General features: G+C 32.1%; 6 protein-coding genes and 4 long non-coding RNA genes across 14 annotated transcripts; 2 read left to right on the top strand and 8 right to left on the bottom strand.

The window, feature by feature from the left end:
- Window positions 1-8,847: 8,847 nt before the first annotated feature.
- On the bottom strand, window positions 8,848-58,883 carry LOC139526909 (acidic phospholipase A2 2-like). Its single transcript, XM_071322061.1, has 3 exons — window positions 58,696-58,883; window positions 57,590-57,702; window positions 8,848-9,152 (listed from the first exon to the last, which is right to left on the bottom strand). The coding sequence occupies exons 1-3, from the start codon at window positions 58,812-58,814 to the stop codon at window positions 9,055-9,057; spliced, it is 330 nt and encodes a 109-aa protein (XP_071178162.1). The 5' UTR covers window positions 58,815-58,883; the 3' UTR covers window positions 8,848-9,054.
- On the bottom strand, window positions 16,032-26,368 carry LOC139525939 (low-density lipoprotein receptor-related protein 8-like). The gene is made up of 5 exons (XM_071321140.1): window positions 26,257-26,368; window positions 23,384-23,558; window positions 18,669-18,884; window positions 17,511-17,629; window positions 16,032-17,124 (listed from the first exon to the last, which is right to left on the bottom strand). Exons 1-5 carry the CDS (start codon window positions 26,315-26,317, stop codon window positions 16,799-16,801), a joined length of 897 nt encoding a protein of 298 aa, XP_071177241.1. The 5' UTR covers window positions 26,318-26,368; the 3' UTR covers window positions 16,032-16,798.
- On the bottom strand, window positions 30,991-33,186 carry LOC139525938 (uncharacterized). The gene is made up of 3 exons (XR_011665054.1): window positions 32,605-33,186; window positions 31,701-31,754; window positions 30,991-31,244 (listed from the first exon to the last, which is right to left on the bottom strand). It is a non-coding gene; the product is annotated as an uncharacterized lncRNA (long non-coding RNA).
- A 4,290-nt stretch (window positions 58,884-63,173) lies between the features above and the next one.
- On the bottom strand, window positions 63,174-102,699 carry LOC139526907 (very low-density lipoprotein receptor-like). Of its 2 annotated transcripts, XM_071322058.1 has the most exons (6): window positions 79,237-79,394; window positions 77,040-77,146; window positions 72,575-72,746; window positions 69,025-69,240; window positions 67,436-67,554; window positions 63,176-66,990 (listed from the first exon to the last, which is right to left on the bottom strand). In XM_071322058.1, the coding sequence occupies exons 2-6, from the start codon at window positions 77,101-77,103 to the stop codon at window positions 66,656-66,658; spliced, it is 906 nt and encodes a 301-aa protein (XP_071178159.1). In that variant the 5' UTR covers window positions 77,104-77,146; window positions 79,237-79,394; the 3' UTR covers window positions 63,176-66,655. The 2 variants fall into 2 exon arrangements, with proteins under 2 accessions (XP_071178161.1, XP_071178159.1); XM_071322060.1 differs by lacking the exons at window positions 67,436-67,554; window positions 69,025-69,240; window positions 72,575-72,746; window positions 77,040-77,146; window positions 79,237-79,394 and adding exons at window positions 101,785-101,897; window positions 102,488-102,699 and having other exon boundaries at window positions 63,174-65,329; window positions 66,730-66,990.
- On the bottom strand, window positions 89,631-97,224 carry LOC139526908 (uncharacterized). 2 transcript variants are annotated; one of them, XR_011665219.1, is made up of 5 exons: window positions 96,487-97,224; window positions 94,784-94,919; window positions 92,447-92,845; window positions 91,342-91,422; window positions 89,631-89,948 (listed from the first exon to the last, which is right to left on the bottom strand). It is a non-coding gene; the product is annotated as an uncharacterized lncRNA (long non-coding RNA). The 2 variants fall into 2 exon arrangements; XR_011665218.1 differs by lacking the exon at window positions 96,487-97,224 and adding an exon at window positions 95,585-95,706.
- A 1,341-nt stretch (window positions 102,700-104,040) lies between the features above and the next one.
- On the bottom strand, window positions 104,041-129,301 carry LOC139526905 (uncharacterized). The gene is made up of 13 exons (XM_071322056.1): window positions 129,166-129,301; window positions 127,559-127,623; window positions 126,382-126,574; window positions 123,860-124,165; window positions 122,407-122,467; window positions 113,748-113,818; window positions 113,190-113,252; window positions 112,121-112,156; window positions 111,076-111,312; window positions 109,119-109,736; window positions 107,918-108,036; window positions 105,729-106,940; window positions 104,041-105,143 (listed from the first exon to the last, which is right to left on the bottom strand). The coding sequence occupies exons 1-13, from the start codon at window positions 129,185-129,187 to the stop codon at window positions 104,352-104,354; spliced, it is 3,795 nt and encodes a 1,264-aa protein (XP_071178157.1). The 5' UTR covers window positions 129,188-129,301; the 3' UTR covers window positions 104,041-104,351.
- Window positions 129,302-151,242: 21,941 nt separating this feature from the next.
- LOC139525937 (uncharacterized) lies at window positions 151,243-152,378 on the bottom strand. The gene is made up of 3 exons (XR_011665053.1): window positions 152,273-152,378; window positions 151,686-151,764; window positions 151,243-151,430 (listed from the first exon to the last, which is right to left on the bottom strand). It is a non-coding gene; the product is annotated as an uncharacterized lncRNA (long non-coding RNA).
- A 15,017-nt stretch (window positions 152,379-167,395) lies between these two features.
- On the bottom strand, window positions 167,396-175,950 carry LOC139526906 (phospholipase A2 'basic'-like). Its single transcript, XM_071322057.1, has 5 exons — window positions 175,726-175,950; window positions 175,056-175,119; window positions 169,398-169,551; window positions 168,605-168,717; window positions 167,396-168,303 (listed from the first exon to the last, which is right to left on the bottom strand). Exons 1-5 carry the CDS (start codon window positions 175,726-175,728, stop codon window positions 168,170-168,172), a joined length of 468 nt encoding a protein of 155 aa, XP_071178158.1. The 5' UTR covers window positions 175,729-175,950; the 3' UTR covers window positions 167,396-168,169.
- A 4,641-nt stretch (window positions 175,951-180,591) lies between these two features.
- On the top strand, window positions 180,592-187,172 carry LOC139526904 (uncharacterized). The gene is made up of 5 exons (XR_011665217.1): window positions 180,592-180,695; window positions 181,264-181,292; window positions 183,990-184,006; window positions 185,732-185,833; window positions 187,161-187,172. It is a non-coding gene; the product is annotated as an uncharacterized lncRNA (long non-coding RNA).
- Window positions 187,173-199,081: 11,909 nt separating this feature from the next.
- On the top strand, window positions 199,082-230,404 carry LOC139526903 (kielin/chordin-like protein). Of its 3 annotated transcripts, XM_071322053.1 has the most exons (21): window positions 199,083-199,195; window positions 199,828-199,848; window positions 201,182-201,274; window positions 201,907-201,927; window positions 207,347-207,439; window positions 208,364-208,384; window positions 209,720-209,812; window positions 210,741-210,761; window positions 212,225-212,323; window positions 213,506-213,538; window positions 214,073-214,165; window positions 216,725-216,742; window positions 218,214-218,306; window positions 219,697-219,789; window positions 220,776-220,802; window positions 221,478-221,576; window positions 223,751-223,783; window positions 224,779-224,877; window positions 227,778-227,810; window positions 228,542-228,624; window positions 230,286-230,404. In XM_071322053.1, the coding sequence occupies exons 1-21, from the start codon at window positions 199,153-199,155 to the stop codon at window positions 230,289-230,291; spliced, it is 1,215 nt and encodes a 404-aa protein (XP_071178154.1). In that variant the 5' UTR covers window positions 199,083-199,152; the 3' UTR covers window positions 230,292-230,404. The 3 variants fall into 3 exon arrangements, with proteins under 3 accessions (XP_071178156.1, XP_071178154.1, XP_071178155.1); XM_071322054.1 differs by lacking the exon at window positions 210,741-210,761; XM_071322055.1 differs by lacking the exons at window positions 207,347-207,439; window positions 208,364-208,384; window positions 209,720-209,812; window positions 210,741-210,761 and having other exon boundaries at window positions 199,082-199,195.
- The last annotated feature ends 3,313 nt before the right edge of the window (window positions 230,405-233,717 follow it).

Genomic DNA, 233,717 nt, shown 5'->3' with positions numbered 1-233,717 from the left:
AAATGTCTATTCACCGAGTCAAATGATATACCGAATGGACTGCTAGTAGTGACAATACTTTCTGACATCACTGTTTGATTAGTGGGATAAGAAAACCTGCAATTGCAGACACCATCACGTCAAAAAGGTCGTTAATAAACTATAACCCTAATTTTTGGTTGGGTTCGTCTTGCTTTAGTTTATATGGTGTGTCATGTGTTCTATTGTTTTACTGTTTGTCTTCATTCATTTTTCGCCAGGCGTTGTCAGTTTATTTTCGTTCATGGGTTTGACTGTCCCTCTGGTATCTTTCGTTCCTCTTCTATATAATAATTACAGCAGTTGTATTTCATGATCATATCAAATTTTAATTACTATACAGACTCATAAAGCTTCTGTTTGTGTTCTAGGAATATTCGTCTTAGACTCTTTTCAGTTGTTGATTTTGATTTATAAAAAAAATCTATTTGGGTGAATTTACCCCTGATACGAGAGCAAAAACACACATTTTTAACGAAAATTTGTTCAATTGATTTCAGCGGTATTACATCTTAAAATTGAATTCATAAAAAAATCGGTCTATACTCGCACTGATTTTTAAGGATTAAAATCCAAACTAGTGCTAATCTCGAGGATCCATACAATTTAAGCCCAATTTTAAATTCCCATTACGATAATACAACCTATAACGGTATGTATTCTTTTAAAAGGATGATGTTCAAATAATGCCTGAATGCACACTGGACGTAATGTCTCTTGTTTCTCTGTCTTAAATGATGTCAGAAACCTAAAACTTATCAAAAAAGCCCTTTTAACAAAGTTATGCATTTAAGAGCTTTAAAAATACCTGAACTGTTGAACAAAGCGCTTACGGAGAGTAAATTCTGCTGCAATATTCGGATTTATATAAAGGGTATCATCGGAGTTTAGTAGTTAAAAATCATACAATCAGTAAACGATTAATTCAACAGTTCTAAAATGATTTGTTTGTTCGCCCTTGATGCAATTCAAAAAAGTTTTTATTAGAGAAGGTGAAAATAGCCGACACCAGTAATGACATTTACGTCTGAATTGTCACCTTTATCCGCACAGTTCTTAAACGACTGAATAACAAATGATTAAGTTATATAAACATGTTAAATTCGAGCAAGTTTTAAGGCATCTCTATATGGAACATTCAGCGCTATATTCAAAAAAATTAGTTGCACTCAATACATCTAATCAGTATATGTTCAACCTGTTTGTTAGTTGTTATTAACCTGTAAAGATCAACAACATACTGAATTGTCGGAAAACTACGAAACAGTATTAAATTGCAATCGAATTGTCTGGATGAAACTGAATTTCCCGCTCTAGATAAGTTTAAGAACTTACTGAAAGACTAAACATGACTTGATATACAATTGATTATGTCTTTTAAATAATGTGAAAATCAAAATTTGTATTTGGCATATCAATTTACAAAATTTTACATTTCTATCGTAAAAACATTGATAAGTAGTAACGTGTAATACACTTACCTTACTATATCCCCGGTATCATATCTTGGAACATACATATATCTTTCCTTAATATCGTAAGCCAATGAATGCACTTGTTCATTTTGTGATGTTAGTTTCTGCACCACTCCTGTATCCAAATCTATTTCTTTCAAATAGTTATAAGTAGAAAACACCAGCTTTTGTTTGTCAATGCCTGCAATGTACATGACATATTTTATTTAATAAGACTAAATTTTAGAAAAATAAGTTGACCTTTATGTTATATGAATTCAATGAAGATATATAAAAAAATATAAAAGAAAGTTCTAAAAAAAAATACAATTCAATGAAAAACAAACACCATTACTTATGAACTAAACTGGATGAAAGTCACCCAAGTTGAAATATCACTACAAACACACATTGAGATTAAGTTACATGAACCACAACACAATTGGGTCTTATCGTCGGTGTTTTAGACAGGTAGGTAGTGACTGTTCCCATAATGACTACAACATAGTTACTAATTTTAACATATAATCGAATTCTCATCATAGAGTTGCAGATTGATGAATGGCTAATGTAAAAAAAAGAGTAAACTATTTTTGTTTACTGAACTCAGAGGAAAATGCTAAATAACGTCTTAAAATGCTGAATAAATAGATTTATGATACCTGAGAAAAAAATATAAATGGGTTGTGCATTTGTGATTTATCTATGAAATACAAATAAGATGTTTGCTCTAATCAAAAACTAAATATTATTTTTGTTAAATCCGCGCAGAACGTCTGTATTAAAATTTGTATGTTTAGACCACTCATGTATAATTGTTATTGGAATATGTAAGGTAACAATCTTGAAATAGATACTTACCAGAACTACCAGCTATTATTATGGTGAGCATGCAAAACATACTCAGATGTAGTTTCATATTGAAAGCATGGAATTTACTGCAGAGTACAATTCACGCCTCTCTATAATATGTATAATGTAAAAATAAAGTCATATGACCTATTTAGTAGTTATCTTTACCATATTGCAATATTTTTCCTTATTTGTAAAATTAGTTGGCATTAAATCTGTTTACAATTTCGATAGACTCCAGACAACTGTGGGCTTCTCATTATACAAACAAAAACATATATATTGCCCTCTAAATGTTTATTTTTAATATTGTTACTTTTTTTGTCATTTGCATCATTACCTAAGTTCTTCATGTTATAAACTTTTTTTTATTAATGCTCCAATGAACAACCTATTAACACATGATTAACTTGTATTATAAGACGTGTTAGAAAAGTCATCAGGATTTCTTATCTTGAAGATAAATATGAATATTAATTCACTACAAAAGGAACATAAGCACCGATACCATAAACAAAGTTTAATATGTGTTCTTAAGGTTAAAGTAACGTAAATTGGCTAAAAAACAAACTTCACACGACAAACAAGTTCTTTGAATATCTTTGTTTTTTTTTCTTTTCGCCTTTTCTCACAACATTTAAATTATTGATGAAGCAATAACCATCCGACGACCCCAAATATGTGCAAATCGTAAAAAACATAAACATTCATATTGATAACATATCATTCGTTATCAAAATGATGTAACAGTCTCCGGGAAAAGTTTGCAATTCCGCTGAGTGCAAAAGTTGTCACTTTAATTTTTGGAGTTAAGTCAAAATGAAGTTGATAACTTGGTTGGTATTAGTTCCCTGATATTTGTCCTAATTTTTTTTTGGACCTAGCACCACTGTTGAAAAAGTTATGCCCCTTTTTCAACAATTTCCTCAGAGGAAAAGTAGTTTTCCTCAAAGGAAATGAAATTTCCCTAAAGGAAAAAGATTTTTCCTCAAGGGAAATTGTTTTTTTTACTCAAGGGAAAAAGATTTCCCTTAAGGAATTTGCTGCATAAATACTTCCTTTGAGGAAATTCTATTTCCTTAGAGGAAATGTTTTTCCTTTGAGGAAATTTGCGGCTTCAAATTTTCCTTTGAGGAAATTCTATTTCCTTAGAGGAAATTGTGCGGCTTCAAATTTTCCTTTGAGGAAATACTTTTTCCTGTGAGGAAATTTGTAGCTTCAAATTTTCCTTGGAGGAAATACTTTTTCCTGTGAGGAAATTGATGACAAACACTTTTCCTTAAGGGAAAATTTAAGACAACACATTTCCTCTAAGGAAATCATTGTTCTTCAAAAATTAAGGTCACAACTTTTGCACTCAGTGAAATTGCAAACTTGTCCCGGAGACTGTTATGTGTACGTATTGTCGGAATATCGATTTTCCAAAGGGCAAAATGTATATATACATATATGTTGTAACACCTTCAACATACAGTTAAGGCCATTATAAACACATTTTACAAATTTATATAAAAAACGAGTTTTTCTTTTAAAGCATTCAGACGATATTCATATATATACATATATTGGTCGATTTTTATATTGAATTTACCTTGATAAACCGAGCTGATCCTGTATCAATAAAACAAAAAAAAAAATCAAAAAGTATGTTCCATAACGATGAGCCATATTCAACAAATTAGTTATTTTACAAAACTTATAGTACTCACAAGCTTGTTATGAGAAATGTGTCTGCTATCAAAAATAAATTTAAGACAACTAATCTTCCGGCTTCTTTCCAAAAGTATTTATCTAATCTTAAAGTGTACCTCCGGGTGTATGTTTAAAATCTGCAGAAATCTGCAGATAAAAATATTGAAGGAGACAACACATCTATGTAACAATTTATACAAGGAAAATATTTACATGAACGTTTAATATGAAACAAAAATCAATTTTACTGATATTAAAACAAAGCAGGTATATATTATTTATTTTCGAGTAACAGTTATTTACGTGCAGTTAGTTAATATTGATTGAGCTCCATACTTCCTTTTTATGATTAAAGCAACGAAAATATGTACATAATCTGTTGAATCATAAGACGGAAAAATTTAAATTTCACAGAAGGCACTGGTATCAACATGTAATTATGCTCATAGGAACTTTTTAGTAAACACTGTGTAGACGTTTTCATCTTATTGCATTTATTTGAATAACTTCAAATGGTGTTATATAAAAATAAGAAGTGGAAAATGATTGCAAATAAGACATTTCTCCACAAAAGACCAAATTACACACATATTAACAACCATAAGTCACCGTACGGCCTTCAACTAACCACTAGCACAAACAACAACTTATAAAAAAACCATGCCTCTAAGTCTACTATATAAATCAGTTCAATACCATGGATTAAGTGAAAATACCTGATTTACAATTAGAGATCTATCTATCGAGCCTCGTCTGGCTTAATTACCACATTTTAATCCCTGTATCTATGATGAGTTTATTCACACATATTTTATTGTTCATGTAGGTACATATGTGTGAAGAATAAAGCAACACCATGAAAATGAAAACTGAACACCATGAAAAAAGTTGTTTGTTAATTTATAAAATATATGTATAATATTTAAAGAGTACATGAATATGTAAATTGTGTTCAGTATTTGTAGTAACAAAAGTTATGAAAAAGGCATAGGTTACCTAAGCCGTATTTGGCACAACTTTTTGGAATTTTGGATCCTCAATGCTCTTCAACTTTGTACTTATTTGGCTTTATAAAAATTTTGATATGAGTGTCACTGATGAGTCTTATGTAAACGCGCGTCTGGCGTACTAAATTATAATCCTGGTACCTTTGATAACTTTTTACATCACTGGGTCGATGCCACTGCTGGTGGACGTTTCGTCCCCGAGGGTATCACCAGCCCAGTAGTCAACACTTCGGTGTTACAAAACTTTGAATTTTTCAAAAAACTAAGGATGTTCTTATCCCAGGCATAGATTACCTTAGCCGTATTTGGCACAACTTTTTGGAATTTTGGATCCTCAATGCTCTTCAACTTTGTACTTATTTGGTTTTATAAAAATTTTGATATGAGCGTCACTGATGAGTCTTATGTAGACGAAACGCGTGTCTGGCGTACTAAATTATAATCTTGGCACCTTTGATAACTTTTTATGGTTAGTATGTCTAACTAGATATAGGAAGGTGTGGTATGAGTGCCAATGAGACAACTCTCCGTTCAAATAACATTTTATAAAAGTAAACCACTATAGGTCAATGTACGGCCTTCAACACGGAGCCTTGGTTCATACCGAACAACAAGCTATAAAGGGCCCCCAAATTACTAGTGTAAAACCATTCAAACGGGAAAACCAGTATATATTGATAAATCTTACTATATTTGTTGATTAAATGTTTGTTTATTTATGGATGATTTTAGTTCATTTACACTTCATGTTTGTAACTGATTGATCTTTTAAGGCACTTATCTTAATCTATAGTTCATCATTTTTACTGCAAGACAGTATAAAATGTATACAATGTATAAGAATTAATCACGTTATAATTTTATTCAAAGATTCAATCGCCATTGTATGCCTAAAACACATCATACTACAATTATTTCACCGAAATCAATCACTATTATACTTTAATTAAAGATCTAATTGTCATCATATGTGTTAAGGTTGTTTGCTCCTCTTAATGTTTACTTTTTGTAATCTGATATTCGAATCTTCTGGATTTGACCATGTAGTTCTATTAAAATAGTTATCAAAGACACCAGGCCGATTATAATTTAGTACCTCAGACGTGCGTTTCGTCGACATAAGACATAAGACGTATCAGTGACGCTGAGATCAAAATAGTTGTAAAGCCAAACAAGTACAAAGTTGAAGAGCATTGAGGAGCCACAATTCCAAAGTGTTGTGCCAAATACGGCTAAGGTTATCTACTCCTGGAATAAGAAAATCCTTAGTTTTTCGAGAAATTCAAAGTTTTATAACAGGAAAATTTTAAACCCAAACTTTTAAAAGTTTGTTAAATAAAAGTTTGATAAATATTCAAAGTTTGATCAAAGAACATGTTTTTTAGTGATTGAAATGATGAAATAACTGTTATTTCATGATGATTTTCAAAATGTTAAAATGGTCATCGTTTTGCACCAGAACAATCAAAGGTGTTGCAATATTTTCTTTTTAATTAAATAGAAATGTTTATAATATATTGATCAACTATTAAGTGATTACAAAATAGTGCCATATGCTTTTTTATTGTTTGTGTTTTATATTGAAAAACAATATCACTTGAAAAAATGTATTGCTTCCAAAACAGTTCATAAGAATGCATAAAAAAAACCCAGCAAAAACAACATAGATTTATAAACACTGAAGAGCTTTAAGACAGAAAGGTAAATCGCTTGAAAACAACTTTGCTATAGGAATTTGGAACCTTATAAAAGTCCAAATGATACCCAGTTATTTATAACTGTTCCATCCTAATAATAAAGGATAACCCACAAGAAATAGTAACCTACAAATGACCCCAATCATAACACAATGTAAAAAAATCAAATTAGAAAACAGCCAGATTCATAATAAAATAAGTAATAAACAAACAAATGAATATAGAAAGTCTTACAATAACAACACTTTAGGGACACCTACAGTAAATTCATTGATCAAGTGAACATGTTTCGGTTCCTAAGGCATGAATATGACGATAACACTGAATAGCAGGCACTAGACAGAAGATCTAAGAGAATGAGAAGTTATCAACAGCTAGCTAAGTGAAAGCCAATCTTCAAACTAGATAGCTTATACTTTTATAATTTGCCAGATAATTATATGTTCTTATGCGATACATTTTTTTCATTTCAAAGTCAGTAATTAAAAATATTTTTAATTCATGTTCAATAAATCTTAAATCTTACACAATCAATTAGAATTGATTTTAAGAAAATTCTTAATCATATTGAAAAAAAACCAATTACTACCTCCAAAGTTGGACATCTTATCGTGAAATGAGTCATTCTCCACACCTAGTTCACACAAAGAGACGAATGTTGTACTTTCTGCATCATGGTATCACTCCTCTTGAACGAGCAAATTAGATTATTCTTTTTCAGCTCACCTGACCTGAAAGGTCAAGTGAGCTTTTCTCATCACTTGGCGTACGTCGTCCGTCGTCCGTCGTCCGTCGTCTGTCGTCCTTCGTCCGTCGTCTGTAAACGTTTACAAAAATCTTCTCCTCTGAAACTACTGGGCCAAATGTAACCAAACATGGCAAAAATCATTATTAGGGTATCTAGTTTAAAAATTGTGTCCGGTGACCCGGCCAACCAACCAAGACTCGTATAGCTCAAAACCAAAGCATTTAGAGCAAATCTGACATGGGGTTAAATTGTTTATCAGGTCAAAATCTATCTGCCCTGAAATTTTTAGATGAAATTGGTAATTTTAAGGAAATTTTGCTGTTTTTGGTTATTATCTTGAATAGTTTACACCTTATCGCTAATCCCGGCTGACCCGGCCGCATGAACTTTTGACGGAAAGTCCATAATTACATAGCAAAACCATAGATAAAACAAATCAACAACGAATGAGGGATGTCACTTATGAGGATAGTATTTGTGAAAGAAAAAACGTAAATACACTAAACCATTCATCAACTGTTATTTGCAAATTGTTTTTACAAATGAACCGTGCATGGAAAACGTAAAAAGAAACCTTCAAAAATAGAAATCCCAAAGCAAGTGCTCTAATGTAAGACTATGAAGAAATGTGGTTTGATTGACAATGAGACAACATTTTCCACCATAGATCAAATGACATAGAAGTATTTAACCATATACCACTATAGTCTATTTTGAAAAACCCATACTGTAAAATAATAAACCAATAAACTGATTTATATTAAAAAACAATTGTACGAAAAACAAAAATGGTATACAACAACAATAGTTATCAAAGGTACCAGGATTTTAATTTAATACACAAGATGCGCTTTTTGTCTTCATAAAAGAGGGACGAAAGATACCAGAGGGACAGTCAAACTCATAAATCGAAAATAAACTGATAACGCCATGGCTTAAAATGAAAAAATACAAACAGACAAACAATAGTACACATGATACAACATCGAAAACCAAAGAATAAGCAACACGAACCCTAACAACAACTCGGGGTGATCTCAGGTGCTCCGAAAAGGGTCGGCAGATTCTGCTCAACATGTGGCACCCGTCCTGTTGTTTATGTTATAAATCCGGTAAATAGGCTAATTCGGTAGATCACATTCATGAAAGGGAAGGGGATTGTAGGTACGACACAAGACTCATCAGTGACGCTCAGTTCAAAAACGTTATGAAGCCAAACGAGTACAAAGTTGAGGAACACCTTCTGAAGTCCAAATATTATGTAGGTCGTTGTATAAAATAATATAACCGTGCAATTTTATAAAAGCAAATGCTAATATTTTGTGTTTTCTAACGACAGAATGACTTTAAGGGAATTTCCATCAATTCAACAATGGAAATTACATCTGACAGATTTCAATTTATTCATGAACAATTATCTGTACATATGAATATTGTATTTCCAGTTCACTTTTTTAAATATTTAAAGCAGAGCATGACAACTATCTAGAAAAGAATTACAACATTCTTTTGCAGTGATTATATGAGAAAGCATTATGTGAGTTAAATCAGATTCATATTTATCAATATTTGTTGAAGTTTCGAAGTCAGGGTAAAAAATTCCTTGGGAAACCTGCACTTCTCAAACATTCCAAGAATTCCTTGTCGCAGTTGCAGTTTTTATAATCGCAAGATCCAGGACTATCTGGAAATGAAAAGAAAAACTCATTTAATACCAATACTGGTTGACAATTATGTAACAAGAAAAATGTGTATGTGTGCAAAAATGTAAGAATACAAACTAAACTGTACGCTAAGATTTTTCCTCATCCCCGGATCCCGATTTAATGAATAAATATGCTAGAGAATACAATATAAGGGTCATTACTGTGGTATTATCAGAACAAGGTATGCGTTAGACATGCAGAGACAATTGTTTAAAGGGCCATTACTCTACAATCACTCTTATTATACTATACATCTGCATAATGATTTAGTTCTGTTACTTCTAGCACCGTTGAACTTTTCAATAAAATACGATATACAACGTAGAAGGAGTTACGATGACATGATCGGTGAAAATAAGTTTAAACATTTCTATGGTGACCAGGAATTCTTTCAAATATTCACAAAATTAGTAATTCTGAAAGTTTCTTCCAAAAAATAATGTTTGCAATTCATGATAATTTATTCTACAAAGTTTAGAGTGCTTAAGATAAAGGATAAATTGTATTTTACAGCATACTTAACTATATTACTTTAACCAAAACAGGAGGACTAATCTACATGCTAGCAATTTTGCCATCAGCCATTAATTTCTATGCATAATTTATATTCATCGTACAGCTAGTGTCATCTTTTAAATTTAATTCATGATACAGATACATACATTTTTTGTGTTTACGTAGTATTTCAGTAAAAAGTCTCCGGGTGCGGGAATTTCTCGCTACATTGAAGACCTGTTGGTGACCTTCTGCTGTTGTTTTTTATTTGGTCGGGTTGTTGTCTCTTTGACACATTCCCCATTTCCGTTCTCAATTTTATTATTGACAACGCTGTGTTTTCAATATGTTATGTAAACGTTGTGTTTTGAAGGTAACTTGTGTAAACGTTTTTGATAAAAGAACATTTACGGGGTTGAATGAGTCCATTCGCTTGTTTAATGTATTGATAAGTTTTCTCCCTTTCATTGGGATATACAGGATGGATGATAATTAACAAAAGTCCAAGATATGGACAATAAACAAATAGAGAAAAAAGGAACCAAAAAAATGGTAAGAGAATATCAGGGTGCTAAAAAATAAAGAATACATGGAGATAGGAATAGGCAACATAATTAAAGAACAACATATAAAACCGCAATCTCAGAGACTATTTTTCATTTCATAACAAATTTAAACCAACAAATTAAATTTTCGTTGAAAATTGTCTAATCGATGTAAGATGGGGATAAGCATAAAGACCACTTATTGTTTTTTTCATAGCTTTCTGTAAATTCACAGTTTTCCTCTTTATCATAATTGAGGTCATCATGGAGTGTTGCATTTGGAATTTATTTACGGATTCACATTTGTGTATTTTTTTTCCTTTTTACCCTCACGAGTCTTATATCAAATACCGAAATTGACAAAAGTGTTCGGGTAAGGTTGAACCGCAAAATCTTATATTGTAGTGGCGTGCAACAGGAACAAAAATGATCTTATTATTTAAAATTGATATGTAGATCTAAAGTCATAATTAGTACGCTAAATATATTCATAATACATTAGCGTTATAGAATAGACTTTTTTTTATATTACCGACGTTTTTCTCCAGAGTATATTTCTATTTCTATTACTATAACTGCTCGACAGGTAACCTTCTGTGTGGTATGAAATTCTGGTTCTCGGTAAGAAAGTGCAGTTAAAAGAAGTAAAATAAAGCGTATAATCGGTTCAATTGGGAGAAAAGCATATGTTTTATGTTTTCTATGCACAACAAAATAATCGGAAAAAGGGTTAATTTTCTTCTACTTTGCACAGGTTGCTCATTTAATTATAGTTCTTTAGATTGCTCTTACTCGCCTTAAGATGTTCTGACATCTGTAAAATAAGAGCAGCTCACCTATCAATGTCGTCCTGAGGCGTTCCGCCTCCGCCTACTCCACACCAACATCCATAGTCTCGAAGATAATTCCCAAACGTATAACCCATTTCAAACAAATGGCTGATCTGACTGTACATATTCAAGAATGATCTTTTGGTCCTATCAGCACGTCCTTCAAATCAATTAGGAATATGATTGAAATAAACTAAATTAATTTTGTAAAATTTATTGTAAAATTCCAACAATGTTAGCCAAGACAGAGGGGATTTGATTTCTATGCACATACATTTTATAACTCCAGTTTCTTGAATACCATTTGAACCTTTTCTATATAATAGTCCATTGTGGTAATATCTTTTTAGGATGGCTCGGTATTTATACATACCACCATTGTTTTATTGTGCTATATTCATTTTCTTGTAGTCTTTTTTCGTATGTGCTGGTTTTTAGAGTGTCTTTATACCATTTAGTTGATCTTGGTGACATAGGTGTTAATTTTACAGTGATTTTAAGATAATAGAATAATGTTGACATTTTTACCTTCTATGTCTGTTCTTTTTGTTCACAAAATGTTTTCAATATTATGAAATTCTATGCAGCTGTCATACAAAGGAAAGGTTGGCTAGCTAAAAAACAAACAGTTTTTATCCATCTTTTAGACAAAATGAAATTCCTGTAACAAGTCAGGAATATGACAGTTGTCACTTGTTTTCCATTCGTTTGATGTGTTTAAGCTTTTGATTTTGACATTTGCCAAACTATTTTCCGTTTTGAATTTTCCTTGGATTTCGGTATTTTTGTTATTTTACTTCGCAAGGTATGATCTAACCAAAATAACCTTAAAACTTCTAAATCTTTTAACCAAATGGGTTGAAATATAACAGTCAACACAGTCTTATAAACATTTACAACTGGAAATAAAAAAAAATGTACAATTAAAATCGTGCTTTCATCACAAGCAATAATAAGTGAACTGTGATTTTCCGTAGCAAGAATGGACACCAAATTCAATGGCAATATGATTGCATTTTGCAATCTCATTAAAATAAATAATTACAATTAAAAGAACATACCCGCAGAGGTAGTCAGGACTAGAATGCATAGTAAAGCTATGAAAACGAACTCTCTCAGAACATTCTGAAAAAGTACAAGACACATTTCAAAATTAAATCTTGTTCAAAATTCTAACAATGTTCTATTCACTTAGTTTTATTTTATTGGCAAGCAACATGACAACGAATCTACGTATAGACGAATGCACAAGGTTCATAAAGTCACAATTAAGATTGTTTACACATGCTAAATTGTTCGATGTAAGTGCTGATGAAATAGTTCATCTGGACATAATTTGTAGTACATTTTATTGATAATAGAAGTAGTACAGGTTCTTATGTCGGGAAAAGTCATGTTTATTGACGTGTAAACTGGAAAGTACGCTATTTTTTTTTGTTTCTATGCAATCAAAAGCATTTGAGACATAAAAAAAAAGAAGAAAGAAAAAAAAAGTGAAATATTTGATGAACTAAATAATTTGTTGTTTGTCTACCGTCTTTATTGAAATCTTTCATGCATGTTCTTTATGACATAATTGCATTAAATCATGTTCAAATAACTAAATGTTCTTCAAACTGAATGTGAACTGCAATCGCAAGGGAAAGGGGACATTTAAACTGTATAAATAATACCTGTCCCTGATGAGAATTGTCTCATAACACATATTCTTCATTGTATTTGATGATTATAATAATAAATTGAAATGAATGATCAATCAAATTCACAATGTCATTCTGATATTACTTACTAAATGTACTTACCATTGTTTTGATAACTGAAGACAGCTGCGTTTAAATTATGTATGAAATCAACACTATCATCGCTACCTGCTTCCGAAATATTTTCTCTTTTTTTCCGACACTTATTTAACATATTGTATTCCCGGTTGTGTATCCGTTCATGCACAAGTGATTTGTAGTTTTTTTGTCTTAGATCAAGAACATCTTAAATAACTGTTTTCGTCCTTTTGACATTTTATAACAAACAGAAGTAAAAAGTGATATGATTTCACCACTCATCATTCACGAGCATAATCATTTGTATATACGAGGGTCTGAATGTTAGTGAACTTATACAACATTTGAAATTAAGTAATTGTTGGCTTTTACTATTAGCCATTATGTCTTTTCAGTGTTTGCCAATGGTATGTGTTCTTCTTGGAAGACATTTCTAGCTGCCTTAGTAAACTATAATGCTTGGATAATATATATTCATTCGAATATAGAATGTGATTAATATTCAAAACTATCTGAACACATAGGACAGTTGTAATATTTATATAAACTGTTATTATATTAGCACCTGCAAATGTTTTTTCTTCTACGGCGTGTTCTAATCAAACCTATACTGTTCTCATATAAAATCATAACAATTGCAGTGGTTCGTTTTACTTTGTGTAGGTGTGCGTATCAAACTTGAAAAACAGGCGATCTTTTTTATGATTGAATCAAGATTGACACAGATATTTGTCACGACTATCGGAATACAATTCAGACAAAATATAAAAAAGAAGATGGTATGATTGCCAATGAGACAACTATCCACAAAAGACCAAAATGACACAGACATTAACAACTATAGGTCACCGTACGGTCTTCAACAATGAGCAAAGCCCATACCGCATAGTCAGCTATAATAGGCCCGATAAGACAATGTAAAACAATTCAAACGAGAAAACTAACGGCCTTATTTATGTAAACAATTACAATTTGATGGAAAGCACAATTAATTATCAGTTCAGTCACTGCACCATAATCTAGTGGAAAGGGCCTGAAATATGGTCACAAATTAACTAAAATATGCACACTGTCAATGCAACTTTCTAAAAAGTTTCGTTGTTTATTTTTAGTGTTTTTCGTCAGAATACGTTTGGATGGAAAATTTAAACTAATTCAAAATCAATCGAGAGTAGCAAAGGGGCAAGGTCTCACAATAGAAATCAAAATGATCAAAACTGATAGTAATGCAACTTCATCCAAACTATTTTTCACAAGTTCATCGTATGAAATTAGCTTAAGGATGTATTCTTCTGACTTTTCAGTCTCGTTTAGTCTCGTTGAAATCTCGTTCTTGAATTATTTCCAAAATATGTGATAGAAGTGGAAAATATCAATGAATTTTAGAAATATTATAAGCAAACATAAATCTGTGAAAAAATTGTGTATTTACAATGAATGGATTTTGCGGAATCCAGTTTTCAAATTTTACGACCAATCAAGTCAGTATTTTTAGCCAAAATTTTGAGAAAATGGGTGAGGGATACAAAAAATGATTTTACAAGAATCATGTACATCCCATATCATTTTGGTCTTTTCAAATTTCTTAGATATGTCTTTTGTCATTCATTTATAACAAAAAAGTTGAAATAATATGCATTTTGTTCTTAAAACTGAGAAAAATCACAAAAATGCAAAATTGACAGCATGGTAAATTTTACACAAAAAAGCGTCAAAATATGATAAAACTTTCTTATATTAACACCTACCTATAGTTTTTGTAAGTAAAATTTATTCAGATTGGTCCACTTCATCTTTATAGAAAGTATGAGAAAAAGTTTAATTGTGGAACTGTGATTTTTTTCATGATAATAGCCCAAAAATAGGTAAAAATCGATGAAAAATGTGAAAATCATCAAAATTGGGCATTTTCAAAGGGCCGTAGCAAAAAAAGAAGTGCACCACTATATGATTTTTTCTTCACCAATTATTTTGTTACAGTCTTATAAACCCAAAAATCAGGTTAAGAAAAAAAGTTTAATTCTAGAAATTTTTGACTCCTCAGAGGTGTACATCCTTAAACAGAAACCTTATCATCCAAATTATGAATAAATTGTTGGACCTCAATATAGTCGTAAAACTGTATTGTATAATTGTAATACAACTTAACATATTATCACCATTGACATATCACAAGCAGATCCTATGAAACTAACTTTAGCAAAAACGTGAATTTTGAAAATTGCTTTTAATTCTCAAAGTCAATGGACCATGTACTAGGAGGCAGGGCATATCAGAATAGTATTCTTTCTTATATGTACTGATAGTAATGCAAAATTATATTGAATATCGATAACCTATCACAATTAGTTCTTATCAAACTAATTTAAGCAGAAAACAGAACAATAGTTGACGCTGTCCTGGTGTCCTGCGACTTTCGTTACAGGCGAGAAAAAAAAAACATTTGAAAGAAAAACTGGAAATACTTATACACGTATAACATTAAGTTAACCATCTTTCAAATGTCTCAAACTAACGAACACAATCAATCAGACAATCAAGGGAATCGACAAAAAATGTTTACATTGAAATAATAAACTTACCCGGATCTTTGTGAAGCTGTAATACTAGTTGTATTAGAACACACCTAGAATTAAGAACTGCAGCAACAATATACACTTTAAAATCATAAATGAATAACAAGTAATAGATAACTAATTCCTTTTATTTCGTTTTAAAAAAAAAATAACGTAGTTGTCTCACTGGACATATTATGGTTATTTTTATCCCTAATTTAACCAATTTGCAGATGTTTTTTTTTAAATTATCATTCAATATACACAAATACCTTAAAGTTAAATGAAGAAATTGCTTCTTATCGTTTTTTTCAATATACATTCCATTAACAGAAAATGCGCACTTATTTAACCAAATTATCAACGACACAATAAATATAAAAACTAAACTATATATATATACTAGTTGTATATGTTCCATTTATTATGAAAAAGCCACATTTGTAAGCTCAGACTTAATGTGTTCTTTAAACGATTTGTTTTATTTTGTATTACCAGAAATTGTGTTCATATGTTTCGAGTAATAATGCAAACTGAATGTGTCAGATATTTTATTCACGTTCCCTATACACTGGCTTCTTTTATTTTCCATATATCTTAAGAAAATATTAACTACTTTTCGTCACAGCTTTTCCCTGCAAGTATACACATATATTTGTCTTACAACAAAATATAAATTAAATCGGTGTTTTTTAAGTTATCTTGATTTTTATCACTTAATAAAAATATGTGTTGATTAACAAATAAAGAACATTATTTAACATATATCCACGTATAATTAAGACATTACGTATCAATGGTTCCATAATACATTAATTTAATGTAAATAACGTTATCACTAAACAGTTAAAATTGCAATAATATATAAAGATATCTTTAATTTACTTAATATATTCATTAAACATTTAAAAATAAATCACTGGTTTGATGACACATAGTCAATGCATTGAATTAACCTATTTTAACCAAAGGAAGACAAAAGCTCAGATTTTTTCACAATTATTATATTCAGTAAAAGAATGCTATCACATAGTGCAACAATATAAACATATATAACTGCAATAAGCAAAGCATCGTGTCAGACACAGATATTAAGCGACAGCTAAATATATCTTGAAATACCTAGCAAAACATGTATAATGCTTATAATATCATAATATTTCACATTATACGGAATTGAACGTTGATGTAAGATGGCTTGCTTCTATTTCTATTTCACTACTATGATTAGATAATATGAGAACATGCATATCAATTAAAAGTCACAATATAACAAAATGTTTCCTTTAATATAGTTATTGTCTTACTTTAAAGCTACTGCTAATTCGTTTTATAATTTGTAAATTATATCAAATGAAAATAGAATAGCTGCGTATGCCACTTGTTTTCATAAACACTTAATTTGAATATATCATTTTTTTTTAAATTATGCAAACACGGTAGTGTAAAATAAATATTATTTCATAATATTTTTTTATATTTGGATTCTTACCGTCTTGTTTGTATAACAAAATACCATAAATTGCTTGTGTGTCTGTGTGAACAACAGTTGGGGTTTGTCCTAAAGATTTGTTTATCTTCATAACTTGGTTGCTGTTTGTGTAGAAGATAAAATCTTCATTAACCTCAATGTCCCAATTATACGTCTTTGTGCTAATTATCGTTCTTATATCGGACCCATTATACCTAGCAAACTGTAAATCACCCGTATGATATTCCATCCAATGAAGACGCTCAGCATTAACGTCTGAAATCACAATAATTATCAGATAAAAAGCGCTGGTTCAAGAAGCGCATGTCTTGAGTAAATGATATTCGCCATTCTCTGCACATCTACATATAATATTGTTGAATTTAAATAATATTACAAAGTGGTATAATTACCAATGCGATATATATTTACTAAATGTTGTTGTTTGGTGGTGTACTAATGCTATAACATGTGTCTTGAATATGCAATTCAAATATCTATAATACGATTTAAAACATTATGACTATAGTGCGTAGTTGGTTGACTCTGCGGTAACATTTGATAATATTGTATTCTTGGGTTCACTTCAATTTATTCTAACGCGATCATAAATACAAACATGTGTACTGAAAGGTTAATCGTATTTTATCACATTTACATACCTACTCCCATACCATACACATATGTTGGGAGGTTCTTAATTATTACTCTTTTGTCCGTTCCATCAAAGTTAACTCTGAATATTTCGCTAGGAGATTTTTGTTGGCCATAGTAAATCCATCTAATAGTTCACAAAAAGCATTATTGATTTGAAAAATATAAAAACAAAACATGTTGTTTTTATCTCCGTTAAAATATGCACATTTGCCCTTATTTATATACTGAAACGTGTGTGCGTATTAATAAATGTTCAATTGATTTTCAATGTTAATTTTTTGAAAAGTGATTTTGCTTTGCCCCAATCCTATGATGTGTATATTTTTGTAACTTGTTATTTATGCCCATGTCTGAAGTCTCGTTGTATTTTTCAATGAACGTTAACTGTATATAACTTTCAGATTTTTAGGTAAAATACAAAAATGACTAATTTACTTTACACAATGTAATGCATTTCTCTGACGGTTTATGGTATGTGAACACTTGATTTGTAAGAGGTTGTATGTTATGATTTAATTGTGAAACATGATTTATACATTAGAAATAATAAGCCCATTGTAATTCGACAGTTGTCGGTTGTACATGTCTGTCACATTTGTGTTTCGTTAATTATAGTATTATACATTAAGCCGTCATGAGTTTTTCTCCTTTAAATTTTATCACATATTTCATGTCTACGCCTTTTATTTCGTGACCTATACTTTTCTATATCGTTATCATTATAAATATGATGGATGATTATATCATTGGAAACGATACTACGTTTATATTGGTTCACACTAGTAAAATATGTGTTTCAACAATGATTAGACTTGACGAATATTTTTTTACTTAAATCACAAAAACAAATGTGTTAAATTGATGTGTTATTTTTTACAATTCAAAATATGTGTTTCCCGTTTGCATCAGACTTTTTCAGATATGTTTTACAGGATTGGATGTTAGTGATATCGACGTCGATATCAGATTTATTGTGAACATGATCTTTTTTTATCTCTTATATATAATGACATTTTCTTAACATCAGTTTTCTATTTACGAGATTATTATAATTATTTGTTTTCAAATTATGATAGTATTTTGTAATTATACAATTTTACAATAATGCAATAAAAATATTAAAAAACTCCCATTTTTTTTTTAAATCTTCCAATATTACAAACCTGTTGTGTATGTCTAGTGTAAGTGCTGTAGGTTGAGTTTCATTCAAAATAACTGTAACATTGGATCCGTCCGGATTGCATCTCATTATGCTTCCAGGAGAATAAATTTCAGTCCAGTATAAATGACTGTTCACCGAGTCAAATGATATACCGAATGGACTGCTAGTAGAGACAATAGTTTCTAACATCACCGTGTGATTAGTGGGATAAGAAAACCTGAAATTGCAAAATACCAACACTTCAAAAAGTTCGTTAATAAGTTATTTACATATTACGGCAGTGTTATTTCATAATCATATGAAATTTGAATTATTTTGCAGACTCATAGAGCTTCTGTTTGTGTTCTTAGAATAACAAAAACAAATGTTTAACCACATTCCTCGTCTTCGACAATTTTCAATTGTAGATATTTATTTAAAAAAACATTCTATCTGGGTGATTTTACCCCTGAAATGAGAGCAAGGAACACATTTCGAACGAAAATTGGTTTTATTGATTTACATCTAAATACCTGCACATACAATTGTCACAGCAATATTGGTATAATGAATTGTGTAAAGATCGTTCATAGCAGTGCAGATGTTTTGATGTGAACATTTTATTTGGTCAACTTGATGTGTACCTTGAAACTTAAAGAGTATATGTAACGCACCTTATCCCACAGACACTTTTTTTCCATATATGTAGACTAATCTATCATATGATTATTATTTTCACAACGTAAGTGTTAGTAGCTTGTTCAATTTATAACTATATATAAAAAAGAAGATGTGGTATGATTGATAATGAGACAACTCTCCACAAGAGAACAAATGACACAGAAATTAGCAACTAAAGGTAAGCGTACGGTCTTTGACAATGAGCAAAGCCGATACTGCATAGTCAGTTATAAAAGGTACCGACATAACAAAGTAAAACAATTCAAACGAGAAAACTAACGACCTAGTTTATGTACATTTTTTTTTAACAAAACACAAATATGTAACACATAAACAAACGACTACCACTCAATTACGGCTTTTGACTTAGGGCAAGAACATACATACAGAATGTTGCGGAGTTAAATATTTTAGCGAGATCCCAACCGTCCACTTACCTGGGACAGTAGTATAACATACAATATAAGAACGCACTATAAAAATCAGTTGAAAAAGGCTCTATGCACCAGATAGATACAAATACAAATACTACAAATACAAGGGGGCGTGACCGTGTACCCATACATCCCAACAACAAAAGACACTTAGTACTGATCTGACAGTTCTCGCAGTTACTGATCGATAAGTTTACCGTGATCGTGTCTAAATTTCCGGACACGGTAACATAGAAGACCAAAGTGTATTAGAGGTTATTGGATTATGTAGATGGATCACTAATAGAAAAAAAAAATGAAAATTAATGGGAAAAAATCAAATGAATAAATAAATGAGTGTTAATAAAAAAAAAATGAATAGATAATAGAACAATTGATAGATAGACAAAATAAGAAATATACAAATAAAAATAAATAAGTAATAAAATAAATGAATACATTAAAATCGCTACTAAAAGTTGATATCGACCTTACATGTAGATTACAAATTATCTCCTTTGGGTCCTCGAATAATAAACTATTCAAAAAGTATATATGCATACAAATATCAAATAGTTTAATAACATTTTAGTTTGGTGTTTTTTCAAGATAAGATTTAAACATCTGTATTCAAAAACATCACATATGTTTACACATCATGTTTTCATTTAGTAAATTAATTCTTGACTTCAGATCCAGAATATCAAAAATTTGTCTTTATTATTTTACTTAGGCAATTATTGAAACCAATCTATTCTCGCAGATACTTTATTTCGCTTTTAGTCTTTTCTTGTGTATTTCGAGTCAATTTTATGTCGCAATTTTAAATTTGCTTGAGTAAAAACAAATTCAGGTTTTACAGATTCGCAACAATCTATATTTTCCCTATTTTCTACTATTGTTTTCTGTTTGGTATTAGATTAATATAAATATCCATTTTGGTTTACTTCGTTTGATCAATTAATTTGGCAATCTTCAATGGCAGTCAGCAGGGTGTAAGAACATCAGTTGCTCGACCTGTTAGTCAAATGCGTTTTGTTAAAATATATACTTCATTTTTTGGTCTTTTGGAAAATGTTTTGTGCTGTATTTAGACACCCCTGCAACGAATTTTGTGTTGCATGCACACGTATCAAAATTACGTTTTCTATCCAACGCAATCATTGATTTCAATTTAGACTTGTTTATATTTTTTTCGTTGGGCTTGTTCCCTCTGGTTTATATAATACTAATTATCAAAGGTACAAGGATTATAATTTAGTACACCAGACTCGCGTTTCGTCTACATAAGACTAATCGGTAACGCTTACATCATAATATTTATACAGCCAAACAAGTACAGAGTTGAACAGCATTGAGGATCCAAAATTCCAAAAAGTTGTGCCAAATACGGCTAAGGTAATCGATGCCTGGGATAAGAAAATCCTTAGTTTTTCGAAAAATTAAAAATTTTGTAAACATGAAATTTATAAAAATGACCACATTATTGATATTCATGTCAACACCGAAATGTTTACTACTGGGCTGGTGATACCTTTGGGGACGAAACGTCCACCAGCAGTGGCATCGATTATATAATCCGTTCATTCTATTACGACTCTTTAAATTTCATGAGTCTATCCTACATTGAGGTAAATTATTTAGCCTTTAAAATACTGTTTCGATCCCCAACATCACTGAAGAGACATTAATTGTCGAAATCCGGATATGGTGTAAACAAATTGTTTATCACCTCAAGTTTGTGGTTTACCATCTTTGCCGCAAGTTTATCATATTTATTGTTTTCTGTTTGGTATTAAATTAATATAAAGATCCATTTTGTTACTTCTTAGATCAATTTATTTGACAAACGTCAATGGCAGTATGCAGGGTTTGAAAACATCAGTTGTTCAACCTGTAAGTCAAATGCGTTTTGATAAAATATACTTAATCGCTTTTTTGTCTTTTGGAAAATGTTGTTTGTGTTGTATTAAGACCCCTCAACAATATGTTGTTTGTGCTATATTTAGACCCCTCAACAATATTCGTTCTGAGAAGATTAATGTACATCAATCTGATCGTTAGGTTTTTCGTTTGAACTGTTTTACATTTTCCATATCAGGGTATTGTAAAGCTGACTATGTGATATGGGTTTTACACATTTAAGAAGGCCAATAGTTGTAATTTGTCATTCGGTCTCTAGAAGAGAGTTGTATAATTGGCGATCATATCATATCTTCATATTTTACATATATGTTAGAAGCCAATTTATAGCAAACGTGACACATCCACTCTTTGTAGTATTTCTATTTGTATCTATATGATGAATTCAACCTTTTCAACTTATTTTTACAGTTCGTTCTTATGTTGAACTATTACGCCACTGTCCCTGGTTAAGGTGAGGTTTGGATTTCGCCTACATGTTAAACTCCGCAACATTTTGTATGTGTGTGCCTGTCCCAAGTCAGGAGCCTGTAAATCTGTGGTTATCGTTTGTTTATGTGTCACATATTTGTTTTTCGTTCATTTCTTGTACAAAAATTAGGCCGTTAGTTTTCTGGTTTGAATTGTTTTACATTTGTGATTTCGGGGCCTTTTATATGCGGTATGGGCTCATTGTTAAGTGCCGGACGGTGACCTATAGTTGTTTATTTCTGTGTCATTTGGTATGTTGTGTACAACTGGCGGTCATATCACATTTTCTTTTTTATATTGAACTTCGTAACCCATATATTATGCTCCATTCGCACTAGATCACGATCGCACCACGCTCGCCGCGACCTAAAGGTATAAACTACTTAGTCATCATTACGCTTCTACAACGAGCCTGCTACGATTATACCACGCTCTTTTCAGGCTTTACCACGACTTTACTACGATTATCACGATCTTACTACGCCTATCACGTTATCACTACGATCATACAACGATTTATCTGATTATAACACGATATTACCACGTTCAAACTGCGATCTAGTTCGCATCAATAACATTAACATCATGTTCCATTTAAATACTGTTCCATTACTTCCAATTGTCTTTCATACGTAGAATTATCGAAAACAACACGGGAATGCCACCAACATGTACTAAAACTCATGGGCGTGGTGGCAGGGGTAGAGGTGAAGTCATAGGGGTCTCTCATACGAATCATGATTCAGTGGAGATATAGGATTAACACATCCAACTGAATCGCACTTATTGCTGATCCATCAAGATCAAATGACGACATGTTATTTAACAATAGTGGGAACAAAACAGACCGTTAAGAATGGATGAGCTGTTGCAATATGGAGACATGAGGTCCAATTTACATACAAACTAACAAAACCTGGAGAGCTGTTATATAGCTTATATGACAATGATAATGAACATGGTTAGAACTCGAAACAGTGGTAGTATGAACGTAGTCAGGTCGTAAGAAGAGCATGATGAAGACGGCAGGATCGTGCTAGAATCGTACTATGGTCTTGAACAGCGTAGCATAAATGTGGTATAGTCGTAGTAAAACCGTTGTTGAGTTGCGGCGAGACTTCCCCTCCACATTAATATCGCCGTTAAGATCAACTGATATTCGAATTGATTGTCTGAATGGATCTGACAAGTGTAAAAACTAACTGAAAAACCAAAGATAAAATATATAGGTTACATGTAATAACATTACCTTACTATATCCCCGTTATGGAATCTCGTAATGTACACATATCTTTCCTTCTTATCGTAAGCCATTGAATAAACCTGATCAATTTTTGTGATGAGTGTTAGCACCACTCCTGTATCCAAATCTATTTCTTTCAAGTAAGTGCGAGTAGAAAACACCAGCTTTTGTGTTTTAATACCTACAATGTACATAACACATTTCATTAGATACGAAGTTTTTGAAATAATAGTTGACATTTATGTTATATATGAATCCAACGCAGATTTATAAAAAAGTGCATAAAAAAAAGTGCATAAAAAAATCCAATTCATAAGCTAAAATGGAGTTAAAAGAACTACAACACAAGCTGGATATTATCTTCGGTGCAAGGGAGAGCGTGAGGTAGGTATTGATTGCTCCAATAATATGGTTAGCTATAACAATGTAACACATACACAAACGACACCCACTGAGTTACCGGCTCCTTACTTGGGACAGGCACATGTATACAGAATGTTGCGGGGTTAAACATTTAAGCGGAATCCCAACCATATCCATAAGATGGGACAGTGGTGTAACAGTACAATATAAGAATGAACTATAAAAATCAGTTGAAAAAAGCTTAACTCATCAGATGTATAAACATACAATTACTACATATACAAGTGAACGTGGGCGGGTACTTGTACATCCAAACAAAAAAAAAGATACTAAGTACAGATATGAGAGTACTCGCTTGAATATATGTCCTTCCGATATTCCATTACTGTAAAATAGATCCCACTACGATAGCGTCTATTACATTTTTTGTTGTTGTGGTTATTTTTATCAATAATACATCACACGGATTGGACAACATGGACAAAACAGAAGTGGAAAATCTATTGTATCGACAAAGTATCAGACAAGGCAAGAGTCAAATGTGACAATAATCAAAATAAAAAAATCCGGTAGAAAATTGGCTCAAAGCTAATTTTAAATGATAATAATTTCAGGTATCAAATTGATGAAACAAAATGTAGTTTATATTATCTTTTCGAAGATCTTTCCGCCTTTGGGGAAAACAAATAACAAACACATTCAAAATTTACAGACCCATCTTTCCATTGATTACGTTTTCTTTAACTGGGCTTACTAGAATACCACTAACAAGTTTAACAATTTTAATACAAGTAAACACTCCTCTAAATTTCTAAATTAAAGTATTAATTTTAGGAGTTAATTTAATGTACGGTTGGGCAGAATGATTCTCTATATCAGATCATTCGTATATGAGGTTAGCAGCCGGTTCGATATTCAATTTCCAACCGGCTGCTAGCAGTCGGTTTGCTATTAAAATTTAGTTGAAAATCATACAAAATTCTAATATTTGATAGCATTCAAAGCGTGAGTTTCAATTTTAAATGGAGTGAAAAGATATGTAGGAAATCGTTTAATGTCCCCTTTAAGCTGTCGCAAACTATCGTTGCCCTCGAATATAAACCCTTATATGTAAGTTGCATATTTGTCTTTATGTCATATATATTTCTGTTAAAATAAAACGACATCAAAGATGGAATTGTATATATAATATATAATACAAAAACAAAATCCGATCACTCCAGAAACATTTAAATAGTTATCAAAAGTACCAGGATTATAATTTAGTACGCCAGACGCGCGTTTCGTCTACATAAGACTCATCAGTGACGCTCAATTCGAAATATTTATAAAGCCAAACATGTGACTAAAAGGAATCTGAGTAGACTTCCTGTCTTCTATGTTTACGAAGGGCACCAACGTGCCAATTAGATATTCACAAAATATAACGAAAATCTTTAAGTCACGTTTGTATCTACATAGTAACTAGCTAGCTATCTCCTTAATATTAGACATATTGAGAGATCAAGCGTCTCTCACCAACGCCCTGTGCCCTTTGTCCTGAAATTTGACAATTTTTGGCTGAACCGGAAGTATAATCTGACTTAAAATTTCGTCCAATGACGGGACAATATCCGGATACCTTTTTTCTCGTTTTTCTCCCAAAATAACTCAATCTGAATGATCATATGAATGGATGACAAATGCGACTATGCACTGTATCTATAGGACACAGAGGCGTGTTGATTAATGTATTATGGAAAGAAGAGACGCGACACACAAAATGAGGTCTTCTCGTTTAATAGTATAGATAATTACAGTGTTGATGTCGTTTTTCTGATAAAAAAAATCTATATTACATTAAGACAAATATGCAACTTATATAAGCACTGATAAGTGTTTATATATTCGAGGACAATGAGAGTTTAAGACAACTTGAAGGTGACATAAAACGATTTCCTACGTATCGTGTCACTCCTTTCAACTATAAAAATCATGCTTTTAATGTTATCAAATATTGTATTTGTTTTATGATTGTCAACTAAATTTGAAGATAAAACCGATTGATAGCAGCCGGTTGGATATTGAATATCGAATCTCGAATAACGAACCGGCGGTTAACTTCACATCCATGGAATATGCTTATTCCTTCGATTTTAAAACTAGAAAGTTTACTTTTGAAATGTCAAATATATCAGTTAGGTCCAATTTCACGGAGGAACTATACCAATAAGTAGACATTTACATGTCAGTGGGTCATAAGTGTTTATTTACTTTTAGGATGTCTTAAGTAACCATGTACTGGTCGCTTTATAATATGAATGATCCAATGAGGTTACCGTCTAGATACAATTCTCTATAGCTGAGAAACAATATTAATATGTAATGCACTTGTGATTGTCCTTTGAAAAACTACCATGAAGTTTTTAAACCCAAGCTATTGTCTGTATCTAAATTTGTATCTTAATAATCACGTGTACAAAGTGTGTATTGGTAATTGAAAAATGGAAGGTAAAAGTTTTGAAATAGAAACTTACCATACACACGAGCAATTATAATGAGGAACTGCATGCATAACAAAGAATTTAGTAACTTCATATTGTCAACAAGGAATTGACTGCAGAGACAATAGACACCAATCTATAATGTAAAAATAAAGTAAGGTTTTCTTTAATATATTGTATTCGGTAAATATTTCCTTATTTGTAAACATGTATTGACATTTTATATATTCACAATTTGTATACCTGAGACAAATACGCATTTCATTATGAAAAAAACACCTATATATTTCCTTCTAGATGTCTTTTCAAAATTGTGTGTATGTGACTTTTTCTCATATGAGTCATCAAATTAATTTTAAAGCTCCTTCAAATTCCTTTATACAACATTTACTAACTGTTATACACAAAAATGTTTCATAATTTTTTTATTCATCTTCTTAAGCACACGGATAAAATGTATGTCAATGTAATAGAGGAGAATAGCTATGAATAAAATAAATAAAAAAAATATTTACCAAAATTGCGAAATAAAATGTACGCTTTTTGTTATCTTTGTTGAAAGATGTACGGCTGATATGGAAAAACTAGATAAACCAAAATCCCTAATATTGCTGATATGAACAAAAACAAGTTAAACCGGAATCAAACATGACAAACTTTCACTCGGACTTGGATGAAGAGGCATCATTTAAGCACTGATACAACATCTTCTAATGTCGACATATTAATACACACAAGACATACAAAACGTATTGTCAAAGGATAATATTTGACAATGGAAGAGTATTTAGACGAGGCAACAGTGTTAGGAAAATATCAAGTCAGTAAGGAAAGTCGAAGATATTTTTAATCACAATCTGATAGTTCATAGGTTATTTTAATACTGCAGATAGGTACCGATATCCTTGCGCACAGCACGAAAATTGGCAATAACAATGCAAGATTATTGGTTGGTATTATGGTTTGTTTCTTTACTTCTAAATTCTTGGCTAGTAACTTTGTGTTTATGAAAACACTTGTAAATATAAATGTTGACATTATATCAGTGATAATGTATAATGCGCACTATAGTAATGAATACAACATTAACATTTAAGTAGCAGTATAGTCCAGATAAGAATCATGCAAAGGGTGATACATCCATAGTGAAGGATATTCATCTGCTATAGTTTAATTGATTCAACTTGAGGCAAAATTAATATAAATGGCAATTTGCACACAAAAAATCAAGCTGTTGCTATGGAAACGGCTGTTCCTAGCAACAAGATGTTAAATGGCCTTAAAAACCCTAAATTTGTATGTTTTTTCTAATTGGAAAAAGTGCAATACTGATAAACTGTATAAAAAGTATATACCAGATCTTTCAATCTATAATGTTCAACTTAAATAGGAAACATTTGAAAAGATGGATGCAAGAAGGGAAACTTGGTTACCATGACAACCAAATTAACAAATGTTTTCAAGTTGGAAAATTGTCAAAACTTTGAAATTTTCAAACTCTATTATCTCCCTAGACCCTGATGATAGAATTGATTTGTTTGATCATACTATTTCAGTTGACTAAAACATATCAAAAATAAAAATATGTAGCCTAGTACAGAATTTTCATAAAAATATTGATCATGTCGTCACGTTTTTTACAATATTTATGCACTTTTTTCTCAATAATTATATAAATAAGCTTTCTGTAGATAACCTTATTTACTTTTTATTGCTAGTTTAATGGGAATAATGCTTTAAAACCGTTTTAAAAGATAGTCTGTTGAATTTTGAAGCAAAAGCATAGATAATTTTTGTGAATATGGACTTTTTAAGGTACATTTTTACGATCCGGTTTTTTGAGAAGTTGTTTCACAAAAAAAATTCGTTTTTGAGGTTTATGACTCATAACTAAGTAGAATGTTACAAATGTATGTGGCTACACTTATTTAAAACGACCATTTCTTAATAGATGAATTGAAAAAAAAGCATGTCTTTACCACTTAAGAATCAATTGCCTTGGGGGTTTAAGGGGGGGGGGGGGGTCGGACTTCCAGGAAATAACTTAACTTCATCAGTACTTGGACGTGTCAGAAGCATCATTGCTTTTAAGTGGCAGGTTAACTTATGCTTGCTATATTATCTAGGTTTAACCCAACGTTTTCTTTGAATGATGTCTGTATCATGTAAAAAAACCTGGGGCAGATCCTAAATTTTCACCCCCCAAAAAGGGTGGGGGGTCTAATTCAGAAAGCGGAATATATGTTGTATACCGGTAAGCGGAACAAAATAACACATTTTTTTAAAAGATTTAATGAAAAACTATACAAAGTGACGCCCCAGAACTGCACTCTGAAGTAGCTATATTATAGCAAAGTCAATGTCAGACTTTCTTTGAGATATTATTGTGTCTGGGAGACATAATTGATGCCCCACAGATGCAAAGTGTTATTCTAAAATAACTATAAAATTTAACCGCTTATACACAGGCACTTGTCTCAGAATATTTTTTTCTCCTATATACCTTAATATAACACATAATATGATATATATTAAGGTATACAAAATCTGAGACAAGTGCCTGTGCGCTTATACCCTAAAAAATGACAAAAGTTAAACTCCCGCTGGTATCTCCCAAAAGAATAAAAATCAAAACCCTGACCACATGCATAACTTCAATATATGTACAAACAGATAGAAAAGTGAAAACTTCATAGAATTCAAACTGTAGGAGGAGTTAAGCTGAATAACTATATACTCATAAAGGGACGGACATGGGTATAACAATATGCCCCCCGCAACGCACAGATACGGGGCATAAACATATTTATTTTCCATGGTATAAGCCATCTACGCAACACAGGACGATTATCTATGATTGTTAGTTTTTAGAACATCCAGTGGCAAACATTTCATGCGTGTTTCTGACTATTAATGTTAATGAAATATGAATGATAAAAGAACAACACTTATTTTTTTTTAACTGCATTATGTACAAGTTGAAAGACTCCACATGAGGAAAAGTACCTAGACCAAAGGATTTTCTGACTCCTAACGAACATTATTTAGTACTAGTATTTGTTTCTACTCCAAAATGTCGCGTGCTCGACAAAAAGGTGAAAAAAAGGTACCAATTTTCAAATATTCTGTCTTGTCCAAGCTTGAGATGAAAGTAAGTAAGTAGCTGACAAATCTCAAAATTGTACACCTTCTAATACCTTTGGTCTCTAGAGGTGAGGTTTCTCATACCACATCTTCTTTTTTACATAACATATATTTCATCTCATAACAGTTAAGATGCTGACCAAATATACAATTATGTTAAGTAGCGATGAACTTATTATTAGAGTAATCATGGTCAGAAGGAAGACCAACAGAATACGGATTTACAAACGTATGGACAAGGTGTATGCAATAAAGCTTCAACGTTTAGAGCACCTTGCCAATTAATGATTTTTTAAAAATGCACAAAACCCGAGGCGAATTTTGATGTTAAGACAGAAGCTTATTCATGCCGTTTGGGTCAGATTACAATGTAGCTAAATATTTGACACAGAAAGCTGAAAAACCTTTACTTATTGTTAGATCTAGAACTTCAAAACAATGTCGATACCTATATTTTGGCATTGCACGAGCTTGTGTTTTTCCCTGACTGTTTAAGACGTCTGTACACTAGATTCATCGCATTTTGAATGTGTACAGTAAGTGTACTGACTGATATCTAAGTCTTTCACACATATTTTGTTTGTACTTATTGTTATTGGTTGTATTCAAGCTGTTAGCATGTGCTAGTAATCTCAGATATGTACTTTAAATACCGATTGACAATAGATATATTTATATATTTCAAACTGTACACACTGTACCAGTGACCAGACTTTGACCTTTGACTTTCAGTACCAAACAAATCTCTATTTTGTTGGTGATGAGTAGGCAGACTTGTTGATATTCAAAAGACAGAAATGACATGATTTTTGGAAAATCAATTTTTCGACTTTAGATTTATATGACCATATCATTATTTGTTTGGTTTCATTATGTTCCTAAAATTTGAAAGTGCTATAGATCAAATTGAGTGAAATATTCTGACTTAAATAAAGATATTTCAGTTTTTTGCCTTGACATAAGAGGTCGGATAATTGTATGGTATTTAAAATAATTGTGACATATTTGTGTTGTTGAGTTGCTGTCTCCCTAGTGTATACCTCAGTTGTAAGGATTATCTCTTTTTCTTTTCTTCATATTTTCTTCATGTTCTTGATACCTTGTAAAACTGATGAGTTATCAGTATTAAGGTGGTTGAGAATAAAATTGTAAAAAAGGGAGCCACATTGTTTTGTATTAAACCAAATACATGCACCACTAATATATTCAAACCATTGCCTTTCTCAATTGGTATGGTTGTTTCATAATAGATGTGTTTGTGTTATTTGTTTTCTTTCACTGACTTATACATTACAACCCACATCTCCTTTCTTTCATATAGACTTGAAATAACAGCAAATGCTAAATGGTGACCATAGACCCCTTGGTCGGTTATTTTGAGGTAAGGGACATACAAATACATTAGCTATAGCTAACAGCTGGTTTTATAATTGACTTTTCTAAAAACCCATTGCAGTATACTTGTACAAAAAATTATTCAAAACAAGAGGAAATGAAAATATGTCTTCTCAAAAGATTTATTATTCATTTATAAAGTTATATTTTGATATATTTTCAAAGCAATGTGAGCAAAAATCTTTATACGTTTCACATTATATATATATATATATTATATAGATATATATATATTATATTCAAATATCAGACAAGTAAACTTTCTGGTCCATATTTTTTTTTATAATATTTGCTTCTTTCTTTGTATCTATAAGAATTTATTCTTTTAATTCTTGTTCTTGTTCTGTGAAGCTTTGTTCAATCAATCCCTCAATGTTCTGTATACTGTAACGTGTACATCATTTGTAGATAAAGACAAAAAAGAACTTTCTCACACAAATCACTTCTTCCTCTCACATGAACCACCATTGTGTGTGTGAAACCTGAAATAAAAGACAGAATTTCCTTATATAAAAGAATAAAGTCAGTACATAATGTAAATATGTAACTCCCCTTTAAAATATATGAAAGTACTCGTGAATGGGAAAACAAATATAGCTTGTTCAAATGTAAAGAGGAGTAGATCACAAACCTTGGTATCTCCAAATTTGATGTTTAGGTTGAAAAAATCAAGTGATGCTTGAAATCCAAGGGTGGATGTACAATATGTACAATATTTTGCATTACAAAATTCCTAACATGCTTTTAAGTTCATTGCAAACATGTACAATGTATAAACCAGTTATTTTTTTTTAAATATCAAGATAAATGTATATGATGCTTTAATGAAACAATTTCACTGTATACATTGTAGGTACATATACACATGAATTGCTGAATAATTGACCATCAGTTTTATAATTCATTTATTATTTATTAATTAAAAAAATATCACTTACCTCATTCAGTACTAGTTTTCTTGGTAGACTGTGGGTAACACTGGTTAGAAATACCTAAAACATAAGACATACAATGTTGAACATAATTTACATGTACATCATGATCAGTACATTTACATGTATAACATAGACAAATGATAGAAGATACAAGTTTTCATTTTGTTAAACAATGTTAAAAGATCAGGATGATCTTCAATCATTAAATACAATAATTTGAAAATATAACATTTATTACATGTACATAACAATTAGAATTTATAACATACATGACATATCACATTTGATACATTACATGTCATATATGTTGTTGTCAGAAGAGATAACCCAAATATGCAAAACTTCAAGAAAATTATTTAAAACTTTGACTGTCTTTTAGATGATTATACATGTAATGTACATATACAAATTTATGATACATGTAACTGATATATTTTTCGTAACTAAATTATTTGATCAATTGTTAATTGGTACAAAATGTAGCTTATCCATGCTGTAGATAAACAGGTAGTTCATTACAAAGTCAGGCTAGATCCTTGTAAATCATATAGATGTACAAATAATTTTAGTCACATTTTGCCAATTTGTTTTAGTTCACTAAAAATGTATGTAACAAATAGTTACATCATTATTATTAGACATGACATTTTACTGGACTCTAGAGGGGGATAGGACCTTTATCGGGACTCCGGGATCGGGTGTTTTTAAGCTCGTAATTTTTTTCTTCTCGAATTTCGGGACCTCGGGAATTCGTATTTTTCAAGTCCGGGATTTTGGGGGTCAGGACTCTTCCTACATACCCCCTCCTCACTCTAATATCATTTGAATTCATTATCTCAATATAAATCTATTCTCCATGAAAAAAAGAATATTTAAATTGAATTAAGTTAGTATTACTATTACTTACTATTACGTATACTCCATGTCATGATGATCTAGGGATCTTTCTGTTTTGGTGACTGGTTACTCCTGTTATTGCTCTCCCTTTTCACAGTTGATAGAGGGTGCATACACTGTTTTATCTGATTTATTCCGATAAACAGGGCACACAGTCAAAAGAAAAGTGAAAAGCCACACATGGCCTAACGAAACACACAAAAATGTCCTTAGAAGTTATCAAGTTATGTCATGCTTCATTGTTTGATCATGCAGTCCTGGATATTGACAATGATATTTCTATGTCATGTTGGTACTTCTATACAATGTATGAGTTGCAGGCTTATTGTCTGACTAGCTTGTCTTCGTTGGGATGTATTTGATTATGATACAGTCCTGATAAATTGAACACTACAACAACAGGAATTCTCGAGCTTCTTCACTGGTATCGGACTTGGTAGCATGGTAGACACATGACATGCCATTGGCACTGGAAAAGTTGTGAAAGGACTTGCCTTTGTCTAAAAAAGTTCTAAAATATTTCCCCATCATGCACAGTATCTTTGTAAAGGAGAAATGGATTCCCGTTACAGTTAAAACGGAATAAAACTGTGTAATATCAAATGAAACACAGCAGATGCAAAATCTTTGCAAACAGGAAATGAGTAATTGTAAACATTGCAGTTCAGGGGTGAATTAAGAAAATATAGTCTTTATACTATTTATTCCTTTTTATTAAATATGAACCACTCTGTATTTTCATAAACAGATAGAAAATGGTACAGGTATGTTTAATTCTATTAAAATATCGACTTTGGATGTTTTTCAGTCACATGGCAACTGTTGTTAAGTAAGAGAAAGTAATGTTCCTTAAAAGGAGTTATCTACCTTAGACCATTTTGAATAAAAAAGAAATCAAATTTACTCAAAATCAGGACTAGGCTACATATTTTATTTTTTGATATTTTTGAAAGAAAAATATTCTCTTTAGTTTGCATATAACCATTTTCCCTTAAACATCCGGTCTTAGGAGAAAATAGTGAAATTCTTATACTGCAATAAGTGGGGAAAGTTCATATTTTCCCAATATTCAATAAAGCACCAAGAAAAATATACTGTGTTCAATGGTTTAATATTACAAATTTAGTTCTTACTTCACAAGATCTTTCAAAACAAAAAGTATGGTGGATTTCTGTGATACAGTGTGTATCACTATTTCATCATTTTGCATGATTCTTAGCCAGACTGCTACTTAAAAGACAAAATACATATGCACTGACATTCGAACGAATAGAATCTTTAATAAGTGACATTACGGAATCATTGTGCGTTTTTGAAAGCAGATAACCATTCCGTAAAGTTATTAAAATGATAGGGTTTTTGAAAAATTGCAAAGAACAAAATTTTTAGAAAATAGTTTTCTATTCATCTTTAAAGGTGACACCACAAAGTACATTTTGTGATTTGCTAATTAATTGAAAAAAACTATTATCCACACACCATTCACATGTCCAAAATGTATTTTTAATGACTGATGACGATTACATTTAAACATTTATTGATAGGATATATAAAAAACAATGGTTTAAAAGAATATTTGGATGTGAAAGGTTGGATTAACAACAAATAACCAAAATACGTAAATTCATTCATAAAATATTTCAACCATTTTAGTAAACGACTCAAACCACTTACAGAGGAAAAAAAAGGAGAAAAGAAAACAAAACTGTTGATTGTTCCAGATAAATCTGAATATGATAGTTTAATGAACACAAAACACAAAAGTAAACAACTGAATATTGCTGTATACACATAATTTAAGTAAAAGTAGTTCAGTTTATTTGTTCTTACCTTATTAGTTTGCCAGAGTTTCAGTTTACGTCAACTTATTGTTTTGTCTTGTTTGTTTGTGATATTTCGTCAATAATTTTATTTCGTTTATATATTTGATGGAAATAAGATTATTTTTATATTTTTATAGTTTGCCATAGCAACGAGTCTTTTGGATAATAACTGTAAATTCGGTTGTTTAGATGTATCAAATTTATATATATTGTGCTATAGCAACGTGACTGCTTAATATTTAACAGACATCAATATTTTGTTACAAGAGGGGTAACGTGCTTTTAACCAGATAAACGAATGGCGAAACACAATCATACCTATACTGGAACGACCATATCATGTAGTGTAAAAAGTAAAATCACAAAAAAAAAAACTAAACTCCAAGGCAAATTACATATAAAAGTCTCTACTAAAATTGCAAAGTTAAAAGTTCGATTACATCAAAGGAATGAATAACAATTGTCATATTCCTAACTTGGTACATGCATTTTCGTATTTTATTTGTTCTTACCCTATCAGTATGCCAAAATTTAATGTTACGTTAAATTGTTTCCCTAGGTATCTATGAACAGAATTCAAATGAGGATGTGTATGCGAAAGTTGACATTGAACTTTGTGAAAATGCGTATACTAAGTTAAAATTAAAGAACACTTGTGGGAGGCTCGAAATGAATAAACAAAATCCTTGTTTGTCATTGATGATAGTTTGTCAAGTATTATTAAAAAAATATTAATGGAAGTTAAATACTTATAGTTTAGTGAGGTGACGAGTCTCTAGAAGATAATTTGATGTTTATATATAATTAGAAATTGCAACTTTCTGGCTTCTCGTAGTACATATAGAATAAGCTATACGGACAGTTTAAAAATAACTAAATTGTAGTAATCGTTATAGCTATGTAGCTACCATAAATTTACTGAATTCAAGCTGTCGCAATGAACATTGTGCTAGTCTGGAATGTTGGATGTTTTTGATAACCTTTTAATGCTTAAATTATGAGTAAGATCACATATTAGTAGCATGGATCCAGGATACTGTTATAAGGTATATCTACATAAACTCATCATAGATGAATACCAGGATGTTAATTTTGTATTTACGCACGTTTCTTCTACAAAAGACTTATCAGCGACGCTCGATTCAAATTAAGTTAAAAAGGCCAATAATTTTTCTTTCACTTCGACAAAACAATAATTTAAATGGTTGCTCCCTTATACAACGTTGGGACTGATCATCGCTTGGAAAAGTATATGCATTTATCATATACGTAGCTGCATGAGGGGCCCTAAATCAACCACTGTTTTTTAAATAGCAAATAAAAGGAAAAGGGATTTTTTTTGTATTAAAGAATATATGATTGATCCGTATTTTTTGCTTGTGCATTTTTAAGTTATAGTACCACAATCAACTTTGAGCAAAGTAAAAGAAGACAGTTACGTCCAATCAGAATGGAGGGGGTAAAGAGAGTGCCACGCTGTCAGCACAAGATGATTTTTCCTATTTTTGGCCATATACCAATGTTGCTCTCGAAAAAACAGTACAATTAAAAACGCTGAATTTTTTGTAAAGAATTCATCGAAAGAACACTGAAAACTGAATATTTGAAAGTCAAGTAAATAAAAGAACCGAAAGAATTGAAGAGGTTTTTGGCCAGAGTGAAGTTAAACATATCAGAATCCAGCTATAAGGGCTATTTTGCTCAAAAGTGTTAAATCCTAAGTTTCTTTGTAATTTGTATGTAAACCGTTTATTTTATGTTAATAATTTTTGGTTGCCAGTGACAAATATTTCATGAATGTTCAGGAACAAATTAGCAATAAGTACAGCAGGGAGGGATTGTGCTGGTTATTCATATGATGAAGAAATAATCTTTCAATTAGTTCAATTGAGGTCTGGAGCTGGCAGATGTCAGTAGCTGCTAGCTTTGTATATAGTAGTCCTTTGTTAATTTATTATCATAGTTATTTTAATTAGTCTCTTTTGTTTCCTTTTCAGACATAGGACTTGGATTTCTTATAAAGTGCGTTTTACTATGCGTATTGCTGTGTGTTTGTTTATTTTACATCGGCTAGAGGTATGGGGAGGGTTGTGATTTCACGAAACATGTTTAACTCCGCCGCATTAGTGCACCTGACCTAATTTAGGAGACTCTGAACTTTTTAGTCTTGTATGATTTTGATTTTAGTTCATTGTTATATTTCGAAGATACTAGATGTAGGAAATTATGATATGAGTGCCAATGAAACAACTCTCCATCCAAATAACAATTTATAAAGGTAAACCGTCAATGTACGGCCTTCAACACGGAGCCGTGGCTCACACCGAACAACTACTGCGAGTTGATCAGTTGTCACTGTTACTTCTAAATGGTGGGCATTGGGCACACCAAATAGCTTTGAACTGTTTATCTACAACGTATTTTTTTTGATAGCTGCACAACCTAATAATTTCAGGATACTGTTATCCCATGTTTGTCTAATATGTTTTACAAAAAAACGACATCTTCTTTTAATTATTTATTTTGTAATTAAAAATGATTTGATATATTTCATGCTATTTATTCCTAAGTAAGAATGATTATAAATAGAGCCGTATTTACAGGTACCCCTCTTATCGCCCGTTTTTATTTTTGATATTTTAATCAAAAGTTAAAAACTGAAACGTTCAAAAAGTGGAATAATCAAAATTGCACGTTAGGGTTAGTATTTTCAAAGTTTGATTAAATTTCTAAACTATCAAATTTGAAAACGATATTTAGATTTTTAACATTTAAATTATTTGGTTTAAAATAAAAAATTTCAAAACTTTTACACAATTTGGAATTTTGATATTTTAAAACTTTGATCAAAATTCCAAAACTCTAAAATTTCTAAACTTTTTAAAACTTTGAATTGATAAGTGTTACAAAGACCATGTTACATTCAAGTGCACAAGTAAGGGAAAATTTACCCTTGTGGCAATCACATATAAGAATAGTAAAATGATAACAACTTCGTATCAACGGACAATTTCCCTTGCGAAAAAAAAGACTATCTAATAAAATCAGTAACTTAAATTTGACAGACTTGACAATAAGCGAGGTACTATTGCGAGTTAAAATCATCAACCGGTCTATATTTACGTAAACAACAGAACTGAATTAATATATTAGTCCGAAATAGTCTTACTATATACAATGGGTGATTGCATGGTACATTTAAAATACAATAGTATGTATTTCCTATATTGAAACTAGGTATCAGTAATATATATACGAAAATTAAATATTTATTAAAAGCGGAAATGTTTTCAGATATTTCCTTTAATTTGCTTTTAATTTAATTGAACTATCGTTTTCAAGTATTTGAGTAGAACAAAATAAACTTTACTTTCGTTCTTTTTGCAAAAAGTGCATTAACATTATCTGTGTTATTGAACATTTGTTGAATCGAATGGTTTTTGTTTATATTTGCATTAATCGAACACCAGATACACACAGATTCGTTAACCTGCTGGTTCAATAAAGTCATAAAATCTTGACATTTTCTGCTTTTTGTTAGTATGAACTGGAGAGTTAATCAGTATGCTTATAAAAAAGAAGTTATGGTATGATTGCCAACTCTCCACACGAGACCAAAATGATAAAATATAAACTTTGAAATCATAACGGTTTTCTAAATATAGAGCGGACACAATTTGTAACGGACGGACAGACGAACGGAAAGATGATAGATGAACAAACTGATCGTTATAGAGCGTCCTTCATTCGGCGGAGTCATAATACACTCATTTGCGTACACTTAAGGAAAACCGAAAAATTGATGAAGTTGTTTATATATATATTTTGATAGTGAAGGTTAAATTGGTCAGTTTGATACCAGGTCAAACATAATACACACAATTCAATATAAACATTGTTATATACGCGATGGTTATTTTAAGTCAATTGCACTTGTTTTGTTCTTACCTTTTATGCAAGTTAACGTTTCACTGTACTCCAAATTGTTGTCATATCGATCAGTTATTACCAGCACCTGTACGAAATTCAATTGAGAATATGTTTTTAAATATTGACTGTCGACTTTGCGCATGTGCGTATTTGGATTAAATAGAAGAAATTTGTGTAAGACTATGAACACAATATCCTAAGTTATTGTTTTAAATATCTTCCGTTTTTCATTAAAAATCAGTTCAAATATATGTTTACATGATATACTGATGATTTTAATTGTAATCGTACAATTGCATTAATTTATTTCATGCAAACTCTGGTGTATAGTTGTTTTATATACAATTATACAATATCTTCTTTATTTTAATCTATAACATTCATCATTAAAAAAAAAATGATTAGAACAAAACTAATATAGGGCTTTTCAAATAAAGCAAACTATTGTTAGTTAAAGCCTCACACATCTGATTTTATATATTTTCTGATTCTGTCTGTGTATGGTAAATAAAACAGTGTTTGAATATGTCGATAAAAATTCACACAAAACAAGGAAGAATTAGGAAGTATTATCATGTAAGTATTGTTTATTATATACCTCTTTTGTATTTGACGGAAAATAAGTTTTAGATAACAATAGATAAAAAAAAAAACCATTCCACTACCATTGTGTTTGACACTTGAACAGGTATGTGTTAAGTTGACCTACATAACTTTTACAAATATTTAAAATCTTTTGTTAATTATTTTTCAACCTAAAAACCATTGTTAGATATATAATTAGAAACCTATTGTTCAGAGAACAATTGAATGTCTTTCCATATGGTAGATTGCAGTATTGAATAATCATGATTTATAGACGATTTCATTATTCCTATCAGCTAAATGGTGTTGTTGACTTTTCTTAACCCGTTTTTGCATAAGCCGTTATTTGACATTACATATCGTGTAAGAGGTCATACACATATGATTAATATAAAGTTGCGTGCATCCAGTTTTATAATTAATGTGTCACATGAGACACACTATGAATCAATTCAAAGTCTTAGTAATTGCCCATTGTTGAAACAGTCCTTTACACTTATTCTCAAAACACTGTTAACAAAGATATACGTTATGCCTCAAAGTCAAAAACTGAAACTAAACCACGAAACAGATATTCCGTGTCAAGCCATATAGTACTGAAGGTGTCGCGACGAAAACTAGTTCTGTGAAGAAAAAAATGAAACGTTGGATGAATTGTCTAAAATTGGTTTCACACTGCCTACAAATCTCACTGTAAATATTGTTAAAACTCTGTATACAGAAAACATTGGTAACAAAAACAGTGATGCTCGAATAGATACTTAAAATGAAGTGGATAGTTTTCCATCTGATACGCAAACTGCTTCAACAGAGACACATAACCGTAAAAACATTAACAATACTTCTTCTGCTACAAAAAATGTTAACACTCATATTATGGTGTCTGCTTGTAACTCTTATCCGAATGCGTGATTGACCCTCAGAAATCCGTCGTTACCCTAATACCTGAGAATGTGCATGATGCTAACAAACCGTATAATCTACAAAAAATGTAACCTTTCTGTAATACAGGACAGTCGAACTAAACCAAACATTACACATTAACTATGACACAGGAGTTCGTTCTGATGATTTTCTTGATGTAGACAAATTTTCTACAGCGTTACAGAAACAAATTAGACACGATAATGACATGAAATCAGCGTCTATCTTAATTACTAGATTCAAGAGTCCCAAATCACATACCATTTTGGTAGACGGTATGGAAATTAGTGGTGGGAATAAGCAAGACTCACTCTTAAAGCAACAACTTACAATCCAGGATAGCAAAAAGGAGTTTTTTCAAAGTTTATTGACTTCAGGATAGAAACAGTTAGTGTAATAATTTTCTTTGTCTGTCTTCAATGCAGATAAATAACTGTTTTCGAAAATAAAATAAGGATCACTAGTAACCCGAATTTAACTTGATCGGACAAAAACGTGTTAACGCTATTTAAATGAGATTGATCGTTATTTGATAAAGATTGACAAAAATTAAAAATTATATTTAATTCATTTCAATTCATATCAATTCATTTTAACGCCAGTCAAATAGATTTCTCTGCAGTCGATCAATTGAAATCAAGTTAGTGGTTAGTTGCGTCAAACTAATAGGCCACGCCCCTGTTAAGCTATTTAAAACATGCATTAATTCGTTTTAAACATGGATGAGACCCGGGCTTTTTACAGGTAAATCACTCAAGCAAAACGACCTCGATGTCTCTATCGTTTGGGCAGAATCAATTTGCGCCTATTGCAGTTTTTTGTTTCAAACTTTAAATGCGTACAGTCTTAGTAAAGTCGCATGTTTCACAATTTAATCAAGCGAATGAATAATAGGGCGCCCGAATAATACACGTGACATGTTCATATATAAGGAATTAAAATAAAAACATTAAAATATATATGCACACGCGGTTTAAAAATGCAAAACTTGTGAATCTGTTGAAAATAAAATAGTTAGATATATAACATGATTTTGATTTGCTCAAATGCACTAGATCTTTATCGCATATATACATGCGTTTCAAAAATTGCCAAGTTCTATGAAAACTCGTGGCATGTAAGTTACGTGTGGTCCTTTGCAACTATTTACAAAACTTTATGTATTCCTGTATATTTACCGTTTCTCTTTTTTCTGTTTTACTATAATAATTCTTTATTCCGTAAGAAAATACACAGCTCATAGGATCAAATACATACACAAATTATACAGTTTACTATATTGTACTCGTATGTAAATGTAGACACGGAAAACTACACAGAAATTATTTATTGTGTACATAATTTAAATCGATGTATTTCATATTTTCGGTATTGACTGTAAAAAGTGCTTGAGTGCAGTATGAGTGAAATACAGAATTAACTCTACCTTTTTTATATTTCTTTATTTGAGAGGTAAGCTGCTGGCCAAGTTTCACTTATTCTGTCGCAAATCATTTACTTCAATAACCAATCAATTGTATTCTGAAAGAAGTTGATTTGTTCTCTGTACGAATACATGAAATATTTCTCACTGAACGTTATGTTTGCAATCGATGATCAAATACAAATCTACAGTATTTATATGAAAGAGACTTAATAATATATTTTTTTATTATTATTCTACATATATTTGAAGGATCGAAATAATCAGTTCTACAAATGGATGTTATTTAAAGACTTGAAATTTTACAATTATCAAGTGCATCCATGAAATTTTTATCGACGCACCAACCTTTTCCCTTTCATCGTGCATAGCTCATTTTCCGATTCACTTAAGGTTTCTAACGATCTTCTTATTCTAAAATTAAAATCCTACACAAATTGCAAAAAAATTTATTCTCCGGCTAGACAGCGTAAAAGATAAATATTGCTTTGTTTGTGTATACACAATGTTTTGAAGGCCGATATCCAGTTTGGCTAAAAAAGAATAAATTTGCGCCACAAGTTAATTACGCGAATTCTTTTTTTTTTATCACTTTATCATAAAAACTGCAACATTCATTTGCGCCAATAAAACACTCATTTAATTGTGCAAATATTATAGACTTGTTTTCAAATGTTTCTTCTTAGAGCACTGAGGAGGTCCTTTTCGGTATTTACATGTAGGTTCAGAATTCGCAAACTGAAAGGGCCTCCTTAGTGCACTTAGACTGACAAAAAAGTGCACTAGGGACCTGGTGGAAAGATAGAATTGACACAAAAAACATGGCATACGGAAGGAGAAGTACATAATTTCGAATTTTAGTAATTATAAAGTTATTTAACAGTTGAAGTAAGTATTATAATGTTACATGTACGTGTAAATATGTTAATAGTTTGGGCAATAGTTTCGAGGTAAATATGACACAATTTATAAAATTGAGAATGGAAATGGGGAATGTGTCAAGTTCCATTTATTGGCGCAATTAATATTATAAAACAGAAGAGATGAGCGCTATTCAAAAGTTTACAATATGACAAATTACACCTAACCGTTTTCACAAATCAGTATTTTTTTCGCCCGGGGATATACACCTGCCAGTAATCTACCTTCAGTAACTTTACAATACCCAGCCGTGTCATTTCCGTATATTGTACATGTAGATATCACGTGTTATACATGTATATACACCAGAAATACCCATTCAAGTGATTTTTAATTTCAGAAGAGCTCCATATCGGGTACATCATGTACATAAACATAAAATTACAATAATATGAAGAAAAAAAAATGTTGTTTTAGTAAATGCACCTAGGTATGTATTTGTACACTTATGTTAATTCGTTATTTCATGTATCTTGTTTTTGCTTCAATTACTTTTTTGTATCTTATTGACTTATTCGTAAATCGAAAAAAACGCACAAATCTGAAATGAATCGTAAGCATGGCATTGAACATGTTGAATGATTTCTCTAACTCAAAACTAGTTATACATGTACATGTAGATGCCTCTGAAATTATATTTTTCTCGTTGGGTTGCTTGTCCACGCTATATTCTTATGTTCGGTATTTGTGAAATCCGCTCATCTATCAATTTTACAAGAAATATAATACTTGTAAGTCATGAACATTGAAGTTTAACTTGCTATCATTTTTTCGTATACGCACAAACATAAAATAAAATGAAACACCTTAAGCTGGGGTCACACATTCACGATTTTTACTACCGTCCTCGACAAGACCATTCCCGATTAAAATTTATCAAAAGTCTGATCAAGATCCTGTGAATCGTGGATGGAAATTCAAACTTAAATCAAAATTTGTAAAAAAAAATATTTTGATCGCGACAACAATCAGATAGTGTTCAGGAAGCGACGATATTCAACCGTTTCTAAGCGAATTAGTACCGACAATCCCGTTCTGAATCCGCTTCTAACCCGATTTGTATTTTTCGCCAGGTAAAACTCTCGGCATATTCGGGATGATCAGGTACTGACGGAACGTAATCCTATCACGGTCCGCTCTATCGCAGTGTAAACGGCTTTGTCTGGTCTCAGTAGTATTGTATTCTGTAATTATCGGGACTCTGACGTGGGTATCATTGATTAATTTCGTATTAATAACGGGACTGTTTCGGAACGGTTTCGGCAAAAAACGGTTCGCAATCGACAAGATCTGGATGCAATCTGGACTCAATCGGCAGAAAAACAAATATGAAAAATTACTCCAGATCATTCCCGTTCCACAAGACACCGTCCAGAATACACAAGACATTGTTCGGAATTCGATCCGATACAGCAGAATCTGTCACGACATAGCCACGATTGTAATCCGACAAGACAAAATCGGCTGAGTTGTCCCGAATGTTACGGGACGCACCTAACTGTCGGGGTGCTTTGCAACTATTCGGACCCTTCCCGACCCGTAAGAATCTGTTACGAACTAACACGACTGTGTTCAGACAATGATAGGACATTCCAGATAATTGAGGATACTAATCCGTATTCACTTTTCGTGTCGTATTGCTGTCTGATCTCAAACGGGAGCAATAATCGGCAATGTGTGAACCCCGCATTAAAGCGGTTTAAATTATGCAGTGCATTTTGAAAATATAGTTTTAAAAAACCGGTTATTTTTGTTTCATACTTTTTCTATCCCTTTTCTTAAAAATTAGGACACGTGTCACTGGTTAATATAGAATACAATTAACGGTACGAATTTTCTTGTACCAGATGCGCATTTCGAAAATACATGTCTCTTCAGTGATTAGAATTTGAGCTGTTTTATAAGTATATATGATGGTGCCTCGTTTTAAGGGATTGAAATTCTTTAAAATAAATTTATCTATTCATCCATAATTATTTCTTTGTTAAAATACACTATAATTTCACTTTTTTTTAAATGACAACTTGTAATTACCGGAAGATTTGCAGATATTGACCCCCGTGCGTTTGGATTAGCATTAAAATGTTCCTGTATTTTTATAAGAAATACGTTATAACACAATTTGGACTTGTACACGTATATATATGCATCTATAAGTCCAAGCATGTGCATACAATAATGCATGTATGTATACGATGAGTTTCTCGCTAGTACATTGAAGACCCGTAAATTTATAGGCCGTCCTCTTTTGTCTGCTCTATAGTCGGGTTTTTGTCTCTTTTACACATTCCCCATTTCCATTCTTAATTTTGTAATATACGACGGTATATTGGGGAGCGTCTAAACACCACCTAGGCCGCTTTGGTGCACTAAGCTCAAGAAAGTGCACTAAGCCTATGATGGGATGGTGCTATGAATGTAAAAAAGATACCATCGGACGCTGTTTTTCATGAAGATAATGTATCTGATTTTTTAGTCATTAGAAATTGTAGTTAAGCCGTAATTTTGATTTTTTCTGTCATCAAAGGTTTTGTCCGACGACACGTGCCAGTAATTAACCAGGTAATAAAAACACTGATCCATGCAGAAATAAAGAAACATAACAAATACAAGGCTTCCACCTTTTTGTTTGCCATGTTATATAATTGTTTGTTTTTGTAGGATTTAAAACAAAACTTTGTATTTCTTTCTTTTTTGTGTGTATTTTTTTATAGGTTAATTATTTTGACTTTATGATACTTTTTTGGGGGTTTTTAGTCAAACTTCATTGTAATTCGAAGTTGATGATTTTTGTAAAACGATTGTTTTATGTGGTGTTTGTTTCGTTGTATTTGTAAAATTGTATGAAAGATTGGTTTGTCCTATAATAGAATACGGAGCAGGTATATGGGGTCAAAAAACATATTCCTGTATTAACTCTATACATTATAGGGCTTGTAGATTTTATTTCTCGGAGTACGAAAATATGCACCAAATGCTGCAGTTACGAGAGACTTAGGAATACCACCTATTTTTGATATAAACAGTGGAAAAGTATTATTCGTTTGTGGTGTAGATTGACTAACATGAGCTCAAATCGGTTAAATGCAAAAGTTCACAAGTGGGCTGATAGTGTGAGTATTAAGCATAAGTGTGTTAAAAACTGGATTTTCTTAGAAAAAAAACCTTCTAGCTAAATTCAAGTCATTTATCATGTCCTGAAAATATGGACACTAACTTTGTAATTTTTTTATGTCAAAATTGTTCCTGTAACAAATACCATGTACATGTACATATATGAGGCTATGAAAGTAAATAAATGGGGTTTACAGAAATAAAGATGATAATGGGATAAGCACTTTTAATTACAGAATAAAGAGATGAAAATATAAAGAATAGATTAAATAATTCATGGTTGCTTAACGACCAGTTACAAATATTACATTCTACCCCTCCATGTTTTTGTCCATCTGATGAGTTAAGCCTATTTAAACTGATTCTTATAGTTCGTTTTAATGTTGTACATGTACTTTTATACTACTGACCGAGACTAGGGAGAGGATAGGGAGCCCGCTAACATGTTTAACCCCACCACATCATTTATGTATGTGCCTGTCCCAAGTCATGAGCCTGCAATTCAGTAGTTGTCGTTTGTTTATGTGTTACATATTTATTTTTCGTTCATTTTTTTTTGTTATATAAATAAGGCGGTTAGTTTTCTTGTTTGAATTGTTTTACATTGTCATATCGGGGCCTTTTATAGCTGACCATGCGGATTTGGCATTGCTCATTGTTGAAGGCCGTACGGTGACCTATATTTGTTAATGTCTCTGTCATTTTGGTCTCTTGTGGACTGTTGTCTAATTGGAAATCATACCACACCACATCTTCTTTTTCGTATTCCTGTGCTTTTAAAATGCCCATTATAGACATACAAATGTATCATGCTACATTAAGCTTAACATTTTAATTTAACAATTTATATATTTATTCAATAACGACAATGTTGCTGCAATAGGTGCCAAAAACATCAACAATATTTTATTGAAAAGAAACGGCATTTTATTTCACTTGTTCTTAAAGAAAAAGATGTTTAATTTCATTTAGTATACGGACACTGTAAATTTTCAATTTAAATGAGTAAAAATGTGTTTATATTTATATATTGTGTCTTATACGTCTCTCATTTATCTTTTAAAGATTGATGCATACAACACAAATGTTTAAATGTTTTGTTCAGTTCTGTGATTCTCATTTTATGTTTGTATGTGGTGAGACTTTGAAATAATAATTATAATGATAAAATATTGAATCTAAAAATATTCAGAAACTATACACTTTTCTTAAATTTATACTTGAGTCAGAAAATTAAAACCAGCAGTGTCAAAAATATTTTTTTAAGCTGACAAATATTTTACACTCAGCGGCATTCAATATCATTGACATACTATATAGCACTTATCGCATTATACATGTACATATATTTTGGAAATCTTATCAGTAATCTCTCTATTGAAGATGTTGAAATCTATGTATTATAATTATACGCTTATTAGGCAAATTCATATTCTACAAAGATATTTTCAATCATTTTAGTTTTGATAAATACCATTACAAATAACATATTTGTCTCAGTCTCCTGTGTGAGGATATTCGATTGATATAAAACAATAAACAATTTAAGGTCGTCAGGTAAACGTGGATTACGGATTAAGATGTTAGATGTCAAACTTGAATTAACAAACTGAGGTGAATTTAACCCGAATATGTAGTTTCTCTTCAACAGTGTTTTAATTCCAAGTTCCTTATTTTCATTTAAACTAAATCAATTATATAGAATGATAGAAAGATTCGGAACTAAAGATAGTCACAATTAAAAATATGTATTTTGAAAAAAAGACAAAAACCGCCAGATCATATCTGATTTAAATCCAGGGTCCGTTTATGCATCTTCTGACATCAGACTCAGACTTCTCTTGAACTGAATCTTAATGTGCGTTTTGTTATGCATTCACGTTTCTACATTGGCTAGAGGTATAAGGGGGGGGGGGGGGGTGGGGGTGAGATCTCATAAACATGTTTAACCCCGCCGCATTTTTGCGCCAGTCACAAGTCAGGAGCCTCTGGCCTTTGTTAGTCTTGTATTATTTTAATTTTGGTTTCTTGTGTACAATTTGGAAATTAGTATGGCGTTTATTATCACGTATATATTTGTTTAGGGCCAGCTGAAGGACGCCTCTGGGTGCGGGAATTTCTCGCTACATTGAAGACCTGTTGGTGACCTTCTACTCAATGTTGGTTTTTTTCTTTGGTCGGGTTGTTATCTCTTTGACACATTCCCCATGTCCATTCTCTATATTACAATGGTACGTAAATTCAGATTTTATCCGAAAAGACGGATTTTTCTACATGTTCTACAAAAAATTTGTACAACTATTGAATATTGTAAATGTTTAATGCATAAATGTCCATATCTAGATCGAACTTGCTTTGCTGGTCGAAAGTACGAATATAGAAAAATCACAGATTTATATTACAACTAAAAGGTCCTAGAACAGTTGCAGAAATCATCAGAATATGTTTATTGTTAGTTATTTGTACATGTATAACTATAATGCGAACCCGAAGTTGTGAAATAGCAACTAAGCGTGAATTCTTTGGAAAAGCGACGGTTCTATGAAAACCTATTGTCAATTTCAAGTTCTGTTTCGACATCATTATAAAATATGTCACTGGACGTTAAAATTTAATCCTTTATTTCGTCTTCGTCTTCGTCAAATAGTGCTGTTGGTTTCTGCCGAAAAAAATCTTTCAAAAAGTTGTAACCTTTGTAACTTTTTCAGATAATTTGACCACATGACAAGAAATTATTCAATAAACATTGGTCACGCACGATAGATTCTGATGTAAGACACGTACCGTTACAATACCCAGTTTACACGCATCAGCGCACACAGGTTTGTCGAATAGGCCAGTTGATTGGAGGAAAGTTACCAAAAACCACGCCTACCTTTAACTATTATCCAATCAAACGCCTTTGACATAAACATAAATAATGCATGGGTAATATTACAGAGATTTTGAAAAAAGTTGAGACTCTAAATTCTAACTTAAAAGTATAGATGAATGCTCGTAATGCATTTTCGCAATTAATATTAAATTTTAAACATACTTTCACCTATCTAGTGAGGAAAAAATACAAATTTAAAACAATTGCAAATTACAACTATTTTAAATTATAATGCACAGCAAGGACGTATATTAGTTATCCGTCCGACTGCACTGTTTGTGATAAATGGGTGTCAAAATGTATTAAACAAAAACCTAAAAACCAGTTTCAAGAAGAATTCTTTGCTTTTATTGCAGAATCGCATAAAACATAATGTTGTCGTATTTTCAAAAAGAATCATCAATTTGAAAACTACTTTTCCTTTTTACCTTTCTAAATTCATATATTACCATGATTACGCAGATATAGATGTGGTAGTTGCCGATTGAGTCTAGAAGGTGTCAGGATTTACACAGAGAAGAGAGAATATGCCGTCTCTGTGACTCAAACAACATTGATGACGAGTACCATTACATTATGAATTGTAAAACATTTATAGAAAAAGAAGGAAATGTTTAAGGAACTACTGTTAGTCAAACTCTTATATCTTTAAAGCTGTTCAACAGTTAAACTCATCAAATATTGTAATATTAGAAAAACTATGTAAAAGTTATAAATGTGAAAGTCAGTCCTCCACGTTTATTTAATTGTATCGTTTACACATGCATGTAATAATTTTACCTTATAGTTATGTTTATGTATGTTATTGATAACTAGCAATTGAAGTTTTATGAGAAATAAAGTATTCGTATTCCTTTAAACCATAAATTACAGTACACGAAGACAGCCTACGGGTAAAGTACAAGTGAATATATCACAAAGATCATCCGTACGCGTCCCTGTAAATGCAAAACTCTGGATTTTCTATGATAATTACCCGAGAGGTTATAAAAGATCTAGAAAAGACTTCAAAAGGTGTTTGCCAAAAATGAATTGAAATAAAAGATTTTTGTGTAGACGAGTTACAACATTGCATAAGCATGATTAGAAAATTTGAACAAAAAATGTAAGTGCACATCTTTCTAGTGGCGAAAAACACGCATATCGAGTTACGTAGACGAAAAAGAATAAGTACATTCATAATGATTATGATGTAAATTCACGAAATTATAAGGTTATAATTAGAAAACAATCTAAAACACGATTCGTCATTCCCCATGTTTATAGATTAAAACAGAATTATAATTTTAATTCTTAAATTAAATTCTGAAATTCAAAAGGAATGTTTCTGATACTTGACAGTTCAGCGAACACTATTACATGAAATGCACGATGATATTGACCGAAAACAAAGGTGAAAGATTCAAATTGTAAAATCAGCCGCTGAACGGTAGAATTTCTATCAATCATTCACCGATAAAAAAAAAGACTATGATAGAAATACTTTTAATTTATTGAAATGCCTCTTAAATTTTTCCAGTCATTGGTTACTAGTGATTGTCAATCCATATCGATATTTCATAGCACTTTTACAAATTCTGAAAAAAATAAAATAAAAATATAATATTCCCATGGGAAAATATATCTTCCCATGAGAAGAAATTTGTCCCGCACAGTGTTTAACTCCCAAAAAAGGGAGTCTAACCAGCAAAGAAATGCTTTATCATCTGTAGATTGATTTTTATATATGAAACGATGTGTATTGATTTTACTTGGTTCAATGTTCAGTGGCAAGTATTTTATATATGCGCAGGTCCTGAGACAGAAAATCCAATTACTCATTCACTTATGGTCTTCAAAAATAACGATTGCGGGATGACGGACAGGAAGACTTCAAACGTAACAGTGTGAACTAGCTGTCAGAAACTTAAGTACTCTCAGATCCTTTCTTGCTATTGTCGTTTTGTTCTTCTGGTAAACAAGTGATTCTTTCATTGTTGAAGACTTTCTAGCGACTATAAAGATGAACAGGAATAAAACGCTGACCGTTGATAATTTGTATTTTTGTTAAGCTCTGACTTTGTGTTCGATAAGGTCCCGTGGACTTTTACTCCATATTCCTTTATTTTCTATAAATGCGTCTGTCTTGACAGTAAGTTGACACGACTTAATACAAGTTAAACCCTTAAATGTAAGACACCAGATGAAAATACTCAAAAAGGAGAGCCAGTTTGGTATTCTGTAAGGTTAGAGTTCAATTCTTCATGAAGAAACGACTATATGTTTTCTGTATTCAGCATAGAATCATATCTTCTAAACTATATTTTTTCGCACAATGTCTGGATATTGGTGGACATGCATCATTGCGAAACCAGACATTTACAATTGAAAATTAATACTTATACTATAGCCATTTAGTAGGAAAGTAAATGCACAAAAGACAAGTAAATCAGAAACATGCATGGATCACGCAAAATTATGCAAGGGCGACACCGGAGTAATGGGAGTTTGCTTCTTGCAAGACATTCGCCGTGAAAACAATTTGATATGAAGACAAGCCTTTGTTTCAACTTTGTTTTAAAATTTCAAACATGAGGCTGTTACGGCCCAGGTCAATGTTCTTAAGCAACACATATTTTCCTTTCATTTTGCTGTTAGCTTTTTGATATAAATTTTTACATATTATAGACTATTATGATTCTTTTTTTTTTCAATTTCAGTTAAACACTATATCTGATTTGCTTTTAAATAAATTTTTACATGTTTAAATGTCTTTTTCTTTTTCTTCATCTTTTTGAAACCCTGGTTTTGTATTACCACTGACCAGTTCAGTAAAGAAACAGCTGACTCATGTTTGCATAAATGTGTTTTTAACCAATCTAACATGCTATTATTTCCTTATTTTTTATTCCGTGTCTATAGATAGTCTTCATCGGGGAGGCAAGATTTATTTTGTCTGTTGGTTGCTTGGCTAGCGTAAGCTAATCGATTTACCTCACATTTTGAAGTTTGATGGAGATTGTTTTTAAATAAATGCCGTACCTTTGTACTTTGGTTTCCTGTCGGATTTTTCTCAATTTTAAATTGGAAAGTTTTAACATTAGTTTTGCATAATTATTATTTTTGACTTGCAAATGAACGATTAATAAATCTATTCCCATGTGTGCTAGCGAAATGTCTTTAGTGTAATCTCGGAGTGCAATTTTTATTTCAACTTTTACGTTTGCATCAGGACGACCTAAAACACAAAAACTTTCTTTTTTTTAAGAATGACATTCGTTACTTCAAACAAAGATCGCTTTTATCTTCTTTATTTTTTGCAGTAAAAGACCGGTTTCTTTAAAAAAAATCTTTCATACAATCGACTGAACAAAGTATAAGCTTCGGGAAGGTCAAGGATTATAACATATTTTTCGTAATTCTGAAAAATTCAATGGTCGAATTGAAGCTTAATACCTACAAAAAAATCTCAATGAGCGAGAAGACTTTCATTTTAGTAATCTCTGGTGTATTTATGATGGCTTGGTTTGAAGCGAGAACAGACGAACTATGCTTACTAGTGCTGCATAAAAAAACATGAGGATATGGTTTGTCCTTTATTACAAATTTGACTCCAATAAGGATAATTTTTGTCTCATAGAAAAATCGGTATTTTTTACCGATAATTTATTTTTCGATTTTTATCGGATAAAATAGTTATTTTGAAAAATACAAACCGGATAATTATTTATTAAAGTTTCGTATGCATCATAAATCAAGCTCCGGCAACTTTTGACTTGTTCTAATATAAATAGTAATGATTTTCATCGGAGAAAAAGATAGATATTTTTGTCGTGATTGGAAGAATCGTAAAAGTGTTATTTTTCTAAATTCTGTTTGTTTAATCGGACATCGTAGAGTTTTACTTTGATTTCTTTTTGCCGAACTGGACTTCATATTGTGTATTGATTTGAAACATGAACGCGGACCTCGATGAGAACACCTGGATTGAAAGTTTGCAAACGTTCCGACCAATGAAATTCATTTTAATATGTAACGAGAGCACCTAGATGGAATATTTTATCTATACTACAATCAGTTTTAACTTAGAAATTTTCGCTCAAATATATAGGAAATAAAATTATATGAAAGCAACAATGCAGAATGTTTCTTTTCCATTTTTTGTTTTTTTTAACAATGTTTATGTTCATTTAAATTTGGTAAGTAGACTTATATTAAATGCCCAAAACGTAAAGGTATGTTTTCTTTTAAAACATTAAAAAACGTAAGAGTATGCCGACAAATAGCCTGTCAAGGTCGTTAAACTTAAACCAACTTACCCATCTTTATCGCAGACTAAAATTTATCTCATATATACAGAATACATGTTCATTTATTACAAGTACGTCAGGGTGCATGATAGCACAATAATCTTTTTACAGAATCGTAAGAACAATATTTTTGTTTGATATTTGTTTCTCTTCCACAATTAACGCCCGATTTGGCAAGTGACCGGTATTACAATTTAACACAGTTTTAAAAGTTCAGTGGGCTGCTACTTCATTAAGAATTTTGAGCATGCCTTTCTGTTTATCATATTCAACGTCAACATTATCTTCGTCAATTTTATTATTCAACAATATCTTGTTTTTCATTACAAGCTTTTCCAAATATCAATATACAGCAAGAGAATGACTATATGTTGCTTCCCGGAAATATAAGACACATCAATTTAAATTATGTACACAATAAATAATTTCTGTGTAGTTTTCCGTGTCTAAATTTGATTTACGAGTACAATATAGTAAACAGAAAAAAAGAGAAACGGTTAATATACAGGAATACATAAAGTTTCGTTACTATATAGTTGCAAAGGATCACACGTTACTTACGATAGATACATCGAGGTCGTTTTGCTTGAGTGATTTACCTGTAAAAAGCCCGGGTCTCATCCATGTTTAAAACGAATTAATGCATGTTTGAAATAGCTTAACAGGGGCGTGGTCTATTAGTTTGACGCAACTAACCACTAAATTGATTTCAATTGATCGACTGCAGAGAAATCTATTTGACTGGCGTTAAAATGAATTGATATGAATTGAAATGAATTAAATATAATTTTTAATTTTTGTCAAGCTTTATCAAATAACGATCAATCTCATTTAAATAGCGTTAACACGTTTTTGTCCGATCAAGTTAAATTCGGGTTACTAGTGGATTTTCTTACCCCAGGAGTAGATTACCTTAGCCATATTTGGCAAAACTTTTAGGAATTTTTGATCCTCAATGCTCGTCAACTTTGTATTTATTTGGCTTTTTAACTATTTTGATCTGAACGTCACTGATGAGTCTTATGTAGACGAAACGCGCGTCTGGCGTATAAAATTTTAATCCTGGTACTTTTGATAACTATTCAAACCTAATAACTTGAAACTGCAATTATTAGATATGTTCCCGACCATATGAGTATTTGAACCATACGCGTCTGCTCATGACCATATGGGTATATACTCATATGGTCCGCCATACGCGTATGGTCGGGGTAATTAACATTCTGTTTCAGCTTACCTTTAATATTTGGGGATAAAAAGCAATGTTTTTGCTTTTGAAGAAAATATGACAGATACAAAGAACATTCAAATGGAATTTTAAAGATCCTCATTAATATATATTTAAGAGCAAAATTGTCATTGTAGAAAGCTTTTAGGCAAATTATAACAGGTGAGCGATTCAGGCTCTTGAGAGCATCTTGTTTCATTTCAAAGTCAGTAATTAAAAAACTTTCAGTTTATGTTTTATTAATCTTAAAGCTTACACAATCAATCAGAATTTACTTAAAAGAAAAATATAGATTATGAATAAAAAAAAAACATTTTATTCAAATTGATTTCATATTTGACAAAAAATAACAAACTTTAATGTCACTTTTACAAATTAACCAGGCATTGGATATATAGGCAGAACACAAGAAAAACACTTTCTGCATCTATGAGCTCATTCTGACCATAGGGTCGTGTGAGTGATTGTCTAAACATTAGACATTTTTATTATCTGCAAATAAACTTGACAAAAATCTTCATATTTGAATGTACTGTCAACATTTGTTCAATTAGAAAATAAAATAAAATATAAGTATGCCAAAATGAGACCACTCTCCGTCAGAGACCAGATGATGTAGTAGAACGATTTGCGAATCATTTTTAATTCAGATTTTTAAAAAAATTTTAAAAATAGTATACAAAAATGAGACGACTCTCAATCAGAGACCGAATGATGTAAAAGTATTACATGTTCATCGAGTTGATTCCATTATTTTAGGCATATGCATTTAATAATATCGAGTAGTCCAGTGGACATAAACATACAACCATGGCACATTACATGTAAAAATAACATCCTAAACATGCATAACACATTCTCTTTAAGCATGCTTTGTTTCAAAGATCGTGTACATCACATAAAGATATACATACAGTAATACATTAATAGAAAGTCAATCGAAAACAATGTTTCACTTATATTTACCCTTCTCCCTGTGTATGACATATTTGCCACTGGAATTTCAGAAACCAACAATCAAATAATCAATGAAATGAATTTGCCAACAAATGAAATGTAATAATTTATTCAAAGTTTGTCTCTTTTTCACCAAAACGATATATATAAATGCATGTGGGACGTGAAAAATAAAAGAAGCCCATTGTGCCCCATTATACTAGCATTCACAATCATAATTTCCTATTATATTTTTGTGTACTGCCTCCAATTTTGGACATCTAATCGTGAAGAAGAGTCATTCTCTACACCCAGTGTACATAATGATACTAGTCTTGTACTTTCTGTATCATGGTTTTACTCCTCATGAACCAGTAATTCAGTTTATTCTTTTTTGTATGTATATTCTTAGAGTTTGCTTACATTGGTTTTCAAAATAATTGACAAAACTTGCATTTTCTACCCCTATGTGCGAATTGTAGCAATGTCAACCATCATGTTTGTCAGTAGGGGTCATTGGACACATTTTTAAAACTAAATACCCTACTGAAGATTCAGACTAAGTTTTGAAAAAGCATTAATCAGTAGTTTAAGAGTAAAAGATGTTTGTAAAAGTTAATGATAAAGGTTGGCAGAGGACGGACGCCAAATGATGAGGGATGGCCCTTTTAATGATAGTATTTGTGAAAAACGTCTATACACCAAACCATTCATCAACTGTTATTTGTGCATTCTATTTACAAAGGAACAATGCATGAAAAACGTAACAAAATCTTAAAAAATAGGACTCTCAAAGCAAGCGATCTTATTTAAGACTAGTGAGAAAATTTGTCTGATTGACAATGAGACAAAATTTTCCACCAGAGACCAAATGACATAGAAGTATTTAACTATATACCACTATAAACTTTCATCAATTTGAAAAACCCATACTGTAAAATAATAAACCAATAAACTGATACATATTAAAAATCAAATGTACGAAACACAAATATGATATACAATAATAGTTATCAAAGGTACCAGGATTTTAATTTAATTTAACAGACGTCTTCATAATACTCACCAGTGACGCTCAAAATAGATATGAAGCCAAACAAGTACAAAGTTGAAGAACACCTTCTGAAGTTCAAATATTATGGAGGTTGTTGTATAAAATAATAATAAAACTCATCATAGATACCAGGACTAAATTTTATATATACGACAGACGCGCGTTTCGTCTACAAAAGACTCATCAGTGACGCTCGAATCCAAAAAAGTTAAAAAGGCTAAATAAAGTTCGAAGTTTAAGAGCGTTGAGGACAAATATTCCTAAAAGTTTTGTCAAATACAGGTAAGGTAATCTATGTCTGAGGTAGAAAAGCCTTAGTATTTCAAAAAATTCAAAATTTTGTAAACAGGTAATTTATAGATATAACACTATCAATGATGATTAATGTCAGCACAAACAGTGCTGACTACCGTGCGATTTTATAAAAGCAAATGCTAATATTTTGTGTTTTCTACTGACAGAATGACTTCATGGGAATTTCCATAAATTCAACAATGGAAATTACGTCTGACAGATTTCAATTAATTCATGATTAATTATCCGTACATATGCATATTGCATTTCCAGTTTACTTTTTTTTTAAACATTTGAAGCAGAGCATGACAACTATCTAGAAAAAGCAACAACATTCATTTGCAATGATTATATGAGAAAACATTCTGTGAAATAAATCAGATTGTTCATATTTATCAACATTTGTTGAAGTTTAGAAGTCCAAGTAAAAAGGTTCGTGGGAAACTTGCACTTCTCAAATATTCCAAGAATTCCTTGTCGCAGTTATATTTTTTATAATCGTAAGATCCGGGACTATCTTGAAATGAAAAGAAAAAATATTTGATACCAATGCTGGTTGACAATTATGTAACAAGTAAAATGTGTATGTGTGCAAAAATGTAAGAATACAAACTAAACTGTTCGCTAAGATTGTTCCTTATCCCTGGATCCCGAATTGATTACTAAATATGCTAGAGACAACAATATAAGGATCAATATTGTGGTGTTATCAGAACAAGATACGCGTTAGACAGAGATAATTGTTTAAGGGGTCATTACTCTAAAATCACTCCTATCATACTATGCACAGACTGCTATACATCTGAATAATGATTTCGTTCTGTTACTTCTATTACCGTTGAACTTCTCATTTTCAACAAAATACGATATACAACGTAAAAGGAGTTGCGATGACATGATCGGTGAAAATAAGATTAAACAATTCTATGGTGACCAGGAATTCTTTCAAAACTTCATAAAACTAGTAATTATGAAAGTTTCTTCCAAAAAATGATGTTTGCAATTCATAATGATTTATTCTGCAAAGTTTAGAGTGCTTTAGATAAAGGATCAGTTGTATTTTACAGCATACTTAACTATATAACCAACACAAGAGGACTAATCTACATGCTAGCAATTTTGCCAATAGCCATTTATAATTTCTATGCATAATTAATATGCATTGTACAACTAGTGTCATCTTTTAAATTTAATTCATGATACAGATACATACATTTTTTATATTTACGTAGTATTTCAGTAAAAAGTCTTATTCAGTGGTTGTCGTTTGTTTATGTGTTTCATATTTGTTTTTCGTTCAATTTTTTATATAAATAAGTTCGTTTGTTTTCTCGTTTGAATTGTTTTTCATTGACTTATCGGGGCCGTTTATAGCTGACTATTCTGTATGGGCTTTGCTCATTGTTGAAGGCCGTATGGTGATCTATAGTTGTTAATGTCGGTGTCATTTTGGTCTCTTGTAAACAGTTGTCTCATTGGCAATCATACCACATCTTCTTTTTTATATTATTGACAACGATGTGTTTTCAATATGTTATTTAAACGTTGTATATTAAAAAATATAAAATTAAGGTTGTTTTTGAGACTACATGTACTTACTTGTACATTTGATTGACACACTGGTCCACTCGTAGCTGTAATCGTCTAGATGAATACCACTACACCCATCCCTACTATTCTGATCATAACATCTATCATGTACCATACAACATCTATAAAGTATTCATTTATTTTATTATTTTTGTGTTTTGAAGGTAACTTGTGTAAAACTTTTTGATAAAAGAATATTTACGGGGTTGAATGAGGCCATTCGCCTGTTCAATGTTATGATATTTTTTCTCCATGTAATTGGGATTTACAGGATAGATGATAATTAACAAAAGTCCAAGATATGGACAATAAACAAATAGAGAAAAAAGGAACCAAAAAATGGTAAGAGAATATCAGGGTGCTAAAAAATAAAGAATACATGGAGATAGGAATAGGCAACATAATTAAAAAACAGCACATAAAACCGCAATCTCATAGACTATTTATTCATTTCATAACACATTTAAACCAACAAATTTTCGTTGAAAGTTGTCTAATCGATGTAAGATAGGGATAAGCATAAAGACCATTTATTGTTTTTTTCATAGCTTTCTGAGTCTAAAATCTGTAAATCCACAGTTTTCCTCTTTATTATAATTGAGGTCATCATGAAGTGATGCATTTGGAATTTATTTACGGATTCACATTTATGTATTTTTTTTCCTTTTTACCCTCACGAGTCTTATATCAAGTACCGGCACTGACAAAAGTGTTTGGGTAAAGTTGAACCGCAAAATCTTATATTGTAGTGAGGTGCAACAGGAACAAAAATGATCTTATAATTTAAAATTGATATGTAGATCTAAAGTCATAATTAGTACGCTAAATATATTCATAATACATTAGCGTCATAGAATAGACCTAAACAGGTAACCTTCTGTGTGATATGACATTCTGGTACTCGGTAAGAAAGTGCAGTTAAAAGAAGTAAAAGAAAGCGTATAATTGGTTCAATTTGGAGAAAAGCATATGTTTCATGTTTTCTATGCACAACAAAAAGGAAAAAGGGTTAATTTTCTCCTACTTTGCAAAGGTTGCTCATTTAATTATACTTCTTTGGATTGCTCTTACTCGCCTAAAGATGTTCTGACATCTGTAAAATAAGAGCAGCTCACCTATCAATGTTGTCTTGAGGTGTACCGCTTCCGCCAACTCCACACCAACATCCATAGTCTCGAAGATAATTCCCAAACGTATAACCCATTTCAAACAAATGACTGATCTGACTGTACATATTCAAGAATGATCTTTTGGTCCTAGCAGCACGTCCTTCAAATGAATTAGGAATATGATTGAAATAAACTACATTAATTTTGTAAAATTTATTGTGAAATTCCGATAATGTTAGCCAAGACAGAGGTGATTTGATTTCTATGCACATACATTTTGTAATTCGAGTTTCTTGAATACCATTTGAACCTTTACTATATAATAGTCCATTGTGGTAATATCATTTTAGCATGGCTCGGTATTTATACATCCCACCATTGTTTTACTGTGCTATATTCATTTTCTTGTAGTCTTTTTTTCGTATGTGCTGGTTTTTAAAGTGTCTATATACCACTTAGTTGATCTTTGGTGACATAGGTATTAGTTTTAAAGTGATTTTAAGATAATAGCATAATGTTGACATTTTTACTTTCTATGTCTGTTTGTTTTATTCACAAAATGTTTTCAATATTATGAAATTCTATGCAGCTGTCATCAGGGATGGGGGAATTGAAAATGTAATGGTAATTAAGTGTAATGCATTACAATTTTCCATTACAATGACAAAAGCATGTAATGCTCATTTACTTTTGAATTGCATTTTAATTACATGTACTTTTATGGTGTTTATGATAAGGATTTATGTTAAATAATATAAATTGTAAAATTATATTTATTTTTCAAATAGTGATATCACATACTCTCTGTAATTTATTCTAAAGTTCTTATATTACTTATTTGACCAACAGAATTTTTTTCTGAATAGTCTTATGATTTGAAAAAGTACATATGTTTTTAAGAAAGATATTTAACTAAATAGATTGAAAAGTAATAAATCACCATGTTAAACAAAAGCAAAAAAATGTGTGGAAAATCTTTATGAGAGTTCATTTAGAATTCAAATTTACTGCACACAATCATTTTGTCAAATTAGTATACACAAATGGATTATACAGCTGTAAAAACAAACAGCAATTAATCAGATTAAAATGTCCAGGAGCAATGCCACTATTACTTGTATTTTATCTAATTAGCAAAATATTGCTTAGATATAGACATTATACATTGTTTGTACTAAAAATTATTTTCAATGTTGTGACAAGCATACCTTTTAATAATTATTATGTGATTTTTTTATTTATTTATATTTTTTTTATTCATGCTATGTTTTATTTAAATAACTTCATTTCGGAGATGTCAAAATACCCCTTAATGTATTGGCAAGTTAATGGGAAATAATTTCCTCTTCTATCAACACATCTACTGATTATGGAAGTATAATACATCCATGTTCTAATCAAGCGATATATGCCACATTAGCTCCTATAGAACAGGAACAAAAATGATCTTATAATTTAAAATTGATATGTAGATCTAAAGTCATAATTAGTACGCTAAATATATTCATAATACATTAGCGTCATAGAATAGACCTAAACAGGTAACCTTCTGTGTGATATGACATTCTGGTACTCGGTAAGAAAGTGCAGTTAAAAGAAGTAAAAGAAAGCGTATAATTGGTTCAATTTGGAGAAAAGCATATGTTTCATGTTTTCTATGCACAACAAAAAGGAAAAAGGGTTAATTTTCTCCTACTTTGCAAAGGTTGCTCATTTAATTATACTTCTTTGGATTGCTCTTACTCGCCTAAAGATGTTCTGACATCTGTAAAATAAGAGCAGCTCACCTATCAATGTTGTCTTGAGGTGTACCGCTTCCGCCAACTCCACACCAACATCCATAGTCTCGAAGATAATTCCCAAACGTATAACCCATTTCAAACAAATGACTGATCTGACTGTACATATTCAAGAATGATCTTTTGGTCCTAGCAGCACGTCCTTCAAATGAATTAGGAATATGATTGAAATAAACTACATTAATTTTGTAAAATTTATTGTGAAATTCCGATAATGTTAGCCAAGACAGAGGTGATTTGATTTCTATGCACATACATTTTGTAATTCGAGTTTCTTGAATACCATTTGAACCTTTACTATATAATAGTCCATTGTGGTAATATCATTTTAGCATGGCTCGGTATTTATACATCCCACCATTGTTTTACTGTGCTATATTCATTTTCTTGTAGTATTTTGTTCGTATGTGCTGGTTTTTAGAGTGTCTATATACCACTTAGTTGATCTTTGGTGACATAGGTATTAGTTTTAAAGTGATTTTAAGATAATAGCATAATGTTGACATTTTTACTTTCTATGTCTGTTTGTTTTGTTCACAAAATGTTTTCAATATTATGAAATTCTATGCAGCTGTCATCAGGAATGGGGTAATTGAAAATGTAATGGTAATTAAGTGTAATGCATTACAATTTTCCATTACAATGACAAAAGCATGTAATGCTCATTTACTTTTGAATTGCATTTTAATTACATGTACTTTTATGGTGTTTATGATAAGGATTTATGTTTAATAATATAAATTGTAAAATTATATTTATTTTTCAAATAGTGATATCACATACTCTCTGTAATTTATTCTAAAGTTCTTATATTACTTATTTGACCAACAGAATTTTTTTCTGAATAGTCTTATGATTTGAAAAAGTACATATGTTTTTAAGAAAGATATTTAACTAAATAGATTGAAAAGTAATAAATCACCATGTTAAACAAAAGCAAAAAAATGTGTGGAAAATCTTTATGAGAGTTCATTTAGAATTCAAATTTACTGCACACAATCATTTTGTCAAATTAGTATACACAAAAGGATTATACAGCTGTAAAAACAAACAGCAATTAATCAGATTAAAATGTCCAGGAGCAATGCCACTATTACTTGTATTTTATCTAATTAGCAAAATATTGCTTAGATATAGACATTATACATTGTTTGTACTAAAAATTATTTTCAATGTTGTGACAAGCATACCTTTTAATAATTATTATGTGATTTTTTTTATTTATTTATATTTTTTTTATTCATGCTATGTTTTATTTAAATAACTTCATTTCGGAGATGTCAAAATACCCCTTAATGTATTGGCAAGTTAATGGGAAATAATTTCCTCTTCTATCAACACATCTACTGATTATGGAAGTATAATACATCCATGTTCTAATCAAGCGATATATGCCACATTAGCTCCTATAGAAATACTTTTGAGAATGGCTGTCAAAGTGTACAGACCGGAGAGATGTAGACTAAATGACTAAACATTAAAATTACTCATGATTATAAAATGCAACGCTTAAACTATGATTACATGAATATTTTACACATACATTATACATACATGTATAATATTGGTTAACAAATATTATGATGAAATGTAATGTGTAATTTAATTAATTACTTTAGTAAAGTAATTGTAATTTAATTAATTACATTTCAAAAACTGTGTAATGTGTAATTAGTGTAATTGACCATTTTTGCAATGTAATGTGTAATTTAATTAATTACATTCCAATGTAATTGACCCCAAGTCTGGCTGTCATACAAGCAAGAGGTTTGCTAGCTAAAATAACCAGGTTGTATCCACCTTTTTCGACAAAATGCAATGCCTGTAACAAGTCAGGAATATAACAGTTGTCACTTGTTTTCCATTCGTTAGATGTGTTAGAGCTTTTGATTTTGACATTTGACAAAAAACTTTCCGTTTTAAATTTTCCTTATATTTCGGATTTCGGATTTTTTGTTATTTTACTTCGCAATGTATGATCTAACCAAAATAACCATAAAACTCATAAATCTTTTAACCAAATGGGTTCAAATATAACAGTCCAAATAGTCTTATAAGCCAACCTTGCGTGAGAGTATTATCATGCAAACTGGAATGTATAATTAAAATCGTGCTTTCATTACAAGCAATAATAAGTGAACTGTGATTTTTAATAGCAAGAATGGACACCAAATTCAAACATAATAGGATTGCATTTTGCAATCTCATTCAAATAAATAATTACAATTAAAAGAACATACCCGCAGATGTAGTCAGTACTAAAATGCATAGTAAAGCTATGGAAATGGACCCTCTACGAACATTCTGAAAAAAGTACAAGACACATTTTAAAGTTAAATCTTGTTCAAAATTCTAACAATGTTCTATTTACTTAGTTTTATTTTATTGGCGAGCAACATGACAATCAAACTTCTAATAGACGAATAAACAAGGTTCATAAAGTCATAATTAAGATTGTTTACACATGCTTAACAGTTCGATGTAAGTGCTGATGAAATATATCATCTAGACATAATTTATAGTACATTTTATTTGAAATAAAAATAGTAAAGGTTATGTTGTCTGTGTAAATCTTGTTAATTGACCTGCGAACTAAAAAATTACTTTTTATGGCTTTTGACCAGTCAAAAGCATTTGAGATTAAAAAAATAAAAATAAATATGAAATAGTTAGTTTGTCCAACGTCTATATGGAAATCTATTCACATTCCATTTGAAAACAATTGAATAAATCATGTTCAAATAACCATATGTTCTGCAAACTTAATTTGAACTGCAATTACAAAGAAAAGAGGTACATGTTGTTTATCGGAAAACATTTTAGTCTTGAGACTTCCACCTTTATATAGCACCCCTTCAAAAAATAATCTGAATTTGAAGGTGCCATTTCGACTAGACATAGCTGCGTATTTTTACAGCCTGCACAACTAAACAGAACTTTTGTCAGCGTATATACTACTACTAAAAGTGAGTCTATAATACCAATCTTCTTTACTCCAATCAACCCTTATAAAACTGATTGATGTTCTGTTTTATGGTTAATAACCTAAGAAAAAACTTGCATCCAATTGTCTAACTTTGCAGTATAGCTCACTATATTGCTACACAGAAAACACAAACTTTACTGGTGACGCCGGTTCTATCGTTAGAAAATTATATAATTAAAACATATGTCCATTTATTCTAAAGCTTAGCCGATAGAATGTTGACCTTTCGGTGTATATAAGTATATGTCCACGTGATTCAATCTGAACAATATATTTGTAATAGTCATATAACTGTTTAATTTAATTTTATGATATAATTCTCATTTAAACAGAATAAATGATACATGTCCTTGGTTGAGAATTGTCTCACAAAACATCTTCTTACTTATATATGATGAGTGAAATAATGAATTGAAATGAAGCATCAATCAAATTCACACTTACGTTGTAATACTATTTATGACATGTACTTACCATTATGATCCTGTGCTTACTTATTATGTTTAGATTTAACACCTCATTCGCTACTTATGCAAAGTATTCAGGACAGTCCTGTTTTCCAAATATTTTATCTTTTTTCCGCAACAAATTTTAACATGTTATATAACCGGTTGTGTATCCGTTCAGGCACAAGTGGTTTGTAGTTTTTGTCTGAGATCAAGAACATCTTTAAATATTGTTTTTGTACCTGATGACATTTTATAACTTACAGAAAAATAATGTGATTTTTTTTAACCACTCTTCCCAATCTTAACCTTGAATTTAGTCTATACAGGGTCTGAATTGTGTTGTGGATTCATATAAAAGGTCTTCAATTTGTTTTCTTCACTCTATTCTCTATTATTATCAATTATCAGTCGTAAAAGTAAGAAGATGTTGTTAGATTGTCTATATAGACCACTCTTCACTAGAGACCAATTGACGTTAGCAACTATAGGTCAGCCGGGTTCCATTGTCAAAAGAAACAACAAATGTGGTTAGTGGTATATTTAGGAGTTTTCGTCTTCAAAAACCCATACGTTTGAGTTTGTAATTATATTTTCATATCTGTACGTCGGAGAAGTAAGGTATTGGTGGTTGATGAGGTTTGTACCACAAATGGTTTAGCTCAGTCAATTGTTAAAATAGAAACATGTCCAATATTACTACACGAACATTTCTGTTTACACAGAAATTTTGTGTTCCTCAATTTGAGAAGCATTATGGATATTGACCCATATAGCATGTATTGAACATGCGAGTGATCCGTAAAGTATAACGTTAACAACATATGAAATAAGGCAATGGTTTGCTTATACTATTCCTTTATTGGATATATTTATCTGCAATAGTAAACATGCAATAGTAAACATTCATTACTTTAATGTTATACACACAAAAGTCATTCAAATGTAGAATACCAGTAAATCTCTTAACTATCTGAAAGCATTCACAAGTTGCAATATTCATATATTACTGTTACTATATTAGACTGTCACCAGTAGTATAACATGGAATTAAAGTCACATTATCAGAACAAAAGATATAACTTAACACCTGCACCGGTCAACAAGTGTTTCTGTCATTGTTTTACAGAGGGTACTAGTCAAACAGGTACCTGTTTTAAATACAATTCAGGGGATTCGTTTTACGTTGTAAGTATGTGCCAAATTGAATCAACAAGGTATCTTTTTTTTTTATTTGAGCACTTACTGATAAATTTTCGCATATTTATCAACCCGATCTGTAAATCTAGGAAATCGAGAATAAACTCTTTAATTGATATAATAACTAGACTGCATTAACTTACCTGTTTTTTTAGAGCTTGTATATAATACAGCACTATTTGATTTTGTACCGAAACCATATTTTACACCTGAAAATATTGAATGGATAGTCCTTTAATCACGGCATTGTCTTATTGAACATAAGTATATGCTTTATTTTGAGTAAATTATTTGACCAACTTCCAATTCATTTCTTTAATATCATTCAAAATAGTTGATACAAATATATACAACAAGCATCAAATGAAGATATTGCTCCTCATAGTTTCGTTCATATAAAAAAATAATTTTAAGGATGCATACTTGTAATACAGTAATACAACTCCTCACGAAAAAGGCTTAATGCGAGATATTTATTTGAGAAATATATAAAAAAATTAAACCTAAATATATATTTCAATAAGAATGAAAATAGCGAGCCTTGTCAAATAAAACAATATAGATATTCTATCTTCTATTACATAGACATTGTATTGCATATGTTTAGAGTAATAATGCCAGCTATATTTGTTGGATATATTGTCCTATTCGCGTCCCCTTAACACTGCCTTCTTTTATTTTGCACATTAGGAAAGGAACTATTTACTGCTTTTCGTCACAGCTTTTCCCTGCAAGTATACACACATCTTTGTTATATAACAAAATATTACATAAATCGGCTGTTCTTTTGAGCTATCTTGATTTTTAATCATTAAATAAAAAGACGTGTTGATTTAAAATTAAGTACATTATTTAACATATTTTCGCGTATAAATAAACCATTGCATATCAATGATTTCATAATACATTATTGTTAATAACATTGTATTTAGACAGTCAAAATTGCAAGAGCATAAAAGAAATTTTAAGTTTGCTTATATTCAATTGAACATTATAAAATATATCTAAGGTTTGATGTCAAATACTTAGTTATTTAAATGAACATTTTTCCTTCAGCTGAAGAAAAGAAAGAATGTGCAAGATTATTATATTCAGTTACAGGTAAAACTATCACATAGTGCTCCGATACAAACATATATCTCTGCAATTATCAAAGCAAAGTGTTAGACAATTAATCATCCAGGAAGCGAGAATTAGTTATACACTTAATATATAATATGTACAATGAATATAACTTCATAATAATTCACATTTTAAGTAATTAAACGTTTACATATATAAGATTGCATGCTACTACATTTGTCTATATCTATAGCAGTAATCTTATTATATAGTTTAATAATATGCACATCAATAACAGAATAAAAAGTCACTATATAAAAAATGTCCGTTTCCTATAGTATTGTTATTGTCTTACTTTTACTTAAAGCGAAGACTGATTCGTTACATAATATGTAAATTGTATCAAATTAAATTCCAACAGTTGATTATGACACTTATTTTTCTAAACACTTGATTTAAATATATCAGTTCACTTATAAAATTATGGTAACACTGTAGTGTAAAATAAATTGTATTTCATAGTATTTTTTTAAACTCGTATTCTTACCGTTTTGCTTGTATAACAAAATACCATTAATTATGTCTGTGTCTGTGTAAACAACAGTTGGGTTGTGTTGTAAAGATTTGCTTATCTTCATAATTTTGTTGCTGCTTGTGTAGAATATGAAATCACCATCAGTAGCAATGTCCCAGTTCTTACTCTTTGCATTTGTGCTAACTATCGTTCTAACATCAGACCCATTGAAACAAGCAGATTGTAAATCACCCGTCTGAAATTCCATCCAATAAAGACGCTTAACGTTAACGTCTGAAATATTTATAATTTTTAAAATAGCAAACGCTCAACAAGAAACACATATCTTTCGTAAATGATAATCGCCTTTCTCTGCATAACTGAATATGTATTATATTGGATTTAATAAAAAAAAATTAACAAAGTGGTATGATTTTCAATGAGACATCTATCCGCCAGAAACCAAATGATGTGGTTGATATACTGCTGAGATAACAAGTGTATTTATTAAATATATAATTCAAAATACCTATGATGCCAGTTAACACACCTAGTGCATTTGGATTTCCTTATTAGCACATATATGACTATTGTGCGCAGTTGATTGTGTAGTAACTTTTACTCTTTTTGATATTCTTTTTTTTCTTGCTTTCACCTCCTTCCATATATAAACACGACCACACACACATACATGTATGGTAAAATGTTAATAAGATTTTGTTTTTTATAGTTTACATACCTACTCCTAAACCATATACTTTTGCTGGCAGGTCCTTTATTATGACAGTTATGCCCATTCCATCAAAGTTACTTCTGAATATTTGGCTAGGTAATATTTGTTGGCCATAGTAAATCCATCTGACAGTTTAAAAATAAAAACTATTCATTTCACAAATATAAAAAATCATGTATTTTATGTCACATTAATTATCAATTCCCTTAAATATATACATGTTCCCTTTCATGGATGTGACCTATCGAATTATACTATTTACCGGATTTATAAACACATAAGCAACACGACGGGTGCCATATGTAGAGCAGGATCTGCTTACCCTTCCGGAGCACCGGAGACCACCCCTAGTTTATGGAGGGGTTCGTGTTGTTTATTCTGAAGTTTTCTGTGTTGTTTCATGTGTACAATTGTTTTGTCTGTTTGTCTTTTTCATTTTTAGCCATGGCGTTGTCAGTTTATTTTCGATTTATGAGTTTGACTGTCCCTTTGGTGTCTTTCGTCCCTCTTTTGCCCTCTATTATATACCGACACACCAAATTATATACATCTTAATATGTATCACAGTCATTGTCAATTTTAATCTTTTGAATGGTTATTTTCATTTGTCACTCTTTATAAGATGTGTTTATTTTACAACGAGTTTGTTTTGCCCATGTATGTAGCCTCGTTGTAGAATTTATGTATAACTGTTAAATTATAAAATAAAGTATGCACAAAATAATGAAAAGTTTGCTTTACACAATGTCATGCTTTTTTTCAGACTGTTTATGGGTGTTAAAAAATAAATCCGTTGAAGGTGAACTTGATTAAAAACTTCGATATTAATGATGGCTTGTTTCGAAGCTGAGTCATTTTTACATAAGTGATTAATTTTGATGTGAGATCGTTGTCCCAAAAATCCATTCGTGATGCGGCTCCTCGTGCATTTCGTGGTACAAACAGATCCTGTACTTCAGTGGTTTTTGTTGGTTCCTGTTCGTCTTATTTGTGTTTAGTAAATTGTACTAGTTTACATCAAACCGTTAGCTTTTCTACTTTAAAATGTTTCACATATTTCAAACCAGGACCAGCCATTGCATGACATATGATTTTGTATAAATTTATCATTATAAAGTTGTCTCATTGGAATTGGCACTCATACCATATCGTCCTATATCTATTTATCTCTCAATTCTGATATTGGTTAAGCGTAGTTAAAGATTTGCTACGATAGTGTTAATAAATAACTATTCTAGGACTTGAATAATATTTTTAAAGAAAGTACTTTCATCCAAAACAAACATACTCAACTGTTTCGCGATGTGTCATGTTCTTCATATCAACATAAATGGTATCAGTTTGCATCTGACCTTTTTCGGATTTGTTTAACAGGGGATTATGGATATCGACGTCGATGTTGTAGATAGTATCTCGAATACTGATATTTTAGCTGACATCAGCTTTCTTTATAAATGATCATAAACAATTTGTTGCAAATATTACGATAATATTGATCATTAGTAGTAGTAATTTTATCCAATACTATTTTTACAATAAGGCAATTTACATATCCGAAACTTCCATAAATATGTGAAACTAAATATAAAAGAAACCTGTTATGCATGTCTAGGGCAATCGCAGCAGGTTGAGTTTCATTCAAAATAACTCTTAAATCAGTTCCATCTGTATTGCATCTCATTACACTTCCAGGATAATACAGTTCCGTCCAGTATAGATGATTGTTCACTGAGTCAAATGATATTCCAACCGGATATGATGCAGAGACAATACTTTCAAACACCACCGTGAAGTCGTTAGGATAAGGAAACCTGAAATTGCCAACATCAACACATTCAACACAAAACCACCTGTTTAACTTGTTTTGTGTCATTCTGTACAATTCAAATGATAGATATATGTGTCTCCAAGATCATGTTGTTCATTATTACTAGTATATGTTTAGCAAAACGATCTGTATAATAAGTAAAATATCGAGCTTCAAGGACAATTCTGAATTAATGGCAAAATCAAAAGCTCAAACGCATCAAACGAACTGAAAACAACTGACTAAGTACAGACATTTTCCTTATGTAGACAATGATAGATTTCCGACGAAATAGTTAGATAATCTGGCTCTTATTACTGCAACCATTGGATCCAAACGTGGCTGAGTTCCAGTTGTTACCGTTGCGACTATGCTGTTGTTATTATCAGACTGGAGGTGTTTCAATTGATTAAATAGGCACATTCACCATATGCTTGTTTTCTGACGTCTGTAAACATATGAAGTATAGTCCCCTGTTGCGCATCAGATTCAAGTCTTAATTGATGGGAAATTTACATTTTTGTTGCCAGCGATTGATTTCCATTCTTCTTTTAAAGTGGGAGATAATAGTTCGTCCCAATTAACTTCACTTTCGATATAATTTGGATAACAAGTTTTGATGTCATGTAACTGGTGATATTAATCCAAACGGATCAATTATTCTTAAAGACTGGTTCAACACTTCGTTTTGTTAATGGAATGTCATACTATTCTTTCAAAGTAAGTTGATTAAAAATAATTTTATCGAACTTTGTGTTCTAGCGGATTCCGAGTAAAAACTATCTGATCCTCGTTTCCTGTCTTTTCCTGCTTTGCAATATTGCGTAAAATGTCATTGCCAGAATATGATAATCTCAAACAAAAAGCGGCATCGTATTAAAGTGTGCGAAATGCAGAATTACACCTGAGGAGAGTTTTCTCACCAGAACAGATCGCTGGATGTGTTAAACGGGTTTTATATAAAGAGTTTCATAAATGTAGCACTCAAAATAAAAGGCCAACAGGTTGCACCAAAAAGTACTACTTTGAACCTGTAAATTATCAATGAACTTTTCGGATTGTTTAGATTCTGTAACTAAAATAATTTAGCTACATCTCTGTCATTTATATACAGTTATATGTGTAAGAATGCTTTTGCTTTATCAGTTGTTACTGCATACTTGTCCATTCTAAAGCGTGTCAAAATTGTTCTTTCATCATTGGCGGATAATTTGCCAAACAATCGTTGATGATAGCGCTGTTAGAATTTGCTTTACAACGACAGCTATATGCTATTCGTATAGGCGTGGTCGTGAAATCCTGCTAAACAGCGTGATGCGGAATTCAATGAATATAATTTTATAAAAATTGCCTAATCCCTTACCTTTTCTATGATACCTCTCCATTCTTGGTCAGATATACCGGTATATATCCCCATACATTCTGAACAATTCTTTGTCTATTGAAATACGACGTTCTACATTTTGTGTTCTCCTTTTGACGAGCTCTTTTTTTTGATTGGCAACTCCGGTCAGTTTTCCATCCATGGTAGTTTAAACACATATTTCCCAGTCTTGATTGTCATAAACGATTAATCAAGGTTTCAATGATATGCATCAAACGCGAATATATTTCATTTCCGTCAATTCATAAATACTTCAGTCACCAAATTGTCTTTTGTTAGAAAGTTTTCTGTTTATGATATATCAAGACATTCATCATTGAAGTGATTCTATCATTGTTCATGACTGGTACTGAAATCGACAACAAATATCCGAGTTTAGAACTTACAGCAGTTGGTCCATTTCCATGTATAACTTTATCTTCCAATTCATTCTAATGAAGTCTGCCCCAATTAAAAGAGAAAGCTCGAAAGACTCTGCGTCTGGCTCTGACTTTGAAGTGATGATGCTATGGTGGGTACTATAAATATTTTCATAAGGATGATAATGGCCCCACCTAGTTGCGGATCGCCCTATACCGTTCAATCTATTCGTACGCGCGTCCGTCCGCCCGTCGTATCGTCTGTTTGTCCATCCACTTGTCTGTCATACGTTCGACCATCCGTTCGTAACAAATTGTATTCGTCTATATGTTGAGAACCGTTTAAATTTCATACCTTATACTTGACAGGTATATTAATCAACACCATATAGGCTGTGTCATAATGTTTCATAACTACTCAGGGTCAAGTTCAAGGATAAAAACTTTGGTTTGAGTCGACAACCCATGTCCAATGATACAGAACATGTCCTCTCTATATCGTAAGAACCGTTACGATTTCAAAGTGTATACTTGACATTAAAACTAACGTACGCTAGAGGGGTGTGGCATAATGTACAACATCCTAGTCCAAACATAACACTTTAGCTCCAAAACATAGAAACAAATCACTACCAGCGAAAAACGAGACTATGTCATAACTTAGAAAAGTGCTTCATATAAGGTTATACATCATGCCCATACCAATGTTTTACCACACGTTACTTACAGCCGGGCCCACACTGATGGCTCCCATCTCAATGAAGCCTTGTTTCTCCTTCTTAGCTTTCAACCGTGGATATGTCTAGATTGTGAATACTGTTAGTTTTATTTCCAAAGGAAACTATATTCAAATGTTTTTACCCCTCTTTCTGTACATTTAGTTTAGTAGCTAAGTCTGCAGTAATAAAGGACCGTTGGACACCCTCGTCGAAAAGTATGTTTGCCTCCGCTGTATTATTCACTGACATTACCTGAGCTACTGCTTTTTTCACCAAAACGGTTAAAGTTTTTTTACTTGATGTACAACATTGAAGTTTCTGTTTTGTCTTCAATAACCGATTGAGATGTAGTTGCATTTTATTTGTTGTGGGGATGTTTACGATGGCAAATAATTCTGTCGTTCTTATTATGCCTGTGATCTGAGCAATAATCTAGTACTACACTCTTTTTTCAGATTTTTTTATAAAAGGACCAGTCTCTTAAGAAAGTAAAACTGTACCTCACAAACCAGGTACATTTAAAAGGGAAAACACAAAAGAATAAGTTTAAAAAGACTGACAGACCTGGTGCATAATCCTTTGAAAACCTTAATAGGGTGAAATAGTGATTCACACTGAAAACCGGAGTATTTGATATACGAACAATAACCACTTTGAACTGAAATTTCCATCGGTTGAGTTATTAAATGGTGATCACGTTATGCGTGGAAGATCGATTGAATGGCAAAAGACTCATACAAAAGAGGGACGCATGTGTTTACGCGAACAATGTGTATGCATTTGTTGTTTCAATTTTAACAGTTGGTAACTATTTTCTACAAATTATACAATTCTATTGTTAACGCATCAATAAGAAGTTATATGTAATAAAATTACCTTACTATATCCCCAATATGATATCGTGGAACATACATATATCTTTCCTTATGATTGTAAGCCATTGAATAGATATATCCACTTTGACTTTTAAGTGTTCGTACCATCCCTGTATCCAAATCTATCTCTTTCAAATTGTTTAAAGTGGAAAACAACAGCTTTTCTTCAATACCTACAATGCGTATGGTGTATATAGTTTAATAAGACCTAATATTAGAAATGATAATGATAAAGGGGCTGACTTCATGCAGGAACTTCTTAGGAAGAAAGATAAGAGGTTAGCAATATCCGTTAACTCTACTTTCCGCTATAAAGATGATGTTCTTTCACTAAATAATTCAAACTTTGGTGACTATGTGGAACGCATCTATCCCATCGAACTAGAGATAAAGGATATTGCAGATACAGTTAAGTCTGCCTCATATCTTGACTTACATCTAGAAATTGACAATGAGGGTCGGTTGAAAACAAAACTTTACGACAAAAGAGATGATTTCAGCTTTCCAATTGTGAACTTTCCATTTCTAAGTAGCAACATTCAAGCAGCACCTGCATACGGGGTATATATCTCCCAATTGATACGATATTCCCGTGCTTGCATTTCCTATCATGATTTTCTTGATAGACGGTTGCTGCTCACAAGGAAGTTATTAAACCAAGAGTTCCAAACGGTGAAGATGAAATCATCCCTTCGTAAATTTTACGGACGCCATCACGAGTTTGTTGACCGTTATGGAAAAACCGTTTCACAAATGACATCGGATATGTTTCTTACGTCGAAACTACAATCCCCTTCCCTTTCATGAACGTGACCTACCGAATTAGACTACTTACCGGATTTGTTATCACATAAGCAACACGACGGATGCCACATGTGGTGCAGGATCTGCGTACCCTTCCGGAGCACCTGAGATCACCCCTAGTTTTTGGTGGGGTTCGTGTTGTTTATTCTTTAGTTTTCTATGTTGTGTAATGTGTACTATTGTTTGTCTGTTTGTTTTTTTCATTTTTAGCAATGGCGTTGTGAGTTTGTTTTAGATTTATGAGTTTGACTGTCCCTTTCGTATCTTTCGTCCCTCGAAAAAAACCCACAGAAGCAACTATGATAAAAGTTATCTCCAATACACCTAATCGCTATTTATGCCAATCCGAATTAATTTAAAATAAGACAACTTTTTCAAACCAGTTGAAGCTATCTTTGGCATTGTTAAAACAATATTTTGAACATGAAACTTTCATAACGACATGTTTCTCTAATTCTTGTGGAATTTTCACATTTCTTGATCGGTGTGAGAAAATAATTTTTTCTCACTAGTGAAAAATTTGTTCTCGGCAATTGATTGGTCGAAATTTAACAATAACATTGCGATTTCTTGATTTCTTCTTAAATTTCCAATTATGACGTCATGAAAAAACGAGATAATTCCTGATGACGTCCCATATAAACAATACAATTTTCCGCAAATATTGGAAAAGTGAAGGAGAAAAATCATTAGAGGAACAGATTTCACCACTATAATTCGTGTGTTAAGATGATTTTCTCCACTCTCTACAGTTAAATTTAAATTATTTAAAAAGTTAGGCAAGCCTCTTGCTTTGATATAATATTTGTACTGACTCGAGTGGAGAAATATCTTAACACACTTGTTGCGGTGGTGAAATCTATATTTCAACCAGCGTTAACACATTAAACAATGGCTTTTTTCATGATTGTTCACTTTGTAAATCTGTTCCTACCTTAGTTCATTGCTTATGACCATTGTTCTTACGATATTCGACCCAAAGAAGAAGTTTTCTGAACGACTGTTATTTTTGTTTACTGGAATGGACTAAAACGCAATAAAGTGTATGCGAATATATGCAAATAAGATACAAACATTAACAAATAAAATGCTTCTGGGCAAACAAAGTAGAAACAATACAATCCTATTGAGTATCTATCGCTAACTCTTCCTAAGTTTTAATTATTTGAAAACAAAAATCAAAATCCCATAGGGTTTTATAGTATACCCCACCTTTGTTTTAATCAAAAAGTACCCCTTTATAAATCTTATTGCACAAACCCAATCCTGATTGTACCACAATACTTGTTAGTCGAACATATTGTGGAGCCCTAAGTTAATCTGGGTAGAAATTTTGATGCAGAAAATTTCAAATTTAAAAACGACAGAAAAGAAAGAGGAAGAACAATACTGAAAATTGAGCAAAACCAATAAGTCTTCAAACTTTGTTTTGGACACTAAAATAAGCCCACAGATTTTTTCGAGGCTCTGTGTTACTGATCATTATATGATACTTTTTATAGTCAACTAGTTGATAATAGTGAGTAAATATTTACCCTTTCCCATTCACTCCGATACTGCTTACCGGTGAAGCACATTTTAAGATAATTTTGAGACATTTAGACTTGTTTCATCACCATTTGCTGACGTACAGATGTGGCTAAGGGCTTAAATTAATCCTTTGATAGCCAGCAATGAGATGCTATGTGCATCAAACTTTTATCATGATCAGTTTATAGTCCAGTTACTTCTAGCTGATGTGTAATTTTTCTTCGAATTTTAAAGTATATTTTCATAAAAAAGTGCAGAGAAAACCGTTCTTTTAAGGGAATCACGATTTTTTTTCAATAACTGTGCAGTGGTTTTTGAAGAATAGTATTAAAATAAAAGTTCTAACTTGTACACTACTTAAAAACGTAATTTTAAGTGTACCAACTTGAAATGCACTAAAAGTTCGAAGTCATTTCTTGAAGATTTTATGGTAGAAGAGACAAAAACCACTTAAATACAATGTACAAGGACATTTTTGGTAAAGTTGAAAAAAAATGTAAAACATGGTTTCGTAAGTGTTGGGGTATGATATAGTTGAACACACTTTTGTTTAAATAAAGGAACATGTATATGTCAATAGAAAAATGACATACTAAGGAAGGGATTCCTCCTATATTTGCGTAAAAAGCATGCGTCTGATCAAGTTAGTATTGGTAATTCGACGAATTTTCCATTGTACACACAAAACTTAGGTTACTGATTGATTGAAAGCGAACTAGACAAAACAACTAGTGTTCTAGTTTGAAATCTGACGAAAAGAGCGTCTAAAAGCAGTTATTTTGAATATTACGGACATCTATATTTCAAGACCTATCGCAAGTTATTACTATTTTCATACCCATATATAATAACTTGTCTGTCTTTAACATTAAACTCATCATAGATACCAGGATTACAATTTTATATTAACGCCAGACGCGCGTTTCATTTACAAAAGACTCATCAGTGACGCTCGAATAAAAAAAATGTTGAAAAGGCCAAATAGAGTACGAAGTTGAAGAGCATTGATATTTAACAGACTCGAGGCATTGTTTTTCCAACAAAACCTTACCCTATTAACGCAACAATATGTCTCTGCACGACTTTTTTGTCCAATGATTTCGTATTTTTCACTTTTTCGCTGATAGTCATATGAGTAATGGAAATATACCATGTAATTTGAAAAGGACGAATTATCTTCAAATTTGATTTTCTGAAATACTTGACCAATTATCTTACATTTTAACCCAATGATGCATGTGCATAACCATTGATGCGAATGCAGTATTAATTTGAACTTTGATAGAGTCTTTTCGATAAGTATCTACAAATTGTTGTATACAAGGGTACCACCAAACCAGTGATCAATGTCTTTTGCTAATTTGAAATATCAGGCGTGTATGCCTACATTTTTTGTAAGCCTCTTTTTAATAACATACTCTTAAACTGCATTGTACCGCTTATCAGAAATGTTTTCTTTACTGTTTTGCTAGTGCACACATTATTATTTCCCCTTGCGAACACTTTTCTATCCTGAGAATTATCCTCAGCGTTACACAAACTAGTTAATATTTTTTCTCGATTCATAAATCAGAATGTTACTTTTGCTTATAATTAAAAATCATTTGTTATAATCCCTATATCATTTGATGTTTTGTGGTTGATCTCGACACCTTATGTCCAATGTTTTAAGCAAAATATGTAATGCTAGCCCAACATATGATCTAAAACATACTATAAACTCATCGTTATGTTAGACGTTAGACAATCTAGAATATCTATTCCAAGAAAAACAAAAACAAAAATGTAGCTTATCGATTGTGAAAAAAGTAGTTGGTCGATTTAGAGAAATGTTTCATTTTTATGAATACGACATGCCAAAGTATAACAATGATGATGTGAGCATGCCTCAGACGTTTGCTAGTATCTCAGATGATTATTTTATTTAAGCGTATCTCAAAAACACCACAAACTACAACATAATCGAATCTACATTCCTTTTTTTTATTATAAAAAACAGTGATAGCATTGAACAATGAGAGATCTTCAGATTTATCAAAGTGGTGAAATTAGGATATTATGATCCTGATGCTAAAGGTGTTGGTGATAATAATTTAGTTATGGTTGGTTAATCTCTTGAAATATATACTTACCATAAACATCAGCAATTATGAAAAGAAATATTTTCATGTACGAAATCGTTTGATGTAGCTGCATGTTGTCAACATATAATTGACTGAATAGACCAACGCACGCCACCCTATACAGTAAAAATAAAAAGTCATGACCTTCTTCAATCGTTGTCGTTCATCATATAGTTATATTTTTCTTAATTTGTAAAAATGAGTTGGCATTAAATGTATTGACAATTTGTATGACAGGAAACAATCCCTGATACAAAATATAGGACTGTTATACAAAATAGAAATTAAGTACACGACAACAATTTTTTGTCACGAAATATTGACTGTTTATATAAGGGATAACAATCATAACATGTAAAGAAAAAAATGTATGTACAATGACATTGAAACGAATGCAATCTTTCAATATCAACGTTTTACAGAGCAGTTAATCATTTAGAATAAAAAAGTAATGAAAACAATGCTGTTGTTTCATAAGTGCATAGAGTAACAATGAGCGAATTTATTTTTATTTCCTTTCAAAAAGTCACACCTTTAAGGTATTTTGTGATTTAAAGAATAATTCATGGAAGCCACACATTTGTTGAAAATTTACACATGGCCTGGGCAGTGTAATATTCAAATTTTTTCCTCAACATTAGATCACTAAATGCCTTGATGGTATGACTTTTTGAAAGGAAATAATAACAATTTCGCTCATTGTTGCTCTTTGCACTTATGAAACAACGGCATCATTTTCATGCCTTCCATGAATTAATTACATTCTAATAGGACACATACGGGCATTTAAGTAGGGCTCTTCATTTTTACACCATGTAAGATAAAGCTACAACATTCTGATAAATATGTAGCTTGCATAAATTTTTTCGCAAATAGCAGCTAAAAAATTGTTATTAGTTCTTCGAATTTTCAAACCAAAATTTTGCCATTTTTAATTTACATGTTTTTTATCGTAAGCTACCGTCAAATCCAAAGTTGACATTTTGTTACCAAGTAGCCGCCATGTTGACATGCTTAAATCAGTAAATATGCGAATAATCCAATAAAATATTAAGCAAAACAACTTACCTTAAAAATGCATTTGCATGTAGTATTATACAAATTTCGAAAGTTCACGTAACGGAAACATCTTCAGCTTTAGCATTTCATTTGTATGGTGTCATGTTTTGAAGGATTCAAATACGCCAAAAGCATTAATGGATTTCAATGGAAATATATTTTATTTAGATTTTGTAGATTTTGCCGAGCATTCATACATTAATTCTTGTTGTTATGCATCCGAATACGAATAAAAATTATGTACCTTTTTTTAATTGTAATTTTTGCATGTGGATGTACGTGGGAGGTATATTGTAACAACCATAATTATGTATTAAGTCTGCGCAAAGTATATTAATGTAAATATATCGAGAATTTTATAACGGTGTTGTTTAAACGGAAAAAGAATCACTTCATATAAGAATTTCTGATATACGTGAAATGCAGAAACTATCATCCATACATCGTGCACATTTTAACACTAAATCATTTGAAGATTTAAATGACTTTTAATGTTTACATTAAACATTCAATAAATAATATAGCAAGATACAGTGGATTTAAATAATATCATAGGTATTTGAAAGGATTGATTGACAATAGGTACAAAATTTAAATGTAAATACATTCATAAAATATTTTGTTCATTTTAGTAAACAACTCATAGGGAGAAAACGGGATTAAATGATAATCTTGTTTATACATGTTGATTGTAAATGTCAAATTCATTTGTTATGTTCAAGGGCAACACATACAAGATAGTTTAATAGACACAAATCAGTCAAAGTATTGCTATATATATTCTTTTTGATGAACCGTAGGAGATGCGGGGAAAGCGCTAACAGAAACACTGTTCCATTTATAATGTAATGTTTTGTGATTATTTTTTTTACTATATTTTCTGTAATAAGGACTTTTTATTTATCAATATGATTGTTACAAGAATTCTAATAGTGTATTTCTAACTCTAAAATATTTTACAAATTAACATGCACTTTATTGTATATATGACCTTGTATGCTTTTAAAGTGTCCCATAAATCAACTGTTTTGCATGTTAAAGATATTACCAAAAATTATTTTTAAATATGTACTGTATCAATTACTGTGTGACAGTAAAATTAGATATATGTACTATATCATACATGTGATAAGTTGGTTGATCTTACCTATATAGCCAGGCAATGTTATACTTGAAACTATAGTCCTTTCGGTCAATGTTTACAAGCACCTGATGTACGGAATTCAATTTAGGATATGCATTTCAAAGTTAATTTTGGACTTTGCGCATGTGCGTTTTTGGTTGAAATATACACTTGAAATTATAATCCGTTATATCATATTACTTAAAAGTGTTTGAACGTTTCACTGAAAACATTAGTATTTAAATACGCAGATACTTGCAAGAGCTTTTAAAGGAAGTCAATACAATTGGTCTATGTAAAACCAGTTAGTTCACAGCATTTAAAAGACATTTTGTTTCTTGGATCAAAACTCGTTACACTTAGTTTTTGTTCGTTCAAAGTCACTGACAGTCTTTTAATATATTATCGAGTACGTATTTGATGTAGAATGGAAACACCCATGAATATAAAATATCATTTTCGAAATTATCACTGTTAATAGCTTACTTAACGTAACGACATATGAATGTAAAATGGACATATATTCAACGTCTGATTTTAACCAAACTACCAACACTACATAGATTCCTGATTTATATTTGACTAAATCTATCTAATTAGATATCAAATGTATAAGGCTTATAATATAATACGCCAGACGCGCGTTTCGTCTACATCAGACTTATCAGGGACGCCCAAACAACACAGTCTTGAATGTTACCTTCTACATACACAAACGACTTATTTAGCTTTTGTAACAGCATTACTTTGACGAGTTGACATTTTATCCGTGCTGCTTTTTATCCAAGCCTTTCTTTTTACTGAATCTTATGTTAACTGAAATACCACAACTGTTCACCTAAAATAGAATGTTTATATTTTTTTCGATGGCTATTATGTCGGTAACATTTTAGATAAGGAACATACTACTAATATAGGACACCTCTCTGAAAGTACAATCCAGACATATGGTGAAGACTCAAATATACCTTTATTATTTTTAGAAATGGCTTCCTTTTTTAGTAAGGATTTGAATAAACACAAATATATACAAGAAGTAATTGTAACAGGATGCTGTTACGACGTCTCCCAAACAAAGCTCCCAAAAATCCCCATTCATACGGTCCAATGTTCATTTGACTTGACTTTTTTGTCCCATACAAGAATATATATGGCTTACGAGTAGGGATCTCCACCGTTTACAAGTTTGCAAACCGAAGGGGGTGGTGGTGACCCCCCAGAGACTTTACCTACATTTCATTTGATTTGTTTTATTGTCCCCTACGAGAATATATATGGTTTAGGGGTGGGGATGTTGACCGTTTACAAGTTTTCAAACAAGAGGGGGTGGGTTGACCCCCTCGGGACTTCCCTTTTATTTCATTTCATTTGCTTTATTGTCCCCTACAAGAATATATATGGTTTAGGGGTGGGGATCTGGACCGTTCACAAGATAATAGTACATTCTCAAATTGAACGGGGTGGGGCTGACCCCCAGGAACTTCCATTTAACTTCCCAGGGACTCCTCCTATATTGCATGTGATTTGTTTTATTGTCCTATAATCATTTCTGAAGACTGCATGTATCTATCACTTACAATTTTCAAGTTATATTCATTTGAAAATTTTAGAAAATAAAATCCCATAGGGTTCTATAGTAAACCCCTCCCTCCTTTCTTCCCCCAAAATACCCCTTAATAGACCCCAATGCACAAACGAAAGATTGATTGCTCACCTAGACATATAAGTCTACCATTTTATGAAATCCTAAGTCAATCTGACAAATGGTTTTGGAAAAATGCTGCGAACAAGTTCATTTTTTAAATTGGCGGAAGAGGAAGAAGAGGAAGAAGAAGAATAATGATAAAAATAGTAAGAACTGAGCAAAAACAATAAGTCTCCAAACTTTGTTTGGGAGACTTAATAACGATGTCTTTGGGAGTGGTACTTGATATGTTTTGATCGGCTACAACAAAGTCGTGAGCGTTACTTTAAACATACACACAAGACTTATTTAGCTTGTGTAACATCATCATTTTGATGGGTTTACAATTTATCTGTGCTGTGCTTTTTTTTATGATTTCACCCCTTAGAATCAAATTAAAAAAACGTGACACAGAAGTGAATTTGATGTGACACAATGTGGAGAAGGATATGTTTACCCTTCCGGAGCACTTGAGATTACCCCCATGTTTTGGTGGGGTTCGTGTTGCTTAATATTTAGTTTAATATGTTGTGTCTTATGAACTATTATTTGTCTGTTTTTCTTTTTATTTTTAGCCACGGCGTTGTCAGTTCATTTTCGATCTATGAGTTTGACTGTCCCTTTGGTATCTTGTGTTCCTCTTTTTTCATTTTTTTTATATTGCAAATTGGTAAACAGATGTTCAAGTCTGGTAAATTGATTAGAAAGAGAAAATTCATAGTTTTAAAAAAAGAGGGCATGGTTAACTTTTCATCTCCATAAATAAAATAAAAAACGGTTGGAGTGTACATTGTATATGGAAATATGACAATATAAAAAACAGAATGAGACGATAGTAATGGTATCAAAAAATATACGACCGCTACAACCTGTCGCAAGTGAGTTTGGAAACCGATAAATCGAATAAAGCGACTGAATCATTGTGATAAACGCAAAACGTATCTTGAGTCGATACTAGTAGCTTTTCTCCTCGTGTAAGGAGCACCCACCTTGACATTTGACAGCTAATATAATTTTAATGTATTGAATTGATTTAAAGAGTATAATTTTATAGAAAACAAGCACGGTTGTATATATTTGCTTACATCCACTTCATTTTTTGGTAGATAGTTGTATCATTGGCAATCACACCTCATCTCCTTATTTTCATATTTTATAAATGATTAAGATGCGTTAGTAAGAAAGTATCGTTAATGATATGTGAACGTGCTTTTATATTTCCCGGATGATTTAGGTAGATTCCGATAATAGTTATCAAAGGTACCAGGATTATAATGTAGTACGCCAGACGCGCGTTTCGTCTACTATAAAACTGGACTTGACTAAGCAATTATCTTTGTTTATATACTATTTTCCTTGTGTAATTGAATAGGTGTGTGTTAAATTGATTTAAAAACAAAAACAATAATCAAATATTTCAAATGTTTCTTATGTGTGTACACTTAACAAGACTAAGTAATTGCAAAATATGAAAGACAAATGTGTTTTTTGTTAATCACCTGAATCTAAATTGCTTTCAAATACTTAGATATGGTCATAGTTTTAAACAACTTTAATTAACAAAACAAACTAAGAATTTGTAATTTTTAATTTTCAATCATACCACATCTACTTTCTTTAAAACTTAACAAAGACAAACAAAAAATGTAAATCAGATAAAAGGCCAGACATACAACAATCTATTAATAAACGAGACAAATTCTAATTAACATTCAGACGTAGAAAAACCATCGGCAATGTTTAAATTTGAACAGAAATACAAAATTTTGAACCCTGAATTGAACGATCAAATAAAAGTGTTATATCACCAAGAAGGTCATGTAAATAAACATGATAGATACTTAAAAATTACAATGATCTTTTAGAGTACATACAATCTAACTCTCTTTCATCTTGTAATAGTATTAAAACATTTGACCTTTCTACACTTTACACAAGTATTCCACATTCAAAACTAAAAGACAAGTTGAAAGAGTTGGTATTGCTTTGTTTTATACAAAAGAATAGCCAACGCAGATACAAGTATCTTGTCTTAGGAAGGGATAAATCCTACTTTGTAAAGGAGCACTCTGATTCAGACAATAAAATCTCTGAAACTGACATTATCAAGATTCTTGATTGACAACATATTTGTTACGTTCGGAGGACGTGTTTTTCAACTGACTATCGGCATTCCAGTGGGAACGAATTGTATCCTCTTCTTTTCGACTTGTTTCTTTATTATTATGAGGCTGACTTCGTATATAAACTTCGTAGGAAGAAATATAAGAAGTTAGCAATATACTTTAACTCTACTTTCCGCTATATAATTCAAAATTTGGTGACTATGTTCAACGCATATATCCCTTTTTTTACAACAAATAAAGTTAAGTCGGCCTCATATCTTGACTTACATCTAGAAATTGACAATGAGGGTCGGTTGAAAAAAAAACTTTACGACACAAGAGATGATTTCAGCTTTCCAATTGTGAACTCTCCATTTCTAAGTAGCAACAATCAGTAGCACTTGCATACGGTGTATATATCTGTCAATTGATACGATATTCCCATGCTTGCGTTTCCTATCATTATTTTCTTGAATGAGGGTTGTTGCTCACAACACAACAAAAGTCTAAAAGTCTGAAAAGACCAATTTTTGTCATGATTTATATTCATTTTTACTTGACATATTCTCGACATTCTGAATCTGGTCTTACAATTTCTTGACAAATTCTTGAAATTTGAATACTGTCTTGACATTTCTTGACATATTCTCGACATTCTTATTTTTTCTCAGTATGGCTTGACATATTCTGAACATTTTGATTTGTGTCTTAAATTAACTTGACAGTTCTGAGTTTTACATGTACAAATTATGACCAATATTCATTATTTAACTTTAATCTTTATTTCATTCTTATATAATATACTGTTGTTTCAAGTTACACTTCTTACAAAAAAAAAGTGGGCATGTAAAATAGTTGAAAATTTGGGTATCTAAATACTTTTACAAATGCAACTATGGCTATGAAATCTAATGTATAAAATAATTTAAATGTGGGTGTGTTGATATAAAACAATTTAAATGTGGGTTTTTAAAAAAATACAAATTTTGATTCCTAAATCTTTCAAAAAATTAAATGATTAAAACCAATCATACTTATATCATTCTACATTCATAATATGATACGGTGAATAATTATTGTACAAATTATGATGATAAATCCTTCATTTAACAGTAATGTCATCTGTTGGAATATATATAAAGTATTCACATGGACAGAATGTTCTCCATAAAATTAAGGTATTCTACACCCCAGAGTACACGCAACTGTCAAATAGAATTTTAGCTACACAAACCCCCCAAAAAAAAAAATTGTGGGGTCCAAAAGAGACACATGGTCACATTTTAAAACTGCGTACACGACATCTATTTTAGTAAAGCAAATTTGACTGGCATTTTTTTTGAATGTCAAACATCTAAATGCTGTTTGTCAGTTACTTCGACTTATATGCAAGGTGAAAACAATTAATTAAACGTTAAATAAGAATAAATGAAAATTAAACTACATGGGGGATTATTCAAATTTTTCCAACTTAGTTGCACCAAAAGGGTATCTTACTATACCAAATTAATCCTTGATTCTTCAAAGTTTAGTTTAGCCTTAATAAAAAGGATTATATAACAGCAAAAGAATGTCATAAACAGTGCAGAATAAGTCTGTACACATTTCAGGCGAAATTTTGCTGTTGAGATAGTGTCAAGACATATTTAAGACTGTCAAGAATGTGTCGAGACATATTCAGACATTATTTAGAATGTCAAGAACGTGTCAAGACATATTCAGACATTATTAAGAATGTCAAAAATATGTCAAGACAGATCGAGACAAATTTAAGCCGGTCAAGAATTTGTCGAGACTAATCAAGACTCTTATCAGATGATAAAGGAAGTGTCGAGAAATTTTAAGGCAATGTTCATACTGCTAAGACACTTGTCAAGAAAACTCAAGAACTTTAGTAGACAAATTCATACTATTTCAAGGATGTTTAGACGTATTCAGACAAATTAGGGATGTCGAGTAAAAATTAATGCATATTCAGACAAAAACTGGTCTTTTCAGACTTTTTGGCTTTTATAGTGCAAGGAATAATAAATCAAGAGTTCCAAAATGGTGAAGTTGAAATCATCACTTCGAATTAGACTATTTACCGGATTTGTTCTCACATAATCAACACGACGTGTGCCACTTGTGAAGCAGGATCTGCTTACCCTTCCGGAGCACCTGAGATCACGCCTAGATTTTGGTGGGGCTTGTGTTGTTTATTCTTTAGTTTTCTATTTTGTGTCATCTGTACTTTTGTTTGTCTGTTTGTCTTTTTCATGGCGTTGTCAGTTCTTTTTAGATTTATTAGTTGGACCGTCCCTCTTTTAAGTTTTAGGCATTTGACTTATTTGTAGGTCTTACTTTTCTGAACATTTTTGTCATTTACAATCTTTCTCTTTGATAATTATATTAAAAACAATACATAACCCAACACGGTAAAATATCAGAAAAAAAACAACAAAAATAAGTTTTTGTTATTGCCCTGACGATTACTTGACAAGATCTAAACCTGTTTAACACTTTCATCTACATGCATGTCAGTTTGTGTTCCCTCAAGAAACATTCAATTCAAGTTTCAGTTTTGAGATATTTGACCTAGTAGTTTCAGAGAAGACGATTTAAAAACAAAAGGAATCAGACTTGTACAAAAAATGTAAAAACAAGTTTAAAGGACAATAAGTTGAAGTGAAAAACTTATCAAGAGATCAATTGACTATAGTGATATGGGTCCGTGTATATCTGCGTCCATTCGTTTTTCATTTTGAAATATCATAAACGAAAAACAAAAAACGAAAGTGTTTTCATTTTTTGTTTTTGATTTTTTAAAAACCGAAATGAAAAATAAAAGTCTTTTCGTTTTTAAAGAAAATTAAAAACGAAAAATGAAAACACTTTCGTTTTTTTGTTTTTAATATTTCAAAACGAAAAACGATTGGACGCAGATATACACGGACCTGATATGTTTATTTTATTGTAGATCTCACCAAGCTGAACATTTCTTGTCATTCATACTTTCTCTCTATTTTTATGAGAAAAGCTCTGAAAGCAGTTGTTTTTAGATATCAGAAAAAACAAACATTTTTTGTCTCCTTTGTTTATTTTTTTAAGACTTGGTGGCCATGTTTGTTGATCGATCAAAACAACGCATATAGTTTAAAAACAAGTAACTTTACAAAATAATCATCAATGTTTTGAAGTATTAGGCCCAGTAGTTTAAGAGGAAACTATTTTTATATATAAGCAAACACGGTGAACAAATTGAATAAAATTGTTTAAACATATTAAAAACTCCTTAAGGGGTCATTTGACTTTTTTGGTCGCATACAACTGTTATGAAGATATTACGTAGCTGAAAAGTTTTGTTGTTTAAGGTCCTTCTGATCAGGTGCGCAAAAAGGAAAGACAAATCGAAAAACAAAATACTCACTTACAGCAGTTTCACCATGAAATGACAAGTAAACGACCCATACTGGGGTTGAAGTCATACAACTTTGCTCAGTGCTCGGAGCACAACATTCATGCTCGAAACATGAAATCTAACATTTTGATTGGTTGATTTTGGAGTATGTGTACAAAAACTGACTCTAAAGTTTTATGACTTCAAGGCCTGATGATCACAACAGATGACAAAGTAAGTTCCATGTTGTGAAGAAAGAGATGGACATGTATAGGACTATGTTGTAAGTTCTCTGGAACCGGATACATTGTTGTATCCCTAGCCGGCTTGTTTTTGGGTCCATGTTGCTCAGTTTTTATATTTCTGTGATGTGCTCTCTATACAATTGTTTGTCTGTTAATTTTTGATCAGCCATGTTTTGTTCAATTTATAACTTATACCTGAATGCTCCTTGGAGTATGTAGTTTAGAAATTGTATCCCACGATTTGATCAACCAACTTACATGGTCAGCATGGTTAAACATAGAACAAAGGGGTCAAATATATTTTATGGGTCTTTTTTCTCAAAAACCAAAGCATTTAGAGCATATCTGAGACGGCACAAAGTATTGTTTAAAAAAACAATATTATTTAGTTCGTTGTATAAAAACAGACAACTGTTTTGTTGCAATTTAAAATAAATCAATCATAAATATTTAATCTTATTTTACGACAAAAGGACTTTGAGGGAAGTAACATAAATTCAACAATTAGATTTTTTATTTTTTTAAGACTTGAAATACATTTATTGAAAATCACCTGAATATAATTTACCTTGCGTAACCCAGAGAAGTATACACAAGGGGCCCTGTGTTAACAATGATCCATGGTCTAGGGATTTAGAATTACGTTTAACACATTTCATTTTATTTATTATTAATCAACCGTACATAAGATATTGAATATACATTTTTTTTAAACATTTGAAACATAGCAGGACAATTATTTCAGAAATCATTATTCTTCAGTGATCATATGAATAAAAAGCATTCTGTGTGTTCAATCAGATTGTTCACTTTTATTAACATTTGTTAAAGTTTCGAAGTACAGGTTAAAAGGTCCACGGGAAACTTGCACTTTTCAAACATTTTAAGAATTCACAGTTGCAGTTTTTATTATCGCAAGATTCAGAACGATGTGCAAATAAATGAGAAAATAACATTTAATAAAACCGCTAGTTCTGAATTATATAGCAAGTAAATTGTGTTTCCGTAAGCAAAAAATGGAAGGCATACAAACTAAACTGGTCACTTAGTTAGCCCTTTATCCCCGAATCCTAGATTGACAATTGAGTATGCTAGAGACTACACTATTAGGAATCACCAATGATGTATTTCTATGAGTGAGACAGAGCCAACTTTTTTTACAGTTCAATTAACAAAATCGCTCGAAACAAAAAAAACAAAACAATAAAGGGGGAATAGCAATGAGAAGGTCAGTGCTGGACATGCCCAAGATATATATGTTGAAAGGGCCATGCTTACTGTACACACACTATTAATCATGTACACATGCATATGAACTGTAACATCTAACAATGTTGAACTTCGAATTTTTAGCTTCGATTCATAAACTATGACAAATAACATAAAAGGAGTTGGGATGGTATGGTCGGAGCAGATATGTAGAAAAGGGAATCGTTAAAAATTTCACAAAGTTAGTAATTATGTAAATTTCTGTAAATATAGATGTTTGCAAATGATGATAATGTATTCTAAGTTTGAAGTGAAAAGATAAAAGATAAACTCTTATTAAGCAAAATCGTTGTTTCAGGAGGTAAACGCAAAAAACAGCTTGAACAAGCGCAGTATGATTAATCTACATGCTAGCTATTTCGCTTATAACCGTTAATTGATACATGTAACCATATATTCCTTTTATAGCTGGCATCATTCTTTAAATGTAATTCATGCATGATGCAGAAACTATACCGAACGACTTTAGAAACACAACACTCATTTTGTTGATTCTCTTACAACTACTTTTCAAGCTTATCATACTTCTTTCTCTGTACAACAAATCAAAATCTGACTTATCTGTGGTTATTGAACATACCGAATTTTTTTAAGTCGCACGAATTTCTTAAAGCAAAATTTTGGACCCATGAAAGATTGTTTCATTTGTTTTGCTTTGTGAAACAGTTCTTTCAATCCTTTGCCTCACTTTAATCAGTTAAAAAATGTTGCATCTCCATATTGCCAAGACTGAGAAATAAAAAAACTGAATTAGCCCTTAAGAATACTGCAAACATGAAAACATAAACGGGCTGCAACCATACTGTATGACTTCAGAAACTCTTCTTACTGTCCTTTCGACAACGATACAAGTAGACAAGATTTGTTGCTGGCAATCAATGAACAGATCAACGTGTAGTGACAATGAAACGTCAACAGAATTTGATAACGCAACGTCATTTGCCAGAAATGTTTACGGCCATAACGTCAACTGCTAATCATATTGCCGAGTGCCATTGCGTACAGATTCATACCATAAATGTTTCCCATCAACTGATTTGCCAAAGAATCGACTGAAGAAAAACCTTTGAAGCTCTCAAGTTCCAACCGCATAATTGCCAAAACCAATTAATGGGTTGAACAAATACAAAATCAGAAGGTGTAAAATAGAACCCAAAACATGTCAGACAGAATTTGTTGACCTTTCTGACAATCATTTTGGCGTTTTAACAGGCAGTAATTGCTTTTGACGGTGACACATTCATTCTAAAATAACACAAAAATAATCTAGTGTTGCGTTTCTAAAGTCGGTCAGTATACTGTAATTAATAAACGGACTACTGGCGCTGAACAACAGACAATACAAATTGTAGAAAGAATATAGAATATTTATTACTAATAATACAACAAGTATATGTACAGAATATGTATGTGTGGATATTTGATAGGCCGCAGATAAAATGTTTTACCAGTTCCAGGGAGACAAACAAACCGAGAGCCAAAGGATTGAAAAGAGCATATCGGTGACCCTATGATCACATAAGTGTCAAAACATCTCTCCTACGTGCAAGAGTGGACTGGACGGAGAACCCCCTCTGTTTACACAGACTTCTGAAAACAACAGTCTCTCCAATTTTTTAAATGCAAACAACCTGAATTACGTGTACTGCGGAGATGACACCCCCTTCTGATACCCTCCACTAAAGAGCGGGTAGGCTAGAGATATGTACCAGAGGGGAACATTCCAAGTCCGTTTATTGTCTCCCTGAACCGCCCTCTAAAGGATCTGCGACATCCCAGATTTTGTATAACCAAAATATAATCTTTAAATTTAAAGTTAGATTCATAAACAAAAATTTAAGTCTAATTTGAACTACGCTAAAGTAATAAGTCAATTTTAAACTGATAATGTCTAATCAACGCAGACAAATTTAAAGTCAATCATGCACTGCTAATTTCTTATCAGCATTCAAAGGAATAAAAATGTCTTTTTATTAATTGATCTACACTTTTCTCCATATCTTCTCAGTAAACAAAGTCCATCGAGACATCAGCATCTGTTACACAGCGTGAAGCTGAAAAATACAACAAACTGGCACATCAGTATCGTTCAAATAAATGCATTCACTATAATAAGATATAACAGATAAGTAGTAATTAAAATATTTAAAATAGATTTATTGGGAGGCGTGGGTGGGATTTTTTGTTATAACAAAATGTTTTTATGAAGCTAAACAGATGCTATGTGAGAAAGTTATAACAGAAAGAGGCGCTCAAAAATGTAAGACAGTGTAAGTGGACACTTATGATTTATAATACAAACACATAATTCAAAAACAACATACCTAGTTGCCTCATTAAATTCAATTATCTGATAAACAATAATTGCTATTAATAAACGGACTACCGGCGCTGAAAAACAGACAATATAAATTGTAGAAAGAATATAGAATATTTATTACTAATAATACAACAAGTATATGTACAGAATATGTATGTATGGATATTTGATAGGCCGCAGATAAAATGTTTAACCAGTTCCAGGGAGACAAACAAACCGATAGCCAAAGGATTAAAAAGAGCATATCGGTGACCCTATGATAACATAAGTGTCAAAACATCCCTCTTCCGTGCAAGAGTGGACTGGACGGAGAACCCCCTCTGTTTACACAGACCTCTGAAAACAACAGTCTCTCCGATTTTTTAAATGCAAACAACCTGAATTATGTGTACTGCGGGGATGACACCTCCCTTCGATTACCAGAAGTGGAGGGGATTCCTCTTGATGACAAGAGTAAACCCTATGAATTTATTTGATACCCTCCACTAAAGAGCCGGTATGGTAGATATATGTGCCAGAGGGGGACAGTTCCAAGTCCGTTTATTGTCTCCCTGAACCGCCAAATGAATGGGGGTCTTATAAATACCCATTCACCGCCAAACATTGTCTGCGCTCATTTATCTGGTGGGAAAACCTTAGCAACACCGAGTACGAAAGTTTCAATGGCAGCCTGAATGTTATTTAGAAAAATGTCAATACCGACTTGTGATAGGTGGCAGCCGTCATGTCGAAATAAATTGTGTTCAGAGGCTTTGATAGCTAGATACCTCGAAATATATTGGCCTTCGGTCTTTATAAACGATCTCACGGCACAATTGACTCTTTTTCTAGAAATTTTTACTAACTTTGGCCTTAATGTTCAATGTCAATAGGGCAGGGCCTTGGTAAAATGTCTGACCATATTATTCTGATGTCTGGTGCAAAAACCTTTATTCTTAAAATTGAACGTTTGATGTTCTCTATTAGCTCTTTTGATTTCATAAATACTAGATCATTTGCACCTAGGTGTATGAATAAATAATTAATTTCACAATCAAAAGATGAATCAAGATCTTTCCATTTCATTCCTGATTTAGTTATCCATTTAACTTGTACTCGTAGCCTATCTAAATTAAGGTTTTACTCACCAGATCGGCTACCAGCTGTTATGCCACCCCAATGGGGAATAGAAGATCCCATTATCCAAATAGTTGACTGCAGCTCATGACCTACAAACTGAAAACTATTTAAGAAGTTTGCTATAATGTTGCTTACTTCTGTTCTATATGTACATATAAAGAAATTGAAAATTTGAAAATATTTTCACCAAGGAATCCTGATGTAACCTCAAATGCACCTGACGACCACCTTCCCCATTTTTTAATAGCTTCGTCATTAATACCACGTTTGATCGCCTCTTTGGCGGCTCCAATTCTAAATGAAATTGAGAATGGAAATGGGGAATGTGCCAAAGAGACAACAACCCGACCATAGAAAAAAACAACAGCAGAAGGTCACCAACAGGTCTTCAATGTAGCGAGAAATTCCCGCACCCGGAGGCGTCCTTCCGCTGGCCCCTAAACAAATATATACTAGTTCAGTGATTATGAACGCCATACTAATTTTCAAATTGTACACAAGAAACTAAAATTAAAATAATACAAGACTAACAAAGGCCAGAGGATCCTGACTTGGGACAGGCGCAAAAATGCGGCAGGGTTAAACATGTTTGTGAGATCTCAACCCTCCCCTATACCTCTAGCCAATGTAGAAAAGTAAACGCATAACAATACGTTTTCAAAAGGTTAGGGTTTGGAATGTTACAAAAATTAACCGACTTTCTTAGCATAGCTGACAGTTGATAACGTGTTAGCGGTGTCCGTCAAAATGCATAAATAAATGATTACAGCCTGAAACCGCAGGACGTGCAACTAAATATTTCTTCAAGGTTAACACAGGGCAAATGCTTGCGTTATCTCTGTGTTTAGTGATCACAACGAACGTTGAATAACCTCTCTGATCCGTTTTACTATTCTTAATGTTAATTTTTTATTGACAATCTGACACGACCACATCCGACAATTGCAGTGCCTCGGTAATAGAATCAGATTTATTTTTTGTCGTAAATTTACTTAGACGTAACATAGCGAAAAATGCCAAAATAAATGAAGATTTAAATAATAAAGATTTATAAGTAGATGAACAAATACTAAGAAGAGCGTCTGTAATCTGTCGTAATAATGGTATTGTTACCTGTGCCCTATTGTCTCTCTGTGGGTGATTTCTGTGTAAACCTTCAAGCATTTTTGATACCACAAAATTCGTAGAAGTATCCTCTAAATTACGTTCCTTGTGACAAAAAGAAATGCCACTTATATATAATCGAACTGTAGTTGGAAAACAATGCTTCAATGATAAATAAGCGATGAATTGTACTAACTGTTCAACAGGAATGGCCATACTTTATCCAGTGTATATAGAAGTTGGAATGGATCAAGAACAGATCTCGCTCTTGAATAGCTTTTCCATGTATTTCCGGCTAACGAATCGGAAAAAAGTCTAGCTGATTCCTCTGTTATAGAATCCATACTTGGTTCGGAATTGGAGTTGGTGTCAGAGATGCATTGGTGCTAGGTTCTGGAATCGGGACCACTGGCAACGAGAAAAAGCATCAGCTATAGTATTGACTTTTCCTGGGAACGTGATCTGCTTTAATCAATATGTTATGATGTAATGTTTTAAGAACTAAACGTCAGACTAAAATCATGACATCCGATGATTTTGATGATTTCTTATTAATAATGTGCACTGATTCCTCGTTGTCAATATGAAACAACAACTTTTTATTTCTAAGTTCAGACCCCCACAAAATGATCGCTACCATGACTGGAAATAGTTCTAAAAATGTAGTGTTAGACAATAAACCGCGCTTATGCCACGTTCTCGGCCATAACTCTTGAGCCCATCTACCCTTAAAATATGTAAAATTCGAGCGAATCGTTAGAGGTCCATAATCTATCTGGCATAATAGTAAGACCGTTAAAATTATTCAAAAATGATTTTCACATCAAAAGATCAGCTTTTATGTTCGAAGTTATTTTTATTCTATAATGTGGTTTATTTAGACCAATTGTTGAATCAATCAATCTTCTGCAAAAAGCTCTCCAAGGCGCGACAACACGACATGCAAAGTTTAGTGAACCCAAAAGGGATTGCATTTCTCTTAGCGTGACCTTCTTGCATTTTAAACAAAGGAAATTTTTTGAAGCAATTCGCAATTCGTCAAGCTTATCTAAAGGTAAGCGGAGAGTCATGTCTGAAGTGTCAATTTCTACACCCAAGAATGTAAGCCGAGTCGTGGGAGAGATTTTTTTCTCTTCCGCTAAAGGAATTCCCAGATCATTGCAAATAGCCTTGCACGTATGAAGCAGGTCAGCACATTGACTGGTTCAACCCCTTCCCAAAAATAGAATGTCGTCATGATAGTGTACAATGGCGCCCTCAGATTTTCTTACAGAAACCGCCCAGTGTAGAAATGACGCAAACTTGTCAAAAAAAGCACAGCTAATTGAGGCCCCAAAAGGGAGGGTTTTATCAAAATAAAATTCCTGATTAATTTTGAAACCAACAAGATCAAAATCAATTTGCGAGATAGGGAGTAATCTAAATACTGAGCGGACATCGGACTTGCTGGCTAATGTCATATTTCCGTATAATTTTATAACATCGACAGCGTTACAAAATTTGAGAAGACAACTGAACATTTCTTTGGATCAATAAAATCATTGACGGATGAATTTTCGGGATACGATAAGTGGTGAATAACTCTAAACTGACCGTTGTTTCCCTTTGGAACTAATCTTAATGGCGAGATTGGTGAAGTAGGAATAGGCCTAAACTTAAAGAGACCAGCAACACACCCTGCGTCTAATTCTTTCTTAATTTTTTGAAGAAGTATATATGGTCTCTCAATAGCACTTTTTAAGTTTTTGGAATCTGTAATTAAACGAGGTCCTGAGTAATGTAAAGAAAAACCAAATTTGAAACCGGACAATAAATACGAGGCCATTTCTAAAAGGGGATAATCATGTATTAAATATATTTCTTAATTTTCAGCCTTAACTGGGGAAAAACCAAGTGAAAATGTGTCTCTCTATTTTGCCATTTTAATGTCTCTTACAAAAGTAATTATAAGCTGGGTGTAGACCTCTGCATGCTGAGCATCCATGTTTGAATCTGCAGGGGTTAAAATTACACCGCTTCACTTTTGTGTTGAATGCGTTGCATGTTCTAGGTGGCTGAGCATTTTGATGGCCTGATGACTGACGAAAGGAATGAACAGACCCACTTTGAGAACTGAAACCTACTTTACTTTCATTACTTTGACCTTGATCTCTCATAGCTTTTGTTATATAAAATGACCATAAGTCTTGGTTTATGACAGCCCAATATGACTGAGGTCTTTGTGCTTTGCGGAGTCTGAATTGCTCATCTAGTGTTGCGTTTCTAAAGTCGGTCAGTATATTGTAATTAACTTAGTATTTCAGTGATTTGTCTATTGAAAAAAATATGTTTGTTGAATATACATACAAAATGAAGAAAGGTTGTTTTACTGGTTTAGCGGATTGACAAACCGGTCCGTTCGTAGCTGTAATCGTCCAGGTGAATGCCACTACATCTAGTCATACTGTTCTGATCGTAACACCTATCATGTGCCATACAACAACTACAAAGTATTGATATTATTTGTTAAGTGTGTAATGGGTAAATTTTGTGACTTACTAAATAGTTACACAGAAAACACAAACAAATAAGGTAAAGTACAAATGATTCAAAAGGGTATTCGTGTTTGCTGCACTAGTGACGCCCGATCTATCCTTAAGAAATACAAATCTTCATTACGAGTTTCAGTTATCCTAGAAATATGAGGATAGAAATTTGTCATTATTCTATATATGTATCTGTGATTCTGTGTGAAAATATATTTACCACATTCATTTTATAGTTAGAATAATGGGAATTGCGACCATTTATTGAAACAAGCCTTCATTCAACCTCATGCCATTCTGAAAATACTTACTACATGAACTTACAATTTTTTTGAAAACTCGAGACAGCTGGGTTTAGATATTATGTTTGAAATTCACACGGTAAATGTTATTTATACGAAATAAACAGGACAGTTCTGCCTCCGAAATGGTTAACTTTTTGGAATTTTGGGTCCTCAATGCTCTTCAACTTTGTCTTTTTGTCTTTTTTAACTATTTTGGTATGAGCGTCACTGATGAGTCTTGTGTAGACGAAACGCGCGTCTGGCATATAAAATTATATTCGTGGTACTTTTGATAACTATTATCCTTTTTACAAAACACAATTAGCATATTATATTACCGTTTGTGTAGCCGATCAGGCACAAGTGGTCTATAGTTTTTGCCTGAGATCAAGAACATCTCAAATAATTGTATTCGTCCTTGTTGACACTTTATAACTATTTAAAACAAAAATGTGATTCATCATTATATAAATAACACATAGCTGAGAGGGTGATAGAGCAGATTGGTACCCCGAGAAAACATTGTCAACCGCGGCGAAGCCAAGGTTGACAATGCTTTTTCAAGGGGTACCAATCTGCTCTATCACCCTCTCAGCTATGTGTTATTTAATTTATTATACTGAACGTCCTACCATTTTTGTCTTTTACAGATTAATTTTATTTCAAAAGGATTTTCTATGACGTCACGTACATAACAACGTTACGAGTGTTAGAAATAAACAACAAGATGGTTTATTTTTTTTCATTTTGACAGTTAAATAATAAAATTTGATCCAGAACGTAAAACTTAAGCATTGACTTTGTATTCATCTACTTGATGTAAATTCAATCCATTGTCCTTTAAATTGTCGATTTTTGATTGGTTTAGACGAGAGGGTAACATTCAAAAAAATTGTCACCCTCTCAGCTATGTGATAGAGTAAAATGACACCCTCGTATTAGCCAATCAAAATATGGCATTTTAACGTGAAGTATAATAATACTTATTACTAGAAGCTTAACAATTGTTGACGTCGTTGCCGTTGCCAAAAAAGCAATCCCTATGTCTAGCTTTCCGTGAATTTCGTCAGAGGCGAGACAATGATAAAACATAAAACATTAAAAAAAAACGGGACATATTTATGTATTTTGAACATACACCTACTTTTGGAGTACCCAAACTTACGAACACAATCTGAAATTTAAGGAATTCGACAAAACATGCCTCATTGATATCACATCGTATTATGACTTAACTAACCTGATTCTTTTATAGCTGTAATACGAGTTGTATTGAAACATATTTTGGAATGCGAACAGCAACAATAGTATACACTAGAAAATAAAAAAATGAATACACATTTAAAAATAAAAAATCCTTTTATTGCCTTTTTAGTCCTTAAATAACGTTATTGTCTAATGGACATAAGTTTATGGTTTAATTCAATTTATATTATTAATTTACATTTCGTATGTTATTTTCCTTTCAATATGTTATATGCACAAATTCAAAAAATTAAATGATGATCTCGCTTCTTATCGTTTTCTCCTTATAAATACCAACAACTAAAAGTGTGTACACATGTAATACAAACTCCCCACGAGACGGACCCAATGTACGAAATTAATATTTAAATTAAAATCAAAATAAAATAGTGACCATTTTCAAATTAGATAATATGAACACTTTGTTTTTATTTTGTATGATCAGAAATGGAGTTTCTAAGGTTAAGAATAATTAAACAATGTAATTGTGTTGGATATTTTGTCTAATTTACGTCAACTACACGCCATTTTCTTATTTTTCTTCCATGGAGATGAAGAAAAAAATGTACTCATTTACGCCACATCTTTTCCCTGGAAGTATACACAAATATTTATCAACATATAATGTTAATCCGTTATTCTCTAGATAACTTGATGTTGTCATTTAAAAAAAAAATGCATGTTGATCAATAAATAAGGTACGTTTTAAACATATTTTCACGTTTAAATAGTTCATTGCTTATCAATTGTTTCAACATAATTTTGTCCACAAACAGTAAAATATGCAAGAACATAAAAAAAAAAAAAATATTTGCTTAATATATTCATTAAACATTTTACAATAAATCACAGGTTTGATGACGTAAAGTCAATGCATTGCATTTAAAAAATATTTCAACCAATTGAAGAAAAACTCATTTGTTCACAATTATCATATTCAGTTAATAGTAAAGCTATCACATTCTTCTCCAATATAAACATATATCACTGCAATAAGCAAGGCATGATGCCAGACATACGAACAGCTAGCAAGCGGCAGCTAATAATACCTTGAAATACATAGTTTAATGCGTTTACTATTATGATAATATCCATTATAAGTAATTATACGTTAAAATATGATTTCTGGCTACTACATGAATGAATGATTGAATGAATGAATGAATGAATACATAGTTTATCAGAGTGCAACCTGAATATATACAATACAATTTACATTGAGTATTGACATAGTGATTCAGCCAGCCAAATAGGCTTATGATGCACTATATCTACTTCACTAATCTGATTACATAAAATGAGAACATGAATATCAATTTAAAGACACAATATAAAAAATATATGACCGTTTCCTTTAATATAACGTGACGGTACCCAAATTGCACCTTTTTGACAGTTTTTTCACCTACGTTTATTTTTATGAAGACAAAAAATGTCCATTCTGTGTTTATTTTGTAGCCGTATCGTTCTTTGTTATATATGTACACCAATTTGATTTTAATCCATATTGAGTCATAGTAAAACGGGTTTGAATCGATCTCTAAACTATCCATGATTCCGTAATGAAGAGTACTCAAATTTCATCCATGCTTAAATTCACATCATTAAAAATCAAATAAAAGATGCTTTGTTTTATTTTTTCAAAATATTTGGAACAATTTGACGACAGAACAAGGTCACAATTCATTTTTTTTATAAATGGATGTTTGTGACAAATTGTTTTTGTTCATTTTTAAAGATGACTTTCTGAATGTCGCATGGCGGCGTTTTCGTACTTTTTTTTATTTCCAGTGAAAGCTTTATCAGTTGGTATAAATTGTAATCATTTGTGTATCTTTGAATATATTTACCTATGTTGTAAGACGTGTGTATTGTCAAATAATTCAAATACAAAAAGTTTAGTCTCAAAGAAAACTTTTAAGAACTTCTCAGTTATTTATGTTTAATCGGTGCAATTTGGGTACCATCCCGATAGTTATTGTCTTAGTTAAAGGCTACTGCTAATTCGTTTTGTTATTTGTTAATTGTATCAAATGAAAATATAATTGCTTATTATGACACTTGATTTTAATTTATCACTGTAGTGTAAAATACATTTTATTTTTCATCTTATATTTGATAATCGTAGTCTTACCGTCCTCCTTGTATAACAGAAAACCGTCAATTTGTTCTTTGTCTGTGTAAACAACTGTTGGGTTTTGTTGTAAAGATTTGTTTATTTTTATAATTTTGCTGTTGTTTGTGTAGAAGATAAAATCTCCATCAATATTAATGTCGAAGTTCTGATTCTTTGCATTTGTGCTAACTATCGTTATGTCATCAGATCCATTTAACCAAGCAGATCGTAAATCACCCGTCTGATATTCCATCCAATACAGTGAAATGCAGTGAAGTTTAGCACTTGATAGTGCATTGATAACATTCTGGCGTGTCATAAACAAACAACTTGTAACGTCTCATTTCATTGGCCGAAAGATTCAAATACAAAAACAATGTAGTCAGTGTGCACGTGAATTGACACAGGTGACCGACAATGGAATGTACTATGTTACTACGAACGTAAAAATGAGGATTTGTTTAATTTACAAACCTTTAGTCAAAAGAATTAAATAAATCTTTTGTTAACTTCAAATAGTGGGGTCGAAATATTATACTGATATTTTGTATTCAGTAAATATTCTAAGTTCTTTATGCATGCAGCAACTCAATTATCGTGTACCGCATAATGGGAAATATAAGGATAAAATAAAATGCATGTGCCGCTTTTATACAAATGAATATATGAACCACTTTTAATTTCTTTCATACTGACGATAGGTTATAATCCTAACAATGTCGTAGTCACTTATGCTGTGGATTCATTTATTTTCGTGGTAACCAATTTTCGTGGATTTTTGAAAAGTTTAACTTACATGTTCGTGGATATTTAGATTCGTGGTTTTGCTTAAGTCTGCATACAAGCCTATTTGAAATTTGTGATTCGTTGAAGATTTATTTTCGTGGTTCTTCTGTGCCAACGAAATCAAGGAAAATTGGTATCCCACGAATAATAATGAATCCACAGTAATAAGTATCTCATAATACTGATCCATTACAATAATTAATGATGGGTTGCACTGACATTCCTCTTTTATTATTTTCATGCTATAAAACATACACACAGTAGCTAAGCGTACCATAAACGGAGGAAATTGTCCCCCAAAATGGAAACAAAATAACTTTAATCGTATCATTTGTGCACCTGAATGAACTCAGTGAAGGCATGTTGTTGTAATAAATTGAAAAGTTACATCGGCGAAGATTATTCAGTTCGTTTGCATGTGTTGAACAAAATAATAATTTAATACTTGTGAGAAATGTCGTAGTTTAAAAGGAACAATTCTCGTTTGAATTATTTTACATTGTCATTTCGGGGCCTTTTATGACTGACTTTGCGGTATGGGCTTTGCTCATTATTGAAAGCCGTACGGTGATCTATTATAGTTGTTAATTTCTGTGTTATTTTGTTCTTTTGTGGAGAGTTGTCTCATTGGCAATCATACCACATCTTCTTTTATATATGTATTTATAGTATACAAGGTATTATCCCGCAGTTAAGATGTGTCCACTTTTTAAGAAAACATCTGTAAAAAACGGACACCCACCGCAAAGAAGGGGTCAGAAGGGCAATCATACCACATCTTCTTTTTTAAATATAAATGTACTGTTTTCGATTTTAAATGGATGAACATTTATTTTTTAATTTTATACTGTAAGAATAGAGCTGCATACCATTGTTGAACTATTCGCTAAAGTACATGTAGTATGTATTCGTATTTAAAATGAAATACAAAACGAAACATGTATGATAAACTGATAAACAAAATATCAAGAAATTAAGGATGACTAAATGCATGTACAAGAAGAAACTCACCTTTTTATCAAAACATTTTATGAATAAACACTTTTTTTAAAAAACTGATTGTTTCTATTTACATGTACATATTTACAATTATTATATACAATTTACGTTCGTTTTTCAACCGAGAATAGCAAAACCTCATGAAGTATATCGTTGGAGTTTATAAACTACATTTAATTCCCCTGTGCCATGGTTTGCCATCTGCGTTTTTTTTTTTAACAAAGCATGGTTGGTTACATATTATGAATTTACTTACAATTTCGGAATTTTTTTCTCAAGTAAACGGAATCAGTATCCTATGTCGAATACCTAAAACTTGTCAAAGAATGCTAATTCATCGAGTCCATTGAGTGAAAGAAAAGGCAGGATGAGCAACTTGTGGGGGTGGGGGGGGGAATATGTGGATTGAGTTTTTTTTTAGTTTTTCATTGAACTTTTGATGTCGTCCCTTGATCCAGAGGACAAATTTGAATTAAATATTTCGATGTGAAAACTGTTAAGATTTTAAAGTTTAAAATTTTACTATCAATTGCAGAAAATTATAAAACCAATGAATTTCACATGCACATTTATAAAAGCTAGAATTGTGATTGCTTAATCAAGAACACAATCATGTACGCAAATACGACGATGGAAGCTTTAAACGACCTTGACCAGCTACGTGAATATTGATCAGTCCAGTCAACGTTATAGTACGTGACTGTGTTCTATTTTCGCAGGTGTGAGGTCGAAGGTTTGAATTGACCAATGAAAACGATCGTTCCTTAAAGAGTTTATCTAATAAAGTTTGTTTGACTGATTACGTCGCAATACCTTTCGCTAAGCTTTACCGCATATGAGTATAAATACGCTCAAAATCTATGTCTAAAAATGTTATAATAATTAAATAACAAACTTTAATTCAAGTGATACATGTCTTGATTCTCTGCATATCTGCATGAATACGTTTATTGTTGAAATAAAGGAATAATTATAACAAATTATCATGATTGCAAATGAGACGTCTATCCGACAAAGACCAACTGATGAGGACGATGTAATGATGTTATTACATGTTTATTTATTGAATATATTATTGATACCAGTTGAGGTTCGTGTTGTTTATTCTTTAGTTTTCTATGTTGTGTCGTGTGTACTATTGTTTTTCTGTTTGTCTTTTTCATTTTTAGCCATGGCGTTGTCAGTTTGTTTTAGATTTATGAGTTTGACTGTCCCTTTGGTATCTTTCGTCCCTCTTTTGAAACATCAGGACTGTAGTGCACAGTTGACTGTGTGGTAATATTTGATATAAATGTATAATTGCGATCAACTCATTCCATAAAAAACACGATCTATTATATACAACGTACATGTGTAGTAAAACGTTAATCTTTTTTTTTTACATTTACATACCTATACCATACACATATGACGGGAGGTTCTCAATTATTACTCTTTTGTCCATTCCATCAAAGTTTGTTCTGAATATTTTGCTAGGTAGACTTTGTTGACCATAGTAAAGCCATCTAATAGTACAAACAAAAAATGTCAAATAGGAAAAATCCAATATTTTGTGTGACATTGATATTTAAGTCCGTATAAAATATACACATTTACTTTCATGTATATACTGAAACTCTAATATGCATCTTAATATTTATGATCTAATCATTGTCAATTCGGTGGGAATTTTTTTGTCCCAATCTCATTGGCAATCATATTGCATCTCCTTTGTATTGGTGTGCACTAGTTAAAGTGTTGTTTTCAATGTATTTGTACAAAATTCACCAACAACACAATATGCTTAACTGATGTGTTATTTTTTACATTTCAGAATATTTCTTCCCTGTTCGCATGTGACTCTTTCATATCTGTTTGACAGAGTTTTGGATATCAACGTCGATGTCGGATTCAATTATTATGTTTATCATTGTTTATTGCATATCTCGTACACTGGTATTTTATTTAACATCAATTTCCTGTTCACATGATTGTTATAAATAGTTGTTTTCAAATGGTAAAAGTAATTTGACATGCAATTTTTAAACTACGTCTATAGTCTGTCTTTTACAATAAGGCATTGGAAATATCTAAAATAAAAATCAATACAACACACCTATTTTTCTTGTCTAGTGTAAGTGAAGTAGGTCTATCACCAATCAAAAGAAATGTTACATTAGATCCATCCATATTGCATCTCTGTATCCTTCCAGAAGACAATTCCGTCCAGTATAAATGATTGTTCACCGAGTCAAATGCTATACCAAACGGATAGCTTGTAGAGACAACATTTTCGAACATTACTGTGTGATTAATTGGATAAGAAAACCTAAAATTGCAAATACCAACACTTTGAAAAGGTAATTGATAACCTATATAATGATTACCGCAGGTTTTTTTTCATAATTCTCTCAAATTTGAATTATTTGTCAGACTCATACAGCTTCTGTTTGTGTTCTTGGAATATTGAAAAAAAAAATTAACGGCATTCCTCGTATTTGACTCTTATTATCTAAAGATGTTGATTTTAATAAAATATATTTCATCTGGGTGATTTACCCCTGCAATAAAGATAACGAACACATTTGTTCAATTGATTACAGCGGTATAACAGCTTAACACCTGCACCCACAATTGGCGCAGCAATGCCATCAATAGTGAAAAATTTTGTTCATAAAAGTGCAGATAAATAAATAAATGAATAAATAAATGAATAAATAAATAAATAATAAATAAATAAATAAAGACATAAATAAATAAATAAAAATAAATAAATAAATGTATAAATAAATAATTAATTTTTTTTGATTCGAGCATCATAGATGAGTATGTTTAAGATGAAACGCGCATGTTGCCCTCATAATACTAATCCTAATAATACTAATCCTGGTATCTATGAAAAGCTTATTGGTAGATGTAACAATTTCAATGATTTTTTTGATATCTGTGTTTCATATATTAACAAATAAGTATTTGCAACAATATATAAAAACACAACGTATACCTAACTCGGCATCGTATATGATTCTTCTAACACAGTCACAACAATTTAAGACATAAAGTTCCACTTTCTTTAGAAGTATTTATTTTGCTTACACTACTTAACTCATTAGAAATGATGACATAGAATAACAAAGCCAATGGTAGTGTTAAAGCAGAAATTTGGGATATTTTGAACCTTAACAAATCAGAAGTTTGTAATATTTTGTACTCAAAACAATCAGAAGCTTGTGATATTTTGAACCTTAAAAAAAGACATTCACCGTTTGCTTCAGCAATTATCGTATATTACCGATTTGTCATTCCAAAATCAACTAGATTGAAAAAATACTGAAGTTCGAATTCAGTCTGATGCATTTATGTAGAATCTCATCGTGCATTTTCTTTATGTATGTTTGCTTTGTTTTCGTGATCAATTGATAAACAAATATACGACAAATTAAAACCATGAACGACATTAATGAATGATTCCTTAAAAGATGGAAGATAAAATAAAAAAAACTGTAAAAACACCAAAAGCTAGACTGATAAATGGCCGAAGTAAAATCTAGAAAACATATTTTAGAAAAAGAAGAAATGCCGCGAGAATTTTAACATTATAACCATGATAACAGCAAGAAACAATCAAAGTAACGAGGGCATGTTATTAGTCAAATAAAGTTAAATACATTGAATATTAAGTAAATTTATTTAATTCTTGCCAGGTGTTTATTTCGAAAATGATTTCCCTTGTTGCTTGGTGCTCCAACTGTATGCCAATTATCTGAGATAAAAATTGCCTGGAGGAATAAAACCTTTGTTCGTCAATATCGTATTTAATTCATCACTAGAAAATTTCAGGAATATAAAAAATCATGTCATGAATGAATCCTTTACTGCATAGCTGACTATCCCTTTCGGAAAAACATTCCACCTGCAATGAGTTTTATTGTGTGCTAGTAAATCAAATAACACTTTATAAATGCCAAAATAGTTGTTCCTCATTCTCTCCTTTCATAAATTAAAATCTTATTCTCCATTCCAATAACAATTGATTTTGAATTTATATCAAAACAAATAAAAGGGGACCAAGATGATTTTGGTAAGTCTGCTATAATCTCCTGGCTCTCTGAACCATCAGATGTAATTCTGTGAACGTTTTTCGAATGACTGCATGCAAGAAGTACATAATCGTTGTCATCTACTGTAACTCCTCTGGGGTGAATCGCATTCTTTGTCGAGAAGGAAAATAATACATTGGCCTTAGTGTCTATACAATACAGCTTATTGTAATCAGTGCAGTAAATGTTACCTTCTCTACTGCTACAACAATCATCAGAAGTAAATCCAGGCAGTTCAATACTTTCTAGGACAAGCCCATCCATATTTACAACTTTCAATGATTGTTTGGTAAAAACATAGAACTGATTCAGAATAAATGCTATGCCTGTGCACCATGTACCAATTTTAATCTCCCCGGTAGCCTCTTTTCTATTCAAATCTATTATAACTACTTTTTCATCCGTTGGTATTGTAACAGCAACAGTGTTGTTATCCATAACAGCTAGACTATATGGATTTCCTGATAATTTCATTGTCAGTTGTCGTTCACCAGTCATTGTATAGGTAACGAGTTGATCACATTCACCATCGGAACATATGAGAAGGCCATCATTATTAATCACCATGTCATATAACCTGACTTCATCTGTATCAATGGTTTTCTGTAACTCATACTTGAGACCTTCGTGCGAAGTAATATTTTCAATTGTTTCCAATGTTTCTGTAGGTTGCTATAAAATTACAAACATGATAAATTCAATACTAAAAATGTGTATGCAAAAAAAGCTAACTTTATACATGTTTTCCAAATTAACATTTGGTTTCTTGAAATGAAAGTAAAACTATTTTGAACATTTTGATAAACCAAAAAAATACAAATCAGTATTTGTTCAATGAACATATTTGCCAATTTCGAAATTGTTTAAATGCATCCGACTTAATTGATACCAACTATATAAGACAATTTAATAGCAAAACATTATATAACTACAATCGGCTTGGTTTTTTCTCTTAAGAAAATAGAAATTTTAAACTGTATTTTTACCAAGTGAACACAATTATACCAGCTTAATTGAAGTTCTGCTAATGAGCCTTACACACGCAAGCCACGGTCCTTTATAGGTAATTTTATATGTTTTAAATTAGTAATCGTTCGTTGATAACCAAACGGAATTTTGTATCAACCGGATAAATTGAAATGTAGGTAACATATAATGCATTTAATGAGGATTTTACAAACATAAAAGTCACGACATAATGACCTTTAAAATTAAATGTGAACTTAAAACGTTAGTATTTGTCAGATGCATACTTACAATTATTTGTCCTGCAAACCAAGTGGAAGATAAAGTTTGTGAAAAATGGAATTCATTATGTTCTTCGCAGTAGAACTTGTCACTGGTTGTGTTGATTAAATCAGATAAATCCAATCTCCCTTGCTGATTTTCATAGTTTCCCTCAGCACATTTGAATTTCACCGTATATGCTAATGTTAACTTATATCTATGTTGCATACTGTGGACTGTTGATTCAATTTCATTGAAAATATTTCTACAAACAGTTCCCATATTGTCCTCTAAATCCCAGATTTGAAGCGCTATAGTGTTTCTGGAAAAACAAACAACTAATTTCTGCTCTTTTTTGGTTTTGTTAATGTAAAAGATTCCGATTCCATGGTAAAAGGCCATTCTATTTTTTCTATCTTTGCATACTTCATATTTTCGAATGTAATCGAAAAACACGTGGTTGAAGAAGGCGAGTGGCAGAAATACAAATTCTAAAATAAGCCATGGCGATGATTTAGAATTAGTATTGTTTAATTTAAAATATGTCTTTATATCTTCAATTGTTGAATTGTTAGTGACCATTGACGGTATATAATATGACATTCCCTCTTCACTGTTTTCCTGCATTTCCGGTTTAATTATTATGTCAAATTTTTCCATCACTTTCAGAATATGGTCACCGAATGTTTTAAATTGCAATTTAGGGACTCTTTCAAATAGTTCAAACATTAATTCTCGACTTATTTTTCCACTTTCTTGCAAAATGTTCCAGTCAAATACGTTTTCAATGTGTTTTTCAATTTTATCTGACACCACACATCTGAACGCATCCACAAGCCATTTAGGATTTAAAATGATATACTCAGGTATATCTTTAAAGTAAATGACATTGCCAATTTCATTCTGCTCATTTAAAAACTTAATTAGATCTTCTTTGTTTGTAAGTGAACATTTCGAGGCTAGTTTACAAATATCTACGAGTTTTATAATGTTGAAATCTTTTCTTAGGATTTCAAGTTTTTCCTCCAGTCTAATCCATACCAGAGGAGTACTTCTTCCCCATACAGACGACTTTTTGGCGGTATTAAATATTTTTTGACGAAGATCGTCGATTACACTATCAGGCGATTGTATGTTAGAAATATAATGAAATGTTTCTAGATGCATCCCTTTGTCTTGATCCTTAAGAAGATCCATTACACATCTTTGCCATTCTTGTATCCTGTTTTCTAGATTTTTCTTCTGCAATTTAGAAATCAAAACATTAGGAATCTATAATTTGTGATAATTGCATGTGCATATAATTGCATATGACATGCACAGAAAACACAAGAATCAAAATGATACATGCATGTAATGGCTTTAGTACAAATATAAAAGTCATATTTCATTGCATATTATTTGGGATAGCAGTCATCAGATTTTTTAGAGCAAGTATATATAAGAATAATCCAAATCAAAAATCGAATTCAAAAAGTTAAAACGAATAAAGGAATATCTGAAAGATTTGCAATTTGAAGTACCTTTACAAATATTATAAGCTCAGATTTTTAAAATTATTCAAGGTACATTTAAATTTTGAAACTTACTATTTCATGAATGGACAATGCACGTGACTAGTCGGTTTTTTAACGATATTCAACTTTAAAATGTGGTCAACTGTGAATCCATTGCGATTTGAATTAAACATGACAATCTACGGTATCCCTTCCTCTTGCTTAAAGCCTTTTTAACCATAATTATTTTCAGTAATTGTTTAGAAATGGCTCTCGCCATCTCCAGTTTTGACTTCGGATGAAAATCATAATAGAATATATTTTAGCAATTAAGGTGTCAAATGAAATGTGAAGGACTTGTGATCCTTGTAGAACACATGGTGACTGATAATTTTGAATAATACAAAAATGTATGATTGAATTCTAAAATTGAGGCCAGATATTGCCTGTTTCTCAGATATGAAGTACCTGGTTTGGTGTAAACAAGCGTTTGGTACCCAGTACATAATTTAGTATCCTGACCATAAATCATGGATGCATTCCAAAATAAAGTGATAAAGGGTAAATAATTGTTTGATATCTAATTCAAACTGGTCTGAATGTTTGATCTATATAGATTAAAAGCTTTTATTCATTTTGTTTATGATATTTAGTCTACAAAATGAGGGTTTGCTTTAATATAAATTTTTTTAAATATAGAATATATAAAATATGACTTTGTACATTTATCTTATCAGTTCCAGTACCAATAACAATGATTCGTGGCTCAAAGGTCGACTGCCGTTGTTTTGTTGTTCCTTTTGTATAACAGTGAATACTATCGAACCAGAAATCAATATATCCTGTAAATATAACATAACATTAAAGATCGCTTTAACAAAATAATAGCAGTCGGGTGTTCTTTTTTGTTAAGATCCAACTATAAAAAAGAAGATGTGGTATGATTGCCAATGAGACAACTATCCACAAAAGACCAAAATGACACAAACATATGCCCATTTTTAAAAAGGTCGGTCGTTCGGATGTTGTGTTTAACACCCTACACAGCAACTTAATATTCTTAGTTCTTTCGAAAATCATTTTTGCAATGGCGTTGTCAGTTTGTCTTCGACATTTGAATTTGCATCTTCCGCCTCTTTTTCACACTAAACAGATAAAAATGCTGTATTTGATTTGTACTTTCAATTGGTTTCCTGACAACAATATTTTAAACTGAGTGCCAATAGAAACACAGCACAGAAATTCCTAACTACCTTTAGATCCTTTTTAAATACAAAAAAATAATGTTCTTACAACGTTTTCCTCAATTATTTTGTTAAATTATATTTGAATAGCTTTTAATCGTCATGATCGTAATCGACTTTTTTCATTTTTAGAAACTTGCAATAAATTCCACAGAATAAAAATAAATTAATAACACATTTGCTTCTAAATTTGATCACACTGGAGCAAGTGTAAAGAAAACGTATGACTTTCTTTGAGAACCTTTTCAGTAGGGTTCATTATGTTGAAAATTTACCACCTTAAGTGTACATTGGAATGTTTTTTGTAAAAAGTGTGAAATTTAATTATTTCAATTTCGAAAAATCGAAAATCTTTGAAAATTGATTTAATTGTTCTGTGGGCATATTTTTATATTTCCTTAAAACCTGAGAATGATTAGTCAACTTTCAAAGATCTGTCAGTTTGACAAACAGATTTTGTTTCTATCAGCACTCAGTATATTCCAAGATCAAAGGTCTAATACCAAGATTAATGATACATTTTAGTGTATATGATCACGCTGAAAACTCATTATGTAATAGAAATATTTAAATATCTTTATCAACTGGCCCGTGAATAACAGTTTTAATTGTTACGATAAAATTTACACGAATCTAGGAGTGTTATGGAAATATACAATCTAGTAACATCGAGAGTATACCTCCAATGCTATCAAATCCTCTTTGCGACATAGAAGTACCAGCACCTGTATTCACATCTTTCGATATGTCCGCAACTAATAGAAAAATACAGTTGCTTGTTATGAATGCTTGATGAGTCGCGTAAAATTCCTTCTGACCAGCAAAGTCCCATATTCCACAGTCTGCATATTCATTTTTCGATAATTTGCAATTGGCTACAGATTCTAACATGTATAAATCGTTAAGCAAACGCGGGTCTTCAAGTACTGACTTACGACCAGTCTCAGTTTCGTCTTTATGCGAACCAAAATGTTCATCATTATGTGCATATGTTCTCTGTAAATTAACAGGTTGCCGTTCTTCACTGCCTGTCTCCATTGTATATAAATCATCATCATTCGAACCTAGTGTATCATCAAGTTGTGGAACAATCGTCTTGTCACTAACATCATGTTTTTTAAGTTGAGTATTGGATTCATTAATTTGTCGTTCATTAGCTGGAGATTGATTTTCCTGTATGTTGCAACAATCAACATTGTTGCTACCTGCACTGGTGAGATTATTTTCATCATTATTTTTATTTTGCTCGGTCAGAGCCCGTTTAACTCTTTCGGCTATTTTTTTGTTGTATTCGATAGCTGATAAAATAAGACAAAACAAGTTGTTAAACAAAAAAAAAAACAAAAACAAAAAAGAGAGAAAAAAAAGACTTAATATTGACAGTATATCAACAATATATATTTGGTAATATGTAATATATATATAATCTTTATATATATATGAAATGTAGTGACTTACTTTTATATTTGTTTCGTATGACAACGCCCAGTTGGGGCGACACTTACGGATAATTTCAGTTGTCTGTTCATTGAGCTATGCACAATCTATTAATTTTGTTATTTTTAGTGAGTGCTTGCTTTTTTCAGTGAGAGCTTGCATTTTATATATTCCGGTGAACTTTAGATGAAGGATTTTACCGAAACTAGAAGATCTACTTCATATTTTGATCTGTTCTTCAATTGTGACGCAGATGGACGAGTTTTAACTACATGTTTTAGAATTTATGACAAAAGTGATGATTTCAACTCTCAAATTTCTTAGAAGTAGCATATCATCTTTACAATCGTATTGTGTTTATATATCTAAGTTGATACTTACATGGTTAACAAGGTAGGTGCCACATGTGGAGCAGGATCTGCTCACCCTTCCGAAGCACCTGAGATCACCCCCGGTTGTTGGTCGGGTTCGTGTTGCTCAGTCTTTAGTTTTCAATATTTTGTTTTGTAAACTGTTGTTTGTCTTTTGGTCTTTTGTTTTTTAGCCATAGCGTTGTCAGTTTTTTCGGCTTTGTTATCTTTGTCTCTCATTTAACGCTGATGCATGTTCATACGTACTAAACGGAATCAAATTAAACGATGCATTTCAACAATTATGTTGTAAAATTCTTCTAAATCTAAATTTTACAGACTCTGAGGTATTTTTGTGTTTTAAACCTGATGTTTGACGTCGAAGGTACTATTTGAGCCTAACACACATAACACCACATGGGCGGATCCAGTATTTTTCAAGGAGAGGGCGTAATTCCAGAAAAAAAATAATATAAATTGCCGATCCGAAAATATATTGGGACGATTCTTTGCCTAAGAATGATAAAAGGGGGTTCAACGCCCTTGAATTTGGTACTGCTTCAGACCTTAACTAGGTTTGCATTTGATTCAGAACTTAAAACAAGATTTAAAACGATCTTTTTGAAGAAAAATGTTATTATTATGTTGTTATAGAAGAAATCACATATAAATTAATTCCGGAATTTAAAATGTTAGTTTAACAGGGGGTTTGAGCAATTTAAGTTGGTCGTTATGAAATAAAATCAGTTTATTATAGTAATACATTTTTTTCATTTTTTTTGGTTTTGATTATTGTTTCATTTTCTTTCTTAATTTCATTTCTGCTAATAAATATCCTGCAGGAACATACGTTTGTAAATCCATTTCCCATCTCGTATCCTAATTTTACATTTTGCAACGTCTATATTAATGCCGTCTGTACTTTCCACGCCTTGAATGCTTTCCTTCAGCAGTCGACGCATTAGACATGTTTTACCAACACCATTCTCTCCTATAATTACCAGTCTAATGTGTGGATAGATTTCTTCTCCCTTGTTTATACTTTCAAGCAGTGTCCGTGTTTCTTCTGAATTCAGAGTCTTTATATCTGTGGAACGTTAGTGTAACAATCCTAATTATCAAACCTTTCAAACATTTCATTATGTTTATATATTATAATTAGTCGAGGAAGGTTATGGCTTACTAATGAAACATTGTGAAAGTCATATAAGAAAACTGCATCTTTTTATTTCAAGGGATAGCGGATCTCGGTTATCAATGGTTATAATCGCGCAAACACCGTTCCAATTACTTGTCATCTGTTCATGTGTATTTGAAGATCAAGAACCTTATCATATAAATTTCTGTTTCCCAATCAGAACTCTCATTTTCGCAGATTCATCGGCTTTTTAGTTTGACTCATCGGCGTGTGTGTATGATAAATAAAAATTGACACCCCATAACAATCGTTTGTGTGATCATTTGAAAACGAAACCGCCATTGAACATAGATGAGTAAATGGTTTCAATACGTAATATAATTTTTGTTCAGGTAAATTTTGCTGTGAAAAATTATTTTAATGATATATGGGTGATTAAACAATATTATAATGTTTATTATGTCTAAGCGTCTTTTAAAAAATGCATATCAGACACCAATACAAAAACAAGGTAACATAAAACATTATTGTAAACGTATGGTAAATATCCATGTCTCAAAAACCGGTAAGTTCATTGACTCTCTTGATTGTATACAAATGTTATAAATATTTATATCCTTTAATATGGTCATATTAATTCTAACACAATTTGATATGAGAAAACATGTGAAAGTCTCTATAAAAAACAAAGCAAATTAATGGGCAACATGGTACGGCAGTAATTATTTATGTTTATAAAACAGATTAATTAAATTACCTTGGCATATAAGAAATAGAACAACTACAAATATCGCTGAAAGAAAGAAAAAAACATAATTAAAAACATGTCATTTAAACCTGATTTAGAACCAGACCTACGGTTCTATAAAGTCCTTTACATATCTTGCTAGAATAATTACAATTTTGTATACAGGAAAATGGAAAAGAAAACATGTTTCGAAGAAGAAGAAAAACAGTTTGATTCTAACATAGAAATTCTCCATTACTCAAACATTATTAGTTACATAGTGTGCTAGTGACCAAATACGGTATATATGGGGTCAGTAAATTCCTTATGGGGTGAGAGCGAAGCTCGAATCTCCATATGGAATTTACTGACCCCATATATACCGTATTACGTCACTAGCACACTATGTAACGAATTTATCTTACCAACTTTCTTAATGCGTGAAATTAAGACTAGTGATTCTCAAAATGAGCAAGTCTTCAATACTGTTAGCACTAAGAACATACTTCCATTGATCCTACAAAAACAGATGCCAACAATAACGACTTGTAAGGTTTAAATGTGTTTTATGAATTTATTTCAATCTTAATCATCAATTTCTTCGTCTGTTGGAACTTTTAGTACCGTTTTGTTTTTTATAAAGGGACATAACACCATTACTAACCGTGTATGAAAGAAGCCCCCCCCCCCCTTTTCTTACCTAATAAGGAATATAAAGGGACGTAACTCCACTACTAGCCGTGTATGAGATTAGCCCGATCTCCCTACTAACCTAATATCAAATATACACGGTTCGCACGCGGACGCTTTTTACCAATCATATTCCTGGAAATGTATAGGAGGTAAGATAATGATTGTTATTGTTTGTCATATCATGGTGACTACATTGATAGTTCCCAACATGTTCGATATTTAATTATATTAAACTGCATCCGAAGGTCGTCGAGGAAATAAAAGTTACCTAGTTGGAAGTCAGATGAAGTGGTAACTGTTGTACAGGTCCATTAAAAGTTAAGAATCATTCTTACACTATGACAGGAGATATCAGCCCCGCTAACAATCAAAATATTATAATAAGTTGGTTGTGTTAAATACTGACCCAGCATTAAACATAAAATGCTTGTAACAAATATACCAGGTGTTCTTCTAAAATTAGCTGCATCTGAAATTACATTTTAAATGCATAACAAAGACAATAAAGTTTAGAACAAACAAATTCAATGATATATTAGCGCCACATATTCATATTGATTTCATGCATTTTTAACAAAGTTGTCTGTTCTAAAATTAAAAGTTCAACTCTTGAATTAATCTTGAAACCTCACTATTCTGCAACTATTTCAAATATTTATTATAGTATCTTAAAAAGAGGTGTAGACAAAACAAAATGAAATGGTCATACTGAAATCAATAGAAAAAAAAGAAAAAAAGAAGAGTTTTGAGTTTTTGATTTTGCCGTTTGATAAGGGACTTTCCGATTTGAATGTTCATTGGAGTTCTGTATTTTTGTTGTTTTACTTTTTATTAATTTTTCAATTTAAATGTCAAATATGATTAACGAGATACTGCATTTTTGGTAGATTGTATCAATGATGTTTTTAATTTTATTTCTGAATCAGTGGCCTTGTCTAATGTTATAAAAGTATAAAATACATACGTGGTTGTGTTTTGTCTATAAACCCTGGTACTTTTGATGTAGATGGTATATGTTCATACTCTTTGTCTGATCTGATAAAATATTTTAACTTTATTGTCATTTGTATAAATGTATTTGTCTATAACAAAAACCAGTGCAACGAAAGTCAAACATTCCTCAATTGGATACAAAGCCCTTATTAAAACTGAAACTTATAAATAACAAGACAAAATAACAACAGTACAAGTTAATAAATTTGATTCCAGTGTCCGAATCTTTCTAAAACAGTGAACATATTTATTTGGAACTCTGGATCCAGAGCATACATTTGCAATCTGAAATATAGTTAGGTTTCAATACCCTAACTGTACTGCCGCTATATGCATTGACGGCAAAATATTTTATTTTTGAAATAAACACGTCTTCTGATTGGCTGAAAGTTTTTTTTTTTTTTGGTCAATCAGCTCATATCATGTTCATAGACATAATTTTGTGACCGGGTTTTTAATATGATTTCTCCTTAAAAATGAAATTTAGATTTAGATTATAAGGACAGATTATAATATTTTTCTGTATATTCGAAATAACCTTTAAGTTAATTATTTGGATGTTTTTTTCAACATAGATAGAAAATTGTTTACAGTCATTCCTTTCATGTATATTATACAAATGAATAATCTTACACTAAAAATGATAAGAAGTATACTTTATTTTCTGTGTTATGAAACAGTTCATATCAACACGTATATATCTTAGAGTAGAAGGAAAAGTGATGAAAACTATTATGAAAATTTTTCAGAATCTTTGTGTTGCCCATTATAATAATAAAAAAGAAGATGTGGTATGATTGCCAATGAGACAACTCTCCACAAGAGACCAAATGATACAGATATTAACAACTAAAGGTCACCGTACGGCCTTCAACAATGAGCAAAGCCCATACCGCATAGTCAGCTATAAAAGGCCCCGAAATGACAAATGTAAATCATTTCAAACGAGAAAATTAACGGTTTAATTTATGTACAAAACAATGAACGAAAAACAAATATGTAACACAGCAACAAATGACAACCACTGAATTACAGGCTCCTGATTTGGGACAGGCACATACAGAATGTGGCGGGGTTAACTTAAACATGTTAGCGGGCGCCAACACTTCCCTAACCCGTGGCAGTGGTGTAACAGTACAACATAAGAACAAACTATAAAAATCAGTTGAAAAAGGCTTAACTCATCAGATGGACAGTCAGCAACAACAACAGGGTATTTTTTCAAGAGGCTCTAAGTATGAATGTGCTAATAAACAGTTTCTTTTGAACTTCAACTTCAAGTTTTTTTTTTCCGTGTATTGTATATATAGTACGGTGACGGAATAGTAAAAAGGCGATTATTAACAGAGTTTAATTTCACTTTAGGGTATACGGCTAAAAATTGTTATACAGCTAGAGAAATGATTTTACTTTAATTTTAGACTGGTCGTCAAAAAGTCGTACAGTGCAGTTTTTTTTTTTTAATTTGTCGTTTTGTTAGCAAAAATGACATGAAATGGTGACTCTACGAGGCATGAAATTTCGGCATTTTTTTTTTTTTAAATCGTTGCTAAATATATGTATTCCGTATAGGATTTGAAAAGCACATATACTATGTTATTCATTAAGCAATAAAAGTAACATTATAAGTTTTTTGTTAAATAAATATGAAGATACAAAGTTCTAAAACTTTGGACATTTTGTCGCTTCACCGGATTTCAATACTTTGCAAGAACGCACGTATCTTTAAATTATGAACTAATTTATACAACGTGAAAATTCAGCAAATACTCTTTTCAGTGACATAATTTTTTATCATAACAAATTTCACAAAAAGATGTAAAATAGCATTCAAAATATTCACTATTAAAATACAATCTTACTTAATTTTCCGGAAAGTCGTGTCAGGTACGGATGATCTGATATTATAAACCTTATTGATTTTGAACTTCGAGCGCACCATATGTTCGATTACTATATAGCAATTATCACTTGATATTACTTGTATTTGGTCAAAGTTTTTGGTTTCTTAGATATTTTTGTTTGTTGTTTGTTCAATTTTGAGGTTGTGTTGATCGATTAGGTTTAATTTGTTTAAGAGGAATATAAATTATTTAGTTGGAAGTAATTTTTAGAAATTGAGGTCTGGCCTAACCCCAAAAGATGGCACAACAGGGAAGTCCGTTGAAACTTGGCCCAAGTACTGCAAAGCGGCTGAAACCAAGTTTAATATTAGAAAAATGTGTAATTTGCCAGAAAAGCAGTAATGAAACAGTAGTTTTATTTACACATAACAGTAAATCGCGGTTTTTTGCTGCAGCTGGTAAGCGTAAAGATGATATTTACTTAAAATTGATTAGTGAATATGATTCATTCGGTGATATACCGAATGACAGTTTGCAAATGGTTTATCATAAAAGTTGCTACAAGTCTTATACAAGTGAACACAACATTGCGGTGTTTTCGAAGAGACAAGATGATGAAGTAGCGGAATGTTAAGTCCAGTCCAGTCCAGTCAAGTCCAGTCACGAGTATCTTAACTCGATCTATGTCTTCTCCTACCAATTGGAGTGCTTGTATATTTTGTAATAAGAAAAGCTACAAGCAAGACAAAAAACTTTTGAAAATTGAATCGGATGAAAGGGTTAGTCGTATAACAAACGCTGCAAGCCATAACGGTGATTTAAACTTGCTACATAAAATTAGTCAAGACAATTTTAAAGAACAAGCGTTTTACCATAACCAGTGCATAACAAAATATCTAACGTATTTAAAAAAAGATATTGAGGTCGTTGGTAACTCAACTTCAGAATGTGAATCCATAAATGCAGCTGCTTTTTCCAAATAAATCTCTAGCATAAATAATGATTTATTAAGGAATAAAAAGGCATTTCTATTATCCTCTTTAATTGAGAAGTTTGTTTCATACCTACCAGAAAATATGCCTACAAGCTTTACAACAAGGAAACTGCAGCGATATTTGGAAAACCATTACGGTGATTCTGTTGTCATTCAATCACAACAAGGTCAGGGTAAGTCCAACATGATAATGAGTAGCAATATAACACTAGGGGATGCGATCAAGGCAGCCAGTAATTTGAAAACTGAGTTAAAATGGTCAAATGAAAAACAAACGAGACGTATGTATAGCGAACAAACGGATGACCAACTCCTTTATTCAGTAGCGAGTATAATTTGGAGAGACATTGAAAAAGTAAGAATTTTTAAAGAACACTACCCAAATTCAACAGAGGTATCATTCGAAAGTTCTTTACAGTCAATGCCCGTTTCTTTGGTCAAACTACTTAGTTGGATTACGGACGAAAAGGCCTTTAGCACTTGTACTGTTCCTTCTAATATCAAAACAGAAAGTGTGAGGAAATGTTTGGCTTTAACGGAATGTATTGTTGCAACTAGCCGCAGTATCATTACACCTTTTCATCTTGGTCTTGCAATTCAAGTTTACCACGAGTTTGGGTCGAAGCGCCTTATTGAAATTCTGAACGCGCATGGGTTTTGCGTTACATATACTGAATTGCGGAGGTACCTTACCAGTGTTGCAAACCATGAGATAAGTCGTATTAGTGGCGATCGATACATCCCAGGAGGTATTCGTCCCATTTCAGAAGGATTCAAGAGGGTTCTGATAATATTGACATAAACGCCGAGACAATAGATGGAAAAAACACCTTCCATTCTCTAGCTAGGGCTGTATTTCAAATTAATTCAACTGGTGTTCATAACTATGGTTCAGAACGAATCAAGCGAGGAATAGAGAGATCTTTGGCTATAGATGATACAACAGCATCATTGACCGATGCCATTCCTTACCTTAAACCAAAATGTAGATCAGAACCTCCACGACGATCGGATGCTTTCGATAAACTTCAATTATGTGATTATAATAAGAGTAATGATGTTGATCAGATATGGGTTTTCTCCAGACTTTTGTCAAGGGATGTTATAGAGTTCCCAATGGAAATAAAAGTGAATGAACAAAAGATTCCTTTTTGGACAGGGTACAATTGTCTTTTGTCTAAAAAGGGCGCCGATGTTACAGTTGTAGCATATCCTCCAATTATAGATTCTAAACCGAATGATATGGCCACAGTGTATACTGCCATGAAGAAATGTCTTGACATGTCTAATGATGCTGGACAGGATTACACTATTCAAACATTTGACCAGCAACTCTATGCAATCGCACAACAGGTCAAATGGTCGAAGCCTGACATTTTTAATCGCCATATTCTCAGGCTTGGTGGTTTCCACAGTTTGTCGTGTTTCTTAGCCTCTATCGGGAAACTTTGGGCCGATGACGGTCTTCGCGATTTGTTGGTAGATTCTGGTGTGTATGCTGGAAATACAGCCGAACTTATGTTGAATGGTAAAGAGTTTAACAGGGCTGTCAGAGGGTTCACGCTTGTGTTTGAAGCCCTACAAGTTCTTTTTATCTCCGCATTTATACACTGATGTAGGACCTTTGATTACTTCGATAAGATACCATCTGCGTTCTGGAATGTGTTGTTAGAGTTCCATAAAAGTATATGTGATCAAACGGACCAAGACTCAGACATTAACACTAGACTGGAAAAGTTGTTTGAAGATCACGTACAGCCTCTTTTTGGTCTGTTCAAAGACTGGGGTCACAATGCATCACCTACTTTCAAATATTGGGACATGTTCCTCGTTGCCGTTCAAATTATGTTGTCAAATGTACGAGCAGAACGAGAAGGTAATTGGTCGGCACATTTGATGTCTTCATCCAAAATGCTGCCCTATTTTTACATTACCAACCGTACAAATTACTCTAGATGGATGCCTGTATATATTCTTGATATGATCGAACTACCAGCAGAGATCGAATCAGCATTTGAACTAGGGGAGTTTTCTATCAGACAAAAGCAAGGCACATTCAATGGTATTGGGAGTGATATGGGCACTGAAAAAACATCATAAAAGATTCAAAGGGTTCCGGTGGTATCGTTGGAATTACAAATCAGAAATCTGCTCTTATAAGGTGGACTCTGACTCGTCATTTATTAGCGTCCTTTGGTAATGAAATGAATGAAAGAGCAGGTATTACATGCAAAAGTGACAATTCGCATGAGGAAACCAAACAAACAGCTTTGAAGCGAGACGAAGAGCAAGTACAAGCAATAATTACTCATTTGAACCAAACCATGACTGACCCCTTTGATATAGATGCCCACCCTCCTTGTCTCATTAATATCTCTACAGGCATGCATGCTACTAGAGAAGTTCAGGATTCTTTGCTTTCTGCAGTAGATGAAGGAGAAAATATGTGAAGAAAATGAAGAGTGCGCTTTCTTTAGACCAATCCGGAAGCTTCTATAGTCCTAATACCAAGTCCAAATTGAATACATTTGAACATATGAACGTTAAGACAACCCTTAAGTGTAAATCTGGCGAAATTATAATCCAGAAATTGTTGTTAGACGTGCTCTGGTTTTGGCTAACAGCAGAGATGATGTTACTATTGAACGTATTCTCTCACTTCCACTTGGGCCTATCCCGGTTTCTTTGTTCCATGAAGATGGAACAATGAGAAAATCGTGTAAATCAGATCTAGTAAAACAGTTTGAAAATGAAGTCTCGCCGGTTCTTTCTTTGCCAGATTGTGATCCTTCGTTGACAACTTACATTAGAGACGGTATGGCTATAGTTCAGTGCATGGATGCAAAGAAACATAAAACCTTTGGAGATCTTGCTCTTACCTATTGCAATTATTTAGCAAGTTGTTTTATAAAAGCACACACAGTAGCCAATGTTTTTGATCGGTATGATGTAAAACATTCCATTAAGTCAGCTGAAAGAGAGCGTCGTACCAAAGTCACTGCTCATGCGAAGGTGTTTCAAGTAATTGAAGGTAGAAATGTCCCCGACTGAAAGAAATTTCTTTCTGTTAAAGAAAATAAGCAGGCTCTCATTAAATTTTTTGGTGACTTCCTGGTCAAGTTCATTAAAAGCAATCCTCTAATAGTGCTCCCTGGACATACTTATTATATGGCAGGTTCCTTTGCAGATCCTGAAATTGCTAAAGTTATTTCTGACCAGGAAGTCGTTGAATGTCCTGAATTGTTCAGTACTCAGGAAAAGACAGACACCCGCATGATCCTTCAGGCTTTACATGCAGAAAAAAGATTGAAAGAGATGGGAACGAAAGGCAAGATCGTTATCAAAACATCTGATACAGACGTCAATGTTCTCTGTATTAATTTTTCAAGCAGATGACCAACAAGAGTGAATTTTGGATCCAAATGGGAAATGTTGGTACTTTAAAAGATAATAGAAGGTTTTTGCCAATTCACCAACTGTGTTCTTCACTCCCTGAAATCATTTGTAGAGTTCTTCCTGCCGTACATGCTCTCTCTGGGTGTGACACTACATCTTCCTTATTTGGAATTGGTAAAAAGTCAGTGTATAAAGTGTTGAAAGATGCAGTACTGGATTTCAGTGATCTGTGCAATTTAGGAGATTCCGACACAGAGACTGCAATATCATGCTCTAGACGGTTTGTGGCAAGACTTTACGACCAAAAGCAGAACTATGCATCCCGCCATCAGGACATTAATAAACTTCGAGTTAAGCTTGCTACAAGCAAGGATTCAAGTCTGGTCAGATTGCCACCCTCTGAAGCAGCGCTTCGACAGCATATCCTTCGTGCCTCATTTCAGACCAAAATTTGGCATGCTTCTTGTCTTGCAAAACCACCCCTGCCTTCACTATTGGAATACGGATGGAAATCATTCAAAGATTCATTGCACCCTGTCTACTTTGAAGGAAACATGTCAGCAGATTTTCTTCATGACCTCGTGTGTTCGTGTAAGGGAAAATCACAATGTAAAAAGTCGTGTGTTTGTGTCGACCAAAACCTTGCATGTACCGACTTATATTCCTGCCAAGGATCAGAATCATGCAAGAACGTTTATACACATGCCCTAACAGAAGAGGTTTGAGAATAAATTTTATTTGCCAGTAAGGCTTTTGGTGCGATTTGCAAATTGAATGTGCATTTTTGATATTGTATCACTTAGACCTTTATTAAAATCTAAAGATTTCACACAGTTAAATGCAGTTCTAGTAATCCAAAATACTTTTTACAATTATGTATATGTTCTGCGCTGACTTGTGTTCCTTGTAATGCATGGCATAACATATAAAAAGTTTTTTTAAAGTCACATATCAGTCTGTGTTTATAGAGTTTGTTGACAATTTGGAGTGTACCAACCGTATCCTAAGTGTACAAAACTGAATTGTTTAACTTATATTGGGTAATAAAAGATATTTATCTTAAAGCAGGCATGTTTTTTCGTATTTTATATTCATTTATTATAGTTTTGATGCTTGTAATAATGATTGTTTCGAAAAAATACTTCTTTTTAAGTTAAAAATCATCCCCCTTTTTTTTAAAAGTGTTTCACTTTATCGAAACAGTTTATTTTAGGATGATTTTTTTATTTTTTGGGTGCAAAATTGAATGAAAAAAACAGAACCTATGCGGTTTTGCTAAAAAAATATGCGATAAGGTATTTTAGTTGTTATCTAATATCCATTGCAATTATGTATGGAACATGGTGGTTGACCTTTGATCTCGATTTCTGAAAAACTGCACCATATTTAGTTTTGACGACCAAATTAATTTTAAAGTACATATATTTTCGATTCGAATGATATATGATACAGCCGTATACCATTTTTGACGATTAAAATTTTAAAATGTTCACTCTGGTCACCGTACTAATAGACCTTATCTTTTGGCATCTTTGTTTTGAATATTTAATACAAAATTTCGCACAGGGGTGACTACGTGGAGATAATTTTTCTAAGAATTTCAATATGCAATTTTTGTCCTCGTTCGCGGCACACCTTCTAGTTGTGGGAAGTAATCATGAAAAGTTTAATTATCCAATGGAGAGAGAATTTAAGTTAGGGAGAGGAAACGATGTTTATGCATATGTACATTTTAGTCAGTTAAACTACGTTTTTTATAATTATGACTCATTACACAGTTTACTTTCTTTTACGAAAAACATTCAATTAGGTTGATTAGGTAAATCATCTTAAACCCATGGAATATTGACTCTAACAGTCTCATTCGAAATCATACCACATATCTTTATTATAAATATGTTGCATCACAACACTCTTTTTAGGTTTTAAACTAAGCAAGCAGACAACGTCACAGACTCACACACGGACGGACAAACGGTCAGGGAACACAGTTATCGTCCTTTGATTTTCTTCCCTAGTGTGGGCTGTGTGTTACTTGTCAGTTTTTTTGTACACCCCTTCCAAATTTATTTCTTCATGTTGTATGCCTCAAATAGCAAGTAGGGGATGAAATTACACTGTAGAAAAATTTGGGATATGAATTTTAAAGTAAAGTAGTGATTTGGTCAAGGTGAAAAAGATTAAACATAAAATTGTCCTTATTTTGAGTTAGAGCCGATTACGTTTTCTATAATTTTGATATAATTTGTCCCAAAAGTAGTGCAACACACTGTAAACATATTATTGAGAAAGAACAGGTGGGATTTTTTTTTATTTTCAATTATTGTCTAAAAGAAATGCACTACGACATAACTGTGTTGTCGGACCAAACTCGTGCAATTATAAAAAGAACGTACCCTTCAACGATTGAACACTGTTGTGTTATTACTGAAGATATATTTGATAAGCACTGATAATCTGGAAAAAAAATCTTATGTAACATTTATAAAACAGTCATGCAATCCTTTTGTGTTTTTAAGGCTACACATAAGGAAATTTTAAATCCTTTCTGGTAATCCTATATTTGAATATTTTAATAGAAACAATTATGAAAAATACATATCTAAGAGAACATCTGAAAGTTCGCAATGACAGTCATTTATACAACATTTGATTAATGTCTATTGTTTTTCCGTCATAATCGCCGCTTCAGTGTAATGAGTTTTATCAATAATTTCGCTTTTGCATTTTGCATTTGACGTTGTCAAACACTATAACCTCGTTTGGAGACCACGGATGCTTTTTTTTTTTTTTATAGGTCAGCATATCTGGATACATTGTTGAAAGTTGAGGTCCAATGGAAAGGTCAGCGGTGGTGAAACGGAGTCTTTGTTGGCATATGTCGGGTAATTACAAAGTTAAGTAAATAAACAAAAAATACTTCGCTCTCCGCTCATCTTTTTTTTTTATCTGATAACTCCGTAGATTTTTTTGTCTGGCCTAAACTACTCTTGTTTGTCTAGAGTACTATTTTATTAATAGGACGTATAGCAGACAATTCAGTTATCTTTGACAAACTTACACAAAAAACAAAAACGATCACCACGTGTTACACGTGTTGACATACTAACCGTTATTGCGCAATTTAATCACACCCTACAAACTTAATTTTAGACGATGTAAGCAAAGTAAATATAGTGCTGATAAAGCTGCTTAATGTTTGATACTTCATGGATAAATGGGACAAAAAAATATGCTAATGATATATACATACACCTGTCTTCTGAAATGAAACAACGTGCTTGTTCACAATGTAGCATTTCATACGAATGAGTGCCATCCTAACCGGACACATTATTCTTTAAAAGTTTATTCCATGCACTCTCACCTTAATACCGCATTGCTTTCATAAAGCACTAGAGTAAAACATGAAAACAATATTTTTGTTGACACATCATTGTCAATATAATGGAATTTGATGCGACTGTCATACAAGTGAGAGGTTTAGCTAGCTATAAAACAAGGTTTAATCCACCATTGTCTACATAAGAAAATGCCTGTACCAAGTCAGGAATATGATAGTTGTTATCTATTCGTTTGACGTGTTTGAGCTTTTGATTTTGCCATTTGAGTATGGACTTTCCGTTTGAATTTTCCTCGAAGTTCAATATTTTTGTGATTTTACTTTTTATAAGTTCTAAGCATCTGATGCACTTTTCTTTATTAAACTTTATCAGGAACGCTTAAATACGAATATTTGAAAGCGAAGTATGTATAGATACCGAAACAGTTGTAGAGTTCTTTGACCAAAAAGGAATAACATACCTTTTATTGTAAATATCTTTAGTTAACACTGTAATTACATTATACCTTGTGATAATCCAATCGTTGAACTGTTACATATTTTTCTGTAACAGGAACAATCCTCTACAGAAGGCACACAGAAACATTGGTTCTTGGGAGGTGTTGTGAAGGTGTATCCCTTCGCATGATCACATCTACATGTCAGATCTTCCACCGGGTTTTTGTCGGTGTGTATAATTTGTCCTTCTCCAAAGCAAGTAGACTTTTGAAATAAACACTCGCCACTTACATTTGTGAAATATTTGATCGGTTGATATCGGTCTGTATCGCAATAAGCCGCATCAAACTGACCACGAATAACAATCTTCTTTCCTAAAAATATGTAATAAGACCTTATTTTGCATATTTCGCTTCTTGTATTATTGAATTTCTGTCTGTCTACGATCAAAGCGTATGTCAACTCATATATGATGTGTGCATGCCTACGATGATAGCGTAGCTCAACTCATTCCGTTATATGTAACATATACTTATTTCATAATAATACTAAGTTTTGGAACACCAATTTTACATTGCCAAACATAATATTGTGATTACCGCAGATCTGAATCATATGATATTTTTATAGTCGATTCGCTCACTACATTTTGAACGAATAATGGAAGTTAAAAATATAATGTGTTTTGTGTGCATTATCTTAATTAAAAAAACGAGAGATATGGAATAAACAAATGACAAAACAAACAAAAAAGACATCTTGAGAAAAACAAAAAGTCAACAAGAGTGCACACGCTGAAATGTCTCGTCTACTAAACTGACCATTGATTTTATGTTGATAGTCCAAAATATAAAGTTTTACTACAAGTATCACATTAACATTTATGATCCAAGAAAATGAGTTCAAAGTCAGATACACCAAACTTGAAATACATGTACACCTTTAATACAATCATTTCATACACCGAATATAGATGACCTATTACTTATAGTATAAAAGAAACAGACCAAACCATAGAAATTATATATTGACCAATGCATCATGAAAATGAGGTCAGGGTCAGATGAACCCTGCCAGACAGTGATAAATGTACACCTTAAAATCATTCCATGCATCAAATATAGTTGACCTATTGCTTATAGTATCTAAGAAACAAAGTTAACCAGGAAAACTGAACATTGACCAATGAACCATGAAAATGATACCTGCCAGGCAGACTTATACACTTTACAATCATTCCATGCACCAAATATAGTTCACCTATTACTTAAAGTTTTAGTCCAAAACACCAGATCAAAACACAAAAACTTAACATTGAGCAATGAACCATACAAATGAGGTCAAGGTCAAATAAAACCTACCAGACTGACATGTACATCGTAAAATATTTCCATACACCAAATATAGTTGACCTATTGCATACAGTATTAAAAAAAAACCAGACCAAAACACAAAAACTTTATTTTTGCCACTGAACCATGAACATGAGGTCAATGTCATATGAAACCTGCCAGTGGACATATACGCCTTACAATCATTACATACATGAAACATACTAGACCTATTGCTTATAGTATCTGAGATATGTACTTGACCACGAAAACTTAACCTTGTTCACTGATCCATGAAATGAGGTCGAGGTCAAATAAAAACTATCCGACAGGCATGAGGACCTTGCAAGGTACGCGCATACTAAATATAGTTATCCTATTATTCATAATAAGAGAGAAATAAACATTAAAAAAATCTCATCTTTTTTTTCAAGTCGTCACTGAACCACGAAAATGAGGCCAAGTACAATGGACAGACTGAAACTTCATATCATAAGGCTTCTATATACAAAGTGTGAATAATCCAGGTCTTCTACCTGAAATATTAAGCTTTTTAGAAGTTTGTTAATGCGGCCGCCGCCGCCGGACCATTATCCCTATGTCGAGTTTTCTGCGACAGAAGTTGCAGTCTTGACAAAAATGGTTTCTACACTGTATTATAAACGATGTTCCAAATTGTCTCAAATGAAGTGTATTTTACATTCAAAATACACCTGCTATCAACACACAATGTCTAGGACAAAAAAACTTACAAGGCCTAAACAAAGGAACATTGTACACACTTACGAAGTTTCTGATTTTAATGGGCACTTTCCTTTCGCCTAATATTCATTTTACAATTTCTTGTAACTTTTTTTTTCAAATCACGTTTTTACAACGTTAAATTCATGTCTTCATCATGTTAAATAGTGTTTTAAACTTAGTTTCTACTTTAAATTTACTTCTAAAAAACTTCTGTATGACACATACACACAACAGAAGAGACAGAAAAAGAAAACCAGCTTCAAGTTGGTTATTTCTCATCACTCATTACTTTTACTATACATCATGCAGTTTTTTAAATGAGTGAAATAAGATCAAATTTATACATCTACATGTGATTTTATTATACCACCGAAGCAAGCATTGTGTCCTGTTACATGTACAAATATATTAATGCATTCGTAGGAACTTTGAGAGATTAATTATGTTTTCAACGACTTTATTTAAAGTTAAATTTATTTGCCGGAACAATTTCATTCTCAATAGTAAGACCTTACCAGGGGATTCTACATCAACCTTTGTGCAGTTTTCGGACACTCCTTTCATCAATCTGTTTCCAAGGTAACGCTTTTTCGCTGCATCATCTAGACAATAATATTTGGACGAATCTGGACACAACGACGTAGCTCTGATTCTCCACTGGGGAGCTTCTGGGCATTTCAATTCATACCCAAAGCATTCTCTTGTCATCTGAATAAATAGGTAAGAGGAGATGATGAGCTTTGGAGAGCTTTAAAACATTCCATTTCGTCATTGTACCTGTATACGGCGATCTTTAACATTGCTGTCAAGTCCCTGTCAATAGTTGTCTAGGTGTTTTATGTAAGAAATTAATCTTACATTGTTGATTCATGTCCAGTGGCAATTACTACAGATATATTAGAACAGCACGATTCTTAATGAATATGAGCCATGTTTTATACTTGACCGACACACAGAGTCGTATTTTTTAAGTGCTATAGTTGAGAGGATTAGCTAGCTATAAAATCAGGTTAAATCCACCATTTTCTACATAAGGAAATGCCTGTACAAAGTCAGGAATATGACAGCTGACAAAGATTTTGATTTTTCCGTTTGATAAGCGACTTTCCGTTTTGAATTTCCCTTTGAGTTCGGTTTTTTGCTATTTGACTTTTTTTTCGTTAGGTAACTGTCCACAGGAATACATGGCCCCCTTCGCGATCACAATATCCTGACTCCGTGCCAAGCTATCTTTGCTCTTAGCCTAAATTGCCACATGCAGCAAATACTGATTTTCAAGTCTTTGGTTGTTTTTGGTCAGGTATCAAAACCACTGAACATTTCTTTTACCTGTACTGTTATCTACAAGTTAGGTACTACACTTACGTTTTATATTGGTATTGACAAAAAGACGCAATTTACAATTTTATTTTTTTTTTGGAAGGGGGGGGGGGTATTTGTAGTTTTCTGTAATCATATTAATCTTTTGAGATATGATAATACTGGTATTTGTTCATATTTTAACTCATGTCGTGTCTTTATATTAAAATTAAAGAATACCCCTTGCAAACAATTCACTGCCTAAGTTTGTGTTTATTTGTGTTGTTGGTGTAAAGTTTTGAACTCATTGGCAAGCATGCCACATCATATTTTGTATGCGGTGTAAAATTGCAGAAATATAGAGAGAAGAAAAGCTCTTTTATATACACTTACCCATACTATCAGAAATACACAGTACACCACAAATATTCTCTTGAAATATTTCACACATACGTTTTCTGCAATAGTTTTAAAAAGATGAAACAAATAAACTGTTAATAAATGTAATTCAATACAGTTGTAATTTGTATAGTGTGTTCCATTTTGACCTATCCAGTTTAATTTCACTAAAACGTCAGAAGAAAAGCTGACTTTGAGCTACTATTTTGATCTCATTCTATCAATAAAGCTAGAGACTCTAAAGAGCCTGTGTCGCTCGCCTTGGTATGTGCATATTCAACAAAGGACACTCTCCAACATTTAAGACGAGAATAGATTTCATGACAAAAATCTCTGTTTTGTTTATCTTCTATAATTGCTGATCATTTAGTCTGTTTAGTGTCCCTCTGTCTTCTCGAGTTTTTGCTCAAAACACAAAAGAGGGTAACAACAAAAAACCCTCACTTAAGGGTAATCACTCCTATAATTAGTGAAAATCTACTAACTTTAAAGTGTCTATTGATACATTATAATTTTTAACTTATAAGGCAAAAACACAAAAAGTTGGTAGAAATCAAACGGGCAATAACTCTAATAAGGAGTCAACTGACGATTTCGACCATTAGACTTATCTGTAGAACTTGTTTTGCTGAACATTTTTGCAATTTATCTATTATAATTTTCAAGATAATAGGCAAACATAAAAAGAAAATGTAATATGTGTCATTTAAGGGCAATACCACCTCTAAGAAGTCGTCTGACAGTTTTGACGTATATAAACAATTGGTAGAGCTTAACATTCTGCACGTTTCTGCTATCGTCAGATTTTCTCTATTTATAACGGTTGTGGCCAAGTTTGGTTAAATTTGGCCAAGTAGTTTAAGAGGAGAAATGTTTTGTAAAAGTTAACGACGACGACAGACGACGACGACAGACGACGACGAAAGACGACAGACGCCAAGTGATGAGAAAAGCCCACTTGGCCCATCGGTCCAGGTGAGCTAAAAAAACCAGCTATACTGTCAACTTCAGTTTAAAATCACACTCGGTTGCACTTTTGTGTTGACATGCATTATCATTGAATAAATATGGTCATAATTATAAATTATCTGTTTATTAAACTTTGATTTTTTTTTCGAAATACTACTTTAAAGGATTGTTTAACCCCAGGAATATACTACCTTAACTGTATTTGGCAAAACCATTCGGACTTTGGATCTTCAATGCTCTTTAACTTCGTACTTTATTTAGTTTTTTTATTCGAACGTCACTGATGAGTTTTTTGAAGACGAAACGCTTGGTCACATTGAATAGGTTTTATTGCCAAAATTAACGTCACAAAGCAAATATTGTTCATGTAACAATATCCTATGACGCGTCCCCAACAAATGATCGCAGGTCAACCGGAGCAGTTCATTTATAAAACTGAAATTGGAAAGTCGTCTTGTGTACGAATAATTCTTTGAAAGTGTATTAGTATTCAGTTCCTGAAAGATAAATTATGGTCCCATTGTGCATGTACATGTATTACTGAAAGCAAGGAATTGTTTTATTTACAAATCGGGTGTGTATTATTGATACAGATTGAAGAATGTTTTAAAGGCAACGAATATTTTACCTACCATATAAATTAAATGGGTTCATCTCGTCCTACACACTGTCTCTTAACATGGCGAGAGGACATCCATATATCAACATAATGTACACATATTTTATTCAAGATTTCCTAATTATAGCCCACAACACAGGAAATAGTGTTAGATTACGTAATCTTTAATAAATTTTAAAAATCAATATACTAGGCGATAAGGGTTCACAGTACATTTAAAAACGATTTATGTGTAAAGAATTCAGTTAAAAAGAAAATACATATATATATATATACAATATACAAATTGATTCCATATTTTAAATTTGGAAGTCCGGAAAAATCTTTACACAATAACGGATTGATTGATAAACAAATGTTAAACGTTCAGCGACAAATATATGACAGTCATTTTAAAGACAGTACTTTGACCTATAATGGTTTACATTTTAAAATGTTTTTGACTTTGATTGAGAGTTGTCTCATTGGCACTCATACCACATCTTCTTATATCTATATATTTAAGACGATACATTGTTACTGATATTAGTGATATATATCATTTATATATGGTCGCGAAATCTGACACGCTGAGCCTGAATTTTACGACCCGGTTTACAAATAAACAGGTCAAAGGAAGACATTCACTAGGCAAATTATAAATACTTTGGAGTCGACCAGTCTTTGCTCTAGGGATTGCTATGTAATGCCATTTTTTTAAAGTTAGGGGGGCTGACCCCCGGAACATCCCTGTATTTGCCAATGATTGCTGAGGCGGTTTCTGTTACGGCTCCTACAAAAAGTTTGATTTAATGTATATCAAATGTCAATAGAAAATTGATGTTTTTCTTTGACGAAATTTGTTCAGGAAGTTGGAAGTTGAAAGGTATCAAATATGTCTTATTCTATATATAAATGAAGTGAAAACTCATAAGTAAATATATATGAAAAGATGTGGTATGAGTTCCAATGAGACAACTCTCCATCCAAGTCACAATTTATAAAAGTAAACCATTATAGGTCAAGGTACGGTCTTCAACAGGGAGCCTTGGCTCACACCGAACAGCAAGCTATAAAGGGCCCCCAAAACATTACTTGTGTAAAACCATTCAAACGGGAAAACCTACGGTCTAATCTATATTGATTGATAAACAAATGTTAAACGTTCAGCGGCAAATATATGACAGTCATATTAAAGACGATACATTATTACTGTTATATATCATTTATATATGGTCGCGAAATCTGACACGCTGAGCCCGAATTTAACGACGTTTACAAATAAACAGGTCAAAGGAAGACATTCACTAGGCAAATTATAATTACTTTGGAGTCGACCAGTCTTTGCTCTAGGTCTTGCTATGTGATGCCATTATTGTTTTTTTTTTTTTTTTTTTTTTTTTTTGCTGAGAAGCGGTATATCGACATTCAAAGTCTTGCACGAGTGTTTGGTCGGGGTTTACAGAATAGGAAATAATGGGCAAAAAGTGCTGAATAAATGGCTAAAAAATAAAGAATAAAGGATAATGGGCAAAATTTATAAGGAAAAGAACAAACGGCTCGAAACATTAGCTGAGAATACAGAATTGAAGGACCATCCATGCCCTCTGGCATGGTTTGAAATAAATCACCACAGACACCAGTCTTTCACCAGATGACAATAAAAAAGTTCGTATGTCCAAAATCGGTATGATTGGGAATTTATGTATTTAAGTTGAGACCAATGGGTAAGGGAGTAAATGATTCCCGTACTGAAGGAATGACTTATTAACGGCAATGATACTGTCTGTCAGTAGGTTCGTCCATTCATATATACTAATCGTTTGTACAGTATCTGGTCTTGAACCTTACGTGTGATCTGTAACTAATCGTTATCCAGAAGAAGGTTTTAAGGGGCTTAATTGCCTGGCGCGGGTCCAGCCATTTTGAAAGGGATGTTCCAACCCAAGAACAAAATAAAACGTTTACATGTTTTAGAAACAATTTAGATTAAAAAAAAAAACGAAAGGAGGGGGGGGGGGGTCCGACCCCCGGAACATCCCTGGATTTGCCAATGATTGCTAAGGCGGTTTCTGTTACGGCTCCTTCGAAAAGTTTGATTTAATGTATATCAAATGTCAATAGAAAATTATTGTTTTTTTTCGACGAAATTTGTTCAGGAAGTTGGAAGTTGAGAGGTTTCAAATATGTCTTATTCTACATATAAATCAAGTGAAAACTCAGTAAGTATATAGATATAGAAGGATGTGGTATGAGTGCCAATGAGACAACTCTCCATCCAAGTCACAATTTATAAAAGTAAACCATTGTAGAACAAGGTACGTTCTTCAACACGGAGTCTTGGCTCACACCGAACCGCAAGCTATAAAGGGCCCCAAAAAATTACTTGTGTAAAACCATTCAAACGGGAAAACCAACGGTCTACTCTATATAAAAAAAAGAGAAATGAGAAACACTTATGAACCACATAAACAAACGACAACTACTGAACATCAAATTCCTGACTTAGGACAGGTGCAAACAATTGCAGCGGGATTAAACGTTTTAATGGTACTAAACCTTCTCCATTATCTGAAACAATAACGTTACATCACAACATAGAAAGACACACTATAAAACATCAATTGGAATGGCTTAACTCAATCAAAAAGCGTAGTACTGTAACACAAACTAACACACAATTAACGAATAAATTTGATCTAAGATACAATATGTAAATACAAAATAAAGCTAATAAAAATAAGGGCAAGTAAAAGTATTATACCGCTGTGAAATGTTAAACAATTTCAGAAAAACATTAACTTTCAAAAAAAATACATCATATTATACACAGGTAAATGAAAACAATTTTGTTGTTAAGTATACTTCTTCTTCTGTCTGTAAATCTAATAGCCGTTTATGAATACCAAGAAATTTCCTGTATTTCAATAAAACTAAACCATGACAAAGACAAAACCAACATGGTGGACATCAGTGAACAGAATGAGACCTATTCATTTATTGTACAAATACAAAACCCCAAAACAATTAAGCTGTTTAACATCATCAATATCGTAATTGTTTTGGTGTTTTGTATTTGTACAATAAAAGAATAGGTCTTATGGTGGCACGGTAGTATTTGCATTCCAGAATTTAGGTTGCTCTTTTGTGTACCCTACTTAGGTTAATGTATCTAAACAGTGTGATTAGACAAAAAATACAGTATCAACTGAACATACTTTCCCAAACTGAGGGATGAATCAGGTGTAGAAAAATATGAAATAATTTTACATACAGATGAAAATGAATTTTTGAGAATTTTTTTTAAATTTTTTATTCACTGCACCATAAAAGACCTAAAAGTACTAGTGGCCTTAGGTTTTCAAAAATAGCAAAAAAAATAAACGGTCATGATACATATTCAAATTCATTTCTGAATAGTAAAATGAAAGTACTTCAGTTAACTGTGAATGTAGAATTTTTTGCAGTGTTAGAAAGTGTTGAAAATTCTAAAAAGGCTATCATTATCCCTATGGGCCAGGAAATACTACCGTGCCACCTTAAGGGAGATATACATTTTTACACTAAATCAATAACGGAATTTATTTTACCTATGCAATTTGTAAGTTTATCAATAAAAAGTTGATTAAGAGCAACTATGATAAAAACAAGCCTTAAATTCCACCCCTGAGAGTAAAAATTGCTGATTCAGCAAATTTTGCCTGATCTGTGGGTAATAATGTAAAAATTTACCTAGAAAGTAGAACTTCATTATTTTTATGTAACTTGCAATACATTTTTAATTATAAGTGCTCGCTTTAACTTTTCGCATTGTCTGACACATGTGCAACCACTGAAATTTGAGACGCGACATTCTTAGGTTGCATGTACATCCTACTATTTTCATCGAAATAAATAAATTGCATAATTTCTTATTTTTTTCAACACAAGTACAGCTATACTAGTTTTCTTCATGTTTAATTTGTAGTTGTGATGTAACATGACACCAGTAGCAGCTTTTGGGGAACTAGTAAGTGGTTAAGGGGTCCTTACTTATTCATTTAGCTCTCATATTTGTCTGAAATAGAGATAGAAATAGGGGTTTCTTTACATTGACTAGACATTATTTTTGACAAAGAATGTTTTTATAATGTTATATCAGCAAGATTAAATGGTTTATTCATTTTCCATGCAAATATCATTAATTGTTAAGATTTTCTGACAGTGAAAAACACAATAAAGGCAAATTGATTATGTAAGGGGACATAATTTAACTTAATGCATACATGAGAAATAGACAAACAGTCAACTTAGAGATGTATTCTAGTACATGTATTGTGAAAAAGATTTTAGAATAATAGTTAAGTGCAATCTAAAGACTCTTGTTGTATAGCCCTCAAAATCTGGAAATGTTTAAAGTAGTATAAGGCATGCTGTAAAATGTGGAATGGACTTTAATCTCATTTTTCATGATTTGGTGCTTAAACTGTTTCTTTCAGTCAGATTAACCATAAATAGAGTTGGCAATCCAATAATTCCTCCTGAATCACCATGTTTGACTTCTGTTTTGATTTGAAACATCATATATTTGGGTTTTGTTCACTCCTTAAGTAAAAATGGTAAGATGAAAAAAAAAGTGAAAATCTGCCAGATGGGGTAGGGATGTAATGTTTCATTTTTTTTGGTAAGAAATAAGTGCAGACTAGTATTCTTTATTGTAATATGTCCCAAAGTAAGAAGTCTATGCATCATAGGTGTCATGACTGGTTTCAAGTTTGTTATGTCTTGGTTAAGGTGGCACGGTAGTATTTGCATTCCAGAATTTAGGTTGCTCTTTTGTGTACCCTACTTAGGTTAATGTATCTAAACAGTGTGATTAGACAAAAAATACAGTATCAACTGAACATACTTTCCCAAACTGAGGGATGAATCAGGTGTAGAAAAATATGAAATAATTTTACATACAGATGAAAATGAATTTTTGAGAATTTTTTTAAATTTTTTATTCACTGCACCATAAAAGACCTAAAAGTACTAGTGGCCTTAGGTTTTCAAAAATAGCAAAAAAAATAAACGGTCATGATACATATTCAAATTCATTTCTGAATAGTAAAATGAAAGTACTTCAGTTAACTGTGAATGTAGAATTTTTTGCAGTGTTAGAAAGTGTTGAAAATTCTAAAAAGGCTCTCATTATCCCTATGGGCCAGGAAATACTACCGTGCCACCTTATCCTGTTTGCATATAAGATAACGATCTGGGAGCTTATTCACGAAGCATCCGTTAACTAACGGACCCGTTAACTTAACGGAGACGTTAACAGGCACGTCCGTTAAAATTTAACGTGGTATTCACAAACGTTTGCGTTAACATTGTGATAACAGGTGCGCTATTAACGAGTGCGTTAGTATGCTAATTAGACGTAATTTATGAGTCGGGTGTTTTGATTGGTTTATGAATAAACGGGTAAATACAGTAAAAAAATAATATTTACATTTTTATCATAACGGTTTAATCAAGCGTTGTTTTAAGATTTGTGTAAATATAAGATTAAAATGTATGCTTATAAAATTTGCTGCAAGGCGTCTAGAACAAAACATATTCAACAATTTAATTTAGTCTTGGTTAGCTAGTGTAAATTATGGAACGACATCACTGCCTTATAAGAAGAAACTACTATGACATGATGCAAATGTTGCTTACATGATGTGAATTCTCCTTTATATGACGTGAATTCTTCTTTACATGATGTGAATTCTTCTTTACATGATGTGAATTCTACTTTACATGATGTGAATTCTTCATTACATGACGTGAATTCTTCTTTACATGATGTGAAAACTTCATTATATGATGTCGTTTCATCTTTACATGATGTGAAAACTTCATTACATGATGTGAAAACTTCATTACATGATGTGGTTTCCTCTTTACATGATGTGGTTTCCTGTTTACATGATGTGAAAACTTCATTACGTGATGTGGTTGTTTCATTACCTAATCTGAAAGTTTTATTACATGTCAGATGCGAAAATTTCTTAACGTTATGTTAAAAAATCTTTATGTCGTATTTTTATTACATTATGCCAAAATATATACATCGTAATGTCAAATGGGTATTACGAGGTCAGAAACACATATGACGTTATGTGAACACTTCATTATGTCAAAACATCTTTATAAGAACACGGGACCTCTCGGACGTTATTACGCATGGCGTTTATAACTTAAATTCCTTTAAAAGGGTATACGATAAATGGGATGAGTTAAAAATATAGGTCATAATTTTGCTAGATTTTATATAGAAATCAAATGACCCTCCTTTTTTTTTTTTATGAAATTCTATATTAAAATTCATTGTGGCTTGATAACTGAATATTGATTTAGGGTAATGGTATGTTCTACATATTTTATTAAATATGCTATTGGAAATTATATATTAACATGATTAATGGCTTACTGTGGTATTTAAAGAAGTACTTAAGTGAGGTTTTGGAAATATGTGTCAGATTTTCAGACTCCTTGGATTTTTTCCAAAGCTATAGGGTAAAATATTTTGCCCCATAACACCGATTTTCATTTTCATAAAAATCTTCAATAGCTAATTTTGAGATCCAATTAATACCAATGCAAATGTAAGGTAAAAGTTCAAGTCAGCCTTTTCCCACCATTTTTTTAAACTGAAATATCTCAAAAAAGAGCTCCATGACCTATCAATATTTTTTTTAGCTTATTTTATTCCTTAGATGATGCTCTTTCGACTAATAGTATCAATTTTAATTTCTGGATTTTTTAAAATTTCAACTAAGTACTTCATTAAATGCATTTAAAGAGAGCTGTATATAAAATTTCTGTAAATAATGAGTGATGCTATACATTTAGAGCTTATATAAGCAAGGCCGTGTCATATTTAAAATTTTCTTTTTAAGTATAGATCATTTTTGTCGAGCCTGCAACTTTTGTTGCAGAAAGCTCGACATAGGGATAGTGATCCGGCGGCGGCGGCGGTGTTAGCTAACTTCTTAAAAGCTTTATATTTTAGAAGGTGGAAGACCTGGATGCTTCATACTTTGTATATAGATGCCTCATGTTACGAAGTTTCCGTCAGTCACATGTCCAATGTCCTTGACCTCATTTTCATGGTTCAGTGACCACTTGAAAAAAAAGTTCAGATTTTTTGTAATGTTGAATTCTCTCTTATTATAAGTAATAGGATAACTGTATTTGATATGTGCGTACCTTGCAAGGTCCTCGTGTCTGTCAGACAGTTTTCACTTGACCTCGACCTCATTTCATGGATCAGTGAACAAGGTTAAGTTTTGGTGGTCAAGTCCATATCTCAGATACTATAAGCAATAGGGCTAGTATATTCGGTCTATGGAAGGACTGTAAGGTGTACATGTCCAACTGGCAGGTGTCATCTGACCTTGACCTCATTTTCATGGTTCAGTGGTTATAGTTAAATTTTTGTGTTTTGGTCTGTTTTTCTCATACTATATGCAATAGGTCTACTATATTTGTTGTACATGTATGGAATGATTGTAAGGTGTACCTATCTAGCGGGCAGATGTCATGTGACCTTGACCTCATTTTCATGGTTCAGTGGTCAAAGTTAAGTTTTTGAGTTTTGGTCTTTTTATCTAATACTATATGCCATAGGCCATCTATATTTAGTGTATGGAAATATTTTATGATCTTTATGTCAGTCGCGCAGGTTTTATTTGACCCTGACCTGATTTTCACGGTTCATTGCACAGTGTTAAGTTTTTGTGTTTTGGTCTATTTTTTAAGTAATAGGTCAACTATATATGTTGTATAGAAGCATTGTTAGCTGTACATGTCTGCCTGGCATGGTTCATCTGACCTTGACCTCATTTTCAAGGTTCATTGGTCTTTGTTTAGTTATCTTGGTTAATGTTAAGTTTATGTGACAGTTGTATTAAAGCTTAGCTTTATACTTAGGACTATCAACATAATATCAATGATTTAGTATAGAAGGCGAGACATTTCAGCGTGTGCACTCTTGTTTTTTTTATATATATATTTATATAAGTTTAGGAACCTAATTCAAATGAATTTTATATGAAAATAGTACTTTTTAGAGGCAATGTTGGCAAACCCCTTTCAAAAAAAAATTCGAAAATAATTCTCCTATATCATGTATATCCAGAAGTACGGTACATGTACAATTGCTTTATTACATATCTCACTTTCAAATTAATTAATCTATTAATTTATCTAAACTTAAAAAAAATAAATCCATAAAAATGACTAAGAAGTGATACACAAACATAAAAAGTGTGGACAAAGACCAGCATGGGTAGTATTGCATGGCAATACATAGTCCCCTGCCAGTTAAAATTCATTATTCTCAAACAGAAACTTTGAAATTGATGTGTAATTTGTAATGTTAAAAGTATATACCAAGGGGTACTTATAAAGTGAGAAACGGAATCGAAACGAAACGAAACGAAATATAACGAAACGAAACGAAATACAACGAAACGCAACGAAATACAACGAAACGAAATATAACGAAACGAAACGAAATGTAAAAATGAAGAAACGAAACCCTCTTCAAAAGCATCAAATATATTGCCCCTCCCCAGCCCTTTTAGTTCAAAAGAAATTTTCCTCAATCATAATACAAATACTTCAAAATAATACTATTATATAGAAAAGATATTTTCAAATTCAATTATACAAATGTCATGTATAAAGAAGTCTTTTCAACGACCCTGTAATTGGGCAGGTCCATGATTTCAATACGGGTGGTGTAAAAGGGATTGAATTTGCCGTGCAGAAAGAGTCACGAACACAAATATTTAAATGGTGACGCCCCTCACAAGAAAAAATGATCTCCCCTTTCTCAAGTTTCTCGGATTTACCGAGTTTAATAATGTTATATAAGTACTTATATTCGAAAAAAATTATTAGGACAGGAACTTGTTTTTCCCCAATAGTACCGACCGTGCAAGGGCTTTATAGCCAGTCAAGGTCGTTAAAAACTCCCGTAGTACCCAATAGTTCTCCGTTTCTGATATAAAGGCCAAAAGATTTTTTTCAACGGCTTTTTATAGTTCGTTCCTATATTGGACGGTCTTCAACAATGAGCGAAGCCCGTACCGCATAGTCAGCTATAAAATGCCCCGAAATGACAAATGTAAAACCATTCAAACGAGAAAACTAACGGCCTAATTAATGTACAAAAAATTAACGAAAAAAAAAAACAAATATGTAACACAGCAACAAACGGCAACCACTGAATTACAGGCTCCTGACTTGGGACAGGCACATACATATACACATGCATGCATACTGTGGCGGGGTAAACATGTTAGCAGGATCCCAACCCTCCCCCTAACGTGGGACAGTGATGTAACAGTAAAATATAGGAACGAACTATAAAAATCAATTGAAAAGGGCTTAACTCATCAGATGGATACAAATAGAAATACATAGACAAAAACCAGAGTGGAATCGTTTTCGAAATTCTTGCACAAAACAGGGTAAAACATTCATATCTTATTATATTATAAATGTTCTCGTCCTGAATATTTATTTAACTTGCCACTGGACGTTAAAGACCATTTATATACATTAACCCTCAAACCCCTAAAATACTCTTAAAATAAATTATTTTTTTATTCACAATTTATTATGACCTGGGCTATTGAAATATTTTGCCATTATGGTCTATAAAGATATCAGATATCAGCTGGTTAGCTACTAAAAATTGCAATGACTCAACATCAAAATATTTTTAAGTTTTGTTTCCTTAACTACTAACACTGTCGAAATAAATTTTAAAATGTACATGTATAAGGGTACTTACATTTTCTTTTCCTTCTCATTGGGCTCCATTTTGCGTAATAACGGTTGAATAAAAAATATTCCTTTTATATATACCCGGCTGGAGCCCGTGCAACATCTGGTGCTGAATGCTTTTAATAAAACTTCAAAGACCTTTGATTTTTTTTCTCACGCTCACAACTTACCCATATATAAACTCAGGCATGATAAAGGGAGCCGACAGGATGAAAGACAATGCCTTTAAAAAGTATTTTTGGAACATCAAAGTGTTATATTGTACGTCAGAACGGGTAGCACGTCCACACGGGGTTGTAGAAAAGTATGCAGTCTTTCAATAAACAATAAATTAATTTACAATCCTCAATTAAGAGATCAAAGGAGTTTTTCTTTTCATCTTACATACTGTTTTAGGTTGTAACAATGATAACTACATCAACAGCACCACACAATTGCATAACATAAGTGTCAGATTCATTTCGTTGTATTTCGTTTCGTTTCGTTATATTTCGTTTCGTTTCGTTGTATTTCGTTGCGTTTCGTTGTATTTCGTTTTGTTTCGTTATATTTCGTTTCGTTTCGTTTCGATTCCGTTTCTCACTTTATAAGTACCCGATACCAAATATCAAATCAATATAACGGTAGTTAGACATGCATGACTAAAACATGTGCAGAACATTGATTAATTGTGTGATTTTTCTGGGTCTAAGGATCATATTAATTTGCAAAATATCATCAAATCAAAACTAGATTTAAACTTGATCTGTAACTTGTAATGGTAAAACTATAAACCAAATTTCAAATCTAAATCTAAAAGTTAATGACAAAAAAATAGTGGAAAATTTATTTCTTGTATGATTTTTTTAAGTTCGAGGACCATAACTTTGCAAACAAATCATCAGACCGGAACACAATTCGCACTTGATATGTAACTTGTCATGGTTTTACTAATAATTTTCATGCCAAATTTTAAGTCAATATCTTTAAAAAACAAAATGTGGAAACCAATTATCTGAGTGAATTTTCTATGTCCAAGGGCCATAAAAAATCCTCAACCGGAACAAAATAAGAACATGATCTGTAACTTGTCATGGTTATATTATATACTGAACGACTTTAGAAACGCAACACTCATTTTGTTGATTTTTTTTACCAAATCTTTTTTGATTCTCTTACAACTACTTTTCATGCTTATCATGCTTCTTTCTCCTTACAAAAAATCAAAATCAGACTTACCTGTGGTTATTGAACACACCGTTTTTTTGAAGTCGCACGAATTTCTTAAAGCGAAATTTTGGTCCCATGAAAGATTGTTTCAGTTTTTTTGCTTTGTGAAACATTTCTTTCAATCTTTTGCCTTACTTACTTTTTTTTTAAATGTTGCATCTCCATTTTGCCAAGTCTGAGAAATAAAAAAAAAACAAAGAACTGAATTAACCCTTAAGAATACTGCAAACATGAAAACATAAATGTGCTGCAACCATACCGTATGACTTCAGAAACTCGTTCTACTGTCCTTCCGACAACGATACAAGTAGACAAGATTTGTTGCTGGCCATCAATGAACAGATCAACGTGTAGTGACAATGAAACATCAACAGAATTTGATTATGCAACGTCATTTGCCAATCATGTTTACGGCCGCAACGTCAACTGCTAACCAAATTGCCGAGTGCCATTGAGTACAGATTCATGCCATAAATGTTTCCCATGAACTGCATTGCCAATGAATTGACTGAAGGAAAACCTGTAAAGCCCTCAAGTTCCAACCGCATAATTGCCAAAACCAATAAATGGGTTGGACAAATTCAAAATCAGAAGGTGTAAAACAGAACTCAAAAAATGTCAGACAGAATTTGTTGACCTTTCTGACAATCATTTTGGCGTTAGTAACAGGCAGTCATCGCTTTTGACGTTGACACATTCATTCAAAAATAACACAAAAATAATCTAGTGTTGCGTTTCTAAAGTCGTTCAGTATATACTAAATATCAAATCAATATCTTCAAGCATGGCCAACAACAGTGCCGTATCTCTTGCACGTAAAAGACATCCTTGTAGATTTTGAAAACGAGTAGGCTAATGCCGCTACAAGGCAGCACTCGCATTCGCAAAGTGGAAAGGGATTTATACATGTTGCAAAATGTGTTTTCCAATCCACTATAAATAAATATTTTTAAAACTAAAAAATACGGAAAGCTAATTTTCCGGAAGGACATTCTAACAGACGGACAAAGTGCAAACCTAAAGTCCCCTTCAACTTCGTTGGTAAGGGACTCATAACAGTTTAGTATATACTACTGAGGTTTCCTAAAATATAAACCTTATAATAGTATAATAACTAGGCCCTAGTTAATCATTGCCAAGAATCTGTCCGGTTTAAGGGAGATAACTCAATTTAATAACAATTATTTGTATCGACAAGGACGATAATCCATCCTCGCTCCACATGGGGTTACTAGATAATTTGACATGTGCGATAAGACGCACAATTAAGGGGTTGAACACCCGCTGGTCTGTAAAGATAACTTCAGTGAAAACCAATACCAGATGTTATCGCTAAAATAATTTGGATTCATGTTTTCTGTATTTTGGTGCAATCTGTAAAATTAATTGAAGGCCGGAGTTCCGATCTTTTTTTGAAACCGGGGACTACTGAATTAGTGTATTAGTCCTAGTTGAAACATTAAAACGGCGCAAGATGTTTGACCCAAATTGGTAAATGAAAAATGCATATAAATAAATTAGATTTTTTTATTCAAAATGGATTGATCATCAAACTGACTGAAATGTAATTGAAATTTTAGTTCAACTAACACAATTGGCCGAAAGGTCGTTGTCTTACGATTCTTTTTTTTTTTTTTAATTATATTTATGTGTATATATATAACTGGTACTTCGAGAATTCGGAATGTCTGTCGTTTAATTCAATTTTAAAATTCATTACCAGTTAATAATTATTAAATTTACACTCACTTTGAGTGAGGATAACAGCACAATTCCGCGAGTTCTGATTTGTTTTTCGTAAATTCTTTTGTTATAAATGAGGCCGTTAGTTTTCTCAATTGAATAATTCCATATTTTTTTAATGTTGGGGCCTTTTATATCAGACTATACGTACGGTATGTTTGTATTTTTTCTCAATGTTGAAGACATCTATAGTTGAAAACGACAACCTATACCAAGTTAGGAATATGACAGTTGTTACATGTATCCATTCGTTTGATGTGTTTTATCATTTGGTATTGCCATTTGATTACGGAAATTTCCGCGTTTTGAATATTCCTCGGAGTTCAGTATTTTTGTGATTTTACTTTTTTTCGTTTGAACTTTGGTGGACAGTTGTCTTATTGGCAATCATATCACATTTTTCTTATTTTCATATGTATGTTCGATGTGTACTGGTAAATAACTTATCTTCAAATCGGTACTTTAGATCTTTTGTATTCTGTAGATAAGTTTCGTGCCCAATGTACAGGGAAGCTGTTGTGCTTTTAAGTTAGGAACAAATTACTTGTAATTATGAGGTTGTCGTTTCTTGCAATATATCCACGAGAGAAAATATGACACAGAAATTTGGTTAGTCTTATGTGTGTGTGTGTGTGTGTTTCAATTTTGGTTTATTTATAAGTTACGGAGTTATGTGTGACGTTCTTTTCACTAAACTATATATAGTTATAACATTATTGTATTGAATATCCCCCTTTTTTTTGCGTTAAAGACCCATTGGTGACTATGGGTTGTTTTCTGCTCTTTTGTCGGGTTGTTGTCTCTTTTTATAACACATTTCCTGTGTCAATTCTCAATTCTATTGAAGTTATTAAGCTACTATACGATACGAGTTTAGCTAATTGATAAAAGCCATACAGTAAGTTATACGGTTGCACGAAGATAGTGAGAAAGCGTCATTTCAAAAGCAGATTCTACATTTTGTTTGTATCTACGTTATGACAACAAACTTAAATCACGTCTGAAAATAAAATCTCGGAAATGTCATATTTATTGACCCTTTCCTGTTTTTAATAAAATAATACAAGCTTCCAGCATCGTTTCCACCATATATCCACCTCGAGTATCCACAGGTATACAGCCTGAAGCTGACATTGTCATACAAGTACCTGTTCAAAGCTAACAATTTTTATCGTTTTGTGAAGAAATTTTTTACTTTTTATTTAATATTATTTCGGTTCAATGAATTTTAATTCAGTTGAAGAGCTTGGGATAAAAAAAAACATGACAAGGCCATTCTATAAACAGCAGTTTATTTTCATTTTATACACGAATACTGTTGTATTTAGATATATATGTTAGTTTCGATTATTTTAGTCATCAACAAGTTTCTTTTTGATGGCCAATGTAAATTTATATCATCATGGTAAAACGTGTCTGAAAGGTGCTAACTTTCTAATGTATTGTGCGCAAACATTATTCGTATATTTAGTTTTAAGAAATTAATAACAGAAACTTGGTTTTGAAGAAAAATCTATTATCTGATTTTAACTTGCCGTATCAAGTGGTCGAATTCAGTGGTGTATTCTATTTCTATATGCTCATGATGCTGTTTTATGCACTGTTAAAGTGCGACGAAATGGAATTGTTCTCCTTTATGATTGTGAATTCAAATCGTGAGAACATAGCAAAGTATTGTTACGAAAAGTAGACAAAAGGACCAGTTAGAATGCAACGAGATTCACTTGTTGTCGAGTATCGAGTTGCGAGTTAAGAAAATCGAGTTGCAAGTTAAGAAAGTCGAGTTGCGAGTTACGAAAGTCGAGTTGCGAGTTACAAAATTCGAGTTGCGAGTTACAAAAGTCGAGTTGCGAGTTAAGAAAGTCGAGTTGCGAGTTACAAAAGTCGAGTTGCGAGTTACAAAAGTCGAATTGCGTAAAAATGTGGAAACTAAAATATTTCAATTTTTTGGTGTAACTGATAACATTTCGGAATGATGATTTCTTATAGAATTGTATATAGTGTTGTTGATTATTTTTGTGGTTTGGACTCTATCTGAGTCTCTTGTAAAAATAAAATGGACTAGATAATCACTACGTTTAGTATTTTCTGAAGAAGCAGATAGCCTTTTGAAATACAGCAGATGGCCTGCATTTTAATTATTTTTAAATTTCATACATAGCACCGTCGTATTAAACGTAAAGGGACATAGCAACTAAACTATATTTCATATATGTAAAACACCCCTTCTGCAGATTTCGTTTAAAGTGGGCTTTTTGGGGCAGCTGCGAAGCCGGGCAATATTCGTTAGGGACCGCAAAATTTATTGTTTGTCAGTGACACTCAAAATTGAGGATGTTAAAATTATATATGTCTTATGCATTGGCTAGAAATGAAGGGGATATGATGGGCGTGAATAAAACCAGTTTAAACACGCCGCTTTTTTGTGTCTCACCAATTTCAGGAACCTTTAGCCTTTGTTGCTCTTGTATACATTTTAATTTTGGTTCATCTTTATATTTAGCAGCATAGAATGGCGTCTACATTCTTTATCTATCTATATTGTGTTTCGGGCCTGCTCAGGGCTCCCTCTAGGTGTGTGATTTTTCGCTGTGTTAATTTGTAGACCTAATGACCTTTGGTTGAATTGTATATTTTGCTTTGGTTGCTGTCTTTTTGACTCATTCCCCATTTTTATTCTTTATTTTATAAATGTAGCTGTCAAAGATACTATTGTAAAAACTATATTTGCGCCATTTACAGGTAAGATTTAATTGGAAAGTATAAAATGATTATTGCTACATCGTGATTTCATACGTATTTTTTTAAAGTCAGTGGCAGATCCAGAAATTTTCATAAGTGGGGGCCCACTAACTGACCTAAGAGGGGGCCCGCTCCAGTCACGCTTCAGTGATTCCCTATATAAGCAAACACTTTTTTTTCCCAAAAAGGGGGCCCTGGCCCCGCCCCCTCCTAAATCCGCCTCTGAAAGTATTGGGTAACTTATTAAACTGAGTCACTTAGGTTTAAACTTGAGTTATATAGACGTGTTCACATGTTTGATATTGTCAATTATAAGTTATTTTAAACTTAATTAAATTAAACATCAACCCAACAATGTTAGATCTGTAAATTTGCTTTCGCAAATTTTTGGTTCTTCCCCCGCCGGGATTCGAACCCATGCTACTGTGATATCGTGACACCAAATCGCCTGCACTATATATATATGTTATAGAGTAAAATTACTTGGATTGTAAGATGATGAAGTTCGCAATTTGAATATTGCTTATAGTGATTTTTTGTATAGCTCTCCCTTTCCATTCTTAAAAAGTCAATATACATTTTAAACCTAGATACTATAATTGTAAACACATTCTATTATATCTTTTTCGCAATACAAATATTCTTTTAAAATTTTTCCAGGTTTGTTAAACATATTAACCTTGGTTTTAGATAGAGTGACCTCTAAACACTCGTGTTTGAAAGACCTGCCTTGGAACTAGACAAAAAATAACAAGATCCTCTGCATACATGAGGCACTCAATTTTGCGGTCATTTATATCAACAGCATCTAGGGTTTCATTTAATGCATCCGGTTAAATTCTTTTATAAAAATCTTAAAAAGGTTGGGATTCAAAATATCCCCTTCGTTTACTTCAATTTGGGAATACAAATTAGAAGTAAGCACATTATCTATTTTCGCACATAATTCACTTTTATTATACATATCTGTCACGATTGCATGGAAATTACTACCTATGTTTGGCGGCAAAAACACACGTTTTTCAAAACGATGGATGTAATAATGAAAACGGAAAATATCGATCTTCAATCGGATTTAAAAAGTCTATATATATATATATATATATATATATATATATATATATATATATATATATATATATATATATATCGATGTAGTTTTAAAAAGATTAATCTTATTTGAATCGATCTTTTTTCAAGGTTTAAATGTTTAGATCGATCGCTTTTGTCAGGTGAATGTTAATATATATTCAGATATGAAAATAAATCTGCGCATGTTCGGCGTGTTTAAAAATGATGGATGGAATACGAAAAGTAAACATAGCTAGATTCGGCTATTTTTTTATTATCTTCTAAATCAATAAGTTCTATTTGTTTGCTGCAAATCCTCATCTTCAAACGCATTGGCCGTTCGTTATTTAGCGATAGATATATAGTTTACACACATATCTTTGTTTAATGACTTGTGATGTACGATCCAAAATAATGATTAATAAGTCCATACGAAATTCCAATGAGCAAACTATTTTCTCAATGATTTTGCAATGTGTTATAGTTTGCGCGAGATGCAGAATTTCCTTTACTATTCTATTTTTAGGATTATTTGTTTACGAAGGGTAATTTATGGTCAGATCGGTTCTTTTTTTGTTGTAGTGTAAACGCATTGAATTAAATAAGATCGATCTCGTCCATTAAGGATACATTATTTTTTTTAAATGCTTCCAGAACTTAACTTATATTAGACTCTAATAAATAAGTATCACATAAACTGTTTCAAATCCCACAATCACGGGAATAACTAAGTTCAGGTGCATGCATGTTTTGTTTATCAAATGTGAATCAAACCTGAAAATTCGGTGTAAACAATATTTTTTAACTCGCAACTCGACTTTTGTAACTCGCATCTCGACTTTTGTAACTCGCAACTCGACTTTTGAAACTCGCAACTCGACTTTCTTAACTCGCAACTCGACTTTCGTAACTCGCAACTCGACTTTCCTAACTCGCAACTCGACTTTTGTAACTCGCAACTCGACTTTCCTAACTCGCAACTCGACTTCTGTAACTCGCAACTCGACTTTTGTAACTCGCAACTCGACTTTCGTAACTCGCAACTCGACTTTCGTAACTCGCAACTCGACTTTTGTAACTCGCAACTCGACTTTCGTAACTCGCAACTCGACTTTCGTAACTCGCAACTCGACTTTCGTAACTCGCAACTCGACTTTTGTAACTCGAAACTCGACTTGCTTAACTCGCAACTCGACTTTCTTAACTCGCAACTTGCAACTCGACGATAAGAAACCCTCGAATGCAACTAGTCACTGGGAGAGTTGTCTCATTGACAATCTGCAATCATACAGCTATACTGCTGAACTTTTTATTTTACCAGATATGAATAGAAACTATTTAATCCCATTAATAAAATGTGATTGTGTATTGATAAAACACTCAGTTGAACGTGCATCTATTTGATACAATGCGTTAACTTATAGATTACGATTGCATCATCATACTTTATTTAAATATCGGTTATAAGCACGTGATAACAAACACAAACAAAAACTTTGAATAATATATAATTAACTTCAATAATAAAAACGTGAATTTCATATTTTTTATTGTTTTGTAATTCCTTCAGCCCTAAACCAAGTTAATACAAAACAGAGTTTACACTATATCACATGAATTATTATGTCTCAGCATGACTGTATAAACAAGATTGTGTAACAGGCTACTTACTATCTGTTTACACAAACAATGTATCCTGTTGTCAAATAGAAATTGATCGAATAAAAACTTAAAATCGCCTACTTTTAAATCAAATTTGGTGCAAGGAGACAATAACCAATTTAAAAATAAACTACACCACATTAAACTATAACTTTTCATCTTTCTCTTGGTCACAACAGCTAAGGAATGTCATCAGTAAAAGTATTTTATTTATTTTTTCAAAGCTGACCACTTTCCCCTAAAAATGACATTTTCTGTAAGAATAACGGCAAATGTAAGCCATTTGAATCACTGTATGAACAATCTAAATTTGTTGCATGAAGTTTAAACATTATTTTAAAATAATTTATATCATTAAAAAGAAGACACATTAAGGATTATGGTGATCACAACAGCTAAGAAAAGAACTGAGAAGAAAATTGAATATCGTCTGTTAAAGATTATTTTCCATATAACTTCTATATAACGATTGTCTCCATGTAGGGTATCTGAATTCACGCATGCGCAATGTCGACCGGACTGATTCTTGACAATGTCCCCTTACTTTTGGATAGATTAATTATTTGTTGATTAAATGTTTATTTTAAGTTTAATTTAATTTAAACTCCAAAGTGAGATAAAAGTAAGGATTGTTAATTTAGCTGTTTTAGTATTTAACTTTTGATGTTTCTGTAATGTTTTATGAATATTAATTTATTCAGTTTGTCTTAAGTACCTTTTCTGTTCAAGTTATCCGGTTTAATGACAATATAAGTATTTTAATTGTTTTTTCAGGCGGAGTCGGCCTTTTACAGGCCAAATACTCGCCGGACTGTCCACTTGAGTTTAGAGTTATTCACCACTTCGGTAGAGTTAGTCACCTCTTCTTGGTGCAAGTTTACTACTTAAAACACAACGTGAAGCCAATTTACTTTACTAAAGACGAACTCTTGGAACACTTTGTTTTTCATTTTACATTTTAAATTACTCTATTTTTTGAACTTCATTTAAGAAAGTTTTTTGACTCTCGTTTGTCCGCAATTATTGTACATTTGTTAATAAACATAGTTTCATTTGATCAATTGTCTGTTGTTCAGCCATAATCTGATATCAGGTGTCCCGATGGTCGAATAGGGACACAATACTGGCAACTACACTTCCCTAGAGGTGTCGTCACCGACCCCCTCCGTTACAATAGCACTACCATAAAAATACACCACCAAGAACGATTCTATAAAGTTTTGAACCCTTGCATGGCCTAATTACAATTAAATCCTATATATCCTGAACAAGCCTATGGATTGTCCAACAACACGTTTATAGTGAATATAGAGTCACAGATTTGGGTTAAGGTGTTATGGAGCACCAGAATACCGAAAACGGCCAAACCTAATAATAAAAAAAAACCACAGAGCACGCTTCTATCAAGTTTTGAACCCTTAAATGGTCTCATTAAACATTTTACATGACGTATCACTACACGAAAAGGCAGATTTACAACAATTTGGACAGTCATGTAAATGTGTGACAAATGTAACTACTTTTCTGCAAGATATATTTGCGGACCTGCTAATGTATATGTAAATGAATTATTCCTTTGACATTATTTAGGAGGTCGTCAAAGATATGCTAAAGATAATTATTTTATTTCCATAGCTTTAGTCATTTTCCAAAGATATGTAAAGAAATGCCATAGATTTGCATGCACTTTCCAAGATACATGTAGGAGATATATGCAAAGTTTAAAATTTAAATAACTGATTTACAGAGGTGTGGGCAGTTTTGAGAGACCGCGGTTTATAAAACATTTACGACCAATGTAAATGCTGACAAATGTTTGTGTTATATTTGCAAACGTTTGTCGATATCGTTCATGTATGTAAAGAAATGTATTTTATTTACTAATACTTTACAGTATTATAGTTATTTTGATAAATATTGATATTTGCAACATATCTTTACAGACGTACGCAAAGTTTTGAGAGACCGCGGTTTATAAAACATTTACAACCAATGTAAATGCTGTCAAATGTTTGTGTAATATTTGCAAACGTTTGTCGATATCGTTCATGTATGTAAAGAAATGTATTTTATTTACTAATGCTTTCCAGTATTGTAGTTATTTTGATAAATATTGATATTTGCAATATATCTTTACACACGTGTGCAAAGTTTTGAGAGACCGCGGTTTATAAAACATTTACAACCAATGTAAATGCTGTCAAATGTTTGTGTAATATTTGCAAACGTTTGTCGATATCGTTCACGTATGTAAAGAAATGTATTTTATTTACTAATGCTTTCCAGTATTGTAGTTATTTTGATAAATATTGATATTTGCAATATATCTTTACACACGTGTGCAAAGTTTTGAGAGACCGCGGTTTATAAAACATTTACAACCAATGTAAATGCTGTCAAATGTTTGTGTAATATTTGCAAACGTTTGTCGATATCGTTCACGTATGTAAAGAAGTGTATGTTATTTACTAATACTTTCCAGTATTGTAGTTATTTTGATAAATATTGATATTTGCAACACATCTTTACAGACGTACGCAAAGTTTTGAGAGACCACGGTTTATAAAACATTTACAACCAATGTAAATGCTGTCAAATGTTTGTGTAATATTTGCAAACGTTTGTTGATATCGTTCATATATGTAAAGAAATGTATTTTATCAACTCCCAAAAAATTTTCTATTTGAATGGTTAAAAAAATCTTTAAAGCTTTTATCCAGAACCAAGGAAACTATTTAAAACTTGAGTGAGGATTTTTTAAGATCTTGCTGGTATAAAAAAAACACAAATGCTGTAAAATGTATTTATCATTCCTTACAGCAGGGTTTACAATTCGATATGCTTGTTTGTATCAGAACGGAAACTTTAACTTATACGACGAATTGTAATAGTAAATTGATACTTTTTTTTATAGCTTAAAGACACATAATGAATGGGTTGATGGATTGATTTGTGTAAACGTCCAGCTGCAAATGCTACACGAATCTTAGGTGTAGGGAGAACTGCACTAATATAATAACACTGCCCTTAATTATAAGCAGCATTACTTTATTACTTTTTGTACTTCAAAAATGAAAAAAAGACGACGTAATTCAATGACATTATAATTATTAGAATAAACTCTAAACCAGAATAAATAATGATCAAATCGATAAAAGCGGTACGTTTTCTCAACCCAAGGTACACTCTAAAAATTGTGTTTAGAGCCTAAACACTTTCCTAAACACATTTGTGAAACCGATTTTTGACATGTTTTAAATCTAAACATGTTTAATATTTAATGTGCTAACAGCCTAAACGTGTCAAGCTATAAAGTGCTTAGACTGTGAACATGTTTAGATGTAAAGTGTTTAGACTAGAAACATGTTTTGCTAAAATGTGCTTAGACTGTAAACATGTTTGGTTGTAAAGTGTTGTATCTGGAAACATGTTTAGTTCTGAAGTGTTTTGTCAGGAAACACGTTTAGCTGTGAAGTGTTTTGAATGTAAACATATTAGACCATAAAGGGTCGTGAAGAAACATGTTTATCGTTTTAGTGCGATAAGCTGTTACTTCATTAGACCCCAAATAAACTAATATTCCGGAAGGCTACACTGTAAAACGTATGATAGCTTTCACTACTACATGTGTTCATACCATCACAAAAGGAGCCAAACGCATCAAACTAAGAAACTTGAATTTCCAATTCAAATTGATTGTGACTAATACCTTTTCAATCTAAATGAGCATTTTCTTTAATTCAATTGTCAACATTCGACTATTGCATTTTTTCTTCATTTCAAATATTCATTAAACAGTCTAGAACTTTTGAAATGAAATTATTATTATACTAATTCTAGGATTAAAAACAAAATTACAAGATATGAAACAAAGGAATTTATGTAATTGTTTATTTCCAGTTAATCATTGAACACAATCAAATATAAACTCATAAAATCATAAATTCATAGCAACGTACATATACATAATATTGACCAATCAAAACAATTTGAAAATGTCCTGTTTTCATTTTACAAGTCAATAAGAGCTTCTCCTTTCTTAGTACCCAACTGCTGGTCACTGGCCTGAAAGATAGAAAAATATTGATAAGCAACTAAGTAGAATTAATCTCAAAATATAAGTATACGAACTACAACACCAAAAAGTAAATGCATGATTTAAGATCAAGATAACAACATTAGAACCATGGTATAAAAGCATAAATGTACTGATGAGTAAATTGATATTTTTAATATAAAACTTCTTTTCATGCTTAATATCATTCATTTGATCAAATATATATTGACATTTTTAAAATCAAATACACTTCGGATTCTTACCTAGCAATATAGTTGCTACTGTGCATTTTCTCCTCTTTTAGCATGTCAAGACAAATGATTTCCTCTGCACTTCTCTCATCTAGAATAAAAGAATACATATCAATAAAAATATAAGAAAGCACAACGGCTTATAACTATTGAAGAAAAACAAGCATCTTTTTATTTATTTTTAGCAAATGTTGATTGTGCATTTAGGAAGTGCTTACTAAAACAATGAACTCGATATGACACTGGTTTTGCGAATGATGTACTCGGCAGATTCCGCTTCCTAGACTCCATTATAATCTGCCGAGGAGTACCAAATGAAAATTGTCCTCCCGAACTCCTTTCCAAGAACATTTATATATATATATATATATATATATATAATAAGTGCTAGCTTGCATGATAGAACATTAAACAACTCTTATCTTTACACAAGATGGTTTGAACACTCTTACAAGCACTTGTGTCGTGCGATGGTTCCCCCTTTTTCTTCTCCTGCATTGACTATACGGTAGTGTACTTGTACATAATACTTATATCTGTCAATAATCATTTAAAATTGGCAGTACAAAATAAAAATCAGTATAATTATAACTCCTTACCTTTCTGAAACAGTTAAGTTACGGTCAGTTATGGTCAGAGGTAAACAGCGTGGCCTTTGACTTCGGGTTCTTTGTTTCTTCTTCCCGCTCAAAAATTAGCACGTGGTAAGAATGCCGTCTTCGGCCTAAATGTGTTGTAATTCTAAACGTGTTTAGGAAAGTGTCTAAATATTGAAAGTGCTTAGAATTTAAACACGTTTAGCTTCATAAACTTGACGATGTAGCTAAACATGTTTAGCACAACAACATGTTTATTGCAAAGTGCTGAGAGCCAAAACATGTTTAGTGCGAAGTGCTGAGAGCCAAAACATGTTTAGATTTTAATGCTTAGAAATTAAACACTTTCCTAAGCACATAAGTCTTGCAACACGTTTAAATTCTAAGCACTATTTTTACAGTGTAAAGTACCAATATTGGTGTGGAAAAAGTTAGTTTAGTTTCTGCTTATTTGTGATCTTTTCTCATTTTAATCAAGAGAATAATTGAAATTTTTTTCTTCAATATAACTTAAGCCAAGGCGTGTGTTTTCAATGTTTTGCATGATCGTATAATTTGAAAAAACACGAGTATGCACATACATGTACATGTATTTTATCAGAATGATTATGATAACAATTGAAAATGCCTAATAATACAATAAAGAAAGAGCATTAATCAAGTATCCCTCAATAGGTGGTAAATATGTCACTTGTATGTAAATGAATGGATTTTCCCGACTGTGAAATGGTTCATCTTTTAGCACTACAGGGTTCCTTAAAAGGAAAACCGTATGTGTTAATTACCAAAACTGATCTTATAACGCTAATTGGGTATAATAAAATCCAGACGTTCTGAAGAGATTAATAATATAAACATGTACAAATCATGCCAATTATACGCAAGCCAAGAATATGGCAGATAAAGACATAGGGATTATTTTTATAATTAAACATGCAGTTTGTATTCATGAAAATGTGTTAATACTTTGAAAAAGGCAAATAATTTAAAAGTTTACGTGCTAAAAAATTAAAGAAGAAATTAGAACAGTAGCATAATTTGTATCTGAATTCTGTTGAGGATAAACACCATTTCATATTTAAAAGTAGAATGTACACGTTTACAAGCTTATTATATAGAAATATGTTGAAATTATATACAAAAAAAGTATTTTAAAACAATTATCTTTTGTATATAAAAACAAGCATTCTCGTTTCTCCGCTTCTCATATATAGCAGATTTAATAAATTCGATGCAAAGCAAATAATTTAACCTTTAAATTGAATATAATCTCTGTATTTCGTGTTTCAACAAGAATACACATGACCAACATTAATGGAAAAAAATACATCAATTTCCATAAACTTCCTTCTATTATATTAATCTGATTATACAGTTATATATGAAAATATTTATTCAATTCAGAATAGATATAGAAAATCTTTGTCCTTTTTGTTTTCCAATCTTGACTTTATCCTATTTAAAGATATAATGATCTCAAGAAATATTCCCATGCAGTACATGTATTTGTTCCAATCGAAGGCTCCAAATTTTTAAAACATTTTCTTATCAAGATTGACATTTAATTATTTCAAACTTATATAATGTTGTTGCTGAATGATGTAAATGTTAATCGCCAATATCGAAATCTACCTCCATTTTGTCATAAGTAACAACATATTAAAATTTGAAAACCTTTGGATGAAAGGTTCGTAGATTACCGAACGGAAACGATTGGATCAGCCCGCCCGCTCGTCAGCAGTACAACAATAAATCAATAACGGGACTGGAAATCCGGTAAAAAAATAGCAAGTCATAAATAAATGTAAAATACATCCGGTTTACTGTCATCCTCATGTATAGACTATGTCGTATACTTGTTTTAAAACTGGTGTTTGTCTTTGAGTCTCTTTTTGTTTTTACTCAATGTCATCAGAAGTGTGTCGGCACGGATCAGTGGCGGATCCAAGGAGAGGTTGGGGGGGGGGGGGGGGTTCCGGGGGTTGGAACCCACCTTTTTTTTGCCGATCAATGCATTTGAATGGGAGCATATAGTTGGACCCCCCCTTTTACTCTGGGTTGGGACCCTCCCCCCCCCCCCCACTTTTTTAAATGGCTGGATCCGACTAACTACGCACACAACCCACACGTTTACATCAAACAGAGTATCCTGTATTTTGTATTGTATCAGGATGTTGATTTTCTTTTTAATTATCACAACTAACAGAATGTTTAATCTTTCTTGACTGCTGCACAAAATGTGTTTGTCAGACACAACAATTCAAATTGCACTGTATCGTCCTGTAAATGCATGAAATATTTGCCACCGGACTTTGAGCAACCATCTATCAATCAATTCAAATTGTACCTCAATATCAATGTTTACCAAATTACGTTATTCCGTAATAATATTAATTCGAATATTTTATCAAATTTGATTCGCATGTTAAACTATATTTTCCAAGGTAGAGAGAAAACGGCGGATAGCAAAAAGCATATTGCACGGTTATTTTTAGAATATCTAAAAACCAATATACTTTGTGACGTCATGTAATGAATTTCAGGATATTGTTTAACCTTTTGAAACAAATGATATCTGTGATCGATTATTTGACGAAAAAAAATCTTCAAATACATAAGATGTCAAAAAAAAGTAAATGAAATAACAACTAATATGTTGTTATTGTCAAGGAGACAATGTAATATCTATAAAGATCCAACAAACCTAAATGACGATTTTGATACAAACATGGTCGGAAATTAATAATATAACAAATATAGCCTTTGTATGAGGTCAATACACTTCTTTCAGGTCAATATATCCTTGTATCGACCTCATACAAAGACTATATTTGTATAAAGTCACACGTTTTCTGCCAAATTCTAAGCGTATCGGTCAACTTTGAAGCAATGTATATAAAAAAAAAAACAAGGACGATGACATATGTGTTTCTATATATATATGAATAAGGGGATGTGGTTTGATCGCCAACTCTCCACAAGAGACCAAATGACAATGAAATTTACATCAATAGGTCACTGAACTGCCTTCATCAATGAGCAAAGCCCGTATCGCATAAAGTCAGCTATAAAAGGCCCCGAAATGACATAATATTTATGTAAAACAATTCAAACGAGAAAACTTACGAACTAATTTATGTCCGAAATAATGAACGAAAAACAAATATGTTACATAACAACAAACTGAATTACAGGCTACTTGACTCGGGACAGGAACATACACAATGTGGCGAGGTTAAAACTCGTTTAAAGGAGCCAATCCTCCCTTAACCTTGGGCATAAACTGGATCCCTGTTGTGTTCACTTATCTCATCAGATGAATACAAATTGAATACATCTCAGAAAAACAGAGTGGACATGGAAGGGTACTTATACATCCGAACAACCAAAAGACTTTAAGTACAGATCTTAGACTATTCGCAGTTACTGACAATTAGTTGAAAGCTAATAACAACTAATACAAAAAGCATGCATCTTAGATGCATGGATTCAGTATACAATCCTGGATATTACGTTAGTTTTTAGTCTTTCTCCGTATAAAAGAACAAAGCCATCTATTGAAAATATAAAAAAAACCTCTTGGTATGGATCAATTAATATTTAAAGGGAAAAAATGTCAGGCATAGAAAAGCATCTTCCGGAAAAATATTCAACATTTAAACTACACTGTGGTCAGATTGTTAAGGGATACTATACTGCATTGTGAAAAAAAAACAGCTAGATATACATAAAGATGGTAAACTACGAACTTATGTAACATTCAAGTGCAATGTCGGTTTTGAAAATTATTTGTCAATAATGCGACATTTTGAGCAAAGGAAATGTATAACTAGATTAAGAATATCTGCTCACAAGTTGCAAATTGAATCTGGTAGATACCAGGGTACTCTTCGACAAAACCGAATTTATCCCAGGTCATACTAAATATCCTTTATTAAATAATATAGGGTTATTGCATGAATATTGGGGAATATTGTCCCGAGTAGAATTTTATATTGCCCGAGCTTGCGAGTGCAATATATGTTCTACGAGGGACAATATTCCCCAATATGCATGCAATAACCCTTTAATTGTATAGCAATGTAATATTTGAAAGTAAAAATTGGTTAAAACTAAGATTTAAACGTTGATGACGTCATGAATTTTGAAGATTTATTGCACTAGTGCAATATTAGAATTTATTGCACGCTAACTGTTGGCTGTGGGAAATATTATATTGCTATACAATAATACTTGTTATTTGCAGTATACCTCATGGTCAAATGTGCGAGTGCTTAAATTGTTGTTTTTTTTATAATTTTTTTTTTATATTTTCTCCCCACAAACTACTAATGCCTCTTGTTGGTCTTTTCAAAGTGAAAATGCACTTACCGGGTGCACTTGAGTCACGGATGTCAACACAGTATTCATTGAATAATAATACATTGCTACTTTTATCTTATTATTTTGTTAACACTTGTTATATATCTTGTATTGTCTGTGTATTGCATATGTTATTGTTTATAATAATATTGTCTGTATGCTATATGCCCTCCTGGGGCCCTTATTTGGTTAATAAAAATATTCTATTCTATTCTATCCTATTCTATTCTATATTATAAGTATATAATTGACCAATGTGGAGCTTATTTTCGCAATTCCATAGATTGCTTTATATACATATAGTCTACAACACTAGACAAAATATCTGTTTCATTCCGATGTAACTCGATTCAAAGTAAAAGTGTGTGTAAAAACAAATTAGAAATCGGGAGATATGCCATTCAGTATCGTGTTATCTTGATATTAGTACACAGCTGTGGAATACAAAAAAAAAATTGACCACTTGCAGGGGAACACGAAACTGCATTGAAAATGAAAAAAATAAATAGAAAAGAAAAAGATAGGCTAACAATTTAAGAATAAAGAATAGTGGGCTTCTAGAATATAAAGAATAGAGAATAACGTGCAAAATTTGTATAGAATAAAGAAAACATGCATGGCGTAAATAATATTAAGAATTAAAGAACACCCACCTCCCTCCTTTTCTAGACCCTCTTTTATCCTATCACTCTTAAAAGAAAGAAGCGCCGTAATTCATAGGAACAAATAGATTTGGAATACACATGTATATTATTTTCTCTCATTAATTTAAATTACATGACAAAAAAGACACGATTTACAATAAAAGTTACGTTCATATTAAGTTTGATTATCATTATTTACAATAAACAAGATTTACATTTGGATAGTTCATTTTATGACTTTCATTTAACAACAATTAAGTTCTAGGCTTAGGTTATTTTTTACTTTTTCGTTCATGGTATTCATCTGCTGGCGTTGTTGCATGTCTCCTCTCTACTCTGCCGTCTTGGGTAGCATTTTTTATTGCTGTACTTTTGTCTTTGTGTTGTTAACATTCAAACTTATTTTTTTTGTGTAAATGGTTAATGAAACTTGGTTGATAAAAACGAAGCATTCAGTCTGTCATAAATTAGTTTTGGCACAATCTTAGTGCTAAGATTATTCTTATCTGCCAAGAGTGTATCTAGTAGCAATCTTAGAAGGATTGACAGCCCTTAAACTCATGTTGCGTTTGCAACCCTTAGAATACTCTTTATCCTTCTCGGAACGCTCGGTAAATTTTTATTTGATCTACTTGAATCGTCTTTGAATTCTCATAGCATATGATGTGTGTCAACATTCTTTTTTTTACTGCAAAATTGTAATAGTGGTCAGGGGCATCCCAATATTTATCTTAGTTGATGAAAATAGCAACTGCATTTTTTTTTTCGAGCACACAACTGTTGTCCTATCAAACTAAACCATAGGTTCACCAAACTTAAATAGTTTTACAGCCCCCCCCCCCCCCCCCCCTCAAAGAAAAAACAAAAAACAAAAAACACACACACAAAAAATACAATAAAAAACACTATTGCTAGTACAAATGTATCTGGACAATGAAATGCGACCCCCAATGCTAGTTAACACGGGTGCAGTACTAGTCCATAACTTATGTGCATTGATTATAAGTATAGATACAATCGTGAAATGAGTGTGTGTCTCTTGCCAAAAGCTACGGAAGCGTATTAGCGCCACACATTTTTTTTTATTGTTCTTCCTATGTTTGCGTTATAACGCAAACCTTTGTGATATAACGCAAACCTTTGCGTTATAACGCAAACCTTTGCGATAAAACGCAAACCTTTGCGCTATAACACAAACCTTTGCGTTAAACGCAAACCTTTGCGTTATAACGCAAATATCTTTACTTCAATTATTCATTAAGTTTTGTATATATGTCCGTCTGTCATTCATTTCGGATGTGATTTACTAGTAATTAAAAAAGAAACATACATACAAGGCCAAATCATTATAATAAATATGCATAGGAATAATGGAATAATTGAAGTGCAATTACACATAAATAAAGACTGATTTGTGCATCAGAAAAGTATATAATTTAACAAGAAAATAGATATAGTTTAGTATTATGTCATATTAAAATTGAAAGATCAAAAATAATGTCATACAATTGTGAAACCTCCAAGTCAAATAGACAAAATGATCTTTCTGCTTTAAAATGAATTATTAATAAGGAAATATTTTTTTAAATCTCAGAATATGATCAAGATTCTTTGATATTTCATTTCAATATAATGAAGTATTTTTAAGATGCTTGGGTAGCAATTTGAATAGAGAGAACATAATTTTATTAATAAAACATCTTCATTCTATACATTTATTGCCAAAGGGTAGCTTGTTTGAATGTAACCTACTTTACACAGTTCTCAAACGGAGCTTACTTTGGAAGTATATTTATATTCGGTTATAGCTATATTAGCAGGGTTGATTTTTTTTCTTAGGTATATTAACCTCAATTTACTCAATTTTCTTTGTAATATATATACTAGTAGTAACTTGGATATCGTTTTTGGGGACCTTTATAGTTTGTTGTTTAGTGTGAGCCAATGCTCCGTGTTGAAGACCGTAATTCTGCCTATGATGGTTTACTTTAAGAATAGTGACTTAGATGGAGAGTTTTCTCATTGGCACTCACACCACATCTTCTTATATTATTCTGCTCATTATTAGTCATTAATATGATCTAATTATTCCAGCAGTTTACTTTGCAATTACTACAAAGGTGATAAATTTTATTATATACAGCCTCCTCCATTAATAACTACTGTTTCCTTTGAATCTTAAATAAGAAATAAGATAAAACAATGGTTTGCGTTATAACGCAAAGGTTTGCGTTATATCGAAAAGGTTTGCGTTATAACGCAAACATAGGAAGAAAAATAAAAAAAAATGTGTAGTGCTAATACGCTTCCGTAAAAGCAGTTCACTTTAACATTTCTTTTTACATTTGAACACACTATATTTTGGTAGCATTCCTTACATGACTTTTAATTTATGATAGATTCTGCCAGATTTGCAACTTGCATAATTAACTAATTAAAAATTATAGTAATTAAATTCTAAAGGTCACGTTTGGTACCCAAAGAACTAAAACTTCAATAGATAAACCTCTAAATTGAAGTCCAACCTGCATAGGTATTACAACATCGTGAACGGAGGATTTGTATGTAAAAAAAGATGTTGTATGATAGCCAATGGGACGAATACTTTTATCCGCCAGGTACCAAAGCATGCATGATACAAGTTAAATATTGTAAAATCAGAAATGTGCCTTGATATATTCATAGACACAGAGGCTTGTCACTTTTTTTGTTTTATCTTTTTATTGGAAAATATTCTTTAATATATCAACTTATTTAGAGTTTTAAACATTTATCAATGCGATTTAACTATACAGTCAGAAGTCTACTTCGTCAAAATTATCTCCCCATTACGCCAGTTCATTTTCACAATCGTAGAAATGGAAGCCATTGTTGGGATGACGCGCTACCAATTTTGCTCTTGGAAACTGATAAATTTATCCACATTGCATCATTACGATCCTTATATGTCAGTTGTATTTTCAAAGACAAATGTTTCAACTAGCTAATGAGCATCAGTTAATAATCTTTTCTGCAATGATTCAACTTAAAACTGTTGTCTGATCGGTTGTCAGGTGGAATTTTCGAAAATTCATAAACATTTAAAAAAATTCTAATTAAATATTTCGTGGAAGGGCAGACTAGATTTTTATAGTGTATGATGACTTTAAATCCTAGTTATCACACACAAAAAATTAGAAATTTTCGAAGATATGCATTTTCATCATCCAACTTGAAAGACTGTCGTCAAGTACTTTCAGTAAAAAAATAGCTATTCGAACACACCTTCTCTGTTTTTGTGACTCATTAGATAGGTATTTCACTTGACCCATATTTTTCATCTTTTAGTACTGTGATTTTTTGGTGTTATAAAGTCAACCTGTAGCTTTAATATATAAAAATGATTGAATCTGAAGCGAGACCATGTATGAAATATTCCTACTTTGTCCGATATTAAGACAAAATACTCAACTCAAACACGCCCTTACATAAAAAGGTGCACTCGATTTTCTGTTTTTGATACAATTGTTACCCATTTTTTGTAATTTTTTCTTCAGTCACATAATAGAAGGGCAGACACGAAAATTACTGAACTAATAGATTGATATGTTTTCCGTCCGTGGTAATTTTTTCAAAAAAATCGGAGGTTATGCATTTTCATCATCCAACTTGAAAGATACCCATGTCGTCGACTTGATATCTAATTGTTCTGCTTAACTATGAACTAGATAAATTGAAAACTTATGCAAATAGTGTTTTTAAAATAAAACACCTCGTAATTGAGAAGAAAATTGCAATTTTCTTTGTTTCTATTAACTTTTAAAAATTTTGTCACTATAGTAAACTATACAGTAGTCTTTTTTCGCCTTCTCTAATAAAGAGCTTCGATTCTTTTGTTCTATTTCAACCTGGTTTCCGACTGTATAACGATAGTTTATGTATTTTGCCCCTCTTTCCTTTTTCCCGCCTGTATGGAAAGCAAGTACAATGATATATGTTTCCGACTCCACTGTTAAAGGACAAATGATACATGTAGTTATTTTAAGACTTTGCGTAAAATATGTCCAAGAAAGAAGTGCAAGATATTGCTTTGTTCAAACACGAATCATATACATTTCCGCTAAAACTATAAGTCTAGACTTCGTCTTGTTGTACAGGGTACAATTGCCTTATATCTTTTAAAGATATGTTTTCCATGGTTTTTTTGTAAGATAGGTTTTTGTACCTTCTGTTTGAGTAAGTTACATGTACTTGTATTGTGACTGTCATTTGTTTTTTGTGTTGTGTGTATAGTTTATGTTGTGTAAACCTGTAGGTTTTTGAGATGCTGATCCAAGCCTAAAAGATGTTTTATATACTTTTCTTTTGTTTGAAATTTGCCAGAGAGAGATTCAAAAGATTGAAGAGTAATTGTAATATGTATTTGTCGTTTACAAATCTTCTTGAATTATGTTAAAACAAAATGACTTTGTGACATCAATTCTTGTTTCAATGTTATTTCAATTAAAAAGTGTGCAACTATTGCAGAAAAAATAAAAAAATTAAAAAATTAAAACTTATTTGATCATGACAGAAAAAGTACGATTCCTGTCAAAGTACATATGGAAGCTGTAAAATTTTAGGATGGAATAGGCGATAAATGAGATATCGAATGACTGATAGTTCGATAACTTATTTTAGTTTTGCGTATTTAAAAACAACACAATCAAATGACAAAGGGAGCATTGTTTTAAGACAATGTATGATGTTATTAATCATAAAGAAATGATAATTGTTTGTGCCTTATATTGATGGATATTGATACTAGCGGTGGTCTTCTATTGATCTTTTCGGACCAGATCTTTCTGTGAAAGGTGATAATTGTCACATTTAACTGCTGATAAACCCCGTTGATCGGAGGAAGGGCGACATCTCGTCGATGGAATGATATTATCTATCAATTTTGTTTGATTTCATTGGTAAATTGTGTGTCAATTATGACACGTGACTCACTGGTTCTTTGTTTGTAGTGTTTAACTTTCATTCTCACACACAAGAAAGTTTTTGCAGAGAGAGCTTCATCAAGCACACGGAGTTCAACATCTCGTGACTGGACTTAACGGATAAAGAAAACAAATATTACAAAACTGAAATATTCGTCAATAGATTTAACGTTTAAGTATGTGTGCAAACTAGCCGATTCTTAAAAAAACATTCTCTCAAGATGTGTTTTGTATCAAATATTATGTGACAACTATTCTACCGATGACGGAATATTTCTATTTCAGAAACTTGGACTTTTTATAAAAACTTGATAAATCGATCGATAACCTTCCGAATGGTACCGATTTAAATTTAAAATGAGGCCGCATATCTAATATTGTTCAGGCTTAATTTGTATATATGTATTATAACTATCAGTAACCAGAGACATATTTCAGACGTACTTATATATATATAGTATATATGTCTCTGCAGTAACATATATAATACATATTGTAGTATATGTCTCTTTAAAAAAATTATATGTTTTATAAACAGAGTGAATTATGACTCGTGCAATTCCAGAAGTTTCAAAGCGATACTCGAAGGAAACGATCGTTTTATGCGAATGAACCATCATAACTTACCGAGAAACAAGATTTTGATGGATAAAGTAATTTACGCAGTACACCAAACAAAGCTCGAGAAATTATTAAAATACATGTATAATAAATTATATTACCAATATGCCAAAACCAATCCCAAAGCAGCTATATTTGTCATATCATAGCTTGACCACTAATGCTATGGAAATATTTGTAAATATAATCTGCACCTTTCAAATATAGTAGCAAATTAAAAGCAAATATATCTATTTACCATACATTTCTAGCTGTCTGAAATATCTTTCTTTATCATTTCTTTGCATATGTATTCAAAGTTATATATGCCCAATATATTTACACATACATTTCTAGCTGTCTGAAATATCTTTCTTTATCATTTCTTTGCATATGTATTTAAAGTTACATATGCGCAATATATTTACACATGTCATTGATATTATCATTTGACCACAATTCTCAGTTAAACAAATTGTCTGCAAATCTATGTATTTACCATACATTTCGGAATATGTTCAAAGGTTTTTGATATGTTCTGATTTGACATACATTTCAGCCGACAATAAAGACTAACAAAATTATTCCTTTACAATACATTTGACAGGTCTCTGTAGATTAAAGGAAATGATGCTTTACACCCCTCTATAAAGTTCTCGTTTTGAATTGGTTTACATACCAGGAAAATGTAGATGCACCTTACACTTTATAACCCATATAAAATCATTTGAATGATGATGCTTTGCTACCTAGACAAAGAAACACATTTGCGGATAAATTTACATCATAGAAAAATACATGACAAAGATATCCATTTGCAGAGGTATACAAATACATAAGTTTGCAAAAGTTTTGCGACGGTCATAAATATATATAAATTCTTAACTGCAAAATGGTTTGATTAGGGGTTAAGATATTTTATAAACCGCGGTCTCTCATAACCGCCCATAGGAGGGTATAGCACAAGAAATATTAATATTTACAACATGTAAAGACAAGATAAACTAAATGCAGTGGTTTGTAAATATATGTAAATGTCGGTCTCTGAATACATTTACATAACATTTGCATACCTCTATAAATCCGGGATTTCGTGTAGTGTATACTTATAAGGTGACGTTCACATCAGCTAATGCAGTTCTAGCATCACGTACTGCAATATTCACATCATACACTAAAGTATTCGCATCATTTACAAGGGTTTTTATTTTAACAGCACATAAGGAAAGTTTCGCATCATGTAATGAAACAACCACATCACGTAAAGACGTTTTCACATCATGTAATGAATCTGTTACATAATGTAAAAAGTTTTCACATCATGTAATGTAATGAAGTTTTCACATCATGTAATGAAGAGTTCACATCATGTAATGAAGAATTCACATCATGTAATGAAGAGTTCACATCATGTAAAGAAGAATTCACATCATGTAATGAAGAAGTCACATCATGTAATGAAGAAGTCACATCATGTAAAGTAGAAGTCACATCATGTAATGAAGAATTCACATCATGTAAAGAAGAGTTCACATCATGTAAAGAAGAATTCACATCATGTAATGAATAATTCACATCATATAAAGAAGAATTCACATCATGTAAGCCACATTTGCATCATGTCATAGTAGTTTCTTCTTACAAGGCAGTGATGGCGTTCCATAGTAAATAGTGTCCTCCTGACGGTCATAAGGTCTCAAATCTTTTCAATTTATTATTTACTGCTATTGGTTACAGTATACACAAAAAGGGTAACATGATACACCTTTATATATTGGATTCATGGTGATATATCATTAACGTACGTTCCTGTTACAAATGAAATAAGGGAAAAAATAATCCAACATGCGAGGGAATATACTTAATGTTGGGTTCACAAGAAAGAGGACATCTTATAAAAATTATTCAGTATGGTCTTGAGGAAACGATGATAGTCCGTCGGAAGGGGACGATAAATGGCTGACCTGTGTTAAGAGAGAGCCATATCTCTTGCACGTTAAAGACACCATTGTAGATTTCGAAAAAGAGCAGGCTAATGCCGGTACAAGGCAGCACTCGCATCCGCAAAGTGGAAAGGGATTAATATAAGTTGCAAAACGTGTTTCCCATTCCACTATAAATAAATATGTTTAAACTAAAACTAATGAACCAAGGAATTACTGTTAAAAATAGTTAGGGAAATCCACTAGTTTATTCTCCGAAACTAAATAAATGAATGAATTAAGTAAAAAAAAATAAAAGATTGTTTTGAATTTTTTTTCTGATATTATTTTGAATATTTGTTAGATAACATCAAAATGACGAAGTCAGAAATACGGGATATAGTGTCAGAGTCAAAAAATATATTTTTATTTCATTATTCACTTTTCAACTTGAATACTGAACCAGAAACTTTTCATTATTCATTATTCATAACTTCATTATTCATTAGTCATAACTTAACATTGAATAGTCAATAATGACTATTTCATTATTCATTATTGAATTTTGAATAGTGAAAAATTAATAATGGACGTACTTCAGCGCAATAGAAAATCGTTCAGTGGAAAAACTTGCAAGACCAAATTTGGATTTGATAAAAAAAACGATGTCGTTTTTTTTCTCAGTGCAGACATTTACCAGAAGCCGTTGTATTTTTTGTATGTACAAGGGTCTAGATGGGGGAGGCGGTTTTCTTCATTTGTTTATTCCTATATTGTTTAGCAATTCTTTATTTTTTGCACACTATTGTATTTTTTTGGCCATTTCTCTCTATTTTTTAACTTCGATCCACGCGCTCTTCTCGCTTACCCTTCCGGAGCACATGATATCACCCCTAGTTTTTAGTGGGGTTCGTGCTGTTTATTCTTTAGTTTTCTATGTTGTGTCATGCGTACTATTGTTTGTTTGTCTTTTTCATTTTTAGCCAGGGCGTTGCCAGTTTATTTTAGATTTATGAGTTTGATGTCCCTTTGGTATCTTTCGTCCCTCTTTTGCAATTGAAAATGATCGTATTACTAAATTAACCTGAAATGTCATGACTTACGAATGTTTTTGCTCGTAAGTTTGGTTGTTTTGTGAAAAGAGTTACAGAGTCAGACCCTCACGTAAGACAAATTTCAGACATTGCATCAACACAAATACCTCAAATATTAACTATTATTTTTTTTTACATAAGGAATGACTGTAATATATTTTCTGTCTATGAAGAAATAACATAAAAATGTGGTGCACACTAAATAACCCGCGAAGCGTGTTATGATTTTATAGTGTGCACCACATTTTTTATGTTATTTCGAATAGACAGAAAAAAATAGTACAGTCATTTTTTATAATTTAATTCTTAATTCTATTTTAAACCGGAGTAAACCATGCAAAACGTTGATGACGTCACCGTCACATGACAAAATTATGTCTATGAGCTGATAAACAAAACAACGTCAGCTATTCAGAAGACGCATTCAATAGAAAATTAAATTATATCGAATGAAACACCATAATGTTACACACATGTATTCAGTTTTACAGCTCAGTATTTGTAAACTAATATAAAAATAGGGAGATGTGGCATGATTGCCAATGAGACAATTATCCAACAGCCTGAGAGTTCAAATAAAGGTCATTAGATATAGCAATTAGAGATGAGATTCATACGGTCCCCAACAATGTGATAATCCACATTGAAATTGACCATTGCCAAGCTTTAGTCAGTATGAAGCGTCAAGAAAAATATGTGAAATTTTCATTATAAAAGGGTCCAGTCTGTATATCCCGTCTATCTACATTACAAATTTCACATTATGGGACAGGGAAACACTCGCGAAAGACACTGATATTGCAGACTATAATACTCTTCAACAAAACATTAAACACGACGAAGTAAACATGAATGAACGTCTGGAAGGGGGATGATCTTTTATTTCTTTATTCTGTAATGTTATATATAATGTGTTCTCTATTCGTTATCTATTTTGCCCATTATTGTCAATTATTATTTTTATTTTTTTGTCTATTTCACTATTCTTTGGGTTTTTTCCCTCTAATACTGCAGCTTTTGCCCATTTTATCTGTTAAACCGAATCCAATTAATCTTATATAAGAGTGGATATTTCTACATAAGAAAATGCCTGTACCAAGTCAGGAATATGCCACATGTTATCCCTTCGTTTGATGTGCTTGAGCTTTTGATTTTGCCATTTCATTAGGGACTTTCCCTTTTGAATTTTCATTGGAGTTCGGTATTCTTGTTATTTTACTTTTTGCCACTGCTTAATCTATCCACTATAGACCAATCGACGAGAACATACATTTTATCAACTATGAATGCATGGAAACTGCAACCGTATTGTAAGACCTTATAAATGGCCGAAACCCATACTTAAGGGGTCTTTACCTGCGACAGTGTTACCGATTTAACGGCAATCTATATGAAAATACAGTATACTTAGTTGAAAAGGACTTAACTGATCAGATCGTTTGAAATCTATTGATGGAATCTTTTTTATTTATATACTATATTATGTCTAAATACCATTTAAAGAATCTTTATATTTATATATGATAAACTAGTATATACTATTTATCATTGAAAAAATCTTTTAATATAAATATACGTCTGAAATACAAGATTTACACTTCATGGATATGCACACATTTTCTCTCGGGAACTTCTTTAGACAAACACACCTATTAAAACGTGAACCTAACTGCAAGCATTTAAAGTTGGTATTTTATAAACAATAAGAGAAAACCAGGTGATTTGAACAGTACATCAAAGAAAGATTTACAATTTCCACGAGTTGAAATATGTTGACCACATCTAATTTTATTCATGTTATATTATCCATATACTAATATACTGAGTAAAAAAAGGATAAGCAACACATATTTTTTATTTCTCATTTACAGAAATTAACTTTACTTTAAATCAATGACAATGCAAACACTATTGAAACAAAGAAAATAAACCATGAGCAGATGGGGATCCAGGGTTTGAAAAAAAAATAGTCAACACTTTTAAAGGAACACGTTTAACGTGTATATGTAATATATGCATATATGTTGCTCCATATGGAAGCTGGGCACCCTGTACACCCCTAAACTTGCCACTGATATGGTTAAAAATTTACTAGACAAAAATTAAGATATACAATTATTTGCACAATTTCAAAATTATTATTTTTTTTGTATTTGAAATATATGTTGGAATTCAAAACATTTTTACTCAGTATATTTATCTATTGCAATTACAATTTTATTCTAATATTTAAATCTTGACATGACAGTTATTGCAATCTTTTCGGTGATTATATTAATTAAACTTTCGTAGTGTTTAATAAGATGGTTCACTTATATCAACATCGTCCTTTAAATCTGTTATAGTCGCGTAGTCCGTATAAAAAGGTCTGTGGGAAATTTGCACTTCTCAAACATTCCAAGAACGCCTTGTCGCAGTTGCAGTTTTTGTAGTCGCAAGAACCTGGATTATCTGCAAATAAATAAAAAGAAAAGAAAAAAAGAAACCAAACATATCATAGTCTTTCTAATTGTATTTTCATATGTGTTTTTAAAAATTAGAAAATCAAATGAAGAGCTTCGACCTTCCCAAAATGATTATTTCTCAACAAAAACATTTTTGCCGGAAATTGATAATTGTTGGATGGTTCTAGGGTAAAACATTTATTAAGATAATTATCAATAAAATAAGTAACCCTATATCTCCTTTTGCTCATCTATAAATTGTTTAATTTATTCAATTATAATAAAGAGGGTGGAATGAGACTACTTACTTGTACATTTGATTGACAAGCTGGTCCACTCGTTCCTGTAATCGTCCAGATGAATACCACTACACCCATCCCTACTATTCTGGTCATAGCATCGATCATGTACCATACAACATCTACAAATGAAGAAGAACATTATATGTACCAAACATCAGCTTTTCTGCATATCGATACTGTAAAATATCAAGATTCTGTTGAATTTGAGCAGCGAACGAGTTCAAAAAATGCATCATAGTGTGTCGACCAATTGATATTTTGCAATATCAATATCATGAAAATATGATAATTTTATGATGGTGATCGGTTTGCATTTTTGTGCGTTTTCGTCATAGAAATGATATTATTATTTGTCTGACCAGCTAATTGCAAGAGGACGTGATAAGTTCTTGATCAAACTTATCACTTTCGTCTAAAATATTATGACTTCGGTAATAAATCCGAGTGAACGCATTTGACGTCACAAAATCGTCTTATGAATTTTTCGAAAAGCTGAAAAGAAGCAGACGGAGGGAAGACCGATTTTAGTAAGTTTATTGTTTCCAGCAGTTTCCAGTTTGTGAAAGGTCAGTTATGTAGTCATACTTTTTTTTACCGTTTCCGAATCTTTAAGAATATACTGAGTGCCAAAAGGATAAGCACACTGAAATTTTATATGTTTCGGATTTGGAAATTTTCCCTAATTCTACATTTTTAACAAAGAAAATTGAGGAGTTATGAATGTCCCCATTGGTATCTTCAGCTTTTTGTTTACTTGTGCGTACCAAAATATGTTCCGAAATTTAAAAGGGCGGCTCACCTGTCAATGTTGTCTTGTGGTGTACCGCTTCCGCCTACTCCACACCAGCATCCATAGTCTCGAAGATAATTCGCAAAAGTATAACCCAAGTCAAACAAATGACCGATCTGATTGAACATATTCAGGAATGATCTTTTGGTTCTATCAGCACGCCCTTCAAAATGAAATGTACAGATATTAATAAACACACATGGTCCAAAAACTAACAGTTATTATATAAATAAATCTTACGGTGTAAAGCATTCAAAATCTCGAAAAATTGTTAGAACAATAAACACGATTAACGTGTAAAACAATGTAAGAAAGAAAGCATTTTTTTTAATGATATGATGTCCCGGCTCAGACTTTGATATCGAAACACATGATAGTATTTTCGTGCGCACATCACGTGTCTCTTGATCAGGTATGACCATAAGCAAAAGTTAAGAAAGACAACATAAAAAAATTTGAAGAGGGCCTATAAATAGATCAGACTAAATCATCATACACGAAGGCTTGTGCGTTTTGGAACTGTAACCATAGCTTTTATAGAATAATTTACTGGCAATTATCAATCAAAATGTATCATTTTAATCATACCAATCACTATAAAGACATGAGCTTTTATATATTTGTAGGACTCTAAAGTGCGATGGGGACGCTAAAGTACGATGGTCTCGCTAAAGTGCGATGGTCTACGCTAAAGTCCGATGCCTCCATTCGCTAAAGTGCGATGGTCCGCGAAAGTATAGACGTACGAAACGTAGTGTGATTATGACGTTAACATTCGTTTATACAAACCAAAAATGAACATGCCGGAAGATGAAATAAATAATGGAAGCGAACAGATGCATATTAATGTTTACCCTTATGTTAAAATATTGTTGATTTTATTTAAGAGTATAAACGTCGTTAAAAAATAGGTACACGTTTTAAATTGTCCATTTAAACACCAGTGTATACATTGTATTAAAAAATAACATGTATTAACCCTTATACTGCCAGCGGGCCGATCTGGGCCGATTGACGTTACCTTTAACTGCCAATGGGCCGATCGGGCCGATTGACGTTGTCATTAACTGCCAAAGGGCCGATTGGGCCGATTTAGTTGTTCTTTAACTGCCAATGGGCCGATATGGCCGATGGTTAAGGTTAATAAAATAAATGTTGATTTTAGCTATAAAAGCATAATTTAATGATGTTCTGTCAATGCCATTTCATTCTTGTTTCATTTTTTCATTTTTCATGACGTCATTTAGCCATTTTTATGACGTTACAATGATGTCATGTATATTTAGCTACCATATCTGAGTTTTGCTGTTCGTTTATCAATCCGTTGGTTGTTGTGTTTAAATGTTTCACACTTTGTCATTTCGGATCCTTACTGTACGATATGGGTTTTGCTCGTCATTGTTGAAGGTCTTGAAGGCCGTACGGTGGTTTACGATTTCATTCATCACGTCAATTGGTCTCGAAAAAGATGTTTAGTAATTGCTACATTGGTAATCATACCATACCTTCTTATGTTTATATTGTTGATAATTTCGATAAGACATATTAATTTGACCGAAGACAGATTGGCCTTTTTTTATCATTTGGTCCATAAGAATTCGTAACTTGTGATCTTTCACTTTATATATCATATATAACTACGTTTTTTCAAAAAAATGTTTTGGGGTAATTTCTAGGTGAATAATAAGCAATTATGTGCCAAATTTTCACAGGTTTATTTCTTCAATTGGTTATATTTTTGTTGTGGAGCTTTTTTATTTTCTGTTGGGATTTTTTTTTTGAGAAAAAAAAAGTTGTTTTTACATGAAATAAATATATGGCAAACAAATAAAGGTGACGAATACTTTTGATCATGTACTGTCTTCACATGTTTCGCTTCTTAAACAATACATTCTTTGCTTTTAAATATTTAATTTTAAGCATTTCTGCATGATGAAAGTAAATCCAGAAAAGGGCTACGGAAGCATGAAATTTATCAAGTGTTTTAATTAAAACAGACATATTTATAATTTATAATATAAAGGACCCATCTTTCTTGTTAATTTTTTCCCGCTTTTAACATATATTCTGAAAGTATTTTTTGTTTGTTTGTAAATTTATCTAACAGTAAGGTGCGGGCATAGCCATTACGAAGTCCTGGATACCGTTGACGGTCAACGAAATCCAGTCTTTAGGTGGGTGACCATCTAAAATTCTGAGGATGGGAGAATGGGGGTGGTAGGAATGTGAAAATGAATATTATGGCATCATGAATAACGAGGCCCAAGTCGTTGTGAAAATGAATATTTTGTCCAACAAAATGCATGACAATAAAGGGAATAAGTATGAATGAAAACAATTTGTACTAACAAAAAATGAAAAAAGAATATCAATCCGGAAAACTGTCTCCCCTCCTCATCAGAAAATCAATTAATCGCCTCTATACATATTTGACAAAATCCGCTTGATAATGTACTTAGCCGTGACCAATAAGGATGAGCACCAAGTCTTGGTAAAGGATCATGTCCTGAAGTCGTTTTGATTTGTTCATGTTTCTGACTATTCAAGAAACGTCCCCAGACAGGAACGGACATTATGCAAAATATATTAAACGAAAAACAGAACGATCTTGTGATGCATTGATAAAAAGTTTTGCTAATCTGTTTGCTTTTAATAAAGATGTACTCGTGCAAGAATACATGTATAGTCATATCATGCCGATAAGACAACTGTATGTACAATTATTTGATGCTTACCGGTATTTCAATCCGTCCGGAGTCCGTTCATTGGACTTAAAGGCACACGAAATTACCGGACTTGAACTATATATACAAGCCAAGATTTTGGTCACCTCACACAAATTTAAGAACCACTCAAATATAATATTTTACCAGTTTACAAGTAACTTTGCATACAATATTCTAAACATGATTAGATCAAAGTATTCTCCATCAAATGGTTCCATTTTGTTATACCTATCTCAAGAGGATACCCTAGAATGGTTGTCTAAAATTTCTTATTCATTTCTGACATCAAATTAAGTCTTTAATCACTCACTCCCACAGACTAATCGTTGTTTCTTTTTTCAAATCTGCATGCAGTGTTAATTGTTTATCCGAAGAAATTGACAAAATGTTTTAAGTTCCCGAAAAATGTATAACTTGAAAGTATTTTTTAAAAATTTCCTCTGTTGTATGAGTTATAACAGTATACATATAAATATGTATAGTTGCCGTCAGGTAAAATTGATACCATGCATGGTTTTGGTCGAAATTTTTAAACTACCAACCGCATTTATTCGAAATTACGTGTTTCAATTAGCGGAATCAAAAATTTTTCCAAAATACCAGTAATGTCCTACCTTTTGTTGTGATTGCACTGTATAATCCTGACCTTCACATTATCGAAGATTATTTTCCATTGTGAATCCGCCATCGTGGTTTCTATGAGGATCCTTTATTTGCATAACATTCGTTACTCTCAAAAGGGCTGCATTCGTTTGCATCATATTATTCCTTTCGAACGTGTCCCAATTTATATAATTTCATAAATAAATTTGACCTGATAATGTATACTTTTTTGGCAAAGAATGCGTAATTGGACAATATTTTCTTGATTTATTTTTGAAATTAAACACAACATTCAACACTCCTGTCTTTTTTGTGATGCACAGTTTTTATAAGAACATGAAGCAACAGTTCCATGAGAAAAAAAAACACAGACTCGAGAAAAACCCGACTATCCAAGTAAATAAGGTTCGGAGTCGAACTCACCTTAATGACAGATATTTCAGATTTTGTTGAAAATTAGTACGCATTTATATAATTCGTTGGAATCGTCAGAATGTTAAAAAAAATATATAAATAAGAATGTTTTATAATTCCAAGTTTATGTCGATTACGTGCAAAGGATTACTGAAGTAAAACGCGTCAGAGAATATGCTTTTCCCAACATCTGTTAACAGAATTCTATTCAAAAATAATATTCTGTTGCTGTAAACATTTTCATTTTAACGATAGGAATATATTAAGGGGTCACCGGATTCATATTTGCTGTCTTCATCATTTATGTATGAGTGATAAAATTTTACGACGCTAAAATTATTATTTTTTTTTACCTTTTCCACGTTACGAAAGTGAGACTGATTATTTTCAACTGAAAAAAAAAAGGAATCCGGTGACTCCCTTATATTTTCACATAATTTTAACGGAAATGACCGAATTTTGTATTTGCAACGACAGGGGGATGTTTCTACATTAATAGGCTGTGTAAACGGCAAGTTATACATACATTATCCATTACGCCCCTCGTCCTGAACATTCTTGAAATATTTGCCACTGGACGTTGAGCAACCAACAACTATTCCAATAGGCCCGAATTGTTAAAAAGTCATTTAAAGGAAATAAAGTATTTTGTGACACCTACATTTTTGTAAATAACCTTTTAAGCAATTATTACTAGGTCAGTCTTCTTAATTTAGAAATAGTCACATATGACTACCGGTGAAGTAAAAGCCTATCGCATTATATGTTATATCATAGCAAACTAGATTTTCCAAAAAAGACTTGTTTTTAACATTAGTACATGCCCTTCAACATTTCTCTTTTGTTCCATCGTACTTTAGCGTGCTACACCATCGCATTTTAGCAAACACACAACCATCGTACTTTAGCGTGAGATACCATCGTACTTTAGCGTAGACCATCGCACTTTAGCGTGACCATCGCACTTTAGAGTACCATCGCACTTTAGAGTCCTGTTTGGCTGTTTTGTGACATTTTGTGAGCTGTATGCTTCCACACTCGTCTGGATTCGGCCGATTCCTTTCCTCTGGAATAATCCGAGGACTATCGGTGGCATTGTTCAATGGTAAACCAATAGATATCCATTTGATTTTTATTTTATTTTTGGAAATACCACCATTGAAATCATATGACGCAATAGAGACAAAGATAACAGGTTTTTTAAATATGCATAATTTAATTCCTTGAGACAGTCAATATTCAATGCTGTAGATATTTTGCGAATATGTATATAAATAGATAAAAAGTAAAATGTGTTTTGTTGTTAGCGAGTGCGTTACTTTGTAACTTTTAAGGGATGTCAGCAAAAAAATAAGTCTAGTTTTGTATATACGCATTGAATGAAAATATCGCCGAACGTTTTAATAGATACATGATGTGTGAAATACACCTAATATATTCACAGAACTTATAGATTAATTGCGTAGATTGATTGCGTAGAAACAAACTATCAATTTATTTTTTTCATTCCTGAATTGAAAGTTTCTAATAAAATCATGAAAAAAAAGAATAGCAAAGACCAAACAGTAACTTTGTTTCATACATATTTCTCTTTCAACGGTATATTTAAACGCATTGTGTTTGTGAAACAAATTACCGTTTGTCTATTTAGATCAGATATGAGGATCTGGAATGGGGTCCTCCATTTCTGTATTTTCTAATTTGTATGTCATTTTTCTGTATTCTTTATATTTCTGGTCATTTTACTCTATCGTTTATATAGTAGCATCCCATTATTCTATATTCTTTATTAGTATGCCTATTTTACTCTATTCTTTTTTTTTTTTTGGGGGGGGGCATTTTTCAGCAATATTGACTCATTATTCTCTATTCTGGTAACCCAACCTAGTAGACCCTCAGTTTTGACAACATTAGTCATACATACCTACTGAAGCAATCAGTACCAAAACGCATAGTGAAACTCTGAAAACTAACCCTCCTCGAACATTCTGAAAAAAAAAATCTTGACAATTGTAAACTTTCATCTGATTTCAACACTATAATTCCTATAGTTCTATCGAATCAATTACTCCATTAATATCTTTAAATAAGTTTTAATAATAATATTATATTTCCGCATAATAGATTGCCTTTATTTCTTACTCCTTCCCCTAATCATCGACAAAGAATAAAGAAAGTAAATAATGCACACCAAACAAGGATTCTCAACGCAGTATGATTTGTGCCGTAATAAGGAAAAGAGGAAATGTTGAAAAGGGCAAGCTTTTAGCCTTGACACGACCTCCTAAAATACATCCCTTCAGATAAGTTTTTGCAATGAAAGACAGCATGAATGACCCAAAATACAATATGTCATATTCCCTTTTTCGACAATCACCAGACGTGGTTGTGTATTTAAACATCCCAGATAATGCAACATACATTTAAATGCCAGACATAATTCCATTTCAAGTTTCCATATGTGTATAATTCATAACAGTCAAAATAATTTTCAAATACTATTACTGACTCTCTATATTAATAATAATTACAAATTGAAATGTGAATTCAAACAACTACAATGACTATATTTTAGAAATAAGTTTATTACTTACCATTGTGAAAATTTCAAATAAGCTGCGTTCATAAAATCATATGTTTAAATCAGCAGGTCGTTTGTTACTTTATACAGTACATCCAGGACATTCCTGCTTCCAGGAAATTCCTGCTTCCTGAATTTGTAATTTGTTTTCTACAATATATTTACTGTATTAATTTTTCTGTAGTGGATCCGTTTATGCACAAGTGGTATCCGTACATGTATATACATGTATGTTTTCCGTGTGATAAAGATATTTTAGATCAGTGTTTTCCTCCTGAGGAGATTTTATAATTAACTGAAATAAGAAAATATAAATAATACCACTTACTCCTTCGATTTGAAATCGATTATTTATCATATTTTATTTTCTTTTTTTCAAACTTGTTCAAGATTTTGATATTACTCTTAAATTGTATGTGTAAGAATTTTTTTTAAATGTAACAGAAAAAAACCTACTATTTTGAATCCGTTTAATTTATTATACATCTATATATTAATTTGGTATGTTTGCTAATGAGACAAGTATCCACCAAAGTTCAAATGAAGTGATGATTTAAGGAATTATAGGCAACCGTACGGTCTTCGACAATGAGAAAAAACCCATAATTTGAATTCTGCCATAAAAGGCCCCTATGTCTTTAATCTTTGCTACAATTCCCAGTGTCTAAGCTTCGTTAATGGTATTAGGATGGTGTATTTTTAAAACAGTGTTAAAATTATGAACGTCAAACTGCAATTTTGATTGGTTAAGACAAACTAGTTTTCTTAGTCAAACCTGTCTAAATTTGTTCTATCGGTAATGAAACTACATACTATTAGTGTTCAGATATAATTTCTTACATATACAAATTAACGAAGTCTATCGCGGTAAAAATTGTACAGAAATATTTAACATTTGCCTTTTTTATACACTGGATAATAATTTGAGGTTATGAATACATTATAAAGTCATTGAAGGATCTTTCAAATATAATTTATTTAGGTTTTTAATGTTCAATAAGGTTTCAAACACTACTTAGCTTGATCCCATGAATGAAGCAAGTACATGGGAAATGGTTCCTACCTCTTTACTCATTGAAAGAACATGCATCAAAAACTTTAACGATATGGCCATGTTCTGTAAAGTCTTCTTTTCTATTGTTTCTATGCAAACTTTCATTTTCATTTTTTCATTTTTTGTTGTAGTTATCGATGCTTTCTTTGCGGCAAGACAGCTAGGCAAGACAGCTAGGCTAGTGACATTATTATTTCCCTTTTTATCTAATTTAGTGAGTATCTCTTTGTGCTTTTATACGTTTCTAAGTGTTTGTTATGATTTTGCAATGAATTCTCCCCATTTGTTTCTAAATTTAAGATACTATTTAAATATTTCTTTTTATAAAGGTATTGATGGGGAGGCATTCATTTCTGTATTTCTGGAGTTTGTAATGTTTTTTCGTACATGTTTCACTTGTTATATGAACACAATTTTCAGCAACACTATTCTATTTCGTGGGGATCAATTGTTATTTGCGGAGGAAGCTGGAGTGCCCAGAGAGAATCACCGACCTGCGACTGGATAACTAACAATCCTTAGTCAATTAATATTGGAATCGATATCACCTGCCATGTGCTGCAGTCGTTTATAAGGATTTTTTAGGGCAAACCAAACAATAACTTTATAATTTAAAGAATAACAGACAACACCAAAAGCAAACAATTGCACACGGCCCCTCTCCCCTAAAAAAGATTAAATAGCGGTTATTAAGGTAGAAAGGGTGCCTTCCTCCATCATGAAAGTTAAAACGATTTTGTCAGTGTACATCATCAAGGATCTTTTCAAAATAGTATATAAGAAAAATAAAATTGGGAATGGAAATGGGAAAGGTTTCATAGAGACATAAATTTAGGTATTGAGCTTTCCGTTAAATATAGACACATTTTGTCAAAATTAATTTGATTAACGGTATTCAAATCAAACTTTGAAAACCAGATCAAGGACGGAGTTGGAAAAAATTTGACGCTCATTTTTTTTGTTTTTTTTTGTTATGATCATTGAATTCATGAAAACTGTCAGAATGCGTAATACTCAAATACAGAGTAAAGAAGTCTGATTAGTATTTTATTTTCTACATACTTATATTGATTAAAAAAGATTCTTAACGGCAATCGCAAGTATTACTGAGTTGCATTCAGGATTACAAATTAGATTGCAATCAAAATGTTAATCGTTTATATTTTTTCCTAAATAATTATCCTTTTTTTTTTTATAAAGTTATATTAAAGTAAAAACAAAATGCAGCAGATGATGCTTTAGTTAATTCAACACACGTTGATGACCTAGGGATGAATATTTGATTAAAAGTTGTAATGCATTTTATCTCCCAGGCATGTAACAGCTGACGGTAGACATTTTAGCGAATATTGAACTATCGGCCATAAAGAACATAACTTGATATTTTTTAACTATTAACTGACTTTGACTAGAAAATATTTAAGTTTAATGTTATAAAACAAACAAAGGATATGGGCTATCCATCCACGACACAAAATCAATAAACGCATAGCAACAACAAAAACAGACAAAAAGCAAAGGAACAGCGTTTTTATTGCCGTTCGTCATTTTAAAATCACAGCGGGGCCTTCAACACGGAGCTTTAAAACTGTCACCTCACTTCAAGTGTTAGACGACCCCCTGCACCGGTTTGAACGGAATTCTTTGCAAAAATAACTTGGATAGACTTTGTAAGACTTAACAACACCTAATCGGGCCCAGTCAAAAAAGAAAATACTCGAAAGTAGTACAATGCCCCCCCCCCCAAAAAAAAAAAAAAAAAAAAAAACATCAAGTGTAGTACAATGTATAACGTGAATTTGAAATGTTTGAATAAGAGAAAACCCTCATACCTTTAAAAAACTTTAAAGTTTTAATCCCATTTTCGTGAAAATTTTCATTCCTTTGGTATTTAGGATATAGCCTTACAGTGTAAAATTATAAACAAAATAAAGTATAATATTCATATATCTTCTCCGTTTAATTTATGTTGAAATGCAGCAAACAAGCTTGACAATGTGCTTTGTTTCAAGGTTTTGCCTTTTTTTTTTTTAGGTTGATACAGGTATTTACATCCATATAAATTTATTATAAAATCAATCAACCCCCTACATACAATGTATGCATATAGGAGATATTTGTAAAAATTACAGCTCGACATATACCATTGTACAACACACCTTTCTTTTATGAGAGATCGGATGTTGAAACATACATGTAGATTTGTATTCGTTTCTATTAATGTTTAGTTGCTGTCTCACGGATGTTTACCCATCATCTTTATTTGTTCAAAAGAATACTAGGAATCAATTAAAAACTAGACAAAGTGATGCCACCTAACTCCACTCTGAAGTTACTGTATTATAACACAGTCAATGTGAGACTTTCTTTAAGATATGTTTGTGTCTAAGTGACACAAATGATGCCCTCGCATATGCAAGATTTCATTTAAAAAAAAGCTTAAAGTTGAGCATGGGAGCACTTAGATTTATGGTTCACTGTAGGAAGACCTCTTATGCAAGTTTATAATCCAAAAATGACAAAGTTCAAGTATCTCTCAAAAAACAAAAACTAATAAAAATCAAAACCCTGACCACATACACACCTTCAATATATATACAAACAGCCAACTAAGTGAAAACTTCTTAGCATTTAAACTGTAGGTGGGGTTATGCAGAAACATTATGCACCCATTTTGCATGTATATACTAAAAAAATGACACAGTTCAACTATTTTCAAAAGAGCAAAAATTAATAATTATCAAAACCCTGACCACATACATATCTTCAATATATGGCAAAGAGCCAGCAAAATGGATACTTCTTAGCATTCAAACTGTGGGCGGAGTTATCCAGAAACATAATGCAACCCTTATGCATGTATATACCCCAAAAATGACAAAGTTAAACTATTCCCAAAAAATGCAAAAATTAATAAATATGAAAACCCTGACCACATGCACACCTTCGATATAATAATGTACAAACAGCCAGCAAAGTGAAAATTTCCTAGTATTCGAAACTGTAGGAGAAGTTATGCGGAATAACTATTTACACATAATGGAACGGACGGACGGACAGGGGTAAAACAATATGCCCCGACTTTTAATTGCGGGTGCATAACAACAATAATTGGTACTTTATCTGTTTAATATCATATAAGTATGGCAGGTAACCAGGTTTAGTTGCAAATAATGTCAAGTGATTAAAGGCGATCTTCTTATCAAGTTCTGGTGCTGAAAACCTTTGCCTCTGGTCGTTTACATGTTGATATAATGAGAAATTTGAAAAAGGATCATATGTCGTAACCATTAGTTGAATGGTACATCAGATAAAATTCATTCTGTAATCCCTCTTATGAAACCTCCAGAGCCATGGGCTGTACAGCTATTTTCATAAGGAGGTTCCCAACCCAGGATAAAGGAGGGGACAATAATATGTCCCCTTGCAAATGCATTGATGGTCCTAAAAAGGGGTTTCCAACCCCAGTTACCCTCCCCATGATCCGCCACTGCCTTCCCCAATCACTTCCACCACACAATACAATGAAATATTACTCGTACATTGACCAAACGACTTTCGTTAACCTTGCAACAACTACTGTAACATTTGCCTAGGATTATGACAACTGTTTAAATTTCTATTTTGGAAATAGAAAAAAGGAAATGAAATAAACTGATAACCTTTTTTTTATAGCTTAAAGGCATATTGAATAAATTACATACGAATAAATCATTTAAGGCGAGACATTATGATTGTAGTAAAAGCTTCAGGAAATATGTTATTCTAATTACGTTTTCCTCTGTTAATATGTTGCGATATGCTTAAACTGAATGTTCTGGTATAAAAGTATTGAAATTAAATCAGAAAATTACTCTAGAATTTTTCATTGTCTGGAAAAGATGTCACGTGTTCTGTTTGCAGTAGCATTGGTCGTACTCGTGTCTCAGGTAGGAAGTTTAATTTCAGGGAAAATGCATTCTTGGTATATTTTCCTCCAAAAAAGGTTTACATAAAATCGTGACTAGATATGATATAAAATTCATATAAAAATCTTCCTAATTTTTTTTTATCATATGTTTTTGTTTTAACTGGGAATTTAATTCAAATACTGAAATGTTATTATAGATGGGTTGGAAAACTTTCAATGATAAAAAAAAAAAGAAGTCTACAGGGAAATTCATAATCAAGGCAAATTTTGTCATTTGTTTGGTTATATGGTTCATCACGTTTATTTTTAAAAGGATTGTTTTTCTTCGTTTCTAAGAACACAACGAACTTCAATTAAAATAATAATAAAAAAAAAAAAGAAAATTGTCGTTGCAATACATTTTCATTGACAGTTGTATAATTTTCAAAGCTTACTATTAGCCAGCCGTATGTCTACAAGTCTTGAGAAAACAATACATGTAGCTCAAGCTATAACTGAAGAAAAAAATATTGAGATCTCATGTATTAAAGTAATATATTCACACGTACACGTGTTACTGTTGTGCTTATAATTATCCTAACTTACAGGTGCTTGGGAAAAGTGCACTGGGTTCAAGGTAAGACAATTTATTTATAATATCTAATACTATAGAAAAACTATTATTTGTCCTCAAATCAGCCAACAATTGCAGAAATAATTTTTTGCTTTATTTGTACTTGTATAATAACTTCTTCTGTTACCTCGCTTCCATGTTGAGCAAGCTGTTATGTGGATATTTCTTTTTGTGTAATAGTTCATTTTGGAGTCCTCTTCGCGGTCTGCGTTTAAACTTTGTCGACTTCTTTGCAAAATTAGAGACAATAAATTCGACTTTAACAACTAAAGTTTCAAATGTCGGATAGAAATTGCAGGCTGTAAACAATACTCGCTACGAAACAGGAGAAAAACTCGGCAAGCCTTGTTATTCATCCTGATTCTAAAGCTCATACAGATAAAATTTATATTTTCCGACAATGTTCATAATTTTTGTATTGTATACATATATTTAAAAAAAGTCACAACATTTTGAGAAACCGTTTCAGATAAGTTCACTCTAAAATCGCAATTAATGCTCGAATGTGTACCTACCATGAACAGCTAACTTATGCCGCTGGTGGAGCCGGATTTGCTTACCCTTCCGGAGCACCGAAGATAACCCAGATATTTAGGTGGAGTTCGTGTGACTCAGTTATAAGTGTTCTATGTAATGTTTTAAAAACTTGTTTGTCTCTCTTTCTAAGCCATGGCAATAATAGTTTCTTGTATTGGCTGAACACTTATGCATTTTAAATGCGTCTCTTTTTGAATAAAAACAGAGAAAATCAACCTCATGTAAAATTTAGTGTTTATGGTAGATTACAATAACGGACAAGAAAAAAATGTGAACCTGTGAAAAAAATCGCCACTGCTAAAAGTTATTTAAAAACTGATTTCATTTTGTGCCAAAGTGATACTTCAGTGATAATTTAAATAAAGATTTGAAAAGACAATTTATTAAATGTGAATTATTTAACATTATATCATCTCCTTTTCCAAAACTGGGAATATTTGCGATAAAATAAGACATCGATAACTAAAAGTTTTTTTTCCTAATAAAAAAGGTGGTGGCAACATGTTAACAACTCTTTTCTATTTTAACATACAACACAGTACATTTGCAACAAATGCAAAGTATCAATATATTTTATTTTATTACAAAACACATTGTAAGGACATTGTAGTCGGAAACAAATTAAACAGATGTGAATCGAAATTTTCAATCTTAACTAACAAAATATTTTATTTTTGATCAGAAATCGGATATAAAGATTGTGTTGACCATATACTTTAGGGTTAGAGTTCTCCCTTTTTGTGTCTTTAAGTTTCTAAATTGTTTTTTTTGCCCATTATTCTCTATTCTATATTTGTTGTCCTAGTTTTCTTTTTTCTTTTGCTTTGTGAATAGTTCTGCAGATTTGTTCCATTATTCTCTATTCTACAAATAGAAACCCCATCCAGATTTAATTACCACTCTTAGTCCAAAAGGTCATTACACTTGTCTACCGGTAACACGTACCGCTTCCCTTGTTTAAATCGTGATGCTGTCATATCTCGTTAAAACTTCTGTGTGTTCTCCCTTTATGCTGACTTCGTCAAAATTGTCTGGTCCCAAGTGTTGCTGGGGAATTAAAATATGCATGGTCTCTCTTGGTTTTCTTTCTGCCGTAGGTAAAATCCTTGCCAAAGTAGGCGTCCGTTTTGCTGTGTGAGATGTATAAGAACGCAGCCACGTCCGGTCTTAATGTACACTTTGTATTATAATGGAGTCTTTTGAAGAGAGAAAAAAGAGAATGTCGCGCTCTCTGCAAAAACGCTTTGAGGGGTCCGTAGGTGGCCTATTGCGACAATTTTGTCCCTATCCAATAAACCCTTATTTTCCAGTGGCAGTCCATATTTCATGAACTTCTTCAGGGACGAACACTATTACAAGACATCCTTATCATGCGTGAAATAATTTTGGTAAACAACAAGATTTCATCTTTTTAAAAGAAACTGTACAATTCCAATTCCTCAAAAAGTAACTAATTATAACTGTGAATCTAACGTTAAGTTTGCACCATGATAGCTTTTATGTGTAATTTATATACAAACTGTAGTTTATTTGTCAAAATTATATGTACATAGTTCAGGCCGTCGACTCTCTCGTTTGAATTTTAGAATCGTCAGTTTCTCATCTGCGGAATCATGGTAATGGGTATTTCTCATTATTGACGGCCGCGCGGTGACCTATAGTTGTTAACTTCTACGTCATTTGGTCTCAAATTCTATACTGAGCGGAAAAGTGTGAAATAAAATTTTCCAATTTGTTGTGAAAAATTTATTTTTGTCCTAGAAATGAAATACACTGTAATATAAAAAAAGAAGATGTGGTATGATTGCCAATGAGACAACTATCAACAAAAGACCAAAATGACACAGACATTAACAACTATAGGTCACCGTACGGCCTTCAATAATGAGCAAAGCCCATACCGAATAGTCAGCTATAAAAGGCCCCGATAAGACAATGTAAAACAATTCAAACGAGAAACTAACGGCCTTATTTATGTAAAAAAAAATGAACGAAAATCAAATATGTAACACATAAGCAAACGACAACCACTGTAAGCTGGTTTACTGAAGTATATCTCCAATTTAGTGTTTGTGGTTACTTCATTATACATAAACTTACACCGGACTTATATTTTATAGCAACGGTCACTTCTATATTAATTATGTTTTTGTATTCTTTCAGCATAGAGAAGCGGGATGGTAAGATAGACTATATTAAGTTTACAAATAAAAAACAAACAAAAATGTAACAGAGGAAAACTAAATAAACATATCCTATTGAATAAAAAGCAAAGTGCAGGCTATTTGCCGAAGGATTAAGTAATCCCCCCCCCCCAAAAAAAAAGACAAAAAAAGAAATTGAAGATAAAAATGAAATTAAAAAGGTCACTCTTAAACATAGTCTCATTAGATCAACAGTATATGATGTTCAACAATATACAAGAGTAAACGTCAGTTCTAAATCGCTTGTAAACGAGTGAAGACAAGTTATTAAAATTCACATTTGAGCGAGATAAACATGACGAAGATACAGTTAAGTCGGCTTCATATCTTGACTTACATCTAGAAATTGACAATGAGGGTCGGTTGAAAACAAAACTTTACGACAAAAGAGATGATTTCAGCTTTCCAATTGTGAACTTTCCATTTCTAAGTAGCAACATTCCAGCAGCACCTGCATACGGGGTATATATCTCCCAATTGATACGATATTCCCGTGCTTGCATTTCCTATCATGATTTTCTTGATAGAGGTTTGCTGCTCACAAGGAAGCTATTAAACCAAGAGTTCCAAATGGTGAAGTTGAAATCATCCCTTCGTAAATTTTACGGACGCCATCACGAGTTGGTTGACCGTTATGGAATAACCGTTTCACAAATGATATCGGATATGTTCCTTACGTCGTAACTACAATCCCCTTCCCTTTCATGAATATGACCTACCGAATTAGACTATTTACCGGATTTGTAATCACTTAAGCAACACGACGGGTGCCACATGTGGAGCAGGATCTGCTTACCCTTCCGGAGCACCTGAGATCACCCCTAGTTTTTGGTGGGGTTCGTGTTGTTTATTCTTTAGTTTTCTATGTTGTGTCGTGTGTACTATTGTTTTTCTGTTTGTCTTTTTTATTTTTAGCCATGGCGTTGTCAGTTTGTTTTAGATTTATGAGTTTGACTGTCCCTTTGGTATCTTTCGTCCCTCTTTTAACTTTTTTAAAAGAATTTACTTGTTAAATGTTTATGTGCTGTAACAAGTGAGGAATCTCATCGGTCTTCGTCTTCATATACATCTGAATATGTTTCGTCATTAATGCACTTCATTGATGCTTCTAACATAGCCGTTGTTTGTTTTCCCTATACAATGCTAGACTAATTACACCTTTAGTATGAGCCTTTTAGTTGGTTATATTTTTGGGTGACCGTCTCAATTTAGAGCAACCATATTTAACCAATGAACTCCTCGTACATATACATCAACTTTATATTAACAAACCAAAATTAAAAGAAAAACTGAGGGAATCGTGTAAGGTAAAGCAAAGCAAGGGCGACTTGGTCGACAGCTAGGATAAGCTTATCCTGCTTTCACGCGGTGTGTGTTTTAGACACATAAAAATAAGTCTCTCATACATGTAACGTGTGATATAGACACTGTAATTGGTCAACTAATTTGTGATGGGGACAGAAAACTGGTGTAGTGTTGACTGACCCGTGTAATTTAAGATGGTGACAGGAAGAGCTAGATTTTCCCGCTGCGTTGAAGACTCATTAGTGGCCCTACTTTTCTACTCTTTGGTAGTTTTGTTTTCTCTATGTCACATCCCGTTTCTATTCTCAATTCGTTTGTGTAGTGTCGATTTATGAAGCATTTCTTTATGGCCTTTCTGGATACGCCTTTTAAATAAAGGAACTATTTCTTGTTTAGGTGGAATGGCTTGTGGTTTATGTGCTAGTAAATGCCCAGGAGGATATACAAAACCTGTGGATGAAATGGGATGTCTAAAGTGTGATGTTTGTATAAAAGATGGTTTGTACAACATTTTTGTTATAAACCCATCTAGTGACATTGTGTACATTGTGTAATCACATATTATTTAAAAAAAAATCTTAACCCAACATTTCACACTAGATTTAATTTTGCGCTAATACCATACCCCTGCCCCCCCCCCCCCCCCCCCCCCCCCCCCAACAAAAAAAAAGGAAGAGACAATAAAAAAAGAACAACAAATGAATCACATATCCTGTATTTATAAAAATCATAAAAATATGATGGTTTACTTGGCAATCAGTTTAATATGCATATTTCATCAAACTAAAACACACAATAAAAAGACGTGCGCAGTCATTTCAACTACAAAAGGATATTAGCAACAAAAAGAATATATAATGGTATCATTTCTACAGGAATCTACTTATAGTTGTCACTTGATTCAATATATTTTATCGGACACCAGTTTGTTTTGTAACACGACTCCGATAGAAATATCAAATACGGTGAGTTATATCCCATTGACTTTTATTTCTATGGTTGTCGTAACAGTTTTAGGAATGATTTATGTTACGACTTTTAAAGATGGAACTAATTAATCAATATTAAAAAGTATTGAGTTAGAATTCAACAATAACATGATAGCCATGAAGATTTCTCCTGGTGCCATTTTTAAAAATTTTGTACCTTAACAGTAATCCATTTCGATAGTAAAATATCAAGGCTGCGTTTTTTTTTTTTTATAAAATAAAGAGATAATTCCGATTATAGGGTATATGAAACAGGACATCTATAGTTGTATCAATGCAATGATTGCTTATTTATTTATCTATCTAGTGAATTTACTCATAATTAAAATGACATTCATTGAAGAGAGGTAAGGCAATTTTCCCCAGGAAATTTACAGTGCCATTTTCCTGGTATTTCAAACAAGGGTATTTTCCCCATTGCATTTCACAAAAGTGTCAATGTTTAAAATGTGTGTCAGTGTTTGCCTAAATTAACACCATGAAATTTTTGGTATATTTTGTGTATCCTACTTAAATGAATTGAAGGATATTCATAACAAAAGTCAAAATGATATTGGAAGTATGCTACGAATTATATTTCAGAATCAACGGGTGTACTTTAATTCAAAAGTAGATTCTGTTGCATTCTTAGATATAAAAATTACGGGATAATTTTTAACTAAATTTGGTTTGTAACCTATATGAAGTGACTAAACTTAAGTAGAAATTTTTTCTAAATACTTGTGAATCCTAGATATCTGAATTTGTTAAAGGTACAGAAGGGCACTATTCGTCTTGCCCGAACAGCATGTCATGGCTATAATGTTTTAATACGGTTTATATGTTTAATTTTGCAGTTAAAAGAGATGGTAAGTTTACGTTTCTTGTTTATAAATTAGCAAACACAGAACATGCTGTCTACCTTGACAAATGTTATAAGTTGCATAGTGTGTTAGTGACCTAATACGATATGGGGTCTGTAAATTCCATATAGGATGAGAGCGAAGCTCGAGTCCCCATATGGACTATACTGACCACATATATATCGTATTAGGTCACTATAACATTTTATAACGAATTTATCTTACCGACTATCTTAACATGCGGTATTTCGACTAATGGCCTATCAATGTGATCAAGTCTGCAGTCTCGTTAATATTAATAACATACTTTCATTGGTCTATTTTAAAAGCCAACAATAACAACTTGTTAGTTTTAAATGTGTTTTATGAATTTATTTCAATCGTTCATCACCAATTTCTTCGTCTGTTGAAACCTTTACGAATTTTCTTAACAGCTTGTTGTTTTTATAAAGGGATGTAAAACGCTACTAACCGTGTATTGAATTAAGCCCTGCATACTTACCTAATATGGAACCCTACTAACCTAATATACACGGTCTCAACGCGGTTGCTTTTAACCAATCATTTTCCTAGAAATATATAAAAGGTGAGATAAATTAACATATATGTTATACATGTCATATGAGTCTGAATGGAGAGGATGTTAATGTGATTTGTTTTATTGTCCTATAATCATTTCTAAAGGGAAGTCCCCAGGGGTCATCCCAACCCCGTTCAATTTGAGAATGTGCTATTATCTGGTAAACCGTCCAGATCCAACCCTAAACCATATATATTCTTGTAGGAGACAATACAACAAATGAAATGGTATAAAAGGGAAGTCCCTAGGGGATCAACCACTCCCTCTGGTTTTAAAACTTGTAAACGGTCAACATCCCCACCCCTAAACCATATATATTCTTGTATTGGACAATAACACTAATCAAATGAAATTAAAGGGAAGTTCCTGGGGGTCATCCCACCCCGTTCAATTTGAGAATGAGCTATTATCTTGTAAACGGTCCAGATCCCCACCTCTAAACCATATTTATTCTTGTAGGGTACAATAAAACAAATGAAATATAATAAAGGGGAAGTCCCGAGGGGGTCATCCCCACCCCTCTTGCTTGAAAACTTGTAAGCGGTCAACATCCCCACCCCTAAACCATATATATTCTTGTAGGGGACAATAAAACAAATGAAATGAAATAAAAGGGAAGTCACTATGGGGTCTCCCCACCCCTCTTGTTGGAAAACTTGTAAACGGTCAACATCCCCACCCCCATAAACCATATATATTCTTGTATTGGACAATAAAACTGATTAAATAAAATTAAAGGGAAGTTCCTTGGAGTCACCCCAGCCCGTTCAATCTGAGAATGTGCTATTATCTTGTAAACGGTCCAGATCCCCACCCCCTAAACCATATATATTCTTGTAGGGGACCATAAAACAAATGAAATGTAATACATTGGAAGTCTCGAGGGGGTCACCCCATCCCCTTTTTTTGAAAACTTGTAAACGGTCAACATCACCACCCCTAAACCAGATGTATTCTTGTATGGGACAATAAAACAAATCTATTCAAATGCAGGTAAAGTACTTGGGGGTCACCACCATCCCCTCCTGTTTGAATACTTGTAAATGGTGGCGATCCCCACCCCTAAGCCATATATATTCTTGTATGGGACAACAAATCAAATCAAATGAATATGGGACCATATGAATGGCGAGTTATGGGAGCTTTGTTTGGGAGACTTCGTAACAGCATCCTGTTACAATTACTTCTTGTTTTCTCACATAACTATATATTTCAGCTTCAGGTACGTTGTTAGCGCTTTGCAAAATATTATAGCGAATTTATAAATATTTTAAAAAAAAATCGTACAACTACATTTTGTAATTATGGCTCAAAAGTATGATTTTTTTCTCTCGATTTTGTCCAATTTTAAGTATTTACAAAGAAGTGATTGAGCTTTATTCTCGAAGAAAAAGTAAATATTGATCGACTCAACGCTGTATATTGTGTTATAGAAAAAAAGAATTTCCTTCAATTTTGAATATGCTTTAGATTTATGTTTAATTTCATTGATAATATTATGTATTTAAATTCTAATTTATTATTGAAATTGTTAGATTCTAGTAAACGAAATTCAAGGAACATTTATACTATTATACATTTGTACAGGAATATGACAGATGTTTATCACATTTTCTGTTGATTGATAGCTATTGATTTTGTAGGTTTTTTATGGACTTCCCTTATTGAATTTTTCTAGATTTCCTAAACCGTTTTTTAATTCTTTTTGCACATAATAGATTTAAAAGATGTAAGACGCTGTCCAAGTAAATATCAGGCAAATCCTATGATATGGATGGCACAACATAATTTTTTTCCCACTGAAATTTTGGTTCCAATGCAATGTTTATATCATATAAAGGATATACATGTCAAAGATATTTTTGAATTAACAGTGGATGGCTCAGAAAATGATTTTAAAGTTCACTAACAATGCAACAAAATTTAGTACAAAATGAAGAGTTATCTCCCCCTTTTAATGAATTTCTCAGTGCTTTCTATGTATTTTTTTCCCTCTTTATTTGTTGCAGTTAATAAAAAAACAAAATTTAACTTTTAGAAAGAATGAATTTGTGATATGAAATAGATGAACAAATTTTGAAAACAAAAAATGTCATGTGCCATCCACTGCCTGGTTTTTCCATGGACACCCTCTTAAATATGTTAATGTTGAAATATTATTTTTTTCTGCAGCAAAAAGAGCAGACACGCTTAACTATTTTTGTTTATGTATTACCTAAGTTTATAGATACGTAGTTAAAATGTTGCGTGTCTTGAAAAACAATATATCTTAATGTTTTTATACACTTATATTATATATATAAATGCAGACGATTATTGGTGTTGATTTAAGAAGCTAGAGGTATAGGGGGAGGGTTGAGATCTCACAAAAATGTTTAACCCCCCCCCCCCCCCCCCCGCATTTTTGCGCCTGTCCCAAGTCAGGAGCCTCTGGCCTTTGTTAGTCTTGTATTATTTTAATGTTATTTTCTTGTGTACAATTTGGAAATTAGTATGGCGTTCATTATCACTGAACAAGTATATATTTGTTTAGGGGCCAGCTGAAGGACGCCTCCGGGTGCGGGAATTTCTCGCTACACTGAAGACCTGTTGGTGACCATCTGCTGTTGTTTTTTTTTTATGGTCGGGTTGTTGTCTCTTTGGCACATTTCCCATTTTCATTCTCAATTTTATATTTAGGGGCCAGCTGAGGACCACCTCCGGGTGCTGAATTTTCTCGCTGCGTTGAAGACCCAGTGGTGGCCTTCGGCTATTGTTTGATCTATGGTCGGGTTGTTGTCTATTTGACAGACTCCCTATTTCTATTCTCAATTTTATTTTTTAACAATAGTGGTAAGTGATGTATGTAAGTGCCGATCTATTGAGGAATAAAGCTTAGTTTATGTCTATATGTATAAGAGTAAGGCTCATATTCTTTAATTATACCTATTTTACCATACTTTATATTTAGCACCAATGTGTGCACAATGCAGAAAGGGATGTCCAGCCGGCCAGAGAATCCGTGATTGTACACCTGAAGACGGTACAAATGTGGTTTGTGACTGCGTACCAGGTAAGTGACATTCACGGGGTTATTCACATGCAGTCAGATTTATAAACTAGAACAGAAACTTTGTACTGAAACAAACAAACAAGTAATGTTATGTTTGTCCACTTCAAATTCAAATTTGAAAAATAAACACAAAAAATTGCAGCAACATTAAAGGAAGGCAGATGGCGCGAGACGTCCTTAGTCGTCTATGGCAAGTGTCTTTATCCGTCCATGCGTCCTAGACATATCAATTCTCATAAACAGTTTGATATCAACCTCTCACACTTAGAATGGTCATTTGTCGTCATCGAATATCTTAATTGCTTGTTCTGTTGATTGATAGCGTTTGATTTTGTAGGTTTTCATGAACTGTCCCTTTTATGAATTTGCAATAAAGTTCAGTCCCTGTTAAAATTCATTTTCGCACATCATATAATAATTTGTAAGCTCGTAAAAATGAAGAGTTGTCTGTAATTTAAAAACAAGAATCTGTGAATGCAGCTTAACTCTTTTGTTTTTGCAGCAAAGAGAGCAGGTAAGCCTAAATTTATTATTCATGTCTTAAAGATTCTGGGTTGATTTACAAAATAATATTGAAAACAGGAAAATGTTTTATTAAAGGAACATCTCTCTACTAAACAAAGAAACCACGCTCCACCAGTCATTAACAGAGAAATAACGCCCCAACGATCATTACCAGACAGAAACCACGCCCCAACGGTCATTATCAGACGAAAACCACGCCCAACCGGTCATTATCATGCAAAAGATTGTTAACGACCGGTTTTCTGGTCCGTTTTTATTCTGTTAATGACCGATTGAATTTATTACTGAAGAATAATGAATGTCATGTGGCCCCTTTTTATCCAATAATAGAAGTTTATTCCTAACAGATATAAAATTACACTTAATTTTGTGTTAAAGTTATATTATTAGGCATTCATTTACTTATATTTAGTATCTGCATCAGTTAATTTTCAAACTGATCCACGCCTAGATAGATTGAATGTTGATTGTTGCTATTTTTAGACACTATATATAATATATTTGATTATGAGGGTCTGGATATGGAGCGCCGAAGGGTGACTTGAGGATAGAATTATGCTTATGCAGGTATTCTTCCTACAAAAAATAGGCGTCCGTTTTGCTGTGCGGGTTGTACAAGTTCACAGCCATGTCCGACCAGAATGGGACGTTTAATCCGTTTTCCCTGGCAGAGAGAGAGAGAGAGTGTTAAGCTCTCTGCACTACATAAACCCTTGTAACAACTATTTGAGTGGTCCGTAGGTTGCCTTTTGCAACGCAAACTGTCTATCCATTAAACCGTCATTGTCCAGTGACAATGTAAATTTCACCGACATTACTGCCGGACAGTCTCTATAAGATGACCTAAGTATTGTAATTATTGTTCATTATTCTAGTCCATAACATGCATGAAATATTTGCCACTGAATTTTTAGCAGCAAACAATCGAAAATCAATCTGGATAAGGATAAACTGATTAAGATTTAACAAAGTATGACCTATGTTTCGTCTTCAAAAGACTTATAATTGGCTATCAATTAAAGTACGAATTTGAAGAGTATAGATTATCCAAAATTCCGAGAGATTTTGTGAAAGTTTGTAAGGCACTGGTAATATTAAAAATTTTATCAAAGTAGGACATCATTAAGATAAGAAATTTAAATGCATAAGAAATCAATTTTACGAACTCGTTGTTTTCAGGTTCGTTATCCGAAGTGTGCCAATAAAAACGCCTTATAGATTGTATACAAACCTCTATATCTTTTAAATGATTATTTGGTAAATTATTTCATGGATTCCTTGAAATTGAGAACAGCAGACATATGTATTTGCTCTAAAGTAAACTCTTTATCTAGTAGGAAAACTTGCGGGAAACCTTTTTCATTATCAATGAGCAATTTGTTTCATGTAAACCACAGTATGTTAAAGTGTATAGTATTTAGCAAGGGAATGAATGCAGTATCCACTGTGTAATTTATGTTTTAGTTGCATGTGCTATGTGTCATCTGGATTGTGGGGAGGGATCCTCACCAAAAATGGTAAATGGATGTCCTAGTTGTACAGAATGCGTCAAAGATGGTAAGTCTTTTGCGACGTATAATAATAAACAGAACAATTTCAAGCATTTCCACCGGGGTTATCTTTTCTTCTTATTTCAAACAAGGTCATTTGTGAAAAAGATTCAATGTTAGTTTAAATTAACAGCATATGACAATTACATTTGCGTAGGTACGATATTTTCAAAATTGACAACTTAGATTATGGTAATTTTTGTAAAAATTAAAATCAAACTTCGAATAAAATAATTTTTTTGTTAGACGATAATAAATTTTATTTAGTAGTTATACTTCGAAATCTATTTCTTGAAAATACAAATATCCTTCGAATCAAAATATATATATTTTTTTGTTATATTGTAATTGATATTGAAAGCGCTGACCAATTTTGTATTCTATGGATAAAGGAATAATTATTGTGAATTCGTTAATGTATCTCATTTATACGCCTTTGTGTTAAGATTCCCGAGTGGTTGTAAACCATTATATAGAAAATATAGGATTTGGGTGAAATGTATTTAATATGTTTGCATATAGTCCATGATATCAGAATTTGTAAACTGAAGGAAAAGGTAGGAATTGATATGGATTCACACAATTTTCAGATACGAATTTGACAAATTAATGTTGTCTACATTTTTATTTTTGCAGCCAAAAGAACTTCACCTCCTGGTAAGCATAATTAATCATTCATGTACATTTGTATTTAATAATTTATAACTGAGCACAGATAATGATGGCTTTGAAAATGTACCATGATGATAATCAAATCGGTATACATGCATTCATATGATTGGGAGGCTGTTGAATGTTTATTTACTGAGTATTGCGCATATAATGATTGAAAGTACAAACTTATTAGTATCAAACCGAGACATCTGTTTACTGCCATATAGCTCTGGAACACTATAATATAATATCATTTCGTTTTAAATACTCCAAAGTTACATGTCCCTTTTGTCTCATTAGAGCTTTCTTACAAATTGACGAAAAGTACGAACGAACGGAAAGGGAGCACGTATTTCATTTCTACAATAACAGTTAAAAGAGTCTTTGTTTTATCCAGTAAAACAGCATTCTTTTATAAATCAAGTTTCTTTAAAAAAAATAATAATATCGCAAATAATACACGATTTTAATATAATCAAACGGAGAAAAATAGTGTCAAATACACTTACGTCCGATACGGTACTTACGTAAACCACGAGTACACACATTTCCGCGGGAATTTTTCAAGCAAGAGTTTCACGAGTAACATTTCAATGACATTATTGAAGTACGTTAGTCTAAATTTAACGACAAGATTCACATTTATTTTTATTTGTTACAGTACACAGGGGCGGATCCAGCCATTTTAAAATTGGGGGGGGTTCCTAACCCAGGACAATTTGGGTGGGGTTCCAACTTCAGGTCCCCATTCAAATGCATTGATCGGCCAACAAAAAGGGGGGGTTCCAACCCCCGGACCCCCCCCCTCTGGATCCGCGCCTGGTACACTTTCAGCAAATTGTCAAAGTGGAATATCGAGATTTGCTAAAAACTGATGCTACAATGTTTTTAAAAAGTAATGTTGGATAAATCTAGAAAAAAAAGACTTTGTATATCAAGAAAATAAATCTTCAATTTTGCACCATATATATTGTGGATTTTATAATGACGATGTTTGGAAGATAGACGCGAAGTTGTCATTTATCGTCCAGTGGCTAATATTTCACGAATGTTTAGGACTATAGGCAAAACGCAGTTATTCGCTAAAATAACCGTTCCGTTGCTCCCGTGTATCATATATACAATTTAGGGGGGTAATGAATTTTACCAGGGGAGAGGCGATGATTCAATAGTTATGAAACGAGCACCAGCATATGGCATAGTATGAAGATCATCTTTTTTTCTTTATTTTCATTTTGTTATTTTGAGCGTTGCAAATTTTGAATCAAGGAAGTATTTATGTTTCTGTTAGGGAAGAAGACGATGTATTTGCTTTAACATTTTCTTAGGTTGAACAGTGTAACATTGTAATATTGACGAGTGGGGGAGGGGCCGGTTTTTAGTCTTCAAGGGGCATTTTTTTCGCATGACTAATCAATATTTAGAATATTTTGTAGCGTTATCTCCTCCAACCTGGTGGTATCAATAATCATATTCTAACCTATCGTACGTCTCGAAATCCTAAATATATCTCAAGAAGAATCCAATTTAATAAGTGTCGTTGCATGTACGATAATTGTCCGAAGTTTCACAACTAAATATGTCAAAATAAAGGATCCCTAAAACGAGTCTTACGTATGATTCGTCAAGCATACGTACCTTTCGTCAATTTGTAAGAAAGCTCTATTAAAACACACATGTGCAAGTTTGTATCAAACCAAGGAGTTAATTTGTAACGAAATCATTATCAAAAGATTTTAAAACTTAAACCCTTCAGCATGTTTATTTGTAAACAGGTGTAAGAAATAAATTAAGTTATTTAATGAAAAAAATAATCAAAACTGTACAACATTATAACGCCTTACTATATTGTAAATACAGATACAAATGCATGCAAACATTATCCCTATGCAAATCATAATGAACATGTTGAAAATAAGATACGGGTTACAGATTAGAATGAGACATTATATACCATATGTAGGATACCGTTCAAATATGAAGCTGTATATTTAGACAATTTACAAAATTGAAGACAAAAAACATATAGATTGTATAGTAAAAATAAAGGCTTTGTACTGATCATTTTGCAGTTATGTCATAGATCTGTTAAATGTAAGAACATATGATACTTTATTAAAAAAGGAAAGGTAAAACTGATTAGAGAAACAGATTTCACCACTATAACTCTCATGTTATTATATTTTTCTACGCTGAACAGTTAAATTATAATCATTTAAAAAGCTCGACCAGCCTTGCTCTTTAATATTAAAATTTAACTTTCTCAATAAAAGAAATATCAAAACACGATTGATGTGATAACAAACCTATATATACACTTAATTTTACTTAAGTATTTCTCTTTTTGATAAATTGTTTTAACAAAAGTGGTAATAGTGATCAACAGGACCAGGCTTATAATTCAATGCAAGACGCGCGTTTCTACTAAATTCATGTAAGACTCATCAGTGACGCTCAGATCAAAATATTATTAAGCCAAACAAGTTTAAAGTTGAAGAGCATTAATGACCCAAAAATCAAAAAAGTTATGTCAGTTTCGACTAAGTTAATATATATAAAAAAGAAGATGTGGTATGATTGCCAATGAGATAACTATCCACAAAAGACTAAAATGACACAGACATGCCTGGGATAATGAAATCCGTACTATTTGGAATATTTAATACTTTTGCAAACAGTTAAGTGATGCATGTGATTTTCGATCAATTTGTAAATTAAAGTTTATTTTACGTAAAAGATTACGGCTCATAATCCATTAATTTATCAATAATTTTACAAAACTTTATATTTACCACATACATACAGACGTATGTATGATCTATATACGGCCTTTAAAATCACGGTTGTGAGGCTCATATCTCGATTTTGATTTACTCTCATTTAGATATGCATATCAATCACTGTTATCAAACTTTATTTTAAGCACCATGTAGAAAATGCAGAAAGGGATGTCCAGCTGGACAGAAAATTCGGGATTGTACACCCGCAGACGGTACAAATGTGGTTTGTGACTGCGTACCAGGTAAGCGTACATTTATTGTGTTCATTCACACGTAGTCAGCATCCTTACCTAGAGTAGTCACTTTGGACTGTAGCATGCAAACATGAAATGTAATGTTTGTCTTCAACAATTTTGATTTTGAAAAAATTAACACAAAAAATGGCAGTAGCATCAAGGAAGGGCAGATGGCGAAAAAACGACCATCTAATCGTTTATAGCAAGTGTCTTTATCTGTCTATGCGTCCTAAATATATCAATTCTCAGAAACAGCTTGACATTAACCTCTCACTCCTAGAATGATCATTTGTTCTCATCGAATATATGAGTTGTTTATAGCTTTTTCTGTTGATTGATAGCATTTGATTTTGTAGGTTTTCATGGACTACACATTTTATGAATTTGCAAAGGTGTTCAGTCGCTGTTTTGAATATGAGAATTTGTTCAAGCTCGTAAAAATTGAGAGTGACTTGTCCGTGATTTAGAAATAATAATGTGTTAAGGAAGCTATTTTTTTTTTTGCAGTAAAAAGAGATGGTAAGCCAAAATATTTTATTGATGTCTTAAAAAAGTTTGCAAAAAAGGAAATTGTTGTATATCTTGCTAAACAATAAATGTGTATTAGTTTTTTAAACACACATACTAGTATTATATATCAATATAAACACTCAAGATTCTGGTTTTGATTTACAAATCGCATTGTACAATAAAAAAATTCTTGACAGCATCTGATATTAACATTGATTGCTGCACACGTGTGATGAATTTTATTAGTTTAGCGAAATATTGCGCCAATATATATCAAATATTCAAAACAATTGCTTTTATACTACATTGTGTTGTGTTAGATTTATATTTTTAGGCATTTATTTGATTAAATTTAGTAACTGCATCAGTTAATTTTCAAACTGATCTTCCCTTAGATCAGTAGAGTAAATGTTAATTGTTACAATTTTTAGACAATATCTATAATATTATACAATTATAGTCTTTGTATGAGGTCGATACAAGGATATATTGTCCTGAAAGAAAGAATACTGAGAACGAAGTCCGAGCCTGTATTTACCTAATACAAAGGCTTTAATTATTAATTTCCGACCTTATTTGTATCAAAATACTAGTAGTCATTTGATTTTGTTGGAATTTTATAGATATCATATTGTCTCCTAGACAATAACACCATATTAGTTGTTAATTCATTTCTTTTTTGTTTTGTTTTTTGTTGTTATTTGTTTACAACCTATGTATATGAAGATTTTTGTTCTTCAAATAATCGATCAAAGATATTTTTTATATAACTTTTAACATTATCGCGAAATTCATTACATGAAGTCACAAAGCATATCGATAATTAGAAATTCTAAAAGTAACCGTGCAATATTCTTTCTGTTTTTTTGTCTACCTTCGAAAATACATTTTAACATGTGAATATCTCTGAACGTAACAAATAAGTTAAAATATACGACTTGATAATATATTTAATTGTGAGGGTCACAGGGTGACTTTGGGATAGAGTTATGGTCTTCTTCCTACCGGCGTGGGGTGTTCGTTCGGCTGTGCGGGTTTAACAAGTTCACAGCCGTGTTCGACCAGTATTGGGACGTTTAATCCCTTTTTTCCTGGTACATGCGGTAGAGAGAAAGTGTAATGCTATCTAAAATCCAGAAACCCTTGTAACAACTATTTGAGTGGTCATTATGTGGCCTTTTCCAACGCAGACTGTCTATAATTTAAATCCTCATTTTCTAGTGATAGTATGCATTTCACCGACCTTGAAGTCGGACGGTCTTCATTACAGGACCTACGTATTGTAAACTGAACGTTTAGCAGAAAAAATCAATCAATCTGGAAAAAGATTACCTAATTAAAGAGAAAAAGATTACCTAATTAAAGATATCTAGATTATTTTTATTCTCGTGGGATTTTGTCTATGTGTGTTACATTTTTGTGTTATGCCGTTGTTCTCCTCTTATATTTAATGCGTTTCCCTCGGTTTTAGTTTGTTATCCCGATTTTGTTTTTTGTCCATGGATTTATGAGTTTTGAACAGCGGTATACTACTGTTGCCTTTATTTAAAGTAAGACCCGTGTTTCATCTTCAAAACACTTATAATTTGTTAAAATGGTCAATTAAACTACGATTTTAAAGAATATGGATGATCTCAGATTCCGAGAGAATTTATGAAAGTTTGTAAGGCATTATATCAGAAAATGTTATCAAAGTAGGACAGTATTCAGATTAGACATTTAAATGCATAGGAAATCATTTTACGAACTCGTTGTTTTTTTTTTATTTTCGTTATCTGAAGTATGCAAATGAAAGCATCGTTATAGATTGTGTACAAACCTCTAGATCGTTTAAGCGAATATTTTGTAAATTATATGGAATCCTTAATTTGAGAACTGCAGACATATATATTTGCCTTATAAGTTAACTCACAATCTAGTAGGACAACTTGCGGGAAACCTTTTTCTTATTCGATGAGCAATTTGTTTCATGCAAAACACAGTATGTTAAAGTATTCAGTATTCAGAAAGGAAAAAAATGCAGTATCCACTGTGTAATTTATGTTTTAGTTGCCTGTCCTCTGTGCCATCTGGATTGTGGGGAGGGATCATCACCAAAAATGGTAAATGGATGTCCAAGTTGTACAGAATGCGTCAAAGATGGTAAGTCATTGCGAGGTATAATTATAAATAGGATGATTACAAGCATTTCTAACGGGTTTATCTTTTCCTGTTTATTCAAATAAGGGAATTTTGAAAAGGTATTTAATGTTAGTCAAATTAACAGCATATGACATTCGTCATTTTCGTATTACGATATTTGCAAAAATTGACAACTCAAATTTTTGTAGTTTTTGTAAACATTTTAATTTAACTACACATAAAATGTACGTTTTCTTTTTGGAGAAATCAAATCTATGTGGTAGATAAATTACGTATTGTATTACGGGAAGATACACATATCATTTGAACCAAAATTTTACCAACATATATACAATTTAAGATATTGTAATTGTTATTGATAGCTCTAACCAATTTGTATCTTATGGACATTGGAATAATAATGTTGAATTGAATAAAGTATTTCTTTTTACTTCTTTGTATTAAAATTCCAAAATACTGGTAAACCATTTTTAGAATATACGAAATTTGTTTGGAATGCTTTTTATTTGTTTGCACACCGTCTATGGTATCGGAATTCTTAAACGGAAGGAAAACGTAGGAATTCAGCGGGGTGTACACAATTTTAACTTTAGAATATGCCAAATAAATGTGGTTTAATTTTTATTTTGCAGCGAAAAGAACTTCACCACCTGGTAAGCTTTACTAACTATTCATATATGTATACAGGAAATTACTAAGAATACCAAATTCAGCGTTTGAAAATATACCATCATGATTAAGTTTGTTATACATTAACATGTATACATATTATGAGGGTCAAGATTGGGAGGCTGTTATATGTACATATATATCTCTTGTTGTCGCATACATGGTTGAGACTACAAAAAACACAAACGTTTTAATGCCCAAAGAGGACGTGCCTCGACTGCCTTCAGCACTGGACCACTACAATATTCTCTTTTTTTAAATACTCCAAAGTTACGTATCCTTTTTGTCATTGAACTACACATGCACACCTTTCCAATATTACCAATTTGATGTATGCTTGTATTACACCAAGGAAACAATTGATGAACACTACTTTTTAAAAGTTAAAACCTTTATCGTGCTTATAGAGAATCGGGTGTAAACAACGAATAAATTTAATGAGCCGTTTAACGATGTTAGTAACCCGTACTATGAATACTTTTACATTAGTGGTAAATAATTAAATAAATGGGGACGTTTAATCCCTTTTTCCTGGTACATGCGGTAGAGAGAAAGTGTAATGTTATCTAAAATCCAGAAACCCTTCTATCAACTATTTGATCGGTCAATATGTGGCCTTTTGCAACGCAGACTGTCTATAATTTAAATCCTCATTTTCTAGTGATAGTATGAATTTCACTGACCTTGAAGTCGGACGGTATTCATTACATTACCTACGTATTGTAAACTGAACGTTTAGCAGCAAAAAATCAATCAATCTGGAAAAAGATTACCTAATTAAAGATACCTAAATTATTTGTTTTTAAGTTTGACCCGTGTTTCATCTTCAAAGCACTTATAACTGGTTAAAATGGCCAATTAAACTACAATTTTAAAGAATATGGATGATCCCAGATTCCGAGAGAATTTATGAAAATTTGTAAGGTATTGGTTATATCAGGAAATGTTGTTAAAGTAGGACAGTATTCAGAATAGACATTCAAATGCATAAGAAATCATTTTACAAACTCGTTATTTTTTTATTTTCGTTATCTAAAGTTTGCAAATGAAAACATCATTTAGTTATATATTGTGTACAAACCTCAAGATCTTTTAACCGATTATTTTGTAAATTATATGGAATACTTTAATTTTAAAATTGCAGACATATGTATTTGCTTTATAAGTTAAATCTTAATCTAGTAGGAAAACTTGCGGGAAACCTTTCTCTTATTCGATGAGCAATTTGTTTCATGCAAAACACAGTATGTTTCATGTAAAGTATTCAGTATTCAGAAAGTGAAAAATGCAGTATCCACTGTGTAATTTATGTTTTAGTTGCATGTGCTATGTGCTATCTGGATTGTGGGGAGGGATCATCACCAAAAATGGTAAATGGATGTCCAAGTTGTACAGAATGCGTCAAAGATGGTAAGTCATTGCGAGGTATAATTATAAATAGGATGATTACAAGCATTTCTAACGGGTTTATCTTTTCCTGTTTATTCAAATAAGGGAATTTTGAAAAGGTATTTAATGTTAGTCAAATTAACAGCATATGACATTCGTCATTTTCGTATTACGATATTTGCAAAATTGACAACTCAAATTATGGTAGTTTTTGTAAAAATTTAATTTAACTACACATAAAATGTACGTTTTTTTTTTTAGGAGAAATCAAATCTATGTGGTAGATAAATTACGTATTGTATTTCGGGAAGATACACATATCATTTGAACCAAAATTTTACCAACATATATACAATTTAAGATATTGTAATTGTTATTGATAGCTCTAACCAATTTGTATTTTATGGACATTGGAATAATAATGTTGAATTGAATAATGTATTTCTTTTATACTTCTTTTTATTAAAATTCCAAAATACTGGTAAACCATTTTTAGAATATACGAAATTTGTTTGGAATGCTTATATCTGTTTGCACACCGTCCATGATATCAGAATTCTTAAACGGAAGGAAAAGGTAGGAATTCAGCGGGGTGTACACAATTTTAACTTAAGAATATGCCAAATAGATGTGGTTTAATTTTTATTTTGCAGCGAAAAGAACTTCACCACCTGGTAAGCTTTACTAACTATTCATATATGTATACAGGAAATTACTAAGAATACCAAATTCAGCCTTTGAAAATATACCATTATGATTAAGTTTGTTATACATTAACATGTATACATATTATGAGGGTCAAGATTGGGAGGCTGTTACATGTACATATATCTCTTGTTGTCGCATACATGGTTGAGACTACAAAAGCACAAACGAGGACGTGTGTTGACTGACTACAGGTCTGGACTACTACAATATTCTCTTTTTTGAAATACTCCAAAGTTACGTATCCATGTTGTCATAGAACTACACATGCATACCTTTCAAATATTACCAATTTGATGTATGCATCTCGCTACATTGAAAACCTGTTGGTGACCCTCTGCTGTTGTTTTTTATTTGGTCGGGTTCTTGTCTCTTTGACACATTCCCCATTTCCATTCTCAATTTTATTTTTTACAGAGTTTGTCTTTAGTGCCGTGTGGAGGCAGTAGAGTGCCTCCCCGTGCTTCAGGTTTATGCTCTTATAATATACTAGATTATGGAGTGTGTGTCCGAGCGAGAACTGCTCTAGTTCATTACTTTAGGAATATTTATCAAAAAGTAGTATTTCAATATTCAGCCCCATTCTACTATTTAGTCAGCCATCAGTCCTACCCTGATATACCCTATCTTTTTCGGGTAATTTATACTGATAGCGTTTGACATTTTTAGCCGAACAAATTTATCCATTTTATATAACTTAAATTATTGTATGCTGGTTCATATTCTGGACGCCAATCTTTGCTCCTTTATTATAATATTCACTAACAAAACAATTATGAAGCTTAGAAATGGAAAATTACTAAATACTAAACTTGTTCAAAGGGTATCTACACGTCTCAATCTTCAAAATCGGTTATCTAAAAATACTACCATCGCTAACATTTTTAACAATAAAAATCGTGGTTACCCTTCTATCGATAAGTGTCATGCCAAAAAATGACTTACATGTCCCCGTCTTTCCACCAACAATACGGTAAGGTCCACGTTTAATGGTCGCACATTTTCTTTAAATTTTGAAACTGATACAACTTGAAAAACAAACAGTATTTTTTTATTTACTCACATGAAACAAACCGGGGTGTGGTATTCAGTACGTAGGAGAAACTGGACGATATTTATCTAAACGCACTCAAGAACATCTGTATCGTTTTAAAAGACCCAATAAATTCAAAAGTATCATTTACCAACACCTTAAGAAGCACAACCATCCTTTTAAATATTTAGCAGTTCAACCTTTAGAAGTAGTAAATAAGCAGCCTGGTGAATCGCATTCAAAGTTTGTACGATCACGGAAAATAATTGAATTAAATTGGATTAAAAAATTACAGACAGTTTACCCTCTCGGTCTAAATGATAATATCATGGAAATTGGTAATATATCAAGAACCAATTCCGTAAACATTTTGGATAAAGTTTTTAAAACTGTTCGTAAAAAACGTTCTCACGGTCGTAGAACAAATCGCAATCAAAGAAAATTTCGGGCCAATCATACTAATATTTCGGACCTAATTTCTATTTTAAAAAACAAGGCAGACGTTATCTGTTAACAAAACTCTGTTCGTTACCGGTTAATAAGTTAAATAATATTTTGGAGGATTGCAACACAATTTCATATAGCAGTCCTAAGTATGAAATTGTTCAAATTATTATGGCATATTGTTATTCTAAATTATTTCCCAAAATTGATCGCCCTGAAGATCATAAAAAACATTTTATTAAAATTAAGTATGTCAATAAAGGCTTTGATTTTGTAAATATTGCCGGTATATTTAACGACCATTCTGTTAAAGAACGAATTCCTGGATATTTTGACAATACTGAGCTACCTTTTATTTGTTATATTTACAAGAAATCTGCCCGGAAATTTGTGTTTAATTATCAATTGTGTAAAGATGTTAATATCAGTGAAAATACACCTACTTCATGTAATTGCAGTAATTCCGAATATATTTATGGACCCATTTCCCATGTTATAACAGGAGATCTTAACATCGTTAAAGACCGAGAGTTAAAATCATTCCTCAGTAAAGGACCTAAATATCGTCCCCCGTCTATTATTAATTGGAATGAGTGTCGTAATATCATCCACGACTCACTCCATACTTACTGTATGAAATGGATAAAACGGGAAAAAGCTGACAAAAAATCTTTGGATTCTTTTTTTTAATTCAGTAATGAAGATAGTTGATATACGTATTCAACATTTTAAAGAACATTTTACTATTAACAATAACCACAATAAACCTATTTCTCGTATCAAACATAAACTAAAAGAACTAGCCAAGGAATTTGTTTTTGTCCCGGCCGATAAAGCTGCTAATAATATTATTATTGTTTGACGTAAATTTTACATTGAGGTTCTGAAAAAGGAAATCACCAATTCACCAACATTCCAACTGACTCCATTTTCAGAAAACGAAATCTGTAACAAACATAAACTTTTAGCCACCGCTTTACAAGCAGAGCCAAATACAATGAAAGTCCCAACTATGTATTGGCTTCCGAAGCTACACAAAACCCCTTACAAATATAGATTTATTTCGTCTTCAAGCCATTGTTAAACTACTAAATAGTCTATTCTTCTTACCAGTACACTTGGTACAATTAAAAACCTGATAATAAATTGTTCAAATAAGGCCTTCGAAAATAGTGGAATAAGTTACTTTTGGAGTGTCAAGAACTCGTTGGAAGTACTTGATAAATTGCATGCTTATATTGGTGATTTTGAATCTGTTCAAAGTTTTGATTTTTCTACCCTGTATACCACATTGCGTCACATTCTCATTAAGAAAAAATTCACACACCTAATTAAATGGGCATTCAAAAAATCAGAACGTGAATATATATGTTCAAACTCTTTTAGGTCATTTTTTAGTAGCAATAAACAAAAAAACTATGTTAATTGGACATGCTTTGATACTATATATGCCCTTGAATTTTTACTAGATAACATTTTTGTTCGCTTTTGGGATTCCGTATATCGTCAGATTATCGGAATTTCAATGGGGACTAACTGTGCACCACTTATTGCGGACCTGTTTTTGTATTGTTATGAGTTACAATTTATGACAAAAATAAGCAAAGACCCATCGAAACAACATCTGATAAACAAATTTAATAATACTTTTAGATATTTGGATGATATTTTGGCTCTCAATAATGACGACTTCAGTATGTATATTAATGAAATTTATCCTGTTGAACTTACTTTAAATAAAGCTAATACTAACAATGACCACTGTCCTTTTCTCGATCTTGATATCTATATCACTAATGGAAAGCTGAATACTAAAATTTATGATAAAACATTAAAAGGGATGATTTTTCATTTCCTATCGTTAATTATCCGTTTTTAGATGGTGACGTTCCCTTGTCACCATCTTACGGTGTTTTGTATATCTCAACTTGTACGATTCGCTCGTGTATTTAACAATGTTTTAGATTTTAACGAGAGAAATTTATGTATTACTGAAAAATTATTACACCAGGGTTTTCGATATCACAAACTAGTCAAAACATTTACTAAATTTTATCATCGGTATAAAGAAATCATTCGTAAATATAGCTCAACATGCAGACTTCTAATACGTTCAGGTATTTCACATCCAATTTTTTATGGAAATATTCTTTATAAAGCACAAAGGGGTCAGTATTCACCTCAGAAACTTACAAAACCTTTGAATAGACTTATTAAGAAGGGATATAATTACGATACTGTTGTCAAGTCATTAAAGATTGCATATTTTGGCGTTAATATTGAGTCACTGATAAGGTCTTTGCATCTGAACTAAACACATTTATTCTAAAAACAGTTGTTGGCATGACACGGGTTATGTTCTTCTCATATATGTTATGATGGTATGATACTAAACCCCTTACGGGAAGGACTGTGCCTGATGTTCATATGATGAAATCATAATCTTTCAGTCAGTTTAATTGAAGTCTGGAACTGGCATGTCAGTTAACTGCTAGTAGTCTGTTGTTATTCATGTATTATTGTCATTTTGTTTATTTTCTTTGGTTTCATCTTCTGACATCATACTCGGACTTCTCTTGAACTGAATTTTAATGTGCGTATTGTTATGCGTTTACTTTTTCTACATTGGTTAGAGGTATAGAGGGAGGGTTGAGATCTCACAAACATGTTTAACCCCGCCGCATTTTTGCGCCTGTCCCAAGTCAGGAGCCTCTGGCCTTTGTTAGTCTTGTATTATTTTAATTTTAGTTTCTTGTGTACAATTTGGAAATTAGTATGGCGTTCATTATCACTGGACTAGTATAGATTTGTTTAGAGGCCAGCTGAGGGACGCCTCCGGGTGCGGGAATTTCTCGCTACATTGAAGACCTGTTGGTGACTCTCTGCTGTTGTTTTTTATTTGGTCGGGTTCTTGTTTCTTTGACACATTCCCCATTTCCATTCTCAATTTTATTGTATTACACCAAGGAAACAATTGATGAACACTACTTTTTAAAAGTTAAAACCTTTATCGTGTTTATATAGAATCGGGTGTAAGCAACGAATAAATTTAATAAGCCGTTTAACGCTGTTAGTAACCCGCACTATGAATACTTTTACATTAGTGGTAAATAATTAAATAAATGGGGACGTTTAATCCCTTTTTCCTGGTACATGCCGTAAAGAGAAAGTGTAACGCTATCTAAAATACAGAAACCCTTGTAACAACTATTTGAGTGGTCATTATGTGGCCTTTTGCAACGCAGACTGTCTATAATTTAAATCCTCATTTTCCAGTGATAGTATTCATTTCACCGACCTTGAAGTCGGACGGTCTTCATTATAGGACCTACGTATTGTCAACTGAACGTTTAGCAGCAAAAAATCAATCAATCTGGAAAAAGAGATTACCTAATTAAAGATACCTTGATTATTTGTTTTAAAGTTAGACCCGGGTTTCATCTTCAAAAAACTTATAATTGGTTAAAATGGTCAATTTAACTACGATTTTAAAGAATATGGATGATCCCAGATTCCGAAAAAATTTATAAAAGTTTGTAAGGCATTGGTTATATCAGAAAATGTTATCAAAGTAGGACAGTATTCAGATTACTACGAACTCGTTGTTTTTTTTATTTTCGTTATCCGAAGTTTGCAAATGAAAACATGTTATAGATTGTGTACAAACCTCTATATCTTTTAAGCAATTACTTTGTAAATTATATGGAATCCTTTAATTTGAGGATGCAGACATATGTATTTGCTTTATACATGTTATAAGTTAACTCTTAATCTAGTAGGACAACTTGCGGGAAACTTTTTTCTTATTCGATGAGCAATTTGTTTCATGCAAAACACAGTATGTTTCATGTAAAGTATTCAGTATTCAGAAAGTAAAAAATGCAGTATCCACTGTGTAATTTATGTTTTAGTTGCATGTGCTATGTGCTATCTGGATTGTGGGGAGGGATCATCACCAAAAATGGTAAATGGATGTCCAAGTTGTACAGAATGCGTCAAAGATGGTAAGTCATTGCGAGGTATAATTATAAATAGGATGATTACAAGCATTTTCACCGGGTTTATCTTTTCCTGTTTATTCAATTGCAAATAAGGGAATTTTGAAAAGGTATTTAATGTTAGTCAAATTAACAGCATATGACATTCGTCATTTTCGTATTACGATATTTGCAAAATTGACAACTCAAATTTTGGTAGTTTTTGTAAAAAAAGTTTAATTTAACTACACATAAAATGTACGTTTTTTTATGCCCCACCTACGATAGTAGAGGGGCATTATGTTTTCTGGTCTGTCCGTCCGTCTGTTCGTTCGTCCGTCCGTCTGTCCCGCTTCAGCTTAAAGTTTTTGGTCAAGGTAGTTTTTGATGAAGTTGAAGTCCAATCAACTTGAAATTTAGTATACATTTGCCCTGTGATATGATCTTTCTAATTTTAATGCCAAATTAGAGAATTTAACTAATTTCACGGTCCACTAAACATAGAAAATGATAGTGCGAGTGGGGCATTCGTGTACTGTTGACACATTCTTGTTTTAAGAGAAATCAAATCTATATGGTAGATAAATTACGAATTGTATTTCGGGAAGATACACATATCATTTGAACCGAAATTTTACCAACATATATACAATTTAAGATATTGTAATTGTCATTAATAGCGCTAACAAATTTGTATTTTATCGACATTGGAATAATAATGTTGAATTGAATAATGTATTTCTTTTATACTTCTATATATTTAAATTCCAAAATACTGGTAAACCATTTTTAGAATATACGAAATTTGTTTGGAATGCTTTTTATATGTTTGCACACCGTCCATAGTATCAGAATTCTTAAACGGACGGAAAAGGTAGGAATTCAGCGGGGTGTACATAATTTTAACTTTAGAATATGCCAAATTAATGTGGTTTAATTTTTATTTTGCAGCAAAAAGAACCTCACCACCTGGTAAGCTTTACTAACTATTCATATATATATATATACAGGAACTTACTAAGAATACCAAATTCAACTTTTGAAAATATACCATCATGATTAAATTTATTATACATGTACATGTATACATATTATGAGGGTTAAGATTGGGAGGCTGTTATATGTACATATATCTCTTGTTGTCGCATACATGATTGAGACTACAAAAACACAAACTATTTAATACCAAACGAGGACGTGCGTCGACTGCCTCCAGCACTGGACCACTGCAATATTCTATTTTTTGAAATACTCCAAAGTTATGTATCCTTTTTGTCATAGAACTACACATACACAACTTTCAAATATTACCAATTTGATGTATGCTTGTATTACACCAAGGAAACAATTGATGAACACTACTTTTTAAAAGTTAAAACCTTTATCGTTTTTATATAGAATCGGGTGTAAGCAACGAATAAATTTAATAAGCTGTTAAATAATGTTAGTAACCCAAACTATGAATACTTTTACATTAGTGGTAAATAATTAAATAAATGGGGACGTTTAATCCCTTTTTCCTGGTACATGCGGTAGAGAGAAAGTGTAACGCTATCTAAAATACAGAAACCTTTGTAACAACTATTTGAGTGGTCATTATGTGGTCTTTTGAAACGCAGACTGTCTATAATTTAAATCCTCATTTTCCAGTGATAGTATGCATTTCACCGACCTTGAAGTCGGACGGTCTTCATTACAGGACCTACGTATTGTAAACTGAACGTTTAGCAGCAAAAAATCAATCAATCTGGAAAAAGATTACCTAATTAAAGATACCTAAATTATTTGTTTTAAAATTAGACCCGTGTTTCATCTTCAAAACACTTATAATTGGTTAAAATGGTCAATTAAACTACAATTTTAAAGAATATGGATAATTCCAGATTCCGAGAGAATTTATGAAAGTTTGTAAGGTATTGGTTATATCAGGAAATGTTATTAAAGTAGGACAGTATTCAGATTAAACATTAAAATGCATGAGAAATCATTTTACGAACTCGTTGTTTTTTTTATTTTCGTTATATTAAGTTTGCAAATAAAAACATCGTTTAGTTATAGATTGTGTACAAACCTCTTGATCTTTTAAGCGATTGTTTTGTAAATTATATGGAATACTTTAATTTTAGAATTGCGGACATATGTATTTGCTTTATAAGTTAACTCTTAATCTAGTAGGACAACTTGCGGGAAACCTTTTTCTTATTCGATGAGCAATTTGTTTCATGCAAAACACAGTATGTTTCATGTAAAGTATTCAGTATTCAGAAAGTGAAAAATGCAGTATCCACTGTGTAATTTATGTTTTAGTTGCATGTGCTATGTGCTATCTGGATTGTGGGGAGGGATCATCACCAAAAATGGTAAATGGATGTCCAAGTTGTACAGAATGCGTCAAAGATGGTAAGTCATTGCGAGGTATAATTATAAATAGGATGATTACAAGCATTTTCACCGGGTTTATCTTTTCCTGTTTATTCAGATAAGGGAATTTTAAAAAGGTATTTAATGTTAGTCAAATTAACAGCATATGACATTCGTCATTTTCATATTACGATATTTGCAAAATTGACAACTCAAATTTTGGTAGTTTTTGTAAAAAGTTTAATTTAACTACACATGAAATGTACGTTTTTTTATGCCCCACCTACGATAGTAGAGGGGCATTATGTTTTCTGGTCTGTGCGTCCGTTCGTCCGTCCGTCTGTCCGTCTGTCTGTTCGTTTGTCCGTCCGTCTGTCCCGCTTCAGGTAAAAGTTTTTGGTCAAGGTAGTTTTTGATGAAGTTGTAGTAAAATCAACTTGACATTTAGTATACATGTGCCCTATGATATAATCTTTCTAATTTAAATGCCAAATTAGAGTTTTGACCCAAATTTTACGGTTCACTAAACATAGAAAATGATAGTGCAAATTTCAGGTTAAAGTTTTTGGTCAAGATAGTTTTTGATAAAGTAGAATAATAAATTAAGTATTGTATTTCGGGAAGATACACATATCATTTAAACCAAAATTTTACCAACATATATACAATTTAAGATATTGTAATTGTCATTGATAGAGCCAACCAATTTGTATTTTATCGACATTGGAATAATAATGTTGAATTGAATAATGTATTTCTTTTATACTTCGATGTATTTAAATTCCAAAATACTGGTAAACCATTTTTAGAATATACGAAATTTGTTTGGAATGCTTTTTATATGTTTGCACACCGTCCATGATATCAGAATTCTTAAACGGACGGAAAAGGTAGGAATTCAGCGGGGTGTACATAATTTTAACTTTAGAATATGCCAAATTAATGTGGTTTAATTTTTATTTTGCAGCAAAAAGAACCTCACCACCTGGTAAGCTTTACTAACTATTCATATATATATGTATACAGGAACTTACTAAGAATACCAAATTCAGCTTTTGAAAATATACCATCATGATTAAATTTATTATACATGTACATGTATACATATTATGAGGGTCAAGATTGGGAGGCTGTTATATGTACATATATCTCTTGTTGTCGCATACATGGTTGCGACTACAAAAAACACAAACTTTTTAGTACCAAACGAGGACGTGCGTCAACTGCCTCCAGCTCTGGACCACTACAATATTCTATTTTTTGAAATACTCCAAAGTTATGTATCCATTTTGTCATAGAACTACACATACACACCTTTCAAATATTACCAATTTGATGTATGCTTGTATTACACCAAGGAAATAATTGATGAACACTACTTTTTAAAAGTTAAAACCTTTATCGTGTTTATATAGAATCGGGTGTAAGCAACGAATAAATGTAATAAGCTGTTTAGCAATGTTAGTAACCCAAACTATGAATACTTTTGCATTAGTGGTAAATCATTACATTAGATGTATGTTTCATCATAATACGTAATTTTGATTGGTTAACAGCAATCTCGCATCATTCTAAAATTAACATTGATTTCGAACAGAATGAATTATAACTGTCATGATGACACACATTTCCAGAATAAAGTGCACAGAAAAAATAATAATAAAAAAACCTTGCCAGTAATCAATTTTTCATGATAATAGCGAAAAGTGTAAGTATAAGTATTGAATGCTTCTTTCGGTTATTTCTTAGCGTTGTAAACGCGTTGACCGTGAGCACATTTTTAAAATGAAGCACTGCCGCGCTTTAATCAAAATGTACTTCGGTCAATGCTTTTACACTTGGTGGAGATTTATTTCCCCGAGGGTATCACCAGCCTTGTAGTCATCATTTTTTGTGCTGACATGAATTATCATTGATATGGTTATATTTATAAATTAACTGTTTACAAAATTTAGAATTTTTGAAAAACTAAGGCTTTTCTACCTCTGGCATATATTACCTTAGCTGTATTTGGCAAAACATTTAGGAATGTTGGTCCTTAATGCTCTTCTTCATCGTACTTTATTTTGCCTTTTCAACATTTTTTGGGTTCGAGCGTCACTGATGAGTCCTTTGTAGACGAAACGCGCGTCTGGCGTATATACAATATTCATTCCTGGTACCTATGCTGAGTTTATTACCCAAATGAATTGATTAAAAAGAAGCATTCGATACTTATAATGACCCTTATAGGATGTACGTAAGTGCCGATCAATTTGAGAAATAAAGCACATTTTATGTCTTCATATAATTGAGGCTCATATCCTTTCATTTATAAATAATTTTACCATACTTTATAATTAGCACTAATATGCACAAAATAAAGAAAGGGATTGAAACCAGATTATTTCTTGTAATAATAAGGACTCATATACATTTAAATATCAATATTTGTACCACACTTACTTCTAGCACCATGTAGAAAATGCAGAAAAGGATGTCCAGCTGGACAGAGAATCCGGGATTGTACACCTGCAGACGGTTCAAATGTGGTGTGTGATTGCGTACCAGGTAAGCGTACATTCATGGGGTTTATTCACATGCAGTCAGATTTATTAACTAGAATAGTAATTTAGTACAGAAATTAACATACAAGTAATGCAATGTTTGTCCCCCCAAATTCGAATTTGTAACAATGAGCACAAACATGACTACCACATTTAAGGAAGGCAGATGGCGCGAAATGACCCACGCCTCGTCTATGGCCATTGTATTTATCTGTCCATCCGTTCTAAAGATATAAAATTTCAGAAACAGTTGGATATAAATCTTTCATACTTAGAAGGATCAGTTGTTGTTATATTCTCTTTACCGTTCTGTATCGTCCATTTCATTCGACATTTAAACAATAGCATTATAATTTAAAACATTTTATTTTGTTATAAAATGACACCTAATGAAAGAAATTCATCTTTATCAACTTTACCAAAAACTCACTTAAAGGATTATTCGTTTTTTTTGGGGTAGTTGATTAAATTGTATATAGGGACATTTAATGTCTTTTTGAGTATTGTGACAATAATATTTGCGATAATTTTACAAAAAGCTTTTTTGAATACGTGATGTTTATGTTAACTATCGTGTGTTGTTTTAATACAGTACCACTTTTTTTTCGACAATTTTACGGGAGTTATATAACTTTTCCCATTTGCGGGAGTATTATAACAACAAACCCTTGTGAAAGCAACTCCTTTATGAGACTGTATAACAAAAAATATGTTGCTCATGTTTTTTATATAGTATAATTTGCAATTATGTTTTGTTGACCATATTATACCTATGCGTTGATCTAACTTTTTTTAAGCGAGTGAAGAGGCTTTGTTTTAGTGAGTTGTGTACCAATGTCACCCTGTAAACACAACTATTCTGAAAACATTTGAATAAACTTATTCGGACAGTTGGTAATCATCGTGTATTTCAGAAACAAGCTTTTATTCTGGGTTTATATTGTTAAATGTTCAATTATTTGCTAAATAGTTTCACAAACTTGATTTGAAGTTATAACTAAAACAGAAGAGTTCTAATTGACTGCCAGCCGACAGGACACTGTGGTCAAGGAGTACAGGAATTGACCACACGCTTAATTACACACCCTTTTTATCGAATGATTGAATTTGTTTCAACACATATTTTTTAATATTTGACAAAAGTTGTTTTCAATATTCAGATTTTTTAAATTCTTATCTTTTTCAGATGAAGGCAAAAGAAACAACTTGGTTGAACGAGGTAAGGTTCAGAAACTAGGTTATATGTTTTGATTCACACTAGTTTTGTGTATCCTGCACATATCAACGTATAACTTGTTTGTCAACAGATTGATTGTTAGATTGAATGTTGGTGTTTATACGCCTCTTTTGGGCCATCATGACCGCCAGTTGTTATGGGTGCAGAGAGCCAGAGTGTACAGATAAAACCGCCGACCTTCAATAGGAAAACTAACAATCATAGTCAATTAAGAGTGGAGTCGAGTGCACACACACGGTCGGAGTTCGAACCCACAACCTCAGTGTTGACTGCTGGCTTGTGATTACAGTAGTAGAACTACTTAGATAACTTGGCCACCGAGGCCCCTTTTTGTCAACGTAGACAGGGATTTATATTAGAGGACAATATCCGAAAGAAGGCGAGAAGGAAACTTAGTCTTTCAAATTATGGTTTTAATAATTAAGCACAAAACAAAAAACACGACCCCCACAAAGAATATTCCAGTAGTCATTATGAAGATGACTGAAGTATACATTTTGTGTTGTATGTTTGTAGATGTATGTGCTAATTGCCATCTGGATTGTGGGGAAGGATCCTCACCAAAAATAGTAAATGGATGTCCAAGTTGTACAGAATGCGTCAAAAATGGTAAGTCTTTGTGAAATATAATAATAAAAATAGTTCCAACCCAACTTTACACTAAGGTAAATTTTTCAGGTCTTTACACACAAGAAAAACATAATTGTCAGAATTTTCTGAAATAACTGCATATTACAGTTGCATGGACTTTGTTTGAGCTTTTCAAAATATTAAAGCGTATTGATTATGTTTTTAGACATTTACCAAAAGAAATACTATTCCTACATTTATTGTAAAATTTGGCTTTGAATTTTTTGATATTTTCCAAGAACGAATTATACTTGATGAAAACATGGAAAAGTGAATATTGATTGACGAAATGCTCAATGATACTGTATACTGTGTTATAGAAAAAAAGATTTCCTTCAATATGTTCAACATGTTAATTTCAAACTTTTGACCCTCAAATCAATTCAACATGCAATATTGATTAGAACTGTTTGCAACGACTATGTATAGCTTATACTGTTTGATTCTATTTTGGATAGGCGTTTGAGTTATTGATAGTAAAAAAGAATTTGTTTTTTTTAAACTGTTGGATTGTTTTCTACATGTTCTAGTAACCGAAGTTCACAGGAAATTTATACTATGCATTCGAACAGGAATATGGCAGTTGTTTATCGCTTGTTCTGTTCATTGATGGCGTTTGATTTTGCAGGTTTTCATAGACTTCCCCTTTATCAATTTACAACGGAGTTCAGTCTCTTTTAAATTCCTTTTTCGCACATGATATAAGAATTTGTTAAATCTAAAAAAAAAATGAAGAGTGACTTGTCTATAATTCAGAGACCAGCATAAAAGTATGTTAATGTTAAAATGATTTATTTTTGCAGCAAAAAGAGCATATTTTATTTATGTTTTAAAAAAAGTTTACAAGTAAAGAACATTTGGTATATCTTGAAAAACAATATATATCTGTGCGTTTTTTAAGCACAAATGTTATTTATAAATATAAACGCCTAGCATTCTGGTTTTAATTTACGTATAGTAATGTACAATACGCTGCAAAACATTCTTTACAAATTCTGATTTTTACTTTGATTGCTGCCAGCGTGTGATAAAGCTTATAAGTTTAACTGTTGATTGTTACTTTTTTTTTGAGATATATATAATATATTTAATTATGGTAGTCAAAGGGTGACTCGGGGATAGAATTATGGTCACTGTAGGTCTTCTTCCTACCGACAAAAGTGGGGCGTTCGTTCGGCTGTGCGGGTTGAAAAAGTTCACAGCCGTGTTCGGCCAGAATGGGAACGTTAAATCCCTTTTTCCTGGTACATGTGGTAGAAAGAGAGTGTAACGCTCTATAAAATAGAGAAACCCTTGTAACACCTATGTGGATGGTCATTAGGCGGCCTTTTGCAACGCAGACTGTCTATCGTTTAAACCCTCATTTTCCAGTGATAATATACATTTAACCGACTTTGAAGTCGAACGGTCTTTATTAAAGGACCTACGTATTGTAATGTATTGTTAATTATTGTCATTCCACAAAAAAGGCATTTTTGAAAATTTGGTCAGTCTTGGATTTAGACAGCATATGCCAGTTTTATATTTATAATTTCCTTTTTATTAATATTTTTACAAGTAGCTGGTGATGGCTCAAACTAAAAGTCATATAAAACGCGTGGAAATTTTAATGTTATCGAAATTATTGAATCAATGCATGCATATATACTTAACTTTTTATATTTATCAAACATCTATAAAGTATAATCAACACATGCTATTTCATTCATTGGTTGTTAATTGCAAGCTTATTAACTTTCGAGTTTGTTGTAAAAGTTTACCGGATCGTTACATTGATAAACAACAAAAACAGAGCACGTAGAAAACGTGACAGATAAAAGAATTGAAAGAGCGTTGACATTTGTTGTAATATTTTTCATGCGTTTCAATTGTAAAATATGCTTTTCCATAACAGTTGTTAAATGATTTGTTGTATTGAAATTGTTCTTTAAGAATCTATTTTCACTATTTACCTTCAAGAGCACGATTGCTTACATTCTTAAATCACAGTTTTCCCTTCGCACTTGCACTAAGAGGTGTCCGAAATTATAACGAGAGGTCTCGTAATTAAGGTCCCTGCATACCAAAAAATATCGGAGAATTTGTGTCTGGGAAGTGAATAATTCCATATCGGTACATTAATGAAGATTTTGATAATGTAAAGAATTTTCTTTTTAACACTTCTGAATGAGTACAACTTAGCCATTCAAGTATATAAATCCTATTAATCTTTTATTTTATATTTGGAATTTTATATGACTTCAAGTAATAGTAGGTTTAGAGAAAATTTCAGTATATACTAAGAACGAATTGGAGATTGTTCCTCAGGAAAAGTAAATTGTTTTGGAATTTGATATTTAAGTTTCAGTATATTGTTCAACTGTTTTAAGACCACAACCAAGTGACAGTAAATCAAGGGAAACATATGTTATATATTTATTACACGTAGTCCCTGATAACAGATACTTCCTAAACGGTAGGGAAAATTAGAAATTGACGTACCTGACACAATTTAAAGGTTGGAATATGTTGATGCAGTTACAATTTTTATTTTTGCAGCGAAAAGAAATTCTCCTGGTAAGCATAAGTATTTTCTTTTTGTATTTAATGAATTAGTAAGCAAAGAAAATCCTTCCTATCTTGTAAAATATATAATTTTTTTTGTTATTTGTTTATAGATATCATGGGGATCTGGATTGGGAGGCTGATATATTGTTATATTGTTATACGTACATGTACATCTATTATGTAGTCTCGCACATATTGATTGCGACTATACTTATACTTAAATTTTATTGTGTCTGTTTAGTTAACGCATCAATGTAAATATAACGGAAATTGATGAGACTGTCATCAGAGTGATAGGGTTAGCGCTATAAAACCAGGTTTAATCCACCATTTTCTACATTTGAAAATGCCTGTACCAAGTCAGGAATATGACAGTTCTTGTCCATTCGTTTTTGATGCGTTTTGTTATTTGATTTTGCCATGTGATTATGGACTTTCCGAATTGATTTTCCTCTAAGTTCAGTATTTTTGTGATTTAACTTTTTAGTAGTATTGAACCGAGACGTGCGTTATCTGCCCTTTAGTTCTTGATCGCCAGGAATATTCATATATGGTTAATATGTTCAGTATGAGCCAGATAGTCTGGAATGTACTTATTCCGTATCTGTTTATTTGATATCATAAAAAGTTTAATAGTTAAGTTCATTTTTTATAAGGTGTAATGCAATCAAATCATAGTACGCCACATCCGGCTGCATACGAAAAGGGTCGACAAAAAATATCCCCCTAAATTTGATAGCTGTAGGAAATTAATCCTACATTTCATTGCAGTAAAAAATGTCTGATTCATAAAACTATATCTTGGGTGATTCAAAGCACCATTCTTTTTTTATTTGGTGTTTCTAAGGAATATTTTTGTGAACTTGAGGTTACATGAATACTAAAGCTTGTACACAGGAAAAAAAGGGATGAAAATTTGATTGGTTAACTTCCAGTGATGGTTATTATCTTATATGCAATGAAATGTTATGTGAAATTTTGTCTGTAGTATAGGACAGGATAAAACTTTACTCCTATCAAGTATTTCTTTAATTGCAAATTTTTTTGAAAAGTACTAAATTAAGAAAACAAAATTGGGGGAAAACAATGTCGGTTTTACACCATAACTTACCTTTCAATTAATAAACGTTTTGAATCATGCTTATATCGAGCTACATGTAAGGATATCAATTTCGATCAATAACTAGATGTGATAACTATGTTCTTAATCAGAAGTTTTCTGAGGTTAACACAAATATAGATCTTAACGAAAATCTTCAAGTTGTTTTTTTAAAAGATCAGTTGATAAACTGTAATATAGATTCCGCAATTACAAAAAGGTGCAAACTTATTTATTTTCTTTATCTGCAATCTTGTAAACTTGTAGATATGCTTTAATATGAAGTATACACAAATTATTTTATATAGAATACAATATGCACAATGTTGTAACAGTTATCACGGAGATGAGTAGTATCCACTTTGTATTTTATTATTGTAGTACCATGTCTTCTGTGCCATCTGGAATGTGAAGTGGGATCGTCTCCACAAATAGTAAATGGATGTCCAAGCTGCTCAGTATGCGTGCCAGATGGTTAGTATTTGTGATACATGATTATAAACTGTAACACATATTTTCCGAAAGAAGTGAGATACAGATATTATGAAACACAATAATACAATGTAGTTGGTTATTGAAGTCGCATACTTGTAATGCACGGATGGTTGTGATTTTTATTGTCGAGTTTTTCTGATTTCAAAATTTAGGTTAACTTAGCTATTTCACGTATTACGTAATGAAAGTTGCATAGTACAAAAGGATAAAGGCATTCATTTCACACAAGAACCATTCTCCTATGGCATTTCACCAAACTTGATTTTTTTTTAAAGTTTGTCAGTTCTTTTTCTTTGTTAACAGTATATGCCAGCTTCGTATGCAAAGACTATTAACGATAATATGTATTAATATTCTACAACAATGTAAAACTCCTATATATAGCTTGTGATATGGCCCGAAACAAATTTTTCTAGAAATTTGATTTATTATCTTATTCTATAAATTCGCAAATAGTGTCTGGTATCTGAATTTGTTTAACGGTACGGAAAAGTAGAAATTGACTTGTCTATACACAATTTGTTTTGGGAACAGGTTAATGCATTTTTATAATTTATTGCAACGAAAAGAACTTCTCCTCGTAAACATATGTATTTTCTTGTGTATATAATGAATCAGTAAGCCAAGCAAATGTTATATTTTTTGTAAAATATACCATTATATTTGTTTTACATGTATATACATATGCGGGTCTGACTGGAAAGATACCAGGTAGATACTTGTTAAAATGCTTGATTTAAAAATTTGTCAACAATAGAGAAGGGTACGATGTGTTTGGACATGATTTCATGGTTATAATCTGTTATGATGTATATTTTCATGTTTGCAGTTAAAAGAGATGGTAAGCATAAATATATCATTTATGTATCTAAAAAAATAGCACAAAACGTAATGACACTGTTCGTTTCACTAAGTTTGTCGAAGAAAACCATAGATTTTGTACTGACGTATTGGTCTTTGAAGCGACCAGGTGGTAAACAGTGAAATCACAAAAATACTGAACTCCGCGGAAAATTCTAAACGGAAAGATCCTAATCAAATGGCAAAATCAAAAGCTCAAACACATCAAACAAAAGGATAACAACTGTCTTATTCCTGACTTGGAACCGGGATTTTCGTATCAAAATATATCATGGATTCCTTAAATATGAGAACATAGGACATATTTATTTATGTATATTTTAACTCATAAACTACATCTAGTTCAGCATGTTCAGATTCTATCATTAATAATTTATGTAGGTAGTTAAACACTGTTTTGATATTTTACATTTATATAATGATTCCGACTATGAATACAGTATGTACATTCTTACCATAGTCATCAGACTGATGACTGAAGTATTCATTTTGTATCTTGTAATTTTAGTAGGATGTGTTGCTTGTTTTCTGGAATGTGGAGCAGGATCTTCACCAAAAATGGAAGGTGGATGCCCTAGCTGCACAGAATGCGTAAAAGATGGTAAATTTGTAGAACTATTTTTATAAACTGAGGCACATATTCAAAATATAAAGCGTTTCGGACTAATAAGTTTCAACATTATAGCGTTTTTCTGAAAGGTATTGAAAGTCAAAAGATGGCCTACAACTTCATTTTTAGAAGATTATTTATGTCAGATGCTAATACATATTTCCTTCTTGATTTCAAAAACTCTACAGTTCCATGAGTCGGGTTTTGTCTTTTTAAATAACATAATTAACACACTGCTGGATACTATTTTATTATGGACATGCGTAAATATTTGGTACTTCGTGAAAATATTACAAATTTAAATATCTGTTTTCTAGTATTCTGTTTGTATGGCAATAATTGCAAGTATATATTGTTAGTACAATCATATATCCGATAAAATAGAGAATGGAAATGAGGAATATGTATAAAGAAGCAATCCGAACAAAGAGCAAAAACAGCCGTAGGCCACCAATGAGACTTTTGGTTTTCCGTAGTTCCATTTGAAAGGAACAAGAACTGGCGTTAAGGATATGAATCAGTATACAGGAATTGAACAAAGTAAAAAAGACAAAACACGTCAAACGCTATATGTCATCAAGAACTCCACACATTACGTTATCTATAAAACCACAGGAGGACAAACACAAAAGACAGGGTACATCAGGGTAGCGACTGACGCCAAGCCTTATAGTAGAACAGGGCAGAAATATGACATACGTTTCTGTGAAAACACTCTGTTTTAATTGATATGTTTGCAATTGTGTTCTCCAGAATATCTGAATTGTCAATGTATGCAGTGAAATATGTTTAGTTAATGAGTAAATTAATTAACTTAATGAGACACTTATTTATGTATTCACATATCCTATCTTCTTTCAAATGCATAGGAATGTTAATGTCTGTTCACAAAACTATGATATGTCACCATATTTAATTACAATGTATAGAATCGATATTTTTTTTAAAAATATAGATGGTTTTGTTTCTTTTTGCAGGTAAAAGAGACGGTCTCTTTGAACGAGGTAGGTATGAAGTCATGGTAGTGGGTTTCACAAATTCATGTTAATTTCAAATTCAACGGTACCGACTCAATGTCATTAAAAGAAGGGAGTAGCAGCACAACCTCGCAAGGAAAAATGGCGTACATGTAATGAGATCAACAAACGCAAAACAAACAATATCGGAGATAGCCCAAACCGAAATATAAGTCGTATAGTTTGCTAAAGCACATCCGTATCTAAGTTATAGTAGACGATCCTGAATGTTAAATATAACCCTCAATTAGCATTATAGATTCCTACCTGATAAAAAAAATAAAGTAAGAATGCAATCTTTAACAATTATACGCCTAAACTAAAAAATAACACGCAATAATAGAAACAAAACAGCAGTCTTCAAAAGACAAAATAACATGAACTTCCAAACATAATGGTGATTATAGATATATGGAAGCGTGTGGAAGCGTATTCCCCGGGGATAAGTTGCATTCCGAAATGTCTGAAGTGAAGAAAAGACGAGAGAATATTTTGAATCCAATTATCTATTAATTTGTCAAGTGTTATATCGCTTATAGGTATCACATACTCATGCATCATTGCTACCAAAATGTACAAAATAAGTTTCCTCATATTTCTCGTCTCAACTAAAGTCTCATTTAGATTTGCATATCAATAACATTTAACAAATTTGATTTTTAGCACCATGTAAAAAATGCAGAAGGGCATGCCCAGCTGGCCAGAGAATCCGTGATTGTACACCTGAAGACGGTTCAAATGTGGTTTGTGACTGCGTACCAAGTAAGTGCAGATTCATGGGGTTCATTCATAGGGCATACGATTTCTCAACCAGACTATGGACTTTCAAATGAAAACATGTGATGTAATGTATCCCCCAAAAATTCAAATCTGAAAAATGAGCACGAACACGGCTACCATATCCAGGGATGTCAGCAGGCGCACAAGGGTTCCATTTATTGTCAATGATAATGATCTTAATTCTTCAATCCGACCGAAACATATCAATTCGCAGAAACAGTCGTTCACTTATAGAAGAAATATATTTATCTTACCTCCTATACATTTCCAGGAATATGATTGGTTAAAAGCGTCCGCGTGCAAACCGTGTATATTTGATATTAGGTTAGTAGGGAGGCGGGGCTTATCTCATACACGGTTAGTAGTGGAGTTACGTCCCTTTTTATTCCTTATTAGGTAAGAAGGGGGAGGGGCTTATTTTATACACGGTTAGTAATGGTGTTATGTCCCTTTATAAAAATCAGAACGGTACTGAGAAAAAATCTAAAAAGTTCCAACAGACGAAGAAATTGATGATTAAGATTGAAATAAATTCATAAAACACATTTAAACCTTACAAGTCGTTATTGTTAGCATCTGTTTTTGTAGGATCAATGGAAGTATTTTCTTAGTGCTAACAGTATTGAAGACTTTTGAGAATCACTAGTCTTAATTTCACACGTTAAGATAGTCGGTAAGATAAATTCGTTACATAGTGTGCTAGTGACGTAATACGGTATATATGGGGTCAGTAAATTCCATATGGGGATTCGAGCTTCGCTCTCACCCCATATGGAATTTACTGACCCCATATATACCGTATTAGGTCACTAGCACACTATGTAACTAATAGTATTCATATTGTCTTAAACGTCCTAATCGTCCGTTTTATTCGAGAGAGAAAAATCGGAAGTAATATAACTCTTTCTTACCATTTTGTTCTATTATTGAATTTGACATTTTATATAAGAAATTCCTCTTTAACTATTTTACCAAAAACACGCATGCAGTAAAGTTGCCTTTTTGGTTGATAGGACCTTAAATATCTGAAAATAACATTTAATTGACTGATGATTGTTGATTGCTTGACACCCCGTGGGATATTCCGAACGAGAACAAACGAACAACAAATACGATAATTAGGTCCGATATTAGAAGACAACTTGATTTGAGGTCTAGAAAATGTCGACTGCCGCGACAATATTTGGGTATATTGGACAAGGAGAGACATTAAACCTTGCAACAGGCCACATAAAGACCTTTCAATGAGTTGTTGCAATGGTTCTCAACATGCAGAGAGCGTGACAATGTCTCAACAAAAGTCATCGGATTTAAAGTCAACATTCTGACCAGACATGGCTTCGTTTTTATTTCATCTCGCACAGCCGAACGGACGACACACTTCGATCGGAAGAAGACCAGTAGTGACCATGTTTTTATTTTCAAGTCACCGTTTGGCATCAGAAATTATTGTTAACATATCTCATCTGCTATAGTTTTACATAAACTCTTCTTGAATACTTGATGCTTATATTTATATAAGTGTTTGTTTTATATAAAATACCACTATTTTTAATCGACATTGGTGCGAGAGTTCTGTGACCTTGACCATTTGCGGAAGGATTATATAAACAACCACTTGTTTAAAAATTCTTTTTTTGTGACTGTACACAAACACGTTCTCGTCTTCCTGTATATTCTATATTACGTTTTGCTATCATGTGATGATATGACCTTTTTTGACGAGACTCGAAGGACTTTTGTTTTAATTAGGAATTGTACTGGTGTCACCTAGTAAACACAAGTCCTCTCAGAAAACTTGCTTGTTTGCAATCATGGTAGTGGGCCAGAATATACCGCCTCCAAATTGCACATTTTCTAACAGTTTTTCACCATAGTTATTTCAAAAACAAGCACAAGCTTTAATTCAGCATATTTTCTGTAGATGTGTCTTTGTATATTACATAGTTTCACTATCTTGATTTTGAATCAATACTGAAACACAGACAAAGGATTTTGAACCGACTGCCAACCGATCGATGAATACACGAATTGCACACACACTTAACTACACGTCTGTTTTATCGAATATTTGAATTTTCTTCTAAACATTTAGGAATATTTGACAAAATGTTTTTATTCAATATTCATATTTTTTAAATTCATTTTCTATTCAGTTGAAGGAAAAAGAAACAACTTGGTTGAACGAGGTAAGGTTCAGAATCAGATGATTTCAAATTAAGTTCATTCATACTAGATTATTCTTCCATGCAGATAGTTTGTACCATTTTTTTGTAAATGGTGAGAGAGACCTATATTGAAAGGAAAATGTCCGAACGGAAGCGAGAAGGTATTTTAGTTCTTCAAACTATAATTCCACTATCCCGTTCCCTTTTCACGAATGTGACCTACTGAATTTGACTTTTTATCCGGATTTGTGACAATTTTACCGATCGTGTCTGTTTGTTTTGTTCACGCATAATTATCAATATTATTAAATTTGACACGACTGTCATGCAAGTGAGAGGTTAAGCGCTGTAAAACCAGTTTCAATCCACTCTTTTTTACATTTGAAAATGCCTATACCAAGTCAGGAATATGACAGTTGTTGTCCATTCGTTTTTGATGTGTTTTGTCATTTGATTTTTCCATGTGATTAGGGACTTTCCGATTGAATTTTCCTCGGAGTTCAGTATTTTTGTGGTTTTACTTTATTCATATATTATGCAAATAACGATCCGGCAGCAGTCCTAAAAAATCCAAAACACAAATCGCGACAAAAATGTCCGATGAACATGGGTTAGTGAAGGGTATTCTCCACTGATAAGTTGCAACATGAAATGTCCGAAGTGAATACAAGACGACGGAGCTTATAGTTTAAATACGAGCAAACTTTGAATATATGTTATCTATTTCTGTTTTAGTCTGTCAAATCTTAAAACATTAAGAAGAATAACAAAACAATGCATGGTTGCCAACAATGTACAAAAAAAGCTGTTTAAAAAAAAAGTATCAATCATATCTAAACATTATGAGTTAAGTGTGAAAAACAAATATTTGGTAATGTGATTAAAAACTATTTAACCATAGAGTTAAGTTATGTTAATAGTGACAATCATTTTGAAATATAAAGCTCATTTTCCCTCTATAATACAGGCAAATAAACATTTATAAATCAATGATATTTACCAAACTTCATTTTTAGCACCATGTAGGAAATGTAGAAAAGGATGCCCACCTGGTCAACGAATCCGAGATTGTACACCTGAAGACGGTTCAAATGTGGTTTGTGACTGCGTACCAGGTGAGCGTTTAATATATTAATTAATATATCCCCCAGAACTAGAGATTAAAGAAACAACAGACACGGCTTCCTCCGCCTCATTTTTATACTTATATCTCGAATTTGACTTACACAGTCATCTCAGTACCAAAATCTATGACAAACGAGACGATTTTAATTTTGAAATTATAAATTTCCCCCACCTTAGTAGCAATATACCAACTTCACCTGCATATGGGATATATATTTCCCAACTTATTCGATATTCAAGAGCTCCTACTCAGACTTTGTAAAACGTCATCAGTGTCTGAGTAGAAAGTTGATGAAACAGGGGTATGTCAAAGAACGTCTCGTTCTTTTTCTAAAACAGTTCATCGGAAGGTACCAAAACCTTGTTGATAAATATTCCGTATCAAGTTCTCAAATAATACACGATGGTCTTGATGTATAGATTCTACGTACTGATGTTGTTTATCATCTTAACAACGTGTTTTATAGTTCTTTCATTTGTCTTTGTTCTATTATTATTATTACTTTTACTGTTGAATGGTTTCATGCGATATCCGTTTCACGTGGTTCGGTACTTATACATCTCGTCAATGTGTTTGTATTGGCTTTCATTTTTTTGTGGTTTGTTTTGTATTTGCGACTTTGTATTTTTTTGTTCTTATAACGTGACTCTGTACTTTAAAAGATCCCGTCAATATGATATTGTTCTATAATATGTCATTATGATATATTTCTATTATGAATTACAATATACGTTTAACCACAAACGTCAAAATCATTCAATCGCGTAGTGGAATTAACTATTTTTGGATTCTTATAAATTCTATATATAACTTTTTGACTAGTTTAAATCTCGGTCTATTTCTTAAATTTATTCTTACATACTTTTGATTTTTTAACTCTGTATGCTAACATTCCCATGGAAATTTTAAAATTGTTTGTACGCACATTGAACGACAAATTTATGTGACGTATAAAATTTTCTGACGTCAGACACTCAAATCAATAAATGTGATCGTAGATAGTAGATGTTTTTGTGTTCTGTTAAATTGTTCCTTTTAAAATTGTTAAACGATGATGACTGATGTACCCATATTTTGACTATTTTATTTATTGTGTCTGTTTATTTAACGCATCAATGTAAAAATATCGGAAATTGATGAGACTGTCATTAAAGTGAGAGGGTTAGCGCTATAGAACCAGGTTTAATCCACCATTTTCTACATTTGAAAATGCCTGTACCAAGTCAGGAATATGACAGTTCTTGTCCATTCGTTTTTGATGCGTTTTGTTATTTGATTTTGCCATGTGATTATGGACTTTCCCAATTGATCTTCCTCTAAGTTCAGTATTTTTGTGATTTTACTTTTTATTTATGGATTTCATTTACACACAATCAGATCCTTAAGCTAGAACACGGACACTGGATTGAAATAATTAAACAAGTAATGTAATCCCCTCTTCTTTGCACATTTGAAATTTAAAAGGGGGTACAAGAAACGGCTATCATGTTCATTTAAGGGAGCCAGAAAGCGTGAACATTTTCCATTCCTTGTCTTTGATAGTGGTCTCCATCTGTTCTTCCGGCCGAACACTTTCATTATCAGAGACAGTTTAAAATCAACCTTCCATATTAAGAAGAATCATTGTCGTCATAATGCATTTAACAATGTTTAACCTTCTATTTTTTGTTGACTATAATACGGGAGTATCACGACAAGTTATTTGGATGGAGGGTTGTCTCATTGGCACTCACACCACATATTCCTATATCTATCTAACATTATGTTTTGTTTTCATATTACAACCGTATTAACAAATTTTCTCTTATTCTTTTTTTATCGAAGGTTCCCATGCTTTGAAGGATAATTTGCTGAGCCAGAAAGTTGATCATATTGTTTTGTCAATTTGATTCTGCATTTATTTAAAAGGAGTTATGGGGCTTTGACTATTAGTTTTTTTTTAGTTTTTTGACATACCATTTGTGAACGTTATTCCATTGCACTTATTTTACATAAAACTTTCTTAAACACTCAATGTTACGGTTTGCATCCTGGGTTGTTTATGTAAAGTTCTTTAGTTAATTTTTCTTAAAAGGCGTAATAATGCCCCCTCCTTAACACAACTCCTTTAAAAATGTTTGACAAAAACTCTCATACTTGGTGAAAATATTTGCATTCGTTGTAGTTTATTATATTATACTGATGCTTCTTTCACCCTGTTGTTTAACATTATTGAACTTTTGATGTATGTAAATAGTCTCTGTAAAATAGTTGGCATCTTTTTCCCGCTAATTTCTTTTGGTTACATAGTACAATATATCAAATGAACATTTGTCTTTTCAACTTTGTATTTTTATGATATTCCGATATGACGTAAATCTGTGTTGAGTTTCTATGTCAAATGGCGTGCAATCTTGATTCCAACAAAATCCAGACAAACGATCCAATATTCTGTTTGAGAAATTTCTGAATCGTAATAAGGATTAACTATACATCCTTAAAATTAAACAAATGAATTATCTGCATATTTTTTGAACAATTTGACATGATTAAAAAATGCATTTATGATAAGAAATGAATGACAATGAAATATATGAATTATTCAATGTAAAAAGTCAATTTGTGTAGACGTTGCATTCGACGTTTCTTGAAAGTTTAATTGATTTCACTGGATACTTCTATTGATATATAATGTGACACTATTGTGTTTTTTTTGTATAATATATTAAGCTATGTTGAAATACGTGCAGGCAGAGGTATGCTAAAATTGATTCCTTGGAAAACCTAAAAGATTGCTGTCGTATTTTGAGTGAGATAGGCGCAATTAGGGTACATTTTGATTCTGTTAATCTGTTGAGTATGTGATGGAATGATTGTTTAGTCGCATTCAAAATTTCTTTTCTATTTCAGTCGCAGGCAATAGAAACAATTTGTTTAAACGAGGTAAAATTTTGAATTTTTGTTGTATATTTTGTTGAATTGAACACATTCACAATAGAATCATGTGTAATACAGATTTCACCAAATCAATTTTGTTTACGAAGTTAGGGGATGAATATTCAAAGAATAATTGATAAACGAGGCATTTCGCGAAAGCGGGTAAAGGAATTAAATCTGGAAAATAATGCTTTAAATAATGTTGACACTTTTCCCCAAATTCGCTTCAAATATATACCTTTTGAAGGTCAGTATTAAATTGCCTTGTGTTGTAATCGGTTAACGATATCGTCCGCAAACTGATTGACATTTTACGGAAAAAAGGTTTACAACACTCAATAATAAGTACATGTAACAACAACGAAACAAAAAAATATGTTTGGAACACTCTTCGTGTTATATGCAACAGAAGAAACTCTCAAGTCGATAAATGCAAGAAAGGAACGACCGATGTATACAAAAAAAAATGATTACATTTAACGACAAATATGAATAATTATGAACATGAAGGTTTTGCTAGCAATTTATATAGGCATAGGCAAATCATGGTAGACCATAACGATATTACAAACGAATATCAGAATTAAAGTGATGTTTTCAATTTCAAAATTGTAACATCATAAATACATTTGTTAAAAATCGTTCATCCCCTTTGGTGATAGTCATGAAGACACAACTTTAATTAAATGGTATGAATCCATATTTAAACTTTAAATAGTCTTGTAATATTTCTTCAGCACCATGTAAGCAATGCCGAAGAGGATGCCCACCTGGGAAGAAGCTACCCAATTGTCCACGAACAGACTGCGTATGCGTACCTGTACGTGTTTAACCTATTATTTCCAATTTAATTTCATAACTTGATTTTCTGTGATGCATTCATAGCAGACTCTTATCCTTTTGACGCAAACGCACTCGCTCTTTTTCGAGATCATCCAAAGCCCTCCGTTCGTGTTTCTTATTTTGATTTGTCTATTCCAATCAACTTACGATATTTGAATATCGGCTAACCAGTATCGGCTTTTTTTTGGTCTTAATTCTGATTTTGTTTGGTTTTGATAACTTCTGATAAAGAACCTAATGATCTGAGAGTTAGTTATTGTAAAATTTATATAAGTCATTTGAAAGATTAACGGACATTATGATTGATTTGAGCCGTATATGATATAAGTGTCACCGCTGATCATGTATATTTTCTACTTGTCGTAGCTACTGTCCTTTATCTTACCTCTATTGTACCTGGACCTATTCAACTGAATTACAACTGGCCATACAAAAGAGGGTTCGAAGATGTGGAGTGTATCCCAGTTGTCGGTTTTTGTTTTTGCTCAGTTTTAAGCGTTTTGCGTATTTGGTAATCATTGTTTTTAAACTGTTTCGCTTTACCATTTATAAATTTCGGTATCTCCTTTATAATTTATATCAGGACACATTTAATAAAAAAACACGTTTACGAAACATGCCAAAAACAGGTAGTCGGTTGCTGTAACACATATTATCATATTCCTTACGACAAGAAATATTAAGTTAACCATATATCCAGATTCATTAAGGTTACACATACAATAAACATTTATTATGATATGCGATAGTTGATCATGTCTAAAAGAACACTATATATGCCGCATGTCATCATACCTGTTAGTATAATTTGATACGTCGGATATTTGATATTCAATAATATAAAAATCCTTTATATATTTCTTAAAGCATTCTCTTTTTAAAATTTTTTTTATTGACCTTTTTTATATTCACAGGCAATATTTAAGGTGGTATCCAACACGTTCACTAACAATAATTTGGCTGGTTTAATTTCATTCATTTTGACAAAGTATTTACTGCGACTTTTTGACAAAAATATAAAAAATTCAAAAAAAAAAAAATGAACCAACCGTTTAATTAGATAAATTACACTGGTTACAAAATGTATATAGCAGTTTGAAAAACACTTATTTTGATCATTGAGAAGCTTAATATGTCCATTAAACACGATGTAATTAAAAAGTTCAGCTGATTTTACAGAGTTATCTCCCTGTAGTATTATGTACCATCTTAAAATGACTAATATGATCAAAAATGTGTGGGTTCTATCATCATGACCATTCTCTAATAGATTTATGTAAGTGGTCCGTTGCAATTTTACAAAAGAGGGACGAAAGATACCAAAAGGACAGTTAAACTCATAAATCTAAAACAAACTGACAACGCCATGGCTAAAAATTGAAAAGACAAACAGACTAACAATAGTACACATGACACAACATAAAAAACTAAATAATATACAACACGAACCCCACCAAAAACTAGGGGTGATCTCAGGTGCTCCGGAAGGGTAAGCAGATTCTGCTCCACATGTGTTACAAGATACAAGTTATGCATAAATAAACGTTGTGAAAGATGATATCTGGACACTACAGTTTGAAATGATCAAGAGGAGTCTGAAATTTATAAATAAATTAAAAGCTTTTTGTTCTTTGACAGGTATAGATGTGGCACTGATTAGACGATCCTGATTGATGACTTGCTAGTATGTCATACAAAAGAAATACAACATTTGAAGCCAACATTTCAAATATACAAAATAAAATCTAGACATGTTACTTTTGTCATTATTTTTTCTTTGACTTTAATTAAAATGTACAAATATTCAACCTATATATACTGCATCTATAACCAGATTGACATCTTCTTTGTAATTTTTCTTTAATTTTAATACATGCTTCTTTTACATCCACCATGATACATGTTCACCAGATAATACCAACATGATCAGTATGTTGGAGTTTTTCATCAACAACACATTAGTAGTAATAAAAAAAAAGAATAAACGTAGCCGTCTGAAGGCATATACAAAAAAAATGTGGTATGATTGCCAATAAGACAACTCTAACAAAAAAAATGACACAAAAATGAACAATTATGGGTCACCGTATGGCCTTCAACAATGAACAAAGCCCATACCGCATAGTATGCTATAGTTGGCCCCGAAATGACAAATGTAAAACAATGCAAAAAAGAAAACTACAAACAATGCTGATGTATAAAAAATTGTACGCCTCTCCTTTTTTCGTTTGTTATATGATAATATTATGTGTCAGAATTTGTTCATCTACATGTAAAAGGATGAAAACCAAAGAGACAAGATAATTAAATTTTACATTCAAGTAATCAAATGATATTCCTTCTATTAACAATAATAACGTGATCTATATACAAATCTGAATACATTTAATGGAGTAATGTGTGCTGTTTGTTTGTCGTTTTTATTTTTAGCCATGGCGTTGTCAGTTTGTTTTAGATTCATGAGCTTGACTGTCCCTTTGGTATCTTTCGTCCCTCTTTCTTTCGATTTCGTAGGTACCAATTTCCTTGGATTAAGGAAAAAATATATTTTCGTTGATATGTAATACCGTTCATTTACAAATATCTACAAACAAATCAAATATATTATATAATAAAGTATGCTTAAAAGATACAAATGTTTTACTTGGTTAAACAGTTAAATTCGTCATTCACCTCAAACATATACTTCTTAGAATATAAATACAGTATTCATCCAGTACAAGCTGTACGATTTAAATTTTGAACTCCTTGATTCTCCTTGAACAGTAATATTCCAACAAGACCCACGTATCAAATATACATTTCTTAACTAACAGGGTAGCAAGATGTGGCAGCTGTAAATCATACTTTTCAAAACGTCATCGGGGCATACCTTTAAACATTTATGTACCAAGATTGTGTCAAAGTGTGTCTCTTATTTTTTTTCTTTAAAAATAGATAGAAGGAAAAAGACTTGCATAATCACAATATCACGCTCATATCAAAATAATGAAAAAGCCAAACAAGTGCAAAGTTGAAGAGAATTGAGGATCCAAAATTCCTAAAAGTTTGTTAAATACGGCTAAGGTTAGCTATGCCTGGGATAAGAAAATCCTTAGTTTTTCGAAAAATGTGATGTTTTGTAAACAGGAAATTTATAATATTCATGTCAACACCGAAGTGTTGACTACTGGACTGGTGATACTCTCGGGGACAAAACGTCCATCAGCAGTGGCATGCTGACCGACGTTGTGGATTAATACATTATCAATTTATTTTGCTTGCATTTTTTTTTCTTTTTTTCTTTGATATATATAAGTCGTGTCACTCATGACGTAACCTGTATTCATTTGTTTAAATTTCGGGGTTTTGTTTTGTGTTCTTGTGTGGGTTGGTATATCAGTACTATTAATTTACTCTTTCCAAATACTTCATTTTAATATAATACCAGTTTAACATGTAAGCGAGAACGACGTCTGTACAGCTAAAATCTTACCAGGTTTCAGATTTTCTTGTGGGAAGTTGGAATATATTATAAAATATAAAAATGTTGTATTAATTTAAAATGAATCTAATTTTTATTACGTTATCTTAGTGTTGAATGTTCTTTATACATTCGTGAATTGCTTTGAACAGAATTTTGATTATAAATAAAAGAACCTTCTGAGTCTAAAATTATACTGTAAATTGTAAAAATATTGGAATTAACCGTCGCCGCGATATAGTTTTGTTTTGCGCTCAGGCGGTGAAAAGCAAACATCAATCATACCTCATTTGTTAAACTTATTTTATTGCATGCAAAAGGATTCTAAAATTTGCATATACCAATACCAATAGTTTCCTCCTTTTTGAAAAAAAAACAGGCGCTCTAATGATAAAGTCACACAATGAATGTCCCTATCGAAAATCCTTATGCTTATAAGCGATAGAAAAAGGACATTGAAAGTAAAAGAGTTTAAATTCACGAGGACTTTAACTTCTGTTTAGTGAATTACATTTCAAGGATTGCTTGTACATCGATTCTCTCAACGGTGATGAAATACTTGTAATTGAATTTATCGAGAAAAAACTCTAAACGATCTTTTAAAGATAAAGGGTGTCAAGGGAAATTTTAAAACCTAGGTAAAACATTTCATAAATACTACGTAATAGTTTGAACTAGAGGTCAATAATTTCTCCTTCAACTACAGTGTAACCTGTGTTATCCAACACACTTGGGGAACTGCACAAAATGTCAGAATAGGTAGAGTGTCGGAATACTAAGGTGTTTTCTCTGCAAGGATATGGATATTTTTGGACCATGACAATGTGTCAGTGAAGTCGGGAAGTTGGACAACTAAGGTGTTGGATTAGGCAGGTTACACTGTATTGGTAAAACCGTTATATGATTAATCAATCTGAATATTTTAAAAACATAAATAGATAATAAGAAAATATGACTCTTATAAAACGGAGAGATCGAGGAAGGACACAGAACCAACCTTAAAGACAACAATATACATGGATATTTACAAAGATATAAAAATGGAGAAATTTCTACCTGTACTTAGCCATCATTTAATATGTTAGGGAATCAAACAGACAAAAATACGTTTTATAACATAATTGAGACGAAAACAGACAAATATACATCTTTAACACTTATAAAAGGTAACAGACAACACTACATTATCTAACATGTTTGAGAAGGAAGCAAACAACTCGATATCATTAAAGAACGAAACATTTTCTTATCCGTCGAACGACTCGATTAGATATATATCAGGTAAGAAATTAGACGAAACGTTACTTCAATGGTATTACATTGAACAAGTTAGGTATTGCTTTAAGTAAATTATTAGTCCTTAACGCTGTCTTCAGATATGTAGTCAGAACTTCGATACTGACTAGAACGATATCAGATCGTCCTGATATTTGTCCCTTTGTTCATTTTAAAGTTGAATTTATTTATTAAGCTGTTCAAATGTTTCGATTCTTATCCTACATCATGTACACGTCATTGGTTTTTCAAGTTTAGGCATTGACTGTTTCGAATTACGGTTAATCCAGCAAAAGAATCTCGCACGCTTTGAAATTATTATGTTTCATTCT

This window comes from Mytilus edulis, chromosome 6, assembly GCF_963676685.1.
Source record: "Mytilus edulis chromosome 6, xbMytEdul2.2, whole genome shotgun sequence".
NCBI lineage: Eukaryota > Metazoa > Mollusca > Bivalvia > Mytilida > Mytilidae > Mytilus > Mytilus edulis.
This window is presented reverse-complemented; position numbering and strand designations above follow the sequence as displayed.

What these genes read in the sequence shown, in the direction of transcription:
- LOC139526905 (XM_071322056.1), bottom strand. Translation starts at nt 129,187, where the DNA reads ATGAACCCATTTAATTTATATG. An exon ending in GTGTATTTCTGATAGTATGG is followed by an intron (nt 126,575 to 127,558) that starts GTAAGTGTATAT and finishes CTATTTATTCAG; the next exon opens with ATGACAAGAGAATGCTTTGG. An exon ending in TATAGACAAAACACAACCAC is followed by an intron (nt 113,253 to 113,747) that starts GTATGTATTTTA and finishes ATGTAATTTCAG; the next exon opens with ATGCAGCTAATTTTAGAAGA.
- LOC139525939 (XM_071321140.1), bottom strand. Translation starts at nt 26,317, where the DNA reads ATGAAGTTACTAAATTCTTTGTTATGCATGCAGTTCCTCATTATAATT. An exon ending in TATAATTGCTCGTGTGTATG is followed by an intron (nt 23,559 to 26,256) that starts GTAAGTTTCTAT and finishes TGTACATTGTAG; the next exon opens with GTATTAAAACACAAAAGCTG. An exon ending in TGTGTATGGTATGGGAGTAG is followed by an intron (nt 17,125 to 17,510) that starts GTATGTAAATGT and finishes TTGTGATTTCAG; the next exon opens with ACGTTAATGCTGAGCGTCTT.
- LOC139526903 (XM_071322053.1), top strand. Translation starts at nt 199,153, where the DNA reads ATGGTAAATGGATGTCCAAGTTGTACAGAATGCGTCAAAGATG. An exon ending in AAACAACTTGGTTGAACGAG is followed by an intron (nt 213,539 to 214,072) that starts GTAAGGTTCAGA and finishes GTATGTTTGTAG; the next exon opens with ATGTATGTGCTAATTGCCAT. An exon ending in GGTTTGTGACTGCGTACCAA is followed by an intron (nt 221,577 to 223,750) that starts GTAAGTGCAGAT and finishes TTTTCTATTCAG; the next exon opens with TTGAAGGAAAAAGAAACAAC.
- LOC139526906 (XM_071322057.1), bottom strand. An exon ending in GGTACTGATTGCTTCAGTAG is followed by an intron (nt 169,552 to 175,055) that starts GTATGTATGACT and finishes TTCATTTTGAAG; the next exon opens with GGCGTGCTGATAGAACCAAA. An exon ending in CTTGTCAATCAAATGTACAA is followed by an intron (nt 168,304 to 168,604) that starts GTAAGTAGTCTC and finishes ATTTATTTGCAG; the next exon opens with ATAATCCAGGTTCTTGCGAC.
- LOC139526909 (XM_071322061.1), bottom strand. Translation starts at nt 58,814, where the DNA reads ATGTACAGTCAGATCAGTCATTTGTTTGAAATGGGTTATACGTTTGGG. An exon ending in CCTCAAGACAACATTGATAG is followed by an intron (nt 57,703 to 58,695) that starts GTGAGCTGCTCT and finishes AATACTTTATAG; the next exon opens with ATGTTGTATGGTACATGATA. An exon ending in TGTGTCAATCAAATGTACAA is followed by an intron (nt 9,153 to 57,589) that starts GTAAGTACATGT and finishes TTTCATTTCCAG; the next exon opens with ATAGTCCTGGATCTTGCGAT.
- LOC139526907 (XM_071322058.1), bottom strand. Translation starts at nt 77,103, where the DNA reads ATGCAGCTACATCAAACGATTTCGTACATGAAAATATTTCTTTTCATA. An exon ending in GCCCTAGACATGCATAACAG is followed by an intron (nt 67,555 to 69,024) that starts GTTTCTTTTATA and finishes TTAAACTGTCAG; the next exon opens with ATGGATTTACTATGGCCAAC. An exon ending in AGTATATGGTTTAGGAGTAG is followed by an intron (nt 66,991 to 67,435) that starts GTATGTAAACTA and finishes TAAATATTTCAG; the next exon opens with ACGTTAACGTTAAGCGTCTT.